Source organism: Rhinoraja longicauda, chromosome 12, assembly GCF_053455715.1.
Source record: "Rhinoraja longicauda isolate Sanriku21f chromosome 12, sRhiLon1.1, whole genome shotgun sequence".
NCBI lineage: Eukaryota > Metazoa > Chordata > Chondrichthyes > Rajiformes > Arhynchobatidae > Rhinoraja > Rhinoraja longicauda.
Genome location: NC_135964.1, coordinates 26,911,960 through 27,200,317, shown reverse-complemented (window position 1 = coordinate 27,200,317; position 288,358 = coordinate 26,911,960). Strand labels below are relative to the sequence as shown.

Genomic DNA, 288,358 nt, shown 5'->3' with positions numbered 1-288,358 from the left:
AGCTGGAAGGGGTTCCTGGATAGAAATGAGAGAGGAGCTGTACCAACAGGTATTACATAGGAGAGTGATTGGAGAGTGTATCTTTTATGTTTGGGAAGGAGAGATATTATGGAAGTGTATAAAATGGTGAGAGGTCAAGACAGAGTGGATAATAGGAGGCTTATCCCCTTGTTGGGGGGGAATTACAAAAATCAACGGCAAGGGAATCAAGCCTGTCTTGAGGAAAATCTATTTTATATGGCACGTGGCTGCAATCTGGAGCGCACTGGTAGGTTTCAATGTGGCCTTCAAGAGAGATTATATAAACATACAGAGGGGAATAATTTGTAAGGCTAAGGAGAAGGGGCCAAAGCTGGAACTGATGACTTTCTGTAGTAAAAATCTGATCCTGACATGGCGGGCTAAATGAAACCTTCCCAATTGTAACCATTCTCTAATTCTATTATCTTCTACATTTGTTCTTTCCAAGCAGACATACCCTGTTCATTCGGATTAAGATGCAGGGTTGACCAGTTTTGTATCCAAAAGTGGGATCCTCCAGTCCAGAGCAATTCTTCAGCATGTCTCGAGTAAACTTGCAGGCAAACTTTGAATTAGGGCCATACCCACTTTGGAAAGTATAGTTGCCACTGGTGCAGTTGTAGTTTTTTTTTTCCTGGACTGACTCATTATATGCTAATAGATAAAGACAGAAATCAGAGCTAGAGAGGGAGGCAATAAATTACTCAGTGCTCTACAAATTCAAAATGAAACAAACATACCACAAATGTACTCCTGCTCCTGGAACATCAGGGAGAGCTCGGGCTACAGTTCTCGGGAGCCAACAGTGACGTGTGGAGGGCCAAGTCAAGTCAAGTCAAGTCAAGTCAATTTTATTTGTATAGCACATTTAAAAACAACCCACGTTGACCAAAGTGCTGTACATCAGTTCAGGTACTAAGAACGGACATACAATGGCACACAAACATAACAGCACATACATAAACAGTTCACAGCGCCCCCTCAGAGGGCCTCAAACGCCAAGGGTGTTTAAGCTACAAGGGGAGTTCTGGGGATGACACAGCTTCAGAGAAGGATGGTAACTTTACAAAATGGTAAGCAAAGTGCATGGAAATGTTCTTTTGGTTTCAGGTTTATCCCAGTTGAGGGTTGATCGTTGGCAACTGGATAAACTGGAAAGATGGTGGACACTATTAAATAATAACTTCTCAAAAGGGAATTTAATGTCAATCAAAAGTGAAACATTTGTTGGACTTTGCAGAAAGGAAATAAGGAGTGTGCATTTCCAAAGAGTTGGCAAGGGTTTGATCACATAAATAGGCTTCCATGGTGTTATGTAACCTGTGTTTTTATCTTGGGTTAATCAGATTATGGGGTGATCTGACTGCGGGGGAGGTCTGTCTTTGGGCATAGTTTGACCGTGAGGATATCTGACATAGAAACATAGAAAAATAGGTGCAGGAGTAGGCCATTTGGCCCTTCGAGCCAGCACCGCCATTCAATATGATCATGGCTAATCATCTAAAATCAGTACCCTGTTCCTGCTTTTTTCCCCATATCCCTTGATTCCTTTAGCTCTAAGAGCTAAATCTAACTCTCTCTTGAAAACATCCAGTGAATTGGCATCCACTGCCTTCTGTGGCAGAGAATTCCACAGATTCACAACTCCCTGGGTGAAAATGTTTTTCCTCATTTCAGTCCTAAATAGCCTACCCCTAATTCTTAAATGGTGGTGTTTCACTGAAGGGCTTGTCTGACTGTTTGGTTGGTTTGACTGTGGGTGTGGTCTGACCGAGGGTGGGGGTGAGAGTGGGAGTCTTATTGTGGGGGTGATCTGACTGTAGGGGCCATCTGACTGGGTTGGGGGGGGGGGGGGGGGGAGGCAGTCTGACAGTGAGGCAGATAACAGTAAGTGAAGTAATTGTTTAGTATTAATGAATGACTGGATTTAAATATGGCTTCAGGAATGTTATTCACTGAATAATATGAATATGTTTTGGTCTCTTGTTAAAGCAAGGAGCATGGACATCTGAATCAAGGCTGAAACCTCTGTCACGACTTTCCTTCACATGTACCAAAAACTAAATAAATCCACATTTCTGCTTCTTTAATTATGTATTGCATTTCGCATTAGAACTGCCCAGCAACAATCTACACATGGGCTTGTACCTATCCACCTCTACCTGAAAGAAAATGCTGAAGCTCGTGGACGTAACAGTGCCATGTCTTTGGATTTGAAATATTAAAGTCGATCCTCAAATCTTTTGGTTGTGGTTGTATCGTCACACCTACGAGAGAACACAATGCAAATATGCAGCCGTCACATTAATTTCATGCTTCATGTATCTTGTTGTGTTTTATGACTGTTGACAGACCAATTTCCCTCCTGAGATAAACAAAGTTCTATCGTATCGTATGGTATATAGACAATATCAACAAAGGTACCACTAAATTGGAAGGCAAGGAAATTTTCATACAAAGAAGTCATCCCATAAATAAATGTGATTTTTATAACAAAAATTATATTAAAACTGCTGTCATCCACTAAGGCAATATTGGTAAAGCTCAAAAATTAAGAAAGGTGCAATTGCTCCAATGGGTTTATACTTTAGCAGTAGATGGAGGAACACATATGCAGGCAGATTACATATAGATGTACAAGCAATATGGTTGTCATAATGGATGACTTTAACTTCCCCAGTATTGTCTGGGTCTTCCTTATTGCAAAAGGCATAGACAGCGCAGAATGTTTACGTGCATCCAAGAGAGTTTCTAGGAACAGTATGTGGATAGACCAACTCAAAGAACGAGCATACTGGACCATGTATTATCTGCCAAAGACAGACAGATCAAAGACGTGCAGGTTTGTAGGTTCATTGGCTTCGGTAACATTGCAAATTGTCCCTAGTTTGTAGGGCAGTGCTAGTGTGTGGGGGTCGATTGTCGGAGTGGACTCGGTTGCCGAAGGGCTTGTTTCCGTGCTGTATCCCTAAAGTCTAGAGTCTAAAATATTCTCAGTCCCCTGCAATGGCACACACTCTTCACCAGGGTGCATGCCTGAACCACATATTTCAGCACTGAGCAACCTTGCTGCTTGCCCCAAGCCTTCAACCGCAATCAATACCGGGGTGGGGACATGTCATTGGTGGGGAAAGCACAAGATGAGGGTACGATTTGTGCCAGTTCTTCATTACAGCAGAACACAGAAGTAAAAAAGAAAATCAGGAGGGCAAAATGGAGACAGGAGATAGCTTTGGCAGATAATATTAAGGATAACCCTAAGAGATTTTATGTACATGAAGGGCGAAAAGGTAACCACTGAGAGAATACGGGCCCCTCAGGAATCAAAGTGGTCAACTCTGTGCAGAGCCACAGGGGATGGAGAAGGTCTTCAATGAGTACTTCTCTGTTTTTTACTGTGGAGAAAGACATGAGGAACTTGGGGCAGTCAATGGAAGTGTCTTGACGGCAGTTAGTATTACAGTCGAGAAGGTGCTGAAGGTCATAACGGGTATGAACTAAAAAACAAATTTCCAGGGCCTGATCAGATATATCTGAGGACACTGTGGGAAGCTAGAGAAGAAATTGCAGGTGCCCTGGGAGAGATTTATGCGTCATTAAATACAGGTGAGGTGCCGGAAGACTGGAAGATGTCAAATGTTGTGCCTCTAGTTATGAAGGACTGGAGGGAAAAGCCTGAGAACTACAGGCCAGTGAGTCTAACATCTGTGGTCGTCGGAAGGTTACTAGAGAAAATGGACTGGAAGAGACATAACATTACCCAACAGTGGAGAGATGAGAGACTGCAGGTGCTGGAATCTGGAACAAAAAACAAACTGCTGCAGTAACTCAGAGTTCAGGCAACACCTATGAAGGGAAATGGACAATCGATAATTTGAATGAACACTCGTCTTCAGACTCTTGGAATAGAGGGGGGGGGGTAGCTGGCAGAAAGAGGTGAGAGGAAGGAGTGGGGCAAGAGCTAGCAGAGGAGGTGGTGTCAGTGTCTTCTACACTTATCACCTCCAGCCTTGGTTACTATCTCCACTCTTCTTTACCCCACCTGACTCTTCTGCCAATCAACCCTCCTCACCCAAATCCACTGATCACCTTTTTTCCCCACCCCTTCTCCGCACCTCCTCAGCCCCTCAGCCTCTCTCTACCAGCCATGTGCCCTCTACCTCATTAATCTGAAGAAGGGCCGGCTTGTAATGCCATCTGACAATTTCCTTCCACTGATTCTGCCCGACCTGCTGACTACCTCCAGCAGTTTGATTTTTGCACACTATTAATAGTGCTCTGTGGGGTAGTGCTAAGCGGGTACCACTGTACAAAAATGTAAAATATAATATAATATATTGTATAGAACTGCTAAGAATCACTAACTGAGTCCCACCAACAATTTCACAGGTGAGTTCAAAACCTTACCTGGTGCTTTGAGTCTGTCTTGATAAGTCGGTGTGTATGGGTCTGTCGTATATAACAGCACAAACATGGACAGGGCAAACAGTGAGCAAATTACAACGTAGAAGGCCACGTAATACAGGCTGATGAGAACTAGGAGAGAAGCAATGAGCAGTTAGATTGAATTGTATGGAATAACATAAAAATGTAGCACAAAAACATGATGATCATCCTCACCAGATTAGATCTGAATACGTGCACTACTTGCCCTTATCCCTCCCTTCGTCCTCCAATTTAATCAGCATGGTCCTCCGTTGCCTCTGCAGAGCTAATCCGCCTTTCTTTTTTCTGCTAAATCTTACACTTCCTGGCAAATACCTTCTATCTTTAATATTACTTAATGTTAAAAAAATAAACATAATTCCATTTGTAAGGACCCATTCTTCTTGTTCATCTACATGCAATGTTTGATGACACACTAGATGCAGTTAACAGAAATAGTTTTTGGATACTGTTAATAGTTGACACTTAACACCTCAGTCCAAGGACAATTAGAGGTGAATACTAAAAGCCAGCTCTGTCCACATTCTATGAATAAATAAAGAGAAAACAACAGACAACTGGTCTGAAATTGGCCACTGCTTCGTGTCAAATAACGTATTCTGCACAAATAACAGGAAGGTGAACTCACCTGAAGATTTTCAGACAAATACAAAACAAAGCCATTTAAAAATATTGGATGTTGCAGATTATTTCTGCCACTGAAGCTGCATTGACTTTGCAATGAGCAGTTAGATAGAATTATATTCAATAACATAAAAATGCAACACAAAAATATGATGATCATCCCCACCAGATGAGAACAGAATATGTGCCAGAGCGATCCAAACTGCAATCCAAATCCTACTGCCCCACTCTTTTGCGATAGTCCTCATCAGTACTAATCACACTACCCCACTTTTCCCCACTTTCTGTACCATTCAAAACTAATCCAACTATCCCATACTCTCCCCGTAACCCTGGATCAATTCAAAACAAATCCACCTACCCCACATACTCCCCACAATATTATATCAATTCAAAACTAATCCAATTATCCCTAACTCTCCCCATTATCTTATTTTAGAACATAGAACACAGAACAGTGCAGTACAAGAACAGGCCATTTGACCCACAATGTCTGTGCCAAACATGATGCCAAAACCACCTCCTATCCACCTGCATATAATCCATAACCTTCCATTCCCAGCATATCCACATGTCAATCTAAAGCCACTTAAATGTCTCTACCGTATCTGCCTCAACCACCACCCCTGGCAGTGCGTTCTCAGTACTCACCACCTTCTGTGTAAAAAAATTGCCCTGCACATTTCCTTTAAAATTTGCCCCTCTCACTTTAAAGCTATGCTCTCTAGTATTTTTTTTCATCCTAGGGGAAAAGTTCTGATTGTCTATCCTATCTATGCCGCTCATAATGTTATGTATTTGTATCAGGTCTTGCTGCAACCTCTGATGTTCCAGTCAAAACACTCAAAGTTTATCCAACCACTCCCTAAAGCTAACCAATCCCCCCCCCCCCCCCCCCCCCCCCCATCCAGGAATCAACCTCCTCTGCATCCTTTCCAAAGACTCCATATCCTTCCTTTAATGGAATCTTAATTCAAAATGAATCTCCCCGACACCCTCCTCCTTCCCAAGTAATCTAACTCTCCCCCTCTTTCCTGTAGCCTGATTCATCTAAGACTAATCCCACTGTCCCATTTACTGGTAGAAATATGTCAGTTGTGACATAGCCTCACAGCCTGGTCCACCACATACTCGTGGTTACCTTTCTATAAAAGAAGTCCAGAACTACACACACAACTAACTGGTTTCACTGAATCATATGGCTCAGAAGATAGCTATTTAGCCCACTGTATGATCTAAACAAAACAAATTCATCATGAACTACTCTTGTACTCTGTGCCATTCAAGAATTTGCCACCTGAAATCTTCTCATCCTATGTTTATCTTGCAGTCTCTCCTACCCCAGTTTCCAGGTGTCCTCCCCATTATTTCCTTTGTTTCTGGATTCCAAAGGAAGCGTTTGAACCCCTCCATGCGCTGGCCACATGTCTTCTTCTCGTTGAAGGCAGCCATTTTTCCCAATGTGTTACAGCTCCAAATGGTGGGATGTCACGGTGTGAGGGAGTTCAGGGAGATTTGAGGGGGAGGGAGCCCCTACTATTCATTTTATAGCATGATGTCACACATTCAACCAATCACGCTAAGGAATGGCATTCCACAGATATCGGCACTGTTTAGATTAGTGCAAAATGATTAATAACTAAACTCTGCACACATGAAGCAACATTCAGATTGTGCAATTAGTTCCTGATATTTCTTTGACACAGTGGCTGATAACTTAATCATGTTTGATGATTTGAAAGTGAACTAAATTATTGGTTGATCTGGTTGTTTCGTTCTTACAAACCAAGGACAGAGTGGGGTGACTGGCACCCGTTTTTCATGTTCTATGATGTACTTGTTACTATGGCATCCACTCCAGATCCACATCACTGTCAACCACTTACAGAGACTTACCAGACCTCTGTAAAGTAACGTGGCCTATTCCATCAACACCTTAAGCCATCGACAGCCAGCCAACGTTTAGCATTTTCCCGGAAAGTAAAAGAGCAGAAGGACACATACATGTGGATTATGAATAAGGAAGGCAACTGTCCTGTGCACAGTTACTTCATAAATAATATTGGAATTCAGGGAAAATATCATTAAAACTTCCAAAAGCTCTGTAGGGTTAACAGGGGAGTTCCAAAGATTAATGAAAATCCATTGACGTCAAGGCTGCCAAAATTCAAAAGTGTTGAATTGTCATATGCATAACAAGGAAACTTTTACATGTATCAGTTTTACTATGGTATTAATCCAGCAACAACAAAAAAATAACCAATAATGCAGAAAACTGTCAGTTATTCCAGGTAAACCAGAACATGATTGTGCAAGCCGGAATTTGTAGTGTTGCATTGTAGTGTGAAGTTCATAGTAGTTCGGTGCTGTGGTGGGGTTGTAGTGAGAGTTGTGCAGGGTGGTTTAAGAACATGATAGTTGATGGGATGAAGCTGGTCTTGAACCTGGAGGTCACTGATCTCAGGCTCCTGTACCTTCGTTCTGATGGTAGCAGTGAGATGAGTGTGGTTAGGGTATTGTGGGACTTTGATGATATTAGCTGCATTCTGGAGGAAGGACTTCCTGTAGAACCCTTCGGTGGTGGGGACATCAATACCTATGATGGACCGTGCAATGTCCACCACTTTCTGCAGGATCATTCATTTTTGAGTTTTTGAATCACTGAAGCACACTGAAGCAATAGACAATAGACAATACGTGCAGGAGGAGGCCATTCGGCCCTTCGAGCCAGCACCACCATTCAATGTGATCATGGCTGATCATTCTCAATCAGTACCCCGTTCCTGCCTTCTCCCCATACCCCCTGACTCCGCTATCCTTAAGAGCTCTATCCAGCTCTCTCTTGAATGCATTCAGAGAATTGGCTGCCACTGCCTTCTGAGGCAGAGAATTCCACAGATTCACAACTCTCTGACTGAAGCCAGTCAGTGTGCTCTCCACCTGCAGAAGTTTGAGAGTATTTGACGACATGTTGAATCTCCTCAAATCTCAAAGGCATTGGTGAGCTTTGCTGGGGATGGTACAGTGTATATACCTCTAGGTATTATACTGGATGGTGCTAAGTATTGCATTGTCTGTAAATTTGGATATTGTGCCTGATCTCTCAAGTCCAAGTCATTAATGGATATTAAGAACAGCAATAGCCTACGTGCATTCCCTTGAGAATTCCACGATACATTTCACTCCAATCCAACAAAAGAGCCATTACTGTGATGTGGCCCACTCTTTGTCCATGCTGCTACACCCTTTTAACCTTGATATGCGACCTTATCAATGTCTTTTCGTTATGTCCATATGATGCCCATCGATCCTTTCCACTTCTTCAAAAAGTAATTGATAGATGACATTTGATTTTGATAAATCCCTGCTGTTGAGGTTAAGCAGACCAACCTGTAATTGCATTGTCTTGAACAAGAGGGTAACATTTGCCATTTTCTCAGATGCAAATCTTAGAAACCAAAGGGCAGCTAAAAACACAAAAGACAGAAATATATTCCTTTATTTGTCCCACACCGGGGAAATTTACAGAAAAGGGAAGGGCTGCACCCCAGGGGAGGTACTTGAGTGGCATGGGTGTTTTGTTTAAAGATAGTCTAGGTGTGAACATCGCTCAGCATGTTTGGAGCGCAGGAGGATACGGGTTGACCTTATAGAGGTACATGAGATCTTGAGGGGAATAGATAGGGTAAATGCAGTCTTTTACCCAGAGTAGAGGAATCAATAACCAGAGGATATCGGTTTAAAGTGAGGGGGGAAAGATTTAATAGGAATGTGAAGGCCAACGTTTTTACAGAGTGGTTGGTAACTGGAATAAGTTGTCAGAGGAGGTAGTTGAGGCAAGTACTATAACAACATTTTAAAGATATTTGGATATGTTACTGGATATGAGAGGTTTAGAGGGATATGAGCCAAATGTATGCAGATGGGATTAGCCTAGATGGGGCATCTTAGTTGGGCAAGTTGGGCTGAAGGGCCTGTTTCTGTGCTGACTATGATTATAATAGGTGTGCAAAAAGAGGAAGAAAATAGAGTGCAGAATGTCATGTTGCAGCTCCATAAACTGTCTCAGAAAGCAGTTGCACAACACTGTCCCATGCAATACTTTCCACCCAGGGCCCCAAACTTTTATGTCTTCTGCAATGGCCACCTCATTGGAAGGCAATTAAGTATGGTCAAGAAATGCTGCCTTAGCCAGCTGTGCCTGCATCCCTTGGAGAAACAAAAAAAAGCTCACTTTATGCATCAGTGAAGCTGCCTTCTCGCCATCTGTGTGAAATGGATTCTAAGACCAGTCAGAAGTCTGATAACATCACATAGGTTGAGTAACTGTTGCACAGCCTGAGGTATCAATATTCAGAAGGCCATAAACGGAGACGTTGCCTGTCCTCGCAAATTAATGACAAAAAGCCAAAAGCAGTTGGGCAGCAGTAGAGCTGCTACCATACAGTGCAGCTCAGACCCGGGTTCGACCGTGACTACAGGTGCTGTCTGTATGGTTTGTACATTCTCTCTGTGACCACATGGGTATTCTACGGGTGCTCTGGTTTCTTCACATTCCAAAGATGTACGATTTGTAGCTTCTGTAAATTGTCCCTAATGTTTAGGATAGAACTAGTGTATGGGCCAAAGGTATCACAAAATGCTGGAGTAACTCAGCGGGTCAGGCAGCATCTAGGAGAGGGAATGGGTGATGTTTCGGGTCGAGACCCTTCTTCAGACTCTGTGTGGGCGATCGATTGTCAGCGTGGACATGGTGGGTCAAAGGACCTGTTTCCACACACTATCCCTAAACTAAGCTTAAACTAAATTGCACTTAAGATGAGTTATATTCCCTGAGATGAAGAGAAAAGGACGATCAGCTATGTACTGTCCTGCCTCTGATGTGCAAAGGGCTGTAATGACTGTTTCCAGGTTCATTGTGAAAGAGTGGCTCTACCATCCACCTCGTTGACATTGGTTCTTGAACATGCATGTCACCTTACCTCCAAATAATCTTTTTGTCCCTTTGTTAGTTTAATCAGCAAACAATACGTGTGTTTGTAAAGTACTTTCTATCAACCATGAGGCACGGTATAGATTTGAAATTGTCATAAAAGCTCTGTAGCTGAAACTGTTGTTGACTTTAATAGATTAGAGCACACTTGATTTATAATTTACCCTGCTTATTAAACACCATTGTACAATCCTCTAGTGATAAGCAATCAATGGAAGAACAATGTTTTCGACCCCCTTTTCTTGTACTAACCCTGTAGAGGTCACTGTAATTGTGCTGAAAATGTGAACAATGGCATTTCTCTGGATCGGTGCAGAATCTAATAACTCCATGTGCCAGACAAAGCAGTTTTCTCATTCTGGCTTCCAAGATCAGATGAAGGACTGCATCAAACTGTAAGATTAGGGGGGAGGGGAGAGAGAGAGATGGGGGGGGGGGGAGAGAGAGAGAGAGAGAGAGAGAGAGGGAGGGAGAGGTGGAGGGAAAAACAACACAAGGAAATGTTTGCCTCAGTCATGGTCAGAACCAAGTTTATGGGCTCTCCCGAGACTGACCATATAAACTAAACCGACATTCACCGCAGTGTTGAAGGAGCTAGCATGGAGGTGCCCCTCCAGTGGAGTGTTGCCCTATCAGAGATTCATTGTTACAATGCTGACGGAGACCTTTGCTGCCAGAGGTCCTTTTTCCCCATGCAGTGCTGCAGTCACAGAGATCAACTTTGAGATGAGTGTGGCAGTCAGAGGAGTCAACTTTGAAATTAGACACAAATGCTGGTTCTCTGACACCCATGACCTTCTTTGAAAAATATCAACCGATTTCTCCCAGTTCCTGGGAAAATTAACCTTTTCCATTTGCCTCCTTTATCCATCTCTGCTCAGTGGAGAACAATTCCAGCTTCTCAAATCTCTCCATTTAATAGATGTTTCTCATCACAAAGGTGTTCTGATAAAGAACCTAAGGACCATTCTTTAATCGAGATACTATAGGCTAGCCTGGATTAAAGCTAAACAAAACTGCCCACTTTTAAATTTATTTCTTATATATGGAACATTGAATTTCCAATAACAAAGAACATAAAGCGCTGGAGTACCTTAGCAGATCAGGCAGCATCTCTGGCAAACACGGATAGGTGACATTTTGGGTCGAGACCCTTAATCGTATAGTTAGTATTAAGCAGAATGCACAAAATGAATTAATGCTCCAAGGTTAATTCAATAACAACTTTTAGAAATTGCAGAAGATCAGTATTTGAAAGGAAAAATCTTGCAAACTATCAGGAATGTGGAATAATTGCTTTTATTTCAATAAACTTGCCACAGTTACAAATTGCTCAATGACAGCAGTTACCAAAGCAAAATTATTTCATACAGGATATCTGAAATGAAACAAAAAACATCCAAGAAATATTCAGTGTGCCAATTGGCACCAGTTCTCTTATGTGTACATAAACGTGAACGTTAACACTTCAGTTCATTATGCAAAAATACAACAAAATGTGTAGAGTGAATCCAATCATAATTGCAACTTTGCATCAAATGATTTCATTCCACAATTAACTTAAGGGGACACGTTTGAGGATGATGCTAGATGTTGGCTCAGGTGGATGAAATTCAATTCACACCACCATCCACCCAAAACAAAAAACATTTGACAGAAGTTCATCATGGGGGAAGGTACCATTGCTAAAAACAGTAGATCTAAAATATTACAAATTAAAACACATCTTTACCCAGGAATATATCCTACCTACAACCACATTCATCCACCACCATATCATCATAATGGCGCAAAACGACATTCTCGTTGTTATCATAATAGAGCATGGAAATGGGGGAGAGCTTAATGGGGACGCAGCAGGGTTGTGGGGTTTGCCCGGGGTCAGTGGAATGTACTAGCGTTTGCAGAATGGCGTGGTTGGTACCATTCAGGCTCTCACTCAGTGGGTAAGGACAGTCCCCATGGCAATAGTTGGCCATATAGCCCTGAGGGGCAATGACCCAATGTTGCCAACCAACATCTTTGAACTGGATATGGAGCCTCCTACGTTTGCAGACACGGCTGAACGCAAGTGGCAGCTGAAAGGAGCTCCTCTTCCTTCTGGACGCTTTGCATTTCTCCCGATTCAGAGTGACCACCAACAGGGAGATGCGCAGATCCTGGGCAATCCGGCTGCATGCTGGGTGAAGCTCCTGGTGATCCCTTATTGAGGTGCTGCCTATCTCCAGGAATGCCCCCTGATTGCTGTGCTGGTGTCTCCATGCTCTGGAGATATGAGTGAGGTTGAAGTAAAGGGAGCCACGCAGTGATTGAAAGGACTGCAAAGCCACAAGTTCCTGTCTGGAGCTGGAGGGCTCCCCCAAACTCCAGATGGACAAAGTGCAGACTGTGGCTACACCTGGGAAGGGATAGGGGTCACCAAGGAAGGAGAGTTCCAGCTGAGCCAGTGTCAGCTCTTCCATTGTTTCCAGCACGGACAGGTTGAAGTAGAGCTGTCTCCGCACACAAGAGGAAAGAGACGATTCCAGCTCGGGGTTTGAGTCACCTGATGAAACAGATGGTCAAAGTGCAATTATCAGAACAGCTGGTAAGTGAGATGTGTAGTCTGGGTCCCACAGACAGAAACCTTCACCTCAGGGAAATAAGGCCCTCTGCCCTACCCTGCCCCTGCACCCATGGACAGAAGAGCCAAACATGTCACCCAGGTCAGAAGTCCCACTCACTCTGATCACCAAACCCAGGAAAGGAAAGACTCCCCATCACAAACTCTTTCACTCCCAGGAAAAGAAGGCACCACCCTGGCTTGTACCTCAGGAAATAGATGATTACAGACAAACCCTCACCCACTCCCAGGTAGGAAGGAGGAAACCCAATCTGATCTCAAGCCTGGAACCCCCCCCCCCCACCACCACACTCGACCCCCAGAATCTGAGACCCCCACTGACTATCACACATGGTCCCTGGAACCCGTGACTCCCCACAACCACACACTCTGCCCCCTGTAGACCATGACCCACGACCCCAGCGCATTCACTTCAGGAAACAAAACATTAGCAACTGGCACACTTGTTTCCAGGAATCAAGACCCTCTCTCAAACAACCGCCAGGTTCAACCCCTCTGAAACGAGGTTTGTAACAACTCATACTCTCACCCCCAGAAACAAGATCCCAGCAACTCACACATTAATCCCAGAAACATGATGCCCAACTACCCCTACCTCCCTCAACTTTGCAGCTTTCATTCAATACCACCACATCAATAATGGCTCTTACCCAAATTAGGGAGATGGCGGAGGGTGTCTCCCTCCACCCCCAGCTCATCCATTCTGCACATGTCCTCTCCAGAATCGACCTCGCTGAGAGATCGGGATCTCCTCTGGAACATCTTCCACAGTCGAACTGGGACAGGCCTGGGATCAGAGGGTTGAGGCCGGCTTGTTAAACCCAAAGCCTTTAAAAAGGCCTTTTCCTGAAACTGGGGGTCCTGTAGCTCAGACAGGCTGAGGGGGGAAAACAAAATCATAGCTAAACAGGTAATGAGGGAACCCCAAGCCATCCCTGACTCCAGCACAAAGCACGAGGTGTGTAATAAAAGACTGTGTGCGCCTAGGCCCAGCTCCAGTTACAGTCTGAGATTAGCTTCAACAACTCTGCTGAATGGTGATTTCATCTCTGTCGCTTTGTCATTAGCATTTCAATTGAGAGTTCTAGGATCAGCCCCACGTACTGGGGAGGGGTTTGGGACACAAACAGCTTCCTTCCCTTAGCCAAACTGATTTTGAATGTTGAAATATTCTTGAGACTAGCAGGCTCAAATCAGCTTCCACCAATTCTCACCTGCTGAGAGCATTTAATTGCCACCAAATGTTGGTATTTGCAATTGAAAAGTCTTATCTCCTTCTCCAGACAGTTGTTGATGGTTACTGCATTTGAACTGTGCTGCAAGATCCTCAACCCCCAACAAACAATGCCTTGAATCTTTAAACACACGATTGCCAGTTTGAGAACTGAACTACAGGAATTAGCTATGCAGTCCCTCCAGTTTATTACATTATGGCTGTTCTGTGTTTTAACTAAATGTGCATCTTTATCTGTAATTCTTCATACCCTAGCCTAACTAAAACAAATAACAAACATTTCCACAGGATGGTTTGGGAGTGTTCCCAATTATCACTATCCTTCATGTGATGTCCATTCTTAAACTTCTTGCTTGAGTTTTGAGGTTATGGGAGCCTTTGCTGTGGACTTCCTCAGTACAATTAGTAGTTTCTCTCCAGCCAGTTTTGTCAACTCCTTGAATCATCTTAAGTACCTTAATTAGATCAAATTTCTCTGCTTAAGATAGTTCTGTAAATTGCCCCAAGTCCGTAGCATGCAACAGTGGGATAACAAAGAACTCGTGTACAGGTGATCAATACTCAGAATGGACTTGGTTTGCTGAAGGGCTTGTTTCAACGCTGTATCTCCAAAATAAACTAAGGAAGTAGCTGTGAGGTACAATAACATGGATAGGAACAATCGAGAGGGATATGGGGCTGGTGCAAGATAATGGGACTAGTGTGGATAGGGTGCCTTTGTCAGCAAGGCCGAAGTTAAGCCATAGGGCCTGATTCCATGCTGCATGACTCTATAACTGTGTTACCTCCTGGTAGATTCTGTGTAAACCAGTACCACCTACAGGCTTCTGTCTAAAGTGCAACATCCAATAGGAAACGCAATTGACATAATACATACATCATCCGTATGGCGCACCAACTGGCCTCTCAGCCCATGGTGTCAATGCCTCCTTATAACTCCCCCCATCATTTCCATCCAGGTGACACAGAGGTTCACACAATCCTCCTCTAACCTCATCTGCAGCATCCGGTGTGCCCGATGTGGGCTCTTGTACATTGGTGGGGAAATACAATCACACTGAAGAAGGGTCCAGACCCGAAACGTCACTTATCCAAAGATGCTGCCTGACCCACTGAGTTACTCCAGTATTTTGTGTCTACCTTAACCAGGATGTTGCTTGGATTAGAAAATATTACTTTTAAGGTTTGACAAATTTGGATTGTTTTCTCTAGAATGTCAGAGGCTGAGTTGAGACCTGATAGATTTTTGTAAAGTTAATGATAGGCATTGATAAAGGTAGATAATTAGAATCTATCTCCAGGACTGGAAATGTTAATTACCATAGAGCATGGGTTTAGCGTAAGAGTAGGAAAGTTTAAAATAGCAGGCTCTTTTTCAAAGAGAGTGGGAGGTGGCTGGAATGCACTGCCATGGGTGGTGGTGGAAATACATACAAGACAGGCATTTAAGAGGATTTTAGATAGACTCATGGATATGCATTGAATGGAGGGATATGGATCATGTGCAGGTCCAAAGAACCAGTTCCTGTACTGTACTGTTCTATATTATTTGACATAAAGCAGAACATTCTATTCATCTTTTTACTTTACATACTTCCTTGCAACATTGGAAACACATTACACCCCAAATTATTTTCTCTGCAACATTCCCATCAATTCTCCCCACACTACATACTAGGACCAATTTACAGCGGCTAATTAACCTGCCAATCACAGAGAAAATATCCAAGTTTCACACAGACACCCGAGGTCGGGTGTTAACTTGGGTTGCAGAGTAAGGAGTTGTTTTACTAGCTGACAATTGGATTGTTTTCTCTGGAACGTCAGAGGCTAAGTTGAGTCCTGATAGACTTTTGTAAAGTTAATGATAGGCATTGATAAAGGTAGTCAGAATCTTTCTCCCAATGGACATGCGAATTACTAGAGGGCATAGGTTTGCCCTTTGTTTCACCCCTTTGTCTTTATAGCTCTTTGTTAGTTTTAGCGATTTTTGAAATTGGATTCCTAAACCATTCTACTTAATAGTTATACTGTTAAGAATATAGTCTGAACTATCTTTTTTAGGCTTGTAGTTTGAATTCTGTATTCTGGAAGGCAGATTAGTGGCAGCTTGTTTCTCCAAAATTAGAGGAGTACACATTTCAGTCTGTGTGGTCACAGGCAATCAAAGAGTTAAAATGGTATCAGTTCAGTCGCAATTGTCTGAAACACAGACAACTCCTTTCAGCTGTAATCATCACCCTTTGAGGTGGTACTCAGTACACTCAGCAGGTCAAAATTGATGTAGCAACTACAGACAATGAGCCACAGGACACCAACTGTTCAGAATACATTTGGCTGAGGAAAGATGTTTGCTTGCCACTTTGAAGTGTTAATTGCAGAGAGAGTGCTAATTACAGAGCAAGTGCTAAAATCTCCTATCTGCAGAGTTGTTGATGGTGATCCCAGACGTGCAGTAATTGGGCTATGCTTCACAACATCCTTCATTCTTCTTCTTTGAAAGACTGCGTAAGGAATCATTGGGCAGGATCCATCAGTTTTGTTCAGGACAGAGCTACTGCCTAACCCAGCAACCTGGGTTTGATCCTCTCTTTGTGGAGTTTGCATGTTCTTACTGTGACTGTGTGGTATTCCCTAGGTGCTCTGGTTTTCTTTAACAGTCCAAAGACATGCAAGGTGGTAGGTTGTTCGGCACTGTAAATTGCCCCAGTGATAGAATGAGGGGAAATGTGTGAAGTATGAAATGGATAGGATTAGTACAAAAATGAGTGCTCATGAAAGGCATAGTCTTCCTGGACCATGCTCTTAGTCTCTGACTCTGTGTCTTGTCCTGCAGGATATTCAGTCCAGGGCGCTCCCCGATTGACTTGAAGTGAAATATTTTTGTTTACTACGGTCACCCTTTCCATCTACACTGTGTGTATGCCAAGAATAGGGAAGAAAAGGGATGAAATTATGTTTGTTGATGTAGATCCTGAGCCGTTAAGTATCCTGTATCTTTGTGCTCCACGAATCCTTCCGGGAACCTATATTCAAACATTCATCATTGCTGTTTGTCCATCAACTTGGTAAAAGAGGCACTTTAGTCTGTGAAATACAGTGTTCTTCCAGCGTAAGGAGTTGCAGACGACACATTCCAAGATCAGTGGCACAGTTCCACAGCAGTGGCAAAAAGGGGAATGTGCATAGTTTCGAGTCCTTCTTCCACTGAATTGGATTCATGCATAAACCCCCTCAAAATTATTGCTGATGGAATGTTTGCTATGTTGACATAATTTAAATATTGCAAACAAATGTTAAAATCACTAATGACAAATTAATATCTCATTGTATACCTGCAAATGTTATGAATGTCTTTTTGTAAGTAGTTTTAGCAGCAAGGTTTACTTAAGTGCTAAAGAGTTCCTGTAGCTTGTCTGAAACGCATCGGTCTTGCTTGGCTAGATCCTGCAGAGTAACATATTTTCAACTGTGGGTTGTCATTACCCACCATTGCACAGATTGGATAAAACGATAGCTCACATGAAGTGATTTTGAAAGAACGGTTGTCGTCAATCTATCACAGAAACAAGCTCTTTGATCTGCAGACTCTATGCCAAACATCCATTCTCTCCATATTCTCATTAACTGCCTGCAGATTCTACCCTCATTACACAGAGTGGCCAATTAACTTGCCAACCCACACTTTGGCATGTGGGAGGAAAATAAAGTACCAGACTATAACAGGGAGAACATGCAAACTCCACACACAGTACCAGAGGTCAGGCTTGAAACTGGATTGCTGGAGCTGTGAGGCAGCAGCTCTACCCGCTGCACCACTGTGCCGAAGCCCATATAAAAATAAGAATGTACAAATTGGAAAATGCAAAATATTTTCTATCACTTCAAAATTTTTAGTTTTCTATGAAATTATATTAAATTGAGAGCAAATACCATTTCTTTGTTCTGGTGTCAAAAGTGTCCCCTCAGGATTACCCATCTTGTTTAGCTCTGATTTCCTTTTATTGTTTCAATCCATTGAGCAACAGGAGCTCGAGTTTCAGAAAAGGGGCTATTTAGAAGTGTTGAATTGGCCCCAACTTCAGAAATCCTTGGCCTGAACCAGCTAGATTAGGAAGATGTTCCAATGGAGATTCCCTTTCCCTGATAAGAGGATGTGTATAATCATGAGCAGCAGTTAGATGGAATCCCCTCCAACATCTTCCCAATCTGATCTATTGAAGACCTTGATTATCACATGTGAGGCATGTAAGAATAGGGGGATTGGGGGAGGAATTGAAAACACAAAGCTGGCTTTCTTTATCCAGAGTGTGAAGAATTATGTAAGAAGTGTTATGAATTTGCCACATAGTGCTAAACAACTTGGAAACAGTCACTTTAGCACAACCTATCAAAGATGACCAAATTGGTGTACTGGGTTAATCCCATTTACCTTTAATATCACCCTATCCTCTAAACTCTTCCTATCCATATGTTTGTCCAAATGTTTTTTGAAAGTCGTAATTGTATCTGCTGGTAGCTCTTTCACATACAAACTATCCTCTGAGTGAAAATATTGTCTCTGAAGCCTCTCTTTAATCTCTCCCCTCTCACCTTAAGCCTATGCTCTCTTGTTTTAGAATCTTCTACCTTGGGTAAAAGACTGGGCATTTGTTTTATTCATGTCCCTGATCCTTTACACCTCAATAAGGTCACCCCTCGGCTTCCTACTGCTCTAGCTTTGGGATTTTACAGTCATAATCATACAACGTGGAAACAGGCTTTTCAGGCCAACTTGCCCCATCCACATCAGTCCCTGCTGCCTGCGCTTGGCCCAGACCCCTCTAAACCTATCCTATCCATGTACCTGTCTAAACGGCAGTAATGAAAGTTTAACAATGAATGGATACCCCACTGGTAGTAGACCCTATGATAGCTAAAAGTGCTGTATTTATGTGAGCACCAGGAAGTTACCCTGACAAGCAGTGTCTGTTACCCATCTTGCACAGCTTATTTGTGGTTCTGACAGATTCTTGATATTTTAGCCAGTTGGATCTATCCCATGTTGATATACAAGTGAATGCATATGAAAGCCCTGAAAATCAATTTGGTTTCAGAAACTTGGAGTCATTTTACTCTGAACACAGATCCTGAAGTACTGGTGGCAATGTCGGGACCAAACTCAGCCATTCTGACACTGATGGCTATGTGACTACAAGGATGATCCATCCCACTGTTGATCCTGACACTGTACATGAAAGAAGAATGCTATGTTGGATGGATTATCGCAGCTGACTTTTCAGGAGGCAACAACTAATTTGGTACAGGGCAATTTTCAACTGCAAGTTATTGATGGTGATTTCCCAGAGATTACAGTTGCTCTGGCAAAGATAAATATTTGGATTGTAGAGTATCTGTTGGAGAGAGAAAGGTAACTTTTCAAGTTGATAACCCTTCTTCAGGTGATCCCAGACCTGAAACATGAATGCTGTTCCTTTTTCCTTGGATGCTGACTGACATGCTGAACATTTCATGTTTTCTAAATTTCAAGCATCTGTAGTTCAATGTCCACTTGTAAAGATGTTCCTTTGTGCACCATTGGGGTGGGGCAAATTGAAAATTGGACCACATGATACAAGCTCTTTCTGTAGGCGGTGGCACAAAATTCTGGTAAATCAGAATTGTTTGAATTGGAGCATCAAGTGTGAATCCAAAAGGTACTACTGCATATCATGTTCAGCATATGGGAATCATTCAAATTAAAGCAGTGGCTGTGTGTACTGATCCAAGACTGATCAGTGAATGGTCGACTCGCTGAAGTCCTGTTTGGTGTGTCAGGACTGCAGGCTGTACAGTCCTGGGGCAAATATGTGATGGCCACCTCATTCCTTCCAACATGTGCATAGTTGGGGACAGGCCCTTTCCTTCTGATCATGGGTAGAAATATTACTGTTCAAGTTGTGTACTTCTTTGGAGCAGATCACGCAGACCAGGAGGAATTTGGGTGTCATAAAATACTTGCAATTCTCTACACTGACGGCTTGTACTCGCTGGAATTTAGAAGATTGAGGGGGGATCTTATGGAAACTTACAAAATTCTTAAGGGATTGGACAGGCTAGATGCAGGAAGATTGTTCCCGATGTTGGGGAAGTCCAGAACAAGGGGTCACAGTTTAAGGATAAGGGGGAAGTCTTTTAGGACCGAGATGAGAAAGTTTTTTTTCACACAGAGTGGCGAATCTGTGGAATTCTCTGCCACAGAAGGCCAGTTCATTGGCTATATTTAAGAGGGAGTTGGATGTGGCCCTTGTGGCTAAAGGGATCAGGGGGTATGGAGAGAAGGCAGGTACGGGATACTGAGTTGGATGATCAGCCATGATCATATTGAATGGCGGTGCAGGCTCGAAGGGCCGAATGGCCTACTCCTGCACCTATTTTCTATGTTTTCTATGTTTCTAAATCCAAGTCACAAGATAGAAATAGATTGTTGTTGTTTAGCTGAGACAAGGGTTATGGTGAGTATGTAGGAAAGTAGTTTTGAAATTGAGATCCGCCAGTTTTGCTGAACGGCTCAGCAGGGTCATAATGACTGTACACATTTGTTTTTGTTTGCTACTAGCTCAAATGGCAAAGCAGGTCAGTTCGTAATTAAGTGATTGTAAGGGAAAGCAAATGGGTTACATACGAATTAAGAACAGAAGTAAACCACTCAGCTCAAGCCTGCTCCACCATTTAATAAGATCAAGACTGATTTCATTATCAAAGCAAGGACAGGCAGGGAGAGGTTCATGAATATGCAGATAATGAATAGCTGAAGTGTGTTTACTTTAATGCAAGATGTATTGTGGATAAAGCTGATGAACTTAGGGCTTGGATCTATAGAGCTTGGAATTATAATTTTGTGGCCATTACGGAAACGTAGTTGTGAGAGGGACACGACTGACAGCTCAACATGCCTGGGTTTCGATGTTTCAGATGAGCTGGAGAGGGGGGTAAAAGAGGTGGAAGAGTTGGTTTGCTAATTAGGGAAAGTGTCACGGCGGTACTCAGAGGACATACTGGAGGGTACATCTACTTAGGCATTATGGGTTGAGCTAAAATATTAGAAAGATGCAATTGCTCTAATGGGATTATATTATAAGCCACTCAATAGCCAGAGGGAGATAGAGGATCAGATATGTAGACAGATTACGGAAGGATGCTGTGGCATTGAGGATGACGCCAGGTTCAGCAGTGACCACACCGACACTCGCAGTAGGGTGAACTTACATGATTTATTCTACGTACAGTGGTAAGAAAGTTCACGACCACATGGGGGCACTGTCCCTTGCTGTCAGACCATGTGTGATGACTCTAGCGATCTCGGGCTTGTCCCAGCATCTTAGTCCTGGTCTTTAAAGGAGGAGGCATGGTGACCTAGGCTTCATCCTGCAGTTTACCCTTGCTTTGACAGGAGGTGTTGACAGTATTGATTTCTTCCTGGTGGCTCAGCTTTGGGCTTGAAGAGGCTGGCACATCGGGGGGGGGGGGGGGGGGTGGTGTGTGTGTGTGTGTGTGTGTGTGCGTGTGTGTGTGCGTGTGTGCGTGTGTGTGTGTGCGCGCGCGTGCGCGCGCGCACTGTCCCTTGGTGTCTGTAGAGAGGAAGAGGTTCTGGGATATGAGGCTTGCCCAGGCTACTCTTAGCCTCAGGTAGTGGTGCTGGCTGTCTAGGGCTTCTTTCCCAGCCTTTCAAGTCTTGACCACACGGTGGTGCTGGTGATCTTGGGTTTTTTTTCCCCGAGGCTCAATCGTCTTTGAACCTGTGACTAGGGAGGCGTCTGCTTCCTCCTCATCGCATCCTCTCCCTTCTCACCTCTGGTGAGAATGCTGGGCTATTATAGGGAGCAGATGACAAGGTTCAAATGGCCAAACAATATTTTTTAATAGGACCCAGCTGTTACTAATATTGCTGAGGATTGACCTCTCCTAACCTGTCAGCCAGTTTAGTTTGGAGATAATTTTAGTTTAGTTTAGAGATACAGTGTGGAAAGTGGCCCTCCAGCCCACAGAGTCAGCACCGACCAGCAATCCCCACACACTATCCTACATGCACTAGGGACAATTTAACCAAGCCAATTAACCTCCAAACCTGCATGTCTTTGGAGTGTGGGAGGAAACCGAAGCTCCCGGAGAAAACCCACACAGGTGACGGGGAGAACATACAACTCTGTACAGATAGCAATCTTGGTAAGGATTGCACCCAGGTCTCTGGCATTGCAAATCAGCAACTCTACAACTGTGCCAGCCTGCCGCCCTGAGGGGTCAAAGAGACATCCAAGGCAGAGGACGCTGTCACAATGCAAGAACCACAGGGTTGTTGTTGTGGGTGACTTTAACTTCCCCAATATTGACTGGATGTTACTCAGGCCAAGTGGATTATACGGAGCAGAATTTAAGTGTTTCATAAGAGGTTTCCTGAAAGTTTGTGGGTAGACCAACTTAAGAAGGGACCACACTGGACCTTACATTGTGAAACAAGCTTGGCCAGGTGACTTGTGTTGCAGTGGAAGAAGAATTTGCTGATAATGATCACAACTCCACATTTAAAAAAGACACAAAGTACTGGAGTATCTCACCAGGTCATGCACCATTCATTTTAAGATCATTTTGAATATGGCCAGGTCTGGATGTTGGGGAAAGGGAAGAAGTATAACATAGCAAAGAAGAATGGGAAGCCAGAGGATTGGGACTCTTTTAAAGAGCAACAGAAGATAACTAAAAAGGCAATACGGGGAGAAAAGATGAGGTACGAGGGTAAACTAGCCAATAATATAAAGGAGGATAGTAAAAGCTTTTTTAGGTATGTGAAGAGGAAAAAAATAGTCAAGGCAAATGTGGGTCCCTTGAAGACAGAAGCAGGGGAATTTATTATGGGGAACAAGGAAATGGCAGACGAGTTGAACCGGTACTTTGGATCTGTCTTCACTGAGGAGGATACAAACAATCTCCCAGATGTTCTAGTGGCCAGAGATCCTAGGGTGACAGAGGAACTGGAGGAAATCCACATTAGGCAGGAAAAAGTTTTGGGTAGACTAATGGGACTCAAGGCTGATAAATCCCCAGGGCCTGATGGTCTGCATCCCAGGGTGCTTAAGGAGGTGGCTCTAGAAATTGTGGACGCATTAGTAATTATTTTCCAATGTTCTATAGATTCCGGGTCAGTTCCTGTGGATTGGAGGGTAGCTAATGTTATCCCACTTTTCAAGAAAGGAGGGAGAGAGAAAACGGGAAATTATAGACCAGTTAGTCTGACATCAGTGGTGGGGAAGATGCTGGAGTCAATTATAAAAGACGAAATTGCGGAGCATTTGGATGGCAGTAACAGCATCGTTCCGAGTCAGCATGGATTTACGAAGGGGAAATCGTGCTTGACTAATCTACCGGAATTTTTTGAGGATGTAACTAGGAAAATTGACAGGGGAGAGCCGGTGGATGTGGTGTACCTCGACTTTCAGAAAGCCTTCGACAAGGTCCCACATAGGGGATTGGTGGGCAAAATTAGAGCACATGGTATTGGAGGTAGGGTACTGACATGGATAGAAAGTTGGTTGACAGACAGAAAGCAAAGAGTGGGGATAAATGGGTCCCTTTCAGAATGGCAGGCAGTGACTAGTGGGGTACCGCAAGGCTCGGTGTTGGGACCGCAGCTATTTACAATATACATCAATGACTTGGATGAAGGGATTAAAAGTATCATTAGCAAATTTGCCGATGATACAAAGCTAGGTGGCAGTGTGAACTGTGAGGAAGATGCTATGAGGTTGCAGGGTGACTTGGACAGGTTGTGTGAGTGGGCGGATGCATGGCAAATGCAGTTTAATGTGGATAAGTGTGAGGTTATCCACTTTGGTGGTAAGAATAGGAAGGCAGATTATTATTTGAATGGTGTTAAGTTAGGAAAAGGGGACGTACAACGTGATCTGGGTGACTTAGTGCACCAGTCACTGAAAGGAAGCATGCAGGTACAGCAGGCAGTGAAGAAAGCCAATGGAATGTTGGCATTCATAACAAGAGGAGTTGAGTATAGGAGCAAAGAGGTCCTTCTGCAGTTGTACAGGGCCCTAGTGAGACCGCACCTGGAGTACTGTGTGCAGTTTTGGTCTCCAAATTTGAGGAAGGATATTCTTGCTATTGAGGGCGTGCAGCGTAGGTTTACTAGGTTAATTCCCGGAATGGCGGGACTCTCATATGTTGAAAGACTGGAGCGACTAGATTTGTATACACTGGAATTTAGAAGGATGAGAGGGGATCTTATCGAAACGTATAAGATTATTAAGGGGTTGGACATGTTAGAGGCAGGAAACATGTTCCCAATGTTGGGGGAGTCCAGAACCAGGGGCCACAGTTTAAGAATAAGGGGTAGGCCATTTAGAACAGAGATGAGGAAAAACTTTTTTAGTCAGAGAGTTGTGAATCTGTGGAATTCTCTGCCTCAGATGGCAGTGGAGGCCAATTCTCTGAATACATTCAAGAGAGAGCTAGATAGAGCTCTTAAGGATAGCGGAGTCAGGGGGTATGGGGAGAAAGCAGGAACGGGGTACTGATTGAGAATGATCAGCCATGATCACATTGAATGGCGGTGCTGGCTCGAAGGGCCGAATGGCCTACTCCTGCACCTATTGTCTATTGGTACTTAAATCGGGGCAAGACAGATTACAATGTCATTAAGCATAAGCTAAGGGAGGTAGAATGGGGTCAGTTGTTATTGGATAAGTCCACAGAGGACATCTGGGAGTTGTTTAAAGGCCAGCTGATCAGAGTGCAGGATCAGCATGTTCCAGTAAGGAGGAGGGATAAGAATGACAAGGTAAGGCAACTGAGGAAGACCAAGGAAGTTGTAAACCGTAGACACAAAAAGCTGGAGTAACTCAGCGGGACAGGCAGCATCTCTGGAGAGAAGGAATGGGTGACGTTTCGGGTCGACACCCTTCTTCAGACTGAAGAGTTGTAAACTTGGTGAAGAAGAAAATGGAAGCGTATGTCAGATTTAAGAAGGTGCCATCAGATGAGGACAATGAGGAATATGAAGCTAGTCGGTAAGAATTCAAGCAAGTGATTAGAAAAGCCAGAAAGGGCCACGAAATGTCATTGGTGAGTCGGATTAAGGAAAATCCCAAAGCTGTTTACCTGTACATTAAAAATAAGATGATGACTAGGGAGAAGGTGGATGAAGGAGGAAATCTATGCTTGGAGTCAGGGGATGTAGGCGAGATACTAAACGAGCATTTTGCATCTGTATTCTCCTAGGCGAAGGACTTGGAGGACAGCGAGATTTGTGTGGAGAATACAAATATGCTAAGGCAGTTTGAGATCAAGAAAGAGGTAGCGCTGAGGCTCTTGAGGAACATTAAGGAATTTTCCAATTTTGCATCAATTTTTCTTTTTGAAAAGAACAGAAGAGAAATTTCAAAATTCAGCTATCAGATGCAGAAAATACTTTGTGGATTCCGCTGTAAACAGTCCAGGTTTAGTTTTAAAACTTGGTCCCCTAATTCTTAACCCTACACAAGGTAGCTGTGCCCAATCTAGTAAAATATTTAAGATTTTAATACTCTAATTGAAACTATGGAGACATGTTACATAAACTATCTCAGCATTTTAAATGTTCTCAGCATAAGGAAACTGGCAGTGGCTACCACACGCACAGCAAGATCAATAATATTGAAATTTATGATCACAGTAGTAGAACCACAAGGTTCATGCGGAACATGATGCCAAGTTAAGTTAATCTCCTCTGCATGCACATGATCCATACCCATTTCCTGCATTTCTATGTGCCTATCAAAAAGCCTTTTCCATGCCACTACCATATCTGCCTCCACCATCAAATTTGATTTTTAATGGAGTAAGAAGAATAAAGAGTAGCCAGTTTAGACAAGACCCATGGCCTTTTCCAAACATTATTATTTACAATTGTAAATCTCTTGACCTCTTTTCCAGTGCTATCATTGTTTTACAACCGTGACATTGACTTTCGTCCCTGACAGTACAGCCTTTCAGTGCACTAAAGCACCAGTCTTTAGTTTTGTGCACAGGATTCTGCTGTATAGCTGTAACTCACATACCCGATTCAGAACTCCTACCAGACTCCTACCAAATTCGACACTCCATTGCTATGCACAACATATTTATTTCACTAACAACATCAAGTGAATACTCATGGGAAATAAAAGTGAATTTTAACAGCGGCAACCACAAGTCATGATTTCAATAATTGATAAATCATTGAAAAAAGTAACCAGGACGATATGAGGGAAGTGCAATACGAGGGAAGTGCAATTGCCACCTGCCAAATCTGTGACATTTACCATCAAGAACAAAAGGCAGAAGAGGCATGGGAACCTCACCACAGATTTGCCTGTATGTCGCTCACCATTTTAACTTGGAAATGCCTCTCAATTCCTTCTTTTTACATCCAAATTCAGGAACTCCTTACCAGCTTAATTGTAGATGTATTTTCTTCAGGATCAAAGTAGTTCAAGAATATGGTGCCTTGCCATCATTTTCTCAAGTGCAAATAGGGATGGATAATAAACATTGAATGCATTCTGTAAAACAAATAATAACATTCGTATTGGAAAAGATGTCAAGATGCATTTGAGTTTGAAAGGCTTATGAGGACTACGAGTAGGCAGAATCAGCATATGCAGCCTATGCTTGCAATGCCAATTCAAAACAAAAATTAGCAGAAGCTGATTTCATTGAGCAATTATTTTTTTCTTTTAAAAGGTGGAGTCTATACTGATTCATATAAAAATTACATTCTGTTAATTTTATGGAGGGAATAGAGTTATTAGAATATGACATATTTATCAGGTGACTAGTTTCCAAACGTTTGAACAATGTTTTCTTACCTCATCTGTTGTCGAGAAAGTGATTGTCACGATTAGTCAAAAGCTTCATTACTGTTGTATATGCAACCAGCAGGATGGTACAAGGAGAACTAGATGGACCATGGCCTCTCCTCATCTAGTAATTCCTATGCACCATTCTCATGGGCAATTACTTTCATCTTCCATCAAAAAGTATAGATTATAAGTCATTAATCAAACTTGTTCTGTCGTCATCTGAGTTCGAAATTTTTTCCTAAACTGTACTTTTCTGCAATCTTAATTTGCAGACTGTATTTCTCTTCTGTTTTTCCTGCAGTGAATGACATCAAGTCTATAGATCTTGGGAAAGCTGATTGCAATGTCTTGAGGACAGTGCTCATTGCAGTTGAGGTATTGAATATCCTATTAAGATAGATAAATCAATAGGGCGGCAGTGGCATAGTGGTAAAATTGCTGCCTTATAGCGCCCGAGACCTGGGTTCGATCCTGACTACGGGTGCTGTCTGTCTGGTGTTTCTACATTATCCATGTGATCACGTGGGTTTTCTCCAGGTGCTCTGGTTTGCTCCCAGACACCAAAGGCATAGATTTATAGGTTAATAGGCCTCTGTAAAACTGTAAATTGTTCCTAGTGTGTAGGATAGTGCTCGTGATAGTCGACGTGGACTCAGTGGGCCGTCGGGCCTGTTTCCATGCTGTATCTCTAAAGTAAAGTCTTAAGTAAAATAACAGGGTCTGATCAAAAATATTCAAGGATACCATGGGGAGTCAGAAGAAATTGCAGTTGTCCTGGCTTAAATATATGAATTATCATTAGACATGGGTGAAGTGTAGGAAGACTGGCGGATGGCTAATGTTATGCTACTATTTAAGAAGGGTTGCAATGGAAAAACCTGGGAACTATAGACTAGTAATCCTAACATCGGTGGTAGGAACGTTACTGGAAAGGATCCTGAGATAAGATATGCTTGCATTTGGAAAAAAAAACAAGCGTTAATTATGACTAATTAGCATGGTTTTGTATCTTGAAGATTGTATTTCACAAATTTGATTGTGGTCTTTAATAATAATAATAATAATAATAATGCATTACATTTATATAGCGCTTTTCAAACACTCAAAGACGCTTTGTAACTACTCAATGAAGTAACTACGGTGGTTGGTAAGGGCAGAGTCTATATGGACTTCACCAAGGTCTTTGATAAGGTTCCACATACTAGGCTGTTTTGGAAGATTAGATTGCGTGGGATCACATGTTTTTACTTAACTATCTAAAATTGAAAAATTCAATGTTACAGTGTCATAGAGTCATACAGCGTAGAAACAGGCCCTACGGCACAACTTGCCCACACCGGCCAACATGTCTCAGCTACATGAGGAGGATCTTGATCGGCTGGCCAGGTGGGCTGAGGAATGGTTGATGAAATTTAATACAAAGAAATGTAAGGTGTTGCATTTTGGAAAGTCTAACATGGGCAGGAACAACACAGTGAATGGTAGGGCTTTGGGGAGTGTTATAGAGCAGAGGATCTAGGAGTACAGGTACATAGTTCTTTGAAGGCGGAGTCGCAGGTAGACAGGGTGGTCAAAAAGGTTTTTGGCACATTGGCCTTCATCAGTCAAGGTATTGAGTATAGAAGTTGGGAGGTCATGTTGCAGTTATATAAGACGTTGGTGAGGCTGCAATTTTAGCATTATGTTCAGTTCTGGGCACCATGTTATAGGGAAGATGTTGTCAAGCTGGAAAGGTTACAGAGAAGATTCATGAGGATGTTGCCAGGACTCGAGGGTTTAAGCTACAGGGAGAGGTTGAGTAGGCTAGGCTCTATTCCTTGGAGTACTGGAAGATGAGGGATGATCTTATAGAGGTGTATAAAATCACGAGAGGAATAGATCGGGTAGACGCACAGTCTCTTGCCCAGAGTAGGGGAATCAAGGGCGGCACGGTAGCGCAGCGGTAGAGTTGCTGCTTTACAGCGAATGCAGCGCCGGAGACTCAGGTTCGATCCTGACTACGGGTGCTGCACTGTAAGGAGTTTGTACGTTCTCCCCGTGACCTGCGTGGGTTTTCTCCGAGATCTTCGGTTTCCTCCCACACTCCAAAGACGTACAGGTATATGTAGGTTAATTGGCTGGGTAAATGTGAAAATTGTCCCTAGTGGGTGTAGGATAGTGTTAATGTGCGGGGATCACTGGGCGGCACGGACTTGGAGGGCCGAAAAGGCCTGTTTCCGGCTGTATATATATGATATGATAAGAACCAGAGGGCATAGGTTTAAGGTGAAGGGGGATTTTATAGATTTTATAGATTCAGTTCAGTTTAGTTTATTGTCATGTGTACTGAGGTACAGTGAAAAGCATTTTGTTGCATGCAACCAGTCAGCAGAAAGACAATACATGATTACAATCATGATTACAGGCTGAGAATCAGGGGAAAGGGAAACGAGAGATATAGACGGTGATATAGAACAAATGAATGACAGATAGGCAAAAAAAGAAACAATGATAAAGGGAACAGGCCATGCTTAGAACTTAAGGGATTGGACAGGCTTGATGCAGGAAAAAAATTCCCGATGTTGGGGGAATCCAGAAACAGGGGTCACAGTTTAAGAATAAGTAGCAGTCCATTGAGAACTGAGATGAGGAAAAACTTTTTCACCCAGAGAGTTGTGAATCTGTGGAATTCTCTGCTGCAGAAGGCAGGGAGGCCAATTCACTGGATATATTGAAGAGAGAGTTAGATATAGCTCTTCAGGCAGATGCTGGTTTAAATTGAAGGAATTCCTTCTCTCCAGAGGTGCTGCCTGTCCCGCTGAGTTACTCCGGCATTTTGTGTCTGCCTAGCTCTTAAGGCTAATGGAATCAAGGGATATGGGGAGAAAGCAGGAACAGGGTACCGATTTTAGATGATCAGCCATGATCATATTCAATGGCTGTGCTAGCTTGAAGGGCCGAATAGCCTATCCCTGCACCTATTTTCTATGTTTCCATGTTTCTATCTCAGCTGTGGGCTAGATCCGAACGATTTACAGACAATGAGGCTCAACAAGATGGCTTGGAAGCTGGCAGAAGGGACGGAGAGAGAGAGGGGATGCATGGGGGAGTCCAGAACAAGGGGCCAAAGTTTAAGAATAAGGGGTAGGCCATTTAGAACTGAGATGAGGAAAAACCTTTTCAGTCAGAGAGTTGTGAATCTGTGGAATTCTCTGGCTCAGAAGGCAGTGGAGGCCAATTCTCTGAATGCATTCAAGAGAGAGCTAGATAGAGCTCTTAAGGTTAGCGGAGTCAGGGGGTATGGGGAGAAGGCAGGAACGGGGTACTGATTGAGAATGATCAGCCATGATCACATTGAATGGCGGTGCTGGCTCGAAGGGCCGAATGGCCTCCTCCTGCACCTATTGTCTATTGTCTATTTACAGTGTATAGATACATAATAAGGGAATAATGTTTAGTGCAAGGTAAAGCCAGCAAAGTCTGGTCAAGGATAGTCCGAGGGACATCAAAGAGGTAGATAGTAGTTCAGCACTGCTCTCTGGTTGTGGTAGGATGATTCAGTTGTCTGATAACAGCTGGGAAGAAACTGTCCCTGAATCTGGCGGTGTGCGTTTTCACACTTCCATAGCTTTTGCCTGATGGGAGATGAGGGAGTGGCCAGGGTGCGACTCATCCTTGATTAGACTGCTGGCCTCTCCAAGGCAGCATGAAATATAAATGTAATCAATAGAAGGAAGGTTGGTTTGTGTGATGGCCTGGGCCATTCGCTGCAATTTCTAAGGTCTTGGATGGAGCTGTTGCCAAATCAAGCTGTGATGCATCCTGATAAAATGCTTTCAATGGTGCATCTGTAGAAATTGGTGAGAGTTGTAGGGGATATGCCAAACTTCCTAAGCCTTCTAAGGAGGTAGAGGGGTTGGTGTGCCTACTTGGTCGTTGCTTCAATATGGATGGTCCAGGAGAAGCTGTTCGTGATATTGATTCCGAGGAATTTGAAGTTTTCGACCATCTCTACTTCGGCAGCGTCAATGCAAACTGTGGTATGTGTACCGCTTCGCTTCCTGAAGTCCATCACTATCTCCTTTGTCTTGCTGACATTTGGGAGAAAGCCTGTTGTCTCGACACCAGGACACGAGGTTCTATTATATTGGATAAGGCATATTTATTAACTTAATGCTCAATTACAGTTATAGAAACAAACAAAGAGCAGATTGACCTTTACAATTATTCCATCTGTACCCCCGTACTTCAGCATTAGTCATTTGCCAATTCTGACATCAGTTCCGTTTAGATTATTGTCATGTGTACTGAAATTATTGCTTTGTTCCAGATGATGTTCAAAATATGACATGCCTTCATACATCTCAGCCAAATACAATAGTTCTAAATGGGTAACGACTTACCCTACCACCTTTCAGATTCCTCATTTAGATCTGAAGCTGTAAAGATCTCTCAGCATCCAAAGAATTGTCTTTGTTTAACTTCAAGCACATTGTCAATTCTCAATAGCTTCATCATGCAATCACCCATAAATGTGCCAATCTTGCCTTGTAAAGGAAACACAGGGCTCTACAATGAGGACAGTGGAAATGCTCCATTAAATTGATATTAATTAACATCAGATCTAAATAAGCTATATTTCCAAACTACAACACTTAGCACATTCCACAAGGTCACATTTTAAATTCTTCCAATTTCATATTTCCTATTATGTCAACAAATTCCAAAAATGGATAAAGCACCCTTCCAGGGTAACAAAGAACTAGATTTGTTTGTAGAAACAAGGAACCGCAAAGGCTGGTTTACAACAAAAAAAAAATCAAAGTGCCGGACTAACTCAGCAGATCAGGGACATGTCTGGTCGGGACCCTTCTTCAAATTTGGTTAAGAGTAGGTAATAACATTCCATCTTTGCCACCCCACATTAGCTAATATTTTAATGCTGTAAAATCATTCCCACGTTCTACTCGGAGCAGTTTGATATAGTACAATATTTTAGAGTTTAAGGATGAGGGGGGACCTTGTTGAATCTGAATGAACAGTGAAAGGCCTGGCTAGATGGATGTGGAGAGGATGTTTCTGCTAGTGGGAGAGTCTAGGGCTGGAGGGCACAGCCTTAGAATAAAAGGATGTACCTTTAGAAAGGAGAAGATGTCTTTAGTCAGAGGGTGGTGAATCTCTGAAAATTCATTGCCCCAGACAGCAGTGGAGGCCAAGACATTGGGTATTTTTAATGCGGAGTTTGATAGATTCTTGATTAGTAAGGGTTAAGAGGGAAAGATAGCAGCCATGATTGAATGGCAGCGTAGACTTGATCGGCTGAATGGCCTAATTATGCTCTTATGACTTACGAACATGATTTAAATCAAGTTCTCTCATGTCAACCAGATAAAGCTGGTACCATCAAAGAATGAATCAGATCTGGAATCCATTGTCTGAAAAGGTGTTTGAGGAAGAAACTCACTACATTTAATAGCATTTTAGACAATCACTTTAGGAACTGTAATCTACAAGACTATGGATTGAAGGCAGGGAATTGTAAAATATGGCAATGTGGATTGAGAGCAGGGAATTAGACAACCAGTTTAGTTTAGCTTGGAGATGCAGCGTGGAAACAGGCTTTCAATCCACGCCGACCAGCGATCATGTTCACACTTCCACACACTACACACTATGGACAATTTGCAATTTTTACCGAAGCCAATTAAATTACTAATCTGTGCGTCTTTGGAATGTGGGAGAAAACTGGAGCACTCGGCGAAAACCCAGACAGTCGTGGCCAGAACGCACAAATTCCGTACAGACAGCACCCGCGGCATAATCAGGATCGAACTTGGGTTGTAAGTTGTATAACCCAACTTATGCTGACGCTGTAACACAGTAACTCTACCATAGGGCCACTGTGCCAACCAAGCCCTCTCCCACTGGGAACAATGGACAGTCTAAGGAACTGATGCACTACAATGCTGAGAATTATATTCAGCAATCTGCATCTTCCCCTTTGCCCTATCTATTGTACTTGGGTTTGAACTGATAATATCCAGATATCGTACATCTGATCTGTTCAAATAGCATGCTAAACAAAACTTCACTGCACCTTAGTTCATGCGACAATAATAAACTTAGCTCCCTGTATTTTTCCATCATGGACAGAATGCTCTCTTCTATACAGAACGTTTATTTCCATTAGAATTTCTGTAATAGGACATAGAATAGCACAGATATTTTTATTCATTTGTATGAGGTCACTGACCCTGTGGAGAAAGGCAAGTTCTTATTTTACTCTCAAAAGGTTAACAAGGGATCCTGAGGGCAAGGCTCAGGATTCACAGCCCAAAATCCGTTCATACCATGGAATCCACTCCACCTTTCAGGATGCCGCTTTTGGGTGCAACAGGTCTTTAGCATTCAGAAAAACAAATACAGCTAATCCAGAAAAGTGCTCAGAGTGATTCCGTATGGGGGGAAAAACAAAACCAGGGAGTTCAAAACAAGATACCAAGAAATTAAAGAAATCAAGAAGAACCCGTTCTGCTGCTGTACTGTTCTATAGCAGTATCAGCAGATATGATAGTGTATGCAGACATATCACCCAACTCCAAAACTTCACTGCCCATTCCAACAACAATCAGACAGCATGTTTGGCATGTGTACATGATACAGTGATAAACTTTCACATGCATACCTTGATATTTCTTACAATTAAATATGCCCTTGTATCTCTGTCATATACTTCCACCCTTCAACTACCGTCTCAAAGCAGATTTGTAACGGCTTTGATAAACTAATTCCCCCTGAAGTGAGCTTCTGATGCCTTGTACGATCTAGCACATTTCTCTATCCCTGGCTCATATGCTTTAACTCACTTCCATTGTACCATCCTTCCAAGTTTTAATAACTCTGAATTGTGTTACCCACACAAAAGCATACCCCTACTGTGTGTCCTGTTGTTCACAATGAAGATTCATGCCACATCCTCCATGTTATCAACCCATCCCTTTAAACACTAACTGTCCCTCTTGTGGCACTGGTTCAATACACCTGTCTCATTAGCTGCCTAAGAAACCACAGAACTGAGTGAAAGTTGCCTGATGAGAATGGGATGGACACTAATCTCTAACCACAGCTGTGGCCCTTACATGATGGACAAGGCAGCTCCAAGGACGTGCCGTTAAATATAACAGACTTACTTGATCGCCCTCTTTTTCCTGGTACGAAGCCAGCAGCCAGTGATGGGAGGTGGGCCGACGCTCCGCAGAGCTTCCTCTGTACAGGAGGACGGCGGCATTGCGCTTGTGCTTCATCCTCCCATTGGGCTCCCCGGGACAGGCCACAGATGCTGAGCGGCCAGCGGCAGTTTTAGTTGATGACCCATTCCCCACGATCGGCCGCCGCTACCCACCCACTTACACACACACACACTCATTCACCCATCCACACACACAATCACACCCACACACTCATCCACAATCACTCACTCACACACCAACACTCACCCACACACTCAACCACAATCACTCACCCACACCCACACACACAATCACTCACCCACCCACCAACACCCACACACACAATCACACCCACACACATCCACCCACACAATCACTCACCCACACACACAATCCCACCCACACACACAATCCCACCCACACACACAATCACACCCACACAATCACTCATCCACCCACACAATCCCACCCACACACACAATCCCACCCACACACACACACAATCCCACCCACACACACAATCCCGCCCACACAATTACTCACCCACACACACACTTACTTACCCACACAATCACTCAGTCACCCACCCACCGACCGGTGAAGTGTGAGCAGGGTGAGGGTGAGTCCAGGTCCCGGCCCCGTCGCCCCGGCAACGCCGCGCATCGCGGGGACTGCTGGGAGTTTGAGATCAACACGGGAACCTTCCCAGAGAGCACCGCGCCGGAAGCGCCGGAGCATGCGCAGTGCATCAAGCCGAGGTGAGTTCCTGGTCAATGCTGAAAAAAGAGGAGGAATGTGTATTAGTAGCGGTTCAGCAGGTACATTGAGTGAGATTTCCCTTTGTAGTACGATGTACCAGTCCGAAGAATGGTTCTGACCTGAAACGTCCCCCCCCCCCCCCCCTCCTCCAATGATAGACACAAAATGCTGGAGTAACTCAGCGGGACAGGCAGCATCTCTGGAGAGAAGGAATGGGTGACGTTTCGGGGCGAGACCCTTCTTCAGACTTCAAATGTTTTTCTTTGTAAACCAGTATCTGCAGTTCTTGTAGTCCCATTTAGTTTCCTAATACAGTAGTGGCGTCACCGCACAGGTAGCAGGTGAAGAAGGCTTATGGCATGCTGGCTTTCATCAGTCAGGGAATTGAGAATGGAGTAAGAATTAACAGCAGATGCTGGTTTATACAAAAGATAGACATAAAATGCTGGAGTAACCAGGCGGGTCAGGCAGCATAAGTTCATAAATTCCAGGAGCAGAAGTAGGCCATTCGGCCCATCGTCTACTCTGCCATTCAATCATAGCTGATACATCCCTCGCAACCCCATTCTCCTGCCTTCTCCAATAACCCTTGACACCCTCACTATTCAATAATCTGTCAATCTCCATTGACCTTAAAACTATACAACCCACACATGTACTCACCCTCACAATTACATTCACCCACTTACACACCCACTCAATCATCCACTCACCCACACAATCCTTGGGTTGTAAGCAACCCAAGTGAAATATGAGGTGCTGTTTCTCCAATTTGTGTGTGGCCTCATTCTGGCAATGGAGGAAGCCCAGGACAGAAAGCTCAGTATAGGAAGAAGTTATCAACTGGGGGATACAATAGGCCTTGGCAGACCGAGCATGTGTTCAGCGAAACAGTCGCTGAGTCTACACTTGGTCTTGCCAATGTACACGAGCCCACTTCAGGAACACCAGATGCATTCGATTAAGTTAGAGAAGGTGCATGCATTGTTTTTGCTGGAGTGTTGGAGGTTGAGAGGAGACCTGATAGAAGTATATAAAATTATGATAGACATAGATAGGGTAGACAATCAGAACTTTTTTCCCAGGATGGAAATGTGAAAGACTAGAAGGCATAGATTTCAGGTCAGTGGATGAAATTTTAAAAGAGATGAGCAGGCCAAGTTATTTTACACAGGCCTGGAATGGTTTTTAGGGGTGATGGTGGAGGCAGGCATGAAGGTGGTATTTAAGAGACTTTTCGACACTTTAAATATGTAGGGAATAAAGTGATATGGATCACATTCAGCTGAGGAGATTAGTTTAATTTGGCGCCATGTTCAGCACAGAAAAGTCCTGGCAATGTCCTCATAAATATATTCTATGCGCTACGTGTTCTGTTTACTAAAACTCCTGTGAAAGGAAACTTTGTTTCTCCCGATTTACCCTTCCAATCCCATCTTCATTTTGTATAATTCAGTTAATTCTTCCACAACCCTTTGCTGTAAGGTGAGTAGATTTACATGTTTTGATTCTTGCAGCCATTATAAAGATCTGTGCACCCTCTAGCATTGCAAATACTTTAGATTTAAAAAATGTGTTTTACATTTAGTCCCACCTAATGTGTTCACTCTTGTAACTCTTACAGTTAAACACGTTCTTTTTTTATTATGAATGTGAAAGACTGCTCAGATGTTTAAACAGTCCTGCAGTTGGGTCATTGGCAACTTGACTTGGAGGCCGAATCGCTTCAGAAGGACCTACAGAGAGTTTCAGACGATGAAGCCAGTCATGACCACAGACCGGCAAACATCCAGACTTTTGTTGAACCATTACAATAAAAATGGACCAAATAAACTACAGTTGGCAAGGCATTGTCATTATTTTAACGAGCTACTACAGCTGGAAGCTGTGAGGAAATACATTGAGGCCTTGAAGGATGAATACAAACAAATTAACAATGGAGTGAATTACAACCAGTTGGCTCCACTTATACCTCTGTTGGAGGAGATGCAATCATCAGAAAAAGATTTACTGGAGTTGGAATCGATGTATAAAAGTAATCAAAAGTTTCATTTTTATATTTCACATTAAAATTGCATGTTTTTTCTCCTTAGAATATAGAAAAATAGCATGGGAATAGGCCGTGCGGCCTGCAGTTTTTGAGCCAAAAATGACGCTATCATAAACTAATCTCATTTTCCTGCACATGAACAATATCTCTCCAATCCCTGCATTTCTAAAAGCTTCATGAATGCCACTATCATATCTGCGTCCATCACTACCCCAGGCAGCGTTCCAGGCACTCACCAACCTCTTCTTATAGCTGTTACCCTCTAATCCAGGCAGCATTCTCGTAAACCTCTTTTATACCCTCTCCAATCCACTGTAATTGGCTGATCAAAACTGCAGGCAATAGTCCAAATGTGACCTAACAAATGTCCTCTAAAGCTGCATCATGACTTCTTGACCCTTACACAGTGCCCTCCATAATGTTCGGGACAGAAACCATCATTTATTTATTTGTCTCTGTACTCCACAATTTGAGATTTGTAATAGAAAATATCACATGTGGTTAAAGTGCACAATGTCAGATTTTAATAAAGGCCAATTTTATACATTATGGTTTCACCATGTAGAAATTACAGCTGTATTTATACATAGTCCCCCCCATTTCAGGGCACCATAATTTTTGGGACATAGCAATGTCATGTAAATGAAAGTAGTCATGTTTAGTATTTTGTTGCATATCCTTTGCATGCAATGACTGCTTGAAGTCTGCGATTTATGGACATTACCAGTTGCTGGGTGTCTTCTCTGGTGATGCTCTGCCAGGCCTGTATTGCAGCCATCTTTAGCTTATGCTTGTTTTGGGGCCTAGTCTCCTTCAGTTTGCTCTTCAGCATATAAAAGGCATGCTCAATTGGGTTCAGATCCGATGATTGACTTGGCCACTCAAGAATCGACCATTTTTAGTTTTGAAAAAACTCCTTTGCTGCTTTAGCAGTATGTTTGGGATCATTGGCTTGCTGCAAAATGAACCGCCGACCAATGAGTTTTGAGGCATTTGTTTGAACTTGAGCAGATAGGATGTGACTATACACTTCAGAATTCATTATGCTACTACCATCAGCAATTATATGATCAATGAAGATAAGTAAGCCAGTACCTTCAACAGCCATACATGCCCAGGCCATAACACCCCCATCACCGTGTTTCACAGATGAGGTAGAATGCTTTGGATCTTGGGCAGTTCCTTCATACTTTGCTCTTGCCATCACTCTGATATGAGTTAATCTTCATCTCATCTGTTGACAAGACCTTTTTCCAGAACTGTGGTTGCTCTTTTGAGTATTTCTTGGCAAACTGTAACCCGGCCATCCTATTTTTGTGGCTAGCCAGTGGTTTGCATTTTGCAGTGTAGCCTTTGTATTTCTGTTCATGAAGTCTTCTGCGGACAATGGTCATTGACAAATCCATACCTGACTCCTGAAGAGTGTCCCTGATCTGTCGGACAGGTGTTTGGGGATTTTTCTTTATTTAGAGCGAATTCTTCTGTCATCAGCTGTGGAGGTTTTCCTTGGCCTGCCAGTCCCTTTGCGATTAGTAAGCTCACCAGTGCTCTCTTTCTTCTTAATGATGTTCCAAACAGTTGATTTTGGTAAGCCTAAGGTTTGGCTGATGTCTCTAACAGTTTTATTCTTGTTTCTCAGTCTCATAATTTAGACCTCCCAACATTTGATTTTACAAATTCATAATTTTGATGTCCAAAATTCAGAATTTTACATCAAAATTCATAATATGGTGCCGAATGCAACTTTTCAGCAAAAAAAAGGTATTCACACCAAATGCGCATACGCGTTGCGCTACATTCATGTGTGAAAAATGAATTATTTCCAACAGTCTGTAGTTCTTGGACTACATGTACAATGTCAGCCCTATCATGAGTATATTCTGCCATTTATAGAAAGGTTATTGAACAGAGATACTTTTTTGCAACACAAAGAAAAAATTGTTTTGTTTTGTTTTTTCTATTTTGCTTTTACCTTACACATCCCAATTCTCGGTATTGAATAAAAGAACAATGGTCATAAAATGTATGACTAAGTTATGATGAAAGAGTTGATATATGCAACTCGACTAAGCATACGGAAGTACTTGTTGAAGTAAATTCACACATTAATTGATAATCAGCCCAAAAAGGTGGTAATTGGCTTTTCTGCTGTGTTTTATACTTTAACCCAGTATTAACTAATTAATATAGTTATATAATCTTGCACTTAAATTTAATATTTATTTATTACAGTTCCACCACTGATTTTCTGGCACTCTTGGTTCCAGAGCTTTGCTGGTTAATCCAGCTGGCCAAGGAAGTCAGCTATGGGGATAGATATGCTGGCTCCAGCTGGGCTGGAGTTTCAGTGCCCCGGCCGCAGGTTGCAAATTCAACCCACCGATCAGCCATGGAAGTCCCGATGAGGTCGAGATTGGCTGCCTTGCCCAGCCTGGGTGCCACATTTTCGGGGAGACTTCCAGGGCGGGGGTATTTCTCACGGCCTCTAGCAGCCGAATTGACAAATTGCAATTACCGACTGTTTTGCGGAAAAGTGTGAGGCAAAATCGGAATGGTGGAAATTAAATAAGAAAGTGGAAACTTTCCGCCAAATTCGGAAGGGTTGGGAGGAGTGATAATGGCTTCTTTGGCTTTCATTGGCACAACTTTGGTACTCATGTTGATAAACAGTAATAAAATTTTCCAAAGGTAATAGAAAGACTGGAGGAAAGACTAGGGGCTGCATTAAGGAGGCAATTAAACAGACCTGAGCAATTACAAACACCTGTGAAGCCCTATGTCTCAAACATTATGGTGCCCTGAATTGGGGGGATTAGGTATAAACACAGTTGTAATTACTACATGGTGAAACCAAAATGTATAAAAATGGCCTTTAATAAAATCTGACAATGTGCACTTTAACCACGTGATTTTTTTTTTCTAATAAAAACCTCAAATTGTGGAGTACAGAGGCAAATAAATAAATGATGCATCTTTCTCCCAAACATTATGGAGGGCACTGGAGTCATTGCCCTGACCAATGAAAGCAAGCATAACGACTCTATTTACTTGTGTTGCCACTTTCAGGGTGCCATGGGCTTGACCCCAAGATATATTTTGCTGCACAGTGAGGAATAAATAAAAAGAATAAAGGTGAAATGAGAGGAAATGAATTACTGCTGAGCAGATACTGACCACTGGATGCTCAAGTTACTATACACACATTCTACACTGAAATCCCAGATATATAGTTTGGCCTGTCTACCAGAGAAATTACTAATTTAGACAATGAAAAAAATCTAATTTTAGTTTTAGTTTTTAACAATTGTTTGTTTTAATTTCATAAACATTTCCTTTTCAGGTGTGAAAGCCAGAGCTGACCAGGAACTAATACAGTTGGTGTTTGAAGAACGTCAGCAGCTCCATAAAAACATTGAAGTGTTGCAGGGGAAGGTGAGTTCAAACACGTAGCTTGGAAGTTCTTCATAAGTGGTACAGTTAGCTTATGGTATATTAACATTTATACTTTTCATGCTTCACTCTCTACATCTTCAGCTTCTTCACACCCTGGTACAAAGAGATGAACATGACAAAAGTAACACGATTCTTGAGGTGACAGCTGGAAGAACAACAGGAGGTGAGAATTTACACAAGACAATCACCATTATATATTAGAACACAGAACATAAAACAGTACAACAAAAGAACAAGCCCGTGTCTATGCTGAACATCATAGACACGGTACGGTAGCGCAGCGGTAGAGTTGCTGCTTTACAGCGAATGCAGCGCCGGAGACTCAGGTTCGATCCTGACTACGGGTGCTGCACTGTAAGGAGTTTGTACGTTCTCCCCGTGACCTGCGTGGGTTTTCTCCGAGATCTTCGGTTTCCTCCCACACTCCAAAGACGTACAGGTATGTAGGTTAATTGGCTGGGTAAATGTAAAAATTGTCCCTAGTGGGTCTAGGATAGTGTTAATGTACGGGGATCGCTGGGCGGCACGGACTTGGTGGGCCGAAAAGGCCTGTTTCCGGCTGTATATATATGATATATGATATGATATATCATGCCAAGACCAACTCTTATCGCTTGCACACAGTCCATACCCCTCCATTCCCTACATATCCATACATCTATCCAAAAATCTCTTAAACGCCACTATCATATCCGCCTCAGTCACCACCCCTGGCAGTGCATCACCTTTAAAAAACTCAATCGTTAGTAAAACACAACCTGCAGCATACAAAGCCATGCTGAGCAGCCCTAATTAACCCATTCTCTTCCAAATGAGAGTAAATCCTATCCCGATGAATCCTCAGCTGTGGCTTCCCAACCACTGGTGTGTGGCTCACCAGCCTATAATTCCCTGGTTTCTCACTTTATACATAAAGGACAACATTAGCTACTCTGCAGTCCTCTGGGTGTGACTAGAGAAGATGCAAAATTATTTGTCAAGGCTCCCTCAGGCTCTTTTGCCCCTCTCAATAACTTGGGATAGATCCCATCAGGTCCTGTGGATTTATCCTCCTTAATGCTCATCAAGAGCCCCTACAACACCTCCTTAATCTCAAACTGCCCTTGCATATTAGTATTCACCACACTGATCTTGCTGCCTCCATGTCGTCCTCCTTGGTGAAAACAGATGCAAACTACTCGTTTAGTACCTCAATGTATTGTTGCTTGAGACACTTTTATCTGGTCAGGAGCTGAATCCCGCGATACAGTGGATTGGCAGCATTCATGCAGGGAGATGGTTGGGATACAGCTGGTGATGTCAAGAAAGATTGTCCAGAGCTCACCCTGCTGACTGATGCTTACTGTCTCCTTGATAGCCTTGTGTATGAAAGGCAGGATAGACCCCAAACTCCAGCGAGTGCAGGTTCAGACCTATCAAACACTCATCATCATATATTAACCCAATCATCCCTGGAATAAATCTTGTAAACCTCCTTTGGACCCTCTCCAACACCAGCACACCCCTCCTCAGATATGGGGCCCAAAACTGCTCACAATACTCCAAATGCGCTGTGACCAGTACCTTATTAAGCTTCAACATTGCATCCCTGCTTTTATTTTCTAGTCGTCTCAAAATGAATACTAACATTGCATTTACCTTCCCTATGACCAATTCAACCTGCACATGAACCTTTTGGGAATCCTTTAACAGCACTCTCAAGTCCCTTTGCACCTCCGATTTCTGAATCCTCGCCCCATTTAGAAAATAGTCTATGCCTTTATTCCTACTACCAAAGTGAATGACCACATATTTTGCTATGCTGTATTCCATCTGCCACTTTGCCCACTCTTCCAACGTGTCCAAGTCTTTTTGCAGACTCCGTCGTTCTTCTACACTACCTGCCTCTCCACCTGTCTTTGTATCATTCGCAAACTTGGCAACAAAACCGTCAATTCAATCATCAAAATCATTAATATACAACGTGAAAAGTAGTGGACCCACATTGACCATTGCGGAATACCACTAGTCACTGGCAGCCAACCTGAGAAAGCCCCCTACATTCCCACTCTTTGCCTTCTGCCATTCAGCCAATCTTCTATCTATGCAAGTATCTTCCCTCTAGACACAAAATGCTGGAGTAACTCAGGCAGCATCTCTAGAGAGAAGGAATGAGTGACGTTTCGTGGTCAAGACCCTTCTTCAGACTAATGTCGGGATTGGACGGGACAAAGATAGAATGCAGTCGGAGACAGTAAGACTGGTGGGAGAACTGGGGAGGGGGAGGGGATAGAGAGGGAAAGCAAGGGCTATTTGAAGTTAGAGGCCCAGCGCAAATTGGAGGAACAGCACCTCATATTTTGCTTGGGTAGCTTACATCCCAGCGGTATGAACATTGATTTTTCTAACTTCAAATAGCTCTTGCTTTTCCTTTCTGTCCCCTCCCCCTTCCCAGTTCTCCCACCAGTCTTGCTGTCTCCGACTATATTCTATCTTTGTCCCACCCCTGACATCAGTCTCAACAAGGGTCTCTACCCGAAATGTCACCCATTCCTTCTCTCCAGAGATGCTGCCTGTCCCGCTGAGTTACTCCAGCATTTTGTGTCTACCTTCAATTTAAACCAGCATCTGCAGTTCTTTCCTACACATATCTTTCCTCTAATACCAGCTGGGCCACTTGATGCCCGGAAGTAGAGGCCAAGATGGGACATAGATCACAGTGCGGAAACAGGCCTTTTGGCCCACTGAGTCTGCGCCAACCAGCGATCCCTGCACACTAACGCTATCCTACATAATGGGACAATTTACAATTATACCAAGCCAATTGACGTATAAACCTGTACGTCTTTAGAGTGTGGGAGGAAACGGAGATCCCGGAGAAAACCCACGCAGCGGTAGAGTTGTTGCCTTACAGCGCCAGAGACCCGGGTTTGATCCTGACTATGGGTGCTTGTTTGTACGTTTTCCCCATGACCTGCGTGGGTTTTCTCTGGGATCTCCGGTTTCCTCCCAGAATCCAAAGACGTACAGGTTTGTAGGTTAATTGGCTTGGTATAATTGTAAATAGTCCCTAGTGCGTGTAGGATAGTGTAAGTATGCGGGAATCGCTGGTCGGCGCAGACTCAGTTGGCCGAAGGGCCTGTTTCCGTGTTGTATCTCTAAAACTAAAACTAAAATGACCTTTGGGCTGTGCGTATGGTTAGTGTCAGGTTAATAGTAAAGTCTAAGGATCAGTGGTCTTGTAACTTGCTTCTTGCTATGTCTTTCACTCGCGACAGCAGCTCTAGTGCACAGTCATCATTCACTGGTCCAGGGTTACTGAGAGGAAAGTCAAAAACCTTCTCATCTGATTTCTGCCCAGGGCACATGGATTTCTTAAGTGAGTGGAGCAGGCTTGGCAGTGATAACCTTCACCCTAGCAATAAACAGACTATTTTGATTACTTCTCTTTGTGCAAATGCTTGAGGGCTTCTAATATCCATGGAATCAAAAAGATGACAAAATCAGGAAGAACAACAGTGGTGTTCTCAGGCATTGCTTCATTGAATTTTCTTGTTCTTTTAAGGTGATATATGCCAGCAGTTTACAAGGGAGATTTTTGATATGTACAAGAATTATGCAGAGTACAAGGACTGGAGCTTTGAAGTACTGAACTACAAGCCTACTGACTATGGTAAACTGATTTCCTTTGATATAACAAAATAGTAGGCAATGAGTGAAGTTGACAGTGATTCCCGGGGGGGGGGGGGGGGGGGATAATAAGATAATTTAGTTAGAAAACAAACCTAAAAGTAAATATAAATAAAATAATATACTGAGCACACTAGTGATGACTTATTCACAAAATGCTGGAGTAACTCAGCAGGTCAGGCAGCATCTCAGGAGAGAAGGAATGGGTGACGTTTCGGGTCGAGACCCTTCTACTGACTGATGTCAGGGGGGCGGGACAAAGGAAGGATATAGGTGGAGACAGGAAGATAGAGGGAGATCTGGGAAGGAGGAGGGGAAGAGAGGGACAGAGGCACTATCTAAAGTTGGAGAAGTCGATGTTCATACCACTGGGCTGCAAGCTGCCCAGGCGAAATATGAGGTGCTGTTCCCCCAATTTCCGGTGGGCTTCACTATGGCACTGGAGGAGGCCCATGACAGAAAGGTCAGACTGGGAATGGGAGGGGGAGTTGAAGTGCTCGGCCACCGGGAGATCAGTTTGGCCAACGCGGACCGAGCGCAGGTGTTGAGCGAAGCGATCGGCGCTTGGTTTCGCCGATGTAAATAAGTTGACATCTAGAGCAGCGAATGCAATAGATGAGGTTGGAGGAGGTGCAGGTGAACCTCTGTCTCACCTGGAAAGACTGTTTGGGTCCTTGGATGGAGTTGAGGGGGGAGGTAAAGGGACAGGTGTTGCATCTCGTGCGGTTGCAGGGGAAAGTGCCCGGGGATGGGGTGGTTTGGGTAGGAAGGGATGAGTGGACCAGGGAGTTACGGAGGGAACGGTCTCTGCGGAACGCAGAGAGGGGAGGGGATGGGAAGATATGGCCAGTGGTGGGGTCCCGTTGTAGGTGACGGAAATGTTGGCGGATGATTTGTTGGATCCGCTGGCTGGTGGGGTGGAAGGTGAGAACGAAGGTGACACACTAGGGCGTCAGAGATGTCCTCATTCTTCAGGAAACGGGGTTTTCCCTCTTCCATTATAGATGAGGCTCTCACTAGGGTCTCTTCTACATCCCGCAGCTCCGCTCTTGCTCCCCCTCCCCCCCACTCGCAACAAGGACAGAATCCCCCTCGTTCTCACCTTCCACCCCACCAGCCAGCGTTCCCTCCGTAACTCCCTGGTCCACTCGTCCCTTCCAACCCAAACCACCCCATGCCCGCGCACTTTCCCCTGCAACCGCACGAGATGCAACACCTGTCCCTTTACCTCCCCCCTCAGCTCCATCCAAGGACCCAAACAATCTTTCCAGGTGAGACAGAGGTTCACCTGCACCTCCTCCAACCTCATCTATTGCATCCGCTGCTCTAGATGTCAACTTATTTACATCGGCGAAACCAAGCGCCGATGGCTTCGCTCAACACCTGCGCTCGGTCCGCGTTGGCCAAACTGATCTCCCGGTGGCCGAGCACTTCAACTCCCCCTCCCATTCCCAGTCTGACCTTTCTGTCATGGGCCTCCTCCAGTGCCATAGTGAGTCCCACCGGAAATTGGAGGAACAGCACCTCATATTTCGCCTGGGCAGCTTGCAGCCCAGTGGTATAAACATCGACTTCTCCAACTTTAGATAGTTCCTCTGTCCCTCTCTTCCCCTCCTTCTTCCCAGATCTCCCTCTATCTTCCTGTCTCCACCTATATCCTTCCTTTGTCCCGCCCCCCTGACATCAGTCTGAAGAAGGGTCTCGACCCGAAACGTCACCCATTCCTTCTCTCCTGAGATGCTGCCTGACCTGCTGAGTTACTCCAGCATTTTGTGAATAAATACCTTCGATTTGTACCAGCATCTGCAGTTATTTTTTTATACACTAGTGATGACTGATTGCCATTTAATTATTTTGTACCTCCATCAACCTGACCTCAAAACACCAGCGTCAATAGAAACATTGCCAGTCGAGAATAAATGCCGATTCAGGTTTTCCAAGATGGCACCTCACAACCTATCAACTCCCAACCAAATGGACTATGGACTGCTCTAAAATACTCTATAATTTGCTCTTTTGAAGAGACTTGGTTACCCCACAAAGTTACCCCACGTTGTACTCATCAGTATTACATTCCATCTGTCATTACCCTGCACATTTTACCAAATGCCTCTTTCTCTGTCTTACAATGTCTCTCAATATATCTCTCTGTCCCCCTGTCTCTCTCTCTGTCCCACACTCTCATATCTATCAGTCCCTCACTCTCCTGCTGTCTGTTTGTAGGTCTGTAGTTTATCCCACGCAAAGACTTCTTTGGTTAATACCTTGGCCATGTGCTCCGCCAACCTCGCCACATTCATACTCCTCAGATTGATATTGATATTTTCTCATCACATGCACCATTTGATGGTCTCAGCTACATCTACGACTTTCAATTTCTTCTAGTCTTGGACTGAGCTGTTGCCAGACCAAACTGCAAGGCGTCCCCTCAGGGTACAACTGTAGATGTTGGTAAGACTCGTTGGATTCTTGCTGAACTTCCTTTGTCTTTTGAGGAAGCATATACTCTCGCACTAATGTAGTAGTGGACTACTTAATTAATATTGCATTGATGCATTCTCTTTTACCTACTTCCCAGTCTTGCCTCAGGATTCTATACCATGGAATGTTGAATTCCTTGGTATAGACCTTTTTTTAACCATGTCTGTAATACAGGTGATTGGGTAACAGAAATTCTCCTTATGGAATGAATAAATCATGGCCAAAAGTTTGAGGTACAGAATAAAATTCACTCGCTCAAATTTTACATGAAAAAAGGTAAAAAAAGGTGAGGTCCACACATTGTTAAACACTCTGTTTAATCATGAACCAAATACAGCCCCGTCGCTCACACGCGCATGCCCGAGTTCAAATCCCAACGGCCAAATCCTTTGTTCTCCTGGCACACGACGGTCTCCCCCCCCCCTGACCGCGTGATTGGTCGGCCCAGATCACGCCCGGTCCACACGAGAGTTTGAACCCGACAAACTAAGGTTCGATACCAAAGTGGCTCGGCCCGCCACATGGAACCCCCCCCCAGAACCGGAGGAATGGAGGCGGTTAGGCTGACGAATGAGGCGGCCTGATCGCGTGCACGCTTCTCCTGTGTTCAGGGTCGCAGCTGGCAGAGTTGAGGGTGGGTACAGAAGTGTCGGTGGACGCCCTCGGTGGCGGGGTTGTGCCACCTGCACTGGTTAGTCAATGTCCAAGTGTGCCGGCTTAAGACGGTCCACGGAGACAGTCTCGTGCCTGCCGCCCATGTCGATGACAAAAGTCGTGGCACCGTGTTGCAGTACCTGGAAAGGTCCCTAGCAAGGCCTTTACAGTAGCATATGGTGGGAATCACGGTGAACAAAAACATACTGGCAGTTTGTGAGGGCCGGTGGTTCCTACGGGGGGGGGGCGAGTACATGGCGGGACTTCGGGACGGCAGAGAGCGTGCCCACCTTCTCCCGGAGACGTGTCAGCATCGTCGAGGGTGGTTCCTGATGTCCACGTGCTGCCGGGATGAAATCCCCTGGGACCGTAAGCGGGATGTCGTACGCCAGCTCGGCCGAGGAAGTTGCCAAATCCTCCTTCATGGCAGTGTGTATTCCCAGCAGTACTCACGGCAACTTGTCCATTCAGTCCGGGCCCGTGAGCCATGCCTTTCAGGATGCCTCCAGGTGACGGTGAAAACGTTCCACTAGGCCGTCGGCCTGTGGGTGGTAGGCCGTAGCGTGGTGCCAAGCAGCCGGGCCATTGCTGACCACAACTCGGAGGTGAACTGCGCACCGCTGTCAGAGGAGATGTACACACCAAAACGGGTGATCCAGTGGGCAGTGAGGGCACGTGCACACGTCGCAGCAGAGGCATTTGAGAGCGGGACGGCTTCAGGCCATCTTGTGCATTGGTCCACGATGGTGAGAAGGTGGGTGACACCTCTGGATGGAGGCAGTGGTCCCACGATGTCGACGTGAATGTGGTGGAAATGCTGGTGTAGCAAGTCGAAATTCTGCAACAGCGCCTTTGAAGTCCGGCAGGGATGCACGCTCTGGCCCAGTTGCCGACCTGTTTGCGCAACCCGTGCCACATGAAATTGGCCGCCACCAGAGTCGTTGTTGCCTGTATGGAAGGGTGAGCCAAACCATGAAGCATGTCAAAACTCCGGCGGCGCCAAGCTCGACTGTCACGTAGACACATTGCAAAGGAGCTTGGTGTCAGCAGGCCTGAATCGCACATCCTCCAACAACAGGCCTGAGAAGGCGGTGCGGTGCGGTAGGCTGGCATCTCCTCGTCCTCTCTCTGTGCGACCGCCTCGAGGAAGTAGCGGAAATGCCAGATGACCAGGTAGTGCGCAAGGAGCTCTCGGTCAAAAGCGCTGTACCTCTGCTTGGGAGGTCTCAGGTGACGACTGAAAAAGGCAAGGGGCCGCCAGCTATCATCGATCAGCTGTTCCAGCACACCGCCCACGGCTTTGGCATTGTTGAAAGCAGTCGTGACTTCATCGTCCCAAAGGAGGTCTCTCTGCTTTCTGACTAGGACCTTTAACAGCGGTTGCATGATCCCGGTGGCTGCTGGCACAAAACGGTGATAGAACTTCACCATGCCAACGAACTCTTGGAGTCCCCTCACAGTAGAGGGTTTGGGAAACTGGCAAATGGCCTCAACCTTGATCGGAAGGGGGACCGCGCCATGCCGATTGATGTGGCCAAGGAAACTGATCGAAGGGAGGCCAAACTGACACTTAGCAAGGTTAATGGCCAGGCTATGCTCACTGAGCCACTGGCAGAGCAGCCGGAGGTGTGCGCGGTGCTCCTGGCGAGAGCGGCTGGTGACGAGGATGTCGTCAAGGTAAATGAACGGGAAATCCTGCCCGCGGCCTACCATGTCCATAAGCCGTTGGAAAGCCTGAGCGGCGTTCTTGAGGCCGAAAGGCATCCGCAGGAACTCGAAGAGCCCGAAGGGGGTGATGATAGCTGTCTTAGGGATGTCGTCCAGGTGGACTGGAAATTGATGGTAGCCACGTACCAGGTTGTTTTTGAAAAAATCGTGGCGCCGTAAAGTACTGGATGTGAGGGACAGGGTACCGGTCGGCCGTTGTGAGGTCGTTGAGACGGCGGTAGTCCCCACAGGGCCTCCAATCCCCTGACGCTTTGGGGACCATTAGAAGCAGAGATGCCCACGGGCTCTGAGCGGCGCACTATGCCCATTTCCTCCATCCTGCGGAACTCGTCCTTGGCCAGTTAGAGCTTGTCGGGGGGGAGCCTATGTGCATGGTGGCGGTCCGGTGGTGGGAATATGGTGCTCTACCCCATACTTGGGGCTGGCCGTTGTGAACTGGGGGGTTAGAATGTCGGCGAAATCGGCCAAGATGCGGGCGTATTCGTTATCGGAGGAAGTCGCAGAGCCGAGATGCGGCGCAGTCAAGTCAGCGTGGCGCAAGGCGTCATTCCGGGAAAAGTCTCAGAATGAGCGAGATGTTGTCTCTTCACGTCGACCAGCAGGGAGTGAGCCCGGAGGAAATCGGCGCCCAGCAACGGTTGGGAGACACCGGCGATAGTGAAAAGCCAGGTGAAGTGACAGGAGCCGAAAGTGAGTGGGATCGTGTGGACTCCGTACGTCCTGATATTGCTGCTGTTGACGGCGGCCAGAGAAGGTCCCCGCTTACCGGAATGAGTGTCGGCTCCCGATGGGGGCAAAGGCTGACCTCTACTCCCGTGTCCACCAGAAAACGCCGCCCTGATTGATGGTCCCAGGTGTAGAGGAGGCGATGCCGCAGTAGCCGCTACTGGCGGCCGGCCAAGGCGTTTCCTGGAATGCGCGCAGGGTGGTCGGCATCGGCGGGCCTCAGAACCCCACCTTTGGTGGTAGTAGCACCACGTACTTTTGCTGGCATCGCTCATGTCAAGCTTTACCGCCGCACCTTCGGTGGAGGCTGGGACCGGCCGCTTGACCCGCCGAGGCCACGCCTCCATCCGGTTGATGGTGGCGCCATCCTGCTGTTTCACCTGCCACAGCACGTCCGCGCCGGCAGTTACCCGGCGGGGGTCGGTGAAATCCTCGTCCACAAGGAGCAGGCGAATGTCATCAGGCATCTGTTCAAACAGGAGGCAGGGCGCGTGGCCGTTCAGCAAGGCGAGCATTTCGCTCATAAGCGCGGATGGCTTGCGGTCGCCGAGGCCGTCCATGTGAAGGAGTCTGGCTGCCCTGTCAGGGCGGCTGAGACTGAAAGTGCGCAAAAGGAGCGCTTTGTGGCCCTCGTACCTGCCCGCAAATGATGGCTGGCGAAGGGAATCGATTATGCCCGGCAGTGTCCTGTTGCAGCGCACTGACCACGTAGTAATATTTTGTGGCATCGGCCGTGATCTGCCAGATGTGGAACTGGGCTTCAGCCTGTTTGAACCACACTTGGAGCTGTGATGTCCAGAAAATGGGCAGTTTAACCAAAACTGCATTCTGCTGGTCCAGGTTGCCGGCTGCAAACATGGTAAAAATCCAAAATAAGCCGTTTTGGATCGTCGGGGTCACCACTGAGGAGCGTCGTGTAAACACTCTGATTAATCATTAACCGATACAGCCCCGTCGCTCACCCCCGCGCGTGCCCGAGTTCAAATCCCAACGGCCAAATCCTTTGTTCTCCTGGCACACGACGGCCCCCCCCCCCCCGACCGCGTGATTGGTCAGCCCAGATTACGCCCGGTCCATACGAGAGTTTGAGCCCGACAAACTAAGGTTCAATACCAAAGTGGTTTGGCCCGCCTCAAAACCCAGTTTATTTTTCTCAACTTCAATTTCTGAACGCATGTGCAAAGGACATGGTTTTGCGTTACACAAAACTGAGATACAACCCGTTTTCTTGGAATAGAATATTAGGTCTGTTTATCAAGTTTGCGTCTGGTCTCACTGGCAATGGAGGAGGCCAAGGATGGAAAGGTTGGTATGGGAAGAGGAGTTAAAATAGTTAGCAATTCTGCTAGCTCATAATGATACGATATCGATATGGAAGTGGCGATATCTTAATCTCATTGTACTTGTACAATGACAATAAAGATATTGTATTGTATAGTACGCAAATATTCTACTTGGGTTGCATACAGCCCAATGGTAATTGAATTCACCAACTTCAGGTAATACCTCCCCTTCTCCCCTTTCTTTCCTTTGTTCTCTCTCCCCCCCACTCCATGCGCACACGTTTCTCCCACCATCCCATTCACCCTGCTCCTGTCCCCTTCTTCATATGCCGATGTCCCATCCCCAAGTCCCACATTTCCCTTTCCTCTTCCCGCGTCCCCCTCCATTCATATCCCTCCCTCTGGCTTTACATGTCACACCTCTTCTTTCATTATATGACACCTCTTTTGTCTCTTTTTCACTTCTAGCCTTTGTCACTTACTGGACCCATCTGTCAATCACTCCACTTCACCTGCATCTGCCTAACATTTTGCAGAAGTTGTCCCACCACCACCTCTCTTTTCTAGCTTTCTCCCCCCTACTCTAATCAGTTTGAATAAGGTTTCCATCTGAAAACATTGATAGTTGATTTCCCTTCACACATGTTGCCTGACTCGGTGAGCACTTTAGTTTTTGCTCAGGACACCAGCAGCTCCTATAACTTTGTACAGGTTGAACACTGATTTTTCGGCACCCTCTGCACCAGGGCCTTTCTGGTTCATCCGTTTTTCCAGACCACCAGAGGTCACGTGAATATGAAACAATACACCCCTGGCCCGCTAATGACACTCCTCCCATGTCTCTAAAGCACCATGCAGTGCCAGAAACCGAAATAAAATTATAAAATGTAATTTGAATGTGAATGGAATGACCTGCCGACCCATCCCCAGCTCCCACTGTGTCCCCTGCCACCTAGAGCTCCGGCTTCTGTATCTACCGATCACTCCCGACTCGCAAGGTGGACCAGCGAGCCCCTCTCAGCTGCAGCTGTTTCTTGTTGTCGGCAGTAGCTTTATCCGCTCCCCGCTGGTGCCTCCCCGTTGCTCTGTCCAGTCGGCCTCTTCCCCCAACCCCCCTCCTCCTCCTTCTCCCACCACCGCCGCCTCCTCCACCAGCCCCCAGAGTGGCTGACAAACTCCACCTTGGAAGCAACAGCAGGTGAGAGTGGAGGAAGGCCAACTGCAACCACGCCTCATTTTAAAGTGAAGAGGCACAAAGTGCTGGTGTCCATTATTGCCAATGACTGCAGATGATGGTTAATCGGTTCAATCTGTATATGCTTTTTACTGTTTTTCTTTTAGGAGGATTGCACCACGCCTCAGCATATATTTCAGGGGAGAATGCCTATCGGTTCTTAAGACATGAAGGTGGAACCCACAGAGTTCAGAGAATTCCTGAAGTAGGCCTGTCATCACGGATGCAACGTATCCACACTGGAACCATGGCTGTTATTGTTCTACCCCAGATTGATGAGGTGAGAGGTGACATACTCCTTTGTTTAATATATGAAGGGGGTGGAGGGGGGAGGGAGGGATGGCTGGGGCCAAATACATAGGAATACAGTAAGAGGCCTCTTACAATACCAGGCTTGTTCCACCATTCAATAAATATGTATCTGACCTGTAGATACAAAATACTGGAGTAACTCAGCAGGTCAGGCAGCATCTCGGGAGAGAAGGAATGGGTGATGTTTCGGGTCGAGACCCTTCTTCAGACTGATGTCAGGGGAGGGGGCGGGACAAAGATAGAATGTAGTTGGAGACAGGAAGACTGGGGGAGAACTGGGAAGGGGGAGGGGATAGAGAGGGAAAGCAGGGACTATCTGAAGTTAGTGAAATCAGTTTCCTGTATCTGATCTATGATCTTTCTGTATTCACAATATTTCCCCTTGTCCCCAAATATCCTATGATTTCACTAATGTTACTGTAAAAATTAGTAATTTAAAAAATATTTTTAAAAAATGAGTAATTGCTGTTTGTGGAAGAGAGGTTATGCAGAGTTTGTATGTTCTCCCTGTGACTACACGGGTTTTCTCCAAGTCCTCCAGTTTTCTCCCACTTTCCAAAGACGTGCAGGTTTGTGTGTTAATTGGATTCTGTAAATTGCCTCTAGTGTGTAGGACATGGAACCAGTGTTCTTGACAGTGGATAATTCAGTGTTCATATCATTGGGTTGTAGCCCACCTAAGCAGAATATGAGGTACTGATCTTCCACTTTGAGTGTGGCCTTGCTTTGACAATGGAGCCCAAGGATAGAAAGGTCAGTAAAGGAATAGAAAGGGGTTTTAAAAGGTTAGTAACTGAGAGCTCCAGCAGGCCATGGTGGACAGAGCACACTTGTTTGGCACTGGAAAGGACTCCTCTATTCTCTGTGCTCATCTCCAACCACAAGTCCCATATTTTCCTTTTATTCCGCTTACCCGTCTCCCCTAGTTCACTTCCATCCTTTTCAACTTTACATTTCTTTCCTTATCTGATACTCTTCTCCTTTTTACATCTAGCCTTTGACATTTACTCCACCTAGGTTCTAATCGACCCTCCTCCAACACCTGTATCCATCTATCACTTGCCAGACTTTGCTCCAACCACACCTCTTTTTTAGCTTTCTCCTGCCTACTACACTCGGCGTGAAGATGGAAGTCAATCCAAAATGACACCAGCCTATTCCCTCCACTGATGTTGCCTGACCCGCCACTCTAATTCCTCTACTGATGCGACCAGTTCCTCCAGCACTTTGTTTTTCACTGAAGATCCCAGCATCTGCAGTTTCTTGTCTCTACAATACTCCAAGTGTGATCTCCCTAATAACTTGTATGTGATGTTCCAACGCTTGTATTCATGCTCTGAATGACGAAGGCAAACATGCCAAACATTTTCTTCACCACAGACACAAAAAGCTGGAGTAACTCAGCCGGTCAGACAGCATCTCTGGAGAAAAGGAGGCGGTTCCCGGTCGAGACCCTTCTTCTGACTGAGTATGAAGGAGGGCCTCAACCCAAAACGTAACCTATTCCTTTTCCCCCAGAGATGCTGTCTGACTTTCTGAGTTACGCCAGTTTTTTGTGTCTATCTGCATCTGCTGTTTCTACACATCTTCTTCACCACACTATCTGTGTCACCGTGTTCAGGGAACTATGTACTTATATCCTGGATCTCTCTATTCTGCAACACTCTTCGGGACCATGCTTTTTACTATGGAAGTACTGCCCTGATTTTACTTCCTAAAAAGGACTTGAACTTGTTCTCCTGAAATCCAAACCATCCACAAGTGGGCCATTCTTTTAGAAGACTAAATTTAGTTTAGTTTAGAGATACAACGCGGAAACAGCCCCTTTCGCTCACTGACCAGCGATCCCCACATATTAACACTATCCTACACACACTCAGGACAATTTACACCTACACCAAGCCAATTAACCTACATACCTGTACGTCTTTGGAGTCTTTAGTTGAACACATCTGAGAGTTATGAAATATGGTGCTGGAGAAACAAATTGGATATCTAGTGGCATGAGTGGACAACACAATTGTGACTGGAGACAGCTAGTTCCAATCATGTGGAACTACAGATCACTTTGGCCATTCTTAATCACGTGTGTGACCAAAAATGTAAAAAATTGTTTAGGCTCAGAGGTCAAATATGACTGGTCACGTGAGTGACCTCACATGGTCAAACACGTGACCAGTCATATTTGACCTCTGACCCTAAACAAACATGGTCAGCATAACATATAAAAATTTCATTTGATAAACCTTGACATATATAAGTCATACTAGACCAAGTGGACCCGTTGGACCCATTCCTCGTGGAGGGGGAACAGGGAAGGGGAGAGGGTGTCGTCACTGAGTGAGCCCTGGACTCGAAGCCTCTCCAGTATTGGTGTAGCACCCTCAACCCCCCCCACTCAATCCCCCTTATCCCTCCCTCCCCCCACTCCATCCCCCCTACCCCACCCGCACTTGTCCCTCCCTTGCCCCCACCCCCCAGCCCTGCCTCCACCCCCATTCCCCACCCCTATTCCCTCCTCCCCTATTCCCTCCTCCCCGCTCCCCCACCTCCCAACCCCCATTCTCCCCTCCCCCCACCCCCACTCTCCCCCTACCCCCACCCTCCCCTCCACCCACTCAGCCGCCACGCCCACTCCCTACCATGGAGCTGCGAAAGGCACTTACCAGTGCCTGTGCGTTCAACGCTGACTGCCGACGTGCAAGTCTCTGCCGGGGCGGGACTAAGATTGGCCCAAGTGATCTGTTGTTCCACATGATTGGTACTAGCTGTCTCCAGTCACAATTGTGTTGTCCACTCATGCCACTAGATGGACAGTATCCAATTTGTTTCTCCGGCACCATATTTCATAACCCTCAGATGTGTTCAACTAACGACTCCAAAGACGTACAGGTATGTAGGTTAATTGGCTTGGTGTAGGTGTAAATTGTCCCGAGTGTGTGTAGGATAGTGTTAATGTGCGGGGATCCCAGGTCAGAGAGCCAAAGGGCCTGTTTCTGCGCTGTATCTCTAAACTAAACTAAATTTAGTCTTCTAAAATTGTTGTGCAAACTGAATTGTTAGAGCTGTGTTTACTTGGAAACCTCAAATAGCTAATGATCTGCTCTCCGTATTAGTTAGATATTCAAGTAGATGCCAATGATCTGAGGATTGATACATTTCGAGCCAAAGGAGCAGGGGGACAGCACGTAAACACGACAGACAGTGCAGTGAGAATTATCCATATTCCAACAAGTGAGTAGATGCATGTTTTCCCACGCAACTCTTGTTTTTTCTTGCAGAAATGTTTTCCCATCTAAGGCAGAATTTGTACCAAAGCTTAGCGGCTTCTACTTTCGAAAATGTTGACTTTTACTCGGGAAAAATTGAAAGCAAGTTATATTTTAGTAGTATGTTTGTGGATTCTTATAGGTTAAGATTTATCTCCAAGCCAACAGAATGAGATTCCGAAGTTGCAGTCAAATAGGTCTGCTACAGATTTAAATTGTGTCAAAATCTAATTGACACTGATATTTACAGGGAGGCAACAACCACCCTCCCCCACCCCAAGAAAACTCGGAGAAGGTTATCCAGTTAATTGCCACCTGATTAGATTGGCAGTCAGCCAATTTGCTATACTAATAAGATATGAGAATCGGCATCCAAAGGTTGTAGCACAGGTCTTGAGAATGGTCCACAATGATTAGGACTTAGTTTGGAGGGGATCCAGATTGTCAGCAAGATTGGAGATGGGGTGTCATACAGAATATGTGAGAGGGTGAGGCCATACAGTCTGGAGGACTCATTCCTTCTAGCTCACTAAGAATATTAAAAGAGGGATCTAGCTCACTATTTTCCTGCTAGGCTTCCTGATCCTGGCAAACATTAGCTATGTGTGTAAAAATTTAATTGTGGTCTCCATCTGCCATATTTTAAAATGTGCATGTCGGATAAAAGGATCACCAGGGACATTCTCTCTGTTTTATATATTTAATCCACTATATCTGTCTTTCTTGTCCTGTGGGTAGGGGTGAGATTAATACCAAGGCATTATGGCAAGATGCCATAATATTGAGGTACACTATTTCTCTACGGCCCAAGGCATGGGAGATCTATTTAGTGGGTCACCTGCCAAATCACTGAACTCATGAACAGGAGCAGACATGGGCTATTCAGTGCTTTGAGCCTGCCCTGCCATTTAATATGGTCCGGGCTGAGCGATCTATCAATATGATTCCCATACTCTTTATGCCTTTTGCATCTAGAAATTTATCAATTTTCTTAAATATGTTCAGCAAATTGCCCTCCATAGACATCGGCAGTAGAGAATTCCACACGTTCACCAGCCTCTGAGTGAAGACATTTCTCAACTCAGTGTCAAAAGCTCCTGAGACTGTGGCCCCCTGGGTCTAGAGTCCCCCTGCATCCACGCAATGAAAGTTTTTTCACATGCCAATGAGTTCTCCTCATGTTCTTCTAAAGTCCAGTGAATAGATTAGTCTCCAGATGATGGGTGGGAACAGTATCATCGACTCTCCAACCCACCGCTGATGCTCCTAATCTGTTGAATTCATCCAACTGCTTTCCTCTTTTCACTCCATATTCCAACTTTTGCATTCTCGTGTATCCTTTCTCCTGTGCTCTTGGAACTGAATAGGAAAGCCAGTGGAGAGAGCCAGTGAACAAAGCAGATGAAATCTGACTGAATCTTAATCTTTATGTTTGTAATCTAAGAAATAAACAAATTTAACGATTTTCACCTGGTCCACTGCTTTTAGTTTTAGTCTGCCCCACTGAAAGATTGGAGATGGGCACATGTGGAACACATTTTATCCAATTCAGTCATCAAGGGGATCCTAGTGTTCTTTCGATATCGGGCAGTGCAAATGTATTGCTGTGCATCAGCCACATACTGTTGTGTTCAGCACCATTGTGGTCTTCTTCTTCTTCTTGCGTTTGAGGCAACTGAAGTTATGAAGCTGCTTCTGCTGTCTGTTGTCGTTCGCCTGACTGACGTCAGTTGACAGGGCTCACCACGGGGAGGTCGACAACATGAGCCCCACCATTGTGGTGAATCTGTGGAATTCTTTGCCACAGACGGCTGCAGAGACCAAGTCAGTGGATATTTTTAAGGCAAAGATAGATAGATTTCTGATTTGTAGATGTGTCAGAGGTTATGGGGAGAAGGCAGGAGAATGTGGCTAGGAGAGAGAGATAGATCAGCCATGATTGAAAGGCGGAGGAGACGTGAATGGCCTAATTCGACTCCTATCCCTTATGATCATTGAACAATTGAAAATATAAGGCAGACCTAAAATTTGTGAACAATGATCCCAAAGCAAAATGCTGGAAAGCTAAAATGAAAACAAAATATTTGAAACACTCAGCAGGTCAAGCAGTATCCACAAAGAGAGAAGCAAAGAATATTATTCAGTTGTATAATCTTTCCTCATAATTGGGTAATGACATGGATTTTTAAAAAAAGTTTTAAGCTGCAGGGAAAAGGTTGGGGAGCAAAGGAGCTTTAAATAGAAAGTTGTGGACAAGGTGATATTCTTAAATAATCTTTGGTCTTAGGAATGATTTGCTGCCCTCTCTAGTTCTGCGGGTTTTGTATTTGGTTAATTAACAGTGAAGGAGCTTCCGGGAAAGCATCATGGCATGGAATACGCAAGGCCTTAAAAAAACCAGGAGTGTCCGCCCGTACAGACTCTGTGGCTCCCGTAGAAGGTTCTTCAACCACCTCACACTGGACTGGACTGGAAGCAAGTTATCTTTGGTTCTGAGGGGTTGACTGAGAAGACAGAGGATCTCCGCCCTATCATTGATCTCTGCCCCTTTCTCTTTAACCTAGTTTCTATATGATGACTACATATCAAAATTTTCTAATTACACAAATATTGTGAGAGTGCAGGTAGATACATTGAAGATTATGGCAAATAACTTTCAGCTTTCTGAATGGTGAAAAAGTTGAAAGTAGTTCATGTCCAAAGAAACTGGAGGAAGGGGTGGGTGTTCCATTGAAAATTTAAATTGTTTAAAATTTTCTGGAGCGAGTCGTTCCAGAATCAAAAGGCTCTTGGAATGCTGGCATTTACAACTACAGGCTGGAGCAGATGGCAGAGACGATGCCACTGATGTGTGCAGCACTGGCTAGATTACAACTGGAATATTATAACCAATTCCAGACACACTACAGTGCTTAAAGATATACTGACCTGGAGCAAGTGCCATTTAGATTTACCGGAAGGACAGATGCTTCAAGGGATAACTTGTGAGGAATGAATATAGAAAAGGATTGATGTTTAAGATATTAAACAAATTTATATAATAAATGGAGAAAATATTTCCCCTATTGTGTAAAGTTGGAAATAGTATAGTCAAAATATTAGCACCAGCTTTTCAGAAGGGAGAGTTCCTCAGTTTGAAGCATTAGATCTGCTTCTCCCTCCACGGATGTCACCTTACCTGCTGATTGTTTGCAGCATTTTCAGTTTTTATTTGAAAATATCATGTTTCATGAATGCATCCAAACTTTTCTAGGTATAACAATAGAATGTCAACAGCACCGTTCACAGTTAGAAAATAAAAAGCTGGCCATGCGTACATTGAAAACAAAATTGTACCAGAGGATTGCAGAACAAAAACTGGAAAAGATGCAGAATACCCGTAAAATGCAGGTAAGAGTTCATAAGAATCTATTTCAATCTCGCCTATTTTTAATGTGATCCAGGTTTATCGCTTCTGAAAATCGGGTGGGCCAATGGGAAAATTGTTGAGAAGGGCGGCTCTTTGGCACAGCTGGTAGAGCTGCTGTCTCACAGCGCCAAAGACCCAGGTTCAACACAGATCTCGGGTCTTTGGTGCTGTGTGGAGGTTGCAAGTTCTTCCTGTGCGTTTCCTCTGGGTGCTCCGGTTTCCTCCTACAATGCAGACGTGCAGGTTCGTAGGTTAACTGGCCTTTGTAAATTGACCCAAGTGTATAGGGAGTGGACAAGAAAATGGGATAACATAGAACTAGTGTGAATGGGATGCTCGATGGGCCACAGGGCCTGTTTCTATGCTGTATCCGTAAACTAAACTAAATTACTGGTTAAAATGTGACCTGTCATCCTTTCCCCATCCCAGACCTTTTCCAGTCTGTCCATTATTCCACAACACAAATAGCCTGTATTACTTAGTTCCCAGCTTTGGTCAGTTTGCATTCACACCTCGATCATAGCTACTCGATAAAGACCATTTATCTCAACTTTTTACAAATACTTTGATAAAGGTACTTAATTTTGCTTTGTTTCTGACACCTTCTCTCACACTCTGCTTACTCTCACCACTACCTGAACTGTTTACTTCAACTTTATAAATTTCCCCAGCTTGAATCATATACCATCATTTTGCTCACTCCTTTAATTGATCTATCTCCCTTTGCAGAATGTATCCTCTACACCAGGGGCCTCCAAACCTTTCAGCATGAGGGCCACATTATATATTTGGCTCATTTTTGCAGGCCATAGGGAAAAAATAAAGTGTGAGTTTTATAAATTAAATGAACTCAAAAAAGTTTAGACTAGGTTACGTTAGATTAGATTAGGAAAGTTTAAACTAGGTTAGGTTAGATTAGGTTAGTTTACATTAGGTTTATATGGCAACAAATAAATAATATTCAATTTTTAAAGAGAGCTTGAAATATTGGAATATATATATACCATATGTATACAATTATTTATAAAACAGAAAAAATACAGTAACCACCACTGGGGGAGAAAGTGGAGAGAGAGGGGTAGAGGGGGGACAGAGTCGGGGTAGAGGGAGCAGCGGGTGAGAGTGGGAGTGCATGGAGGGGGATGGTGTCAGAGGGTCCAGTGAAGGAGCGCCGACAATTGCAGGGGCTGCTCCCTCCCTCTCCCAGAGCCAGCGAGATCCGCGCCGCTCCTCCACTCTCATCCCCGGCCTCGTCTCCCTCCAAATCAGCGAAATAAGAACACAAGTGTAGTTGTTGTTCAGAGGCCCCGCATCCCCGGGGTGAGCGGCGGCGAGGAGGGATGTTTCACTTGTGTTTGTTCCTATTTCACTGCGTTAGAGGGAGACGGGGCCGGGGGAGAGTGACGGAGCGGCGCAGATCTCGCTGGCTCTGGGAGAGGGGGGAGGGAATAGCTCCCGCAAGTGGCAGCGCTCCTTCACCCACCTCTGACACACTCCCCCTCCCCGTGCTCCCGCCCTCACCCGTCCCCCCCTCCCTGGGATGAGCGGCGGCAAGGAGGGAAGTTTCCTTGAGTTTTTTGTTTGCGAGGGGGCGCTGCGATCTCTTGCCTTGCCCCGGCTCTGGGTCAATAGACAGTAGGCGCAGGAGTAGGCCATTCAGCCCTTCGAGACAGCACCACCATTCAATGTGATCATAGCTGATCATTCTCCATCAGTACCCCTTTTCCTGCCTTCTCCCCATACCCCCTGACTCCGCTATCCTTAAGAGCTTTATCTAGCTTTCTCTTGAAAGCATTCAGAGAAGCATTTAGTGGGTCGGTGGCGAACCATTCTCCGGTGAACCTTCGCCGGCAGCTTCTTCCTCCAATCCCCGCCGCCTAAGAGCTTGCTGCGGGCCGGATAAAATCTCGTGGCAAGCCCGGTGGCCCACGGGCCATAGTTTAGAGATCCCTGCTCTATACAATTGTTTCCTACCTTATAACTACTTAGGATTGATGATGACTTGCATCCACTCCGTCATAGTAGTTCTGAAGAGACCAGCCACCGTGTGTTTTGCATTAGTTTTGTTACAAGCTCCCATTATTTCTTATTTGAATGCCTATCCAAGTTTCGCCACTATGAGAGCCCATAGACTACTAAACCCACCTGTGCCTTCTATTCCTCGTTCTCTGGATCCACACATTCAGTTTCCTGATCTTTTACATCATAATCCTTTAATTCTACTTTCCTGATCCAAACTTTGAAAATAGGTTATCACTACTGTTAGATTCTGCCTGCCTTAAAGAAACTGTTGGAGACCAGTCACATCTTCCTGTCCCCAGCCCTTTCTGCTTTTTGCAGTCCTCTCTCCATAACCTCTTGGCTCATCCTTCCGCACCCAATTCACCTGCTTCCCAGGCACATTTTCCTATAACCACAGGAGATAAAAATACCTATCCCCACACCTCTCGCACCTCCATTCAGGGACCCCAACAGCCCTTCCAAGTTGGACAGAGGTTCTCTTCCATCCTCATCTATTACATTCAGTGCTCCCAATGTGGCCACATCAGTGAGACCAAGTATAAACTAAGTGACCATTTCACCTACCATTTGCATTCTGTCCACCAAAGCCTGCTGGAACTGCCAGTTTCCATTTTGAGTGGCCTTCTCATTTCCATACTACCTTTTTTGCCTTGGCCTCCTATATTGCCAGAGTGAGGCTACATGCAAACTGAAACAACACTTCGATAGACCACAACCCAACAATATGAACATTGAATTCTCCATGTCAATTAACCTCACCGACTCTCCCCTTCCTCGTGCATTAACCTTTCTCCCACTGCAATAATCAACCTCATCCTTTGCCCTCCACCTTACGGGCGTCTCCCATTCCTCATTACTCTGAGTCTCCCACTTGCCTTTTATCCCTCTTCCACCATAGGCTGCCCCCGGCTTCACATTTCACTCCTCTTCCTTCCTTATCTCCATTTTACCTTTATATGTCCACCACTCTTCTGCCAAACAACCCCCTTCACCTCCAACAACCTATCACTTGCCATTTTTGCCTCACCCTGACCTATCTTTCCAAGCTTCCCCTCCCCCCCCCCCCATCAGTCTGAAGAAGAAACCAAACCCAAAAGGTTTTCTATCCATTTTCCACCAGATGCTGCTAAATTCTTCGAGCACTTCGTGTTTTGTTTAAAAAACAAATCCCTGCTTAATGTGCTAATTCCCATGTACACTCCGCTGGTTAGAGACAACATTAAGGACATGGCTTGACAAAATGGTTATTTGGTTGTGTTTTGGGCAGTGTCATGCAATCAAGACAGTTGGTTGGCGCAATGTATCATGGACAAAATCAGCGAGTTGATTACTTTCGATAGTCAAGCATATGTTCAAATAGTGAATAATCCGCATATGTCTCACTGTTCCCTGGTTACATTATGAATTCAGGACAATGGGTTTTACACAAAGAAAACAACTGCTGTAGAAATCAACTTCAAACTTTGTTTATCATAGGTTGGGACAAGAGCTCAATCAGAAAGAATTCGCACTTATAACTTCACACAGGATAGGATTACGGATCACCGAATCAACTATGTTTTGAGGGACATTAAGGTGAGATATATATGTGACATAAAATGGACATGAGGATTTTTCAGGATTAATTGGAAGTTGTGAATTGGCAGTTTAGTTTGACATTGATACAGTGGTTACATAAAAAACACTAAACATTAGAAACACTTCATGTAAACTTCTTTTGATCACCCTTTCGAACATACTCGTTTCTCCAATGCTTCCCATTCTATGCAGCTTAAAACATGTGTGATTTAAAGTAGATCTAAGTTCTGATAAAAGATCATTGATCTGAAGTGCTATTTCTCTCTCTCTCTAGAGAGAGAGAGAGAGAGACTGAGAGAGAGAGAGACTGAGAGAGAGAGACTGCCTGATCTGCCATGTTTCCAGCAGCTGCAGATTTTTTTGCTTTGACAATAATTGTGATACCTATAACTGAAAGTCAATGAGTTATGTTATCACAGAATTATTACAGCATGAGAAACTCCGGGATAAATCCTACTTGCCCTGTGATTGAATAATCCACTCAATCCCATTCCCCACTCTTTCCATGTAACCTTGTATATTATTTCCCTTGAAATGCCTACACAATTCTCTTTTGAAAGCCTTCATTAATTTGATCCAACTGTTATAGTTAATAACCATAAGCAGTCATTCTGCGTAGCAAAGCTGTTTGGTTGGGATTCACAACTAATTGAGTTGTGATGTCTTGGGTCATAAACGAATTTCCAAAGAGGAAGTATTGGCAGTTTTGAAGTCTATTAAGGAGAATAATCCCCAGGGCATGACCAAGTACATCCTAAAACTAACTAAGCAGGAGATGCTAGAAATCGGCATGGAACATAAGGTGCTGGAGTTACTCCGTGGGTCAGGGAACATCTCTGGAGGATGAAGGGCCTGTTTCTGTCCTGCTCCATTACAAAGTGCAGGAACTTAATTGCATTGGATTCTTAACTCGGTTTCCAATTAGCTCGATATATAAGCCCATATTTTGTCCCCCCCCTTAATCCCTTGTATTTTTCCAGGAGGTGCTTTGTGATGGCAGACAACTGGATGAACTGATTAATAAACTTCAAGAGTCAGCAGAAAAGGAAGCTCTCTTGGAGTTCATAGAAACAAGTAATAAAAGAACAGGAAGGAATGAAAGCTGAAATAATCAAACAGGTGGAGTTGTACCGTAATGGAAAACTTTTCTTTAATAGCCTATTGCATTCTGACTGGTTCTAATGGCCACTGGAGGATATGAATATGTATCTCAAAATGATCCAGAGCAAAAGTTCTATGAATTTAATGATTTACCATCTGAAATCTTGAGCCACGTTTTTTTTCCCTGAGATACAGCAACTCTCTGCTTGGGTATAGCTGCGCTGGGAGTGTGGACAGAATGGTAATTTTGCTTGAGATGTAACCTGTATGGATATGCTTTTGAAATTAAAGTAGGCAAAATAGTCTACTTACTCTGCCCAAGGAAAGCATCCAGTAACATGCAGTTGGACAGGAGTTCCATGCTGGTGTATTTACTTTACACTTTTCAGGATATAGTCTGAGTAATACCATTATGGAGTGACAAATAGTCTCTTTGAAAGAGACCATTACAAACTGTCTGAAGTGTTCATTACCAGCCTGTGCCTGTGGAGGGAAACACTTAGTTCCTATCTTTACCCATTGAGATAAAGCAGAAGGCTTAAAGTGTTGAGCAAATCATTAATGATGTTTATATTAGGTGCGCTTCATCTTCAACTGTTGCATATTTTTAAAATACTCCACTAAGTTGGAGAGGAGTTGCTCAGTTGGAATTGATGCTGCCTCACAGCACCAGTAACATGGATTCGATCCTGACCTCTGGTGCTATCCATGAGTTTGCACGTTCTCAAGGCCAAGTGGTTTCGTCCATGTACTTCAACTTCTTCCCACATTGCAAAAGAGTTGGTAGGTCAATTGGCCGTTATAAATTGCCCCTGGTGTTGGTGTTAGAGCCGTGGTAGTGATGGAAATAATGGGAAGAATAAAAATGATTAAAATGTATTGGATTCACAATGACTTGGTCATATGGATTCAGAACAGTCTTACTAACAGAAGACACAGGGTTGTGGTGGAAGGTCATTCTTCAGGCTGGAGGTCCATGATCAGTGGAATTCCATAGTGATCTTTGTCAGGATTTCTTGTTTGTGATATTTGCAAATTACTTCACAAATGCAGATGGGTTGGTTAGTAAGTTTTCAGAAGGCACCAAGATTGCTAGAGTTGCAGACTGGGAGGCTGGAACCTGTCAAATTATACGGGGGGGGGGGGTATATAGATCAGCTACAAAAATGGGAGTAGTGACAGATGAAGTTTAATTCGAGCAAATATGTGTTGCACTTTCGGAGATCGACTGCATGGGTAAGTATACAGATAATGGCAAGATCCTTATCAGCGTTAATATACAAAAGGGATCTTGGTGACCAAGTCCATAGCTTCCTGAAAGTGGCAACATAAGCAGGTAGAGCGGTTACGAAGGCATACGCAGCATGCTTGCCTTCATCGTTGACCCATTCTGCAAGAGGAATGTATATTTAAGACGGGGGGGGGGGGGGGGGGGAGAAATGATTTTTAATAAAAAAGACATTTAATAATTGATTAGAATTACTGAAAGATGTACAAACATGGGAATACAACTAAAAGTATGCAGAATTCAAGTCCTAAATAAAGCATATATCATTACTTTTAAGCAAGCCACATACATACCCCTGCACTAAACTCACCTTAATTTTTAAGATTTCTCCATCATGTTAATCTCACTGAAAGTGGAAAATTCATGTTTATATCTGTAAAGTGATACAAATTAATAATCACTACTCACGTCTCGTGGAAATATTTCAGTACCAGTGTATGTTTTTATGAATGAGTGGGCAACTTCAATATATTAACTAACTAGGATTAGCTCACTCAACAAGAAATAGGACAACACAGAACTAATAATTGATGTGGACATGGTGTATCTTTAAATTCAATTCCAAGATTGTGGCTAATTTTCTCAGCACCATTTCCTGTCCCCTTATCTTAACTCCTCTAATATCTGGAAACCAGATTTGAGAATTCTAAAATCCAACACAATTCACTTGACAAAATTTCACATTTCTGTCCTAATTGGCCGACTCCGATATTTTATGAGACTGCTCTCCAGTACTACATTCCTCAGCCAGGGGATGCATGCGTCCAGTATCCGTCAAGCTCTCTAAGAAATGTGTGTTACAATGCGGTCAACTCTTTTCTTTCAAATTCTAAATAAAGGACTGGGACACTTAATCTCACCCTGTCGCTTTACCTTTTTAGGCAAGGAGTCCAAACTTGTACACAACACTCCAGGTGCAATCTCACAAACTTTATATGACATTATTAAGACACCCTTACCACCCTTGTACCACTATCCTTTGACAAAAAAGGCTAATGTATATTTGCTTTCTTAACTGCCTGTAGACATGTACCCTGTTTAGCATCAATTTTAAAACTCTGTCTTCCAGTCCTAATATGCATACATATCTACCTGTGCTTTAAACCCTCTGCTCGGGTTACATGCGTCTGTTGCAGGGAACCTGGCGTGAAAGTCTGTGCTCTGCTAACACTCTTGAAGTAACACAGAAGTTAGTGGAGAGGCTTTTACTAAGGAGAAGGTGTTTGGGAAGCTGAAAGTTCTGAAGATGGATTATTCACTTGGACCAAAAAGACTACAACTCAGGGTTCCGAAGGAGATGGCTTTCGAGATGGTGGAGGCACGAACGATGATTTTCCAAGAATCACTAGTCAGGAGTAGTTTCAGAGGATTGAAAAATTGAAAATGTTACTCTGCTGTTCTAGAAGGGAGTGAAGCTGGAGGGAAAATGATAAGCCGGTTACCGTGACTTAGTGGTTGGTAAGATTTTAGTCCATTATAAAGGATGAGGTTTCAGAGTACTTAGAAGCACATGATAAAATAGGCTGGTCAGCATAGTTTTCTGAAGAGATCTTGCTAACAAATCTGTTGAAATTGTTCAAGGAAGTAAATAACAGGATAGACAAAGGAGATTCAGTGGATGTTGTTTACCTGGATTTTCAGAAGACCTTTGATAATGTGCCACGTGTGGCTTCTAAAGATGAAAGCCCATAGTATTAGAAGGAAAATAGAATGTTGGCTGAATGGGAGATGGAACACAGCATAGGGAGGTGTGGAGTCATGCATTTTTGTAGCATGAATAAAGGCAGAGACTATTTTCTAAATGGGGGTGAGGATTCAGAAATCAGACGTGCAAAGGAATTTGGGTGCTGGTGTAGGATTCCTAGGCCAGACCATTTTGGACCAAATTTGGGACTTCATGGCCTAATCAGGCCATGACTTCAGTGGCTAAGGCGTTTAGCTATCAAATTCCATTTCAAATTCCTCTGACTGCATCTGTCCTCTAACTTCCCCATACATAAACCTGACACTGACCGTACAACCCTTTGTAAAATCTACCTTTGGTAGTGTGCACAATGTTAAAGGCCTTATATTAATACAAGTTGTTAGTGATAAGGGTTATTTTCCAAGTTTCCAAATTTCTTTCCACTCTGTTGCTTTAAAAATGGAATTCTATCGATATTTTTTTTTAAATTAAAGATTTTAAACATCTACTTGAAATACCTCACCTCCATTTGCCAAGCATAAAAAAATATTTTTAAAGGATGTAAGATTTCTAACTAATTAAACAAGATAGTTAAAATGGGCTAAATTTAAGATGATTCAATTATTACATCAATCTTTTCAAACTAGGAAAATAATTTCATCTAAAACAAACATCTCATTTAGTAGCTGACTATTTCATTCATGCACACCACCAAAACCTCTCAGTACTTTTTTTTACAAGAGAATCATGTATTACTAAGCCAAAACAACAAAAAAACATTCTGAAGCAGATTGCAGATAATAGCTACTCCTGATCCAGATTTTGTTATTTTTTAATTGAACTAGAACAAGTGGACCCGTTGAGTCCAAACCTCTCTTGCATTAGTGCAGCACCCCTTCCTACCCTTCACCCCTCCCTCCCGACCCCCTCCCTGGGCGGAGAGTGCCCCTGTTGCTTTAGGTGGGCAAGGGAGGGGACAGGGAAAAGGCACTGACCGTGGTCCCATTTCTCCTGCGGGCCGGGCGTGGAGCCAAAGCGTCTTCTGCAGCTCGGTTGCAATCTGCGGCGGCCCGTTGTCGGGCGGGGAGTGTCTCCTGGGGCCATGGGTGGTTGAGAGTGGACAGGGAGAAGGCACTGACCTCAGCCCCATTTCCCCTGTGGGCCGGGCGTGGAGCCGTAGCCTCTCCTGTTGCTTGGCTGAGAGTGGTGGGGACGGCCAGCTTGTGGATCCTCTGCCGGGCACTGCACCACGGGAGGAAGGTCAGGAGCGGGGCACGTCGGGATGGCCGCCGGTCCTCCCGGGGTGGGGGGAGGAGGGAGCGCATTTATTAAAGTTTATTAGGTAAATTGTTTTTAAAAGGTAACAAAAGTGGGTTTATTCAGACCTCAGGGGAATAGCGAGTAGGGTGGGCCTAAAATTGTTGTGCACCGTTTTGGCTGTGGGGGGCATGGTACACACATAAACATATACACACAAACAAAACGAGAGTTTTAGTAATATATAGATAGATAATATGCCATTGTTGCTTCTATCAATTTCAGCACAATATTCAAAAATGTAAATGAGTAGATTTCAGTTATTTTCACAGGTCTTTCAGCCACAAAAAGCTTCAAAATGAGAAGAGATCATTCTGCTGTGCATGTCCGTGTTACCAATGAAAGTGATCATGGTTAATCTTCATGCCTTGCACTTTTGCCTGACCAGACGAACACCACTGCTTGTTCAGCAATGACAGCACAAGAGCAGGGACTGGGTAACCACCAGGAAACAAATGTTCACATTATGGTCAGTTCCAATGTTCAAAACTAACATTAGTAATCTCTATAGATCTGTACTTTTAGTTCGTGTAGTGGACTCAAAAGGGCTTCAATTTCACTGGTCATCCTTTAGATTGTTAATTTCAGAAAAACAATACAACAGATTACAAATATACATGAAAGACTTCAACATGCTGACATACTTCTCAAAAGGTGAATATTATTCAAGGATTCAATGACCATCTTTTTTAAATAAATTTTTACACCAAATATAAATCTGCAATGGAGATAAGGAAAATTACTATTTAATCTGTTGCTTACTTCCAATCCAAAAAACACGTATGAATTTTCTGAATTACTTGATTTCATTAAATTGATACATTTCCCAAATGAAACACAGGATAAAACTCTGAATTTCTCTTATTCCTGAAAGTGGATTCACCTTAAATAAACTGGAGCTGTTTCCACAAAAGGTTGAAATAATCCCACACAAGCTTTTCCAGTTGTAAGCTTCCTGTTGCTTTACTAAATTCTTCAGATTTACCATCTTGTACCATCGTAAAAAATGTCTGAGAACATGACGTTACTGCAGACCGTAAGGATAATTCTAAATATTGTTACCACCTCCAAATCACTTTCAAAAGGATGTGATGTACTTTAAAAGGATCAGAGCACAATTCAACACAATTTCATGGTGTACCTGCTGATAAGAGGGGAAAAAAAATCAGTTTCAATGCAATCTTTATTTTTCCAGTTCTTCCAAAGACACTAACATGTACCGCAAAAATATAATTGTCTGTATTTGCCAACTACCATATCTGCAACAATCCCAAAAAAATACTAGTTACTTTTCACTATTTTTGACCTTTTTTCCATTAATGACTGTTTAAAATAGAGCCAGTTAGTTCCCAATCTGACCATTCATATGAGGAACTCTATTATCTGGAGGGACTGAATGACCATTTTGCTGTATTCTTTCAACTCTTAGTCCTCCTGCTGGCAGCCAATCTTCATCTGAAAATGCACTGGAGCTCCCCGACTCTGAGTCAATATCACTCGATCCTTCAAAATCCCAATCTGCACTTGACTCGCTCCGGATATCATCATCCTCGCTAATAAAACTTTGTCCAGGATCCAAGCATGAAGGGTACAGACGTGCTGAAAGGCATATGAAGTCACTGTCATAGTGCAACAAACCCAACATTGTACCAACGTTGACCCACTGATCACCATTTACATCATACTGATGAACAGTCACTCTGTTCTTCCTCCACTGTGGGACTATAGTGGTTATGAGAAGCAGTTTGTTGCCATGACAAACAATTTGAAAATTGTGGGTGTTGGCGTCGATGGGGATATCACTGATCTTTCGCCACTCACCCTTCGAAGGGTTGTAAACCTTTATGACCGGGATATCACAAATACAATAAATTTCATCATTGAAAACACAAGCTTCCTGGAACTCACTCCGTTTTAAGGAAGCACAATTCAGCCACTGATTTCTCTCTGGCACATAGCACAACATCCTCTTATTATTAACTGCATACAAGCAGTCTCCAACTGTAATCAGCTCAAATGAGTGCAATGCATGAGGCAAGGGGGCCACAAAAATCCACTGGTTTCTCTGAATACTGTAACACTCAACCTCTTTAACTTTCAGGCCCGTAGATGGGTCTCGACCGCCTAGGATGTATATATATCCATTCAAATAGGCAACATCCATACCTTCTCTTGCCAGCAGTCGCTCTGCAAGTTGTTGCCAGCTATTCTGAATGGCATTATATACCCATAGTTGTTTACTTGGTTGTGCTGCCAAAAAGACATCGTTGTCTGGCGAAACACAGACAGCGAGTGAACTGATGGACTTTGTAAGGGCTGGACTAGTCAAAGGTGAAGACATTGCATATATGTCACCAGAATATGGATCATAACACAGGAAAGGCTCCTTTCGATGGCCAAAAAAAATAACCATCTCCTTAGCACTGAATCCAACCCTCTTTGAAGAGTTATGCATATTGGTGGGTAAATCAACACCTTTGGGAAGTGAAAGGTCATGCAAAATAGAACTAAGAGATTTTTTTTTGAAAAACAGCTGAGATTTAAGTGCATCGATGTAGAGTCTGTCTTTCTCACTGAAATGATGCCACCTTACAGACTTCAACACTTCAAGCGCATGTGCAGCACGCTCACTGATATTCGATTCAATCCACTGAATTGCCACGGTGCACACTTTCCTCTCACTGTCGATATCCAGTGTATCCAGCTTTAGGATCTCCTTAATCTGTTCCAACGACAGCTCACATAACTCCTCTGTTCTGCACAAATGCTGCAGGTTACGAGCGATGAAAGCAAGTGCCTTCTCTTTCAGTTCCACATTGTCAAAAGCATCTGCAAACTAAGGCAAGGGAAATTGGTTAGAGATCTGTCAGACACTGACAAGTGAATCTTCACAAATGAATTGATTTATTATGTTACATTCTCAAGGTGCCTCAGCTAATCAAGCAATTTTTGAAATATGAAATAATTACTATGTCTACTTGTCATCCACACGTACATAGATCCCACAGCGAGTGTAATGCCATTAATCTATTTTGGTGAGGCTGGTGGTGGCTAAATGGTGATCGGATGTCTTTTGTTTTCTTTAAATTGCAAACAGATGGAGGACATATTTATACAACTGGCTCTGTGCAAGACTGCAGCCCAAGCAAATGGCCAAATGAAAACATGTTTTTCATTGTTAAAAGCACCAACATTTATCTCTAAATCTATTCTGTAACAAATCTAAGCTTCGCTTGCTAAAAAGAGTTCCATGGACCACCTAATTCATGGTTATAAAAGTACACATTCAAAGCAACAGATCTTTAAAACCACAGCAAACAATTATTTCATCGACAACCATCCCAGACAAGGTCAGGAAAACCAAAGGTCACCAAAGGTTTTCAGAAACATGGATCCAAAGTCAACCATTCCTCTCAGCAAAACGACGTATCAAATTTGCTTTGCAAAATATTATTTTCTTAAGGAGTTTTTAGAAATTTTTCTCAGTTATCAAATCAGGAAGGAAATTATACAGGATTTTGTACTGATGAATGATAATAGTGCAGCACATTTTCGTGATATGAAGGTTAAAATAATAATAATATATTCCTTTATTTGTCCCACACCGGGGAAATTTAGTGTTACAGCAGCAAAGTGGATAGCAAGAGACATTCATTTTAAATAAAAATAAAGATAAGGATAATTGTCATCATTTACTGTGTTTTTCCTTTACGTTTACTGGTTTGTTGACTGGTCTGCTGGGAGTAGCGCTGGTTGTGCAGCGGGAAGGAAGGACCTCCGATATCTCTCCTTCACACACTTGGGGTGAAGGAGTCTGTCACTGAAGGAGCTACTCAGTGCATTGACAGTGTCCTGCATGGGGTGGGCGTCGTTGTCCAGCAGCGATGTTATCTTTGCTATCATCCTCCTCTCCCCCACCGCTTGTACTGAGTCGAGGGGGCAAACCAGGACAGAGCTGGCCTTCCTGATCAGCTTGTCGAGTCTCTTCCCCTCTGCTTCTGAGATGCTGCAGCTCCAGCAGACCACTCTATAAAAAATGGCCGATGCCACCACAGTGTTGTAGAAGGTCCTTAGGAGCACTCCAAAGGACCCGAGTCTCCTCAGCAGGTAACGTCTGCTCTGGCCCTTTTTGTACAATGCATTGGTATTTTCGGTGCAGTCAAGTTTATTGTTAAGGTAAACACCCAGGTACTTATAAGAGTCCACCCTCCCGATGTCCATTCCATGGATGTTCACCGGTGTCAGGGGGACATGGCTGCGCCTGCAGAAATGACTTGGATGAAGGGATTAAAAGTACCATTAGAAATTTGCAGACGATACAAAGCTGGGTGGTAGTGTGAACTGTGAGGAAGATGCTATGAGGTTGCATGGTGACTTGGAAGGTTGTGTGAGTGGGCGGATGCATGGCAGATGCAGTTTAATGTGGATAAGTGTGAGGTTATCCACTTTGGTGGTAAGAATAGGAAGGCAGAGTATTATCTGAATGGTGTCAAGTTAGGAACAGGGGACGAACAACGAGATCTGGGTGTCCTAGTGCATCAGTCACTGAAAGGAAGCATGCAGGTACAGCAGGCAGTGAAGAAAGCCAATGGAATGTTGGCCTTCATAACAAGAGGAGTTGAGTATAGGAGCAAAGAGGTCCTTCTGCAGTTGTACAGGGCCCTAGTGAGACCGCACCTGGAGTACTGTGTGCAGTTTTGCTCTCCAAATTTGAGGAAGGATATTCTTGCTATTGAGGGCGTGCAGCGTAGGTTTACTAGTTTAATTCCCGGAATGGCGGGACTATCATATGTTGAAAGACTGGAGCGACTCGGCTTGTATACACTGGAATTTAGAAGGATGAGAGGACATCTTATCGAAACGTATAAGATTATTAAGGGGTTGGACACGTTAGAGGCAGGAAACATGTTCCCAATGTTGGGGGAGTCCAGAACAAGGGGCCACAGTTTAAAAATAAGGGGTAGGCCATTTAGAACTGAGATGAGCAAAAACGTTTTCAGTCAGAGTTGTGAATCTGTGGAATTCTCTGCCTCAGAAGGCAGTGGAGGCCAATTCTCTGAATGCATTCAAGAGAGAGCTGGATAGAGCTCTTAAGGATAGCGGAGTCAGCGGGTATGGGGAGAAGGCAGGAACGGGGTACTGATTGAGAATGATCAGCCAGGATCACATTGAATGGCGGTGCTGGCTCGAAGGGCCGAATGGCCTCCTCCTGCACCTATTGTCTATTGTCTAAATCCACCATCATCTCCCTGGTTTTCCCTGCGTTGATCCGGAGGCGGTTCCGCTGGCACCAGTCCACAAAAATGGTAAGGAACATGACATGATACTTTCAATCCAGGAGGTTTAACTCCTGAATAGAATTTTATCTTAGCTCAGGTGATTAAGTAAATTTGGTAAAAAAGAACGAGGAACCACAAACGGACATAGTTGTCTGAAAGGCTTGTTCCTGCGTTGTACAAGGTTCAGAAAGATTAAATCGGACAGGAACTTCGGAGGACCTAACATGGTCCAATAACACTGCCGCGCTGGTCAAGAAGGCACAGCAACGACTGCTCTACCTTAAAACAATGAAGAAGTCTGGTCTACCCCAACAGCTGCTGACGACATTCTACCACTGCACCATAGAGAGCATCCTAACACATGGCATCCCTGTGAGGTACCTCAGCTGCATGGAGGTAGAGAGGAAAGCTCTTCAGCGGGTAGTCCATAGAGCTCAGAGGACCATCGGAACACAGCTACCAGCCTTGGAGGGCATCTACAACACACGATGCCTCAGAAAAGCCACCAGCATCCACAAAGACTCTTCACACCCCTGCAACAGTCTGTTCGAACTTCTACCATCGGGCAGACAATACAAGGCCTTCTACGCCCGCACCTCCAGACTCAGGAACAGCTTCATCCCCAGGGCCATAGCGGCTATGAACCGGTCCTGCTGAGCCGGATGGTCACATCGCACAGTGATCCAGCACAGATCTACTTGCACTTTATTCTGTTTCAAAACTGTTACAATTTGTTTCATTGGGTTGTTTAAATTAATACTGACTAACTAATTAAATTATTGCATCGCATGGGAGGCGCATTCCCAATCTCGTTGTACCCCTGTACAATGACAATAAAGATATATTGTATTGTATTGTAAAGCAAGGGCAGCACAGTGGCGCAGCGGTAGAGTTGTTCATCTGTTGCCAGTTGGCAGAAAGCTCATCTGTCTGCAGGACCTGTAACCTGCCCGAAAGCTGACGACACAAGCGGGAGGGAGCTGGAGATGTTGGATGTGTGGGTCGGTAGGAAGGTGAACCGGGGTAATGCCTCCAGCACCTCAAAGGTAGGCTGCAGAAGGCACCCAGGGACACAAAGTTGGAAGAGAGAGGAGAGGGACGTTAGATTGTGGGAACTGCTTCAGTACATCGAGCGCGCGGGCCAACTGGATTTTGGACATTCAAAAATGGCGGCGCCCGCATGTGTTATATATGCAAAAATAATTTCACTATGCCGTTGCATATGTGACAAATATAGCACTATTGAACTATTGAGAGTTTCCTCCGGCAATATGTCGAGGGTCCCACAGGGGAAAGGGCAATACTTGATCAAGTTTTGGGAGATTGGGATGGGTAAGTGGATGTGGCTTTTGGGACCAGCGTCCATGTTCTATTAGGTTTAAGATAGTAATGGAGGGGGACTGCTTCTCTAAGTATTTTATTTATGAACAATATAAATAGTGTAGGAAAGAAACTGCAGATGCTGGTTTAAATCGAAGGTAGCCACAAAATGCTGAAGTGGCTCAGCGGGTCGGGCGGCATCTCGGGAGAGGAGTGGGTGACGTTTTGGGTTGAGACCCTTCTTCAGACTGATGCCAGGGGAGTGGACATCAGTCTGAAGAAGGGTCTCGACCCGAAGCGTCACCCGTTCCTTTTCTCCTGAGATGCTGCCTGACCCGTTGAGTTGCTCCAGTATTTTGTGTCTCCCTTCAATACAAATAGTGTCAATCATCCAGAGTGACATTTTCATTACCAGGGGCTGATGCTTTCATTGCATTTTGTGCATTCAGGTCTCTTTTCAATGTATTTAAAAGATTACCATATTAGCATAAATTTAATCAGTGACAAAAATCACTGGGGAATCAATCAGACATGCTAAATCCAATCATCCAATTTTTTTTCAAGTTGAGCAGATAGCTTTGGTAAGCTTTTAGCTGCTTTTCCAGTTGGAATCACCTTGCTTATTAAAGAATTGGGTTGCACAATTGTTTGGGATAAGGTGAGAAATATGTTTCCATTTGATAAATCTACATAACTGTTATATCTATATTCATATTCTGGAATACCAAATCTATTGCATGGGTTTATTGACTATAATCTGTTACCAAGTAATGCATTTTGCATTTATGCATTGTCTTTTAATGTAGAAAGAAATTCCAGACTACTTTAAGAACATTCAAACAGTAATGAGCTAACTAACTTCAGAATTAAAGGATTTTCTTTTAGGAAGGAGATGAAGAGGAATTTATTTAGTTAGAGGGTGGTGAATCTGTGGAATTCTTTGCCACTGAAAGCTGGAGGCCAGGTCAGTGGACATTTTTAAGGCAGAGATAAATGATTCTTGATTAGTACAGATGCAGAGGTTATGGGGAGAACGCAGGAGAATGGGGTTAGGAGGGAGAGATAGATCAGCCATGATTGAATGGCGGAGTAGACTTGATGGGCCAAATGGCCTAATTCTACTCCTATCACTTATGACCCAAGGACAGAGCAGGCCCACGAGTTAAAATGATAAATTGAGGCAAGGCCAACTTTAACGGTATGAGACAGGAACTCGCTCAATTTGATTGGAGAAGGCTGTTTGAAGGAAAAAGAATGTGGGATGTTTTCAAAAGTGTGTTGACAAAAGTTCAGGACATGCACGTTCCTGTTACGAGTAAAAGGCAAGGCTGGTAAGCGCAAGGAAGTTTGGATGACATGGGAAATTGGGGGCTCAGGTCAAGAGTAAGGAGAAGGCATCTGGGATCAAATGCATCCCTGGAGAAATTTTGGGAACTAAGGAGCAAGCTAAAAAAGGAAATCAGGAGGGCAAAAAGTGGACAGCTCTGGTAGATAGAATTCAGGATAATCCCAAAAGATTTTATAAGCACAGAAAGAGAAAAAAAGGATAACCAGAGAGAGAGAGACTGGTGATGGTGGAAGGTTGCTTGTGGGACTGGAGGCCTGTGACTAGTGGTATGCCTCAGGGTTTGGTGGTGGGCCCATTGACGTCTGTCATCTATATCAATGATTTGGATGAGAACGTACATGGCATGATTAGCAAGTTTGTGGATGACACAATAGTGGGTGGTATTGCAGATAGTGAAGATGGTTGTCAAAAATTGCAGCAGCATCTTGATCGGTTGGCCGGGTGAGTTGATGAATGGTTGATGGAAATTAAGTGAAATGTGAGATGTTGCATTTTGGGAAGTCTAACATGGGCAGCACATAGAAACATAGAAAATAGGTGCAGGAGTAGGCCATTCGGCCCTTCGAGCCTGCACCGCCATTCAATATGATCATGGCTGATCATCCAGCTCAGTAGCCTGTACCTGCCTTCTCTCCATACCCCCTGATCCCTTTAGCAAAAAGGGCCACATCTAACTCCCTCTTAAATATAGCCAATGAACTGGCCTCAACTACCTTCTGTGGCAGAGAATTCCACAGACTCACCACTCTGTGTGAAGAAATGTTTTCTCATCTCGGTCCTAAAAGACTTCCCCCTTATCCTTAAGCTGTGACCCCTGGTTCTGGACTCCCCCAACATCGGGAACAATCTTCCCGCATCTAGCCTCTCCAACCCCTTAAGAATTTTATATGTTTCTATAAGATCCCCCCTCAGTCTTCTAAATTCCAGCGAATACAAGCCCAGTCTATCCAGTCTTTCCTCGTATGCAAGTCCCGCCATCCCAGGCATTAATCTGGTGAACCTTCTCTGTACTCCCTCTAAGGCAAGAACGTCTTTCCGCAGGTTAGGAGACCAAAACTGCACACAATACTCCAGGTGCGGTCTTACCAAGGCCCTGTACAACTGCAGCAGAACCTCCTTGCTCCTAAACTCAAATCCTCTTGCTATGAATGCCATCATACCATTCGCTTTCTTCACTGCCTGCTGCACCTGTATGCTTGCATTCAATGACTGGTGCACCATGACACCCAGGTCACGTTGCATCTCCCCTTCTCCCAATCGGTCACCATTCAGGTAATAGTCTGCTTTCCTGTTCTTGCCGCCAAAGTGGATAACCTCACATTTATCCACATTATATTGCATCTGCCATGCATTTGCCCACTCGCCTAATCTATTCAAGTCACTCTGCAGCCTCCTAGCATCCTCCTCGCAGCTAACACTGCCACCCAGCTTCGTGTCATCCGCAAACTTAGAGATGTTGCATTCAATTCCCTCGTCCAAATCATTAATATACACTGTAAATAACTGGGGTCCCAGCACTGAGCCTTGCGGTACCCCACTAGTCACTGCCTGCCATTCCGAAAAGGACCCGTTTATTCCTACTCTTTGCTTCCTGTCCGCCAACCAATTTTCTATCCACCTCAAAACTGAACCCTCAATACCGTGTGTTTTAAGTTTGTACACCAATCTCCTATGTGGGACCTTGTCGAAGGCCTTGTCGAAGGCCTTCTGAAAGTCCAGATATAACACATCGACTGGTTCTCCCTTATCCACTCTACTAGTTACATCCTCGAAAAATTCTATAAGATTCGTCAGACATGATTTGCCTTTGGTAAATCCATGCTGACTTTGTCCGATGATTTCACCACTTTCCAAATGTGATGCTATCACATCTTTAATAACTGACTCTAGCATTTTCCCCACTACCGATGTTAGGCTAACTGGTCTATAATTCCCCGTTTTCTCTCTCCCTCCCTTTTTTAAAAGTGGGGTTACATTAGCTACCCTCCAGTCCTCAGGAACTACTCCAGAATCTAAAGAGTTTTGAAAAATTATCACTAATGCATCCACTATTTCTGAGGCTACTTCCTTAAGCACTCTGGGATGCAGCCTATCTGGCCCTGGGGATTTATCTGCCTTTAATCCATTTAATTTACCTAACACCACTTCCCGACTAACCTGGATTTCCCCACCGTTCCTCCATCTCATTAGACCACCGGTCCCCCGCTATTTCCGGCAGACGGTCTATGTCTTCCTTAGTGAAGACAGAACCAAAGTATTTGTTCAATTGGTCTGCCATCTCCTTGTTCCCTATGATCAATTCACCTGTTTCCGACTGCAAGGGACCTACATTTGCCTTAACTAATCTTTTTCTCTTGACATATTTATAAAAGCTTTTGCAGTCTGTTTTTATGTTCCTTGCCGGTTTTCCCTCATAATCTATTTTCCCTTTCCTAATTAAGCCCTTTGTCCTCCGCTGCTGGACTCTGAATTTCTCCCAGTCCTCTGGTATGCTACTTTTTCTGGCTAATCTGTATGCTTCATCTTTTGTTTTAATACTATCCTTGATTTCCCTTGTTAGCCACGGATGCACTACCTTTCCTGGTTTGTTCTTTTGCCAAACTGGGATGAACACTTGTTGTAGTTCATCCATGCGACCTTTAAATGCCTTCCATTGCATGTCCACCGTCAACCCTTTCAGCATCAATCGCCAGTCTATCTTGGACAATTCATGCCTCATACCCTCAAAGTTACCTTTCTTTAAGTTCAGAACACTTGTTTCTGTATCGACTTTGTCACTCTCCATCCTACACAATGAATGGTAGGGCTCTGAAGTGCAGTAGAGCATAGGGATCTATGTGTTCAGGTACATAGCTCCTTGAAAGTGGCATAGATAGGGTGGCCAAAGGCTTTCGACAGGTACATGAATAGGATAGGTTTAGAGGGATATGGATCAAACACAGGCAGGTAGGACGTCAGTTATAGCGAGCAGGTTGGGCCTAACAGCCTGTTTCCACGCTGTATGACTCTGAGGTGCTGGAGAAAGCCAGCGATTCAGTCAGCGTCACTTTGCATACATGTGTCAAAGACAGGTAAATAAGACCATAAGACATGGAAGCAGAATTAGCCCAGAGTCTAATCTGCCATTTTATCATGGCTATCAACCCTGTTCTCCTGCCTTCTCCCCTTAACCTTCAATGCCCTTAATAATTAAGAACCTATCAATCTCTACCTAAAAAATACCCACGGTGTTGGCCCCCACAGAGGTCAGCAGAAATTAATTCCACAGGTTCACAACCCTCTGGCTAAATTCCTCCTCATCCCTGTTCCAAAAAGCACGACCTTTTGTTTTGAAGATCTTCCCTCTTGTTCTGGAGTGTCATCCTTTCCACATCCACTCTATCACAGCCTTTCATTACCCAGTAGGTTTTAATGAGACACCCCACCCCCCTCATCTATGGGCTCCTATCTTGTTTAGCAATCTCACCTTATCAAAGGCTTTCTGAAATGCAAGTAAACAACATTCTTTGTCTATCCTGCTTGTTACCACCTCAAAACACTCCAGCAGGTTTGTCAGACAAGATCTCCATCTCAAAACCATGTTGCTTCCAAGTACCCCGAAACATCATTGTAGGAGCCATTTAGACTTAAATAGTTACCGTCATTATATTATGGCCATGTTTAATATTTCTAGTTTTTGTCTTTTTTGCATGCTTGTGGGTGTGCTTTGATACGTAATGGGGAGTGTCTACATCTGAGGAGGCTAGTGTAGCCACAGAGATTGATGGTCAGTTTAGTCTCAGAGGATGGAGAGAAAACAGTTTTTTACCACGACCACACGGTAACGACCAAGGTCTCGACTGTATTGTTTGAAGAAGAAACAGTTGACAAGAGCGAAAAGTTATGAATTACTCTTTTGATTTGTGCTACTTTAATAAAGACCAATTAATCAAGAAACAGCGTTTGGAAGATTCGTTTTTGTTATCTCAGTGTGTGGTGAGTGCGCAAGCTATATCTCCACCCCATCCCCGAGCAGTAATGGCTATCGAAGTTGGACTTGGAGAAAGCATAGAAACTGCCATTACAATCATCCTGAATAATGGACTCTAAACTGGGACTAGCTCAGGTAGACACCTTGGTTAACATGGACAAGGGTCGAAGGGACTGTTTCCTTGCTGTATGACCATCCCCCTCGCAGCCCCCGGGTGGGGTAATGGGAATCCCACTCAGCGAACCCAGACGGGTAGGGTGGACTCACCTTTAAGATGCCTGCGCAGTTGTAGAGGTCGAGGCGCCGCGCCATGAAGGCAGCGCAGGCTTGCCGCACGTACTCGAGCTGCAGCATGTTGGCGGCCACGTAGAGCTTCTGCACGCTGGCCTCGCACACGGTGACGCGGCCCGTGTAGCAGTAGTCGATGATGAGCGCCATCGAGTCCGAATCCACATCGTGGATGGTGACGCTCTGCTGCTTGCTCTCGAACAGGCCGCCCGTGAACATGCTCCTGAAGTAGGGGCTGGCGGCCGCCAACACGTTCCGGTTGCACAAGAAGCGGCTGCCGCCGTCCACCTCTAACGTCACGTCCACTAGCAGCCGTGCGTCGTAGAAGGACTTGAGTTCCCGGAGCAGGGCCCCAGCGTAGGCCGTATCCTCCAGCTGCTCAGGACCCGACAGACACGGAAGAGCCTCCATCTTGTCTCGACCGCTCCCAGAGCCCTGCTCTCAGCGCGTCACCAGCTCCCGCCCCCCGGGTCGCACTCAGCCAATCAGCTTCCACCACATCCGCCCCCTCCCCTCGCTCATTGTCCGCCTTGGACGTCAATCACTGAACGTCACCGGCGGGCCGACCAGGGGCTCCACTTTTGTAAGGGCGCCTCCTACAGGCCAGCTCTGCCCATAGCGGATTCCAGTCTGATAAATTCCAGAACTTTCTCCAGTTCAAAATAGAAATAAAATGATAACGTGATTCCATAAATGCAATTTAGGCAATATTGTCTAATAAGAAACAAGCTGGTTCCTCTGAATGAAAGGAAACCCATCTAAATTTCCATTTCTTGGTTCTGCAGCTAAAATCTAAGACCCTCTTAAATCCAATTAATGAGCCACCGTTTTCATTGGAAATGCTTCTGTGACTATTGATCCCATCAGTATACCGATTATACCTCGTAACAGTCTCATCTATCCCCTACTGTCACAACCCCACTGTCAGCTGCCACATGCATCAAGTGCAATGTCACATTGAATATTTTCGATTATTTAAACTTTATTGTTTTAATCACCACTTCTCCAAGGTTAATGCAGAATGCATTAATATGTTTCCCTTTTTGTGATTATCCTTTGTAGTGTTGAATGGAAGTGAATTTCTTGGGAGAGACAAATAGGATTCAGCAAAGTCCTCTTGTCTATATTAACAGGACAATGATGAAGAGTCAAAAGCTTCAAATTCTTGGGTGTGCATATTTCTGAAGATCTTTCCTGGACCCAGCACACTGATGCAATTATAAAGAAAGCACATCAACGCCTCTACTTCTTGAGAGGATTACGGAGATGCCATATGTCAGGGAGGATTCTCTTGAACTTCTACAGGTGTACAGTAGCGAGTATATTGACTGGTTGCATCATGGCCTGGTTCGGCAACTTGAATGTCTAGGAGCAATGAAGACTGCAAAAAGTTGTGAACACTGCCCATTTCTGACCTCCCTACCATCGAAAGGATATACCAGATCATAGCCTCAAAAAGGCATCATCAGAGACCCACACCACCCTGGCCACACACTCATTTCATTCCTGCCCTCTGGAAGAAGGTACATGGGCCTGAAAACTGTAATGTTCAGGTTCAGGAACAGCTTCTTCCCTACAGCCATTAGGCTATTAAACACTACAATCTCAAATAAACTCTAAACTACATGGACTATTATTGTTATTGTTGCAATTATAGTTTGCTTTTTATGTGTACGTATGCGTGTGTACTATGTATACATATTCTGTTGTGCTGCTGCAAGTAAGAATTTCAGTGTCCTATCTGGGTCATATGACAATAAAACACTCTTGGGTCATTGATCAATAGAATCAAAAGATTTAGTGAACTCAAAAGAGAGTATGCACATTGGTTTATGTTACTTTCTGCATTTTATTTTGGAGTTATCTTATGATGATCATGCTCACGTTGGCTCTGAATGGACAGGATACACACTGCAATTCACAGAGCGTCTCTGCAGCCATTTAGAATATAGTCAGTTTATTGAGTATAGAAGATAGACACGAAAAGCTCGGGTAACTCAACGGGTTAGACGGCATCTCTGAAGAAAAGAAATCAGTGATGTTTCGGTTCAAGGCCCTTTTTCAGAAGGAAGAAGGTATGCAGCCGGGTCTCGACCCGAAACGTCACCTATTCCTTTTCTACAGAGATGCTTTGTGACCCACTGAGTTACTCCCGCTTTTTGTGTCTATGGTTTAAACCAGCATCTGCAGTTCCTTCCTACAAATATTGTGTATAGATGTTGGGAGGTCATGTTGTAGTTACAGTGCCCTCCATAATGTTTGGGACAAAGACCCATCATTTATTTATTTGCCTCTATACTCCACAATTTGAGATTTGTAACAGAAAAAAATCACATGTGGTTAAAGTGCACATGGTCAGATTTTAATAAAGGCCATTTTTACACATTTTGGTTTCACCATGTAGAAATTACAGCTGTGTTTATACATAGTCTCCCCTCATTTCAGGACACCTTGTTTGGGACACAAATAAAGTAGTCATGTTTAGTATTTTGTTGCATATCCTTTGCATGTAATGACTGCTTGAAGTATGTAATTCATGGACATCACCAGTTACTGGGTGTCTTCTCTGGTGATGGTCTGGCAGGCCTGTATTGCAGCCATCTTTAGCTTATGCATGTTTCCGTTTTCTCTTCAGCAAATAAAAGGCATGCTCAATTGGGTTCAGATCGGGTGATTGACTTGGCCACTCAAGAATTGACCATTTTTTGGCTTTGTTGCTCCTTTTGTTAAAAACTCCTTTATTGCTTTAGCAGTATGTTTGGAATCATTGTCTTGCTATACAATGAACTGCCAGCCAATGAGTTTTGAGGCATTTGTTTGAACTTGAGCAGAAAGGATGTGTCTATACACTTCAGAATTCATTATGCTACTACCATCAGCAGTTGTACGATCAATGACGATAAGTGAGCCAGTACCTTCAGCAGCCATACATGCCCAGGCCAGGACACCCCCACCACCGTGTTTCACAGATGAGGTGGTATGCTTTGGATCTTGAGCAGTTCCTTTTCTCCTCCATACTTTGCTCGCAATCACACTGATATAAGTTAATCTTCATCTCACCTGCCCACAAGACCTTTTCCCAGAATTGTGGTTGCTCTTTTAAATACTTCTTGGCAAACTGTAACCTGGCCATCTTATTTTTGCGGCTAACCAGTAGTTTGCATCTTGTAGTGTAGTCTATGTATTTCTGTTTATGAAGTCTTCTGCGGACAGTGGTCATTGACAAATCCACACCTGACTCCTGAAGTATGTTTCTGATCTGTCGGACAGGTGTTTGGGGATTTTTCTTCATTGTAAGGAGAATTCTTCTGTCATCAGCTGTGGAGGTCTTCCTTGGCATGCCTGTCCCTTTGCGATTAATAAGCTCACCAGTGCTCTCTTTTTTCTTAATGATGTTCCAAACAGCTGATTTTGGTAAGCCTACGGTTTGGCTGATGTCTCTAACAGTTTATTCTTGTTTCTCGGTCTCATAATGGCTTCTTTGACTTTCATTGGCTCAACTTTGGTCCTCATGTTGATAAACAGCAAAAAAAGTTTCCAAAGGTGATGGAAAGACTGGAGGAAAGACTCGGTGCTGAGAGCTCTCTTATATCTGCATGAAGGAGGCATTTAAACACACCTGAGCAATTACAAATGCCTGTGAAGCCATGTGTCCCAAACATTATGGTGCCCTGAAATGGGGGGACTATCTTGTTCCTCAGCTACACCCATATAGCCCCACTAGACAAACAGTCCATAATATCACCTCTGACCACTGCCGTGACATTCTCCTTCACCAATAACGCAACATCCCCTCCTCTTTTACTCTCATCTCTGTCTCTCCTGAAACACCTATACCCGGGAACATTGAGCTGCCCTTCTCTTAGCCAGGTTTCCGTAATGGCTACAACGTCCCAGTTCCACATACCCATCCAAGCCCTAAGGTCATCTGCCTTACCCATCAGGCCCCTTGCATTAAAATGTGCAATTTAAACCAATGTATCTTCCTCGCTCCCTGCCTTTCTCCTACCCATTCTGTCTGCTATACGTTCTGCATTACATTCTGCATGCATTGGCCCACAGTGCTGAAAACCTTTGTCACATTTAAATGGTTTGGTAATGGAGTGCTTCTTATTCAATGTAAACACCGTGGTGCAAATAAGGATAACGTTTGGAGAAGATGGTTGGGATAGGGGTTGTTTATAACAATAATTAGAAACCAGTCCAAAGTAAGCATCCAGATACAGTGATTGGGAAGTGGCATCTTGCTGCCTCACCTGAACCCAGCCCCACACACACTAAATTATAACTGTGTGTCAAGTTGTTTAACAGATGTACCAAACCAGATGGGATAAAATTAACATTTTCAACATTTGTTAAAAAGGGCTCCTTTGTGTTGTCATTGCACTGCATGGACCACAATATGTTTTAAACGGGTTGGATAATGAACAAGTTAGAAGATAGGATTCAGAAAGTGGGGATAATATTTACGTATTTCAATTAGCAAGATGCAAGGGATAATGTTCCCAGATATTTATGGCAGGGCATCAGATTCTCATAATATTTATAAATGACTATTGGGAGCCAGTTATCCAAGAATGGGACCTAATATTAACTTTGATGCATGCAATAGGTACATAGGTGCAAGTAGAAAGTTATTGTTTCTTTTGATATGCAATCAAAGTAGATAATTAGGTGAAGATCAGTCATGATTTAGTTAATATCTTTAAATTCAAGTTCAATAAAACATTCGTAACATGGATTCAAGCCAATCTGGAATATTCAACAGCTCTACCATCTCCCAATGAAAACATTACCAGCATTTATAAATTAAATAGATTTACTAAAAATACATCTTATTCCTTCCCTCAATTGTTAATCCACAATATATATATTATAAAGTTCAGCTCATTTGCCTGTCATTTTGCCCTAAAACCCATTTCCTCATTTGAAGATCAGAAATATGAAGCAGCATGTACAAAGAATTCTACCAATGGATTTAAAGTGACTTTTGCTCTTCTGAATCCAGTTGTCAGTGCATGGGAAACAAAAGATAAAACAGTCACGCTAGGGGAAACCAACTTCCATATTTCAACTGGTACCAGCTTCAGCAAGAAAGTTCCTTAAGGAAGTCTAGAGAACAGGAGCCTTCAATCTCCAACGTTTAACAAATGCAGTGATTGGAACATTATCTTATCCACTTTCCATCATGTGGTTAACCGCCTTTCTTGCTTAGGCACACATTTTAAAATTGTTCCTCTCCACAGTGCAGGGGCCATTAAAAGGCTTAATGTAGTGACACTGAGAATGAGAAGGTACACCTGCAGAGAAATAAGTTGTACAACAGCTTTATTTTTGATGTTGTTGCGTATAATGAATTGAACCACAACACTGAATATATTATTGCTACATTTAAACAGATGCTGGACAATTACGAGGCAACTTACTTCTCGGGAGACAATCCCCGACTTGCGGGCTCGACTACTCAGAACAAAGGAAAACTCACTGACTTGTGCCAAGCCAGCGGAAACTATCCACCTGATATACCTGCTGTTTCTTGGAAGAATTAGAGAGAGGACAAGTACTGCCAAGACGAACTAGAAAAAAGAAAATTAAAATGTGTTAACATCATCACTCACACGTCTTTGCGTGTTCTAGGTGATTTAATTGTATTGCCGAGGACATTTCCAAGACCTGCATTCCGCTTACATCCCACATTCCAAAGACAAGCAGGCGTGTAGATTAATTGGCTTTTGTAAATTGCCCTTCGTGTGCGGGATGCAAAAATGGGATATCATAGAACTAGTGTATGGGTGATTGTTGGACGGTGTGGACATGGTAGTCCAAAGGCCTATTTCCTACTGTAACTCTAAACTAAACCTCCATTCTGATTAGTTGGAAAGACCATCACTTATTAAGCTAAAAATGGTCATCTGGTGTTGGTTTAAAAAGAGAGTTGTGAATCTGTGGAATTCTCTGCCTCAGAAGGCAGTGGAGGCCAATTCTCTGAATGCATTCAAGAGAGAGCTAGATAGAGCTCTTAAGGATAGCAGAGTCAGGGGGTATGGGGAGAAGGCAGGAACGGGGTACTGATTGAGAATGATCAGCCATGATCACATTGAATGGCGGTGCTGGCTCGAAGGGCCGAATGGCCTCCTCCTGCACCTATTGTCTATTGTCTAAAAAAGCAGCTGCAACTGGTACACAAAGTTTATTTTAAGTACCAATTGGGGCAATGAGTATAATAGTTAGGGGCATTATATATAAAGTGCAGGGAGTCATATTGAAGCTTTATAAAAAGTTGGTTAGGCCGTATTTGGAATGTTGTGTACAGTTCTGGTCATTCCATTACAGGTTGTGGAAGCTTCGTGAAGAATGTAGAAGAGGTTTACCAGGATGCTGCCTGAATTGGATGGCATTAGCTGTAAGGAATGTTTGCACAGACTTGGATTGTTTTCCCAAAATCAGAGCTGAGGGGAGAAACGATAGAAGTTTATAAAATGAAGTATAGACAGTCAAAATCTTTTTCCGAGGGTGGAAATGTCAAAAACTAGAGAGCATAACTTTAAGGTGAGAGAGGGGAAGTTTAAAGGAGAGCTTATTTTGTTACAGAGAGTGGTGGGTGCCTGGAATGCACTGCCTGAGGTGATGGTGGAAACAGATGCAATAGTGTCATTAAAGAGACTTTCAGATTGTCACATAAATGTGCAAGGAATGGATGGATAAGGATCGTGCAGGCAGAAGGGATTGGATTAATTTGGCATCAGGTTCAGCATAGACATTATGGGCTGAAGAGCTTGTTTCTGTGCTGTAGTGTTCCAAGTATAATTTTAATAAGGCAAAAGCAGAGACACTTGGGGATAACATTGTACAAATGTGCAAAAACAAAAAAAATTATGCCAAACCCAAATGAAGCTTAATTTTAGCTGGAATTTAGTATCAACATTCTTCACATTGAATTTCATGTCATGTTGTGAACGCATAACCATCCCAGCAATGCATCCGAACAACACAGATTTCCAAAACTCAAACATTAGAAAATCTAAATCCTTGGGTCAATCTATGGAGAAACAAAAGTTTTGTCAGCCTTCCTTAAGGCTAATATAAACTACGTTACCTTCAACACCACCACAGCCAGTGTAAGGCACATAAGCACAGTCAGTTCATAAAGAACAAATGTTGGGAACACGTGAAGACCTAAGAAGAGCAGAAGAATTGGATGTGCATTCATTCAATACACAGATACCTCGTTAAAATGATAGTTTACATATCGTTACCCAACAGCACTAATTTGGCTTTATCAGCTATAAAACAATCAAACACAAAATGAACACCAAAAACTCCAAATGCTGTAATTTGAAACATTATCAAAAATGTTGGGAACACTCAGCTGGCCTGGCAGTATCAATGGAAACAGAAACAAGTTAATGCTTTAGGTTGGAGACCCTTGGTAAGAATTAGGAAAGATGGATAACCCATGTCAGAACTGGCCATTTTTGATGCTAACAAAGAAAGCACATGACCAGAAGCTGTTGAATTCAGTAGAGTTTAGAAAGCTGAAACATTTATTCTCCTGTAGTTAAGGTGAAAAAGTGAGAAATGGAATGATTGATGGGGATGGAAGAGTGGACCAGGGAACATAGAACAGTACAGCACATGAACAGGCCCTTTGGCCCACAATGTTTGCATTGAATATGATGCCTAGTTAAATTGATGTAATCTGTCTGTACACGATCCATATCTCTATTCCCTGCACTTCTATGTGCTTATCTAAAAACCTCTTAAATGCTACTATTGTATCTGCCTCCACCACCACCCGTGGCAATGCATTCTAGGCCCTCCAACACTGTGTAAAAATAATTTGCCCCGCAAATTTCAATTAAACTTTCCCCTCTCACCTTATAGCAATACCCTCTGGTGTTGGACATTTTCACTCCAGGAAAAAGATTCTGAATGTCTACCCTATCTTTGCCTCTCATAATTTTATATGCAGGGAATTGCAAAGAGAATGGTGTCTTTGGAATGTTACAAGAGAAAAGGGGAGGTGGTGACTTATCTGCTTGCATTCTGAATGGACAGGTGGGCTGAGGAATTTAATACAGAGAAATGTGAGGTGTTACATTTTGGGAAGACTAATGTGGGCAGTATGGTGGGGAGTGTTGTCGAGCAGAGTGATCTAGAAGTGCAGGTACATAGTTCATTGAAAGTGGCATCACAAGGTGGTCAAAAAAGCTTTTGGCACATTGGCCTTCAGCAATCAGAAGTTAGTTGGGAAGTCACGTTGCAGTTATATAAGATGTTGGTGACGTTGCATTTAAAGCATTGTGTTCAATTCTGGGCATCATGTTATTGGAGAGATGGTGTCAAGCTGGAAAGGGCGCAGCGAAGATTTACGAGGACATTGCCAGGATTCGACGGCTTGAGCTATCTATAGGGTAAGGTTGAGCAGATTAGCACTCTATTCCTTGGAGCGCAGGAGGATGAGGGGTGATCATATAGAGGTGTACAAAATCATGAGAGGAAAAGATCGGGTTGATGTACAGTCTCTTGCCCAGAGCAGGGAAATCAAGAACCAGAAGAACTCAAAAACGTGACACCATGCTCTACCTCATCATCAATGAAAATATATAACTTTCTTCAGTGGGACAGTCATAGACAATAGGTGCAGGAGTAGCCCATTCGGCCCTTCAAGCCAGCATCACCATTCAATGTGATTATGGTTGATCATTCTCAATCAGTAACCCGTTCCTGCCTTCTCCCCATACCCCCTGACTCCGCTATCCTTAAGAGCTCTATATAGCTCTCTCTTGAAAGCATTCAGAGAATTGCCCTCCACTGCCTTCTGAGGCAGAGAATTCCACAGATTTACAACTCTCTGACTGAAAACGTTTTTCCTCATATCCGTTCTAAATGGCCTACCCTTTATTCTTAAACTGTGGCCCCTGGTTCTGGACTCCCACAACATTGGGAAAATGTTTCCTGCCTCTAACGTGTCTAACCCCTTTATAATCTTATATGTCTCAATTAGATCCCCTCTCATCCTTCTAAATTCCAGTGTACCCAAACCTAGTCGCTCCAGTCTTTCAACATACGACAGTCCCGCCATTCCGGGAATTAACCTAGTGAACCTACTCTGCACGCCCTCAATAGCAAGAACAATGGCATGCAATTTCCATATCAGACTGAAGAAGGGTCGCAACCCAAAACGTCACCCATTCCTTCTCTCCTGAGATGCTGCCTGACCTCCCGAGTTACTCCAGCATTTTGTGATACCTTCGATTTGTACCAGCATCTGCAGTTATTTTCCTACACTTCAAATTGGTATTATATTTTTTAAGTTATTGACATTTTAAAGTAAAAAAAATCACTTTTCCATTTTGCCCTGGCCATCAGCCGCGTTCAACGTCACAATGGGACCTGCCCGAGTGATGGGAGTGGCGGCCAATGAGGGGGGGGGGGCACGCTGGCTGCCGGGGGCGGGACCCGCCAGAGTGAAGGAAGTGGCGGCCAATGAGGGGGGGGGGGGGCTGCTGAGCAGTCAAGCTGTCGCTGCTGCTGAGTCGTCGAGCTGAAACTTTAATAAATGCGTTCCCCCCCCTTCACCGGGATGACCGGCGCTCGTCCCGGGATGCTCCGCACCTGACCTTCCTCCCGTGGTGCAGTGCAGCGCAGCGGCAGAGGTCAAACAAGATGGCCGTGGCCGCTGAGCTGCCGCTGCAGGAGAGGTTTCCACCTAAAAGGGTCCACGGCTCGCCTTGGCCGACGCGATGGCAGCCCAGGGCTGAGGCGAGTGGCTCCCTCTTCCCTTTCCTGTCCCTCGCCCGCCCACGGCCACGGGTGACACTCCCCGGCCGCCAACGGGTCCATGGATCATCAGTTGGGGGAGGGTTGCCAGGCCCGCAGGAGAGGCTTGCACCCAACAGGGGTTGCCACACCCACAGGAGAGATTTGCACGGAGGGTTGCCGTGCAACCCGCAGGAGAGGTTTGTACCCAACGGGGGTTGCCAGGCCCGCAGGAGAGATTTGGACCCGACGGGGGTTGCCGGGCCCGCAGGAGAGGCTTGCACCCAACAGGGGTTGCCACACCCACAGGAGAGATTTGCACGGAGGGTTGCCGTGCAACCCGCAGGAGAGGTTTGCACCCATCGGGAGTTGCCGGGCCCGCATGAGAGATTTGGACCCAAGGGGTCCACGCCCGTCTTATAAGTTATAAACAGCAGACACATTCCCTAACAATTTAAAATATTGTTAATTACCAACAGATGCAAAAAAAATGATGGTCAGAAAATCCCGTATAGGTTCCACACACAACATCACTTCGTCTGTGACAATGTGACCTTGTGATGAAATTAATGCCCCGGCCAAGAAACAACCCAGTTCCATGGAGATATCCAGAATTTCAGTCACCTGTAGGAGTATGTAAACAAAGTTCAACAAGTGAAATGTAGTTCAAAGATCTGCAGCTAATAACAATTTAATACCAAATAATTAATGGCAAATAAAAATAGTAGCACTTGTATTGGTATATTACAAAGCAGTAATATACTGTACTTATCAGCCATTGACTAGTGGAGCCATAGCACAAAATGGACCACCTTGTCAATGCTAACCAAATTGGCATACTGGACCAGAAACATAGAAAAGAGTTACAGAAGTAGGCCCTTCGGCCCTTCGAGCCAACATTGCCATTCAATATGATCCTGGATGATCATCCAAAATCATTACCCCGATCCTGCTTTCTCCCCATATTCCTTGATGCCGTTAGACCAAAGAGCTATATCTAACTCTCTCTTGAAAACATCCAGTGAATTGGCCTCCACTGCCTTCTGTGGCTGTGTAAGAAGGAACTGCAGACAAAATGTGTAGGAAAGAACTGCAGATGCTGGTTTAAATCAAAGATGGACATAAAATGCTGGAGCAGCTCAGTGGGACAGGCAGTCTGCCTGTCCTGCTGAGTTACTCCAGCATTGTGGCATACTGGACTGACTGCTGTGAAAAAAGTTGCCTGAGGTCCTTAAATCTTTCCCTTTCACATTAAACCCATCTTTCGTTTTAGAATTCTTTAGCCTGGGAAAAAGATTGTTTTCACTTTATCCCTGTCCCTGATCTTGTACACTTCAATAAGGTCACCCCTCTGACTCCCAAGCTCCAACTCCTCCTTATAACTCAAACTTGCAAGCCAAAGTAACATCCTGGTGAATTTCATCTGCAGCTTTTCCAACTTAATGATATGCAGTGTTGATTACAGCTGTGTTTATACACAGGTCCCCCATTTCAGGTCACCATAATGTTTGGGACACATGGCTTCACAGGCGTTTGTAATTACTCAGATGTGTTTAATTGCCTCCTTAATGCAGGATAAGAGAGCTCTCAGAACCTAGACTTTCCTCCAGTCTTTCTATCATCTTTGGAAACTTTTATTGCTGCTTATCAACATGAGGACCAAAGTTGTGCCAATGAAAGTCAAAGAAGCCATTATGAGACTAAACAAGAATAAAACTGTTAAGAGACATCAGCCAAACCTTAGGCTTACCAAAATCAAACATTTGGAACATCATTAAGAAAAAAGAGAGCACTGGTGAGCTTACTAATCGCAAAGGGACTGGCAGGCCAAGGAAGACCTCCACAGCTGATGACAGAAGAATTCTCTCTGTAATAAAGAAAAATCCCTAAGCACCTGTCTGACAGATCAGAAACACTCTTCAGGAGTCAGTTGTGGATTTGTCAATGACCACTGTCCGCAGAAGACTTCATGAACTGAAATACAGATGCTACAATGCAAGATGCAAACCACTGGTTAGCCGCAAAAATAGGATGGCCAGGTTACAGTTAAAAGAGCAACCACAGTTCTGGAAAAATGTTTTGTGGACAGATGAGACGAAGATTAACTTATATCAGAGTGATGGCAAGAGCAAAGTATGGAGGCGAGAAGGAACTGCCCAAGATCCAAAGAATACCCCTCATCTGTGAAACACGGTGGTGGGGGTGTTATGGCCTGGGCATGTATGGCTGCTGAAAGTACTGGCTCACGTATCTTCATTGATCATATAACTGCTGATGGTAATAGCATAACGAATTCTGAAGTGTATAAACACATCCTATCTGCTCAAGTTCAAACAAATGCCTCAAAACTCGTTGGCCGGCGGTTCATTCTACAGCAGGACAATAATCCCAAACATACTGTTAAAGCAACAAAGGAGTTTTTCAAAGCTAAAAAATGGTCAATTCTTCAGTGGCCAGGTCAATCATCCGATCTGAACCCAATTGAGCTTGCCTTTTATATGCTGAAGAGAAAACTGAAGGGGACTAGCCCCCAAAACAAGCATAAGCTAAAGATGGCTGCAAAACAGGCCTGGCAGAGCATCACCAGAGAAGACTCCCAGCAACTGGTGATGTCATGAATCACCTCAAGCCGCCATTACATGCAAAGGATATGCAACAAAATACTAAACATGACTACTTTCATTTACATGACATTGCTATGTCCCAAACATTGTGGTGCCCTGAAATGGGGGGACTATGTATAAACACTGCTGTGATTTCTACATGGTGAAACCAAAATGTATAAAAATGGTCTTTATTAAAATCTGACAATGTGCACTTTAACCACATGTGATTTTATACATGTGTTTCTATGTTTCTATGATTTTTTTCTATTACAAATCTCAAATTGTGGAGTACAGAGGCAAATAAATAAATAATGGGTCTTTGTCCCAAACATTATGGAGGGCACTGTAATTCCTGTAGCTGGGCAAACAGAACAGCACACATACTCCAAGTGTGGTCTCACCAATTGCACAAATAGCTGCATCATGATCTCTCAAATTTTGTAATCAAAACCCGTTCCAATGAAGGCAAATGTGTCAAACCCCTTCTTCACTACATTGTCATCTGGCTCCTTTAGAGAACCATTCACCTGTAATCCCAGATTCCTCCGTTCTGCAACACTCTACAGGGCTCTGTCATTTGATGTACAAGTCCTGACTTGGTTTGATATACCGAAGTGTAACACCTCACACTTGTCAGTGTTAAAGTCTAGTTGTCATTCCTTGGCCCACTTCCCAACTGATCTAGATCTTGTTGTAAATTTAGATAACCTTCCTTGCTGACTGGTATACCACCAATTTTGTGTCATCTACAAATTTACTAACAATGTTACTACATTGTTATATACATTAGCAATTTGGATGACAAACAGCAATGGATCAGTACTGATCCCTGCAGCGCACCACTGGTTGTTGGCCTCCAATGAGAAAAACAACCCTCCACAATTACCCTGTCACTCCAATTGGCTAGCTCACCTTGGATTCCAATCAATCTAACCTTCCAGACAAGCCGACCATGTGGGACATGGGGACACCATAAGGCCTAGCTAAAGTCCGTATAGACAACATCCAATGCGTTGCGCTCATGAATTCTCTTGGTGACCTCTTAAAAAAAAAAAACATTGGATTTGTGAGACAAAATTTCCCATGCACAAAACCATGCTCACATATGGTTTGCTTGCCTTCATCAATTGCGGCATTGGGTATAAGAGTCAGTAGTCTTTAGCTTTTCACTGTATCTCAGTACACGTGACAATAATAAACCAATTCCAATAGGTTTATCAGAATGCTGCCTGGATTGGTGGATATTAACTACAAGGAGAGGTTGGACAAACTTAAATTGTTTTCTTTGAAGCGTTGGAGGCTGAAGGGAGACCTGATAGATGTATTTAAGATTATAGTGTCATACAGCCCAGAAACAGGCCCTTCAGCACAATTCGTCCATGCCGACTGAAGAAGGGTCTCGACCTGAAACGTCACCCATTCCTTCTCTCCTGAGATGCTGCCTGACCTGCTGAGTTACTCCAGCATTTTGTGAATAAATACCTTCGATTTGTACCAGAATCTGCAGTTATTTTCTTATAAGATGCCCCATCTAAGTTAGTTCCCCTTACCAGTGTTTGGCCCACATACCTTTATACCTTTCCATTCCATGTATGTACAAATTGCCTCTGAAGTATCTATTGAATGTATGCCTTCTAATTCTTGATACCCCTACCCTGAGAAAAGGACTGTGAATTCACTACATCTGCCCCCCTTACGATTATGAGGCATAGAATGTTAAAAACTAGAAAGCAAAGTTTTAAGGTGAGAGGGGCAAAATTTAAACAATATCCGCCTGGAGGTTTTCTGTTTTAAACCAAGAGTGCAGCTGGAGGCAGATATGATTGTGGCATTTAAAGGCTTTTACATAGGCACGTGGATATACAGGGAATTGAGGGATACAGATCACATGCCGGGTGAGATTAGTTAACTTAGCATCATGCTCAGCACAGAGGTTGTGAGCCACAGGACGTATTCCTATCCTGTACTTTTCCATGTTCTTGTTAGTCAGTGGTGGGAATACAAGATTGTATTCTGTGGAACGGTTTCAAGGATGTTCATATCAAAGATTGAGGCCTGGTTGAGGAGCTCTTCAAAACGCAGAAACTGACCAACTCTGCAAGAAGAGTTGACTGGGCGAGATGCACTGGGCGATGTCGACTGGAATATGTTCCAAGCAAGTTCCAGAGACGTAAATTAGTTTGCGGAAGCGGTTACAGACTTCATTGCCACAATAGCCGATACCATCATCCCCACGGTAAGGGTCGGTATCTTCCCTAACCAAAAACCCTGGGTGGACAGGTCTATTCACGTGGCCTTGAATGCTCGCACCGCTGCTTACAACTCTGGCCTGGCATCCGGCAACATGGACGACTACAAGGGAGAGTCCTACCGACTGCGGAGGGCAGTGAAGGATGCAAAAAGGAGTTACCGGGACAAGATGGAGTCACAGATGGAGCAGCAGGACACCAGGCGCCTTTGGCAGGGGCTACGGACAATAACTAGCTACCGGTCCAGCACCCCCTCAACCGGCTCCTCCATAGCTGATGACCTGAACTCTTTTTATGCACGGTTTGAGACGGGTAACACCACCAGCTCGCCGTCTAAAAACAGCACCGAGGGGGCGCTGGCTAGCGAGGCTGGAGGGGGATCCACCGCCGGGGATGTGCACACATTCTCGGTGTCCGAGCATGAGGTGAGGTGGGCTCTGACGCGTGTGAATACGAGGAAAGCTGGAGGCCCAGATGGTATATCTGGGCGAGTGCTAAAGTCTTGTGCTACTCAGCTTGCTCCAGTGCTCACCACAATATTCAACCTCTCCTTGGCCAAGTCCATGGTCCCTGCATGCTTCAAAAGATCCATCATTGTACCGCTGCCAAAGAATGCCTCTCCAGCTTGTTTAAATGACTACCGACCGGTGGCCCTCACCTCGGTTGTCATGAAATGCTTTGAGAGGCTAGTCAAGAAGCACATCAGCGCCCTCCTTCCTCGCAACATGGACCCACTGCAGTTCGCATACCGTCCGAACAGGTCCACGGATGATGCGGTCTCCCAGGTTCTGCACACCGCTCTCTCTCATCTGGACAGCCAGGGGGGCTATGTGAGGATGCTGTTCATTGACTTTAGTTCAGCATTCAACACAATAGTCCCCAGCAGACTGGTTGAGAAGCTGCTGGAACTGGGGCTTAGCACCCCTCTGTGTGCCTGGGTTCTGGACTTTCTCACCGCCAGGCCCCAAGTGGTCAGGATGGGGGAACACACATCTAGCTCCCTCACCCCGAACATAGGATCCCCCCAGGGTTGCGTCCTTAGCCCCCTACTGTACTCCCTGTACACACATGACTGTGGGGCCAGGTTCAGCTCAAACTCCATCATCAAGTTTGCTGATGACACTGTGGTGGTGGGCCGGATCTCCAACAACGATGAGAAGGCCTACCGGGCGGAGGTGGCTGATCTGGTGTCAGGACAATAGCCTCCTCTTGAATGTCACTAAAACGAAAGAGCTGATTGTGGACTTCAGAAGGGCTAAACATCCAAGGACGTACACGCCACTGGAGATAAATGGGTCTACTGTGGATAGGGTGAGCAGTTTTAAATACTTGGGAGTCCGCATCACAGAGGATCTGACGTGGGCAACGCACATTGCCGCACTGGTGGGGAAGGCAAAGCAGCGCCTTGACCACCTTAGACAACTGAGGAAATTCATAGTGTCTCTGAGGATCCTTCATTGCTTCTACTCTGGGGCTGTAGAGAGCATCCTGTCCGGCAACATTACAGTCTGGTTTGGGAACAGCTCTGCCCAGGACAGGATGGCCCTGCAGAGTACTGCGTTCGGCAGAACGCACCATGGGAACTACACTTGTCCCCTGTAGGACCTATACATCAGGAGGTGCAGATCCAGAGCAAGTAAGATCATGAGGGACCCCTGCCACCCCAGTAACGGACTGTTCCAGATGCTACGATCAGGCAAACGCCTCCGCTGTCACGCTGTGAAAACGGAGAGGATGAGACGGAGTTTCTTCCCACAGGCCACCAGGACTGTCAACTTTTATAACTCCAGACTAAATTTTTGTCTACACTATAGTAACTTATTAACTTTATGTATATGCTGTAACTGTAATTCTTTTTTGTGCACAATCCGCAGGCATTGCCACTTTCATTTCACTGCACATCGTGTATGTGTATGTGACAAATAAACTTGACTTGACTTGACTTGACTTCTTTCTTGACTCTCAGTGGGTCCAGGCCCTGAATAACCACAGCTAAGCATATCGTGGTTATTAGCCAGTTGCTTTCCACTCACCAATTGTTCTTTAGATCAAGTGTTAGCCATTGGACCTCGGCTTTGAGATGCCTCGAGTTGCTTCCCTTCCTGAGGTATGGCGGAGTTTCCAAATTGACAACCACTTGGATTTGAAATTCAAAAAGCTCCTCTAAATCCAACTCTTTCTCATCTGATATTTAGAAATGATTTTAATAATATCCAATCAGGATAGTTTTTGCTTAATGAGGCTGGATTTCTCACCTTGATGCAGAGCTCTATTTGAACACAACGCCGTTCGTGAAATCTGTTGAATATATTTTTTAAAATAATTCTCCATTTGGATCTAGCTGATAGCTTTGGATGCCATGAACATGGCTCACCGATTTCACTCATTTCTACTGTTCTCAATATGGTCTACAATTCTGTAACTTGAATCAAAATAAATATAATTACCATTAACATAAGAAAGATAAATGCAGATACTCCTAGGACAATTATCTCTCTATTTCCTTTACCCTCAGTGTGTAGTTTCCTGTAAAACGGTCCGATGAGATAAGTCTTTATCACAAGACACATCAGAAGAATTGCAGCCAACGAAAATAGAATTTGACCAGTAAGAGCGAAAATCCGCAGTATTTCTGACATTATGCTGTTGAGAAAGAAAGACAAAATTATGAAAACATATTCAAAAATAATTCCATGCTGTATCTTTCAATCAATTCAATCAAACAACTAAATATTATCAATTTTTAGTTTAGGGATTATAGTCTGCAGACAGTTAAGGTATCTTTTAATATCTTGCTCAGAAATCTGTAAAATTATGAGAGGTATAGATAGATAGATAGAATCTTTATCCCAGGATTAAAATCTCAAAGACTACAGGCAAAGCTTTATGGTGAGAAAGGCAAAGTCTAATGAAGATGTGCGGGACAAGTTTGTTTTACACAGTGGATGGTGAGTGCCTAGAATGTGCTGCCAGGGCATTTCAGGCACTCACCACGCCACTCCACCAGGTGAAGGTAGACATGATAGTGACATCAAAGGGATTTATGGATAGGCACATGGAATGAAGGAAATGGAGGGATAGGGATAACGTGCAGGCAAATAAGAATTTGTATTGGCATCATGTTCGGCACATGAGGCAGCACTGTGGCTCAGCAGTTGAGTTGCTGCCTTACAGCGCCAGAGACCCCGGTTCAATCCTGACCACGGTGCTATCTGTACGGAGTTGGTATGTTTTCCCTGTGACCGCGTGGGTTTTTCCCTGGAGCTCGTTTCCTCCCACACTCCAAAGACGTACAGGTTTGTAGGTTAATTGGCTTTGGTGAAGATTGTAAATTGTCCCGAGTGTGTGCAATGGGTTAGTGTACTGGGATTGCAGCCGGCACGCACCCGGTGAACTGAAGGGCCTGTTTCTGCGCTGAATCTCCAAACTAAACTTTTAAAAAAATGGTGGGCCAAAGGAACTATTCTATACTGTTCTGTTCTATTCAATTTCCATATAATGTTTGTGATACTGCTATCACTTTGCAGGATCAAATCACCTTGGACATAACAAATATAGTCATTAGGACTGGGCCAAGATTATTGAGTCTCATTCGGGATCTTGATTGCATTTCTTTTTTGGCTGGTACTGGCAACAATTTACTGCTGTTTTACCCACACCAGGTAACATGTAGATTTTTATATATTTTCCTACATTCTGGTAGTTTCTGGTTTTCTCTGTAGATTAGTTCCATATTTCCAACCACATGTGCTCCTCAGCTTACGATGGGGTTCCGTTCCGAGAAACCCATTGTAAACCGAAAATATTGTAAGTCAAATACACCTGATCACGTGGCTGGAAGCGAGCCGTTTGCACCATCGCAAAGTCGAAATATCGCAAATTGAAGCATCGTAAGCCGGGGAGCACCTGTACATCTCAGAGAAAGCCTCCCTCAATCAGCTCAGTTCAGGTCAATTCAATTTCTAAGAGCAATCTATCAATTCAGTTTAGAGCCACATGTCCTGGATTTACTGTCCTTACAAAGCAGGGCATTATCTGATTTAATTTAATCCTTGTTATTCAGCATTAATTCTCAATATGAAAATATATAATACCTACAGGGAATTATGGAATGATGATATGTCAGCAAATATTATTAGTTCACAAGTTATAGGAGCAGAATTAGGGCATTCAGCCCATCAAGTCTACTTGGCCATTCAATCATGGCTGATCTATCTTTCCCTCTCAATTCCATTCTCCTGCCTTCTCCCCATAACCCCTGATACCAGCATTAATCAAGAATCTATCAATCTCTGCCTTAAAAATACACATTATACCATGTCATATACCTATCATATCTGCCTCAACCACAAACCCTGGAAAAGCATTCCAAGCACTCACCATCATCTTTGTAAAAAGAGTTACTCACATGTCTTCTTTAAACTTTGCCCCTCTCACCTTAAAGCTATGCCCTCTGGTATTTGATTTTTCCATCTTGGGAAAAAAGACTTGTGCAACTAGATTGGCAGGGGGGTGGGATCTCGTGCAGGACAGAGGCACGTGAGAGGCTAGAAGTTGGTATGGAGGGTGGTGTGGGATAGGTTAGTGGACAGAATAGGCAGGTGAAAGGCGGAGAGCGAGGAAAGAGGGTTGGTTTAAACCAAGTATTTTAATGCAAGGGGCCTGACGGGTAAGGCAGATGAGTTGGGGCATGGATAAGTACGAGCGACTGGGACGTTGTAACCATGACTGAAACCAGATTAAGGGACGGGCGGGACTGGCAGCTCAATGTTCCTGGGTACAGGAGCTTCAGGAGAGACAAGGATGAGGGAAAAAGAGGAGGGGGGGGTTGCATTGTTGGTTAAGGAGGCTGTGTTCAGAGGTGACATAGCGGACGGTTGGTCTAGTGAGGCTACATGGGTGGAGCTGAGGAACAAGAAAAGGATGATCACCTTGTTGGGGGTATACTACAGACCTCCGAATAGTCAACGGTAATTAGAACAAATGTGCCGGCAGATTGCAGACAGTTGCAGGTCAAATAAGGTTGTTGTAGTAGGGGATTTTAACTTTCCCAATACAGACTGGGAAAATCATAGTGTGAAGGGTTTAGATGGGGTGCAATTCTTCAAAAGTGTTCAGGAGAGTTTTCTTAAGCAGTATTTGGAGGCCCCCACACATGAGAGGATCTAGTATTGGGAAATTGGGAAGGGCAAGTTAATGAAGTATGTGTGGAGGAGCCTTTTGGGACCAGTGACCACAGTTCGATTAGGTTTAAGATAGTTATGGATAGGGACGGCGAGGGTCCATGTGTTAAAATGCTCAACTGGGGTAAGGCCAACTTTGAGGGTATGAGAGAAGGTCTCGTTCAGGTTGACTGGAGCAGGTGATTTGAGGGGAAAGGAACATCGGACAAGTGGAATATTTTTAAATGTGTACTGAAGAAAGCTCAGGATGTGTCCGTTCCCGTTAGAGTGAAGGGCAAAGCAGGCAAATGTAAGGAAGCTTGGCTGACGAGGGAAATTGAGACATTAGTCAAAACAAGAAGGATGCATGGGACAGGTATAGGCAGCTGGGATTGTGCATCCCTGAAGGAGTTTCAGGAACTAAGGAGTAAACCAAAAAGGAAATCACAAGGGCAAAAAAGGGCCAGGAGATAGCTCTGGCGGGTACCATTAAAGACAATCCCAATTTTTTTTATAAATACATAAGGGGACAAAGGGTAACTAGAGAGAGAATGGGACCTCAGGAATCAAAGCGGTCACCTCTGTGTGGAGCCACAGGAGACGGGCAAGGTACTAAATGAGTATTTCTCCTCTGTATTTACAGACTGGAGGCATGTGACTTGTGGTGTGCCTCAGGGTTCAGTGTTGGGCCCGTTACTGTTTCTCATCTACATCAATGATTTGGATGAGAACATACAGGGCAAGATTAGCAAGTTTCCTGATGATACAAAAGTTAGTGGTTTTGCAGATAGTGAAGATTGTGAAAGATTGCAGCAGGATCTAGATCGATTGGCTAGGTGGGCGGAGGAATGATTAATGGAATTTAATACAGAAAAGTGTGAGGTGTTGCATTTTGGGACGTCGAACAAGAGCAGGATCCACACAGTAAATGGTAAGCCTCTGTGTATTGTTGTAGAGCAGAGGGATCCAGGAGTACAGGTGCATGGTTCCTTGAAGGTCGAGTCGCAAGTAGATAAAGTGGTCAAAAAGGCTTTTGGGACTTTAGCCTTCATCAGTCAGAGTATTGAGTATAGAGGTTGGTAGGTCATGTTGCAGTTGTATAAGACGTTGGTGAGACCGCATTTAGAATATTGTGTTCAGTTCTGGGCACCATGTTATAGGAGAGTTAATGTCAAGCATGAAAGGGTTCAGAAAAGATTTACAAGGATGTTGGCAGGACTAGAGGGTGTGAGCTATGGAGAGAGGTTGAGTAGGCTGGGTCTCTATTCCATGGAGCACAGGAGGATGAGGGGAGATCTTAATAGAGGTATACAAAATCATGAGAGGAATAGATCTTTTGGCCACAGTCTTTTGGCCAGAGTAGGGGAATCGAGGACCAGAGGACATAGGTTCAAGGTGAAGGGGAAAAGATTTAATAGGAATCCGAGGGATAACTTTTTCACACAAAGGGTGGTGGGTGCATGGAACAAGCTGCCAGAGGAGGTAGTTGAGGAGGCTGGAACTATCCCATCGTTTAAGAAACAGTTAGACAGATATATGGATAGGACAGGTTTGGAGGGATATGGACCAAGCGCAGGCAAGTGGGACTAGTGTAGCTGGGACATTGTTGACTGGTGTGGGCGAGTTGGGCTGATGGGCCACTTTCCACACTGTATCACTTTATGACTCGATGACTCAAAGCCTTCCTCCAGAAGGACATAGAGCTGCAGCTATACATTCACTAATTGGTGGGGAAGTGGGTGGGGGAGTGGGTGTTACCACACCCTCACTGTAGGTTGGAGAAGTGAATACAAACATCTTGACTGATAGAAGAGGTTGAAGTGCATTGGTCAATGGGAGTTGTGGACGGAAGCACATGCTCAGTTGTGGAGGGGCATTCTCCAAACACACTGAGAAGGAAAGAAGGATTACCTTAGGAGTTTGAATTGGGGTGTTAATACAAGATGTAAGGCAAGAGGAGAGACCACAGAAGTCACATCATTGTAATCAACATTATAAATATAGGTACCTGACGAGCGAGCATTCACCTGTTAGCAGTGCTATTGCCTGCTTGAATTAGCATAGGCATCACGGCAATGAATAAACTCAGCTGAACGTCCTGCATCACCAGCATTCCAAGCAACACGCTGTTATAATCCGTATCCACTATACAGCGACAGGAAATTAAGATCAAAAGGAGTGCATGGATAAATGTAACATGTCCTGAATGTGTTCAATCAAGTCATGTTATTATCAGTATTGCTTTATTTTTAATTTTAGTTCAGTTGGAGAAATCAGCAGTGCAGTGTGAAAATAACAGAAAGTTGGAACACTTCGATTAAGAGACAAGTGCTTTAAAGATTGTACCTCTCTGCAGAGTTCCTGAAAACATGGAAATAAAAAAATTCCCCTCAGATCACTTGTTAAAATAATACTTTGTCCCCAATCACATCATCAGAACACATTATCTGCCATGGTGTATTGCTACTGTCCTTGCCAACCAATCAGTTGAGTGGAGTGAACATGAAAACAATGAGAATTAAAGATGTCAGCGACATATTCCAGGCAATTTCAGCTGCTTGCTCAGTTCCAAAAGGGTGGGCAGAGCTGCAATCTCCTTTCATCAACCAAACATGGAAATGATTTTATCTCCCAGACAGTGTGAGCCCCCACCCTCACATTACTGCAATCCTTACAAGGCCAATGGTATGGTCTTACCATCAGGAAACCTCAAGTTTGCAGATGATACAAAATTGTAGATAGGTATTGTAGATAGTGAAGATAGTTGTCAAAAATTGCAGCAGGATCTTGATCGGTTGGGCAGGTGGGCTGAGGAATGGTTGATGGAATTTAATACAGAGAAATATGAGGTGTTGCATTTTGGGAAGATTAACATGGGCAGGACCTACACTGTGACTGCTAGGGCTCTGGGGAGTGCTGTAGAGCAGAGGGACATAGGAGTGCAGGTACATAGTTCAATGAAAGTCGTGCTGCAGGTAGATAGGGTGGTCAAAACGGCCTTTAGCACTTTGGCCGTCATCAGTCAGAGTATTGAGTATAGAAGTTGGGAGGTCTTGTTGCAGTTATACAAGAATTAGTGAGGTTGTATTTAGAATATTGTGTTATTGGAAAAATGTTGTCAAACTGGAAAGGGTGCAGAGAAGATCTACGAGAATGTTGTCAGGTCTCGTGACCCTGAACAATAGGGAGAGGTTGAGTAGGCTGGGACTTTATTTCTTGGAGTGCAGGAGGATGAGGGGTGATCTTACAGAGGTGTACAAAATAATGAGAGGAATAGATCGGGTAGACACACAGAGTCTCTTGCCTAGAGTTGGGGAAATCGAGAACCAGAGGACATAAGTTTAAGGTGAGGGGGGAAAAGATTCAATAGAATTCTAAGGGGTAACTTTTCACAAAAAGGATAGTGGGTGTATGGAACAAGCTGCTGCAGAAGGTACAGTAGTTGAGACAGGTTCTGTCACAACATTTAAGAAACATTTGGACAGGTACGTGGATAGGACAGGTTTAGAGGGATATGAGCCAAGAGCAGCCAGGTGGGACTAGTGTAGATGGGACATGTTAGTCAGTGTGAGCAAGTTGGGCCGAAGGGTCTGTTTCCACACAGTATGACTCTAAGCACGTCATTGTCACATGGAACACATGTGCCAGCCACAGCTTTGGACAATATCCTAAGAGCCCTTAAGCAGGAATAATGCCCAAAATCCAAAGCTGATGGAGGACACTTGGGGCCAGCATTCAATGAGAAATTATCTGAATTAAGTTTGTCTCTTCATTTGTGACAATTACGGCCATTACTGCATTTGTTCAGTTCTTCCCCGTCAAATAGGAAGCTGGAACCTATTGTCTGACATTTGTGACCCACAGGATTGCCACAACAAGGCATGGGGGGGGGGGGGGGGGAGGGGAGAGTGACGTAGCAGGTTGTTAGTTCTCTCTGTAACAGCACGAGATTCCTCTGAGTACTCTAGTTTCCTCCCACATCCCAAAGCCATGCAAATTGATGCATTAAATGCCCACTGAAACACCTGTAGTGTGTCGGTGAGTGGTAGAATCTGGGGAGTGATTAGAATATGGGGAGAATAAACAATAGAATTAATGTAAGATTCGTGCAAGTGGATGGTTGACTGCGGCATCTCTCCATAACTAGCTACAAGACACAAAAATTCAGTTCTTTGTTTATATTCTGTCTAATCTAAAACATTCTATGTACATTAAGGGAAAAAGAGTATAGGGAATAGGGCAATCCTCCCATATGGTTCAGTGTCTCAAATCTTTAAATTCAAGTTACAAATTACAGTACAATCCAACTACATCCATTAATTGTACTACATTTACCTTCTTTCTCTCCTCTGGCACCAAGAGCAAGGAATCTAGATACCAAAGGGGTACTTGATAGAGACAAACATGTGAAAATGAATATGCTTTGTGTTGGCCTAATATTCAACAGATATCCCCAGAGCAATCCAAATGCAACCATTAGGACTGTCATATAACTGGTACCTTGCAAGGAAATCTTCCAGACCTAAGAGAAGAAAAATTAAAATACTATTAGGCATTATTTTATTTGAAAATATGGCCATACCAATTAAGAATTCTCTTTGGAATGAACATGAGACAATAAAGGATTGATCTGATATCCAAGCATACAATGTGCATATCCTCCGAATTACGAGGTGACTTGTTCAAATGCTGAAGGGACAATCATGGTTTAAACGTTAAGGAATCATCTGCAAGTGGCTAAAGTAAACTAAAATCTCAATATCAAATGCCTGAACATTGCAGTAGAAGTCACTGACATTTGAATGTCAGATTTATTGATTTTTTTTTAACAAATATAATGGAAGCTTAACAAATGGCAATTTAACATCTGCAGGGTACCCTACCCTTGTTTCATCCACATCCCCCAAAGTGCTTGGATCAGATTTCTGCACATTTGCGACTTAATTCAGCAGGGCATTTATGTCAATTCTCATGCAATAAAGCAGTTCGTCAGAGATGGCTACATTCAGACATCAGCAAGTTGCAACAACTGCTTGTGCTTAGCTAATTCACTGCAAGGAAGATTTCACCAGAGGGTTATGATAATGAAAACATTCATTAATTTTTAAAATTATTATGGTAAGAGGGAAATCATTCAAGAATATATAGAGGTTACTTCATTCAAATATCTTTGAATGCTTGATAAATTAGTCTATACCTTTCTCAGCCTGTCAGGTGAAAACTCAAGACCAACGACAAACAAAGTGAAGAACACTCCAAATTCACCAAGAGTCTCCACTTGCACAATAGACTGTAAAAAAAAGTCAAAAATGATAAATGTCATGTGAAATCACAAATCAATTCATTTCTATTACAAATCTGTTGCAGTGTAGAAATAACTCATTTGTGCCATATTGCGGTCGGAGTCACTGACGTTTGAATTTTACAGATTCATACGAGCATCCTCCCACTCTTCTTCATCCCACCTGCATATCTCGCTCTGCTGTTTCTCGGTTACTACACTGTGATGTTTCGCCCAAATTCCCTGTTAGATTTAAGTGATGTTTCAGGCCCCAGGGTTTGGCCTTCCAAACATGAAAATATCTTTCCTTCCTCTATCTATTCAATGACCTATTCTTTGAACTTCCCAGGAGACCAATTGTCCCATCCATTTCATGTTCTTCAACAGTAAATTTGCACGTTCACCTTATTTATCCAACCAATCCCTAACTCTCACTGCATCCCATTCATTATTAATCATGTTATAATCTTTTAGAAATGTGCGTGTGATGTGGTATTGATGAAATTATGCTTATGGAGTCATTTGTATTAAAGTCACTCGGCTTGTAAGGTGGCAACTCTACTAGCTGAAATACTGTGGACACGGGACTAGTTCTGAGGAAGATGAGATTTGTGTATGGCAAGCAACTTGAACATCAACCTAGCCAAGACCAAGGAAGGGCGTGAGGGGAAGTACATCAAGTATTCAGAAGATTAATGAGAGAGGTGGATGGTAAGCCAAATGGAAAATAGTTTTTAAAAGAATCAAAATTAATTTGCTGGGCTTAAATGCCATATACCTAAATTCAAATAATCTGAAGGGGCTAAGAAACAAGAGAGGCTCCAGATGTCGGAATCCGGAGCAAAAAAACAAATTGTTGGAAGAACTCAGGAGTCGGGCAGTATCTGTGGAGGTAAAGGAACAGTTGATGTTTGGGGTCAAGACCCTTCTTCAAGACAGAGTGTTGAGGGAAGATAGCCAGTATAAAGAGGTGACGGGCAAGGTAGGAAAGGGCAAGCAAAAGATGGAACTGAAGGCACTAACAGGTGCATGGAAGCATGATATTACACCTATTGTGGCAATGTGGCTTGGAAGGGTATACAGGGCAGCTTAACAATCCTGGTGACAAATTTTCAAACTAGAGGGAAATTTAAAAAAAGAGTGGATAGTAATGGTGGTTAAAGGAGCAATCATGGCTGCTAAATAGGTCATTAATTTAGGTTTGAACAAAAAAACTAAGAATGTATTTTAAACCCTAACATTAACATTAACTGAATAAAGTCAGTGTAAAGGTATATAGGGTGACAAATTCCTGAAATGCATTCACAACACAAGAGAATATTCAGCAAAAAAACAAACCGCTGGAGGTCAGGTAGCATCGGGGGGGTGGGGGGGGGGAATGGAACAGAGGAATATTTTGGGTTGTGACACTTCTACAGACTGATAGAGCATGGTGCAGGGTGGCATGGTGACGCAACAGTAGAGTTGCTGCCTTTCAGAACCAGAGATCCGGGTTCGATCCCGACTACGGGTGCTTGTCTGTACGTGGTTTGTACGTTCTCCCTGTGACCGGCGTGGGTTTTCACCGGGATCTCCGGTTTCCTCCCACACTCCAAAGATGTACAAGTTTTTTAAGTCAATTGGCTTAGTATAATTGGCAAAAACACCAGCCCTTCTCAAGATGTCTGCCATTCATTATAATTTGCTTCCTTTCACTGAGTGAATTTTAGATCTAGTTGCCACTTTCTTGGATCCCATTCACCTTTACTTTTTTGTTTGCTCTTCTGTGCAGATTCCTCTCAAAAGACTTGCTCTAATACATACAGACTACATTAAAAATGCTGGCCTTGTGAAGTTTTTTTAGTTATCTCCTCTAAAAGTTCATTAAATTAGTCAAATGGGTAATCGCCATGCTCCAGACTCAATCCCTCACTTTTACATATTAACGATTTACACTGAAATGCAGGAGGCACAACAAATCGAAGAAATATTTATATTTGAAGTAGTCTGACCAACTGGGCAGAAAAGTGGGAAATTGAATTTAGTCTAGAAAGCCATGAGATAACGTATTTGAGAGTGCAAAGCAAAGCACATAAGGAGAATACTGAGAAATTTGCAAAAGAATGGCTGATTAGTGACAGTCAGCATGGCTTTGTCCATGGCAGATTATGTCTTATAAACTTGATTTGAGTTTTATTGAGGAGCTGACAAAGGCAATTGATGAGGGTTGGGTAGTGACTGTTGCCTACATGGACTACAGCAAGACATTTGACAATATTCCTTATAGCAGGCTGACCCAGAAGATTAAAATGCATGGGAACCATGGTGGCTTGGTGGTTTTGATTCAGAACTAGCTTGCTCACAGAGAACAGAGAGTAGCAGTGGAAGAGTGTCATTCTAGCTGGAGGTCTATGACCAGTGGTGTTCCACAAGATCAGTGCTAGAATCTCTATTGTTTGTGATCAACTGGATGAAAATGTAGTTGAATTGGTTGATAAGTTGACAGACGACACAAAAATTAGTGGAACTGCAGACAGTGAAGAAGGCTGTCAAAGTTGTGAAGCAGGATGGGCGATGATGGCCGGGCAAGTGTGAGGTCAAACGCAAGTGGAAAGTATACAGTAAATGGCAGGTCTCTCAAGAGCATTGATATACGAAGGAATGAATCTTTGGGTTCAAGTCCATAAGTTAACGGAAAGTAGCAACACAAGTTGGGTTGTAAAGAAGGTATACAGTATGCTTGCATTCATTGGTCGAAGCACCGAGTATAAGACTCAAAAAGTCACGTTGAAGTTTTATAGGACTTTGGTTAGGCTGTATTTGGAATATTGTGTGCAGTTCTGGCCAGCTCATTGTAGGAAGGATTTGGAAACTTTGGAGAGGGTTCAGAAGTGGTTTAGCCAGATGCTGCCCTGATTAGAGGGTATTAACCATAGGAGAGAATAGACAAACTTGGATCGTTGGAGGCTGAGGGGAGACCTGATAAAAGATCACAAAGTTATGAGAGGCATAGACAGGGTAGGCAGTCATAATCTTTTTCCCAAGGTAGAAATGTCAAACACTAGAGGGCTTTAAGGGAGAGGAGGAAGTTTACAGGGAATGTGCAGAGCAGGTTTTTTTTTCTCTTACACAGAGAATGATGGATGCCTATATTGTGCTGCCAGGGGTGGCGGTAGGAGCAGATATGATAGTGATATTTAAGAAGCTTTTCGATAGCCATATGGATATGTAGGAAATGGATCATCAGCAGGCAGAAGGTACAGATGTCGTGGGCCTGAAGGATCTATTCCTGTGTGGTATTGTTTGATGTTCTAACTCACATCCCAGTACTGTTCCAATGCCACAAAGATTCAATAAGTAAACCTGGGAAGACAAGGTAACACACCAACAATTATGATAATCCTTTCTTGAGAAAACTTGTACAATCCTTCTGCTACTCCCCCACAAACAATATGCACATTCATATATATATGTCTTTCTTATAATGGAAGGTATATTTTGGAAAAATATGATTTCCTTGTCTGAAGATAACCCAAATGTGATGAGAATGCATCACCACATGATAGTACCTTGATATGATTTAGTCCTGAAGGACCCAACAGTACTCCACAAATGATATAACCAAACATCATTGGAAGCCCCATCAGGTTACAAATCCAGCCACAAGGCAGAGATAATACCACAATAGAGATTATATCCTGCAAAGAAATTACATGTTTAAACACTTAAGAACTCATTAAATAAAACCAGCTATTTTACATAAATGTAGATTGAACATTGGCTTTCATAGCACCTTGTCCTTGCCAGGCGATTCCAGCTAGTTAAAACATAAATCATTTTACTCCGATGTTAGCTGAACATTTTTACATGTCGTTTATAACCCCAGCTGTGATGTAACCAAGAAACCTATATATTTGCAGGAATGCTCCTTTACTGAACTCAAGTTCCCTTGCACTAAAGACCAGCATACCACTTGCCTTGCTGACTACCAGCGGTATGTTGGTTTTTATTGATGTGTGTCCAAGGTTTCACTGAATATCAACATTTCCCAATCTACCACTGCTTTTAAAAGATTCAGTACCTGCCAAAGTGGCCAACCTCACGTTTCTACATTTTGCTCTTTCTGCCATGTTATTTCCCACTTTATATCTTTTTGAAGCCAACGTTTCATGTCATTAGAAAGCTTAAAAATGTTACATTTAATGGTCCGCATATTCATGTTATTCAGTAACCTTCAGTTTTGGATCTTTTCAATAGCCTTCCAAGAATACACACATGCACTGATTCCTTCTCATTTATTTTACAAGATACATACTCAAAGAATACATACTCCCATTATTCAAACTCCTCCGATATAATTAACATTCAATTCCCTTGCTTAGATGGCTCCAACAGCATTTCAGTCAACTGCCTTTACCTTCCACCCAAAGAGACATTCTTTTAGTTCTCTCCACCCTCTGAAATCCAAACCAACTTGCCTGCTCAGTTTCCCACGTTCTGATGAAAAGCCATTACTTTAAACACATTTATTCTATTCCCCTCTCCATAGATGCTGCCTGACCTGTTCAGTAATTCCAGCATTTTCTGTTTTTATTTCATCTTATATAAAGCGTTTGGTTAGTTACAAACTAAAAGCTCGATTACCTTTATAAAATGAATATCGGCTCTTGGGACAGTTGAGTCCCGTGGTTTGGTCAGTATATACTGGTTGTTATGCGAGTCAATGAGCATGTTCAGCCCCAAATTATCCTGCATCTCATGCATGGAAATATTTTGTTTACTATTTCCCTCATCCTCTTGAACTCTGATGACAGCTTCAACATTTCCACCGTGAATCTGAAAAACAATATAATAAAGGTCCAGAATTCGTGGGAAACCAATTAAATCAACAAAACTCACTGTGGTCCCACTGAACAACTATTCGTTCTCAGGCAAAAGACAAAGTACTGGAGAATCTCAGGGGGGGGGTCAGACAATATCCATGGAGGGAATGGACAGACGACGTTTTGGGTTGGACCCTTCTCCAGACTAAATATTCATCATTAAACTTTAGAGAAACAGCACAGAAACAGGCCCTTCGGCCCATCAAGTCTGTGCCAAACAATGATCCTACATTATCCTAGGGTCAATTTACACCAGCCAATTAACCTACAAACCTGTATGTTTTTGGAGTGTGGAGGAAACCAGAGCAAACAGAGAAAACCCACGCAGTCACAGGGAGAACATACAAACTCCTTACAGACAGCACCCGTAGTCTGGATTGAACTCTGGATTCTGGCACTGTATGGCAACAGTTCTACCGCTACGCCACTGTGCCACCAGGTGATCTCTGTCAACCTGATTGCCAAAATTTATGCAAGTACCCAGATAACCTGATACCAGAAACAACTATGGATTTAAAAACACTAGGATATTTTTGCAGAAAGTACAGCACAATTCTATTCAGTATTATTTCCCCCCTCAACTGTTCTGGGAGCTGCAGCTGATCATTGCAAAGCATGCATCAACACCTGTACATTCTAGGAGTTAAGCACATTACCTTTGGGTTGATAAAATGTAGAAACAAGGAACTGCAGATGCTAGTTTACAAAAAAAGACACAAAGTGCTGGAGTAACTCAGTAGGTTCAGATTGGTTCTGCTTTGTGCTTCATCGGGTTAGTGTTTTGCCGTTCCCCCGGTTAGCTTTATGGAGGGCGTAGGTTGGTTATGGTCCAGCATTTCCCAGGTTATGGTCCAGGAGTTCCCCTTACAGTTAGGCAATAGACACAAGGAACTGTAGATGCTGGAATGTTGCATAAAATACAAGGTGCTGGAGTACCTCATCAGGTCAAGCAGAACCTCTGGAGGGGTTTGTTGGAGATGCGTGGGACAAATCAAAGCCCCAGTTGGGGAAATCTTATGCATCTTCTCATGCCTCTTGATACTGGAGCCACAAATGGAATAAGCGAGTTAAAACTAATTTATCTGGATTACATGTCCACTTATGCTACGTTATAATGACCCCCTATAGCAGGGTTTTGCTTAGCACAGCATTTTCTATGGATGTATCTAGACTGCTATTTGAGATCTTAAAAATCTTAAAACTGTTTGTATTTCATTTCACTTTTTTTGTTCCAATGTCAACTTTTCTTATTGGGTTTAGCTACTCGTGCCTATTAGTAAGAAACTAGCCTTTGCTTTTACCCTGATCTACTTGCTTGCTTAGTAACCAAAAGTGTGCAGAATAAAAATAAACATTTTGTAAAAACAATTTAAATTTATCCAATGAAATTTAATTTTATGCCCACTTTAATCTGCATAAAAATGTAATTGAAGACAGCTTTTTCGCAAATTCTGGAGCTGGATTTGACGTTTTCCTGTTGTTATGATTCAGCGGAAATTCATCGTGCAATCAGACCACTGTAGAATATTCATCAATATACACAGCGTGTAATGCAACAAATATCAGCCTTTCCTTTTCGAGAGGAAGGTACTGAAAAATATTCAGTTTTATGGATTCAGTGTTATATTTTAAGGATTACATTGCAGTTAACAACCCACCAGTTTGTTGTTGTCAAAGACGTGATCTTCAATCTCCTCTTCCAAACGATCAGCAGCCTTCCGCACATCCTCAAGAATTTCATCAAGGATTGACAAGCTTTTATTTGCATGCTGTATATTCTTGAGCACTTCGGCTTGGTGTTTCTCTGCAGCCAACAACTCTACATATTCTTTCTCCTCCTGCAGAATCAGAAGAGCATTAAACATACCAACGTACATTATCAGAAATATTTTACCTAACAAACTATTTTTGGAAGAAAAGTTATTAATCTGCATTTGAATGAGCCAATACAAGTACCCCATTGTTCCATTTTGGAATTCAACTAATTTCCCATACATTAAAATTGAGGTTCATAAAAGGCAGAATGTTTAAGTGCAAGGAAACGCATAAACACTTTATTAAATTGAATGGGAAAGAATTTAAATAATCTTACACGGACTTTGGCCCAACACACAGATCAGTTCTCTGGATGGCAAGCCAGAGCAAGCTTCCAGAATAATAATAATAATAATATTCATTTATTGTCATTGCAACGAGTACAACAAAATTAAAAAATAGCCAATCCTGACGGTGCGTACAAACATATATGCAATAAATGCAAAAACAAATAAATACATAAATACAATTAAATACAATTATATTAAGTACAAGATTTTTTAACGGTGTTGCCTAGTGCAAAGGTAGTGTTCAGTTCTCGTATGGCCCTGGGGTAAAAACTGTTCTTAAGTCTGTTTGTTCGGGATTTGATCGACCTGAAACGTCGACCAGAGGGCAGATGAACAAACAGACGGTGGCCGGGGTGGGATGGATCTTTTATTATTTTGCCTGCTCTACTGAGGCAGCGTAGGCTGAACAGGTGCTCCAGGGAGGGCAGTGAGCAGCCGATGATCTTCTGGGCCGTCGTGATGACCCTCTGAAGGGCCTTCCTGTCCTTTTCTGAGCAGCTGGCATACCATGTGGTTATACAGTATGCCAGCACACTCTCGATGGAGCAGCGATAGAAGGACAACATGAGCTTCTCCTGCAGGTTGGTTTTCCTGAGGATCCTCAGGAAGTGGAGTCTCTGCTGTGCCTTCTTTACTGTGGTGATGGTGTTGGTAGACCAGGTAAGATCCTCTGCGATGTGCGTACCCAGGAACCTGAAAGCGGGTACCCTTTCCACACAGACCCCATTGATGTAGAGTGGGTCGTAATCTACACTGGTTTTTCTAAAGTCAATTATAAGTTCCTTTGTTTTGGAGGAGTTCAGGACCAGATTGTTCACTGAACACCATGCTGCCAGCCTTTGGATTTCATCCCTATAGGCTGTCTCATCTCCTCCTGAGATGAGTCCAACCACAGTCGTGTCATCCGCGAACCTGATGATGGTGTTGGTGGGATGGGTGGGGGCGCAGTCGTGAGTGTAGAGGGAGTAAAGGATGGGGCTCAACACACAACCCTGTGGTGAGCCGGTGCTCAGTGTAATGGTGGAGGAGAGGTGAGGGCCTATTTTGACGGTCTGGGGGCGGTTGGTCAGGAAGTCCTTGATCCATTGGCAGATGGTTTGGGAAAATCCAAGGTCGGAAAGTTTGGTGACCAGTCTGCTCGGGATGACCGTGTTAAAGGCAGAGCTGAAGTCGAGGAAGAGCATCCTCACATAGCTCCCCTGGTGTTCAAGGTGGGTCAGTGCAGTGTGAAGAGCAGTGTCGATGGCATCCCCTGTAGACCTATTTGCTCTGTAGGCAAACTGGTGTGGGTCGAAGGTGGGTGGGAGGCTGGCTTTGATGTGCTGCAGGACCAGTCTCTCGAAGCACTTTGTGATGACCGGTGTGAGTGCTACCGGACGGTAGTTGTTAAGACCGCTGATGACAGACTTTTTCGGCAGTGGGATGATTGTGGCGGACTTCAGGCAGGGAGGGATGGTGGATTTTAAAAGGGACAGGTTGAAGATTTTTGTGAAGACCTCAGATAATTGGTCTGCACATTCCCTCAGCACTCTGCCCGTCACACCATCGGGGCCTGCAGCTTTCCTGGGATTCACTGCTCTGAGCACGCGCTTAACATCATACTCCTGCACAGTGAAGGTGTTGCTGTCAGGTGCTGGAGAGGGTGTTATGTCTGCCACTGTAGCTTTCACCTCGAAACGAGCAAAGAAACAGTTAAGTTCCTCTGCCAGCGAGGCGTCGCCGTCGGCAGTCGTGCGGTTGCTGGTCTTGTAGTTGGTGATGTGCTGGATGCCTTGCCATACCCGCCATGGGTCATTGTTGGAAAAGTGGTCCTCAATCTTCCTCTTGTAGGACGCTTTGGCATCCTTGATGCCTCTCTTCAGGTTGGTTCTAGCAGCACTGTGTAGAGCTCTATCACTAGACCTGAAGGCGGTGTTACGGTCCTTGAGGAGAGACCTGACATCCTTTGTGAGCAAGTGTTTTTTAATACCTGGAACTGCCAAGATTTAATTTTAAGGTTACATCCATTTATACTGAAATCCTGCATCAGAAAAGAAAGTTTCTCCATATAATCCTGAAATCCTTTAATCATCTCAATAGCCAAAAAGCCTGACTGTTAGTGCTGGGCTTATCAGAACCCACATCACAGCTCTTTCAAAACCACTACTTCCTGAGATAGAACTGAATACAATACATCGGATGGAGAGTCAGGGCCCAGTGCAACTGTAATAATGCTCCAAATAATTTCCAGACATGGACCTCAAAACATCTGCTCTGAGAATTCTCATTTCCTAACCTTCAGCAGTCAGAAAATAATTCAATCTATTATTTCTCTAACCAAAATGAAAATTTGAGTATTTTTCATGCATTCACCTAATCAATAGTCTGATGGAACTATTTCAACAGGTATCAACAACATTTACTGAAAATGAAAATTTTAAAAACTCTGCAGATAATGGAAAGCTGAATTTTTTTTTTAAAAGGACACTGGAAACACCTAACAAGTCAAGCAGAAAGGGAAATGGAGTTAACATTTTAGGTTGCTATGATTCTTCATCAAAAATGGGAAAGAAAGAAAATCAATCTAGTTTTGAGTTGCTGAAAAGGTGGTGGGGCTTAGAACATAGAGCAGTCCAGCACAAGAATAGGGACTTTGGCCCACAATGTCTGTGCCAAACACGTTGCCAACTCTTATCTGCCTGCATGTAATCCACATCCCTCCATTCCATGCATATCCATATGCCTATCTAAAAGTCTAAAATTCCACTATCATAACGGCCTCAACCCCCCTGCCCAGCAGTGCGTTCCATACACGCACCACCTTCTGTGCAAAAAACCTGCATTGCACATCTCCTTTAAACTCTGCCCTTCTCACCTCAAAACTATGCACTCTAGTATTTGATTTTTCCATCTTGGGAAAAAGGTTCTGCCCGTCTATCCTATCTATGTCTCTCATAATTTTATTTACTACTATCAGGTCTCCCCATAGCTGCCTCTGTACCCTTTCTAAAGCCTCCACAACCTTCTTGTAATGGGGTGACCAGAACTGCACGCATACTGTATGTATAGAGATACTCTATTTCATCGGTAGCTTCATTTAGATTTCTAAATGTGAAACTGCAGTACCTTACAACAAACATGCATGCGGCAGTGTTAGATTTTTTCAACAATAATGGTAGCCAGCAAGCTACTGGAAAAAAAACTGGTCATAAAAAAACCATGCCAAATATTATTCTTCCTGTGTCAAGGTGCTTCACAATGCAGAGCAATAGGCTATATGAAGGCAAGAGTGTGAAGTTGCAGTCAGTAGTTTTTGACCAAGGCTTATGGTCAGAAAGGAAGTATTAAAGCATTTGATAATTCCAGTGGGCCAAGGAGAGTTGAATAACTACAATCCAAACACAGAAGGGGGAAAGCTATTATCCTGGTGAGAACCAAGGGGTTCAGGGCACATGATTAAGTCTCCAAGTAGAATATACTGTAGTAAAGTATTACATGGCAAAGATTTTCGGGTTGTTTCACTACGCCACAAGTACAATTTCTGTGCTGGAATTCATCGGAACTGCAGAAGCTTGGATTAGGGATTAGGGATTAGGGATTAGGGGTGGAGTGGGCAGCAATGGAAAGTAAGATATTGAGCTTTTAAAGCAGTCATAGTGTTGAGGTAAGGATTTTATTGGACTCCTCTGTGCCTGGTCCAGTTCACCAGCTGATAGTACTCCTTTAACGGCAACCCCTGGTGCCTTTACTCCACATCCCAACAAATGGTGTCCAGATGAGATAAGGTAATCATTCACACAAAAATATAACAGGCATGATCTGTAATAAAAATGAAGAGTCTGACCTTTATAGCGGCTTCCCTTAAGGCGTTGAGGCGTTGTTTGCTGCTTTCTATCATGTTTACTATATCTTTGTAGTCCCCCTGAAGAACCCTTTCAAGCCCATGAACTGCCTGGAACACTGACTTCTCACTTTCATTCAACTCTTTCTGGAACATCTCAAAGGTGTGAATCTGGAAGATCTTTTCTTCCACCGACAACTTGGATTCCCTCTTTACTGTTTCAATAGTTTTCTTCAGTTTGTTGAGTACTACATTTTTCTGGTGAAGCATTCCAGCCAACCTTTTACAATTGTCCATAATCCACAATTTCCCTTTAGTGATTGGGACCCCTCTTCCTCTGTGCAGCTTGATCACATGTTTGGCCACATCTCCATGTTCTGCAGCTTGCAATGAACAACAGTAAGCCAATGCAAACACAATCCAGATGACTTCAAATTTTAACTGCTTCATCTTGTGTCATTAAGTTCACAGCCACAGGGCCACCAGGTGAAAAAACGCATTTCTGGTCATTTACAATCCTACAAAGAAACAGATGAAAAAATTAGAATGACAAAAATGTAAAACCATGTATGTTTTTTTTTGCAAGCAATGTCAGGTGTTCCATTTTATAAATTATTCAGCTACTGAAAATTTAACAATTGAAAGACATTGTAAATCAGATGTTTGATAGCATACAAGACAAACATACAAGGGTGGCTTTAAAATAAATAGTGGGGGGGGGGAGGGGTGACAAATGGGATAGACAAGGATGGAGTTAAAGGGAAAGAGAGTGTAGGAAAAGTTAAGAAAGACCCCAAAATTACCAGGATAGAAAGCTCACAAAGGGAGAGGAGAGTATGGCCAAGAGTAATAGGAATCGATGTGAAAGGTGAGGTGAGCAATGGATTAAAAATATTATATATGAATGTACGAGGTATAAGAGGTAAAGTGGATGAGCTTGAGGCTCAGTTAGAGATTGGTAGATATGACATTGTGGGGATTACAGAGACATGGCTGCAGGAGGATTGGAACTGGGAACTGAATATTCAGGGTTATACGTCCCTATAGAAAGGATGGGCAGAGGAGGTGGGGTAGCTCTGTTGGTGAGGGATGAAATTCAGTCTCTTGCGAGGGGTGACATAAGGACTGACGATGTAGAGTCACTGAGGACAGAATTGAGGAATTGTAAAGGTAAGAAGACACTAATGGGAGTTATCTACATGCCCCCAAACAGTAGCCTGAATATAGGGTAAGTTGCAGCAGGAGTTAAAACTGGCATGTAACAAAGGTAAATGCCACTGTGGTTATGGGGGATTTCAATATGCAGGTAGACTGGGAAAATCAGGTTGGTTCTGGACCCCAAGAAAGGGAGTTTGTAGAGTGCCTCTGAGATAGATTCTTAGAGCAGCCTATACTGGAGCCAAACAGAGAGAAAGCAATTCTGGATTTAGTGTTGTCCAATGAACCAGATTTAATAAGGGAACTCAAAGTAAAGGAACCGCTTGGATGGTATGTTGCCTCCCTGGTGCAAGGGTCAGGGATGTCTCTGAGCGGCTGCAGAACATTCTGGAAGGGGAGGGTGAACAGCCAGTTGTCGTGGTGCACATTGGCACCAACGATATAGGTAAAAAATGGGATGAGGTCCTACAAGGTGAATTTAGGGAGCTAGGAGATAAACTTAAAAGTAGGACCTCAAAGGTAATAATCTCTGGATTACTACCAGTGCCACATGTTAGTCAGAGTAGAAATAGGAGGATATTTCAGATGAATAAGTGGCTTGAAAAATGGTGCAAGGGGGAGGGATTCAAATTTCTAGGACATTGGAACCAGTTCTGGGGGAGGTGGGACCAGTACAAACAGGACGGTCTGCACCTGAGCTGGAATGGAACCAATGTCCTTGGGGGAGTGTTTGCTAGTGCTGTCGGGGAGGATTTAAACTAATGTGGCAGGGGGATGGGAGCATGAGCAGAGAGACAGAGGGGTGTAAAATGAGGGTAGAAGCAATAGGTAGCAAGGTGAAAAGTAAAAGTGGCAGGCAGACAAATCCAGGGCAAAAATCAAAAAGGGCCACTTTTCAACATAATTGTATAAGGGGTAAGAGTGTTGTAAAAACAAGCCTGAAGGCTTTGTGTCTCATTGCAAGGAGCATTCGTAATAAGCTGGATGAGTTGAATGTGCAGATAGTTATTAATGAATATTATATAGTTGGGATTACGGAGACATGGCTCCAGGGTGACCAAGGCTGGGAGCTCAACATCCAGGGATATTCAATATTCAGGAGGGATAGACAGAAAGGAAAAGGAGGTGGGGTAGCGTTGCTGGTTAGAGAGGAGATTAACGCAATAGAAAGGAAGGACATTAGCTTGGATGATGTGGAATCGATATGGGTAGAGCTGCGAAACACTAAGGGGCAGAAAACGCTAGTGGGAGTTGTGTACAGGCCACCTAACAGTAGTAGTAGAGTTGGGGATGGCATCAAACAGGAAATTAGAAATGCGTGCAACAAAGGTAAAACAGTTATAATGTAATATAACAGTGACTTCAATCTACATATAGATTGGGTGAATCAAATTGGCAGAGGTGCTGAGGAAGAGGATTTCTTGGAATGTATACGGGATAGTTTTCTAAACCAACATGTAGAGGAACCAACGAGAGAGCAGGCTATTCTAGACTGGGTATTGAGTAATGAGGAAGGGTTAGTTGGCAGTCTTGATGTGCGTGGCCCCTTGGGCAAGAGTGACCATAATATGGTTGAGGTCTTCATTACGATGGAGAGTGACATAGTTAATTCAGAAACAATGGTTCTGAACTTAAAGAAAGGTAACTTTGAGGGCATGAGACGTGAATTGGCCAAGATAGACTGGCAATTGATTCTTAAAGGGTTGACGGTGGATATGCAATGTAAGGCATTTAAAGACCGCATGGATGAACTACAACAATTGTTCATCCCAGTTTGGCAAAAGAATAAATCAGGGAAGGTAGTGCATCCGTGGCTAACAAAGGAGATTAGGGATAGTATCAAAACAAAAGATGAAGCGTACAAATTAGCAAGAAAAAGCAGCCTACCAGAGGACTGGGAGAAATTCAGAGTCCAGCAGAGGAGGACAAAGGGCTTAATTAGGAAAGGGAAAATAGATTATGAAAGAAAACTGTCAGGGAACATAAAAACTGACTGCAAAAGCTTTTATAGATATGTGAAGAGAAAAAGATTAGTTAAAACAAATATAGGTCCCTTGCAGTCAGAAACAGGTGAATTGATCATGGGGAACAAGGACATGGCAGACCAATTGAATAACTACTTTGGTTCTGTCTTCACTAAGGAAGACATAAATAATCTGCCGGAAATAGCAGGGACCGGGGGTCAAATGAGATGGAGGAACTGAGTAAAATCCAGGTTAGTCGGGAAAGTGGTGTTAGGTAAATTGAATGGATTAAAAGCCAATAAATCCCCAGGGCCAGATAGGCTGCATCCCAGAGTGCTTAAGGAGGTAGCCCCAGAAATAGTGGATGCATTAGTGATAACTTTTCCAAAACTCTTTAGATTCTGGAGTAGTTCCTGAGGATTGGAGGGTAGCTAATGTAACCTCACTTTTCAAAAAGGGAGGGAGAGAGAAAACTGGGAATTACAGACCAGTTAGTCTAACATCGGTAGTGGGGAAAATGCGAGAGTCAGTTATTAAAGATGGGATAGCAGCACATTTGGAAAGTGGTGAAATCATTGGACAAAGTCAGCATGGATTTATGAAAGGTAAATCATGTCTGACGAATCTTATAGAATTTTGTCGAGGATGTAACTAGTAGAGTGGATAAGGGGGAACCAGTCGATGTGTTATATCTGGACTTCCAAGAAGGCTTTCGACCAGGTCCCACATAAGAGATTAGTATGCAAACTTAAAGCACACGGTATTGTGGGTTCAGTATTGATGTGGATAGAGAACTGGCTGGCAGACAGGAAGCAAAGAGTAGGAATAAACGGGTCCTTTTCAGAATGGCAGGCAGTGACTAGTGGGGTACCGCAAGGCTCAGTGCTGGGACCCCAGCTATTTACAATATATAATAATGATTTGGACGAGGGAATTGAATGCAACATCTCCAAGTTTGCGGATGACACGAAGCTGGGGGGCAGTGTTAGCTGTGAGGAGGATGCTAGGATGCTGCAACGTGACTTGGATAGGTTAGGTGAGTGGGCAAATGCATGGCAGATGCAGTATAATGTGGATAAATGTGAGGTTATCCACTTTGGTGGCAAGAACAGGAAAGCAGACTATTATCTGAATGGTGGCCGATTAGGAGAAGCGAATGGTATGTTGGCATTCATAGCGAGGGGATTTGAGTATAGGAGCAGGGAGGTTCTGCTGCAGTTGTACAGAGTATTGGTGAGACCACACCTGGAGTATTGCGTACAGTTTTGGTCTCCTAATCTGAGGAAATACATTCTTGCCATAGAGGGAGAACAGAGAAGGTTCACCAGATTGATTCCTGGAATGGCAGGACTTTCATATGAAGAAAGACTGGATAGACTCGGCTTGTACTCGCTGGAATTTAGAAGATTGAGGGGGGATCTTATAGAAACTTACAAAATTCTTAAGGGGTTGGACAGGCTAGATGCAGGAAGATTGTTCCCGATGTTGGGGAAGTCCAGAACAAGAGGTCACAGTTTAAGGATAAGAGGGAAGTCTTTTAGGACCGAGATGAGAAAACATTTCTTCACACCGAGAGTGGTGAGTCTGTGGAATTCTCTGCCACAGAAGGTAGTTGAGGCCAGTTCATTGGCTATATTTAAGAGAGAGTTAGATGTGGCTCTTGTGGCTAAAGGGATCAGGGGGTATGGAGAGAAGGCAGGTACGGGATACTGAGTTGGATGATCAGCCATGATCATATTGAATGGCGGTGCAGGCTCGAAGGGCCGAATGGCCTACTCCTGCACCTATTTTCTATGTTTCTATGTTTCTAGTGACCATAATATGACTAGTTTTAATCTGCAATTTGAGAGGGAGAAGGTTAAATCAGAAATGTCAGTGTTGCAGTTGAACAAAGGGGACTATGAAGGCACGAGAGAGGAGCTGGCCAAGGTCGACTGGAAAAGAATCCTAGCAGGAATGATGGTGGAACAGCAATGGCAGGAATTTCTGGGCATAATCCAGAAGATGCAGGATCATTTCATTCCAAAGAGGAAGAAAGATTCTAAGGGGAGTAGAAGGCAACCATGGCTGACAAGGGAAGTTAGGGATGGAATAAAACTAAAAGAAAAGATGTTTAACATAGCTAAGAGCAGCGGGAAGCCAGAGGATTGGGTAACTTTCAAAGGACAACACAAGGTAACAAAAAGGGCAATATGGGCTGAAAAGATGAAGTACGAAGGTAAGCTGGCGAAGAATATAAAGGATAGTAAACGCTTCTTTAGGTATGTTAAGAGAAAAAGATTAGCAAAGACAAATGTGGGTCCCTTGAAGGCAGAAACGGGTGAAATTAGTATGGATAACAAGGAAATGGCAGAAGAGTTGAACAGGTACTTCGGATTTGTCTTCACTAAGGAAGACACAAACAATCTCCCAGATGTACTAGAGGACAAAGAATCTAGGGAGATGGAGGAACTGAAAGAAATTTACATTAGGCGAGAAATAGTATTGGGTAGACTGATGGGACTGAAGGCTGATAAATCCCCAGGGCCTGATGGTCTGCATCCCAGGGTACTCAAGAAGGTGGCTCTAGAAATTGTGGACGTGATTAATGATTTGGATGATGGGATTAGAAGTAACACTAGCAAGTTTGCAGATGACACAAAGCTGGATGGCAGTGTGAACTGTGAAGAGATGTTAGGAGGTTGCAGAGTGACCTGGACAGGTTGAGTGAGTGGGCAGATGCATGGCAGATGCAATATAATGTAGATAAATGTGAGGTTATCCACTTTGGCGGCAAAAACAAGGAGGCAGATTATTATCTCAATGGTGTCAGATTAGGTAAAGGGGAAGTGCAACGAGACCCGGGTGTCCTTGTATACCAGTCACTGAAAGTAAGCATGCAGATACAGCAGGCAGTGAAGAAAGCTAATGGCATGTTGGCCTTCATAATGAGAGGATTTGAGTATAGAAGTAAAGAGGTCCTTCTGCAGTTGAAAAGGGTCCTGGTGAGACCACATCTGGAGTATTGCGTGCAGTTTTGGTCTCTTAATTTGAAGGACATCCTTGCTATTGAGGCAGTGCAGCGTAGGTTCACGAGGTTAATCCCCGGGATGGCGGGACTGTCATATGAGAAAAGATTGGAAAGACTGGGCTTGTATTCACTGGAGTTTAGAAGGATGAGAGAGGATCTTATAGAGACGTATAAAATTATAAAAGGACTGGACAAGCTAGCTGCAGGAAAATTGTTCCCAATGTTGGGGGAGTCCACAACCAAGGGCCACAGTTTAAGAATAAAGGGGAGGCCATTTAAAACTGAGATGAGAAGAAACTTTTTCACCCAGAGAGTTGTGAATTTGTGGAATTCTCTGCCACAGAAAGCAGTGAAGGCCAATTCACTGGATGAATTTAAAAGAGAGTTAGATAGAGCTCTAGGGGCTAGTGGAATCAAGGGATATGGGGTGAAGGCAGGCACAGGTTACTGATTATGGATGATCAGCCGTGATCACAATGAATGGCGGCGCTGGCTCGAAGAGCCAAATGGCCTCCTCCTGCACCTATTTTCTATGTTTCTAAGACTCCTTAGACAGCACCTTCCAAACCCACATCCTTTACACACATCCAAGATGGACAAGAGCAGCAAAAGCTTAGGAACACTACCACCTGAAAGGTGCCTTGCAAGACACACACTATCCTGAATTGGAATCATAGAACAAGATAGCACATGGCCTTTGGCCCAATGTCTATGCCGAACATGATACCAAGACCATCTCATATATGCCTGCGCCTGATAAATATCCCTCCATTCCCTGCAGATCCATGTACCTAACCAAAAGACTCTTAAATGCCTCTTTCACATCTGCCTCAACCACCACCCTGCATGTTCCCAGCACTCACTGCCACCTGTGTAAAAGAAAATTTATCCTGCACACCTTCAGTAAACATTGCCCCTCTCACCTTAATGTTATGCACTCTGGTATTTGTTTTTTTCATCCTGGGAAAAAGTTCTGTCTATCCTATAATAATTATTATAAGCTTCTTATAATTTGATATACTTCTATCAGTTCTCCCCACAACCTCCGGCATTCCAAGAGACCAATGCACGCCTATCTAACCACTCCCTTTAGCTAATACCCCCTAATCCAGGCATCATTCTGTTCTTTCACTGTCGTTGGGTCAAAATCCTGGAACTCCCTCCCCAACATCATTGAGAGTATAGGACACCTCAACTACTGCAGTGGTTCAAGGCAGCAGCTTACTATTGTCGACTCAAGAGCAATTAGAAATGGGCAATTAAATGTGACTCAGCCTGCAAAATCCATATCCCTCGAATGAAGATATTAAAATGTACAAGGAAGCCTTTTGGCTAACTGTATCTTGGATAAATTGTCTCAAATAGGATAACACACTTTTCTTTCTCCAATATTTCTGGAAATAATTTTCCACAACAGAATCTTAAATATGCATGGTAATCAGGAATCTAGGATGCTTATTGTTTTGCATAAAGAGTACAATTCTCCGCATGTCTATGTATGGAGCACAAATAATCGGGAAAAAAAACAAAATGCTGGAGGAACTCAGCGGATAAAACAGCATCCGTGGAGGCAGAGGGATGGTTGACATAGAAGATAGAAACAAAATGCTGGAGTAACTCAGCAGGACAGGCAGCATCTCTGAGTAGAAGGAATGGGTGACGTTTCGGGTTGAGACCCTTCTTCAGACTCGACCCAAAACGTCACCTATTCCTTCTCTCCAGAGATGCTGTCTGTCCCGCTGAGTTACTCCAGCATTTTGTGTCCACCTTCGATTTAAACCAGCATCTGCAGTTCTTTCCTATACAAGATGGTTGACATTTCAAGTTGAGATCCTGTATTAGAACCGATGGTGGAGGAATAGATATCCATTCACAATTACTAGATGTTAAGGGATGCAAGGAGTATAGAGTGGGCACAGGAATGTGATCCTGTTATAAATGATCAGCCACGATCTTACTGAATGGCAGAGCAACCTGTGAGCAATCAAATGGCTTACTCCTGCATCTACTTCTTTTGTAAACGCAGAATTTCCTTCCAGCAGGATCAATGCTGAAATTGCCACCGATTATTATATTAACAAGGGCACATACCAAAATTTACCTTGGAATTCAATTTATCCAGGATGAAACCATAGAACTAATTTAAATATATAAATACAACGATATGTAGAAAGTGAGCAAGTACTTTTATTCATGAAATCTCCCCAGAGTCCAATGGTTCAGTATCCCCTCAATCCACTCTGCCTCATATTTCCTCAATAAACATTTGTCAGACATGATTTCCCCTCTGCTGAATCAGCTCAATCAGATTGCTACTGTTGCAGGCACCTCCTTAATAAATGATTCTACTGTTTTTCCAATAATTCATGTTAGGCTAAATGGCAAAATAGATGTGTGACTGTTAAAGGGGTCAATTTATGGAATAGTTGCAACAATGAATTAAAAGGGTGTAGTAATATGTGTAAATTCAAGAAAATGTTCAAAAATATTATATTTGAAAGATACAAAATATGTGATCAGCAATGAGAAATGACTGACATGACAGAAATGATGGTTCTTGAATATATTTGTTTCTTGCTAGGTTTTGTTTATCTGCTTCTGACTTATGATGTGATTTTTAAATTATATTTTGTTAAATATTAAGGGTAGGCACAATAAACTTTGCCTTCTGCCTATACCTTTTTTTTTGTCAGAAAACATCGTGTAGGATTATATTGTTTTATTTTTAATACAATGACTTTGCACTATTTGACTTTCACCCTGGGTGGACAGGTCTATTCACATTGCCTTGAATGCTCGCACCGCTGCTTACAACTCTGGCCTGGCATCCGACAATATGGACGACTACAAGGTAGAGTCCTACCGACTGCGAAGGGTGGTGAAGGATGCAAAAAGGAGGTACAGGGACAGGATAGAGTCGCAGATGGAGCAGCAGGGGCTACGGACTATAACTACCGGTGCAGCCCCCCTCAAGTGCCGGCACCTCCCTAGCTGATGACTTGAATTCCTTCTACGCACGAGTTGAGACGGGCAACATTACACCTAGCTCGATTTATTCACAAAATGCTGGAGTAACTCAGCAGGTCAGGCAGCATCTCGGGAGAGAAGGAATGGGTGACGTTTCGGGTCGAGACCCTTCATCAGTCTGAAGAAGGGTCTCGACCCGAAACGTCACCCATTCCTTCTCTCGCGAGATGCTGCCTGACCTGCTGAGTTACTCCAGCATTTTGTGAATAAATCTATTTGTACCAGCATCTGCAGTTATTTTCTTATATTACCCCTAGCTCGCCATCTAAAAACAACACCGCCAGCGTGCTGGCTAGCGAGGATGGAGGGGGATCCACCGCTGGGGATGTGCACACATTCTCGGTGTCCGAGCATGAGGTGAGGTCGGCTCTGACGCGTGTGAACACGAGGAAAGCTGTAGGCCCAGATGGTATATCTGGGCGAGTACTAAAGTCTTGTGCTATTCAGCTTGCTCCAGTGCTCACCACAATATTCAACCTCTCCTTGGCCAAGTTCGTGGTCCCTGCATGCTTCAAAAGCTCTCTCTCATCTTGGCAGCCAGAAGGGGGGCTATGTGAGGATGCTGTTCATTGACTTTAGTTCAGCTTTCAATACCATAGTCCCCACCAGACTTGCTGAGAAGCTGCTGAAACTGGGGCTTAACACTCCCCTGTGTGCCTGGGTCCTGGACTTTCTCACCGCCAGGCCCCAAGTGGTCAAGATGGGGAGACATACATCTAACCCCCTCACCCTGAACACAGGATCCCCCAGGGTTGCGTCCTTAGCCCCCTACTGTACTCCCTGTACACACATGACTGTGTGGCCAGATTCAGCTCCAATTCCATCATCAAGTTTGCTGATGACACTGTGGTGGTGGGCCTGATCTCCGATAATGATGCGAAGACCTACCGGGAGGAGGTGGCTGATCTGGCACTCTAGTGTCGGGACAGCAGCCTCCTCTTGAATGTCACAAAAACTAAGGAGCTGATTGTGGACTTTAGAGGGCTCAACATCCGAGGACGTACATACCACTGGAGATAAATGGGATACCTGTGGATAGGGTGAGCAGCTTCAAATACCTGGGAGTCCACATCACAGAGGATCTGACATGAACAACACACATTGCCGCACTGGTGAGTAAGGCAAGGCAGCGCTTTTACCACCTCAGACAGCTGAGGAAATTCAGAGTCTCTCTGAGGATCCTTTAGTGCTTCTACTCTGGGGCTGTAGAAAGCATCTTATCCGGCAACATCTCAATCTGGTTTGGGAACAGCTCTGCCCAGGACAGGAAGGCTCTGCGGAGAGTAGTGCGTTCGGCTGAACGCACTATGGGAACTACACTCGCCCCCCTGCAGGACCTATACATCAGGAGGTGCAGATTCAGAGCCAGCAACATTATGGGGGACCCCTACCACCCAGCAACGGACTGTTCCAGCTGCTACGGTCAGGCAAACGCCTCCGCTGTCACGCTGTGAAAACAGAGAGGATGAGATGGAGTTTCTTCCCACAGGCCATCAGGACTGTTAACTCTTATATCACCAGGGACTAATTTACTGTATTAATTTATTTTTTGTGTTGTGTCTTTAAAAAAAAAATTCTATTCGAATTGTAGTTTTAACACAATCCGCAGGCGTTGCCACTTTCATTTCACTGCACATCTTGTATGTGTATGTGACAAATAAAGTAGGCTTGACTTGACAACTATATGGCCAATCTGTTGTATTGTATTGACCGGAAAATAAATAAATAAAATAAAAATAATAAAATAATTTTAAAAAACACTCGATAAATTTCTGCCTTTATTTCTAGATACACTTTCTGAGTTTTTGCAACCCATTATCCAAGCTATCGCTCTTCAACAGTGAACCTGTTATATTGGCTCCAACCTGTTGATCTGCCTCCATCAGGCATGCACAGATTTCACCAACTCCATTACAGTTGACTGCAAATTACCTCCAGTTTTAGGGGTGGATAATTCAGACAGGCATCTTGTGAATAAATAATGAAAAGCAGTGCTAATGGCATGCCAGTCATCTGCTCTATCTTCCTATTTCTGTATCAAATGGCACCTGAGACCAAGTATAAAAAAGAACTATCTTTTGAAGTGATTTAATCATTTTCTTATCTCCTTAAAATCTGTCTGCGAGGGCGGCGTTATCCATCCATCCTTCTCTGCTGTTGGTCCTCCAGTACTTCACAAACCACTTAGAATAGGTTCTACAACACAATCAAGGATACCTTCGCCCTCACCCACCCATTCCTCCTCCATCTCTCCTCCATCTCTCCTCCATCTCCCCTCCTCTCCTCCTCTCCTCCCCTCTCCTCCATCTCTCCTCCATCTCTCCTCCCCTCTCCTCCATCCTCCTCCATCTCTCCTCCCTCTCTCCTCCCCTCTCCTCCATCTCTCCTCCATCTCTCCTCCATCTCCCCTCCTCTCCTCCTCTCCTCCATCTCTCCTCCATCTCTCCTCCCCTCTCCTCCCCTCTCCTCCCCTCTCCTCCATCCTCCTCCATCTCTCCTCCCTCTCTCCTCCCCTCTCCTCCCCTACCCCACCCCTACCCCACCCACCCCCTGGGAACACACAGCATGGGTGAATCCTCAGTCCCATCACGACCAGTCACCGGCCGCAGTCGAGGATGTGACAGGAGCGAGAGCCCGGGCCTTGGTACCCGGGAACCCAGGCAACCCCCTCCCCACCCACCCCTGCCCTCTCCTCCCTCCCTCCCTCCCCCTCCCCTTCCCTCTCCCCATCTCCTCCCCCTCCCCTCCCTTCCCACACTCCTCCTCTCCCCGCAGCAACCACATCACATCACATCACATCACGCCGCGCTGCTGCCACTCACCAGGCTGTCTGGCCGCTCGCATCGGGCAGGGAACCCGAGCGCAGTCACCGCCTGCTCCTCCCCGGGCCCGGCCCGGCCCGGCCCAGTCACCGCCCATTCAGTGAGGCCCCGGTGAGGTCATGGCGCCGGCTGCGCGGCCTGTTGCCAGGTGTCAGCGGTAGCTGTGGTTGAGCCTGAGGGCGGCTGTCGCTGTCATTTGGGGGTGGCGGATGGTGTGTACTTACCCGAGTGCCACGTCTTCAATGAGGTCATGCCTACTCCACTTTGCTTCCTGATCCATATCCTCCCATACTCTGCATCTGCAATGAATGGGGATGCCACACCTGGTATTACATAGTTGTACTAGATGCTGCTGCCTGCTGTTGAGCGGCCTTACATAAAAGATATGCCTTTCTGAGCTGTGTTTGACCTGGGTGAGAATATAGTATTCTGGGTGAGATTTCTATATTGGCAGTATGTTGTATGAGAGGTCATCTGTGCCTATAAGATTATTAAGGGGTTGGACACGTTAGAGGCATGAAACATGTTCCCATTGTTGGGGGAGTCCAGAACCAGGGGCCACAGTTTAAGAATAAGGGGTAGACCATTTAGAACTGAGATGAGGAAAAACTTTTTCAGTCAGAGAGTTGTGAATCTGTGGAATTCTCTGCTTCAGAAGGCAGTGGAGGCCAATTCTCTGAATGCTTTCAAGAGAGAGCTAGATAGAGCTCTTAAGGATACTGGAGTCAGGGGGTATGAGAAGAAGGCAGGAACGGGGTACTGATTGAGAATGATCAGCCATGATCACATTGAATGGCGGTGCTGGCTCGAAGGGCCGAATGGCCTCCTCCTGCACCTATTGTCTATTGTCTATTACTGGGAGTGCTGTCCCGGTAGGCTGTCCTGAACCAAGCTCTGGAATGTGGACAGGGTGTGTGGGACCTGGGACGCTGGCTGGTAACAAGGTCAGAGGTGGGATGAGGATCAGAACCCAAATTCTATTTAGGCAGATGATTAAGGATGTCTACTTTGGAGTCTACTTTTCAGTCTCGAGCTGAAACGGCACCTATTCCTTTCCTCCAGGGAAGCTCTGAGTTACTCCAGCATTTTGTGTCTATCTTTGGTGTAAATCAGCATCTGCAATTCCTTCAACACATTTTATCTACTTTGAAGAAGTTCTCCTCCTCTCTCTGAGCTTCTCTCACTGCTTTCCCATTGCGATTACTGCTGCTCTCCGACCATTTCTGACCCAGACTTGATATCACAGCCACATTGATGGAATCTATGTTGCAAGATGGCCGCGCCGTTGTGTTTGGCTGTCTGTCGTCGCTCACCTAGAGATCGTAGTGTTCTTCGAGCCACTTTGGTCTACGACCGCCGAACCCTCCTGTTGATCCGACCCTCCGTCGTCGACTTCTTCAGTCCAGGTCCCGGACAAAGTTTCTTCCAACGATCGCTCCTCGATCAACTCCCGGTAAATGTGCGGGCCCAGCCTTACATCCACCGCCACACGCACCGCGCTAGGTGGCGGGGTAAACGCGCGGGAACATTTGAAAATTTAAAAAACCTTGCCCGCGCTCATCCAACAGCGGCCTACCTCGCCCAGCGCTGCGAAGTCGGACCTGGTCGACCTTACCGCTCCATCCACCGGCGCTCCCTCGAGCTCAGGTATGCCGCTCTTCGACCGATCATCCCGGTCCCTGGACTGCCGGCCCGCGGGCTCCCAGCAAGGCCATCTGTGAAGCGCAGCGGCGTGGTCTCCCTGAACCTCCGCCCGCTGGCGTGGGAGCCGTTACCAGACCGAAGCTCACCTGCTGTCCCTGCTGTCCCTGCTAAAGTGGCCCTGATCAACGCAAGATCCCTACAGAACAAGACCTTCATCCTCAACGACTTCTTCACCACCCGTGGATTGGACTTCTTACTGCTCACAGAATCCTGGCTTAACCCTGGTGAGCTTGCTCCACTCGTGGAACTCTGTCCTGATGACTGTAACTTTTTCACCTCGCCTAAGCTCTCCGGACGCGGTGGGGGCTTAGCCACTGTGTTTAAGAAACATTTCAACTGCCGCCTCCTGAACGCTGATCATTTCTCCAGTTTTGAGGTGCAACTAATTAAAGTAGGCCTAGCCTATCCCCTCTTAATTGTTCTTGTGTATCGCCCACCAAAAATGCATAAGGACTTCATCACCCAATTTGCTGATCTGATTTCTAGCATTTTGCCCAAATTTGACCGGATCATGATTCTTGGTGACTTTAATATTCATGTTTGCTGTCCCACTAAGCCTCTTGTGAGTGAATTTATGCACCTGGTTGAGTCCTTCAATCTGACTCTTCACACCATGGGACCCACTCATAAGTTAGGCCATACTCTCGACCTAGTGTTATCGTCCGGATTCCCAATCTACAACATTGAAACTACTGAAGCCTGTCTATCGGACCACAGCGCTATCATTTTTGACGCATCTCTGCCTTTATCTCCCGCAAAATCTCATCTCCCTGTTCACTACTCCCGCGACATAAATTCATTGACTGCCAGTAAATTCTCCGAGGCTCTCACAGCTGCCCCCAACATCTGCACTATTGAGGCTTCTCCCCCCCATCTCAGCACTGAGGATCTCGCCTCTTTATTTAATATCACTTGCTCTTCCATCCTGGATTCTATCGCTCCCCTTAAAATGAAAAAGCCTAAGCCCAAAGGTCGGCCTTGGCTCAATGACACCACCAAAGCCCTAAGAAGGGAGTGCAGAAAATCAGAAAGGAGGTGGAAATGTGACAAGCTTCAAATTTCCTTCGAAATTCTGAGAAACAATCTTCTCAAATACCAGGAAGCAGTAAAGTCTGCTAGAGCACAATACTTCTCCGACCTTATTTCCAAAAACTCTCATAACTCCAAGGTCCTATTTAGCACAATTACCTCTGTCATATGTCCCGCCCCCAGTACCAGCTTAGTTGGGTCCCCTGCTAAGTGCGAAGAATTCGCTAAATTTTTCACCAACAAAGTTGAGAACATTAGAATGAACATTTCCCCTCCCACCCGTGACCTAGCTGTCTCACTAGTCTGTTCATCTAAATTGGACTGTTTCCAACCCGTCACTCTATCCTCCCTTGCAAAGCTTGTCTCCGCTATGAAACCTGCAACCAGCCCCCTTGATCCTGCCCCCACTGCCCTTCAATAGCCGGTCCCAGCATCCTCTCTATTATCAACAGTTCTCTGGCCACTGGCACTGTTCCAACCTGTTTCAAGCACACGGTGGTCCAGCCCCTACTGAAAAAACCTAACCTAGACCCCACCTTGCCTAGCAACTACAGACCCATTTCCAAACTGCCATTCCTGTCAAAAGTCCTTGAAAAGACAATTCTAAACCAATTAGTGCCCTACCTGCACCAAAACACCATCCTGGAAAGTTTCCAGTCAGGTTTCAGAGCCCACCACAGCACAGAGTCTGCCTTGTTGAAGGTACACAACGACCTGCTTCTCGCCATCGACACCGGCGACTGTGCAATCCTGCTCCTTCTCGACCTCAGCGCAGCGTTCGATACAGTGGACCACACCATCCTTATTGACCGTCTCCGGTACGCGGTTGGCATTGATGGCACTGCCCTGAGCTGGTTCGCTTCGTACCTCAAAGATAGGAGTTACGCCATCAACATAGGCAGTTATTCCTCTGCTCCAGCTAGCCTCTCCTGCGGAGTTCCACAAGGCTCCATCCTAGGCCCCATTCTCTTCTCTCTATACATGCTCCCCCTTGGCCAAATCATTCAAAGGCACGGCATTTCTTTCCACTGCTATGCCGATGACACTCAGCTTTACCTCCCCCTGAAACCCAACAACCAGTCAAATTTAAACAGCCTCTTACACTGCCTTGAGGACATAAAATGTTGGATGGCACAGAACTTCCTCCAATTAAATGAGAGCAAGTCTGAGGTCATCCTATTCGGCCCCCCCGACTCCATCAAATCGATAACAGGCAGTCTTGGAAGCCTATCCTGCCTAGTCAAACCGCATGTCAAAAACCTCGGCATGATATTTGACTCTGCATTAAAATTTGATAAGCAAGTCAACGCTGTGGTAAAAGCCAGCTTCTTCCAACTTCGTACCATAGCTAAAATCAAACCTTTCCTCCAATTCGACGACACAGAAAAAATCATTCACGCTTTCATTTCCTCCCGCCTAGACTACTGCAACTCCCTATACACTGGGATCAGCCAATCTTCCCTGTCCCGCCTGCAACTGGTCCGAAATGCCGCAGCGAGACTCCTGACGGGTACCCGTAAAAGGGACCACATCACCCCGATTCTGGCCTCTCTCCACTGGCTCCCTGTACGGTACAGAATCAACTTCAAGCTCCTCCTATTCACGTATAAAGCCCTAAATGGACATTCCCCCCCCTACATCAAAAATCTTCTAACCCACCTCTCTAACTCCAGGTCCCTCAGGTCGGCCGACTTGGGGCTACTCACTATCCCGCGGTCTAGGCTTAAGCTCAGGGGTGACCGCGCTTTTGCGGTTGCAGCTCCTAGACTGTGGAACAGCATCCCTCTCCCCATCAGAACTGCCCCCTCCATCCACTCCTTTAAGTCCAGGCTCAAAACCTATTTCTACTCCCTAGCGTTTGAGGCTCATTGAGGAGGCGCTGTGAACTGTTTGCGTGCTACTGTATGTTTCATTTTTTTCCTTAGTACCTAATCAGATGTACAGCACTTTGGTCAACGTGGGTTGTTTTTAAATGTGCTATACAAACAAAATTGACTTGACTTGACATGTGTTTCCCCAACACTTGCCTCCACTGCCATCTTCTACCACATGGCTTCTAGTTCCACTTCCAGGCAACAACCAGGATTTTTAGGAACCTACACATATTCCACAGTTCTCCTTCTGTGGCCTACATTCTACACTGGCTGACATGTGTTGGCACCAACAGGCCTATCTCTATCTCTCCCGCAGCTCCGGATCTCACACACCCAGTCCTGCAATGGACCTTAACTTTACTTTTTATAAGGCACGAGTCTGAAGAAGGGTCCCCTGCAGAAAGGCCACTTATCCATGTTCTCCAGAGATGCTACCTGACCCATTGAGTTACTTCACCCAGCACTTGGTGTCTTTTTTGGATTAAGAATATGGATTAGGAGGGAAGGATGTCTCCTACAGTTCAGACTGAAGGGATTTGCAAAGAAAATGACAAAGATGATAGCAATGGGTATGACTGAGTATTACTTTAACACGAGAGCCTGGAAGCTTGATTGAAGAAAGAACAAAAAAGGATATCAGGAATCAAAAATGTTTAATTGTCACATGCACCGGCAACAGAACAATTAAAGTCTTGCTGCAGCTTTACACAATTCAATGACACATATAAATATATCATAATCAATAATACACTGAGTTAATATGAATAACGCTGGGTAACCAGAATAGTGCAAAACAGATCTCCAAATTCCAACACCACAGTTCATAGAAGATCATAGTTGCTGAGGTAGTTGTTGGTGTTGCGCAGTTTTCAAGAGCCTGATGGTTGATGGGAAGAAGCTGTACTTGAACCTGGAGGTCATGGTTCTCAGGCTCCTATATTCCGCTCGCTGATAGTGGTATCAAGATGACAGTGTGGCCAAGTGGTGTGGGTCTTTGTTGCTATTATCTGCCTTTTCACGCAGCGCCTTCTCTAGATCCCTTTGATGGTAGGGAGGTCAGTACCTGTGAAGACCAGGCAATGTCTACCACTTTTGGCAGCCTCCTTCATTCGTGGACATTCGAGTTGCATCAGGCCGTGATGCATCCAGTTTCTATACTCAGTACTGTACACTTGTAGGAGTTCCATAGAGTATTAAAAGTCAGCAAATTGGTCTTGCTAACATAGAGAGCAAGATTGTTGTTCTGGCACCATTCAATCAGATTATCAATTTTCCACCTTGCTGCAGTTTAACGGGTCCATTAACTCATTGTTGCCCATTATTCGTCCAACAACAGTGGTATTGTCAACATATTTAAATATCGCATTGGATCTGTCTCTGGTTATACAGTTATGGATATAGAGAGAATAGAGCAGGGGACTGACCACATATCCGAGATGTTTCTGTGTTGATTATCGAGGAGGAAGTGTTGTTGCCAATTCGTACTGATTGCGATCTGCCAATGAGGAAGTCAAAGATCAAATTACATGGGGACGAGCAGAAACCCAGCTGTCTGAGTTTGATCATATATTTGGAGTGGATAATGGTGTTGAACGACAAGCTGTAGCTGATGAACAGCAGCTTGATGTAGATGCTCTTATTTTGCAAGTGATTTAGTTTTAGAGATACAGCATGGTAACAGGTTCTTCGGCCCACCAAGTCCGTGCCGATCAACGATCCATGTACACTAGTTCTATCCTACACACTTGGGACAATTTACAAAAACCAATTAACCTACAAACCTGTATGTCATTGGACTGTAGGGGAAAACCAGAGCTCCCAGAGAAAACCCACGTGGTCACAGGGAGAACATACAAACACCATACAGATAGCACCCATCATTAGGATTGGGCCCAGGTCTCTGGCGCTGTCAATCCACCGACTGCCTTGCTCTGCTACCTCTGACATCTCCTTAATGGCCTGTCCGCAAATTCTTAGCTCTCCAAATAGCAACATGGTCGATCGCGCAATGAAACCTCTACAACCCACTTCTACTGGACATACTCTTGCTTTCCATCTTGCTGCTCAATTTCTGCTGCCAAATCTGCATATCTAAGCTTTTTCCTTTCATAAGCTTCATCCACTAAGTTCCTCAAGGAACGTCAGTTCTATAAAATACACTTTTCTGGCATCCGTCTATCAGTGGGAGATGATGGTGCGGCTTTGCATTGTACTGCTTGGAGAGGGGGATTTTTCAGTGTCCTCTCTATTTGATTTGCCTGCTGAGCCTGGGCAGGTAAATGGGAATACAAACTTGCCCAGCATCTGTGTTCCCTTCTGGGCCTAATAGGCTGATTCCAGAGGAACGGCATGGTTTCTACGTCTGAGGCCTACTCGTTTGCAGGAGTTGCCGGAAGGCGGACGCATGAGGGATCAGCCGACCGTCTTTAGGGACTCCAGCTCCAGTGCCTTTGGCTGTCCTGAGCCTTACCCACAAGGCAGCGGGGTGCTATTTAACCCTTAGTTGGGACCTGGTTGATGGACGTCAGGACGTGTCCACACGCCGGTGGGCCTGCACGTTGCATCTCTGGGGGCCAGAGTTCCTCCGAGATCCCCGCGCAGTTTAGCCTGTGACTGAAGATGGCCCCAGTTACCATGTGTTGCCACGAGGAGGCACTGCGAGAGTCTTGATGATGCACAGGTTATGTACTGGCAGGAGGAGGCTCACGCACTTGGCTCTCTTTTTTCACAAAATTTGCTAGCCAGCGGCATCTGGATTTATACCAGGGCACTAGACACATGCAAGGCTCTGTGGCTTGCTCCACCAACACACATAAAATACACTATCCACTGACTAACTGACCATAACACTATATCTGGCCTCAAACTAGTACTAGTTATTTCCTGCGGAACAAGAAGTTTTACTCCCAAATCTATCTGCATCTCCCAATCATTGGCTCCCCCTAGCTGCCCTAATTCATACCTGCCTGAAAACTCCTCTATCTTTCTCTCCCTAACAGACAAAATGAATCGCTACACTCTCCGTCCCAATGCCTACTGAATTCACCTGTGCTCTCCTCCTCTCAATTGCTGCAGTTATGCATTTCAAGAAAGCGAATGGTATGTTGGCATTCATAGCAAGAGGATTTGAGTTTAGGAGCAGGGAGGTTCTGCTGCAGTTGTACAGGGCCTTGGTGAGACCGCACCTGGAGTATTGTGTGCAGTTTTGGTCTCCTAACCTGAGGAAAGACGTTCTTGCCTTAGAGGGAGTACAGAGGAGGTTCACCAGATTGATCCCTGGGATGGCGGGACTTTCATATGAGGAAAGACTGGAGCGATTGGGCTTGTATACACTGGAATTTAGAAGGATGAGGGGGGATCTTATTGAAACATATAAGATAATTAGGGGATTGGACACATTAGAGGCAGATAACATGTTCCCAATGTTGGGGGAGTCCAGAACAAGGGGCCACAGTTTAAGAATAAGGGGTAGGCCATTTAGAACGGAGATGAGGAAGAACTTTTTCAGTCAGAGGGTGGTGAAGGTGTGGAATTCTCTGCCTCAGAAGGCAGTGGAGGCCAGTTCATTGGATGCTTTCAAGAGAGAGCTGGATAGAGCTCTTAAGGATAGCGGAGTGAGGGGGTATGGGGAGAAAGCAGGAACGGGGTACTGATTGAGAGTGATCAGCCATGATCGCATTGAATGGCGGTGCTGGCTCGAAGGGCTGAATGGCCTACTCCTGCACCTATTGTCTATTGTCTATTGTCTATTGTACTCGCTGGAATTTAGAAGACTGAGGGGGGATCTTATAGAAACATATAAAATTCTTAAGGGGTTGGAGAGGCTAGATGCGGGAAGATTGTTCCCGATGTTGGGGGAGTCCAGAACCAGGGGTCACAGCTTAAGGATAAGGGGGAAGTCTTTTTGGACCGAGATGAGAAAACATTTCTTCACACAGAGAGTGGTGAGTCTGTGGAATTCTCTGCCACAGAAGGTAGTTGAGGCCAGTTCATTGGCTATATTTAAGAGGGAGTTAGATGTGGCCCTTTTTGCTAAAGGGATCAGGGGGTATGGAGAGAAGACAGGTACAGGCTACTGAGCTGGATGCTCAGCCATGATCATATTGAATGGCGGTGCAGGCTCGAAGGGCCGAATGGCCTACTCCTGCACCTATTTTCTATGTTTCTATGTAAGAGCTGGTTATGCCGCCAAGTATATCGGCCTTGAGGAAGATTAGTCTTACATCCTGAACGTTGCCACCTCTCAACACAGGGGCATGCTGGGTCCCCACCTACCCACTGAAGTACAGGACAGATTGGTTAAACTGGATTTATTCTCATTGGACGTAGGACACAGATTAGATAAACATTCAGAATTGTTTTTTCAATGATGCATAATGGAAACAGGCCTTTTGGCCCATTGAGTTCACACTGATCAGTTCTTACTAATTCTGTTACTTCTTTCCACTTTCTCATCCACTCCCTACCCTCAGGGAGCAATGTACAAAGGCCAATTGACCTACAAACCTATATGTGTTTGGATGGGAGGAAACTGGAGCACCAGGAGGAAACCTACACAGTCACAGGGAGAACGTGCAATGCCCAGACGGACAGCACCCGTGGTCAGGATTGAACCTGGGTCTCTGGTGCTGTGAGGCAGCAGCCTTTCCGGCTGTGCCACTGAGCCACCCAAAGACAGGTGACTCTAGAACTTGAGGGCACAGTTTTAAAATGAGAGGGGAGGAATTTAAAGGTCTAAGGGATAGGTTTTACCACACAGTAAGTTTTATCGGGAATGAGCTGCCAGGAGGGGTAGCGAAGCAGATACAATTATAACAGTTAAAAGTCATTCCCTCCCTCTTGATCACGACTGAAACATTGAAGCCCTGGAACATTGTGCCACGTGTTGTGACCTCAGTCCCAATCACTGATCCAGCTTCGAAGGTCATCGGCTTTTTTCATAATAGATGGGGAATAGATGGTGAATATTTGCAATGATCTGCCAGAGAATTGGTGGAGGGAGGTACCACACAATGTTTATAAAACATTTCAACTGGTAAATGGATAGGGAAGGTTTAGAGGGATATGGACAGATAGGATAAACTTGGGGAGACACCTTGGACGGTATGAACAGGTTGAGCTGAACGGTGGATTTCTGTGTTGTACACCATGATATAATAAATCATTTATTTCTATTACTGCATTCTACTATTCAAGGATAAGTGCTTTGTGAAGTATGACTCTACTTACTTAATTTTTAACTTGGTAGTCAATAAACTGGTCAGGATGGTTATGTTTTAGTTACAGCATAGCAACCGTTAGTCTCTCTTAGAAATTCAAGTATTTCTGAATTAGTCCTCAAGAAATCAGTACAGACCAACAGGGTATGTTGTTTAATCTTTGTATTTTATCTTGTGATACTTTAAAGTGAAATGTGTGATAGGTTGTTCCAAATGAAATTTGCATTGCACTAGGTAATATGTCTCCTTATCTTATTATTTATCAGAACCAAGAATAACAAACATCCTCGGGAGTTTGATATCTTGTTACCGATTCCCATGGCTAACAAAACTCAGGAGGCAAGTATACCTGACTGCAAAATTACATAACTTGCAAGTGCTAATCATGGTTTCTGAAATCATGGAATAATTACAGCGCAGAAGGGGATCCTATGGTCCTTCATTTCTTTGCTGACTTGAATAAGAGCTATCCTGTCTATCCCATTTCCCCTTCGTCCTTCCAACAACCCTACAAATGATCCTCTCCTCAGTGCTAACCCAATTCCTATTTGAAGATCCTGACTGACTTTGTCTCTAACACCGATTCCAGAACATCATTGCTCTCTGCGCTAAAAAGCTCATCTCTTCATATCCCACTTCTGTCTTATGCCCAACATTTGAAATCAGTCCCATGATCCAGTTCGAGTGCTCTGCTAAAGGGAACAGCTCTCCACTAGCTAAACATCCTTCTGCAGTACTGTCAGCATTGCCACATTATTCGAGTGAAATTGTGATGTCCAGAATGGAAAACTAAATTTGTGCCCAGACATAACCTATGTTTATTACATGAGAATCTCACCAAAAACAGTTGCCAGAAATGTAAAATTAAAAAAACATAAAATTATGGAAATATTCAGCAGATCAGGGTATTTAGTGGGAAGTGAAAGTGAATTAATGGTTGAAAGCCCTTCTTCAGAACTGGAAAGGAGACAAAGGAAGCTTGTTAAACTGCAGGGAGGGTGGGGGTAGATGATAACAAAAAGAATGTAGACTTTTTCACCTCCCACCTGCCTATACATTTTTGTCAGTCTTTTCTCCTGAATTGTCTGTATTTGCCATAATTCAGACATTTCCTATCACTTTGAACCTTGAAGTTGCATCTTGTATACTCCATTATTGTGACAAGACGATCAACCCATTCTTTCCATTCCGTTTATAGTGGACAATAAAACTCCAATAATCCAGCATTCTTGGGACTAAGGAGGTTCCAGATCAGCAGATTTTGCTGACTGTTGGATATTGTTTCTATCATTACTCAAACACACTTTAAACTCACTGGATTTACTGTAAAATTTGTTTAAAGTGTGTGGGAAATAAACAAGGTGTCTGGCTCTAGCTGCATCTCTCCAGGTTCCTGAACCCAATACCCAACACCAGGTTGCAAAGGGCAGATATTAGCGTGGATAACAGGTTGGCTCGATGGCAGAAGGCAAAGAGTGGCGATAAAGGGGACTTTATCTAGATGGCTGCCAGTGACTAGCAGAGTTCTGCTTGTGTTGGTGCTGGAGCTGCTACTCTTCACGGTATATATCAATGATTTGGAAAAGGGGATTGAAGGCTTTGTGACCAAGTTTGCAGATGATACAAATAAAGGTGGAGGGGCAGGTAGTGTAGAGAAAGCAGGGACTCTGCTAAAGGACGGACAGGTTGGGAGTGTGGACAGAGAAGTGGCAGATGGAATACAGAGCAGCAAAGTGTGGAGTCATGCATTTTGGTAGTAGGAATGAAGGCATAGACTATTTTCTAAATGAGGAGAGAATTCAGAAATCGGATGTGCAAAGGGACTTGGGAGTGTTGGTTTAGGAATCCCAAAGAGTTAATTTGCAAGTTGAATCACTAATGAGGAAGACAAATGCAGTGCTGGCATTTATTTAAACAGGACCATAATACAAAAACAGGGATGAAATGCTGAGGCTCTGTAAGGCGCTGGTCAGACCACATTTGGAGCATTGGGAGCAATTTTGGGCCCCATATCTGAGGAAGGATGTGCTGGCGCTGGTGATGGTCCAGATGAGGTTTACGGGAATGATCCCAGGAATGAGTAGGTTAACATATGATGAGCGTTTGATGGTGCTGGGCCTCTAATCGCTGGAGTTTAGAAGGATGAGGAGGGACCTCATTGACACTCACCGAATAGTGAAACGCCTGGGTAGAGTGGATATGGAGAGGATGTTTCCACTAGTGGGAGAGTCTAGGACCAGAGGTCATAACTTCAGTATAAAAGGACATTCCTTTAGGTAGGAGATGAGGAGGAATTTAAATAGTCAGAGGAATCTGATGAATCCACAGTGAATCTGAGAGATCATTGCCACAGAAGTCTGTGGAGGCCGCATTGGATCTTTTTAAGGCAGAGATAGATAGATTGTTGATTAGTTTGGGTGAAAGGAGTTATGGGGAGAAGGCAGGAGGATGGGGTTAAGAGGGAAAGATAGATCAGCTATGATTGGCAGAGTAGACTTGATAGGCCGATTGGCCTAATTCTGCTCCTCTCACATAAACCTATGAAGATTCTATTAGTGCCCTTACCCTCTTGCACTTAACTCCATACCTCAGCTCACTACCTGCTCGAAAATTTGCCATTTCTTTCATTTTCTTCCTATCCATCTGAGGTTAAGCTTTCTGATGCATTGTCCGACTGAACTTTGTTAGCTTTTGGAGCGTTGATTATGAAGAGCTGTTGTCCTACCCCAGGATACTGTGATCAACCTGAAGTTTGTCCAAGAACTCGCCAAAGACCTAGGCTTTCAATGGACTATCGTTGCTCTCGAGCTGGGATTTTCCAGGGCTGAGATTGGTCGCTTTCAAGCTGCCTCCATGCAGAAATATGTGCAGGCAAAGAAAATGTTGGAAAGCTGGTGAGTCAAATGTTTCAACACTGTTTCAATAGTTTCAAGGTGAATTCACACAGTAACTTTGAATGTTTTCCAGTTGGCACCTTACAGACTGACTGACCCTGTTAGTATTCTGACCGTGTGCACACCTCTTCAAGCCACCACCCAACAGACCCGATCTCCCAATGGATGTGTATTGATAGTAATAGATCAAAAAAAGTAGCGCCATTAACAAACTCAAACTTGGTTGAGGTCAACTTGGGGGCACAGCTCTGGCATTCCATCTTCACCTCGGGTTCTGCCTCTTGGCGTTTTCATATTCTTCCTGTGACAACGTGGGTTTTGTTCGGGTGCTCTGGCTCCCTCTAACATCCCAAAGAAGTGCAGGTTGGCAGGTTAGTTGGCTGCTGTAAATTTCCCCTTGTGTGTATGTGGGAGGTAGGAGAATTAGAGAGGACGCGATGGGCAGGTGATTGAACGTATGAAACTAATGTAAGGACACAGGAGACCACAAAATTTATGTTTGTCTGTGTTTCAATATTCTGAATAAGAAGAAATTAAAATAAATATTTATATACTATGTCTTCCATAACCAACTGCAGATGTGAGACAGCAGCTCAACTAGCTCTAATAAAAGGAGACTTGTCTGTTTACAATATTATATTTCTTCAAAAATGCTCAGGTATGAAAAATCAAAGAGCCAACCGAACAAAACGAAACAGCTACTGAGGGCTTTGGAATGGGCTGGATGCAAGGAGCTAGCCGATAAACTGCAGTGCCTGCATTGGGGGCACCAGAAGCTGAGCAGCCGTGTAGAGCTTCCATCAGCCTTCCCGTACCTCATCACCGTGCACAAGACAATCAACAACCACCAGGGGCTGCAGAAGATCAACCAGCTCAGCCACAGGTAGTAAGAAGAGGGATGGGGTGTTGTGTCTTTCAGTAGCGCCATCTGGCAAAATGTCACAATGTTACCGCAGTTGCAGAATAAAGATATGAAACTTTACCTGGTTCACGTGTCATATTTCACCACAGTTCTCATTCTTTTTGTTTCTTCAGGTGCAATTATCATTTTCTAGGGCAGCCTACAATCCACTGCCTGTTTTTTTGCAAGCAGCTATTCAGAGTAGATATTTGGTATTTGTTTCTTGAGCTACTTTCAATGTAAACATTTGATTAATATTTATGGTAGGTAATTTTAGCAAAGCCATATATTTCTTCACTGGAGGCAATTTGGCCTGTCAAGTCTATACTTGCTTACAGATCAATCCCATTCTCCCACTAACATTCCTGAGACTTATTCTCCCCACATTCCCTTCAGTTGTCCCAGATTCCACAACTGCATATTAGCAGGAACTTTAGTAAACCAATACCAAATTTGGGCAATTAAGCTACCAACTAGTGCATCAATGAAATGGTGGAGGAACTGAGAGCTGCTGGGCGGAAAGCCAATGCGGTCACAGAGGGAGCAAATACACTGCTTTTGTCGTGAGGATCAAACCGATGCGTCCCTGTGCAACCTAATATAATATTTATTCTACAAGAAGAGCAGTAACACCCCTGGCGTTTCATTCATCCACTCATTGAACACCATTGGAAATTATTTGTGCTCCCAAGGTGATCACAGCGGCACAACCCTTGCCTGCATCAACCTCTTACCTGCCACGCTTTGTCCTGCCTCTCCCCTTTTCCACATTTCTTCTTCCCCCTTACAATCAGTCTGAAGGGTCTCGACCCGAAATGTCACCTATCCATATTCTCCAGCCATGCAGCCTGACCCGCTGTTACTCCAGCACATTGTGTGCTTTTGTGTATTAACCAGAATCTGCAGTTCTTTGTTTCTACAACCGTTGAGTTCAAAGGTTACAATCATCAGTCTCACTCTCGATCCCAGCAACCACGGCTGCTGGTTCCATTCTCTGAACTGCTGTATTGACAGTAGGATAAGAGTATCTGATGGCAGCTGACTGGGAAAACTCTAGCATGCCCCCCTAGTTGACCTGGCTGGGAGTTGTGTGTCAGGATAATAAAATCTCAAGCAAAAACTGTTTCTGATCTGATAAACCACACCACATCTGCTGGATGTAAAGACGTGGAAGAGTCAGAGATGCAAACTGTTGGGGAGCATGGGATAAAATAAGGGTAAGAGGTAAAGGAGTAGAAAGAGTGTGGAGAGTGTGGGGCATAAGATTTCTGGTAAATCGAGATGGTCATCGAGTCATACAGCATGGAAACAGGCCCTTCAGCCCATCAAGTCCACACCGACCATCACTCACCTGCACCCATCGTACGATAATCTCATTTTCTCCTTTCCCACTAACCCCATCCACCCCCGAACCCAGTTTCTAGGTATCTACACATACTGCGGCAAATTCCAGTGACCAATTAACCTACCAATCTGCATATCTTTGAGATGCAGAAGGAAACAGGATCTATCCTGGAGAAAACCTACTTAGTTACAAGGAGAAAATGCAAACTCTACACAGATAGAGTTGGAGGTAAAGATTGATCCAGGGTTGCAGGAGTTGTGAGCCAATGACCCTTACTGCCGTGCCAATATGCCGCTCGTGTCCAGTTTGATTGATATATATCGCATTTTGCACTTCTGGATAATATGTTCTATGTGTTTTGTAAAGCATGAAACCAAATCTAATAAATTGGGGTGAAAATATAAATAATAACTTGCATCTCTCTTTCCCAATTCACAGATCAAAAACATTGACCGTTTCTCTTTCCACAGCCTGATTGCTGAGATTTCACACCATTTTCTGGTTTTGCTTTAAATCTGGTAGGTTGTCTCGTCGCAAAAGAAAGCATCCATGTATATCAGTTAAAGCACATAAAGAGATTACTCTGCCTTTTCTGAGCCATGACTCCTGTTCCAATCATCCCCACGCTCTAATGTTTTCACGTAATGGAGAAATTATTTGCCGCAGAACAAAGTAGTAACCATCATGAGGAAAGTTCAAGGATCGAGCTTACTACCAATTCAAGGCAGCAATATTGGGGATTAAACACTGCCCTGCCACAATGGTTCTGAGGACATATGTAAAGGACCGGGAAGCTTATTAAGATTAAGCATTTTTCATCTTGTAGAGAGACTGTATATTCGTGTCATGTGCAGCAGCAGAGGGATATTTCTACGTGGTTAATTTAAGTTCATCAAAGAGGAAATAGCCTTTTAATGTCTACCTAGCCGGGGGTTTTTTCGGCACTTTGAGAGGTGTGGCTAAGGAGCAGGATGGAGAAAGGCTTAAAAGCATCAAGAACAATGTTCTTGAACTAGAAGACATAGGTTTCAGCTAGGGAATAAGAGAGTTAAAGGGGACCTCGAGGAGAAAAGAATTCCCACTCAGTGGGTTTTTGCAATCTGGGTGTGAAGACAGGTGCTCTCACAACAACGAGGAAGCTTTCGGGTGAGCACTTGAATGGCTCAGGCTTAGAAGGCCAAGTGCTGTGAAATGAGATTAGTGTGGATGGTCAACAAGAACATGGTGGACTGCATGGCCTGTTTTTGTGCTATTGCACGCTACACAGGGATTACCTGAGAGTATCGATTTCGAGACATTTGCTGAAACCACCTGCTAGGAATCCACATTAAAAAAATAATTGTTGAAAGAAATAATTGTTGACTTTCAGTAAATCATTGAGCTGAAATTTGACATGGCCCCTCCCTCTCTCGCAGGACCGCTCCCGGTATTTCTGAAAACCACGTGCAATAAATCTTTCCCAACCTCACCTTCCAGTAAACACAGCTAATAAATGGACTCCAGATCACCCTCCGTTACAGATATAAAGTACTCGACACCTATTACAAACACTTTCAATTTATTGGCCTTTTTTTTTACATAAAACGTATGAGGACATAAGAACAACTATCTCAAAAGCTCCAAAAATAGATCTTTCTAAAACAAAACTGTTGACATATGGTATCAGTAGCATTCATTTTATTAATAGAGATGTTCAGCAGGCTAATGGAATTCCACTGACACAAGAATCGGCCCACTAACTCTGAGCCTGATCATTATTTGCAGATTCTTTTAGTGCACATTTTGATCAACACCAGAAAAATGAAATGTTATTTTACAGGAAAAGCAATGTTCAGCATTGCCAGGAGTTTCCATCCCTGGCCGTGAAGAGGGCATCATTCCTTGTAGTTTAAATGAATTGCACAGATGCATAATCCTTATTTCAGTCCAGTTTGATCCTTGTGTATAGTAATTTTGCATAGAAAACTGACTAAATTCACATATCCATCTAGTTGCAACTCAAACAGTGATTTATCGAATGGAACCCTTTCAAAATGCATAATTGTAAATTGATACTGTAAGCATATTCACTGCAAGCATGCTGACAGGAGGGAACAGAGACTCTTCATAGCATTGCATGAAAATGTCGCAGCAGGGATTTTGACTCCACTGTAGCGAAGCAGGAAAAGCAAAACTTTGGATTTTAAAAAGTAGAGTGTAAACATGTCCTTTCAGAAAATGGAGACTCTCTAGGGAACTAAGAATTTTGTTTAAACATAATTGTGACAGACTTTCCTCAGCAGTTTTACTTGTAAAAAAAATCCCTATTTTCCTGTGCAAATAAACCTGAAGTATAACTGTTTATTCTGTGTGAGGTGTGCTTTCAAATACATTTTCCTGTGATATCTCTCTTAATCTGATATTGTAACTGCACAATCATCGAACATTAAACCCATGCAGCTTTAAAAAGCAAAGAGAGAGTTAGTTCATGTATTTAGTCAAACTCCTAGAGACATCTTTTCATAAGACATTCTAAAAGGATCATCCCACTGTTGAAGGTAATGCCCGAGTTTTGGGATGTGTAAAACGCATTGCAGGGTTTTCACTTCATCTTTACCTTTCAGAGATATTCTTTTCTTTGACCTGTTTCACGTTCGATAGCATAAATTGCACCCGCATATATTATGATGTCACTGGAATGCGACTGAACGATGCTGAAACCTATAATTGTCTTCTTCCTCACATTGAGTAAAATATAGAAAATTGCTCAATATCTCTTAATTTACAACCTATCTCCCTGTGCCTTTAGCCTATAGCCTATGCAAATCAATCTCTGAAACTGGATGTTCGATGATGATAACTGTTTAATTTACATCATACGTTTCTGTGCTTTTATCTTAATCTCCAAGACTGCACAACAGGCCTACTTTCATTCTTATCCAAAGAAACATGAATTACCTTTAGACATTACATGATACACAAAGGCCATGCATAAACTGCTCTATATTTTCAACAACACTCAACATTTATGAAGATTTACTAGTTAGTTCAAACCTACAGGGTGTGCATAAGATAGCACAAGAGAAGTGAATTGTTCTTGGAAACAACTATTAAAGTCTGGTGAATAGTATCACATAACTAAGTAATTGATACTAATGTTCACATTTCTTGCTTAAAATACTTAGAAATTTATCCTGAAAGTCCAAACTGCAGCCCTAATTAATTAGTTACTTCAAATAATGCTATATTTTGCATGCCTAAAAAAGTAAATTATAAACGGTCTAAGTAAAAGTTCAGTTTTTTTTCAGTTTTGAATACCATTTCTGCCATCTACCATGTACTTTACCCATTCATCTCACCATCCGTCAAACCAGCTGCTATTAATCTCATTCAGCTATTTACCATGTAGCTTCAAACCATCCATCAACTTGCCTGTTCATTCTTCCATCTTTCTCTCTGGCAAACATGTATCAATCCATATAGCGATCATTATCCCATCCATCACAACATCTGCAGTTTCACATCCATCACATATCATCTACTACAGGACTGTTTGTCAATCTTTTCATCCGACCATTACTCTTCCATCCACCCATCTATCTTTCCACCAATGCATTATCATTTTATGCTCCAACGTGCATTTATCAGCCACCTGTGTGTCATTATATCTTACTGCCCCACTTCACCAATTATCTTGTTGCTCACTACCCATGAATAAGTCCAAATTCCAATTTGTCTGTCCAGTCGCCTATTTTGCACCGACTGCCAATTTGTCTGTCCTTTTGCCTATTCATCGTACGATCTATCTGTATATCCATCTCTTTCAAACCTTCCACCTCCCTGTATATTCATGTGCCAACCAACTGCCATCCTGTTTATCTTCCATCTCTCTTCCCTATCCTATGTAACTAAGGATACACCACCTATTCTTTCATCTATTTATACAGCAGAAAACCTATTCAATTTATCCATCAATTTGATGTTAACCCATCACTGCCCACCTAACCACTATTTGTGTACATCCTATCCATCCCGAGATTGTGCTTTCTTTTTTATCTATTACAGATCTTTTCACCAGTTCCTGACCATCCAAAATGTATTGACTCGTTCACCTAACCCCCTGCCTCCACTCATCAGATTACTATTGTCCATTTATTCAAAATGTATCTACCTCTCCAACAACCTCCACATTTATTCAACTTGTGTATGCCTCTCCGATAACCTCCACGTTTAGGCCTCCATTCAATCAGCTTTCAAACATTAAAACTCCTTTATATTTCATACACCCATCTATCCATCCACCTAGTGAATATCGTCTTTTCATCCAAAATCTATCTGCAAATCAATCCCCCAATGTTAATGCCACAGGAGCAGAATTAGGCTATTCGGCCTATCGAGTCTACTCCGCCATTCTATCATGGCTGATCTATATTTCCTTCTTAACCCCATTCTCCTACCTTCTCCCCATAACCTTTGACATCGTCACTAATCAAGAACTTGTCAATCTCCGTTTTTAGCCACAGCCATCCGTGGCAATTAATTCCACAGGTTCACCACCCACTGGCTAAAGAAATTCCCCCTCATCTCTCTAAAGGTACGTCCTTTTATTCTGAAGCTGTGCCCTCTGGCCCTAGCCTCTCCCATTAGAGGAAATATTATTGCATGCATCTGTGAGTTCACTCACACTTTTCGAATTGCCAATTGATCCTCAATTATCTATCATCTATCTATCTATCTATCTATCTATCTATCTATCTATCTATCTATCTATCTATCTATCTATCTATCTATCTATCTATCTATCTATCTATCTATCTATCTATCTATCTATCTATGCGTTCTGCTATTCAACAACTATTCATCCAGCCATTTGTCTACATAAAAAACTGTGCTGACAACAAAAAGAACAGAAGGTAAAACAGTACAGCACAGGGACAGGCCCTTCAGCCCACAATGTCCGTTCTGAACACAATACCAAGTTAAACTAATCTCCTCTGTCTGCACATGATCAATATCGCTCCATTCCCTGCATATCCACATGCTTATCTAAAAGCCTCTTAAACACCACAATTGTATTTGCCTCCTCCACCATCTCTGGCAGTGCCTTCCAAGCCACCACTCTCTCTGGGAAAAAAAACTGGCCCTGCACATCTCCTTTAAACATTAGCCTTCTCACCTTCCAATCATAGTGGTTGTAACATAATCTAAAAGGATGGGAAAGAAGGAGAAAGGACAACTGTATGGATCAGGCAATGACATAAAAGCGTTTACCTAAAGGGATGATGCTTATTGCAGTTTCTAAATAAAAGATATGTGCACAAAATGCTGGAGTAACTCAGCGGGATAAGCAGTATCTCTGGAGAGGAATGGGTGACGTTTCGGGTCGAGGCCCTTCTTCAGACTGAGAGTCAGGGGAGAGGGAGACATAGAGATATGGAAGGGTAAGATGTGCAAACTGGAGATCAAAGGTTACTTGAAGTTAGAGAAGTCAATATTCATACCACTGGGGTGTAGTTGCTAAACACTAACTCCCCCTCCCATTCCCATACTGACCTTTCTGTCCTTGGCCTCCTCCACTGTCAGAGTGAGGCCCAATGCAATTTGGAGGAACAGCACCTCGTATTTCGCTTGGGCAGCTTACAACCCAGTGATATGAAGTTTAACTTCTCTAACTTCAAGTAACCCTTGCTTTTCCTCTCCATCTCTCCCCATCCTAGTTCTCCGACTAGTTTCACTGTCCTCCTGATTAAATTTACTGATTGTCTTCCTCGTTGTCACCTACCCGCCCGCTAACAATGATCCATTCTACATTCTGTGTCTATCTTTGGTGTAAACCAGCATCTGTAGTTCCTTCCTACATAAGATATGTGCATTTAAATGAATGACAAGAATTTATCAGTCATGCCTATGACATGTACTACAGAAAATGCAATACTGAAATGAGCAGAAGGAAAAGATTTTGCTTGCATAATTGGGAAATAAGTAAAGAACACAGATATACAGTGGAGAGACACTTTAAAGACAACCAATTAAACTGGCAGGGCGAGGTAGTGGTGTAGTATTCGGAAAGGAATTTGAATAATGTGTACATGCATATCCAGATAGACCAGCAAGGGGGAGGTCACTGCTGGATCAAATGATAGGAAATAAACTGGAAGAGATAAGAGAATAACTCGAAATAATTATGTGTCTTAATGCAACAGACCACAGAAATGTAGACAAATAAATAATACAATAAATGAAACTGGTAGGTATTAAAAATGAATTTGAGTGATCCCAACATAACTGACTCTTCTCGATATTGGATTACATGGATTAGGGAGGGAGTTTAATTCAGATAAGTGAGGTGTTGCTTTTTAAGAAGTCAAACCAGGGCAGGAGCTCCACAGTGAACAGTAGGGCTCTGCGGAGTGTGGCAGAGCGAAGGGATCTCATAGTACATCTCCAAAAAAAGACACATATGGCTGGAATAACTCAACAGGTCAAGCATCATCTCTGGAGGACATGAATAGGTGACATTTCAGATCAGAATATTTCTTTAGACTGTTTATAGGAGGGGGTATATCTGTGTCAAACAAGACAAACTCATATCTGTCTGCACATAATCCTTATCCCTCTGGCACAGGCATTGTCGGCTGAAGGGCATGCCCTGCACTGACGGATTATTGCAAGTCTTGGACTGTGCTGGGAATTCCTTACAACTTTACTGTGTTTACCAATACGCATCTTTCAACTTTTGATTTGCATACAGGGAAATAAACAATTGTGCAAATTTTGTCATAGTCATACAGCGAAGAAAAAGGCCCGTTATCCTACTCTTCATGCTGGGCAAGATGCTCCATCGAAGCCTGTCCCATTTACCCGCATTTGGCGCATATCCCTCTAAACCATTCACAGCCATGTGTCCATCTAAAGGTCTTTTAAATGTTATTATTGTACCTGCTTCAACTACTTCCTCTGGAGGTTTGTTTCATATATTCACCATGCTCTGTGCGAAAAAGTTGCCCCTCAGGTTCCTATTTAATTTTTCCTCTCCCATATTAATTCTATGGGCTTTAGTTCTTGATTCACCTACCCATGGAAAAAGAGTCATCAGAACAAACCTTTTTGATGTGAAAAGGTAATCTCCAACTATGTCAGAGTTTGATTTCTTAGTGACGGCTTTAAATTAAAAAAATAGAAAAAGGCTTTGGGCTGGGTTTTTTTCTGATGAAAGGTTGTCCACACGAGGTTTATTCCATTCCCACTTCACGGATGCTGCCTGGCTTGCTGAGCATTTTCAGTACTTTGATTTCCAAAAGGAGCATCATTCACACAATGCACACTGCACGTATCATAGACTATTCCTTGGTACACAAGACAATCAAAAAGATGAGTGTAATGTTAGTCTTCAAGAGATGAAAGGAGCAGCAGTAAAGACTGCTGAGACCATCAATAGAACAGTGCATTCAGCTACCTCAAAAAAGATATATCAACATTCCAGTAGATTGACCAGAATGATACCAGGATCTAAATGGGTAAAACATAGACACTGATTAAATAAACATATACCCTTAAATTCAGAAGGTAATCCAGTAAACTGATTCAAATGCTTTAAATAATATTAATAATACAATTCAACAAATTGTATTGTTTACAAGTAAATGATAAACTCTTAACATTAGAACAGGAATGAGAATGTGCTGATATCCCTGCACTTCCATGTGCCCATTGCTTTAAGGCAAAAGAACCAACGGAAAAATGAGGAAACTTCCTTATGCAACTGGTGGTTGGGATTTCAAACGGATTGACTGGCGAATTGAGGGAAAGAGATCCTGTGGTAGATTTCAAAAGCGATTCTTAAATACTTGAAGGAGAAGGGAAAATAGGAATGGAACAAACTGGACTGTTCATCGGAAGAACCAATGCAGACAGTGGGCCAAATGAGACCCTCCATTCTTTACTGTCCTTAACAAAGAGTAGCAAAAAAACTTGTACTCTCCTCCAAATGAAAATTGTGGGTCAACTAAAAGATTTTGGCAGATTTTGTTGGGGAAAGATTCTGAAGGATTTGGTTGAAAGGCAGGATAAAATAAGTTACGGTACAAATCAGCTCTAGCTGAAATAAATGTGGGGGAGACTCAGTAGATGGATGGCAGCTTCTTACACCGTCCACTAATCAAAGCTCCTCATCGTTCACCAATCAAGATCCAGTTCCTTCATGCCATTTTTATCAAAGCTCATTCCCCATTTCCACTACTCACTAATCGAAGATTCTGTCCCTCAAACAATTCATCAGCCAAAGCCCACTCCCTCTCCACAGTAATAGAACATAGAACAGTACAGCACAGGAAGGAGCCCCTCGGCCCACAATGTCGGTGTTGAACATGATGCCGAGCTGAACTGGTCTCATCTGTCTGCACGTGATCCCAATCCCTTAATTCCCTGCACTTCCATGTGCCCATCTAAATGGCATTATTGTATCCACCTCCACCAGTACCACTGGCAATGCATTCCAGGCCCCCAACAAAAACTTGCCCCGCAAGTTGGAAAGGGTGCAGAGAAGATTTACGAGGAAGTTACCAGGACGTGAGGGTCTGAGCTATCTGGGGCGTTCCTTGGAGCGCAGGAGGATAAGTGGTGATCTTGTCCTCCACATCCTTTTGTGGCAAAGAATTCCACAGATTCACCACCCTCTAACTAAAGAAATTTCTCCGCATCTCCTTTCTAAAAGAACTAAAATAAGTTTAATTCAGATAAGATGAAGTAAGCAATTTGGGAATTTAAACCCGAGCAGGAACTTCACAATTGATGGTAGGGCCTTGGAGGGTGTTGTAGGGCAGAGGGATCAAGAAGTCCAAGTACATAGTTCCCTGAAGGTAACATCACAGGTAGATAGCATGATGAAGGCTTTTGGCGTGCTGGTCTTCATCAATCAAGAAAGTGAATAGAGAAGTTGGGATGTTATGTTATAGTTGTACAAGATGTTGGTGATGAAGTGTTCAGTTATGGCCACCCTGCTAGAGGAAAGATCCCATTTAACTGGAAAGAGTGCAGAGAGGATTCATGAGGATGTAACCAGAACTCGAGAGCCTGAGCTACAGGGAGAGGTTGGGCAGACTGGGATTTTATTCCTTGGAGTGCAGGAGGCCGAAGGGTTATCTTGTAGATGTGTATAAAATCATGAGGAAAATAAATAGGGTAAATGCAAAGAATCTTTTACCTAGGGTAGGGGAATTAAGAACTAGAGGGCATAGATTTAAGGTCAGGGGGGGGGGAAAGGAACCCAAGAGGCAACTTTTCCAGCAGGTGGCAGGAATATAGAATGAGCTGCCCGAGGAAGTGGTTGAGGCAGTAAAATAACACTACCTAAGCTCTCAATGCTCCTCTGAACTTTGTACTTTGTACACCTGCACCAGGTACTCCTCCAGTCTTTACTCTATGGAAATCATTCGCAGTCTCTCTCATCTTTCCTCCTAACTGAAACATTCCATCCCAGGCAACATCCTGGTGAATCTCCTGTGCCCCCAGTGCAAGCACATCCTTCCCTTTATGCAGTGACCAGAAGTACACACAAGTCTCCACTGCGGATGTTTTCTATAGTTGTGTCATGACCTCCATGCTCTTCTGCTTTATGTGCTGGGCAATAAAGGCAAGATTTATGACATTGATAAAAATGTTAGGGATATTTTCACTGGCCAATTTAAAGCTTAAAAATAAAGCTGCTTTACAAAACAGTTGCTTGTAAATTTTCGTAAGAACTCAGAAATGATCAATGAAGGATCTGTTATAGGGCACCATCTCCCATGTGCTAATCCAATGTTCCTGGGAACTTGAGGAGCTCCTGAAGTAAGGAATCTGGGCCAAAAACAGGGTATTGTTAAAAAAGAAATAAAAGTGCTACATGTCCTCGTGGAGCAAAAGTTTGAGAGGAAGAGTCTAAATGATTTTAAATTCCTGATCACATCTGAAATTTGAAATAACACCCAATATTTCACCCTGAGGGAAATTCCTTATGCAGGTTATAAGTTTGGACATTCTTTTTAACCAAAGTGTCCAATTTTCTGAATGGGCAGATTGTGGCAGATCATCATCATAACATAGTCAGTGCATAAATAATGTGGCAGCAGCTTCAGAAAAATAATAGCAGTTATATATTTACGGGAACTACAGTGTGAACACGATTTGTGTGCAGAACACAATTCATTAGTGTTACCATCACCCTATAAACCAACTAGCAGTTTATAACTTATCATTCACCCCCAATTATTTTTTTAAAAATCAGCAATTGCTCAGGAGATAAACATGCAAAATTTATCAGAAAATAAAAGCAGCATTTGGTCCATTATTGGTCCAAATGAATAAAAATTGCAATACCTAACAGTTCATTTCATTGAAAAAGTATCTATATGAGATTTGTGCCAAATCAAAGGATATATACATTGGGACTGAGTAATCTTCTACTACTTCACCTCAAAATGTTTATTAACTCAAATCCAAGACAATATCCCTCGCTCCTTGATATGTGCTTTTTGTCATGTACAGGACAATGAGGTAAGTTAAGTTTCATGAACAATCAAATTTGTTTGTTAAATTTGTGTGTTAAACTAAAACTACTATTCGAATTGGATTTCCATGAATCATTAATCCAATCTCTAGATCTTCCTCCGACAATAACCAGCCTCATCAAGTGTACTTGAAATCTAGAAAAGACCAACTGATGCTGGAATTATTTAACTTTTGAAACTTTTGAAAGGTCACAAAATCTGACTCTTTCACGGCATCTCAGAGTTTCCTAGTTCAAAAGTGATGTCTATTGTCAGGGATTAGATGGTACAACTAACACACAGCGTGTTCAGTCCATCAGCTCCGCTGGGTCACAGGCTTTCACTTGCAAAGCAGCCATTCCACTTAATGGGGCTTGAATGAGCAGATGACTTGTCTAATTGTTGCACGACAGCCTGGAGCTGGTCACAATACCCTGGATGATGAGTGTAGACAATTGCAAAGGGGTTTATGGTAGATGTGAGAGTGGCCCAAACTAAGGACCAAATGATATGAATGCAGGATTATGTTAAATCCATGTGGGAACCTTTTTAGCCAGAGTGGTTTGGGTGATAAATGGAAGATACAGGGTGGAAAGGAATGAGATGAGATACTGATAGGATGGGATAAAGTGGATAGGAGGTGCCTAACATAGATTAGTTTGGCCAAGTGACTTGTATCTATGCTGTAGGCTCTTTGTAAAAATATCAGCTGTGTTTCTTGCAGACAGTTTTTAGCCTCTCCCATCTCCCCTCTGCCACATTTCCCCACCCCATCTACACTGTTGCCCCCATCCCCTTGGCATCGGCCAGCTGAACAAGTTCGTCAGACTGAGGTGATGTGGTCGACCACTTGCGTGCCATCCAGATCCACCATCTCCATGCACACAATCTCCTCGAGGCTACTGGGGCTTTTCCTTTCTGCACACTTTTTAGATGGCGGCACAAAGGTCAGTATCACAGGTAGTATGGCAAAGCAGTGGAGAAAGGTGAAAAGTGCTATTAGAAACAGACACCTGAATAGTGTGCAGATCAAATTAGAAGGCACGGAAGTAAGTGGGATTATACCGACCAGGTAGCAAATGTTACTCTGCAAAATGGCTACTCCATGCAGTTCCAAAGCATTTTTAACCCACTTCGTCCTGGTTAGGTCTTTGCCCAAGACAAATGTAGATATGAATGGTGCACAGTTGTCGATGGTGTAGTTTACTCCATAGATTAAGCAAAGGACAGAAATGCAATCCAGTTCCACTTCCCACAGAGTCATGAAGCCAATAACCCCAAACTCCACTGATGCCACAGTTAGTATCAGCCAGATGTTCACCAAAGAGTTCGCCACCAGGAACGCGGTGAAGAAGAGAACAAACAATGCACTGATGAATGAGTTTTGCAAGGGTGCTCCCACAGATGAAGCATATCGATCCATGTAGATAAAGGATGGGTTAAAAATCATAAACTTCACTTTGTACATCAGCGAGAGCTTCCTCAGTGTCTCCAGCAGATCATAAATCTCTTCTCTGGTATTTTCTGCTGTCTTTGCCACCAGGTACACGCGCGATGCAACCACCTCCAGTTCATTGTTTGGTTTCCTCACCAAGATGATATCATCCAAGAACTGGGTATATTGCGGAGATTTTAGGAAGGAATTCCGCAAAGTTTCGAGGAAGTAGTTTCTGGACATTGAAGCGGTAACATTTCGTTTTTTAAGGTAATTTAAATAGGTTTCAAACCATGATATTCTAACAAATCCTTCCATTATTTCCTGCAAGTCCTCCTGAACACTGGCATTCCAGTACTCAATCGGTTCATAAATATAAAACCCAATGACTGGACTGTAGCTGCTGAAATACCTCTGCTGGGCAATGCGGTAGGAGACTGTACGAGACTCAGTCGCCACCACATTGTTGAGGTCCAACCCTTCACTGACCTGCAGGTAGCCCATTAAGGCAAAGGAGATATAAATGAGATAAAACAGAACCACAAAAGGTTTGACATAGGTATTTGTAATCCAGTCACAATAATAATGCTTCAGAAACCAAAGCAGGAAATGATTTTCGTAGGTGCTCGTGTCACTTGGAGCTGTTGCCTCCCCGTTAATCTTGGACATCATGATAAACCTGTACCACGCAGGTTTCCCTTGTAGATTATCTGGCTTTGGCACTTTCCTGCAAAAGATGCTGTGCTGATAATTGTTTTCCAGGTAACCAGTGAAGACCATATTAGAGCCATAGAATGCCATCAGGTAGAGGTAGTTAAAAAGTACAGAAATGCACGTGTTAACACAGAACTCCTTCACAGCTTCTATGTTAGTGAAGGGGCTGGCACCAATGCCAAATGTTACCATGTACATAGCAGTGGTGAGCGTAAGGGGCAGCATGGTTTCAGCATACACAGTGGCAATCCTCTCCTTCACATGCTGGTCCTCCATGGTCTCCCTCCATGATGAAAGCATTTCAAACATGCCGTACAGCCCATGCCCTGGGGAGAGGAAGACAGAAAGACTTTGATTAAAATCAGAGAGTCAAAAGGTTGATGCAGTCCAGGAGGATGCTTGTTGCAATGGCAAGTTATAGCAACACCTAATCACCAGGTGCCTTCAATCATCTTCTACCTGGGTACATGATAAAAGTTTCCCATGACTGTTTTCTGAGGGAGGCCTAGACCCTGTTTATTTATCTTGATGAGTGCTTACCATACTTCAGTAAGGCACAGCGTCAAAGGGAAAGGCATGGATGTTAAAAGGGCACAGCGACTCGTGCAAAACATTGGGAGGCCACATTTGGAGTATTGTGTTCAGGTTTGGTCACCCTGATGTAGAAAAGATGTTGTTAAGCTGGAAAGGATGCAGAAAAGATTTACGAGGATGTTGCCCAGACTCAAAGGCTTGAGGTATAGGAAGAGGTTGAGCAGGCTAGGGCTTTATTCTTTGGACAGCAGGAGGCTGAAGGGTGTTCTTATAGAGGTGTACAAAAACATGGGAGGAAGACAGGATAACTGCAGAGTCTTTTACCCAGAGAAGAGTATTCGAGAACCAGAATGCATAGGTTTAAGGTGAGGGGGGAAAGATTTAGTATGCACCTGAGGGACAACTTTTTTACACATGGGGCAAGCTACCAGATGAGGTAATTGAGACAGGTGCTATCATAATGTTTCAGAAACATTTAGACAGGTACATGGACAGGATAGGTTTAGACGCAGAATGCACCTAATGCAGGCAGGTGGGACTAGTGTGCAAGTTGGGCCAAAGGGCCTATTTCGGCGCAATATGACTCTACGACTCCAACTGGGTTATTTTGTCATTTGTAATCATCAGTAAATCCTGAACAGGGAATGCTAATTGAGAGGCCACAGAAAAAATGTGGGAAAAGTCAGAAATGGTGCACAGGAGATTCACCAGGATGTAACTCGGGTTTGCAGGCTTGAGTTACAGGGAGAGGCTGGATAGGATGGGACTTCTTTCTTTGGAGCGTAGGAGGCTGAAGTGTGACTTTATTGAGGTGTACAAGATCACGAAGGGCATGGAAAACATAAATAATCTCTACCTTTTCCCAGGGTAGAGTATTCTAAAACTAGAGAGCATTGGCATAAAGTGAGAGGAGCGATTTGAGAGGGATCTCAGGGGCAACCTTTTCACTCAAAGGGTAGATTGTATCTGGAACAATTTGCAGAAGAAGATGTAGAACAGGATCAGAGCACCAGGTTAGATGGGAATGCAGATCTTGTCTGTGCAGAGTTTGCAGGTTCTCCCCGTGACCGCGTAGATTTTCTCTGGGTGCCCTGGTTTCCTCCCACATTCCAAAGACGTGCTGGTTTGTTGGCTAAGTGGCGTTTGTAAATTGTCCTGAGTTTGTGGGATACACGAAAGTGGGATAACATAGAACTAGTGTACAGGTGATCTATAGTCAGCGTGGGCCAAAGGGCCTGCTTCCTTGCAGTATCTCTAATCTAAACAAAGTTCAACAGATCTTAAAACTCAAATCCAACTGATCTGAAACTATGATAAAGAGCTCATATTGTTAGAGACAGGGAGTTGATGCCCCAAAGCAACAGTAGAGACCAGGGCAAAGACCTTAAACTCTGGCAGATCACAAATCTGCTACTTCTCGTGCATGAGGCCATTTGAGCAGCAGCAACCAACGGTTCTGAGGAAATATATGCTTTTGGCAGGCAGCAAATGGTGGGTGGGTGGGGTTCAATAAATTGGAAATGTATGGATGAAGTTAAAGAGAAGGAGAGCGATCTAGATCCCATATACTTTGATGGCCTTCCTCATAGTCTGCATCCCCAGCAAATTTGGTGTAATCTGCAAACTAATTAATCTACCTGTCCATGTTGACTTATATATGGCACAAACAGCGGAGGTGAGGGCATAGATCCCCATGGAACTCCACTGGTCACAGATCTTCTGCCTGAATATCGTCCTTCTACAACAATCCTCTGCCTTTAGTAGGCCAGTAATGAATCCATATGCTCAAGTCACTATGAATCAAGTCCACCTTAATCTTTTGGATCAACCTAGCATGGCGGATTTTATCAAATGCTTTACTAAAATCCACGCAGACAACATGCAACACCCTACCTTCTTTGATCTCCTACACCATCTCCTCAGAAAAGCCATTCGTGTTAGTAAGACGTGACATGTTGCGTACAACACCATGCTAACTGCCCCTGATTTTCCCATTCCCTTCCAAATAAGAGTAAATCCTATCCTGAAGAATCCACTCCAATAACTTCACTACCACTGACGTGAGACTCACTGGCCTTCCCGGATTTCCTCTACTTTTCATCGTGACAATGCAAGAGTCAAACATGATTCTCCCCACTTTCTTATCATCTCTCCGTAGATCCTACCACTCATCCACACACTCGGGGTGATTTACAGTGGCCGGTTAACCCACTAACTGGTATGTCTTGGGATATGGAAGGAAAGCGAAGAGCTAGAGGAAACTCATGGATTTGCAGGATGCAAACTCCACACACAGCAGAGCAAAGATCAGATATTAACCCAGGTTTCTAGCTCCGTGAAGCAGCCCATAAGAATTTTTTTTAAAGATGATCACATCTATAAAAATTTGTACCGCTGTTGCAAATATTAAAAAATGTAAAATATGCAATAACTCTTTCTGTGTGGTAATGGTCTCAATGTAATAGTTCAAAGATGGATGGCAATTACAGTTGTATACTTACCTAAAATAATGAAGGGAATCCCCAGGAAGGTAGAGTTGTACTTCCCTCCCATTAAATTGATAATCCCTGCCGACGTGAGGGTGGCCAGAGCCATTGTCACTAAACCCAAGAGTCCAAGCCAAGGCTTGTTGCGTACACAGTCTTGCATGGAGCAACACAGCATGGTCAGAATCCAAACTACCAGCAGGCTAGTCACCAGGTACCACTCTGAAACCTGGCTGCTCTTCTGAAAATCCTCCTTCAGCGATGAAGATGTAAATGGATAGAGCTTCAGCTCTTTATTGGATTTCTGGAAATTTTCGACTGTCTCGCAGAAGGTCGACTCCCATTTCTCTGCTACCAAGTCGTTCAAGGAATTGCGAGTCTGCAGGTAATAAGTTATTTGCATTGCCCGGGCATATTTCACCCGATCTTTGTTCTGCAGAGTAACTCCTCCCAGCTGATGTCCGATGAAGACCTTCCGGCCGTCTTTAAGGTAGGTATTTGGGTAACTGATAACGATTTCTGTACCGTTCTGCATCCATGCAGCCCTGAGCTCCTCCAACACATGCACAATATCATCCAGAACGCACATCTTATTGTCCTTTAGAATACACATGTGGGCAAATGAGTAGTTGAAGCCCAACATTGGTACCTGAATCCGCGTCACAGATGAATGCAGCTGAAAGAAGTAAAAAGAGGTTGTGGAGTAAATTGACCTGAAAGCCAACACTACAGTGCCCTCCATAATGTTTGGGACAAAGACCCATCATTTATTTATTTGCTCTGTACTCCACAATTTGAGATTTGTAAAAGAAAAAGATAAAATCACATGTGGTTAAAGTGCACAGTCAGATTTTATTAAAGGGTATTTTTGTACATTATGGTTTCACCATGTAAAAATTACAGCTGTGTTTATACATAGTCCCCCCATTTCAGGGCAACATAATGTTTGGAACACATGACTTCACAGGTGTTTATAATTGCTCAGGTGTGTTTAATTGCCTCCTTAATGCAGGTATAAGAGAGCTCTCAGCACCTCGTCTTTCCTCCAGTCTTTCCATCACTTTTGGAAACTTTTATCGCTGTTTATCAACATGAGGACCAAAATTGTGCCAATGAAAGTCAAAGAAGCCATAATGAGACTGAGAAATACAAATAAAACTGTTAGAGACCTTAGGCTTACCAAAATCAACAGTTTGGAACATCTTTCAGAAGAGAGCACTGGTGAGCTTACTAATCGCAAAGGGACTGGCAAGCTATGGAAGATCTCAACAGCTGATGACAGAAGAATTCTCTCTGTAATAAAGAAAAATCCCCAAACACCTGTCCGACAGATCAGAAACACTCTTCAGGAGTCAGGTGTGGATTTGTCAATGACCACTGTCCGCAGAAGACTTCATGAACAGAAATACAGAGGCTACACTGCAAGATGCAAATTACTGATTAGCCGCAAAAATCGGATGGCCAGGTTAGTTTGCCAAGAAGTACTTAACAGAGCAACCACAGTTCTGGAAAAAGGTCTTGTGGACAGATGAGACAAAGATTAATATATCAGAGTGAAGGCAAGAGCAAAGTATGGAGGAGAGAAGGAACTGCCCAAGATCCAAAGCATACCACCTCATCTGTGAAACACAGTGGTGGGGGTGTAAGGGCCTGGGCATGTATGGCTGCTGAAGGTACTGGCTCACTTATCTTCATTGACGATACAACTGTTGATGGTAGTAGCATAATGAATTCTGAAGTGTATAGACACATCCTATCTGCTCAAGTTCCAAAAAATGCCTCAAAACTCATTGGCCAGCAGTTCATTCTACAGCAAGACAATGATCCCAAACATACTGCTAAAGTAATAAAGGAGTTTTTCAAAGCTAAAAAATGGTCAATTCTTGTGGCCAAGTCAATTGACTTGGATCTGAACCCAATTGAGCATGCCTTTTACATGCTGAAGAGAAAACTGAAGGGGACTAGCCCCCAAAACAAACATAAGCTAAAGATGGCAGCAATACAGGCCTGGCAGAGCATCACCAGAGAAGACACCCAGCAACTGGTGATGTCCATGAATCGCAGACTTCAAGCAGTCATTGCATGCAAAGGATATGCAACAAAATACTAAACATGACTACTTTCATTTGCATGGCATTGCTGTGTCCCAAATATCAATGTGCCCTGAAATGGGGGGGACTATGTATAAACACTGCTGTAATTTCTACATGATGAAACCAAAATGTATAAAAATGGCCTTTATTAAAATCTGACAATGTGCACTTTAACCACATGTGATTTGTTCTATTAGAAATCTCAAATTGTGGAGTACAGAGGCAAACAAATAAATGATGGGTCTTTGTCCCAAACATTATGGAGGGGACTGTATGTAATTCTCCATTAATTACTTGATCTACTTTCATTTACATTGGGATAAATTAGATAAAATCAAGAGGCCAATGAACCTAAAGAGAATTGAATGATGCTTCTTGTTGCTCAGTCAGTTCAATATTGTTAATCTCAGTTGCCATTGGCAATCTGGGCAGTTTTGCATCGGGTAGCATTGTGCTCTGCATTAATGGCTGGAATTCAGCACAAAGAGAAGTTCAGAACACTGACACAAACATATCATCTTACAGCATTTACATGGTTAATAACAGCTTTGTGACTGCTTATTAAATGCTAAGCTGAAGAAATGACGTGGCCTTGACCTTTACTTTCTACCTTGAATCCTGCCTGATATTTTTTTGTGCCCGTGTTTGAAGAAATTTGTGCCATTGGCAAATGCAAAAAGAAACTAATGTACTCAAAAGTTCCCTGTTATTGAATAAATAAACATTTGTGAATGTATATTTCTGCCCTGACAGCAGTGTTGGAAATATGATTAGAAAGTTTCCCGATGATCTCTTGACCTGTGCAAGAGTTAAGTGTTGATCCAGACTGAGGAAATCTAGTGTATCACAGCAATGGTTTACCAAAGACCATTTCAGTCCCGGGTTTGCCTCTGCTGGCACAAGTTCAGGGGATTTGTTGTCCTAGGCCCCAGTGGAGTGGAAATGTGACAAGGATAGTAGTTGGTGTAGAGATTGGGACCTCTCTCTAGGTGACACGGTGACACGATGGTAGCGGTAGAGTTGCTGCCTTACAGCACCAGGGACCTGGATTTGATCCTGACAACGGGGTGCTTGACTGTAAGGAGTTTGTACATTCTCTCTGTGACCTGTGTGGGTTTTCTCCGGGATATCCTACACTCCAAAGACGTACAGGTTTGAGGGTTAATTGGCTTGGTATAATGCAAATTGTTCCTCGTGTGTACGGAATAGTGTTAGGGTGTAGGGATCGCTGGTTGGCACGGACTCGGTGGGCCGAAGGGCCTGTTTCCGCACTGTATCTCTAAACTAAAGGTTCTTACAGGAGGGTGCTGTGGAGGTCTGAAGAAGGAAATGTAAATATGGGACTTTCTCTTGTGGAGTCAGGTTTGTTTTGGCTATCGTGTGTGTCGGGCAGGTTGAAGGGTCACTTAGTCTTTCTTTTCTGGTAATTTACATGCTCAGTAAACCTGGCCTTCTTAACCCAAGCAGTCGCTAATCCACCCATCAACAGAATGTCGCTCAGGAGAAACCATCACAATTTCCCACTGTTTAACCTTGTTAAAACTAGAGAAGAAAATACCCTTCAATAAGAATGCTGACTCAAGGGGATATTCAGGGAGCTAAACACAGTTAAGAGTGGAAAATGATTTTCTTGCTCAAGTTGTCTTTGTGGAGGTCACTCAGCCATCAATTCCTTTGCCACTCAAATAGAGGTTTGCACTCACCTATGCCATTTGTGTCCAATCAGCCAAGATGGAGCATCTTAACATGCACTGGAGGTCTTCAGTAAATGACCTACACTTAATGGAATAAAAATCAGAAAGTACTGGAAATACTCAGCAGGTCAGAGAGCATTTGAGGAGAGAAATGGAGTTAGTTTCTGATAAATAATTTTTCGTCAGAACTGTTCTGATGAAAGATCATCAACTGAAACTTTAATATTGTTTATTCACAGATGCTGCCGGACCATTTGAGCAGTTCCTGCACTTTCTGTTTTTAATTCAGGTTTGCAGCACCCGCAGGTTCTTGCAGAAGACAGACAATGCAAGAATATGTTCAACCACAACTAAGGTTGCAGACAGGCCAAGAAAGAAGAAATAGTTGACTCCAGTTATGTTCACATTGGACATTGCTTACAATTTTGGAAGGAAGTTTTTAGTAATATCCCTAAGGGCAGCACAGTGGGCGCAGCCTGACAATGCCGGAGACCCGGGATCGATCCTGACTGGAGGTACCATCTGTACTTCGTTAGTATGTTTTCCCTGTGACTGCGTGGGTTATCAGCAGGTGCTCCGGTTTCCTCCCACACTCCAAAGATGTTCAGGTTTGCAGATTAATTGGCTTCTGTAGATTGTGCCTAGTATGTAGGATAGAATTAGCGTACGGGTGATAGCTCGTTTGTGTGGACTTGGTGGGCCAAAGGGCCGATATCTGCGCTGTATCTTTCAGAAGCAGGAGCAGAATTAGGCGATTCGGCCCATCAAATCTACTCCGCCAGCAATCATACCTGATCTATCTTTCCCTCTCAACCCCATTCACCTGCCTTCTCCCTGTAAACTTTGACACCCTTACTAATCCTGTACGTATCAATCTCCACTTTAAAAATACCTAAAGACTTGGCCTCCCCAGCTATTGTGGCAATGAATTCCACAGTTTCACCACCCTCTGGCTAAAGAAATTCCTCCTCAACTCCTTTCTATAGGCACATTCATTTATTCTGAGGCTGTGCCCTCTAGTCCTAGACTCTCCAACTAGAAGAAAGATCCTCTCTGCATCCACTCTATCCAGGCCTTTCATTATTCACTAAGTTTCAATGAGATCCCCCTTCATCCTTCTAAACTATCCCACATCAACCTGTTTGATTGTACATTTTGCACTTCAATATATTTTGTTTTTCTTTGTAATAGTTTTTTGAATAACTCCTGATAATTTTTGTAGGATTACCTGTTAACAGTGACTGGCCTGGATGGAGTCCCCAGTTGTGTCTTCAGGACCTGCACAGACCAGCTGGCAGAGGTATTCGCAGATGTCTTTATCCTCCCAACTACTCCATTTTGAGGTCCCTACCTACTTTAAGAAGACCACTATCATCCCAAAGAAAAGTAAAGCCTTAATAACTGCCATCAGTGGCTCTGACATTCACCATGATGAAGTACTTCCAGGGATTGGTGATAATGCACATTAACTTGAGCCTCCCAGGCAGCATTGATCCACTGCAGTTTGCATACCTTTGCAACAGGTCCACAGCAATCAGCATCTGCTTGGCCCTAAACTCATCTCTGGAATACCAAGACAACTATGTCCAGACTTCTATTTATTGACTATAACTCTGACTTCAATATCATTCCATCCAAACTCATCTCCAAACTTCTGGACCTAGGAGTAAGTACCCCCTCTGCCACTGGATCCTCAACTTACTGACCCATAGACTATAATCAATGAGGATACGGGTTCTCCATAATAGTCTCAACACCGGTGCCCCGCAAGAGTACAGTCCTCTACTATACTCCCTATACACACATAGCTGTGTGGTCAAATTCTGCTCTACCTCCATCAACAACTATGTAGATGATATCACTGTGGGCCGGATCACAAACAATGATGAGACAGTACAGGAAGGAGATAGAGAGCTTAGTAACATAATGTCAGGCCAACAACCTCTCCCTCCATGTCGGCAAGATGAAGTTGTTATCGACTTCAGGAAAAGTGCCCCAATCAACATCAATGGTGCCAATGGGGAAATGGTTGAGAATTTCAAGATCCTATAAGTGAATATCTGCAACAATCTGTCCTGGACTAATAGTATTGAAACTACAACCAAAAAGCATCACCAATGCCTCTATTTCCTCAGGAGACAGAGAAAATTTGGCATATTGCAAATGATTCCTACAAACCTCTACAGACCCAGGCCTGACAGACAGAATTTACAGAAGCTTGAAAGTGCGTACCAGACTCAGGTACTGCTTCTTTCCCTCTGTTTATAAACTTCTGAATGGTCCTTCCATGAGCTAGTGTGCAGTCCTGATTCTCCAACCTAGCTCATTGCATACATTGAACTTTTTCTCTGGCACTGTTTCTCTATAATGCTGAGAACTATATTTTGCATTCTGGAATCTTCCTCTTCCCTCTACATTTTGTACTTATATTTGGCTTAATTGTATTCATGTATAGTATCATCCGTTTTGATTGGACAGCACGCAAACAAAAGCTTTTCATTGTACGTCAGCACATGTGACAAGAATAAACCTAAATCTAAACCTTGGATTCTTTTTTAAGAAATCAAGCATATCTAAATTTAAAACTTCAATTTACGGTAACTTGAGTTAGTAACAAATAACCATCACATATAGTTAGCGCTTAATGCTTTGCATAAAATAATTGAGTTAAATGCACCTGATGCGAATCATATTTATTTACTAAATGTGCAGTGGTTCAAATGTAGTCAGAACTTTCTCATCATGCTTTGAACATAGTTTCTTATTGAAGGAAATGTTCTTGATGGCTGAATTTTATTTTCATAAGCACTGATCTTCACAAGTCTGTCTGTTTCTCACTTTCCAATGGGAAATAGATACTTAAAAAAATTGGAGAGCTGGGAGATGCACTGTCTGACTGGGCAACAACGCATTGGTGAAAGTAAGCAATCTTGATGTCGGGTAGGAGGTCTAACATTCATGTAAAAGAGGACACAGAGGGTTTGCAGAATTAGTTCAGCCAGAGAATATAACTAGGAAGATCAGTGACAAGGATACACAAATTCTCTTGGCAGAGGTAAAAATACCAACAGATTACAGTATAAGAGCACCTGTTTGTTTTTCACCTCTAACCTTTGTCACTTACTCCATTCATCTGCCAATCTAATACCCCTCATCTGTATCCACCTATCACTTGCCAGGCTTTATCCCATCCCCACATTTCTTTACCTGCTTTCTCCCCCCACCACAATCAGTCTGAAGAGTCCTGACCCAAACCATCCAGTCCATTCCCTCCACAGATGCTGCCTGACTCAGAGTTCCTCCAGCACTTTGTTTTTTGCTCAAGATGACAGCAACAGCAGTTTCCTGCGTCTCTTAAGTTCAGATCTGGATGGATTGAGCAGTGTACTTGCATGGTATTTCAGGAAATAAATGAAGTACGAATGCCACCTCCCAAATCTGTGTCCACGTTTCCCAAAACTGCCTGTTTTAAGTATTCTAATGTTTCTACTCTACTACAACACTGAAATAATTCATTTCAAAGTAAAAAATTGCATTCTATATAGCTATATAATAAACCAACCCTGCTCTCTTTCCTAAGTCTAACTGCAGCTTTTGACATCTTAGACCAAACCATCCTTCACCAGCACCTTTCTTCCATCACCTGCTGAGTGGGACTCACTCAACATAACACGGAAACAAGCCCTTCAGTCCACTTTGTCAATACCGATCAAGTTGATATTTGTCCCATTTTTCTGCACTTGGCCCATATCCCTCCAAATGTTTCCTATCTGGATATCTGTCAAATTCATATAGTCCATTCCTGTTACCTGTAATAATTTCTCCTTCCTCATTCATATCGTAATAGACCTCCAGAGATCCATTTTTCACCCGTTCATCATATCCGTGTTGCCTACAATGTCAAGTTTCAAATGTCTAACAATCCCCAAATCCTCCTTAGAATCACTTTTTCTCAATCTCTCACAACTCACTGTCATATTTGATTTCCGGGAAAGGTTTGGAACACACTATCACCAAGACTAAATCTCCACGTGTCCAATTCCACCACAGTTCATTGTGTTACTTCCAGATTTGACTACTCCAATACACACCTGACCAGTCTCTCACTCGGAAAAACATAATCCAAAATGCTACCGCCAATATCCTAATGAATTTAGCTCCTCCCTCCTGAAGCACTTGCACAGACCCACTGTTTTCATCTTTCCGTTCCATCCTGCGCCCTAGCTCTCCATCCAGTGAGGTTTTGGTTTTAAAATTCTCACCCGTCCCTATCCTCTTCAGGTCTCTTCTTGTACCTTTTCAATCCTAGCCTTCTGTGCATCCCCAATTTTCATTGTATCCATTGTTTTCAGCAACATTTTCTGAAATTCTGATTCCCCCCCCACCCCCCCCCAAACCTGAGTGGTGGACATTGTCTTCATTGATTTCAGTAAAGCATTTGATAAAGCTGATCCAGAAGATTAAAATACACAGGATTAACAGTGACTTGTTCATATGGCTTCAGAACCAGTTCACTCAGAGAAGAGAGTTGTGGTGGAAGGGTGTTATTCTGCCTGGATCCCTGTTGTTTCTGACATACACCGATCAACCAAAACATTATGACCACTGACAGGTGAAGTGAATAACATTGGTTATCTTGTTACAATGGCACTTGTCAAGGGGTGGGATATATAAGGCAGCAAGTGAACAGTCAGTTCTTGAAGTTGATGTGTTGGATGCAGAGGAAATGGGCAGGAGTAGAGACCTGAGCGACATTGACAAGGGCCAAATTGTTATGGCCAGACGACTGGGTCAGAACATCTCTGAAACGGCAAGACTTGTGGGGTGCACCACACACAAACCGGTGACAGGGTGTTGGGCGCCCAAAGCTCATCGATGCGCGAGAGCAACGAAAGCTATCCCGTCTGGTCCGAACCGACTGTGGGAAGACGACAAGCCGGTGGAGGGAGTGTGATGCTCTGGGCAATGTTCTGCTGGGAAACCCTGGGTCCAGCCATTCATGTGGACGTCAATTTGACACGTGTCACCTACCTAAACATTGTTGCAAACCAGGTACACCCCTTCATGGCAATGGTATTCCCTGATGGCAGTAGCCTCTTTCAGCAGGATAATGCGCCCTGCCACACTGCACACATTGTTTAGGAATGATTGTGCTGTTCACGGTGTTGCCCTGGCCTCCAAATTCTCCAGATCTCAATCCGATTGAGTATCTGTGGGATGTGCTGGATCAACTAGTCCGATCCACGGCGGCTCCACCTTGCAACTTACAGGACTTGAAGGATCTGTTGCAAATGTTTTGGTGCCAGATACTACAGGATACCTTCAGGGGTTTTGTGGAGTCCATGCCTCGACGGGTCGGCACTGTTTTGGCGGCACACGGAGGACCAACAGCATATTAGGCAGGTGGTCATAATGTTTTGGCTGATTGGTGTTTATAGACAATAGACAATAGACAATAGACAATAGGTGCAGGAGTAGGCCATTCAGCCCTTCGAGCCAGCACCGCCATTCAATGCGATCATGGCTGATCACTATCAATCAGTACCCCGTTCCTGCCTTCTCCCCATACCCCCTCACTCCGCTATCCTTAAGAGCTCTATCCAGCTCTCTCTTGAAAGCATCCAACGAACTGGCCTCCACTGCCTTCTGAGGCAGAGAATTCCACACCTTCACCACCCTCTGACTGAAAAAGTTCTTCCTCATCTCCGTTCTAAATGGCCTACCCCTTATTCTCAAACTGTGGCCCCTTGTTCTGGACTCCCCCAACATTGGGAACATGTTATCTGCCTCTAATGTGTCCAATCCCCTAATTATCTTATATGTTTCAATAAGATCCCCCCTCATCCTTCTAAATTCCAGTGTATACAAGCCCAATCGCTCCAGCCTTTATATGACTTGGAAATAAATATAGATTACATTACAACTACATCAAAATGGCTAGATTTGCGGACAGTGAAGAAGGCTGTCATAAACAGCAAGATGTAGATCAACAACAGAAATGGGCAGAGAAATGGCAAATTAAGTTTAATCCAAACAAGTGTGAGGTTTTGCACTTTGGGAGGTCAAATGTAAGGGGAAAATATCAATCAGTAAACCTTTAACAGCATTGATGTACAAAGGGATCTTGGAGTCCAAGTCCCTGGCTTCCTGAAAAAAACAATACAAGTATTTAGAGTGGTAAAGATGCTGTAAGGGGAGAGAGAGGGGGAGGGGGGGAGAGAGAGGGTGCTGCACCAATGCAGGAGAGGTTTGGGCCCAATGGGTCCACTTGGTCTAGTATACCATAAAGTTCTGGTCAGTCATAGGAAGGATGTGAAGCCTTTGGAAAGGGTGCAGAATTGGTTTACCAGAATACTGCTCGGATTAGATAGTATTAGCTACAAAGACAGATTGGATAAACTGGGATTGTTTTCACTGGAGCATCTGAAGTACATAAACTTATGAGAGGCATTGATTGGGTAGACAGTCAGAATTTTTTTCCTAGGATGGAAATGTCAGATTGGAGGGCATCTCTTTAAGATGAGAGGGGCAAAATTTAAAGGAGATTTGCCCTGCCATGTTATTTACACAGAGGGTGATGGGTGCCTGAAATGCCCTGCCAGGGGTGGTGGTGGAGCCAGGTATGATGGTGCTATTTAATAGGCTTTAGGATAAGCACATAGATATACAGGGAGCAGAGGCATATGGATCATGTGCAGGCAGCTGAGATTAGTTTATTTTGGTGCCAATATTGTAGGCTTATGGGCCTGTTCCTGCACTGTACTTTTCTATGTTTTATGATTTAAACCTCCCTTCTTTTAATTTAGACTGGCCTAAAATTCATTTTAATGTTTTGTGTCATATTGGTTTCCTAACACTCCGATTAAAGAAACAGAAAAACAGTGAGAGCGCAGAGAGATAGGGAGGAAGAAGAAAAATGAACAAACTTCCATTTATATAGCACCTTCAACCTCAAGATGTGCCAAAGTGTACAGCCAATAAAACATGTCACTGTAACATGTGAGCCAATTTACACACTTTTCCACAGTAATGTGATCAGCTACAGAGGACACAAAGTGCTAGAGTAACTCAATGGGTCAGGCAGCATCACTGGAGAACATTTGCTAGTCAACGTTTCCGATGAAGATCCTTCTTCTGACTGATTTTAGCAGGGGACGGGAGCTGGAAGAGAGGTGGGGATGGGACAAAGCCTGGCAAGTGATAGGTGGATACAGCTGGGGGGGGGGGGGGTGGGAGGGGGGAGTTGATTTGCTGATGGTTGGGCTAAGGCCAGAGATGAAAAGACAAAGTGTGAGATAAGGATAGAAGAGGCAGTGTTATGGGTTAGTTACCTGAAATTAGAGAATTCATTGTGTTCAGTAGTTTTAATTAATTTGGTCGAGGGCCAAATACTGAGCTTCTTCAAAAAGTTGCGACAGCCCGGAGGACAGTTAAGACCAAATTAACATCTCATTTTCAAATATGGAAACTTTGAAAGTGCTGCACACCCCGAGTATTGGACTAAAATGCCCTTTGAGGTTATCTGGGATTATCACAACTTTCTGACTCAGAGAACGGAATGCTGTTAATGATGGCATTTCACGTGAAAAGGGAGTTTTAAATGGTTAGGATGGTACTTGAATAGTGTCAGGAAGATATGACTGATAGACTGAAAGAAAAAGATACAGAAAACACTCCCTTCAGCCCACACCAACCATCAATCACCTGTTTACACTAATTCTCTTTTATCCCACTTTCTCATTCAGCCCGTACACACTAGGGGAAATTTACAGAGGCCAATTAAACCCTTCCAAACCCTCATGTCTTTGGGATGCGAGAGGAAACTGGAGCACCTGGACAAAAACCTTTGTGGTCAAGGGGAGAACGTGCAAACTCCACATAGTACAGGTATCTCATGTATGAGGGTGATACCGATAATAGAAATAGAAACATAAAAAAATAGGTGCAGGAGTAGGCCATTCGGCCCTTCGAGCCAGCACCACCATTCAATATGATCATGACTGATCATCTATAATCAGTATCCTGTTCCTGCTTTTCCCCCATATCCCTCGAGTCCTTTAGCCCTAAGAGCTAAATCTAACTCTCTCTTGAAAACAGCCAGTGAATTAGCCTCCACGGCCTACTGTGGCAGCAAATTCCACAGATTCACAATTCTCTGGGTGAAAAAGATTTTCCTCATCTCAGTCCTAAATGGCCTACCCCTTATTCTTAAACTGTGACCCCTGGTTCTGGATTCCCCAAAATTGAGAACATGTTTCCTGCATCTAGCTTGTCCAGTCCTTTAAGAATTTTATGTTTCTATAAGATCCCCTCTCATCCTTCTAAATTCCAGTGAATACAAGCCCAGTTGACCCATTCATTCATCATATGTCAGTCCCGCCATCCTGGGAATTAACATCGTGAACCTACTCTGCACTCCCTCGATAGCAAGAATGTCCTTCCTCAAATTGTACAACTGCAGAGGGATCTCTTTGCTCCTAAACTCAATTCTCTCGCAATGAAGGCCAACATGCCATTAGCTTTCTTCACTGCCTGCCGTACCTGCATGGTTACTTTCAGTGACTGATGTACAAGCACACCCAGGTCTCGTTGCACCTCCCCTTTTCCTAATCTGACACCATTCAGATAATAATCTGCCTTCCTGTTCTTGCCACTAAAGTGGATCACCTCATATTTATGCACATTATACTGCATCTGCCTACTCACTCAACCTATCCAAATCACCCTGCAGCCTCATAGCATCCTCATCGCAGCTCACACTGCAACCCAGCTTTGTGTCATCTGCAAACTTGGAGATGTCACATTTAATTCCCTCATCTAAATCGTTAATATATATTGTAAATAATTGGAATCCCAGCACTGAGCCTTGCGGCACCCCACGTGTTACTGCCTGCCATTCTGTAAAGGACCTATTAATTCCTACTCTTTGCTTCCTGTCAACCAGTTCTCTATCCATGTCAATACCCTACCCCCAATACCATGTGCTCTAATTTTGCACACTAATCTCTTGAGGGGACCTTGTCAAAGGCTTTTTAAAAGTCCAGATACACCACATCCACTGGCTCTCCCTTATCCATTCTACTTGTTACATCCTCAAAAAATTCCAGAAGGTTAGTCAAGCATGATTTCCCCTTCATAAATCCATGCTGACTTTGACCGATCCTGTCACTGCTTTCCAAATGTGCTGCTATAACATTTTAACAATCGACTCAAGCATCTTCCGCACTACCGATGTAAGGCTAACTGGTCTATAATTCCCTGTTTTCTCTGTCTCTGCTTTCTTAAAAAGTGGGGTTACATTGGCTACCCTGCAGTCCATGGGAATTGATCCAGAGTCAAGGGAACATTGGTAAAAGATCACCAATGCATTCACGATTTCTAGGGCCACCTCCTTGAGTACTCTGGGATGCAGACTATCAGGCCCTGGGAATGTATCTACCTTCAGTCCCAACCGTTTACCTAACACCATTTCCTGACTAATGTGGATTCCCTTCAGTTCCTCCCTCCCACAAGATCCTCGGTCCCCTAGTATTGCCGGGAGATTGGTTCTGTCTTCACTAAGGAAGATACAAACAAACTACTCGTTTAACTGTTCTGCCATTTCCTTGTTTTCCATTATAAATTCAGCTGTCTCTGACCGTAAGGGACCTTTGGGTATTTGTTGGTAACTGAACATATATGTATGCATCTAAATTTGTGCAATTGTTTTGGATATCTGGTAATACTTGATAATATCTGATAATACTTTAATATTTAATAATATTAAAACTATTATGGATTTGGAGTGAATATTTGCTGGTAACAGGCAATATGTATCTGATATGTATATGGGCAATCTAAGTGGCATGAGTTTGGTAATTAGAGAGGTAGCTAGACTGAATAAAAATATGTATCTGATAGCATTAAGGTGCATAACCACTGAACAAATGGCTGGAAGGAGGTAAAAGGAGGGACATCTGTTGTACGATAGTTAGTGTCTGATATGAAGAAATACATATCTGATGGTGTCTGCGTAGTGATTAGGTGGCATGCATTTGAATATGAAGTTGGATAGGTGATAATGTTAAGGTGGACAGCTGACAGTTTGCAGGGATGCTGGAACCAGATATCTGAGAATGGGAATGATTTGAGGACGGTTATTTGATTATGCAAGTGCAGGTATCTGAATGTGGATGAAACAGTGGGTATCTGATGACATGACGGTGGAAATGTGCCCGCATGAGGTAAGGACAGGGATCTGATGGCAAATAGTGAAAATAGATCTAATTGTGTCTATTACGAAGATGAGTTCCAAGAACATAAGCAATAGGTGCAGGAGCTGGCCATTCAGCTCTTTACACATGCAAACAAGGTGCAAAGCCTCATCTTCGACACACAAATTGGAAGTAGGGGATGGCGTCTTTCTAAGAGGCAGGGTGGGAGGAGGTGTATTCAAAATAATTGTGGAAGTTAGTGGCTTTGTAGTAGATGTCAGTCGCTAGTCTGTCTCCTATGATGGAGCCTAAGATATCAAGAAAGGCGAGCGACGTTTCAGAGATTGTCCAAGTGAATTTGAGGGCAGTGTGGAAGTTAGTGATAAAGTTAATGAAACTACCGAGTTTTGCAGGAAGCAGTCTAATGCAGTCGTCGATATAGCGGAGAAAAAGTTGGGGAGGATGCCAGCGTACGTTTGGAACAAGGACTGGTCGACGTAACCAATAAAAAGGCAGACGTAACTGGGGCCCATGCGAGTTCCCATGGCTACAACTTTAACTTGAAGAAAGTGAGAGCAGTCAAAAGAAAAGTCATTGAGAGTGAGGGCAAGTTCCATCAGACGGAGGAACTTTTCTCCCCCTCTTTTCTCTATGCTCCATTTGGATGATCACCCATTTCTAACACTATCCCACCTAACCTTCCTTTCCCACCTGTATTCTGTGTTTTTCTGGCTTCATATTTCACACCTCCTCTCACCTTATAGCCTTTTGTCTTCTTTTCATCTCTGGCTTATGACCATCAATCAAACCTTCCCTTCACCTGCACCCTGCCTCCACCTCTCTTCCAGCTTACTCCCATTACTGCAATCAGTCTGAAGAAGGGTCCCAACCTGAAAATTTGCCTGTCCATGTCCTCTTGAGAAGCAACCAGTTTCGCCAAGTTACTCCAACACTGTGTCCAGTGTTCTTTTTACCCATACCTATTCCACTGGTTACAAACTCGAAAAAATGCAAATTAATTGGTCAAATAGAATTGGTTAGGGTGAGTGTCTGATGACAAGATGAAAATGACTTTTCTAATGTTACAGGGTGAACAAATATGATGGTCTTCAATGTCTGGTGATATGAGGCAGAACTCAAGTAGCTATCTGGTGGATATCTCCAGATGGTGTGAGGCTGGGCTGGAGTTTGGTGTGAGGCTGGACTGGTCTGAGATTAAATGCTTTTGGATGAAGTGGGTCAGTGCTAGAACAAAAAAATGCTGCAAATTGCTGTGTTGGTGGTCAGATGAAGTTTAATTTAATTTAGAGGTACAGTGTGGAAACAGGTCCTTCAGTTTACCGAGTCAACGCCGACCAACAATTGCCCCATAACATAATTCTATGTTATCCCACTATCGCATCCTGCATGCTAGGGGAAATTTGCAGAAGCCAATTAACCTACAAACCCGCATGTCTTTTGAATGAGAGAGGAAACAGGAGCACCCGGAGAAAACCCATCCGGTCACAGGGAGAACATGCAAATTCCGCATAGGCAGTACCCGCAATCAGGATCAAACCCAAGTCTTTGGTGCTGTGAGGCAGCAGCACTACTGCTGCTCCACTGTGCTGAGATAGGCTGGTGACAGGTTGATGGTCTGGATGCTGGGATTGGATACACTAGTGCTGGGATGTGATAGGATAAGGGGGACTGGTGCTGAGATGGGATGAGACAGGCCACTGATTGGATGCGATGGAATGAGGTGGGGTGCTGCCGAGATGTCTCAGGCAGAAAACAGGATGGAATAAGTTGGGCTGTTGCTAACATGGGTCCAGATGTGCTGGACCAGTGATGTGGAATGAGATGGAATGAATGGGGCCAATATGGAGATGAGGTGTGTAGGCAGGCATGCACAGATGCGGTGGGCTGTTGATGGGATGGGTAGGTTAGAGCCAGAATGTGATGGGATTTAGTGGGCCTGTGATGGGATGGGCCTGGATGGGATGCGTCCTGGTGAAGGGATGAGGTGTCCCGCTGATGGAATGAGGTGTGATGAGATGAGGTGTCCAGTGATGGGATGAGATGTCCCGATAATGGAAAGAGGTAGGCTGGGATTGAGATAGAGATGACGAGATGAGATAGGCCTGGGATGAGATGAGTTGTCCAGGTGATGGGATGAGGTAGGCCGTTGATAAGATGAATTGTCCAGGTGATGGGATGAGGTAGGCCGGGGATGAGATGAGTTGTCCAGGTGATGGGATGAGGTAGGCCGGGGATGAGATGAGTTGTCCAGGTGATGGGATGAGGTAGGCCGTTGATAAGATGAATTGTCCAGGTGATGGGATGAGGTAGGCCGGGGATGAGATGAGTTGTCCAGGTGATGGGATGAGGTAGGCCGTTGATAAGATGAATTGTCCAGGTGATGGGATGAGGTAGGCCGGGGATGAGCTGAGTTGTCCAGGTGATGGGACGATGAGGTAGGCCGGGGATGAGATGAGTTGTCCAGGTGATGGGATGAGGTAGGCCGGGGATGAGATGAGTTGTCCAGGTGATGGGATGAGGTAGGCCGGGGATGAGATGAGTTGTCCAGGTGATGGGATGAGGTAGGCCGGGGATGAGATGAGTTGTCCAGGTGATGGGTTGAGGTAGGCCGGGGATGAGTTGAGTTGTCCAGGTGATGGGACGATGAGGTAGGCCGGGGATGAGATGAGTTGTCCAGGTGATGGGATGAGGTAGGCCGGGGATGAGTTGAGTTGTCCAGGTGATGGGACGATGAGGTAGGCCGGGGATGAGATGAGTTGTCCAGGTGATGGGATGAGGTAGGCCGGGGATGAGATGAGTTGTCCAGGTGATGGGTTGAGGTAGGCCGGGGATGAGTTGAGTTGTCCAGGTGATGGGACGATGAGGTAGGCCGGGGATGAGATGAGTTGTCCAGGTGATGGGATGAGGTAGGCCGGGGATGAGCTGAGTTGTCCAGGTGATGGGACGATGAGGGCCGGGTAAAGGATGCGGATGAATGAAGTGAGTGGGAAGATGTGGGCGGGCTGCTGACCTGGAGGATGAGCCGCGTGTGCTGCAGGTCGAGCAGGTTGCCGCCGCTTCTCCCTCTACCTGCGCCCGGGGCGGTGATGATGACCCGGCCGTAGGGTCCCGGGCTCTGCAGGTCGGAGTAGAGTAGGTGCTTGGATTGGTTGACAGGGAAGAGGCTGTTGACCAGGGTGCGCTCGATCTTGGCCAGACTGTGGCGCGGTGCGAACAGGTACTCCATGTTGTCCTGCACCCGGTAGCGGCTGAAGCTGGCGCCGAACAGGATGGCGAGCAGCACGGGTGCCGAGGCGAAGAACACCGGGTGGTTGCCGATGAAGAAGCCCAAGCGGTAGAAGCACGTCTTCAGGCCCCGGTGCAGGAGCTGCCGCAGCATGGTGAGCGGGGCCCAGCTGCCGGCCTCACACCGCGGCCTCGGAGCCAGAGCCAGAGCCGGCCGCCATCCGCAGCGGGCCGGCCCGGCGGCGCCCCTTCAGCCCAGCAACCCCGACCTTGTGAGAGCTGCTGCGGGGGGGCGAGCACTGACCAGGCCGCCCCCGCCTCCACCTCCGCCCCAGCCTCCGCCCTTCCCCAGGCTGCAGCACACGGCTCGGCTGCTCCTGACAACTGAGCAACAGGCTGCAGGCGGGGCTTGGGCTGACTGGGCGCTGCCGGAGAGGGAGAGGGAGGTGGGGTTGAGCGAGGGAGGGGGGAAGAGAGAGGTGGTGAGGGCTATGGGGTGGGAGAGGGAGAGGGCTATGGGGTGGGAGAGGGAGAGGGCTATGGGGTGGGAGAGGGAGAGGGCTATGGGGTGGGAGAGGGAGAGGGCTATGGGGTGGGAGAGGGAGAGGGCTATGGGGTGGGAGAGGGAGAGGGCTATGGGGTGGGAGAGGGAGAGGGCTATGGGGTGGGAGAGGGCTATGGGGTGAAGTGTAGAAGATGGAGGAAGATGAGGTGAGGGGGAGAGATGTGGGGTTGATGGGAGATGTGGGAAGGGGGAGAGGGAGGGAATAAATGGGAGGAAGGGAAGGTGAGGGGGAGGGGAAGGAAGGCAGAGGGAGAAGTGGGGAAAGGAAGGAGGGGTGAGGGGGAAAGAGGGATAATGAGGGAGAATTAGAGCAGGGGAGAGGGGAAAAGGGGCAAGTATGGGGTAGGAGGAAGGGGATGGGAAGGATGAGGGAGAAAAGTGGGAAGGAAGGGGGAGAGGGAAGGAAGAGAAGTGGGTAGGAGGTGGGGAAAGAGGGGGTAGAGGGAGGAGAGGAGGAAGGGAGAGGGGAAGTGGAGAGAATGGGAACAGGTGGAAGCAGGGGAGGGGAAGAGAAGGAAAAGGTAAGGGAGGAAAGGAGAACGGAGGGAAGGAAGAGGAAGAAGGGCAGGGGAAGCAAGGGGTGTGAGAAGGGGGGGAAATGGAAGGGGAACAGGAAAGGGGGAAGTAAGGAGAAGGGGATAGGAAGGTGATAGGGGAAGGGTGAGGTGGAAAGAGAGGGAAAGGAAGGGGGTATGGGTGAGGGAGCGAAGGATGGAGGAGTGTGGGGGAGAGGATTAAGAGATGAGTGGGGAAGAGAGAAGGGGAGGGGTGAGGAGGGACGGGAGGGAGAGGAATAAGGAGGGGGGGGGATGAGGGAGTGGGAGAAGGGGAAGGGAAGAAGGAGGGGGAAGGGTGAGGGGAAGGGGGAAGGAAGAGGATGGAGAAGGTTGGAAAGGGAGGAGGGAAGAGGTGTATGGGTGACGAGGAAGGAAGAGGTGTTTAGGAAGGAACTGCAGCTGCTGGTTTACAACGAAGATAGACATAAAATGCTGAAGTAACTCAGTGGGATAGGCACCATCTCTGGAGAGAAGGAATGGGTGATGTTTCGGGTCGGGACTCTTCAGACTAAGAGTCAGGGATAGGGAGACAAGAGTTGGTAGGGTAAGGGTGAAAACGACAGATCAAAGCTCTGGTGCTCAAGGACATGTAGAAGGGTTCATTGTTAGTATGGGGAAGGTGACAATAAGACACATAATCAGTAAAATGAATCAGGACAGTGAAACCAGTCGGAGAACTAGGGTGGGGGAGGGACACAGAGAGAGAAGGAAAGCAAGGGTTACTTGAAGGAAGAAAAAAAATCTAGACTCTTAACTGCTGGCTGGGTTGTAAGCTGCCCAAGCGGAATATGGGAGAGGAAGTTAGTGTTTAGCAACTGGGACTTGAATCTCACCGTCTCCAGAACAGGAGATAGACTATTGACTGACATCTATATCATAAACCTACTGATTCCCACATCTATCTAGACTACACTTCTTCCCACCCTGCCTCCTGCAGACTCTATCCCCAACTCCCAATTTTTCTGTCAAAGCTGCATCTGCGCCCAATGGAGGTAACTCAGTGGGTCAGACAGCAAACAGGGCAAAGAAGGGGAGGAACAGGAGGGAGGGGAAAGAGGAGGAACAGAGAATGGAGAAGAGTGGATGGGGAAGGAGGTGGAAAAAAAGGGAAAGAGGAAAAGTGGGGAGAAGGGAACAGAGAGCTGTGAGAGGAGGAGGAAAAATAGGGGATACAAATAGGGAAAGGAAGGGAGAGAAAGGGGAGCAAGAAGAAAGGAAGGAAGAGGGAGAAGATGGAAGGTAGGGACGGGGAAGGGAGGGGGAGGGGGAAGAAGGGAGAGGGCGCAGGAGCGGGTAGAGGGGGAAGAAACCACCCCTCGCAATACATTCCAGGTAAAAATACTTGCCCCGCACATCTCCATTCAACTTTCCCCCCTCATGTTAAAGCTATACCTTCTTGTGATGGACATTTCCACCCTGGGAAAAAGGATCTGACTAACCACCCAATCTCTGCCTCACAATTTTACAAACTTGTATCAAATCTCCCCTCAACCTTCGACGATCCAGAGAAAATAATCCAAGTTTATCCAACCACTTCCTGTAGCTGAAACCCACTAATCCAGGTAGCATTCTGGTAAACCTCCTCTGCACCCTCTTCAAAGCCTCCACATCTTTCCTGTAATGGGGCGACTAGAACTGCATGCTTTAGTTTAATTGAGATACAGTGCGGAAACAGGCCCTTCGGCCCACCAAGTCTGCACCGACCAGCGATTCTCGCACATTAATACTATCCTACACACATTAGGGACAATTTACACAAAATCAAGCCAATTAACCTACCTACCTGTACGTCTTTGGAGTGTGGGAAGAAACCGAAGATCTTGGAGAAAACCCATGCGGTTACGGGGAGAACGTACAAATTCCGTACAGACAGCACCTGTAGTCAGGATCGAACCCTGGCTTCCGACTCTGTAAGGCAGCAACTCTACTGCTACGCCACCGTGAAGCATTTTGAGCATGCAATACTCAAAATGCGGCCTAACCAAAGTCCTATAGAGCTGCATCTTGACTTCCTGCAATGAAGGCAAGCATACCATTCGCCTTCTTTACCACTTGTACCACAATCTTCAGTGAGCTTGCACTCCAAGATCCCTCTGCACATCAATCCAGTTAAGGGTCTCGCCATTAACTGTGTACATTCTCCTTACATTCAAACTCCAAAAGTGCAAAACATCACACTTGCTCAGGTTAAACTCCATCTGCCATTTCACTGCCTATTCCTGCTGCTGATCTAAATCCTGCTGTATCTTCTGATAGCATTCTTCACTGTCTGCAATTCCTCCAATTTTGATGTCGTCGGCAAACTTACTCACCAACCCATCTACATTCCGTCCAGTTCATTTATATATATAAACAGCAGAGGTCCCAGCACAGATCCCTGCAGAACTGCACCGGTTGCACCTTAATTGTCTGGATTAGCCTACCATGAGGGACCTTATCAAAAGCCTTACTAAAATCCATGCATTCAACATCCACTGCCCTACCTTCATCAGTCTCTGTCATCACCTCAATCCAGTTGGTGAGACACGACCTGCCGCGTACAATGTCGTGCCATCACTAACTAATTAGCCCATTCTCTTCCCAATAGGAGTAAATCCTACATCCACGAATTCTCTCCAAGTTTCCCTACCACTGACGTGAGGCTCACTGGCCTACAGTCTCCTGAATTCTCTATTAAACTTGTCAAACCTAGGGTCACCACAGTTCTTGAACTGACATCCTGTAGGAAAACATCAGGTCTTCACAAGAAGCAACGCTGAAAAATGAGGAGACTGCAAAAACATCTCAGCTTTGAATTGTATCAGACCCCCAAAATTCTTGCGTTTTTAAAGTTAAATGCCCTGAAGTAGTTTATGGGGAGGAGGTCAAAACCAGCCACAAGGAGAAACCATAAATGTTTGATTAAAGTGGCAGATTGAGGATTCAGGTGTTTATGAAGGAATCTGAGAGTTTAAGGCCCCGGCATCAAAAGGATGGTTGACACTAGTAGGGAAATGAAAATAGGGATTAATGTTGGTTAACAGACCAGAACTGGGAAAGTACAGGGATTATGGAAGATTGCCAGATGGAGATTTATGGAAAGGCAATGAAGACTGAGAGACTGGAAAGCACGGGTGCCAGTATACATAACTGTGATATAGACAGACGAGAATCTAAAGCAAGTCAGCAAACACAAGTGTGATGAACCAACTGAACAGTGCGAGGCATAGGTAAGAGTTTGTTGACCTGAGGAACTAGAATAGTTAAAACCAGAGATAGTCATGATATGGATGAAAATTTCAGTCACAGATTGATTGAAAAATCGGTGCAGATAAGCTGTAACTAAGGTTTTAATTTAAAAGGTCAACTCTGTTACGCTGGAACACAAAAAGGGATTTCTTTCCCACTCCTCACATCCAAATTTGTTCATTACTTTGAAAATGTCTCACGCAAATCTCCCAATCAAGCAACAAATTGTGGACACGATAGAGCTGCTATCTCAGACCATTAATCATTTGTGGAGTTTGCACATTTTCTCTCTGCTCAGTGATTTCCTTGGGTTTTCTCCCACATCCCAGATGTGAGGATTGGTTGGTTAACTGGTCTCTGCACACTATCCTTGATCTAGGTGGGTTAATTGGAATGAGGAGAGAGCATGTTAAGGAAAATATGTGGGGTGATAGGATTTGTTGTGGATCAGCATTGAAGGACGCCATTCGGCCCACTGAGACGATGCTAGAATAAAGTGTGCAAATCCATTTGCAATCAATGATGTGTGTCTTACCAGTAGTACTCAAAAATAGCGACAGCTTAATCTATTTAGTTTAGTCTAGAGATACAGCGTGGAAACAGGCCCTTCGGCCAACCGAGACCGCATGGACCAGCGATCATCTGTACACTAGTTCTATCCTACACACCAGGGACAATTTATACAAGCTAATTAACTTACAAACCTGCATGTCTTTGGAGTGTGGGAGGAAACCAGAGCACCCGAAGGAAACCCATGGGGTCACAGGGAGAACGTACAAACTCCATATAGACAGCACCCGAGGTCGGGATCAGGACAATCGGTGGTGTACCTGTATTAGCACACAATAAGATCTCAAATACTGAGTGTGTTTCATAGTTTTATTATTAACAACTGTACCTTTACCTACAGAAGTTATGTAAATGTCTTATTTTTGGAGTTTTTACTTTTCACTGTCTTTTAAAATTTAGGTACAATTTATATTCTTGTGTGTTTCGGAGTCTATATCCCATGTTGATGGTGCAAGCTATATTTTGCATTGTACCCATATCTCACCGTACTTGTGCATTTGAAAATATTGTGAACTACTTTATGTAAGGACTTTATGTAAATATGCGATGTCCAAAAATTTATTAAATCCACAAAACATAGTGCAGAGCTCTATTATTCAATTTATAAGCTATCACTGCATACATTATTTTCTTTTATACTTAGTACATCAAAAAAACAACGTCAACAAAAAAAATCAGCAAAACAAAATAGTAATCACTGTCAAATTAGGTAGAAACGTGAATAAGAACAGAAATAATGATTTGCAGTTCCTGTGCTCTGATTCAGACTTCCCAACTTAATTCAAAACAATACCAACTTAAAAATATCCATTTTATTTACTAAAAAATAATGCAGTTTTACACCAAACAAGGTAATGAATTCTAACCGAAGGTCTAGAAAGATTATCTTTACTACAGAATACAAAGCCAGATAGCATTGTATATTGAAGATAAACACAAAATGCTGGAGTAACTCAGCGGGACAGGCAGCATCTCTGGAGTGAAGGAAAGGGTGATGTTTCGAGTCGAGAGCCTTCTTCAGACTTCTTCAGTCCCGTCTTCAGACCATCAGTCTGAAAAGGGTCTCAACCCAAAATGTCACCCATTCCTTCTCTTCAGAGATGCTGCCTGTCCCTTGAGTTACTCCAGCATTTTGTGTCTATCTTCGATTTAAACCAGCATCTGCATTTCCTTCCTAGCATTGTATATATTTCTGCTTTACATGTTGAGAAATTCAGTTATCATTCCCTTTTCGCCGAAAGTTCCTAGTTTTTTCATTTTCAACTTTCCTTTTTTTAAACACAGTCTCTCCTCCTGCATCGCTTCCCAGTGAAGTTATTTCTTTCTGTTTAAACTTGACTTTGGGTTCGTGGCTTACATCAATCACTATTGGAGCAGCGTACTCTACCTTAGGCAGCTGCAGGTCTATCTGTTCTCTGTAAAATAAGGGGAAAATTTTAAGCCCACAATGATTATGTTGCATATAGTCGTTCCAACAGTAAATCTTCAGCAAAGGTTCGACCAATCTGAGAAGCTAATACTTCCACAGCACCGTACTTAACCTCAAGAATGTTCTGGGGCTCAGAGCAACCAGAAAAGGCGTTAATTTCTGTTATAATATTATCAAAGCATCAACTATTCAGCACTCAGCAATAAAATGCATAAACAGCAACAAGCCAATGACTGGATTGATAATCTTTTAAAACAGCAAGTGAACCAATCTGGATTATATGGGCAGTTGGCCAGAATAGGACATAATCTACAAATGGCCAGAGGTAATGGCACTGCCCATATTTACTGCCCCGAGATCAATTTTCTCTGGATTTCACAATTTTATCCGCAACTTCTTTCTCTTGGCTCTTGTGTAAATTATGACTGCATATCTGCCATGATGAACTTGTTCTGGTGTCCAGAAAAAGACCATCTCACTGCAACATTACTTTTATACATACCTTTTAGGTTCCCTACAGCCTAGACTGCCCCTACCCATCGCTACACTGACGTCCCGCTCAAATCTCCAATTTTATAGAATCAGCCAAGCTTAACAAGTGGCTGGGGAGGAAGCTGGTTACCAATTATAGAAAAGGCTGGGACTTTTCCCCTGGAGCATAGGAGGTTGGGGTGTGATCTTCAAAGGTTCAAAGGGTATTTTATTGTCACGTGTACCAATTAAGGTACAGTGAAACTCGATTTACCATACAGCCATACTAAAAAAAAGCAACAAGACACACAACTACATAAAAATTAACATAAACATCCACCACATTCCTCACTGTGATGGAAGGCAATAAAGTCTAATCTTCCTCACTCCTTATTCTCCCTCGGACAGGGCAGTCGAACCATCTGCAGTCGGGGCGTTCGAAGCTCCCCAGGCCGGTGATCGAAGCCCCCACGTCAGGGGGGGTCGAAGCTCCTGCGGCTTGGAGCTCCTGAAGTCGATCACTAGCCAAGCAACCGTGAGCTCCACAATGTTGTCCGCATGCTCCCGCGGTTGGAGCTCCCAAAGTCAATCCCCAGCAAGAGGCCTCTAGCTCCCCGATGTTAGGCCGCAATGCGGATGGAGATACGATACGAAAAAAAAAAAAAAAAAAGAGAACAAAATCGCATCTCCTTCAAGGTAAGAGATTTAAAAAAAGGTTTCCCCCACCCCCCACATAAAGCAAAGCTAAAGAACACTAAAACATACATTTAAAACACACTAAAAAACAAAGAAAAGGAGGAGATATACTGTTGGCGAGGCAGCCATTGCAGCGCCACCCGGTGGTTCTCTATCTTACAAATGTTTATAAAATCATGAGGGCCCTAGATAAGATGAATGGTCACCATGGGATAGGGGAATCTAAAACTAGGAGGCATAGATTTATTATGAGAGGGGAAAGATTTAAAAGGGATCTGAGATTGGGCAGGTACGTGGATGATATATGGGCCAAACCTGGGCAAATGGGACTCGCTCAGGTAGACATCTAGGTTGGCATGGATGAGTTGAGCTGAATGGCCTGTTTCTATACTGTACATGTCAAAGCTGATCATTCTGCAAGAAAGACTCAGTAGTTATATGACATTGAAATTAAAAATTATTAACATGGATCCTTTTTACCATCATTCAAGAACATCAAAAGTGATCAACTGATTTCAATCATATGCAAACACTGGCATGCTAATTACAGAAATGAGTTCATTTAACAGGTGGTTCAGGTAAGCAGAGTACCTTCAGCAGTGTCTGTATCATCCGATCACTACCTGATGACCACAATGTAACATGTTTGGCAACATAAAAGTGGGCACGTTAAAATATTTACAGTTAAATTAATCAATGCATGAAGAAATGGAATGCCTTGGAACCCATAACAAAAATGGACCAAAAATGGGATGGAAATGTACATTTCTTTCAACAATTACATGGATTTGGAAAGTTAGTGATATTGGTGATAAGCTACTCACTCTTCTTCCGCTCTTACAGCTTCCCATTCCCCATATGGGTTTACAGTCTTCTTCTTGAAGGCTTTTTTTGCTTCTTGTTGATGCTCATCCTGGGGCAATGTGATTTCTACCTCTGTATCGGGTGTTTTTTCAGACTTTGCATCACTTTCAATTCCTGCAACATTTTGCTTCTGCAAACACAACTGATAACTATTATGTTTATGCCAAGCAAAAAATATCTATTTTAGTTCTTCCCTCATCCCAACTCTTTGGTTGTGGCCTTGAATGTTATATAGCAGCTTAAGTGCTCAATCATGTACTTATTGTATGTGGTGAGGAGTTTCTGTTGCCACCACCACTAATTCAGGCAGATCTCCATAATTAATTCTTCCTTCCAATCATCACATTGATCTAATTTTTGATCCATTTACTCGATCGAGGCCACTCAATTTTATACACTACATTCAATTCTCCCCATGTCTTCCAAAGAAGCCAGCCACAGCTTTCATAGTCTCACCTTATAATGGTAACTCTCTAAACCCAGCAAAATCTATCTAATTCCATTGAATCTCTCCTACATCATACGTAGTAATTCAGTGGTGGTTCAACTCACTTTCAACTGCATTATCACCTGCCCTGGTACGCTTTGGATTTGTGCACATGCATTCTGAGATCCTGATACTTTCCTATTCTATCATTTATTGTGTATTCCTTTGGTTGGTTGCCCTCCACAAATGCCATTTGCAACTTCTTTATAAGACCACCTGATTAGTCCATTACTATTTCTAGCCTGGAATAGATTTTCTATCAATCGCACTACCAACTCCAGTGTCACCCTTATGCTCCTTAATTATGGCCCATTTATTTGTCCAAATATTTGATGAACCTGCCTTCTGCTAAAACTCCCGACAAGCCAGTTGTGGATCCCAGGGTCGAGCAGTGGATATTGCCTACACGGATTTAGTAAGGCATTTGATAAAGTCTTCCATGATAGACTGATCCAGAAGATTAAGATGCAAGGGACTAACAGTGACTTGATTGTATGGATTCATAACTGCTTACCAAGTCCATAACTCCATGAGAGTGGCAACACAAATAGAGTGTGTTAAAGAATGCACAGGGTATGCTTCCCTTCATTAGTTGGAGCATTAAGTATAAGAGCATGAAAGTCATGATGTAGCTTTATAGGACTTTGATAGGCCACATTTGGAGTATTTCGAGCAGTTCTGATCACCCCAATACAGGAAGAATGTGGAGGTTTTGAGTCAAACAAAATCCTGAGTCAAACATGATTTTTGCTTTTGTTAATTCACGTTGGCCTTTCCCAATGCAATTATCTGTTAAATGCCCCATTACCGAGTATAGATTATATTTTTCTCCCTACCACTGATGTCAGGCAAACTCCTCTCCTTCTTTTAATTATTTACTGCCTTCCAATTTGTCTGAACTGTACTCAATGGGATTTTGGAAACTGACAATCAGTATTGGGACCACCTGCTTCAAAACCTTGGGATGCACATCGTCCTGGAATTTTTGTCTCATTAATTTAATCTATTTCCTTAACATAGAAGGAAATTGTTTTTGCCCACTGAGCCAATGCCGGCTCACAGGACAATCCCATTTCCTGATAACCTTTTCTCCCCACATTTCCATCAACACCTAGATTCTACTACTCACCTACACATTGGTGGCATTTTACAGTGATCAGTAATTCTATCAACCTACAGGTCTTTGGGACTTAGGAGGAAATCGGAGCACTTCAAGGAAATTCATGCGATCACAGGGAAAACATACAACATGGAAACAGGGAAAACTGGAAGTCAAGATGCACCCCCATGCAGCAGATGCACTAGGACTTTGCAGGTTTACCTCATCTCTGCATGGTTTAATAATCTTGAAGATACTTTATGGTTGAGGTTGCAGCATGTACCTGGAGAGAGGCGATTGTTTCACTTTGTGGAATGGAAGCCTCTATGTCTTTAGGCAGCTGGTCCTCTTCTCCAGGGGAGTAATCTTCAGTGTTTTTCTCAAAATGTTCCTCTGTTATGAATTCTTTTGTGGACCCTGCTGGCTCAGTCTTATCCTTGCATGCTGCATCTGAGCATTCACTAGAAGCGATGAAGCCCTCCGGCTTTTCCCATTGCGATGCTAAGAGGCAGTGTAAATGAAACTCTTAGTGCAAACTATAAATACCAATAATCAGGTATGCACAGATTGCTCCTTGACAAAGCTCGAATACACATTATGTATTAAGCGCACATCTTTTATTTAAGTGGGTCATGTGTATCCAACAAATTTGGGATAACTAAAGCTGGCTCAAGTTGGGTAAGTTATCTGAGCTGCTTCTTTATTTATTTTCTGGGGTGTGGGCATCACTAACAGCCAGAGCACGTATTGTTCATTTTTCAGTGAAGGGCAAGGCAACTGGAAGTAAGGAAGCCTGGATATCGAGAGAAATTGAGTTCCTGGTCAGGAATGAGAAGGGATGGTCCAAATATAGGCAGCTGGGATCCAGTGGATTTCTGGAAGAGCTTTGGGGACTAAGGAGCATACTTAAGGAGGAAATCAAGGGGGCAATAAGGGGGTAGGAGATAGCTCTGCCAGAAAAAAAAGGAAAATCCAAAGAGATTTTATAAATACATTAAGCCAAAGAGAGTAACTAGAGAGAAAATAAGGCCCCTCAGGAACCAAAGTGGTCCTCTATGTTGTGAGCTGCAGGAAATGGGCAGGTCCTCAATATGTTTTTCTCCTCTGTTTTTATCGTGTTTCTCCGCAAGGACTTGTAACCACCAATGGCAAAATATTGAGGACAGTCTGAATTATGGTCGAGTAGGTACTGGACATCCGAAGGCATATGGAGGTAGATAAAACTCCTGGGCGTGTTCATGGGCAAGATCCAAGGACACTGTGAGAGGCAGAAATTTTTTTTGCAGGATCCCTAGTTGAGATATATGAACCATTGCTAGATATGGGTGAGGTGCCAGATGACTGTAGGATGGCTAACGTTATGCCTCTATTTAGCCATGACTGCAAGGTAAAACCTGGGAACTATAGACCAGTCAGCCAAACATCTGTGGTAGGAGGCAAGTTACTGGAGAGGATTTTGAGGATAAGATATTTATGCATTTGGATAGCAGGATTTTGATCAGTTGGGCAAGTGGACTGAGGAATGACTAATGGAGTTTACAGCAGTTAAGTGCGAGGGTACATGGAATGAGCAGCCAGAGGAGGTAGTTGAGACAGATACTCTAGCGCCATTTAAAATACATGGACAGGAAAGGTTTAAAGAGATAAGGATCAAACCCAGGCAAATGAGACTAGCTTAGATAAAGCATGGACGAATTGGGCTGAAGGGCCTGTTTCCATGCTGTATGATGCAAAATATTAATGAGGTTGTATTCAATCATCATTAGTTTGGTTTAGTTTATAGAAGCATGGAAACAAGCCCTTCGGCTCCACGAGCCCACGATGACTATCGATCACTTGTTCACACCAGTTCTATGTTAACCCACTTTCGCATCCACTCCTTACACATTAGGGGCAATTTACAGATGCCAATTTATCTACATATCCACACGTCCTTGGGTGATGGGAGGAATCTGGAGTACCTGGAGGACACCCGCATGGTCACAGGGAGAATGTGCAAATTCCACAAAACAGCACCCAAGGTCAGGACTGAAACCGTTTCTGTGGCGCTGTGAGGCAGCAGCCACACCACTGCTCCCCCTTGAACCACTAATCATGCATGGAGCTTTTATGATACAAGGGAGTAACTTGCTAGACAATTTCAGGGGCACCAAAGCACAATCACATTGCTGCAAGTCTGGGGTTACATATGAAACAGATGGTTCGAGGATGACACATCTCCTGAACAGGACATTAGTGAACCAGATAGATTTTTATGATAAATGGTGACAATCAGTCATTTTATGGTCACCATTACTATACTAGTGTAATATAAAAATTCAGATTTCTTTTAACCCAAATTTCGTTTTCAGTTTTGCCTTGATGGGAGCTGAACTCAGGTCTCTAGATGGTTAGTTCAAGTCACCGCTTCAGCTAACCTCAGATAACCATCAAGCCTGTATTCAACAGCTAGATTTGCCTTTGTTGTACAAGAGATGGAAATGTACTGTTAAGACATGCAGCATTACCCGATTAATATTTAGCTCTTGTACCACAGTGGTCCTTATCTGCCGTGTCCACTTGGTTCAGCCAGTGTGTCAAATATAGGGAGACAATGTAGACCACGCAAATAGAAACGTTCTACATTATCAGTAGCCTGGTTAGGAGACTGGAACATTGGAGTAAATTAGTTTATCTGAAGCTTGGTTCACGAAAAAACAAGAGGCAAACATTAAAGTGAAAATTCATACCCTATAATCTAGAATTTGTCATCAAATTGTTTATCAGGGTGGAACATAAATAACAAATGGAAACAAGAACTGCAGATACTGTAAATCCAACATTTAAAAAAATGCTGGAAACACCTAGCAAAGCTAAAATGTTAACGGTTACTCTTCCTACAGAAGCTCCTATGAACAATTCATTATCAGTATACATACCTCTTGTTATAAGATTGTAATAGTAGGTGCTGCCTTCTGGAGTAGCTTCTTCTACCCATGAAGAGGCTGACAGGTTCTGATAAGAATGCAATAATGCGAAGAATGAGACCAGGTACATTTATGATCATGTAAACAATGTTGTTTACTGTGATGAAAACTATTAGCACCAATCTGACAAAAATATTTATATTTCAATTAATCCATATCTGGCCATTAATGAGTTAAACAAACTGTTGCAAAATGTACTCAGTTCCAGTTTCATTCTGTTTGCCTTTGTCCCTGTTGTTTCTTCAGACTCTCACAAACTGGAGTATGTCCAGGAATGTGTACATTGTATGGATTGTTTGACCGTGGCTGCCGTGTGAGACATGACAAGCACATGTTCAAACCAGCACAATTATTATCAGTGCTGTAATAAATACAGTTGTCAAAAGGCACTTGGCTTGTTTATCAGCACAGCAATAAAGAAGATGAAATATATTGTCCAGTGCAAGTCATGAAATTCTAATAACCTTAAGATCTGTAATGTTAATTGCATGTATTTTTCCTTTATGAAATAGGATAAGGCCCAATCCAAGACCATGAAACCATAACTAAAATGGATATGGATTAAAATTAAACAAGATTTATGTGTTCAGTATCCCACTCAAAGTCCATCATAGCCAATGAATTGTTTTTTAAATATCACAACTGTAATCGTCTGCGTTTAGAGGAGGTGCAATTATTTGTAAAAGAGGAAATGTAGGCTAAACACTGGGTAAACTCATGTGCCCTTCAAATAGTGTCATGAAACCTTTATAAGCATCTGATAGGACAAAATAAGATTTTGGAGTCCCATCTGAAAAGACAACACAATTTCTTGATGTATGTCAGATTAATCCTATTACATTATGAAAAATAACATGCACAACATTTGAACTTTGATCTAATTCCATCACAATAGTTAATCACTCAGCAACTAAAAACCCGTCCTCTATATGCTGCTCTCACATTTGAAGTTGGAATACAAACTGCATCTTCATGAGATCCAGCTCAAATAAATTTACATTTTTGTTAAATCTATCATGCTATTTGACAAAGGTGATCACAAAATTCAGTTGGTTCAGTTTTGCAGATGAGAGCAATTAACATCCCAGAGTGACTGCTCTGAATGAGTGTATAAAAGAGAAGGTAGACACTAGTGGAACAGCTGGGTTGGATGAGGATGTATGGAGATCAAGTGCTTTGTGCAAGGCTTTGGCTTGAGCTTTGTACAGGACAAGTGTGAGGCTTTGGGTCAAGAGTGCTTTGTGGAGAGCAAGGACGATGCTTTGGCCACAAGGGTGGTGATGGGATAAGATACTGCTGGTGTTTTTTTTCCCTCACCTTTCTTTCATAAATCTTCCTTGGTCTTGTGCCCTAGTGAGACCGCACCTGGAGCACTGTGTGCAGTTTTGGTCTCCAAATTTGAGGAAGGGTATTCTTGCTATTGAGGGCGTGCAGCCTAGGTTCACTGGGTTAATTCCCGGAATGGCGGGACTGTCGTATGTTGAAAGACTGGATCAACTAGGCTTGTATACACTGGAATTTAGAAGGAGGAGAGGGGATCCTATTGAAACATATGATTATTAAGGGGTTGGACACGTCAGAGGCAGGAAACATGTTCCCAATGTTGGGTGAGTCCTGAACCAGGGGCCACAGTTTAAGAATAAGGGGTAGGCCATTTAGAACAGAGATGAGGAAAAAAAATTCAGTCAGAGAGTTGTAAATCTGTGGAATTCTCTGCCTCAGAAGGCAGTGGAGGCCAATTCTCTGAATGCTTTCAAGAGAGAGCTAGCTAGAGCTCTTAAGGATAGCAGAGTCAGGGGGTATGGGGAGAAGGCAGGAACAAGGTACTGATTGAGAATGATCAGCCATGATCACATTGAATGGTGGTGCTGGCTCGAAGGGCCGAATGGCCTACTCCTGTACCTATTGTCTATTGTGCAGTAAATATAAAAGCTAGGGCAGTGGAATGTTCTTTCTGCAGGATATGGGAACTCAGGGACACTTCCAGTGAGAGGTGGCGGTAAAAGAAGAGGTGGTGTTGCTTTATTGATTAAGGAGAATTTCATGACAGTAATCCCAGATGACATGTGTAGGAAGGAACTGTAGATGCTGATTTAAATTGAAGATAGACCAAAAAAGCTGAAGTAACTCAGCAGGTCAGACAGCATCTCTGGAGAAAAGGAAAACGAGGGCAAATGGGAATAGCTTAGATGGGGTATCATGGTCATCATGGAACGAGTTGGGCGTAAGGGCCTGTTTCCGTGCTGTATGACTCCATGCCTAATATACAGCTGCCCACCCAAAACTCTGAACTGTGTTACGATATCCCCAAATCTAGCCTATACCTGGCACCCAACCATGTGTTCGTGAGAAAGGAAAAGAGCATTTTGTTCCTCTCTCCCAGGATGTATTAAAATGAGTCACGATCCTTAAAAAACCCCTAAATTTCTCTCCTGAAAAATGTAATATGCACTGGACGCTCATCAGGCATGAAAGCACCACACACCACCGTGTGATGATGTACCAGCCTCGTGTGCAATGTGCAGACAGGATATCTGAAAGTGCAGGTTTGGAAAACAGTTAGAAAGGTTCACAGAAACCAAATATTTGCAGTTTTCTCTGCATGTTGCCTGCTCAAACCTCATAAACCAAGGCTCTGACTTTATTCACTATCGTTGGTGCACCTCTAAATGGACTAATGTTTTTCAGTTGATAAGGAGTACCATACTTCAAACGAATTGAACCTACTGGCAAGCAGTGGACTGCGACTGCTGGAGTGCATGTTCATTTACAAAAAAATGGTTAATGTAGAATTATTTTGGTCCACAGATATAAAAGCCCTCAATGATGTGGGAGGCAAATCCAAACCAACAATGTACCTGTTGTGCAACTTCACTCTGCACAAAGTTTAAGCTCCCTTGGAACCCTTCAGGCTTTTCCCATTGTGATTCTGTACAATGAAGAAATAATTGCCTGTGAGTCTCTCACTGGTACTTGGCCCGAACACAAACTGTATATTACAAGTTCCCTTTTCCATATGGATACAAAGCTTTAGCAGAACCTTTGAAATATAAAAGCACACCACTCCATGAAAAAATTGATTTAAATCATAGTGAACAGTTCTAATATATCTTTATAATCATCCATGGCGTACAAACTTTAGTACTTCTGATTAACCGAGCACAAGGTTTCACTGTGAGAATAACTTGGCACACGCATTTTGCTTCCGTAAAACAAAAAGTCACTCAAGGCTAATCAAACTTTAAACTGGAGAGCATCCAGACTTTTAGATTTATCTATAAAAATGTGTCTGACAAACTAAGTACACTTAAAAGGAAACATGCAGCAAATCTTGCGGTTACTTTACTGAGTTTGAAAATACACACATACCTGCGCACACACAAAACTTCATTGCTCTGAACCAAAATAGCCAATAGGCTATAATGGACAATATACAGTGCCCTCCATAATGTTTGGGACAAAGAGCCATCATTTATTTATTTGCCTCTGTACTCAACACCTTGAGATTTGTAATGGAAAAAATCACATGTGGTTAAAGTGCACATTGTCAGATTTTAATAAAGGCCATTTTTATACATTTTGGTTTCACAATGTAGAAATTACAGTAGTGTTTATACATAGTCCCCCCCATTTCAGGGCACCATAATGTTTGGGACACAGCAATGTCATGTAAATGAAAGTAGTCATGTTTAGTATTTTGTTGCATATCCTTTGCATGCAATGACTGCCTGAAGTCTGCGATTCATGGACATCACCAGTTGCTGGATGTCTTCTCTGGTGATGCTCTGCCAGGCCTGTATTGCAGCCATCTTTAGCTTATGCTTGTTTTGGGGGCTAGCACCCTTCAGTTTTCTCTTCAGCATTTAAAAGGCAAGCTCAATTGGGTTCAGATCAGGTGATTGATTTGGCCACTCAAGAATTACCCATTTTTTAGCTTGGAAAAACTCCTTTGTTGCTTTAGCAGTTATTTTTGGGATCATTGTCTTGCTGTAGAATGAACCGCCGGCCAATGGGTTTTGAGGCATTTGTTTTAACGAGCAGATAGGATGTGTCTATACACTTCTGAATTCATTATGCTACTACCATCAGCAGTTGTATCATCAATGAAGAAAAGTGAGCCAGTACCTTCAGCAGCCATACATGCCCAGGCCAATTCTCTGGATGCTTTCAATGGAGGCCAATTCGCTGGATGCTTTCAAGAGAGAGCTAGATAGAGCTCTTAAAGATAGTGGAGTCAGGGGGTATGGGGAGAAGGTAGGAACAGGGTACTGATTGTGAATGATCAGCCATGATCACATTGAAAGGCAGTGCTGGCTCGAAGGGCCAAATGGCCTACTCCTGCGCCTATTGGCTATTGTCTATAACACCCCCACCACCGTGTTTCACAGATGAGGTGGTATGCTTTGGATCTTGGGCAGTTCCTTCTCTCCTTCATACTTTGCTCTTGCCGTCACTCTAATATACGTTAATCTTCGTCTCATCTGTCCACAAGACCTTTTTCCAGAACTGTGGTTGCTCTTTTAAGTACTTCTTGACAAACTGTAACCTGGCCATCCTATTTTTGCGGCTAATCAGTAGTTTGCATCTTGCAGTATAGCCTCTGTATTTCTGTTCAAAAGTCTTCTGTGGACAGTGGTCATTGACAAATCCACACCTGACTCCTGAAGAGTGTTTCTGATCTGTCGGACAGATATTTGGGGATTTTTCTTTATTACAGAGAGAATTCTTCTGTCATCAGCTGTGGAGGTCTTCCTTGGCCTGCCAGTCCCTTTGCGATTAGTAAGTTCACCAGTGCTTTCTTTCTTCTTAATGTTGTTCCAAATAGTTGATTTTGGTGAGTCTAAGGTTTGGGTGATGTCTCTAACAGTTTTATTTGTGTTTCTCAGTCTCATAATGGCTTCTTTGACTTTCATTGGCACAACTTTGGTCCTCAAGTTGATAAACAGCAATAACAGTTTCCAAAGGTCATGGAAAGACTGGAGGAGAGACTGGGTACTGAGAGCTCTCTTATACCTGCATTAAGGAGGCAATTAAACACACCGGAGCAATTACAATCGCCTGTGAAGCCATGTGTCCCAAACATTATGGTGCCCTGAAATGGGGTGACTAGTATAAACACAGCTGTAATTTCTACATGGTGAAACCAAAATGTATAAAAATGGCCTTTAATAAAATCTGACAATGTGCACTTTAACCACATGTGATTTTTTCTATTACAAAGCTCAAATTGTGGAATGCAGAGGAAAATAAATAAATGATGGGTCTGTCCCAAACATTATGGAGGGCACTGTAGGTACTTATGCTGTAGTGTGTGCTTCCATAATAAGAATTGGATATAACACAAGTGATGAAGTAGGGAACACTATTTGCATTACTAGGGCCAAAGACACTATTTCAATCGGGAACTAGAGAATCACTTAAAGGTTACTTTGAAAATTGACACGCAGAAAAAAGATTGTTGTGTTTCCATGCAATCTCCCTGCTGTAATCAGACACCATCGTTTGTTAAAGAACACACGGTCAGTTTCAAAACGTGAGGGCGTTAAAATTAACAAGCAATTGCTTCTATTGGCAATTGTGCAATGCAATTGAACAATGCAACATATGGGCTCTAGTATTTTTAGCTTGCAGTAACAAAAATAAACATTGCTCTTGAAAATACTTTTATTTTTGAGAATGTTCCTGGAGAAATAACTTTGTTACTGCAAGTCTAAAACTTTCCAGCCCCTTTACCCCATTTACACAATTGTCTTTAAAACACAATTTCTATAACACGAGGTTTCTTAGGAACATAACCATTGCATTATAGCAAACTGCCTGTACAATTTAAAAAAATGAAATAAAATAGTGCACCACCTTAAGGGATAAAACCGTTACCAATACTTGCCTTAACTACTGCTGCCTATTTTCAAAATGTATACATACTGCAATTAAACAAGATGCACTGCATAAATTCACAAATTTACTTAGTATGCAAAAATGATAAGAAAATAAATATATGCAACTTGCTCATAGTCAGTTTTTCTTTTTAAAAATCTGATGAGAAGAATGTATTAATATGTTATAATGTTAAATTGAAAGCTTAGAATGATGCAAAGTCTTGGACAACTCCATACAAGTCTGGAATCTACTCAAGTTGGACTATCTACCTACTATTTAAAGAAACCCCCTTGAAAACATCTAACAATTCTGCCTCACCCGAGCCATTTGAACTAAGTAGTACCAGTCAATATTAGGGAAGTCACAATCTGTGACAACCCTTTTGCTTTTACATAATTCTACAAGCTGCTGCTACAGATATGTTCCTCTCGCTGGCAATTGTAAGGCTTGTAGTATAATCACATAAGTGATTAGATCTTTTTTATTTTTTAGGTTTACCTATAATGCCTCATTGGACAAACTGAGTGTCGATGTGACATTCTCCCTGATTAACAGTGCAACTCCCCCACCTCTTGTGTCTCCTCCTCTATCACATCTGAAAGTGGAAGAGCATTTTGGGAACAGTGACCACAGAGGCGCAGCAATAGAATTGCTGCCTTAGTGCCCGAGATCTGGGTTCAATCCCGACTGCCTATGCTGTTTGTACCTTCCTGTGACAGGTTGTACCTCCGAGTACCTCGGTTGTACCTCCGAGTACTCCAGTTTGCTCCCACACTCCAAAGACGTACAGGTTTGTTGGTTAATTGGCTTGTGAAAAATTGTAAATTGGCCCTAGTGAAAAGAATAGTGCAAGTGTATGGGTGATTGCTGGTCGGCGCGGACTCAGTGGGCAGAACGGCCTGTTTCCACGCTGTATCCCTTAAGTCTACACTCAATGTGTTTTACAATAGGTGTGAATAAGGGAGCTGCCTGTACTCTCCCTCTTGCAACCAAGTCTCCGTAATGACCATAAATCATAGTTCCATGCACATAGTGGGCCGGAAGGCTGTTCCCGTGCTGTACACTCTATTTACAAATAGTTTGATAAAGCAGGATACTAATCAGTACTTTTCTAAACAATCTAAAGAAAAACTGGGTTATTGTGAAAGTGGAATAACAGAATTGGTATGAATGGGTGATCGATGATTAGCGTGGACTTGGTGGACCAAAGGGCCCATTTCTATGCTGTATTTCTCTAATCTAAATCTGAAACTTATGCAACGCTGATCAGAACTACTGTCAGATACCACAAAATCCACCAAACATGAAATGGCTTAGTACAACACCAACTTATCGTTTTCTTTTTTTAATCTTAGAGATACAGCATGGAAAGAGGCCCTTTGGCCCAACGAGTCTGTGCCTACCACAATCTCCCATGCACTAGTTCCATCATACACACAAGGGACAATTTACAAAAGCCAATTAACCTACACATCTTTGGAATTTGGGAGGAAACCGGAGCAACCAGAGGAAACCCACGAGGTCACAGGGAGAACGTGCAAACCCCGCAAATACAGCACCCGTAATAATGATCGAACCCGGGTCTTCGGTGCTGTAAGGCAGAAACTCTACTGCTGCACCACTGTGCTACTGTAAGTACTTAAATTCTGCACATCAAAATGTCAACACGTCAAATTCTGCACATCAAAATGGCATAATATTCTTGACAAACTCTGTCCACAGATTTGGTTCCCAGAGGCATAGTAGGAAAGATAACTGCAGATGCTGGTTTAAATCGAAGGTAGACACAAAATGCTGGAGTAACTCAGTGGGTCAGGCAGCGTCTCTGGAGAGAAGGAATGGGTGACTTTTCAGTCTGAAGAAGGGTCTCGACCCAAAACGTCACCCATTCCTTCTCTCCAGAGATGTTGTCTGACCCACTGAGTTACTCCAGCATTTTGTGTCCACCTTCGACATAGATACATAGAGTAGGCCATTCGGCCCTTCAAGCCAACACCACCATTCAATGTGATCATGGCTGATCATCCATAATCAGTACTCCGTTCCTGCCTTCTCCCCATATCCCTTGATTCCGCTCGCCCTAAGAGCTCTATCTAACTCTCTTTTGAGGCAGAGACTTCCACAAATTCACACCTCTGTGTGAAAAAGATTTTCCTCATCTTAGTTCTAAATGGCCTACCCCTTACTGTAAAACTGTGGCCCCTGGTTCTGGACTTCCCCAACATCGGGAACATGTTTGTGCATCTAGCATGTCCAATCCCTTAATAATTTTATGTGTTTCTATAAGATCCTCTCTCATCCTTCTAAATTCATGTGTATACAAGCCCAGTCGCTCCATTCTTTCATCATATGACAGTCCCGCAAGCCCGGGAATTAACCTTGTGAACCTACGCTGCACTCCCTCAATAGCAAGAATGCCCTTCCTCAAATTAGGAGGCCAAAACTGCACACAATACTCCAGGTGTGGTATCACCAGGGCCCTGTACAACTGCAGAAGGATCTCTTTGCTCCTATACTCAACTCCTCTCGTTATGAAGGTCAACATGCCATTAGCTTTCTTCACTGCCTGCTGTACCTGCATGCTTACTTTAGTGACTGATGTACAAGGACACCCAGGTCTCGTTGTACTTCCCCTTTTCCTAACTTAACACCATTCAGATAATAATTTGCCTTCCTATTCTTGCCACCAAAGTGGATAAGCACACATTTATCCACATCATACTGCATCTGCCATGCATATGCCCACTCACCCACCTGTCCAAGTCACCCTGAAACCTCATAGCATCCTCTTCAAATTTCACACTGCTACCCAGCTTTGTCATCTGCACATTTGCTAATGTTACTTTTAATTCCATCATCTAAATCATTAATGTATATTGTAAATAGCTACGGTCCCAGCATCGAACCTTGCGGCACCCTACTTATCACTGCCTGCCATTCTGAAAGGGACCAGTTAATCCCGACTCTTTATTTCCTTAAAGTTCACACTGCCAACCAATTTTCTATCCATGTCAATACTTTACCCCCAATACCATGTGCATTAATTTTGCCCACTAGTCTCCTGTGTGGGACTTATCAAAGGCCTTCTGAAAGTCCAAGTACACTACATCCACTGGCTCGCTCATGTCCATTTGACCTGTTACATCCTCAAAAAATTCCAGAAGATTTGTCAAGTATGATTTCCCCTTCGTAAATCCATGCCGACTTGGATCGATCCAGTTACTGCTATCCAATGCTAACCTCTTACAACCTGACCTATCCAAATGCTGACTATTACATCTTTAATAATCATCTCCAGCATCTTCCCCACCACTGACGTCAGGCTAACTGGTCTATAGTTCCCTGCTTTCCCTCCTTTCTTAAAAAGTGGGATAACATTAGCTACTCTCCAATCTACAGGAACTAATCCAGAATCTTTTGAACATTGGATAATGATCACCAATGTGTTCACGATTTCTAGAGCCACCTCCTTGGGTACCCTGGGATGCAGACCATCGGACCCTGGGGATTTATCAGCCTTCAGTCCCATCAGTCTACCCAACACCATTTCCTGACTAATGTGAATTTCCTTCAGTTCCTCCATCATCCTAGGTCCTCTGTCCCCTAGTACATCTGGGAGATTGTTTGCGTCTTCCTCTATGAAGACAAAACCAAAGTACCTGTTCAACCCATCTGCCATTTCCTTGTTCCCCATAATAAATTCACCTGTTTCTGTCTTCAAGGGACCCACATTTGTCTTAACTAATTTTTTCCTCTTCACATACCTAAAGAAGCCTTTACTATCCTCCTTTATATTCTTGGCTAGCTTACCTTCGTACTTCATCTTTTCTCCCCATATTGTCTTTTTAGTTACCTTGTGTTGATCTTTAAAAGTTTTCCAATCCACTGGCTTCCTGCTCATTTTTGCTGTTATAAGTCTTCTCTTTTATTTTTATACTGTCCTTGACTTCCTTTGTCAGCCACGGTTGCCTTATTCCCCTTGGAATCTTTCTTCCTCTTTGGAATGAAATGATCCTGCATCTTCTGGATTATTCCCAGAAATACCTGCCATTGCTGTTCGACAGGGTCCCTTTCCCGTTAACTTTGGCCAGCTCCTCCCTCATGCCTCCATAGTCCTCTTTGCCCAACTGCAATACTAACACTTCTGATTTTACCTTCTCCCTCTCAAATTGCAGATTAAAACTTATCATATTATGGTCACTGCCTTCTAATGGTTCCTTTACCTTGAATTCCCTTATCAAATCCGGTTCATTACACAGCACCAAATCCAGAATTGCCTTCACCCTGGTAGGATCCAGTACAAGCTGCTCTAAGAATCCATCCTGGAGACACACTACAAACTCTCTTTCGTGGGGTCCAGTACCAACCTGATTTTCCCAGTCTACCTGCGTGTCGAAATCTCCCACAACCACCGTAGCATGACCAGGAAAACAAAGTCTACACAAACTGGATAAATAACACAACACCTAGTGCTGCGTGATTAGATCGATACCGAAGACTGATCTAAAGTTTTGTCAAAGTAAAAAAAGATTTAGATGAAGAAAACAAAACTCGTATAATACAGCCAAGTGGTTTAAAAGATGAGAAAATAGACCAGAAGGACATCTTGTGTAACATATTGCTTCTTCTGAGAGCATCAAGTTAGGTTATGGTATTGTCACACGGTCACAGGGAGAAAGCAGTATTAAGTAAAATATTTTCAATGCCACTTTGAAAGGAATAGAGTAGACTTAAATTCAATAGCACGGATCTTTCTGGGATTTACGAGCAGCTCTACATGCAGTTGCCTGCATTCTCTGCAATAGTAATTTTTGGAATCTTCCAGAGCTTCGCAGACTCAAACATTCTGATCAAACATCATCAGCCTTTTCCCCAATCACTCCTCTGGTTTCTTCATGGAAACGACCCCATCTACCCTGACTGATGAACGGAAGCGTGCAGGGAACTATACAGCTATGCCCCTTGGTTACTCTGTTCTACACAGTCTATGGGGTCCTTCCATTTAATCTGAGTAAGCGCTGTCCTGGTTTAACTCAAAGTGCTGAATCTGAAGTGCTCTCCATTCCCTTGATTGATGCTGGCTGACCTGTTGGGTTCATCCGGCACTTTATGTTTAACTTACCAAGGTTCCTCTGGCATTTTTTGTTCATCTTTAGTCAGAGGGTGGCGAATCTGTGGATTTTAATTGCCACAGACAGCAGTGGAAGTCATTGGGTATTTTTAAAGTGGAAATTTACAGAGTCTTGTTTCGTAAGGGTGGCAAAGGTTATGGGGAGAAGGCAGGAGAATGGGGTTGAGGGAAAGATAGATCAGCCATGATTGAATGGCGGAGTTGACTTGATGGGGTGAATGGCCTAATTCTGCTCCTTTGAGTTATGAACTTACCAAAGTGCAGCACCTTGCATTTGTCAGAGTTAAGTTGATCTAGATCCCTTTGTAAACTTAGATAATGCTCCTCACTGTCATTCACAAACTTACTAACCATGCCAATTGCATTCTCATCAAAATTGTTAATATAGATTACAAACAACAGCACCAATCCTTGTGGCACACCACTTGTCGCCAACCTGAAAAACACTACCACCTCTCACTCTTTTCACTGTCACTATTAACTTCTAAGAATTCATTGACAGTAGCTAAAATCCATGTTGACAATTACCAACTCATGTTTTCCCCGAGTCCTTGATTGCCTTTAGATATTCCCATGCACTGCTGAAGTTGAGCAAGTTGGGCAAATATCAAATTTGCCCCATTCTCCATTTCAGAACCAAGTTTGGAGAAACAAAAGGACCGGGTTTTAGATGGTTTATTGCACATATCCTCAGATGCAGTTTGGTGTCCGGGACCCTAAAACAAAATACTCCGAAAATCAAGCAGGAGAGAACATTTGAAATGTTGCCCTGAAGTAAAGAGGTTAGTTTCACGGCGCAATACTTGGGCTAGACATCATAAGGAGAGATTTTGCACATTACTCGGAAGTTCTTAGAGTACAATGCCACTGTGATTTCCAACCTCCTGGGTGCATTCCAATAATAATAAGGCAGGCACAGCAGTACAGCTGTTGCCTCACAGCACCAGAGACCCGGGTTCAATCCCAACTGCAGGTGCTGTCTGTGTGGAATTTGTGACCATTTGCTTTTTCTCTGGGTGCTCCAGTTTCCTCCAATGTTCCAAAGAGGTGCAGGTTTGTAGGTTAATTGGCTTCTCTTAGTTGCCCCTAGGATGCAAAAGTGGGATAACATAGAACTAGGTGATCAGTGGTCGAGGTGGACTTGGTAGGCTGGAGGGACTGTTTTCACACTGGATCTCTAAAACTAAAATAATTTCAGGAGGTTAGTGTGGCAGCCAACATTAAAAGAAAATCCCTCGATTTTAACACGTTATGCTTTGAAATATTTATCTGAACATTAGCTCCAGTAAGTATTTGATACATATTACAGACATGCACTTTGTACAATATTCCCCCAAATACAACTTGTATGAAGCAATGGGTGAGCACAATTCAGGTATGCAGATGCATAACAATTCAAATAAAACACCTTTTTAAAAAAATCAAACTACATCATTTGATTATGAATTAATACCATAATACCATAGTCTTTGTTAACTCAGGTACAATTCTGCACAAGCTACTCTGGTGAAATGGAACAACTTTTGTTCAGTAAAGAAATATTTACTGAAGGCAAGTTCAAAAATGGAGAGGAGGTGAGACTAAGCAACATTTAGTGAGGATGTTGCTACTAATTAAAATTAAGTTTAAAAAAAACTGAAGGGTGAAATTCAGAGCAACACAGTTTACAAGCCAGGGAAAAAAATAGAGCATACGAGATGATGGAATCGATTTGCAATAAATGGACACGATGATTATTAAAGGAATTAAAACAAAGCAAAGATGGCCATAATAAAAGCTAGAGTGGTGGCTGATTAAAAAGTCAACAATCTAATGACCAGCTCTGTGCATAAGAAAGGTGATTTTGTGCAAACTAACTATGATTCTTTAAAGTTCCACGAAGATGGAATGGCAGCACAGCAGTAGAGTTGCAGCCTTACAGCGCCAGAGACTTGGGTTCGATCCTGACTACATGTGCTGTCTGTACGGACTTTGTACGTTCTCCCCGTGACCTTGGGGATTTTCCCCGTGTGTTCCGGTTTCCTCCAACACTCCACAGACGTACAGGTTTGTAGGTTAATTTGGCTTTGATAAATATTGTAAATTGTTCCTAGTGTTTTGGATAGTGCTGGTGTACTGGCATCGCTGGTCAGTGTAGACTCGGTGGGCCGAAGGGCCTGTAACTAAACTAATAATTAGGTGAAGAAAAATGCTGAAATACAAACATGATCGAAAACCTGAGACTTTTGCTGCTGCTAGTCTTTGTGAGTTGCATTGAAATTCTCTCTTTCAAATCAAAGAATACATCCAATTTGCCAAAATGTGAGAGAGATCAAGGTACAATGATGCAGAAGGGGGCAAGATGGAAAGCAAAGCCTCACGCGAGACAAAAGTAAACCATGCGAACATCTCTGTGGAAGAGGCGAATAATCAGTAGTTCCGTCGTCCAGAGAGAGTGATGGTGAATTAATCCACAAAATATTTAATTGAGGCACTGGAACAGGTATAGGCTGCTGAGATCAAGTGTATCCTTGGATAGGGTTAAGGGACTGAGGAGCATACGTAAGAAGGAAATCAAGAGAGCAAAAAGAGGGCAGGAAATAGCTCTGGCATATAAAATTAAGGATTATACAAAGAAATTTGATAATCATTAAGGGAAAGAGGATAACTCAAGAGAGAGATAGGGCACCTCATCTATGTGTAGAGCTACAGGGGGTGTTCAAGGCCCTCAATAAGTATTTTTCCTTGTTTTTACCATGGAGAAAAACATGAAAAAAAACATGAAAACTAGGCAACACAGTAGAAGGAATAAAAACTGGCAAATCACAAGTGTTAAACTGGAGAAAAGCATGTCCTATAAGCAGTTTCTCAAGCATTACATCAACAATTTATTTATTTCAATACAGCACAGTAGAAGATTAAAAACTGCAAATGTTGAAAATCTGAAGAAAAAGCTAGAAACACTCAGTAAGTTAGGCAGATCTGTGGATAGAGAAATGGAATTAATGTTTTAGTTTGAAGAACCCTCAAAAACCTTTCTGATCAAGATCTTCAAGCTGAAATATTAACTCTGCTTATTTTTCACAGATGCTGCCTGACCTGCCAAATGTTTCCTGCATTTTCTGCTTTCATTACAGAACAGTTGGGAGTGGATTTGACTTTAGTTATGTTGCTAAGAGCAGCTTCCAAGTATTGGTATCAATTCTGCTAAAGAGTATAAAGACAAAATAAAATGTAAGAAAAGAATTTTAAGGTAGATGATAAAAACAGGTGATTTTTTGAATTATTTTCAGTTTATTAAGCAACAAAAGATTTATGTCTTAAAAGCTTGCAATTCTGAATAATAATGACCATTTTTGTCATAATTGGGAGAATGAGACACGTGTTCAACAGGCATGGTTTCTTATAAATATACTGTCATATTTTACTGGGTCTTACAATTCTTACCTCCTGTTCCAGTGTCATAGTAATAGGTATATCCTTCAGGTGAGACTCCTTTCACCCAGACGTTTGCTTTACTTTTCTTTGTACCACATTGTGTATCAGAAACCTTTACTGATGGCTTTTTTTCAGTTGTGCTTGATGATGAAGCTAATAAGGAAATACATTTGCAATTTGTTGACAGAACATACAGCAACAAAATGCTTTAAAATATTTCACATTTTATACTCACCAAGATGTTTTTTGAATGGTGTTAAATTTAATTGATATTTTTGTCATTATTTCCCATGAAAGATTCAATTTTAAGTCTTCAGGGCATTAATTTCCCATCCCACTCCAACTGACCTCTTTGGCTTCCTACATTGCTCCAATGATATTCAACTTAAGGGAACTCTGTGTCAAACGAGTGGGAGAGTTTGAAAGGAGAGGGAGAGTGATTAGCGAAGGCAACTAAAGGCAGTTAAGCAGAGAGGCGGGACAATTTAAAGGTAACTATTGGACAGGTTGCAGCATACAAATAGATTAATTGAGTAACAAATAAAAACAAGGGAAGGTGTAGTGGATCGGCCTATTGGGAAACGGCTGTGTGGAATTGAAGTGCTGTGGGCAGGTCAAGTGCGATCTATGGTACAGGAGTCTTAAGTCCATATGTCATAGGAACAGTAGGCCATTCGGCCGAACAAGTCTACTCCACCATTCAATAATGGCTATTCTCTTTCCAACTCAACTCCATTCACCTTCTATCCAAGCTAGCATCTTCCCTTTAATACCATGGGCTCTCATCTTCTTTCGCAGCTTCATGTGTGGCATCTTATCAAAGGCCTTCTGAAAATCCAGGTAAACAACATCCACTCTCTCCTTTGTATATCCTGCTGTTTCCTTCCTCAAGCATTCCAACAGATTCGTCAGGCAAGATCTCACTTTCACAAACCATGCTGACTTTGGCATAATTTAGCATGTGCTTCTAAATACACGGAAATCTCATCCTTTGTAATAGACTCTAAAATCTTACCAACCACTGAAGCTGGGCTGACCGACCTAGTTTCCCTTCTTATGCTTCGCTCCCTTCTTGTGGAGTAACATTTGCAATTTTCCAATCTCTGGAACCACTCCTGACTCTAGTGATTCTTAAAAGATCAACACTAATACCACCACAATCTTTAAAGCCACCTCCTTCATAACCCTGGGGTGTAGACCATCTAGTTCAGATGTCTTATCCACCTTCAGATCTTTCAGCTTCCCATGCACCCTTCTCCAGTAATAGCCACTCCACTAACCTCTGCCCCCTGACTCTTTTGCTGATGTTGTTGATGTCTTCCTCTTCCGGAGTTCCAAAGTCCCGCTGATCAGCTGAGGAAGTCGGCTATTGGAACGGATTTCCCAGCTCCGGGGGAGGGGGGGGCGGAGTTGCGGAGTCCTGGCCGCAGGGAACAAATTCGACCTGCTGATTGGCACCGGAAGTCCCGATGAGGTTGAGATCAGCCGTCTCATCTGGCCGAGACGCCACATTTTCAGGGTGACTTCCGGGATGACTTCAAGTGCACTCTTGTGATTTTGTCTCGATTAAAGGAGATGCTGGACGACGAGTTGTCAGAAAATAGGTGGTGGACCTGTAGTTATGTCCAAGGGTTTGTATGGACTTTGGGGGAAAAGTACTCAATTGGGGTAAGGCAGAATACAACATTATTATGTAGGAGCTAGGGAGAGTAAATTGTGAACAGGTGTTCTTGAGGAACTCCTCAACAGAGGTGGGATTTGTTGAAAGACCAACTGAACAAATTCAGTACCAGCACGTTCCAGTAAGGAGGAAGGATAAGGATGGCAATGTCATGAATTCTTGGGTGACCAGAGAGATTGTAAATTTGGTCAAAAAGAAAAAGTATATGTAATGTTTAGGAAGTTACAATCAGGCAGCAGCTTTGAGGAATATAAAGCAAGGAGGAAAGAACTCAGGCAGCCAATTAGAAGGACCAAAAAGGGCTATATGTCCTTAGCAAGTTGGGCTAAAGAAAATTCCAAGGTTTTTTATATGTACATTAATAAAAGTTTAACCAAGAATGTAGGACTGCTCAAGCATAAAGGAGGGAATTTATACTTGGATTGTACGCAAGGCACTAAATGAGTACTTTGCTTCTCTATTCACCAAAGGGAAAGACATGGTGGATAGTGAGATTAATATTAATATGCTTGTGGAACTTGAAATCAAGAAAGAGCCAAGAATGAGCTGCCAGGACAAGCCCGATACTACCATGGTCTCCTCTTTGAGGCTATGACTGCCCTGCAAGGAGAATCCTGAGACAGCCTGCATCTCTCCTCGAGAGTGAGCTGCCAGGGCAAGGTCAAGACTGCTGACATCTCCCCTTTTTGGCCAAGTCTGAGCTACCGGGACAAGAAGGTCACCAGCTCACCTCATTGGGACCTCGTCACTATCATCCTTCACTATAAATAACCTTATCAGGCGAGTTCACTCTACCACAAGAGTGTCAGTGTAGTCATTGTCAACCCAGCATATTTCCTTATGCCACACTTCCCAAAGCGCAAGGTCTCATACTTGTACAGATTAAAATGCTACTGCCATTTTTCTGCCCATTTCTTTAACTGTTCCAGATCAGCCGTACACCTTGACAGCCTTCCTCAGTCTGCAACCCCAATAATCTTGTTGTCATCTGCAAACTTACTAGCAACCTTTCTACATTTGCATCCAAGTCCTTTGCATATATCACAAACAGCAGAGGTTCCAGCACCGAACCTTGTGGAACTCAACCGGCCAGACCTCCAGCCTGAATATTGTGCTTCCACCATAACACTCTGTCTTCTATCATGATGTCAGTTCTGGATCCATACAACCAAGTTACTGTTAACCCTGTGCATCTTAATCTTCTGGATCAATCTACAATGAGGAATTTTATCCATGCCTTACTAAAATCCATGAAGATAACATCCACCACCCTACCCTCATTGTTCATCATCTCCTCGTGACCTGCAGTGTACAAAGCCATGCTGACTGTTCCTAATTAACCCATTCTTTTCCAAATGAGAATAAATCCCATCCTTATATTCTCTCCCAAAATTTCAGCACCATTGACGCGAGGCTCCCCTGCCTATATTTCTCCTCTTTAATAAAAGAACAACATTAGCAATTCTCCAGTCCTCTGCGACCTCGCCTGTGGCTGGAGATGACACAAAGATCTTTGTCAAGGCTCCCAAAGTCTCCACTCTTGCCTCTCTCAACAACCTGGGAAAAATCCCATGAAGTGCTGGGGATATATCCACCTTAATTTCTTCAAGAGCCGCAACACCTCCTCGTTCTTAATCTCAAACTGCCCTTGCATGTTAGTAATCTCCACACTCATCTCCCTGGCCTTCTCTATGGTGACAGCAGACACAAAGTACTTGTTTAGTATCTCACCTACAGCGCCCTCCATAATGTTTGGGACAAAGACCCATCATTTATTTATTTGCCTCTGTACTCCACAATTTGAGATTTGTAATAGAAAAAAATCACATGTGGTTAAAGTGCACATTGTCAGATTTTAATAAAGGCCGTTTTTATACATTTTGATTTCACCATGTAGAAATTACAGCAGTGTCTATACATAGTCCCCCCATTTCAGGGCACCATAATGTTTGGGACACAGCAATGTCATGTAAATGAAAGTAGTCATTTGGGTTCAGATTGGGCGATTGATTTGGCCACTCAAGAATTGACCATTTTTTAGCTTTGAAAAACTCATTTGTTGCTTTAGCAGTATGTTTGCGATCATTCTCTTGCTGTAGAATGAACCGCCGGCCAATGAGTTTTGAGGCATTTGTTTGAACTTGAGCAGATAGGATGTGTCTATACACTTCAGAATTCATTATGCTACTACCATCAGCAGTTGTATCATCAATGAAGGAAAGTGAGCCAGTACCTTCAGCAGCCATACATGCCCAGGCCATAACACCCCCACCACCGTGTTTCACAGATGAGGTGGTATGCTTTGGATCTTGGGAAGTTCCTTCTCTCCTCCATACTCTTGCCATCATTCTGGTATAAGTTAATCTTCATCCCATCTTTCCACAAGACCTTTTTCCAGAACTGTGGTTGCTCTTTTAAGTACTTCTTGGCAAACTGTAACCTGGTTCATCCTATTTTTGTGGCTAACCAGAGGTTTGCATCTTGCAGTGCAGCCTCAGTATTTCTGTTCATGAAGTCTTCAGCGGACAGTGGTCATTGACAAATCCACACTTGACTCCTGAAGAGTGTTTCTGATGTGTCAGACAGGTGTTTTGGGGATTTTTCTTTATTCAGAGAATTCTTCTGTCGTCAGCTGTGGAGATCTTCCTTGGCCTGCCAGTCCCTTTGCGATTAGTAAGCTCACAAGTGCTCTCTTTCTTCTTAATGATGTTCCAAACAGTTGATTCTGGTAAGCCTAAGGTTTGGCTGATGTATTTAACAGTTTTATTTGTGTTTCTCAGTCTCATATGGCTTCTTTGACTTTCATTGGCACAACATTTGTCCTCATGTTGATAAACAGCAATAAAAGTCTCGAAAGGTGATGGAAAGACTGGAGGAAAGAGTAGGTCCTGAAAGCTCTCTTATACCTGCATGAAGGAGGCAATTAAACACACCGGAGCAATTACAAACACCTGTGAAGCCATGTGTCGCAAACATTATGGTGCCCTGAAATGGGGGGACTATGGATAAACACTGCTGTAATTTCTACATGGTGAAACCAAAATGTATAAAAATGGCCTTTAATAAAATCTGCCAATGTGCACTTTAACCACATGTTGTGGCGGCTCCCGAGGGTCGGGCCATACCACTCACGACCCCTCGGCACGGGAATGGGTCGAGCCAAGGAGGCGGACTTCGGCCGGGAGTATAAAGGTCAAGGACCGCATGACTCTTATTTCCCTTTTGGAGTTCCAGAGATACAGTAAACACGCTTTCGTTAACCTTGCCTACTTGTCGTTATTTTGGCCTACTTGGCCCACTACATTGGTGACCCCGAACGGTCCATTATAGAAAAATGGACAAGACATGGGGCTCAGCCTTCGCCTCGCTGTCCGAGGGCGCTACACCGGCTATCGAGGCAATTTCTGTAGCCCTCCCTACCTTTTGGACCCACCGACCCCACGTCTGGTTCCAGCAAGCTGAGGTATATTTCCAGCTCAAATCCATCCGGTCGGATGATACACGGTTTTTCTACCTGGTTGGAGCCCTGGACCAGGACACGGTCCAGCGGGTAACCGAGTTCCTCGCCGACCTACCGACCCAAGGTAAATAAAAGGGCGTCCCCCCTTTACAAGTGCCTCCAAAACCGCACCCGCCGATCCCCTCATCTCGACCGGTATTTGTACCCCCTTCTCCGCCCCCGTTTGTCCCTCCAGCAGTGCCCCCGCCAGCCCCCCCGGTTGTCCCTTCAGCTGAGCCCCCGCCAGACCCCCCGTCGGACGGGTACCGTACACGGTTCGGTCGACTAGTGCGACCACCGGTGCGCTTCGTGCCTCTGGTTCTGGGGGGGGGTCCTGTGGCGGCTCCCGAGGGTCGGGCCATACCACTCACGACCCCTCGGCACGGGAATGGGTCGAGCCAAGGAGGCGGACTTCGGCCGGGAGTATAAAGGTCAAGGACCGCATGACTCTTATTTCCCTTTTGGAGTTCCAGAGATACAGTAAACACGCTTTCGTTAACCTTGCCTACTTGTCGTTATTTTGGCCTACTTGGCCCACTACAATGTGATTTTTTCTATTACAAATCTCAAACAAATCTGTGGAGTAGAGGCAAATAAATAAATGATGGGTCTTCTTTCTCCCAAATATTATAGAAGGCACTGTACATCCCCAGACTAAAAGCAAAAATTCCGTTTGTGATCCTTGAGAGGTCTTGCCTTCTTCCCTGGTTACCCTCTTGTTATTAAGATAAGTATAAAAAGCTTTGAGATTTTCTTTAATCACCAAAGCAATTTTGTGGCCCCCTATGGCCCTTCTAATTGCCCAGGAGTTCTTTCCACCTTTCTTTATATTCCTGAAAGGCCCTGCCTGATTCTATCATCTTAAACATTGCATGTGCTTCTTTTTTCTTTTTGACCAAAATTTACAACCAGTTTGGTCATCCAAGGTTCCCTTATTTTGTCATTCTTATCCCTCTTCCACACAGGAATATGCCGGTTCTGAACTTCAATCACCTGGTCTTTAAATACCTCTCACATCAGATGTAGATTTACCAAATAACAATTGCTCTCAGTGTACATGTTTTCACTTTGGGCAGTGGCTGTAAGGAACAAGCTGCCAGAGGAGGTAGTTGAGGCAGATGCTATGAGCAAAACACTGAAGTAACCCAGTGGCTCACGCAGCATCTCTGGAGGACATGCATAGGTGATGTTTCAGGTCAGGACACCTCTTCAGGTATTATAATAGCTTTTAAACGACACTTATACAGGCACATTGATAGGAAAGGTTCAGAGGTATATTGAACAAACACGAACTAATGGGACTAGCTTAGATAGGGCATCTTGGTCACAACGTCCGAGTTGGGCCAAAGGGCCACAAATGACAGGGAAACTATTTGATGGCTTCCATTCTCCCTTCTCTCTTCTTTCTTGATGCGTGGTCACATTTGCCACCCTCTAAATGGCAGTTCCAAATTCTATAGAACTTTGGAAGATATTAACTTGAGATTTTCCTCATCATAAGGAATTTCCTTTCAAAACGCTGGGATGATTGCCTTCAAATCATCGGGTGCCATGACAATCTTCCTCTCATTATTTTATGACCATTACTTCGTTCCTCCAGTTCTTCATCCCTTTTCTTACTTCTGGAACCCATCTAAAAATGCTGGAACTGAACACTGTCAAAGACACCAATTACTAAAAGGAGCGCAGTCTACAACTGCATTCACGGAGAATAAAGAATACTGCTCAAACACCAAATATTATGCACCTGGAGAGCCATAGGTACCTACCTATTCAAATCACATCTGCAAAAATTCCCATTCTAAAGTAGAGTTGGTAGTAAAACCAAACTAAATTAAGGAAAGACATCGCTGATAATTTGAGGGTGCTGCGTGGTCTCCCTTTTTATAATTAGGTGAAGTGTCCTTTTAGAATCTATTTGGTCCAACATTCATGTCAAACTAATTTTTGTGAAATATATTAAATGGCTCCATTGGAATTAAGTGTTATTTGACGTAACAACATTTTTACTCCATAAAATTAAGCATGTCTAATAGCAAAGATTTTCTAAAAACTGTAAAAGGGATTAAGTTTCATTTCCATGATTTCAACATTAAGTGATTTCTTTCTTTCATATCAAAATGTTTTTTCTTTGAGACTTAAACTACCTGATGCTCTTATTTATTTGTTATTTAAGATGAAAAAGATGACTTCTAAGCAAATCAGTTAAACTTCCGAAGAATCAATTGAGTTATACAAGTAAAAAGGGCTGCTAATTAGAGCAAATAATAAAACTCCAAGCATTTTATTAAATGCTCATCTTTCAACTTGATGTCACATCAAACTACTCAAAAGATTTATTTTTAAAAAACGACCATTTTTCCCAGGAATCCTATGACAATATCCATTTTCCATTACTTGCCTACCAATTACAAATGGTCCAAAATAACAAACAACTATGCCCTCAAAAACAGAGCAACATTCACAGCTACCTGGAATATTTAGTCCAAGCCTCTTCAGATCTTCCTGATAAGCTTTCATAGCTGCATTCTCCATCTCGGCAAATTCCTTTGCAATTCTCTCCTCTTCTTTTGCTTTATCCAAGCTTTTCTTTTTAATCTGGAATACAGATGAAGTGTTGTACAAAACTGGCCTTTAAACAGAAAACGGCAAATATAATTTGAGAAACAGGATACCTCACTGATCTTCCTTGCCACATTTTCTTGATGGTTCTTTCCCCTTTCATGGAACTCCACACTCTGTATGAAACATTTAACAAAAGTGGAGCATTATTATACATGATGCAGAATTTAAATAAACTTCAAAAAGAGCCAACTCCAACTTAATTGTAAACAACTTGAAAATAGGAGAATATTTGTGTGTTTCCGTAAATAAGGGTGACCTGTGACATGGGCAGCCAAATTTGAAAGTTATTAAATCATAATGAAATACCACAGCATTAAAAAATATGCCTACCTATGATCCTTTTGAGCTAATTTGTGATCAAAATCAACCAAAATTTGACCAAAATTTAATACTTTCAAAATTTGAAAAAAAGTTTTTTAAAAAATAAGACATGTAAGACATAAGGGACACTTGCTGATTTCTAAGCTCCCTTACAAAATGTCAGCACCTAACCCACCACAAGGCCCGTAGTTCACGCCAGGGTCATTATAATCGTGTGTTTGAGATTTTTTTTAAATCGCAACGAGTGCCAAAAAAAACCCTTACAGCACGATAAATAGCATTGACAACATTACTCAATGGGAGGGACAACAGAATAAGACATCGATAAAATAGGTGAGCAAACTAGATTTTTATTTCATGATTTTAAGTTCTATCTCTTCCATTATTTCAATGGAAAGCTTAAACGCAAAATATAACCAATAAAAAAAGAAACAATACAAAAACAGTTACTCTGCTTTTAATTCACACATTACACACGTGACCAAATGGACACTGCTATTCACGTTCTGCTGCAAAAACTTGGGGCATCAGAAAACTATCTTATCGGGTGATAAATGAAAAATATCATAAGCATAATCAGAGTTTGGCTTATATAGAGTTTTTTAATAGCAAAATTAATGTAAGCTTTCTGGTATAAATTAGCCTAAGGATTTGATGAAATCCTGCTTGAAAAATGTCACAAAAAAGCAAGAAAACACAGGGACATATCTGATATTATTCTTTGTAAAAACAGGTTTATTTATTTTTGCTTCATCTCATTATTTTGGCTATACACCATGATCTATACCACTTAAAATACAGGACATGAAACAATGAGAATATTCCATATAAAACTGGAAAATAACTTAGAAGTTTGGAGACCTTCAGTTTCACTACTGTGTTGTATTTACGGAAACACCCATTTTCCAGATGTTAAAACCCTGAGGCACACCACGAGTCACAAGCCTCCTGTCCGAAAAGCAATTTTTCGCCATCATCCTTTGCTTCTTTCCATGAAGCCAATATCCATTCAGCTATCTCTCCTTGGATCCCATGCGCCCTAACCTTCCAGAGCAGCCTACCATGTGGAATCTGGTCGAATGCCTTGCTGAAATCCATATCTACATCTGCACTCATCAATCCTTTTGGTCAAAACTCATTCGTGAGACAACCTCCCACGTACAAAACCATGCTGACTATCCCTAATCAGCCCTTGCACGTCTAAATGCACGTAGAATCTTATCCCTCAGAATACTCTAGAAACTTTCTGGCGCAGATGTTAGGCTCATTGGCTAGTAGTTCCAGGCTTTTCCCTGCAGCCCTTCTTGAATAGATGCACATTTGTCACCCTCCAGTCTTCTGGCACCTCACCTGTATTTAATGACGACCCCCACCACAATCAGTCAGAAAGGTCCCGATCCGAAACATCACCTATCCATATTATCAAAACTGCTGCCTGACCCACTGAGTTACTCGTGCACTGTGTGTCAATTTTAAATGCTGGAGTAAATTAGTGGGTCAGGCAGCATTTCTGGCAGACATCGAGACGTGACGTTTAGCGTTGCAACCCTTCTTTAGACTGATTGCAGGAAGGGGTTGGGGAAAGAGGCACAGATGGAAAAAGGGCGGGGTCGAACCAAAGAAAAAGAGTTTGATTGGCAGATGGTTAGACAAAGGACAGAAATGAACAGGAGACAAAAAAAGTGTCACGTTAGGAGAGAAGTGGAGTGAAATGTAAAGCCAGACTGAGGGATATGGGTGGAACAAGGGGGTAGATGATGGAAGGAGGTAGGACAGTGGGACAAATGGGTATGTACTGGGGTGGTGGTGGGGGGGGGGGGGGAGAGGCACAGGAAAGAGAGGGGGGAAAAGAGGGGATGTTACATAAAACTGGAGAATTCAATGTTCTTACATTCAACAGTAGGACTGCTAGCAGAGCTACTGCCCCTCAGCACCAGTTTTAGAGTTCAAAACTTGGTTTAGAAATACTGCGTGGAAACAGACCATTCGGCCTACCGAGTCCACACCGGCCGCCAATCACTTGTACACGAGTTCTATTGTATCCCACTTGCACAACCTATACGCTAAGGGCAATTTATGGAAGCTAATTTACCTCCAAACCAGCATATCTTTGGAATGTGGGGGGAACCTGGAGCAAATCCTGGGACCTGGGTTTGATCCTGACCTTAGATCCTGTCTGTGTGGAGTTTGCACATTGGCCTCTTTTGCACATTCTCTTGCGTGCTACCGGCCCCTGCATTAAAAAACGTGCCTCGCATATCTCTTTAAAATGTTGTCCCTCTCAGCTTAAAGCTGTGCCCTCTATTCGATATTTCCATACTGGGAAACAAGTTCCGACTGCGTCTCTCATACTTTTTGCATACTTCTATCAGGTCTCCAGTGATCCAGAGAAAACAATCAGTCTGTCCAATCTTTCCTTGCAGCTAATACTCTCTAATCCAGGCATCATTCTGGTAAACCTCCTATGCAACTTTTCAAAAGCCCCACATCCTTCCTGTATTGGGTCGACCAGAACTGGATGCAATTCTCCAAACGTGGCCTAACCAAAGTCCTATAAAGCTGCATCATGACTTCCTGATTCTTATACTCAATGCCTCAACCAATGTAGGAAGTGTACCACATGTTTTCTTTATAGAAACAAAGAATCGCAGATACAGGTTTATACCAAAGATAGACAAAGTGGTAGTGTAACTCTGCAGGTTAGTCAGCATCTCGAGAATTTTTTTTTTTTAAACCCACCATCTGCTTGTGTTGCCACTTTCAGGGAGTTGTGGACATGGTCCCCAAGAACCCTCTGTACATCAATGCAGTTAGGGGTTTTGCCATTAATTTTATATTTTCCCCTTATATTCGACCTTCCTAACACCTCACACTTACTGGATTAAATTCCATCTGCCATTCGTTTGACCATTTCTGTAGCTGATATATATTCCACTGTCTCCTCACAGACCTCAACTTCAAGAAGGGTCTCAACCCGAAACATCACCCATTCCTTTTCTCCAGAGATGCTGCCTGTCCCGCTGAGTTACTCCAGCTTTTTGTGTCAACTCCAGCAATCTTGGTATCATCTGCAAATTTACTAACTAAGCCACCTACACTGACATTCAAAATGTATTAAATAACAAAATGCAACATACAGGCTTATTGTCTGCTATCCAGCATTTGCAGTACTCGCAGAACTTCTTTGGCTGGGACTTCCAATAATCCGCCCTGCAGATTAAAAAGACACATGTTAGTAGAGTTTCCTAATGTTCAAAAGGCTCATTGCTTCCTGTGTACAATGCAAACATTGCAATAATCTATTTCCATTTTTCTACTCAATTTGAAAATCCCCTATGTATGGAGGTGCGTTAAGCAACATCAATGCTTTCCTACATCAGACGATAAAAACCTGATGTAAATCCTCATGATACAAAATTTTACTAATTACTTTGTTGAATTAGCTTGCCAATGTTAATATGGAACAAAATACCTAATCATCAGTTTTGATATTGGTGTATGTAAAGTTTATCAAATACATTGGTTAGATTTCAGTTACAAGGAGAGACTGGATTACATAGGTTTATTTTCCCAGGTGTGCAGGAGGCTGAGGTGACATGATAGTTAATAAGAATATGATGGGGATAAATAGGGTAGTTCATTAAAATAAAACTTTATCCCATGGTGGAGCGCACAGGTTCAAAGTAGGAAGGTTCGAGGGGATCTGAGGGGGATTTTTTTCCATACAATGTGCTTGGAGTCTGGAAAGCACTGTTTGAAGCAGTTACACGTGACATTTCAGCTGCATTTTGACAAGGACTTGAATTGCCATGGCATAGAAGACTTTGGACTGAATGTGAATAAATGAAGTTGATGTGGATAGGTAAAGGGCAACATGGATGTGGTGGGCCAAAGGACCTGTTTCTGTTCTGTACAAGTCTATGAGAAGTAGCTTTTTGCAAGATACAAAATATTTTAATACCGTATTCATTTTGTTTCTTAAAAATGTTTCATAGCTGGTTAGTCTTAATCTTTCATTCATAATGTAATGCCATTAGAACTGCTTCTACCAAGATGTATTTAGTAAGCACATATCAGAGGCAAGTCGAGACGCATTCATGTCAAAGGTGGCTGATGAGTAGAGACACAGAGTAAGTAAGATATACTGAGAACTTATCAGTGTTTGCAGAAAGGATGCTGACAAAATATTGACTAAAGCAGAGATGAATGGTAATTGGTGCAGTGAAAAATTAGTGGCAATGTTTGCCAGAAAAGCTGCCTACACTTAGAATGGTTAAGTTTCACAGACCAGAGCTTTCATCCTACATTGGCAAGGAAAGTGAGGATGGTAAAACACTTGCCATAATCTTCCAAAATGTCAATCCCAATATTGTCATCAAACCCGCTGACAAGGCTGAGTCAGACAGGCCTCCAGTCCGAAAACAACCTTCCACCATCACCCTCTCCTTCCTTCCATGAAGCCAAAATTCTAACTAGTCAGCTGTCTCTCCCTTGATCTCATGCAATCGAACCTTCCAGAACATGCCTACAATCTTTGATGCATAACCTTATGAAATCCATATAGACGAGATCTATGGCTCTGCCCTCTACAACCTATTTGGATACATCTTCAAAAAAATCAAATCAGATTTGTGAGACGAAACCTCCCCTGTACAGAAGCATGCTGACCATCACTAATCAGCTCGTCTATCCAAATGCATACATGTCTTATCCCTCAGAATACTTCCCAGTAACTTGCATGCCACAGATGTTAGGCTCACTAGTCTATAATTCCCAGGCTTTTCCTTGCAGCCCTTCTTAAATAGAGGCAACAACAGCCACACACCAGTCTTCTGGCACCAATGATGATTCATATATCTCAGCTAATGCACCTGCAATTTCTTCGCTAGCTTCCCACAATGTCTTCAAACATATCTGATCAGGCCTGGGAGATTTGCCTACCTTCATTTGCCTTCGGATGTTCAGCACCTGTATTATTAACAGTCCTCAGGACACTTTCATTCACTGTCCAAAGTTTCCCAATCTTCATGGTTTTCTCCACATTAAAAACAGAGGAGAAATTGTGGACTTTGCCCATCTCCTGCAACTCCATACAAAACCACTTTGGTTTCTGAGGGGTACTATTCTCTCCCTACTTACCCTCTTTCCCTGAATGTACATGAAATCTCTTTGGATTTTCCTTAATATTATCTGCCAGAGTTATCTCATGCTCCCTTTTTGCCCTCCTGATTTGCTTCTTGAGTATGCTCCTCAGTTCCCAAGGTTCCTTCAAGGATACACTTGATCCCAGGTGCCTATTCCTGTTCCATGCCTGCTTATTCATGACCCGAGCCACAAATTATCTTTTAATCCGAGCTACCTAATACCCACCTGTCAAACGCTTCACTCAACAGGAACATGCATGCCCTGAACTCTTGTCATTACACTTTTAAATACATCCCACTTTCTGGACTTCCCTTTGCTCGCAAACAACCTTCTCCAGTCAACTTAAGCAAGCTCCTGTCTAATACCAACCAAGTTGGCCTTGCCACAATTCAGAATTTTGACTCGCATGCCTGCCCCCAATATCCTCATCTATCATAAACCTAACAGAACAGTGATCGCTGGTCCCAAAAGGCTCACCCAAGAACATTTCAGCCACTTGTACTTTCAAATTTCCCCAAGAGCAGATGTCCTCTTCCATGTAGGAACCTCTCCATATTGCATGGAAACTTTCCTGAACACATTTTACAAATTCTAACCCGTCTTAAGCCTTTTACACCTTGAGAGCCCGTCAATATTGGGAAAGTTAAAATCCTCTACTATTGCCAGCCTTTAAGTCATATTTGCAGCTGCCTGCAATCTCCTGGCTCATTTGGTCCTCTAATTCCCGTTGATTATTTGGGGGCCTGTAGTACACTCCCAACAAAGAGATCATTCTCGCTGACAAGGGAGGTGCCGTGGTAGTCTGGCGCGCTGACCTCTACCGGGCTGAAGCCAGGCGACAACTCTCAGATACCTCCTCCCACGTATCCTTGGACCATGACCCCACTGACGAACACCAGACCTTAATATCACACACCATTTCTGATTTAATTACTTCCAGCTCCCTGCCCTCAAAAGCCTCCAACCTAATCGTTCTCCAGCCCCGCATAGCCCAATTTTATCTTCTCCCCAAAATTCACAAACAGAACAGTCCTGGCAGACCCATTGTTTCTGCTTGTTCATGACCCACTGAATTAATTCCCACATACCTCGACTCCATCCTATCCCCCCCGGTCCAATGTCCAAGAATTCATACGCTTTTCGTCTCTTCACTGACTTCCGTTTTCCAGGCCTCCACTCCCTCATCTTTACTATGGATGTCCAGACATTTTACACCTCCATCCCCACAAGGAATGTCTTAAAGCCCTCCGTTTCTTCCTCGACCGTAGAAGCAGTCAATTTCCATCTAGTAATACTCTCCTCTGCCTCGCAGAGCTGGTCCTTATCCTTAACAACTTCTCCTTCGACTTCTCCCACTTCCTCCAAATCCAAGGCGTAGCTGTGGGCACTCGCATGGGCCCCAGCTATGCCTGCCTCTTTGTAGGGTACGTCCATCAATCACTGTTCCAGGCGTACACTGGCCCTATCCCCGAACTCTACCTCCGCCACATTGACGACTGACTTCATCAACTTCTCGACTAATTTCCATCCTGCACTCAAATTCACTTGGGACCATCTCCGACATCTCCCTACCGTTTCTAGATCTCACCATCTCCATCACAGGAGAGAGACTATTGACTGACATCTATTACAAACCCACTGACTCCCATAGCTATCTAGACTACACTTCTTCCCACCCTGCTTCCTATAAAGACTGCATCCCTTACTCCCAATTCCTCCGTCTACGCCGCATCTGCGCCCAGGATGAGGTGTTCGATACCAGGTCATCGGAGATGTTCTCATTCTTTAGGGACTGGGGGTTACCCCCTTCCATTATAGATGTGGCTCTCCCTAGGGTCTCCTCGATATCCTGCAGCTCCACTCTTGCTCCCCCTTCCCCCATACGTAACAAGGACAGAGCCCCCCTTGTCCTCAACTTCCACCCCATCATCCATAGCATACAGCATTTAATCCATGCAACATTTTCGCCACCTCCAACGGGATCCCACCACTGGCCACATATTCCCATCTCCACCCCTTTCTGCTTTCCGCAGAAACCATTCCCCCCGCAACTCCCTGGTCAACCTGTCCCGTCCCACCCAAACCACCCCCTCCCGAGGTACTTTCCCCTGCAACTGCAGGAGATGCAACACCTGTTCCTTTACCTCCAAGGACCCTGACAGTCTTTTCAGGTGAGGCAGAGGTTCGCTTGCACCTCCTTCAACCTCATCTACTGTATCCGCTGTTCCAGATGTCAACTCCTGTATATCGACGAGATCAAGCGCAGACTCTGCGATCGTTTCACTGAACACTTCCGCTCAGTCTGCTTTAACCTACCTGATCTCCAGGTTGCTCAGCACTTTAACTCCCCCTCCCATTCCCAATCTGACCTCTCTGTCCTGGGCCTCCTCCATTGTCAGAGCAAATTGGAGGAAGAGCACCTCATATTTCGCTTGGGTAGCTTACACCTCAGCGGTATGAACATTGACGTCTCTAACTTCAAATAGCCCTTGCTTTCCCGCTCTCTCCATCCTCTCCCTCCCACTAGTCTTCCTGTCTCCGACTACATTCTATCTCTGTCCCGCCCACTCCCCTGAAATCAGTCTGAAGAAGGGTCTCGACCCAAAATGTCACCCATTTCTTCTCTCCAGAGATGCTGTTTAGGCCGCTGAGTTACTCCAGCATTTTGTCTACCTTCAATTTAAACCAGCATCTGCAGTTCTTTCCTACACATCAAGTGATCATCCCCTTTCTTATTCCTCAGCTCCACCCACTGGACAAACCATCAGTAATGTCATTACAGACTACTACTGTGACATTCTCCTTAATCAATAAACCTCTTTTACCTCCATCTATCTCTCCTATAGCACATGCACACTGGGACATTAAACTGCCAGTCCTGCCCCTCTCTTAGCCAGGTTTCTGTAATGGCTACAACATCCTCGTCATACCTAAAGCTCTGTATCCATTTCCACTTGCATAGGCCATTTCTGCATCAGAAGAGATCCCAATTATTCAAAAATCTGAATCTTCAGGCACGCATTCATTTGTCCTATCTTCCTGTTCCTATCCTCACTAGCATGGGCAACCTGGAGTTTCAATTGCTGCCACAGAGCATCCTGCTGACAATACTTTCTGCCTACTCCCTTCCATTGTGCTCACCCATCTACTCTCTTCCTGTACCTTAGGCCTGACCACCTCGTTAAAGTCTTATCAAAGAAGTTCTCATTCTCCTGAATGAAACTGAGATCATCCAGCTGCAGCCCCAGTCCTTAATCCGGCCTGTGAGGACAATAGACAATAGGTGCAGGAGGAGGCCATTCGGCCCTTTGAGCCAGCACCGCCATTCAATGTGATCATGGCTGATCATTCTCAATCAGTACCCCGTTCCTGCCTTCTCCCCATACCCCCTGATTCCACTATCCTTAAGAGCTCTATCCAGCTCTCTCTTGAATGCATTCAGAGAATTGGCCTCCACTGCCTTCTGAGGCAGAGAATTCCACAGATTCACAACTCTCTGACTGAAAAAGTTTTTCCTCATCTCAGTTCTAAATGGCCTACCCCTTATTCGTAAACTGTGGCCCCTTGTTCTGGACTCCCCCAACATTGGGAACATGTTTCTTGCCTCTAACGTGTCCAACCCCCTAATAATCTTATACGTTTCGATAAGATCTCCTCTCATCCTTCTAAATTCCAGTGTATACAAGCCTAGTCGCTCCAGCCTTTCAACATATGATAGTCCTGCCATTCCGGGAATTAACCTAGTAAACCTACGCTGCACGCCCTCAATAGCAAGAATATCCTTCCTCAAATTTGGAGACCAAAACTGCATACAGTACTCAAGGTGCAGTCTCACTAGGGCCCTGTACAACTGCAGAAGGACCTCTTTGCTCGTATACTCAACTCCTCTTGTTATGAAGGCCAACATTCCATTGGCTTTCTTCACTGCCTGCTGTTCCTGGACACAATTCTCACAGGTGTAAACAGCAGGGACACCAGCAATTTCCCATATCCTCCAGGAGGTACATTGCACCATTCTACCTGCCATCACCACAGCATTAAACCAAGAAAGAAAATCCACAAGAATCTCACACACAACAGCAGACTGTACCTTTTCTTCCTGTTCCCCTCTGCTCTGCTCTGCTCTGCTCAGCCCTCTTGCCTCCAACTGCTCGAAGAGGCAACACCTCTGTTATACCTTTGTTTCTTTTCATTAGTTGCACAATTAGTCAAATTTAATCACCGAACCAATCCACGGGCTAACTTTTCAAGTCTCCCGTTCCTATTCCAACACTGAAATTAACTGGCTCATGCAATCCACAGGCTAGTTGTTTAGTTTTGTTTTGTTTAGTGTGAAAACACAACCTCCAGCCCACTGGGCCAAGCCGACCATTGATAACATGTACACTCGTTCTATGTTATTTCCAGTTTCATGTCCTGCACCCTAGCGGCAATTTACAGAAGACTATTAACCTATAAACCTTCACATCTTTCCACCAGGAGGGGAAACCGGAGCACCTGAGGAAATCCACGCGGTCACAGGGAGAACGTACAAACTCTGTACAGACAACAGCACTCGCAATCAGGATTGAAACCGGGTCTTTGGCACTGTGAGGCAGCAACTCTACCGCTATGCTGCCCTAGTTAGATAGAGCATGGAAACAAGCCCCACACCTTGGGGGAGGGGGGGGGGCTAACGGGGCAGGGGATACACGGGGGGTAATTGGGCAGTGGATACGGGGGTTAATGGAGCAGGGGATATGGGAGGGGTAATGGGGCAGGGGATACAGGGGACTAATGGGGCAGTGGATACGGGGAGGGGTATGGGGAGGGTTAATGGGGCAGGGGATGGGGGGGATAATGGGGCAGTGGATACGGGGGGCTAATGGGGCAGGGGATACAGGGGGGTAATGGGGCAGGGGGTACGGGGAGGATAATGGGGTAGTGGGTAAGGGGGGGTAATGGGGCAGGGGGTACGGGGGACTAATGGGGCAAGGGGTACGGGGGACTAATGGGGCAAGGGGTACGGGGGAGTAATGGGGCAGGGGGTATGGGGAGGCTAATGGGGTGGTGGGTAAGGGGGGCTAATGGGGCAGGGGGTAAGGGGGCTAATGGGGCAGGGGATACGGGGAGCTAATGGGGCAAGGGGTACGGGGGAGTAATGGGGCAGGGGATATGAGGGTTAAAGGGGCAGGGGATACGGGGGATAATGGGGTACAGGGGGGGTTAATGGGGCAGTGGATACGGGAGGGTAATGGGGCAGGGGGTACGGGGGGGCCATTGGGGGCAGGGGGTACGGGGAGGTAATGGGGCAGGGGGTACGGGGAAGCTAATGGGGTAGTGGGTAAGAGGGGGGGGGTAATGGGGGGGGGGTAATGGGGCAGGGGGTACGGGGAGGTAATGGGGACGGGGGGAATGGTGGGAGGGATAATGGGGCTGAGGGAATGAGGAGGTAATGAGGGCGCGGTGGCAGGACTGATCTTCCATGCGGGCCTTCGCCATCCCGCGGTCGGAGCGTTGCGTAGATTTTCATCGCGGCGACAGCATGAGGCGGGTCGCGGGTACATGAGGCGGCGAGCCCCCGGTCGCAGCCGAAAGCCGCAGGTTGCGGGCAGCTGTGGTCCCGAGGCCCATCCACTTACATCGTCGCCGCGCAGCAGGCCGTCAATCCGCGCCGAGGAGGAGGAGAAACCAGCGTCCAGACCAGGAGCCGCCGCGTCTACAACGTGTCGCGTCACCCAACGCGCCGCATCCGCCGGCACCGCCCCCGCCCCCGCCCCCGCCGGCACCTCCCCCGCCCCCGCCGGCACCGCCCCCGCCCCCGCCCCCGCCGGCACCGCCCCCGCCCCCGCCGGCACCGCCCCCGCCCCCGCCGGCACCGCCCCCGCCCCCGCCCCCGCCGGCACCGCCCCCGCCGGCACCGCCCCCGCCGGCACCGCCCCCGCCCCCGCCGGCACCGCCCCCGCCCCCGCCGGCACCGCCCCCGCCCCCGCCCCCGCCGGCACCGCCCCCGCCGGCACCGCCCCCGCCCCCACCGCCCCCGCCCCCGCCGGCACCGCCCCCGCCCACCACGGATAATACAGCTATTATCTTTGCTCAAAATGCCGGAGTAACAGCGGGTGGGTGCTCGGCAGACAAGGAGTGGGACACGTTTGGGGTAAAGAGCCCTCTTCACACTGAGAGTCAGGGGAGAGGGAGTTAGTGATAAGGAAGTGTGAGAGATGCAGATCAAGGAAAACGTGGAATGGACCTTCGTTAGCTAAAGGTGACAACAAAGCAAACAGAGATGTAATGTAATCAGAGGGACTGTCAGGCAATTGAATGCACGACGTGTTATTTTCTTGCTGTACCCTGACATCTCCCTGACCCTGGACCCCGGGCGGGGTGGAAGGCGCGGGGACGCGGACTCCTGACTTGTGTGGCCGCCGGATTCTTCCCGAGGGGGCTGAACATGTCCTGGACTGAACATGTCCTGGGCTGAACATGTCCTGGGCTGAACATGTCCTGGGCTGAACATGTCCTGGGCTGAACATGTCCTGGGCTGAACATGTCCTGGGCTGAACATGTCCTGGGCTGAACATGTCCTGGGCTGAACATGTCCTGGGCTGAACATGTCCTGGGCTGAACATGTCCTGGGCTGAGCTCCAGGCTGCGGCTCACCGACCCTCGGGAGCCGGGCGCCATCGCCACCTGCCTGGTTCGGCGCCTCACAAGCAAACGCCTACCAGGTAAGGGGCTTCCACAGGAAATGAATCAGGGAACTTGGCACAAATGTCCAATAGACAATAGGTGCAGGAGGAGGCCAATCGGCCCTTCGAGCCAACACCGCCATTCAATGTGATCGTGGCTGATCATTCACAATCAGTACCCCGTTCCTGCCTTCTCCCCATACCCCCTTACTCCGCTATCCTTAAGAGCTCTATCTAGCTCTCTCTTGAATGCATTCAGAGAATTGGCCTCCACTGCCTTCTGAGACAGAGAATTCCACAGATTCACAACTCTCTGACTGAAAAAGTTTTTCCTCATCTCATTTCCAAATGGCCTACCCCTTATTCTTAATAATAATAATAATAATGCATTACATTTATATAGCGCTTTTCTAGAAACCTAAAGACGCTTTACATATTAGATCTAACATAAAGATAAATAAATAAACGAACAGAAAAGGATGAGTAAGGTGGAGCGACGGTCAATGATTGAAGGCGGTGTTGAACAAGTGAGACTTCAGTGATGTTTTGAATGCGGTGAGTGAGGAGGAGTCTCTGATGGTTTGAGGTAGTGAGTTCCAGAGTGTGGGAGCAGCGATGGAGAAAGCCCTGTCCCCCCAAGATCTGAGTTTGGTCCGAATGGGGGGGGGGGGGGGGGGGGGACAGGAGGTTTGCAGCAGCAGAGCGGAGGGTACGGGTGGGAGTGTGTCTGTGGAGGAGGTCAGTCAGGTAGGATGGGGCCAGGTTATGGAGGGCTTTGTAGGCCATGAGGAGGATTTTGTACTGGATTCTCTGGGGGATGGGCAGCCAGTGGAGCTTGTAAAGGACGGGGGTGATATGGTCACGGATCGGGGAGTGGGTGAGTAGACGGGCAGTGGAGTTCTGGATGTATTGGAGTTTATTGATGATTTTAGAGGGTGAACCATAGAGGAGGCTGTTACAGTAGTCCAGACGGGAGGTGATGAAGGCGTGGATGAGGGTTTCTGCAGCTGTGGAGGAGAGGGGTGGACGGAGACGGGCGATGTTTTTGAGGTGGAAGAAGGCTGTCTTTGTGATGTGTTTAGTGTGTTTGTCAAAGGTGAGGGTTTGATCAAAACTGTGGCCCCTTGTTCTGGACTCCCCCAACATTGGGAACATGTTTCCTGCCTCTAACGTGTCCAACCCCTTAATAATCTTATACGTTTCGATAAGATCTCCTCTCATCCTTCTAAATTCCAGTGTATACAAGCCTAGTCTAATGCACAATACAATAACGGTCAACGTGGAACAACACCGCTCCGCGCACCACACATGCACGTCCATGTTCCATCGAAGGCAGAGAGTCTTTTATTGTCATATATCCCGAAACGGAATAATGAAATATTTACTTGCAGCAGCACAACAGATATGTAAATGTAGTAATCTGTAAACAATATAATAAAGAATAAAACGTTCTATATATATAGTGTCGCCGTGTCAATGGCAAAGTTAATCCATCTTCTGACCAATCTAGGCTCGGACAGAACCATATTATAATTGAGCTATTATCTTTGGACAGAACTAGCTGTAAAACAAAAACCCAAAGATAATGCGGGGCATGTCAGGACAGTCGCCGTCTGCGGGCGGGGTGGGGCGGAGATTTACCGATTCACATTGAAGGCTTCCTGCTGAAACCTTAACCCTGAGGCACAAGGAATTGGAGATGCTGGTTTACAAAAAACGACACAAACTTCTGGAGCAACTCAGCATCTCTGGAGAACATGAACCATATTTCTCTTCCCATGAGTCAGGCATAACCGGCTCAATATTTCTATTTTTTATTTTATATTTCCAACACCTGGTGTTTTTTTTTACCAACTACAACTCACTTTCATTTCATGCGAGAAAATGCACAAAGTGCTGGGGGAACTCGGGTGTCAGGCAGCATCTGTGGAGGGAATGGACAGGCGACGATTCAGACCGAAGGTCTCCGACCCGAAACATTGTCTGTCCATTCCCTCTACCATTGCTGCTTGATCCACTGAGTTCCTCCAGCACCGTGTGTTTTGCTCAAGACCCCAGCATCTGCAGTTCCTTGTGTCTCCACTTCCATTTCAATCCCTTCGGCTTCGTGTATTTTATCTCTCTCCATTATTGTAAATGTTGGACAAAACTGAAGAGGCAGACTGAAGAAGGCTCCCGATCCGAAACATCACCTATCCATGTAGTTACTCCAGCCCTGTGTGCCTATGTCTCGTCACCTATCCATGTTCTCCATAGATGCTGCCCGACCCGCTGAGTTTCTCATCACTTTATTTCTTTGGTAATAACCAGCATCTGCAGTTCGTTGTTATTCCGTAATCCATTGAATTGCTTGGTTGCTCCTTAAGTACCGCGCAAGGGCTGCCGTGTGGTCACAGTTGTTCCACGCATGACTTAGTGACGGTAAGATTCACAACGTGTTATTTTCCTGCTTCATCCAGCGAAGCCTGGCATCTCCCTGACCCTGGATCCCGGGGGAGAATGCGCGGGGACGCGGACCCTGGCCTGTGTGGCCGCCGGATTCTTCCCGAGGGAGCTGAACATGTCCTGGGCAGGGTTAATTAAGAAACAGGGCCGCTCAGGGTGAAAACTGGAAAAGAGGGGTGGGTGGGACAGAGCCTGGTAAGGTTGGGTACAGGTCAGGCAGGGGGGCGATTGGCAGATGGTTAGACAAAAGCCAGAGATGTAAAGACAAATGTGTGAAATAAGGATAGAAGAGGTACAAATGTGAATCCAGAGGAAGGAATATAGGTGGAAGGGTTCGGGAAAAAGAAATGGGTGGGGTACAGGGAAGAAAGGGGTTTAAAAAAAGGGGACAGGGATGTTTATAGGTTAGTTACCTAAAATTAGAGAATTCAATATTCATGCCATGGAGTTGTAAGCTACCCAAGTGGAATATGAGATGCTGTTCCTCCATTGTGGGTGTGACCTCACTTTGGTAATGGAGGAAGCATTGGTCAGAAAGGCCAGTATGGGAATGGAAAGGGGAGTTAAAATGGTTAGCAGCCAGGAGATTCAGCAGGCCAAGTGGAATTATTTGGCGAACGGCCGCTGTGTCTACACTTCACTTGGTCTTGCCGAATTATCATAGGGCAGACGGGAATCAATGAGACCCTTGTCTGAGTAGACTCATGTCTCCATCTAGGATAAACCTACAAACTCTCTGCATTATCTGTAGATACTTAACTTTTGTTTAATATTGGCATGACTTTAAGGAATTCTAATTCCTTTCAGATTTAGGTGCTGCCAGCTCCAACTGGAGAGATTTGAATTAACAATAATTATTTACTTTTGGATAAAAGTTTCCGTTTTGATGCAAATGATTTATAATCATTCCCTTCATAGTAATTAAATGTCACCATACAACCACAGGTTTTCTGAAAAGATTTATTTCGATTGAATCTACACAACGAGGTTTATCTATAATAATGTTGACCTGTATGAAATATACTAACATAGATTAAGTAATAAACATTACCAACCACTAATGCAAATTTTTTTCAGCAAACTAAAAATACTGCAACTAATTCAATAGATTACGTGGTAATCATCTCATTAGACCATTTTTGAATATAATCTCCTCAATTTTGCCTCAGCTGATTCTGTTCCTTCACTGTGTGCAAAAAAGTTTTCTTCTGTGATAGCATGGGTAGTCAAATGCTTTCCCACAGTTCCATACAGATGATTCAGTGGAGTGCCGCCAAGATTTGCAATGAGATCTTCCGGTGAAGAGTTGTGAAATTAATGTAAACAAAAGATTTAACTGCATTATGCTTGAATTTTACAGTTTAGGCATGGTTATAAATTGGGGATTTAAAAAAAGAATAAAAGTCCATTTTAGTGTGAGTAGCCCAAGGAATTGAAGTTAAAAAACCCCACAAAGTGCTGGCATAACTTATGGGTCAGGCAGCTTCTCTGGAGAACTTGGATAGGCGACGTTTCGGTCGGGACCCTTCTTCACACCCGAAACGTCACCTATCCATGTTCTGCATGGATGCTGCCTGACCTGCGAAGTTACTCCAGCACTTTGTGTCCTTTCGTGTAAAGCAGTCACTTGTAACACAGTTCCTTGTTTCTACTTTTCCCGAAGCAACAAGCAATGAGTCAAGTTTCAGCTTTTGTTCAACAAGCCTGAAATGTGACTTTGTGCTAATTGTTTGACAATGTAGGTCTAATGTACCTAATCACATTGAGCAAAGATGATTCGCATTGCAATTTTGAGCTGCTTTGCATTTCCCCTCCACACATTAAAACTACAATGTTGGAAACCAATCGTATTGCGATTTTGAGCTGCTTTGCAAGTTCCCTCCACACATTAACAATCCATGATTTACCAATTATTTTTGAGTGCAAATGTAATGAGCAACCTTAATCTTAAAAAGATGAAAAATAAAATCAAGTTGTGAGTCAAGTAGTTTGCAGATAACATACAAAATAACTTTAGTGATGCAGTCACTGCTTTATCTTTGGTTTATGAAAGCAAAATCTAACCAAATGAAATAAATGTACACATCAAACATAATTGAGTCGAGGACATGTAATTTTCCCGGACATCCCGCAGTTTTCTGAACATTTTTTGCATGTTGATCTTCTGAACATTTTCTGTGCGTTTGAGAGGCACAGAACTAACTGCAAATGATGGTTTACAAAAAAGACACAAAGTGCTGGAGTAACTCGGCGGGTCAGGCAGCAACATCCTGGAGGACATGGATAGGGGTCTGAAGAAGGGTCCCGAACCAAAACGCCACCATCCAGGTTCTCCGGAGATGCCTCCTGACCCACCGAGTTACTCCAGCACTTTGTGTCTTTTTTTTAACCACCTTCTTTAACTCTGATTCAAACTCCGAATAGGATTCGAAGGTCAGCTAGAGTAAGCTTGGTAAACATTTCCCCAGTCCCTGACAGTACTTTCTTCGCCAGTTCCTTTTTCTTCTCCTGAAGTTCAAAGATTTTGTCCTCGATTGATCCTTCGCACACAAACCTAGAGGGAATAGCACCAATTCTTAAAAAATGCACAATGCTGCCATTGCAAATCTAATTTGTTTTTATGCGATATTTACCATGGCTATTTTAATACCTGGAGAAAACAAGTTCAGCTACAATCACCAGTCAGATCCATTTGAAGCTAGTGTGACTCGAGTTATTCAGGGACAGCCTGACCTAGATAGGATGCTGTATTATTAGTAACTATAGTTTGACAAATGAGTTGACCTGAAATGCTTGGGTTTTCCCCCAAAAAATGACACCGCATAGGAAGTATACCTTCATCCTTTTAGAAGGATGAGAGGAGATCTTATCGAAACGTATAAGATTATTAAGGGGTTGGACACGTTAGAGGCAGGAAACATATTCCCAATGTTGGGGGAGTCCAGAACAAGGGGCCACAGTTTAAGAATAAGGGGTAGGCTATTTAGAACTGAGATGAGGAAAAACTTTTTCAATCAGAGAGTTGTGAATCTGTGGAATTCTCTGCCTCAGAAGGCAGTGGAGGCCAATTCTCTGAATGCATTCAAGAGAGAGCTGGATAGAGCTCTTAAGGATAGCGGAGTCAGGGGGTATGGGGAGAAGGCAGTTGATGGGGAGAAGTTGTAACAGACACTTTGACGTGAAATGCCAATTGTTTCTCTCTCCACAGATGGTGTTTCCAACAGCCTTGGTTTCCAACATCTGCAGTTTTAACTCTGCTTCCTGAGGACCTTGGCTAATTCTATGGATTTTTTCCCATGTCTTAATTCCCCAGATGAGTGGAAAATTGGCCCAGCCTATCAATATTTCAACATCATCATCCCTCCTCTACAATCAACTCGCTTCTTTGATTCCTGTGCTCTAGGGTAGTACGAACCTAGTTTATATATTCACTTCTCCTTGGTGAACACTTGATACCCACCCATAATTCTGGTGAACCTACACTGCACACCTTCCTCCATTCTTACAGTGGTGTCGTTCCAATGAAGCACAATTTTGCTGACATTAAGGACGGCGATAGTGAACTTTAGTCTTCCGGATGTACTGGCTAATATCCTACTAATACGAGTAATTTTATATCCGATTAGTGATAGGATTAAATCTATTTGTATCTTAACTTTGAGTTATTTTAAACAAAAATATTCTCGTACTAAACTGCGATGAAATTCGTCTAGAATTTCATGTCATAGGAGCAGAATTAGGCCATTTGACCCATCAAATCTACTCTGCCATTCAATCATGGCTGATCTATATTTCCCACTCAACCCCTTTCTCCTGCCTTTGCCCCATAACCCATGACACCCTTATTAATCAAGAATCTGTCAATCTGTGCCTTAAAAATATCCAATGATTTGGCTTCCACCGCTGTCTGTGGCAATTAATTCCACAGATTCACCACCTTCTGGCTAAATAAATTCCTCCTCACCCCCTTTCTAAAGGTATGTCCTTTTGTGACCTTTGGTCCTAGACTCTCCCATTAGTGGAAATATCCTTTCCACATCCACTCTATCCAGGCTTTTCATTATTCGGTAGGTTTGAATGAGGTCCCTCCTCATCCGTCTAAACTCCAGCGACACTATCTTACCATCTGCATATATATGTTGTGGTCTCCTGCATTGCTATTAGAAATGGTCAAATCCGTGTGATATAGTGCAAACCATCAAATGCTGGAGGAACTCAGCGGGTCAGGCAGCATCTGTGGAGGAATGGACAGGTGATGTTTTGGGTCGGGACCCTTCTTCAGACATGTCCCGACCAGAAACGCTGCCTGTCCATCCCCTCCACAGATGCTGCCTGACCCGCTGAGTTCCTCCAGCACTTTAAGTGTTTTTTAAGAGTCCAAAAACATATTTAAAAATGTGTTGTGTTTTAAATTAAGGTTTGTTTCCAAATGTTTCACAGGCAGAACTGCCAAAAACTAAATGTATGCTTCTTGCAACTTGATTTAGCCTTTGTCACATTTCTTTCCCCTTTAATGTGGGCAGGAATAGCTTTGCAGCATCAAACCGTTTGTTCTTGGGTACTTTGCATGCATGTCCTTGTGAACATAAATGATATGAGCCGTATTAGGCCATTCGGCCCATTGAGTCTATTCTTGATCCAGCAAGCTCCCACTTCAGTTGGTGTTTTTTTTAACAGAATTATAGTGACGCACTTTTGGTCAGGCTCGAAAATTTGATTGCATTCAAATTCATTACCTTTCTGACCTATATCTACTCCGCTTCCAGTCTATATATTAAAACTCTTCCCCCCCCCCCCCCCCCTTCCCCTCAGTTGCTCCTTCTTCATCCATTACACATCAAGATACTGAGTAGAAACAAATACCACAGATGCTGGTTAATACACAAAAGGACAAGGTGCTCAAATAATTGAGCAGTCCAGGAAGCATCTCTGGAGAACATGGATAGGTGACCCTTTGGGTTGAGACTCTTCTTCAGATATTCAAGCCGAAATGTCACCCATCCGTTCTCCAGAGATGCTGCCTGACCCGCTGAGATACTCCAGCACTTTGTGTTCTTTCAAAATACTCAGTGATCTCCACGCTAATGTAGCCCGTTTGAATGTTAGCCAAAATACACTGTCCATCACCGGATACCACGACTGCTGCATTCAATATGCACCTCTAGGACTCGAAGGCCTGAGCTGTAGGGAAAGGATGGGCAGGCTGGAATGTTATTCCCTGGAATGCAGGAGGCTGAGGGGGTGATCTTATAGATCAACAAATTAAAAATGCGTTTTTAACCATACTTCTCATACAATTGTTCTAAGGAAACAAAGGACATCTAGTTTGATATTTCAATTACCTATGCACGGTCACAGGTTTGCGTTGTCCCACACGATAAATTCGATCTGCTGCTTGCTCCTCCAGTGCTGGGTTCCTGAAAACAGGTTAAATTCATGAATGCACCCTGTTTATAATATAAAGGAATTTTCACCGTACCTCAGAACACGTAACAATAATAATCCCAAATGTGTATTTTTTTTCCCTTTTATACAACCCTTGACATCGAGAATTCTTTGGATTTGAAGTCCTTGCTCTTCTCCCTTGCAGGAATACAATGACCCCAAGCTCTCACAATCCCACTTTTGAATAAGTCCCACTTGTCAGATGTAGACTTCCCTGCAAGTACAGTGTCCTCCATAATGTTTGGGACAAAGACCCATCATTTATTTATTTGCCTCTGCTTCACAATTTGAGATTTGTAATAGAAAAAAAAATCACATGTGGTTAAAGTGCACATTGTCAGATTTTAATAAAGGCCATTTTTATACGGTTTGGTTTTACCATGTAGAAATTACAGCAGTGTTTATACATAGTCCCCGCATTTCAGGGCACCATAATTTTTGGAACACAGCAATGTAATGTAAATGAAAGTAGTCATGTTTAGTATTTTGTTGCATATCCTTTGCTTGCAATGACTGCTTGAAGTCTGCCATTCATGGACATCACCAGTTGCTGGTGTCTTCTCTGGTGATGCTCTGCCAGGCCGGTATTGCAGCCATCTTTAGCTTATGCTTGTTTCGGGGGCTAGTCCCTTTCCACTTTCTCTTCAGCATATAAAAGGCATGCTCAATTGGGTTCAGATCGGGTGATTGACTTTGCCACTCAAGAATTGACCTTTTCTTTGCTTTGAAAAACTCCTTTGTTGCTTTAGCAGTATGTTTGGGAGTATGTCTTGCTGCAGAATGAACCGCCGGCCAATGAGTTTTGAGGCATTTGTTTGAACTTGAGCAGATAGGATGTGTCTATGCACTTCAGAATTCATTATGTTACTACTATCAGCAGTTGTATCATCAGTGAAGATAAGTGAACCAGTATCTTCAGCAGCCATACATGCCCAGGTCATAACACCCCCACCACCGTGTTTCACAGATGAGGTGGTATGCTTTGGGTCGGGCAGTTCCTTCTCTCCTCCATACTTTGCTCTTACCATCACTCTGGTATAAGTCAATCTTCATCCCATCTGTCCACAAGACCTTTTTCCAGAACTGTGGTTGCTCTGTTAAGTACTTCTTGGCAAACTGTAACCTGGCCATCCTACTTTTGCAGCTAACCAGTGGTTTGCATCTTGCAGTGTAGCCTCTGTATTTCTGTTCATGAAGTCTTCTGCAGACAGTGGTCAATGACAAATCCACACCCGACTCCTGAAGAGTTTCTGAGCTGTCGGACAGGTGTTTGGGGATTTTTCTTTATTATAGAGCGAATTATTCTGTCAATAGCTGTGGAGGTCTTCCTTGGCCTGCCAGTCCCTTGGCAATTAGTAAGCTCGCAAGTGCTCTCTTTCATCTTAATGATGTTCCAAACAATTGAATTTGGTAAGCCTAAGGTTTGGCTGATGTCTCTAACAGATTTATTCTTGTTTCTCAGTCTCATAATGGCTTGTTTGACTTTCATTGGCACAACTTTGGTCCTCATGTTGATAAACAGCAATAAAAGTTTCCAAAGGTGATGGAAAGACTGGAAAGGAAAGACGAGGTGCTGAGAGCTCACTTATACCTGCATTAAGGAGGCAATTAAACACACCTGAGCAATTACAAACACCTGTGAAGCCATGTGTCCCAAATATTATGGTGCCCTGAAATGGGAGGACTATGTATAAACACAGCTGTAATTTCCACATGCTGAAACCAAAATGTATAAAAACACCCTTTAATAAAATCTGACTATGTGCACTTTAACCACATGTGATTTTTTTCTATTACAAATCTCAAATTGTGGAGTACCGAGGCAAATAAATAAATGATGGGTCTTTGTCCCAAACACTATGGAGGGCACTGTACCTACTCCCAGTTGACTTTTGCCCAGTTTTGTCTTATGATATATTGATACTGACCTGACTCCATTCACATCAAAGAAAGGAGAGGAGAGCGTGAAAACAAGTGTGAATATTTAAAGAGCGCAAATTTAATTGGACAAAATCGCTGCAAAACGATTTTCCCAATAATTCAGCGGTTCAGAAAAAAGATAACAATAATCAACATCTGCATCTATAAAATCAGTTTGATGGTTGCTCACTGCATGACTGCTGATCTTTAATCTTACCAGTGCATATCTAACAGGAAGAGGTTATTGCCTCCAATGAGATTCAAACCCACACCACCAGCGCAAAGAGAGACCAACATAACCTATAAGACAGAAAGCATGTCTCAGTTTCAGAAAGTACACATTACTGATTAAATATGGGGGTCAGTTAAACAAACAGTGCTTGTGCAGGTGATTTCAGTTAAAATCAGTCGTCTTCCAAGTTAGAGTGAATTTATACACCAAACATTTTAAGGATCATTATAATAGCTCAAATTCCTAATTATAAACCTTAAAGTACAATCCTTAAAGTACAGTCTAACTCACTGTGCACATCCTAAAGGTGAAAGTTCATGTAATAGTTTGGTCCCAGGGGAAAAGACCGGTTATGTTTGGTCCCATGGGGAAAGAAGCAGATAAGATTTGGTCTTGGCATAATGTTTGGCATACACATCATGAGCCGAGGGGCCTGATCCTGTGCTGTACTGTTCTATGCTCTATGTAAGGCAGAAAATAAGGGATTCCACAGTTCAAGTCTCAGTGAAGAATTGTCTCTGGATCTTAGACACAAATACTTGTCTTATCCTGTATCTAAGCTGTGGTCCCTAAACCATGGTAAATATTCTCATCCAGGCTGTCTAGCCCTGACAGAATTGTTGTACATGCCAATGAGATCTCCTCTTATTACGGCAATAGAGACCAAATCACTCCTTATACATCAGTGCTACTATTCAAAGAGACACAAAATGCTGGAGTAACTCAGCGGGTCAGGCAGCATCTTGGGAGAGAAGCAATGGGTGACGTTTCGGGTCGAGACCCTTCTTCGGACTGATGTCAGGGAGGGGGCAGGACAAAGATAGGATGTAGTCGGAGACAGGAAGACGAGTGGGAGAACTGGGAAGGGGGAGGGGAAGCAGGGACTACCTGAAGTTAGAGAAGTCAATGTTCATAACGCTGGGGTGTAAACTGCCCAAGTGAAATAGAAGGTGCTGTTCCTCCAATTTGCGCTGGGCCTCACTCTGACAATGGAGGAGGCCCAGCACAGAAAGGTCAGATTGGGAATGGGAGGGGGAGTTGAAGTGCTAAGCCACCGGGATATCAGGTTGGTTGAGTCGGACTGAGCGGAGGTGTTCAACGAAACGATCGCCGAGCCTGCGCTTGGTCTCGCCGATGTAGAGAAGTTGACATCTGGAACAGCGGCTGCAATAGATGAGGTTGGAGGAGGTGCAAGTGAACCTTTGCCTCACCTGGAAAGACTGTTTGGGTCCTTGGATGGAGTCGTGGGGGGAGGTAAAGGGACAGGTGTTGCATTTACTGCGGGTGCGGGGGAAAGTACCTGGGGAGAGGGTGGCCTGGATGGGAAGAGACAAGTGGACGAGGGAGTTTGGAGGTAACGGTCTCTGCGGACAGCAGAAACAGGTGGAGATGGGAAGATGTGGCCAGTAGTGGGATCCCGTTGGAGATGGCAGAAATGTTGGATAATTTGTTGTATGCGATGGCCGATAGGGCGGAAGGCGAGGACAAGGGGGACTCTATCCTTGTTACGAATGCGGGGGGGAGCAAGAGCGGAGCTGTGGGATATTGAGGAGACCCTAGTGAGAGCTTCATCTATAATGGAAGAGGGGAACCCCCATTTCCTAAAGAATGAGGACATCTCCGATGCCCTAGTATGGAACACCTCATCCTGGGCGCAGATGCGGCGTAGACGGATGAATTGGGAGTAGGAGATAGTTTTTACAGGAAACAGGGTGGGAAGAAGTGTAGTCAAGATAGCTATGGGAGTCAGTAGGTTTGCAGTAGATGTCGGTCACTAGTCTGTCTCCTGTGATGGAGATGGTGAGATCCAGAAACGGTAGGGAGATGTCGGAGATGGTGCAGGTATATTCAAGAGCAGGATGGAAATTAGTGGTGAAATTGATGAAGTCAACGAGTTCTGCATTGGTACAAGAGGTAGCACCAATGCAGTCGTCAATGTAGCGGAGGTAGAGTTCGGGGATAGGGCCAGTGTACGCCTGGAACGGAATGTTCGACGTACCTACAAAGAGGCAGGCATAGCTAGGGCCCGTGCAACTGTCCATAGCTAAGCCTTGGATTTGGAGGAAGTGGGAGGAGTCAAAGGAAAGTTGTGAGGGTAAGGACCAGCTCTGCTAGGCAGAGGAGAGTATTGGTAGATGGAAATTGGCTGGTTCTACGGTCGAGGAAGAAACAGAGGGCTTTAAGACCTTCATGGTGGAGGATGGATAGTAAAGATGAGGGAGCGTCGGCCTGGTAAAAGCAAGTTATTGAGGAGACGAGAGCATGCGAGGTGTCTTGGACATAGGCAGGGAGGGATCGGGCCAGGGGTGATAGGATGGAGTCGATAGGTGGAAATTAATTCGGTGGGACATGAACAGGCAGAAACAATGGGTCTGCCAGGACAGTTCTGTTTGTGGATTTTGTGGAGAAGGTAAAAATGGGCCATGCATGGCTGGGAAATGATAAGGTTAGAGGCCTTAGGGGGCAGAGAGCCAGAAGAGATGAGATCAGTAATGGTGTTGGAGATTAAGGCCTGGTGCTCGTCGGTGGGGTCATGGTCCAAGGATAAGTAGGAGACGGTATCTGAGAGTTGTCGTCTGGCCTCAGTCCGGTACAGGTCAGTGCGCCAGACCTCCACGGCATCTCCCTTGTCGGCAGGTTTGATAACTAAGTCGGGGTTGCTGCAGAGTGAGTGAAGGGCTATACGTTCAGGAGGGGAAAGGTTAGAGTAAGTCAGGGGAGTGAAAAATTTGAGGCGGTTGATGTCCCGCCGGCAGTTGAGAAATGAAAAAATCTAGTGAAGGTAGATGGCCAGCCGTGGGAGTCCAAGAGGAGGGGTTCCGCTGGAGACGGGAGAAGGGAGTCATCACTGGGTGGTGAAGATTCCTTCCCATGCAAAAAGGCCCGGAGGCTGAGGCGACGGAAGAAGAGCTCTACATCCTGGCAGACCCGGAACTCGTTGAGGTGGGGGTGGAGGGGAACAAAGGTGAGGCCTCTGCTGAGGACAGATTGTTCAGTATTAGAAAGGGGGAGGTCAGGGGGGAATGGTGAACACATGGCAAATGTGGGGGTTGAGGTCAGATGAAGGCAGGCGAGAAGATGGAGGCCGAGGCGATGTCTGGTAAGGGGGTGATTGATTTTCAGAGGGGAGGAGGGGGGCATGAGAATCATTGTATGGGAGGGGAGTAGCTGGGGCTACTTGGCTAAAGGGAGAAGGGGAAGACCCAGTAGAACCCTTACTGATGTTCCCTGTAGGAAGGGGGTAGGGGGGAAGCAGTAGGACCCAGCGGCAGCAGCCACGGGGAGGCCTTGGAAGTCGGTGGCAACGGCGGCCCGGTGGAGGTCAACGGCAGCGGCGCTTGTGGTGGAGGTGAACTTCGGCAGTAACGGCGGTTGGGGCCCCAGGGAGGCGGTGGAGGTCGGCAATGGCAGCTTCGGTGGTCCGGGCCCGAGATCGGCCAGGTAGGCGGTGAGTCTGGTTGCTGCTCCTCGTGGCAGCAATGGCGTCGCGGGTCTCGGCCTCGTGGTGTTCGGACAGGCGGCGTAGACCAGCGGTGGAGCCCCGGGTCTGCGGGCAGTCAAGTTGAGGTGTGTGGATGGAGGGACCGGTGTGGATGCGAGCGAGTTTACAATTCATGGTGAAGTCCAGCTAGGAGAGGAAGCATTTGTTGAGGGCGTGGATCTTGCGTTGGATAAAGGACGGTTGTGGTCCATTGCAGGTGTGCGTGAGTGAGGCCCGGAGCTGCAGGAGAGTCAGAATGAGGGCCTGCTGGTGCCGGCGCATCGCAGCCAGTGTAGAACGCAGGAGAATTGTTGGGAAAAGTGGCAGATCGACTGTCGGAACCTGTAGTCTAGGTTGGGTCATTTCAGTGCTCTGCCAGTTCCCAATGCCTCATTACAGATTTTTTTCACCTGACCATCAATTATCCGCAAGTTGTAATCATGCAGTACATAAACAGGTCCTTCGGTCCAACTCACCCATGCCAATCAAGTTGTCCCATCCAAGTTAATCCCATTTGCCCGTATCCGTTCAAACCCTTTTTTTCCCCACATACCAGTCCAAATGTATTTTAATGTAATTATTGTACCTGCCTCAACCACTTCCTCTAGTAGCTTGTTCCATATTTCCACCACCCTTTGCATGAGTAGAGATCCAGCAAAGAAACAGATTATTTGGTATCCAGTCATCATCGACAACTCATTTACAGGACTCCTGCATTCGTCCTATCTTTCTCCCCGCCATGTTCATATCAACTTCCCTCATCCTCCTACATATTGGGGGGAAATTTAAAGAAGCCAATTAACCTACAAATCCATGCGTCTTTGGGACAAGGGAGGAAACTGGAGTACCTGGCAGAAACCCACGGGAGAATGTGCAAAGTCCACACAGAAGCTTCCAACAGGCCGCGTGCTGCTGCCATTCCCCGGCAAACAGCAGGCCTGGCTCGCCCGCTGTGGAACAGGGGAGCCTGCCTGGAGTGGGTCTGAGGCTCGTCTCCTGTATGCCTCCAAAGACCGGGAACTATAGGGTGGAGAGGGTCGGCAACGGCAGCGGACGTTGCACAAGGGGAACCGGGGGTCTTACCTTCTGTGCCCTCAAGGTCAGCTGCAGGAGGCATCCCCCCCACCCCCCCATGGTATGAAGACTGAAAGCCGGGAAAGGAGAGGAACGAGGCGAGGTTCACCGGCTATCCAGATGGAGGCGACGACTACAGCGGGCTTTCATGGCCAGCTGTAACTAGGACTATGAAAATGCTGTCAAAGCCTGGCGACTCTTGCATATGAACTCTGGGCTGTTTCTATGCATTCCATACTTAATCGGGGATTGTGCTCATGTATGGCAATAATCTTACTGAACTGTAAGCAAAAGAAAATGTCACTGTATCTTTGTACACAATACTAAAAGAACCATTGAACCAGACAGCACCCGAGGTCAGGATCGAGCCAGAGTCTCTGGCGCTGTGAGACAACGGCTCTTCTAGCTACACCACTGTGCCACCCGAGTGTTACGACAAATGTTGGAAGACCATTTGCCTGGAGTTAAAGGGGATGAATGTGACTAAGCAAAGTCCTGCATAACCACCATGGAGGCTGTCACCAACGCAGCACAACCAACTATCAGCACCCTTCAGGTAAACTGGAAAGCAAATAAAACCAAGTACTGTATCGGTAATTTTTTCCCCTCCAGCAATCTCAAAGCGGCAGCCAGCTGGTACCTTGGGTCCTTTAGGGTTAGTGTTGAATTCTTCCACCATGTCGATACGATGTTTCGGAGTCACGGTACCATCCAGAGTAACGTGGCTTAGTTTGATTTGATCCAAATGAGCAGCCACTACATGCAGCATACTGGTCCACTGGGAAATGATTACACTGCAGAGGAGTGGGGATGAGGGGGTGGGGAAAGTGACCAATGATAGTTAAATGTGACAAAAATAGGTCAAATCACAGCCTCGGTCAATTTATTTGTACATTGTGGAAATTGGTACAGTATGAAGAATAGCACTAGATGTACATCTAGTATACGGATAGGGTGGCAGTGATGCAGCAGTAGAGCTGGTGTCTCACAGTGCCAGAGACCTCGGTTCGATCCTGACCTCGGGTGCTGTCTGTGTGTGGAGTTTCTATGTTCTCCCTGTGACACCGTGAGTTTTCTCCAGGTACTCCGGTTTCCTCCCACGTCCCAAAGATGTGCAGGCTATTTGGTGGATAATTGGCTTCTGTATATTGCCTCTAGTGTATAGGATGCAAAACTGAGATAACGTAGAACCAGTGCACGGGTGATCGATGATCATTGTGGACTTGGTGGGCCAAAGGGCCTGTTTCCACTGTATCTCTAAACTAAATCTCTAAACATAGCCACATAACTCCATCATAATCAGACAGGGAAATATCGATCACCGACTGAAAGACCATTTCACAAATAAATCTTTGTCCTGGGAATGTCAGTGCCAAAGAAAGAATGCTGAATTATAGTACTCCTGTGATGTTTTGTGTAAGGCTGACTGAATAGACTTTCTTCCTACTGGCACTCTGCTGAGATATTGCAACTCTCCGTCACAGTCTGAAGAGACTAGATCAGATAAGTAAGGAATGTGTGAATTCCTTATCCACGTCAACCCACACCATCACCTTCCAGCTTTCAGTTTGTTTTTTTCTCAGCAGTCGCGTGTCTCTCCAAGTGGAGCTGCTGGCCACTTAAGACATTTGTTTTGGAAACTGACAAGGCAATCCCTTAAGTGGCCCCCTTACATAATACTGCAGCTATGGCACCATCATTACTATTGAGAGAAAAATACACCCTGGGTTTCACTGGGAAATAGGATTGTGCATTGTAGAGACTCGTAATACGAAGGTTTGCTCGGAAAGCAATCTTTCTGTAACGTGGAAGGTCACCTGTATCACTAAATAACAAAATAATCTAGTTTTTCTTTTTACAGATTGGTGGGTGCCTGGAACACTGCAAGGGAAGGTGGTGGAAGCAATTATGATAGTGGTGTTTGAGAGGTTATCAGATAGGCATATAGATATGCAGGGATGTGGATCACATGCAGACAGAAAAGTTTAGTTAATTTGGCATCTTGTTCTGCACAGACATTGTGGGCTGAAAGACCTATTCCTGTGCTGTACTGTTACAGAATCATACAGCACAGGTATAGGGTCTTTGGCCCAAGTTGATCACACCTCTCCACTAGTCCCACTTGCCAACGTTTTGCCCATATATCCCTCTAAACCTTTGCTATCCATGGACCTGTCCACATGCCTTATAGATGTTGTTATTATACCAGCCTGTTTCATGTTGAATCTAAGGGGAGCTAACAAGTACGCAACAGGGAATAAGTTGCTGGTGTACAGAAAAATAAGAGGGTAATTGGAATGGATAAGATTGTTCTGCCAGGAGCTAAAGAGCCAAATGGCCTCCTGTACCATATAAAACAGCCAGCTTTCATTATACCCACAAAAAGCATCTTCCCATCAGTTAAATGAATTCCCGAAAATTTACCTTTTCTGGGGTTCTGGGCTGCTCCTTATTACTTTTAATTCCTCTAATAGTGCAGTGATCTGGAAAAAAAAAGGAATAGGTTAAAAAAAGTCACGTTTGTTTTGGATCAGTTCACTGGTGATAAATCACATCAGATAACCTGTGGCCTGGAAAGACAACATATAAATGCAACAAAGAATTAATTTCTATACCCTGCATCTTTTAAGACGACATTGAAGATTACAACAGTGAAGAGTTGCTTGTGTAAATGTGTCATCTTTACATCTCCCCTCTTTTGGTATAACAGTTACCTTTTCTAACATTAATGCACACTTTAGAATGACCTCTTACAGCTCACACTTTTTAAGAGTCAAGAGTGTTTAATTGTTCATGGTTTACAGGCTCCTGTACCTTCTTTCTGTTGGGAGGAGTGAAATGAGGGTGTGGCCAGGGTGATGAGTCTTTGATGATATTGGTTGCCTTTTTGAGGCAGCACCTCCTGTACATCCCTTCAATGATGGGGAAATCAGTACTTGTGATGGACCAGGCAGCGTGCACCACTTTTTGTAATCAACTTCATTTCTGGGCGTTAAGAGTTGCCGAACCAGGCTGCGATGACAAAAGTCTGAAGAAGGGATCTGACCCAAAGTGTCACCATTTTCTCCAGAGATGCTGCCTGACCCGCTGAGTTACTCCAGCATTTTGTGTCTGTCTTCATGACAAAGTCCTTTGTTCATTTTCCCCAAGCAACTCTTTCAACTGACTGTCCAGTTTTCCTTGTGACTTGGAATGTTTTGCTACATTCAGGCAAGAAGTTACTTTATAATTTATATCCATCTTTTGTAAAATTCTTCACCCGTCATCTACATTTTCCATCCTATTTAATTCTGTTTCTCTCTCATACATAACTAACTTGATTTGGATTTAAAATAGTGCACATAAATATTTGAAGATGGCTTATGTACTATTGGGCAGATTAAAGGACTGGTGTAATATGCATTCCGAAAGTCTGGTTTAACATTCCTTCCTCTAACCTGATCATCCATTTAATTTTATGACAAATTACAATGTGCTAGTGGTGTGACAGTGTCTTCAAGAGTTTGTGGAATGCAAGGCACTTTGAGATATTGAATATACAATGATTTGACAACCAGTATTGAAGCGAAATGAATGCGAGAAACATCCTAAAGTATTTCAAAATCAATGATATGGTCTTTCTTTCGTTCAGGAACACAGCGATTTAACAGTCTAGATCAGATACAAAGTGCTGAAATAACTCAGTGTGTCAGAGAGCATCTCTGGAGAATGTGAATAAGATGTACATCAGGTTGGAACCCTTCTTCAGACTTCCATGTCCTTCAGTGATGCTGCCTGACCCATGTGTCCTTTTTTGTAAACCTGCATTGGGAGTTCCTTGCATCTCCATCCAACATTCTAGAACCTTCACCAGCGTGCCATACACCAGTAGAAATATATTACTGTTGTTTCATAACTGCAGTGCCTAAATCTGAAGCTCCCTAATTAACAATTTCTACATCAAAAGGACTGAAGCAGTTAAAGGTTGTGGCACCTTCTTCAGGACGGTTGCATGGATAGGATAGGTTTAGAGAGATATGGGCCGAATGCAGGCAGGTTGGACTAGTGTAGATGGGGAATGTTGGTTGACGTGGGCAAGTTGGGCCAAAGGGCCTGATTCACGCTGTATGACTGACAGAGATGGGCGATAAATGGAGGTCTTGCCAGTGACACCTTCCTTCCTGCAAACAATTCAAAAAACACATCTGAATGTACCTTGGTGCTCTTCCTAGTGCTCTCAAACAAATCTGCTTTGAAGCTGGTTCCATTTAGGGTAACTGTTGTCTTGTTATCAGAGGCTGTGACCTCTGACAATGATAACGCATTCAGCTGTTGCTCCAGCGAGAGGCTGATACCTTCAGGTTCCATCTCAGTTTGACTAAGAGCCTGCAGTGGAAGATGGTCATCATTTAAAATATATATAAAAGAGTTGATTAAATATTCATAACTTGTTCATTTGCAGCTGTACAGATAAATCAAATGGACCAAAAGGCAGGAAAAATGTTACCAAAGTTGGGGGAGTCCAGAACCAGGGGTCACAGTTTAAGTATAAAGGGTAGGCCATTTAGGACTGAGATGAGGAAAACGTTATCACCCAGAGAGTTGTGAATCTGGGAATTCTCTGCCACAGAAGGCAGTGGAGACCAGTTACTCCAGCATTTTGTGTCTATCTTCGATTTAAACCAGCATCTGCAGTTTTAGCCTACTCATTTTGTCTGCAGTTCCTTCCTACACAACCACAGAAGACAGTGGAGGCCAATTCACTGAATGTTTTCAAGAGAGAGTTAGATATAGTTCTTGGAGCAAACGGAATCAAGGGATTTGGGGAGAAAGCAGGAACGGTGTATTGATTTTCAATGATCAGCCATGATCATATTGAATGGCGATGCTGGCTCAAAGGGCCAAATGGCCTACTCCTGCACCTATTTTCTATGTTTCTATGCCCCTGTAATCTTGTTTATATGTCCTACTAAATCAACAATGATCCCATAATCATGCATCCCATAGTCATGCTGCTACAGGATGACACTTTTAGTCAATGTTGGCAGAAAAAAGGCCAAATCAATTTAAAAACCATATTGATTACTGGGTATAATTTTCAATAGTTTTAAACAAAAGAACGGCCCATTATCAAATGGGATGATATTCTTTCCTATCTTTCATCACAGTTCTTTCTCACTGATTTCTCCCTTGATTTCTAAACTGTGATTGGCTTCCTCCACTAACATATGTTGAAACGTTACAAATAATCTTGTTGTACAATTTAACCTCAGATATTTGCATCAAGGATGTTCATGATTTACAGGAGGAATTTTTCCCACTCATTTCTACCGTAAATTCTAACCTGTATTTGGCTTCCTCCACATACATTTGTTGCGACGTTACAAATAATCTTGTGTAATCTAACGTCAAATGTATGCGCCAAAAATATGAGGAATTTTACAGAAGGAAATCCACTGATCTCTACCATAAATTCTAACCTTTACTTGATTTGCTCCAATTACATCCTTTACAAAGTTACAAATTATCTTGCAAGTTAACCTCAAATGTTTGCATAAAGAATATTTGTAATTTAGATAGAATGAATTCCACACGGTCTTCTACCATAAATTCTAACCTTTAATTGGTTTCCTCCAAAGTCGCCCATTGCTAAGTTACAAATAATTTTATTGTGTAATTTAACCTCGAATGTTTTCACCGAGAATATTTTGTATTTTACCGGAGGAACTTGTATTTGATCCAACGGTCAGGGCACCCAAGGGCAATCATTTCTTACCGTCTTTAACAGAGAGAGATGACAGCAACACTGTCGAAGTCTGAGCAGTGAGGACAAGATGTGGATAGTACTTGAGTTGGGTGAAGCTCCCTGGGAAGAGGAAGGACCGTCACTGACAGAATTAATACCAAACTCTCGACCTACTGAATAAAAACAGATGGCAAAGTGCAATGTCGTTCCGTTACTGGTTCATATGACAATTAAAACTCAGACAAGTTTATAAAGTAAGGCATTTGGGGAAGTAATACCAGCGCAGGGCATACATCATAAATGGCACAGGTCTGGGGAGTGTTATTGAACTGAGAGACTGATGGGTACAAGTACACACTTCTCTGAGTGTGTCAACACAGATAAATCTCTGTCTGGGCATTTTGCAAACTTAAATATGGAATTACACAGTTATTAAAAAATCTTTCTGTTGGTATCAGAACCAGCTAGTTCTGTGGGAAGGTTCAGCACTTTTAACTCTGCTTCTCTTTTTGTAAATACTGCCTGATGTGACGGGCTTGACATTTCCAGCATGCTCCATTTGGTTTAAGGTTCAGCAACAGGGCGGCACAGTTGGTAGAGCTGCTGCCTAACAGCGCCAGAGACCCGGGTTCGGTCCTGACTTTGTGTGCTGCCTGTACAGAATTTGCATGTTCTCCCTGTGACTACGTGGGTTCCCTCCGGGTGCTCCGGTTTCGACATCCCAAAGACGTGCGGATTTGTAGGTAAAATTGCTCCTAGTGTGTAGGGAGTGAATGTGAATGTGGGATAACATAGAACTAGTGTGAACAGGTGATCGATGGTCAGCCATCGTGTTTTTTCTCTCCCTTTATTTCCTGCTCTCCCCAATCTTCATCTGTTATCCAGACTTCATTGTCAACATCATGATCATCTTAGCAACTCTGGTTTCTACCCCTGTGAGATATCTCTTTCTCCTCTCCATCAATCCCCAACCCCTCTGCAACGTCACCTAACCTGTTTTCTCACTTCTGGAGGCACTCAGCATGTCAAGCAGCAGCTGTGGAGGGAATGGACAGATGATGTTTCAGGTCAGGATCCTTCATCAGACTCCGACACACTATCTGACATTTCCCTCCACAGACGCAGCTTGACCATGAGTTGCTCCAGCACTTTTTTTTTAGATTTAGAGATACAGCGCGGAAACAGGCCCTTCGGCCCACCGAGTCTGCGCCGCCCAGTGATCCCCGCACATTAACACTATCCTACACACACGAGGTATTATGCTCTTTGTTTTTTCTTTGATGAGAAATTCTAACTGTTTTGCTTCTGTAGGGTAAACTTTTAAGGTTTCAGATCAACGACTCTTCATCAGAACTCCACAGATGTTGCCTGACGTGCAGAGTCCTTCCAGCATTTTCGGAAAACAGGCAAACTTTCCTTTTATGCTCCACTTCAAAAAAAGGCATAAACTAACCCGACTTCTAGACAATTAAACTTAGTAGTTCACCATTTCCACATTTGCTGAAAATGATCCATGTCATTTATTAATATTTGCTTCCTTACCTCTGTTGAAAGGGTTATCTGCACTGTGTGATGAATTAGCTTGATGCCCCTTGTCCTCGTGCCTCTTTAGATACGACTGCAAGGTTAACCTACAGGAAGCAAAACAAAACAATTCCACAAACAATCTACATCAGAGGCTGGAGTGGCATTCATGGGCTGTATTTCACAAAAGACTTTAAACAGAGAATGGAGTTGACTTTTATTTCAGCACGTGATTCTTGCAGAGCAGTGCAGTGGGGTTAAGTGAGACCACAAAGAGATACAACCAAGAGCTTAGATAAGGTTATAGATATAACTAACTACAACTGGACTGAAGATAGACACTGAGTGATCAAGTAGCATTTCTGGAGAACTTGGATAGGTGACGTTTTCAGTTGGGATCCTTCTTCAGACTGGAACTGGAAGCAAGACAAGGACAAGTCAGGGCCATCAACAGACGACCTCAGGCAGGGTGGTTCCAAAAGGCCAATTATTAGCTAGGAATCCTAAGAGGGATACATTGCTGTGAACTGCGTCACTGGTTAACTGGCTTTTAATGCAGGAAGGGGGTGGAGGGGAATGTTTGTTTAAGTTACTTAAATTTAGAGAATTCAATGTTCGTACTGCTGGGTTATAAGCTACCCAAGCAAAATATGAGGTGCTGATCCTCCAATATACGTGTGGCCTCACTCCACCAATGAAGGCGGGCGGCCCAGTACAGAAAGGTCAGTGTGGGAATAGCTAGGGGATTTTAAATGGTCAGCAACCGGGAGATCCAGTAAGCCTCAGCGGGCCGAGAGTAAGCCTCGAGACCTGCTTGCTTTACATTGGTAATTGTGTTTGAAAGGAATCCAATAGCTACAAAGGGGAGTAAGAATGCAATCAGCAAATCACTTTCATTTGGTGAGATTGTTAGAGGAAAGGTCCATCGGTCTGCCGTCACCCTGACGAAGACGCAGTTGACAAAAATAATGGGATGACTTGCACTTGGGCAGCTAAAGCCCCACTTTCTTGCTCAACACACATTCCAACTTTTCCAACCATGGCAGAAAATGCTGGCACCACTCAGCAGATTTCGCAACCTCTCACTATTTTCTACCGTCACTGATATTGGATATGCAATTCATCACTTCAGTTGTGTTTAAAAATTAATCCGCAGCCATAAATAAGTGGTTCAAAATCAATCATTGCAACATTTACTTAGGTCAGGAATCTCCAACCTATGGCCCGCGGGCCACATCCGGCCCGCCACGTAATTTTATCCGGCCCGCAGCAAACTCAGGTGGCGGGGACTGGAGACAGAAGCTGCCGGCCAAGGCTCGCCGGAGAGAAGATCGCTACTGGCCCAGAGTCGGGACAAGGCGAGAGATCGCAGCGCCCGCTCGAAACTTCCCTCCTTGCCGCCGCCACAGCTCACCCCGGGGAGAGAGAGAGGTGGGGGGGGGGGGGGAGTCGGGGTAGAGGGAGCAGCAGGTGAGACGGAGGATGTCAAAGGGTCTGGTGAAGGGGTGCCGCCACTTGCGGGGGCTGCTCCCTCCCTCTCCCCTCTCTCTCCCAGCACCAGCGAGATCTGCGCCGCTCCTCCACTCTCTTCCCCGGCCCCGTCTCCCACTAACGCAGCGAAATAAGAACAAACACAAGTGAAACTTCCCTCCTCGCCGCTGTCGCCGCTCACCCCGGGGATGCAGAGCTTCTGAACAACAACTACACTTGTGTTTGTTCTTATTTTGCTGCGTTAGAGGGAGACGGGGCCGGGGAAGAGAGTGGAGGAGCGGCTCTGGGAGGGAGAGAGAGGGAGGGTGCAGCCCCCATGAGTGGCGGTGCTCCTTCACCGGACCCTCTGACACTCGCCGCGCTCCCGCTCTCACCCGCTGCTCCCTCTACCCCGACTCTCTCCACCTCCCCTCCACCTCCCCCCCACTCTCTACCCCTCTATCTCTCTTTCTCCCCCAGTGGTGGTCACTGTATTTTTTCTGTTTTATAAATAATTGTATACCTACGATATATATATATTCCAATATTTCAAGCTCTTTTAAAAAATTATATATTATTTATTTGTTGCCATATAAACCTAATGTAAACTAACCTAATCTAACCTAGTTTAACCTTTCCTAATCTAATCGAACATAACCTAGTCTAAACTTTTTTTAGTTCATTAAATTTATAAAACTCACACTTCTTTATTTTTCCTACGGCCCGCAAAAATGTGCCAAATATATAATGTGGCCCTCATGCTGAAAAGTTTGGAGGCCCCGGACTTAGGTGATCACGATACTGGGAGTGGGGAAATCTGACTAAATAAATCTTCTAAACTTGCTTTTTGAACTCAAAATTGAACACATTTGTGCCAAGTTGCCAATTTCATCCTGACGGATGAATTTTTACTCTTGCTCTTTTTAATTTTACTCTTAATTTTTACTCTTGCTCTTTATTCTTACTCTAACCAAAACAAAAATGTAAATGGAAAGTCACACCAAATTTGCAATGATAATGGACAGTATTATTCAAGAAACATTCAGTAGATGGAAATAGAAGCAGTGTGTTCTGTTTAGTCATGGCATCATGTAGCATGGAAACAGTCCCTCCGGCCTAACTTGTTCTCGCCGACCAACATGTTCCATCTTCACTAGTCCCACCTGTCTGCATTTGGCCCATATCACTCTGAACCTATCCTCTCCATGTACGTTTCTTAAATGTTGTGTTAGCACCTGCAAACACAACCTCAAATGTACCTGGAACGAGCATAAAGGACAGAGTAAACTGCCTCCTCATCCTCCGATAGCTTTAGTCGATGACTTCGATTAGATCTTTGAGGTAATTCAACCTACAAATAAAGAATACATTCTAATTACCTAATTTTTAAAAAACATTTATTAAACTTTTTTGTGGTTTATTATGCTATATACTGAATACTATGTTTACATATCTGTTGTGCTGCTGCAAGTAAAAATTTCATTATTCTGTTCAAATCCTCTTGACTTTTTCTCTTGAGCTATGCAACTTGCAATTATTACTATTTATGTTTCCTGCTATCAATACAATATGGATTCAAAATAACTGTTTTTTTTGCAGTGTAAATTAATCCTTGCACTTACAAAAACATTTGTGATAAGCTAATCACATGGCTAATCGTCATGTAGATTCACCAAAACCTGACAGTCATACTATTTTCTGCATGACAAAAATCATGAGGGGAATAGACAGGGTGAATGCACCGAGTCTTTTATCCAGGTTAGGCCTGGAACGCGCTACTAGGGGTTGTGGTGGAGCTAGATACACCAATGGTGTTTAAGAAGCTTTATGACAGGCACATAAATGCAAGAAATATAGATCATGTACAGGCAGATGAGCTCCGTTTAACTTGGCATTATGTTCAGCACAAACATTGTGGGCCGAAGTGTCCATTCCTGCACTGTACTGTATTTTGTTTAGAGGGATTTGGCGCAAACACAGGTAAATGGGACCACAGGTAAATGGTTCATCTTGATCAGCATGGATGTTGGGCTGAAGGACCAGTTTCTGAGGTGTATGACACCATGAGAAATGTCAAAAGGTGAAGTTTTCATGTGCTTGATGTGAATGACTTTGTTAACAGGACCAGGTGCACTGTAGCCAAATCTGCCAGTGGCACAAGGGACGGAGGGTCGTAAAGCAGTGAGAAGAATCAATAGAGCATGCACAAGGACCAGTGATGGGTTAGGTGAGTGGGCAAGCATCTGGCAGATAGAATACAGGAAACAGGGGTTACTTACTGTAGAAAGAATGAAACTGCAGATTTATTTTAAAAAAAGTGTTAGATTATATATATGGGGAAGGGGGGAAAGATCTTCAGGGGTGAAATACAAAGGATTGGCATGCTGGTGCAGCAGGTAGGGTGGCAGGGCGGCGCAGCGGTAGAGTTGCTGCCTCACAGTGCTAGAGGCCCAGGTTCGAGCCTGACAAGTTCTGTCTGTATGGAGTTTGTATGTTCTCTCTGTGACTATGGGTTTTCTCCAGGTGATCCAGTTTCCTCCCACACTCCAAAGACGGACAGGTTTCTTAGGTTAATTTTGATAAATTTTGGTAAAATTGTAAATTGCCCCTAGGGTTTTGTAGGGTAATGTTAATGTGTGGAGATCGCTGGTCAGCACAGAGTCGTTGGGTTGTAGGGCCTGTTCCACTCTGAATCTCTAAGATAAACTAAATGAATCTGGAAGGCGAATATATTGTGCTTTTAATTACAAGGGGCATGGAGTTTTAAAGCAGAGAAAACTTAAGTAGTGCACACAAGGATCCACATGAAGTACAGTTTTAGCCCCTGTATTACAGGATATCCTTGCACTGATATGCAGTGCATTTTCCTGCAATAAAGGGAGTGCTGTTTGAAGAGAGGTGGAACAGACTGGGCCTGTATTTGCTGGAGTTTGGCATTGCAAGTGATTTTATTGAAATGCAAGTTTCTGAGATAGACTGATTAGGGTGGATGGTTCCCCCTAGTGGGTTACCTACAACTAGGAGCCAGAACGATATGTCCATTCACGACAGCGACGAGGAATAATTTTTTCCCCTGGAGGGTGAAATCTCATTGGAATTCTCTGCTTCAGAAGCAAAAATCATTCAAGGCAAACATTGACAGACATCTGTAATTACTGGAGAGTCTTACACTCTTCTACTTATTATGATTACACCTATTGTGCAGTAAGATTGTCATTGAACAGCATGCAAAAAAAGAATTTCACTGCACTTAGGTGCACATGATAATAAAGTACTATTGAACCATTAATTGCATCGGCCATAGTCTGACTGAATGGTGCAGCAGGCTTGTTTTTTTAATTGAAAGGTACAGCATGGAAACAGGGCTTTTGGCCCACCGAGTCCACGCTGGCCATCAATCACCTGTTCATGCTAGTTCTCTGTAATCCCACTTTCTCATCCACTCACTACACACAAGGGGCAATTTACAGAGGCCAATTAACCTACAAACCCACAAGTCTTTGGGATGTGGGAGAAAATGGGAGGTCCCGGAAGAAACCCACTAGGTCACAGGGAGAATGCCACAGGAACAGCACCCAAGGTTTGGATCGAACCCAGGTCTCTGAGCTGCTACCAGCGGCACTACTGTGCTGCCAATCATCGTACTCCTGTTCTGCTTTTGAAGTCTGAAGAAGGGTCTCGACCCGAAACGTCACCCATTCCTTCTCTCCCGAGATGCTGCCTGACCTGCTGAGTTACTCCAGCATTTTGTGAATAAATCGATTTGTACCAGCATCTGCAGTTATTTTCTTATACTGCTTTTAATGTGCTCTCCAAAGCTGAAGCTGAAGCTTTTCATCAACCTTGAAACCAATATAGATTGCATCTGGTTAGTTAGTGAAAACTTGATAAATAAAGAAAAAACTGCAGTTAATTTTTACATTTAACCTGCAACATAAAAGCATACATGCCTTTAGCCAAATTCCCAAATTAAATACATCACACAGATCTTTGTGACAAAGAGATTTACTCCTCTGTAAATTTCCCCTAGTGTGAGAAAGTGGGATCACACAGAACTAGCGTGAAAGGGTGATTATGGTAGGTATTGTCTTGGTGGACTGAAGGGCCTGTTTCCATGCTGTATCTTTAAACTAAACTGAATCTTGGGGATGATAGTTGCAATGGTTTATCCTTGTCAAAATTGGGAAGATAAAAGCCAACGCACCAGAGGCTTGCCACTGGAGTCAAGTTGACCTTTGTTTCTTCGCAATAGGAGGCTTCTGGTGATGATGTTGAGGCGCTCACCACCCTTACTTGTCCTGTTGTCCACCTGATTCTTCCACAACTTGAAGTCATCGAATGGGGAGCAGTGAAGAAATCTGAAGGAAAGGTTAGAAAAGTTAATAAAATCAACCCAAACTCCACGGTTATCTTCAATTAAAGTATAATTTTGGAGTCTGCCACAGATGGCGGAGGCGGCCAAGTGATTGGGTATTTAAGGTGGAGATTGACAGGTACTTGAGTAGTAAGGGTGTCAAAGATTACGGGGAGAAGGCAGGAGAATGGGGTTGAGGGAGAAAAATAGATCAACCATGATTGAATAGTAAAGTAGAATCAATGGGTCGAATGGAGTACTTCTGCTCCTTTGACTAATGAACATGTAACATTTAAAAACTATTTGGAGAACTTTAAAAAAATTGAATAAATCAGGGTAAGTTTGAAATGCTCTGGTTACTGGTGAGGATAATACAAGTTAATGTGTTCAAAATGATATAGTAATAGTGGGAGCAGCAGTACCAGTGGTGCAGCAGGTGGAGGTGCTGCCTCAGTGCCAGAGACCCAGGTTCGATCCTGACCTTGTCTACAGTTTGCACATCCTCCCTCTGATCGCGTGGGTTTTCTCCAGGTGCTCCGGTTTCCTCACACATCCCAAAAATGTGTGGGTTCTTAGGTTAATTGGCCCATTGTAAATTGCCCCCAGTGTGTGGGGAGTGGATGAGAAAGTGGGATAACATAGAGCAAGTGTGAACATGTGATCGCTGGTCGGTGTGGACTCAGTAGGCCGAAGGGTCAATTCCATGCTGTGTTGTTCAATCAAAGCAAAGCTTAACACAGTTTGTTGTTCTGGCCTGCCATCTTACTTGAGCAAGGAGTACATATCCAGGAGGTTGTTCTGAATTGGTGTTCCTGTAATTGCCCAGCGAGTTCTAGCCCTGAGCTTGCATACCGCCATTGACGTTTGTATTTGGGGGTTTTTAATATTGTGAGCTTCATCCAGGATGATCCGAGCCCAAGCTAACTTCAGTAGTGGGGAATGTGAGGATTCAGCCAAGGCCTGAAACCAGAATAGAAAGTAATTTTGATTGGAACACATTAATATGGAAAGGATAAACACATTTCTTACATTCATCTTAATGCTCCAAATTGAATTTAGGATTTGGAAACATTATAGGTTTAATAGACAATAGATAATAGACAATAGGTGCAGGAGTAGGCCATTCAGCCCTTCGAGCCAGCACCGCCATTCAATGCGATCATGGCTGATCATTCTCAATCAGTACCCCGTTCCTGCCTTCTCCCCATACCCCCTCACTCCGCTATCCTCAAGAGCTCTATCCAGCTCTCTCTTGAAAGCATCCAACGAACTGGCCTCCACTGCCTTCTGAGGCAGAGAATTCCACACCTTCACCACTCTCTGACTGAAAAAGTTCTTCCTCATCTCCGTTCTAAATGGCCTACCCCTTATTCTTAAACTGTGGCCCCTTGTTCTGGACTCCTGTTTAAGGAGGGGCAAAATGTAATGGGAACATGAGGGGGAACTTTTTGACAGAGGGTGGTGGGTACATGCAACAAGCTGCCAGAGGAGGTAGTTGGGGCAGATACAATAACAGCATTTAAAAGACGCTTGGACGGGTACACAGACTGAAAGGGTTTAGAGGGATACCGGTCAAACGGCTTAGGTGGGTCCACCTTAGGTGGAGCACCTTGATCAGAATGGACTAGTTTGGGCCAAAGGGCCTGTTTCCGTGCTGTATGACTATGTCTATGTCCTTTACTAGTGTACAGATAAACATAAACAGGGAATGAAGGGATATGGATCGCATACAAGCATAGATTAGTTTATCTTGACATCATGTTTGGCACTGTGGACAGAAGTGTTTGGTCGTATGCTGTACTGTTCTATATTGTACCCCCTCATTTCTGAAAGTATTTAACAACTGTTATTTCATTGGAGAAATTCTGCAGGATCTCAAAATTTTTGGAAGTCTGATCTGTGCTAATTTGGTGCCTTTTCCAACAAGTAACAATAAACGGGCATTCATAAAATCAGCAATGCATCAAGATGGATAAGGCAATACATTATTTTTAAAACTACCCACAGCATCATGAACCACAGCCCTTAACTTACAAATACCTCATCTGTGGCTGTACATTTTCCTTTCTCATTCTTCACTGGGATCTCCTTCGCCACAAGACCGTACGTTGTTATCACAACATCAAATTCTGAAAGCCTACAAGAAAGTGTTTTACTGTGTTAATGGCTTGGAGTATGATTAATAAAAAGTCACAACATTCGTTTCATCTCCACTTCCCGTTTGCTCATGAATGCCAACTTCCTCTGGCTGCCTGAGGAAGTGGTTGAACCAGATACAACAGCATTTAAAAGTCATTTGGACAAGTTTATGGTTATCAAAGTTTAGAGGAATGTGGGAAAGGCACGAGCAAATGGGAGTAGCTTAGTTGGGGCATCTTGATCAGCATGGACAAGTTGGCGGGCCTATTGCTGTGCTGTTTGACTGTGAGATGTTCCTTTTTGTTTGTTAGTTCTTCCTGCTGGCTTTATTGTTCATTGGAGCATACAAATGGTATTTGTCCTCTATTCATACAGCTACAGGTTCACTTGATCATTCATTTCCCTTTGGGCGGAATTGGAAATGAGAAAGAGGCAAGTGACTTTGCCAAATGCTTTCCTTAAATAGCATCTGTGAGAGTTCTGAGATATAATCTACAGAATGGCACTTCAGAATGGAACACATGGACTAATCTATATGCACGTTTTTTTGTGCAGCTTCAACTTTACAAACCTAATTTTGCAATAATAAAGAAAATCATTCATTTGGATGGATTACAATAGACAAAGGTTGATGTGAAACGATAATTATGGCAATTAAGAACATAACCAACTATGTTACGGAAAAACTTACCAAAACTTTCATTGAAAAACGGAGTTGAATGTACAATGCAGAATAAAGAATTTTTATAATAGAAGAGTTAGTTCTGCTATGATGCCTCGTCGTATTAAAATTGTTATAAAAATGGTTTCATTTGGGGAAAATGGGGGTTAGTCATAGTCATGCATCATGGAAATGGGGCTCTTTGACCCAATTCCAGACCTCCCACCATTTGATTTTACAAATTCATAATTTTGATGTCCAAAATTCAGAATTTTACATCAAAATTCATAATATGACGAGTAATGCAACTTTTCAGCCCAAAAAAAGTATGCACACCAAATGGACATACTCCTTGCGCTACATTTATGCGTGAAAAACGACTATTTTTCCAACAGTCTGTAGTTCTTGGACTACATGTACAATGTCAGGCCTATCATGAGTATATTCTGCTATTTATAGAAAGGTTATTGAACAGAAATACCTTTTACAACACAAAGAAAAAATTGTTTTGTTTTTTCTATTTTGCTTTTTCCTTACACATCCAAATCTCTTGGTATTGAATAAAAGAACAATGGTCATAAAATGAATGACTAAGTTATGAAGAAAGTGTCTAATTTAAAACTGCATATACCTAATTTCATTGAAGACATACTTGCTCCAGTGGTCTTCATCAGCAAATCACAACGGTCCATCTCCCCCACCCCCCTCCCCCCCTTCTCTCCAAAGTGCCTGCGTTTGACCCACATATCTCTCTAAACCTTTCTTATCCACGTACCTATCCAAATGTCATTTAAATGTGGTTGTAGTCCCAACCTCAACTACCTCCTCTGGTAGCTCATTACATATACCCAGCACCCTACAGGTGAAAAGGTTACCCTATAAATATAAATATATATATATATATATATATATACACACACATACACAAACACACACATATATACACACACATATATACACAAACACACACATATATATATATACACATATATACAGACAAACATATACATACACATAATGCATATACATATATACACACACACATATATATACATACACATCAGGCATGTGGAAGTCCCAATGACGTCGAGATTGGCTGCCTTTCCCAGCCTAGCTGCCACATTTCCAGGGAGACTTCCAGGGCGCACGGGGGGGGGGGGGGGTGATTTCTCACGGAACCTCTAGCGACCTCATTGACAAATTGGCCATGGAGGTCTTGATGAGGTAGAGATTGGCTGCCTTTCCCAGCCTAGGTGCCACATTTTCGGGGACACTTCCAGGGCGTTTGGGGGGTTTCTCGCGGAACCCCTAGCGATCTTTAACGGAACCCTGGTGTTCATTACAAGTCTATATGTCGTTTTTTTCCCCTCCTTTCTTTTTTCGATCCGATTTCTCCGTTTATTTGGCAAAGTGAAAAATGCAGAAACCATGAAAAAAAGCGCGCGGAAAATGGATTTAAAAAACGCGGAGATTCGCGGAAAATTCACATGCCTGCACTCGGTCCTTCTGTTCCTCAACATTCCACTGGGCTCAACTATTCACTGATAAAAGTCCTACACTGACTGGTCTGACCTCCCAAAATGCAACACCTTGATCTGAATTAAATGCCATTTGCCATTCCTCAGCCCATTTATCCAGCTGAACCTCTTGATAATCGTCCTCACTTCCTGGAACACCACCTAATTTAGTGTCATCTACAAATGTATTAACCATGCCTTGCATATTCTTATCAAACTCGTTGAAATAGATGACACAACAATGGGACCAGCACCAATCCGATGCACAAGACTGGTCGTGGGCCTCCAGTCCAAAAAGGAACTACTTCCTCACAGTAAGCAAGGGCTAGAGTTCCAGACCTGCAATAGTAAAGTTATTTTTCCCTGTCAGTAGAAGTGATTGAGTGCCTATTTCAATGGCCTCCCTGTGTAAAACTGACTGGCTGTGTTCTTAAGAGACAATGGTGTCAGATGACTACTGGGAGGCCACAGAGAACCTTTTCCTCCCAAAGACAGCTTTTATCCCTGCTTGCCATTTTCCAAAGTAACTTTTAATTCATCCTCTTGTTCCCAACTGAAATCATGCTTTAACCAATCACATCAACGTAATACAAATAGTGTTCCCTAATTCTTGATTGCTTTACATTCAATTTGTGTTGTGGAAACAGGCGATATAGCAGAACTATCTGTATAAATGCATTTCAGAATAGGAGAAAGTGCACCTCATGTACTCACACCTTTGTTGATTTTTCTCGGTTTGAACCATGGTATATGTATATACTTAGTTTTTTAGCGCAGACATGCCGCTCAATTTCCATTTTCCAGTGGTAGATGATAGATGCTGGACAAATAACGAGCGTTCCATTAGAGGTGGCTAAAGTATTCTCTGTTGGAAAGCAGACATTTGAATGCAGCATTAAACATGGCACACAAGAGAAACAGGAACATTCTTGGATTTGCTGGATATCACATTAATCCCATTTTGTAATGGGAAAAATCTCACTCCGCATTTCTACCACCCCTCGGAATATTTCTGGGTCAAGTGCAAACAAGGCAATGCAGCATTTCCAGAAATGGGGAATATTAAATTGCTTAATTACAGTATTGCAGTTTAGATAAAATACAACATGGAGCTCACCCATTACAAATTATGATTTAGGAATATTGTACAGTAATCCCTTTATAGCAGAATATTTCTAAACTGCAATGTAGGTAACAACAGGCTGCAAACATTTATTAACACATTCCTCAGGAGAATACTATACATCTGGTGGACAGACAAAGTAAACAATGTGGACCTGTGGAAAAGAACAAGCCAGGGTCCCATTAACGTACAAATTCGTAGGAGAAAATGGAGTTGGATTGGACACACCCTCAGAAAAACATCATCCGGCAAGCCTTGAAATGGAACCCCCAAGGAAAAAGTAAAAGAGGTCACCCCAGGAACAGGTGGAGAAGAGTGTCCAGGCAGAAATGTCTGGGAGTGGGCTCAACTGGGGAGATCTCGAAAGAACCGCCAACCGACTGAGGTGGAGGACATTTGTCAATGGCCTCTCCTCCCTAGAGAAGCAAAGGGCTTAAGAAGAAGAAGGTAAATGTGAATCATCTCTGAAAGTACATCAGTTTCCAACGTCACCAACTTTAAGAAATTAACAAAATAAAGCTAAATTTCCTACAATAAAACCACATTATGGTCAGTAACTTTGGTTATACCATAAAATTTGATTAGTGATTTTAATGCTAAAGTTTTCTTGATTAGATGCATCAGCAAAGATTGAAAGGAAAGTGGCTGTAGTCACATACTTCTATGGTACAGCCAAAGTTATGGAAATGTTCAAAGTGGACCAATTTAACTGAAGAAGGTGCCGACCCAAAATGTCATCTATCCATGTTCTCCAGAGATGCTGCCTGACCCGCTGAGTTACTCCACCACTTTGTGTCCTTAGTGGCCAAGAACCTAAAGAACTTCCAAGGTTTGGTTTTAACACCGCATGGCTCTTTGCTTTCATTTGCACACCACAAACAAATTTTCAGTTTAATATTGTACCAGGAAGATAGGATCTCCAACACCAACCAAGACAATGAAGTTTAGTTTAGAGATACAGCGTGGAAACAGGCCCTTCGGCCCACGAGTCTGCACCGACCAGCGATCCCCGCACATTAACACTATCCTACACACACTAGGGACAATTTAAACATACACCAAGCCAATTAACCTACATATCTGTACGTCCTCGGAGTGTGGGAGGAAACCGAAGATAGAGAAAACCCATGGGGTTACAGGGAGAATGTACAAACTCTGTAGACAGCACCCGTAGTCGGGATCGAACCCAGGTCTCCACTGAGGCAGCAACTCCACCGTTGAGCCACCGTGGCCGCCCTGAAGTGTCAGCCTATGTTCATCAAATTCTGGTGTCAGGTTTGAATCTACAATCCTCTGAATCAAATAGAAAGATGCCTTCACTAAATCAAGTGTTACTTCGTCACTAAGAAGCCCCTCGACTACATTTGAGTAAGCAAGAAAAAAGCCATTGCTATTGCATTGATAGTTGACATGCCCATGACAATCCAAAGTGCATGTTCCTGTTCCTTTGTTTTTAAAATTCAATACTTTTCTCTACCACATACCTGCTTTGGAGATCCATTCGTCTGTACGTTTCTCTTTTTCCTTTTTCCCCTTACAACGTTGTGTTAAGATGAGTGCAATCATCGTTAGAGTTTTCCCCAGACCCATATCATCCGCTGAAAGAGTAAAACAGTGCATATATAAACTTGCAAAATAATTTACTAAAGCCAAACATCCTATTACAGAGTGGAGGAAGAAAATATTTGGTTCAAGCAACCAGTGTCTATCATTCTTTCTCCAGTGGCGGACCTGAAATATACTACCCAAAAATATCTGCTTGCTTTCACCAGAACATAGAACAATAGATCACAGGAACACACCCTTTGGCCCACAATGTCTGTCCCAAACTTGATTCCAAGATTATGTCTTACCTGCCCACACATAATCCGTATCCCTCCATTCTCTGGATATAGTTTAGTTTATTGTTACGTGAACCGAGGTACAAGGAAAAGCTTTTTGGTGCATGCTAACCAGTCAGCGGAAAGACAATACATGATTACAATCCATATGCATCTCCAAAAGTCTCTGAAATGCCACCAATATATCTGCCTCCACCACCAACCCCGGCAGCATATTCCAGGCACCTTCCATGTAAGAAAAACTTGCCATGCAGGCCGTGTCCTCTAGTATTTGATATTTTCATCCTTAGAAAATGGTTCTGACTGTCTACCCTATACCCTATCTATGCCTCTCATAATTGAAAAAACATAAAATAGTCAGTTGTCCACGGTTTAATGTTGTTAACCTGTTAACCTAAATCGCCTAACACTTTAAGGTGAGAGAGGAAAGATTTAATAATAACCTGATGGGCAACTTTTTCACTTAGAGAGTGTGTAGGTATATGGAACAAGCTGCCAGAGGAGGTAGTTGAGGCAGGTACTATAACAACATTTAAAAGATACTTGGATAGGTAAATGGATAAGAAGAATTTAAAGGGCATGGGCCAAAGGTGGGTAAATATGACTAGCATAAATGGGACATTTTGGTCGGCAATGAGTTGGGCCGAAGAACCTATTTCTGTGCTGTGTGACTATGACAAATGTCAAAAGGTGAAGCTTTTCATGTGCTCGATATGAATGTCCTTGAGGAATTGAAGGTAACCTTGTTGTTTAAGAATACTGCTTGATTGACAGAAGTCAAAACATGGGTTAACAAATATTTGAACAAGATAGGTTCTTTCCATACATCCTTATTTTTAAGATCATGCATATATTTTTTTAAATAGTACACTTGTACACTACATCTCGCTTCCTCTCAAAGGGCAACCGACTTTAAATGCTGGCAAATTGTCAGATGGTGTGAAGCACAACTGTAGAAGTTCTGAAGCAGGAGTTATTTCTAGCATTTAGATTCAAAGACCTCAAAAGGGTGCACTCTAATTTAAATGCATCTTGCTAATAAAATGAGCATTTGGCCACTTGATACATGCTGCTGCAAACAGCACATGGATTGCACTGAGATAAACCACACCACAAGAACACCACATGTTCATGTTTTGACCTTGATACACGTTCCACACTTTGGTCGTTATTCCACAAATGGGTCAGCTTTTTACACTCTTACCCAGTATGCCACCAGATGGTCTCTGCTTCTCTCTCCACAGTAACCAAGCCAGCGCTTGTCTCTGATGAACTAGTAGCATGACCTGCGAAGATATACAGGTTTGAAATAATGTTTAAAACGTTACATTTCAAACACATATGGGCGGCACGGTAGCGCAGTGGTAGAATTGCTGCTTACAGTGCCAGAGACCCCAGGTTTGATCCTGAATAAGGGTGCTGTTTGTGTGGAGAGTGTACTTTCTCTCTGTGACAGTGTGGGTTTTCTCCGGGTGCTCTGATTTCCTCCCACATTCCAAAGACGTGCAGGTTTGTAGATTAATTGGCTTTGGTAAAGATTATTAATTGTCCCTAGTGTGTAGGATAGTGCTAGTGTAAGGGGAACGCTGGTCAGCGCGCACTCGGTGGGCCGAAGGGCCTGTTTCCATGCTGCATCTCTTAACTAAACTTTTTTTAACTTTGTTAGATAGAAACAGAACAATGTCACCTTCCTCTAAATAGATTTAACCACTATAACTATTGAAATTTATGTTTTTTCAAAGTCTTTTTCAAATACCTAGAGAATAACATATTAGCACTAGATTTATTTAAATTTAGATATACAATGTGGAAACAGACCCTTCAGCCCATTGAGTCCACACCAATTAACGATAACCTATACACTAGTTCTATGTTATCCCAGTTTAACATTCTACACACTAGGGGCAATGTACAGAAGCCGATTAATGTACAAACCTGCACGTCTTTGAAACGTGGGAGGAAACCAGAGCACCCGGAGGAAACCCAAACAGACATGGGGAGAATGTACGAACTCCATACAGACAGCACCCGAGGTCAGGATTGAACTCGGGTCTCTGGCGCTGTGAGGCACCAGCTCTACCTTTGCGCCACCCCTCTAAACTGAACTAGGTATTGGTATTATAATAAACAATTGGCACTATATGTTATAATGACAATTAACCTGGGGACAGAAATAACAGTAAAGATACATTATTTAATTGTTCTCTACCAGTTTCATCCGTATACCAAAACTCTTGTTTGTTTGTTCCCGAACTACAGCCAAAACGGTAAACAATAGCGCAACAATTTTAGGCCCACCTTACTCAGTTGAAAAAGGAAGACAGAAGAGATCTTGGCAACCAAGAGAAAATAGAACATAGAATATGCAGTCACTGTTTGACAGATGAGGTTGAAACAGAGGTGCACTTCCTCTTAAACTGTAAAAAAAATCGACAAAATAAGGAGAATATACTTTGAAAATCTCAGTCTGACGACCCCAGATTTTAAAGAACTAGATGATATATCAAAACTAAGAATAATCCTTGGCAAAGGAAATACGGCACGTCTTGGCGCACAATACGTAACAGCATACCACAACCTGAGAGACAGTGAATGACCAACATGTACACATACACGTATACATAAATTGACACTAATTGACACTAAGAAAATGAATATTGACCTGCTTGACTTGCTACCTTGCTGTACTGCTTACAACTGCAAGAACGAGTAGCAATCGATAAAAGGCTATAAATGTATTGCATATATGTATGTACAGGGGCATATCTACCCATGCATTGTATACTCGTATTTATATTCATGCATTTTAAATATGTATGTTATGATCTATACTTTGGCAATATAACGATGTACCTTATCATGCCAATAAAGTTTTTAAAATTGAAATTGAATTTAGATGTGGGGGGGAAGGGGTAGGGGAGTGGAGGGGGGAGAGAGGGGATTGGGGGGGAGAGAGGGGATTGGGGGGAGAGAGGGGATTGGGGGGAGAGAGGGGATGGGAGAGAGAGGGGATTATGGGGGAGAGAGGGGATTATGGGGGAGAGAGGGGATTGGGGGAGAGAGGGGATTGGGGGGAGAGAGGGGATTATGGGGGAGAGAGGGGATTATGGGAGAGAGAGGGGATTGGGGAGGAGAGAGGGGATTGGGGGGAGAGAGGGGATTGGGGGGAGAGAGGGGATTGGGGGGAGAGAGGGGATTGGGGGGAGAGAGGGGATTGGGGGGAGAGAGGGGATTGGGGGGAGAGAGGGGATTGGGGGGAGAGAGGGGATTGGGAGGAAGAGAGGGGATTGGGGGGAGAGGGTGCTGCACCAATGCAGGAGAGGTTTGGGCCCAATTGGTCCACTTGGTCTAGTATCAATTAAAATTGAGATTACATATCCAGTAAGTTTGAAGAACTTGTAGTCAATCTCAGCAAACTGTCCATACATTCTGTATTCTAGCTGCCCCTGACACACAGCAGATTGATATAGCAGGTTTGGAAGTCTTATCCAACTATCATAGTAGGGATTATAGTTTAAATTAATGCCCTACAGACAAAAGATCAAGTTCAATTTATAAAACATTAATTCCCAGGGACACAGAAGGCATCAAGAATGTTCAAATAGATGAATTTCAGTATTAAGCCTTTGACAAAGCTGCTTCAGTAACCTATTGCTTAATTGAGTATAGCATCAGGAATACGTTGAACTGATAAAAGGTAAGAAGCACATATATGACACCAGAAGATAGCAGCCAATGAACAAAACAAATGATGCTTCGCTAATATTAACGCAGTCTGCCTTCGGAGACATTGAAAGAGGCTCATACTTGGGACAGAGTTGCAGCACAGATAGCGAGGAAGCTTATTTGTTAAACCAGGAGAGTAACGAGCCCCAAGAGCAGAGGGCTGACCGTCAATTCAATAAAAAGCAGAAAGCAAATGGACATTCAAAAGAGTTTCAAGTGCCACGTTAGTGCAAAACAAGTAATGGTCTATAATGCAAAACAAAAAAAAGAAAAGGGGAGTTGCTGGAGGAACTCAGGGGGTCAGGCAAAATCTGTGGAGGGAAATTGATGTTCGATATTTCGCATCGATACCCTTCATCTGGACTGGAAGAGTAGAGGGGAAGTGGCCATTATAAGATGTAGGGCAAGAGCTAGGAAGTGAAGATAGACACAAAGTGCTGGAGTAACTCAGAGGGCCAGGCAGCAACTCTGGAGAATGTGGATCAATAACATTTTAGATTGGAACCCTTCTTCAGCCAGGAAGTGAATGGTGGATATAGATGAAGAGGGGTTGAATGGCAGATTGTGGGCAAGTTGGGGAGGGAAGTGTGGAGATAGTAGCGAGGCTGGGAGGTGATCAGTGGAGAACAAAAGGTTGTACATTCTGGAATTGATAAGAAAGGAAGGAGGTGTGGAACCCAACGAAGAAGGATGACGGCAGGTGGGAACAACAGAGAATGGGTAGGGGAGCATGGGAAGCGAAGGGGAAGAGTATGTGGGTGATGGGCAGATATTGGTGAAGGAGGAGAAAGAAACAGCATTTTTGAGGGGCTGAGGGGTAGTGTGGGAACAAGGGGATGTAAGGAAGGATCAGGGCAGGAGAGCAGAGAGACTTAACGGAATAGAGGGAGTGAGAGTGATACTGTAACATTCATGCCCCCTTCCAACACTAAAAGTCCGTTAACCAGTTCCACAGTTTACAACCATGTTTTCCGGAAACCGCCCTGCCCGAAGTCATCCGTTGCCAGCCCAAATTGCTTCCAGTTCTTCCCCCCTCTCAATTAGTCTGAAGAAGGGTCCCAACTCGAAACATCACCTATCCATTTTTTCCAGAGATACCGCCTGACCCGCTGTTACTCTAGCATTTTAGCATATAAACCAGCATCAGCAGTTCGTTTTTAATTACAATTTACCTTGAGGTATTGTGGATCTTCAGCTTCATCAGACGTGTCTGGGCAAGTCTCTAATGATTTGTGGAGTTGTTCAATGGCCTCACTGGTAATTTTGTTGATGGTGTAGAGTCGATCCTGACCTTTTTGTCCAGCACATACACTCTGCTGTTGAGAATCTGCTGAAGTGAAGGGATTTCACAATGTGTAACTAAAAACATGTTCCAGAACTTATCGGTGTAGCTGGTAGTGCTGCTGCCTCACAGCGCCAGAGACCCGGGTTTAATATAAATAGAATTTATAAACTGAGCTACTTACTCAAATTAGTAAAACTCCAAATATGACACACAAGAGACTGCAAATGTTGCAATCTTGAGCTTAAAAAGAAACTGAAGTAACTCAGTGGATCAGGCCAGCATCAGACTAAAGGGCCCCAACCCAAAACATTGTCTTCAAGATTCTGGCATCTGCAGTTTCTTTCTTCTTCCAGGTAAAACTCATGTTCAATTTGAGCCAAAGTCTCCTTAAATGCTCTTAAAGGAATTAGGTGATTGCATTAAAAGCTATAAAAGTAAATTGAAATGAAACAATACAAAAAATACAAATTACTGAAGGGTCTACTCCCCAAAACATCACCTATCCACGGATGCTGCCTGACCCACTGAGTTGCTTCAACACTCCAGCAAGATTCCAGCAATAATTCCTTGTGTCAACAGTGTTAATAGATTAACTTGATGGACTGAGCAGCCTACAGCAACGATCAATTCAATCTTTTTTCCCCAGAGCAAGGAAAATTGCGATGGTTTACCTGCATACACCTGGTTAGAAAAATGACTTGATCCAAGTGAGGAAGCTTTATTGAAACGTGGTAGTAAGGCAGACGATTTTAGATCCTCGTTAAGCGCTGGTTTACTTAAGGTGGTGACACTTTTATCAAAAGGATTGGTTCGCCTGTTCTTCATTTCTTCTCCTACAATGAAAGACACTGTTGAAATGCAGTGACAATTGTGAGTATAATTCTACAGTTTATACCAATCAATTTACAGGCAAGTTGCATTTTTATCAATCTCTGAATAATAGTGGAAACGAGATTTGAAAAATGGAGCAAAAAAATGGTGTTGAAGTAAAAGAAAGGCATATGAGCGAGGTAAAAAAAAGAAGAGGAAAAGAGCCGAGCGCTTGTGCGAGGTGCACAACGGGGATCCACAAATTGGACAATTTTTGAAAATGTACACACAAAATTACCAGTTTCAAGCCTCTTTTAGTGCATTTCAAAGTAAAAACAGACAATACAAAATAATGTGAATATGTCAAAAATAACATTTAAGTAAATTCGCAAATTAATTGTTAATTAGCCCAAAGAGGTGGTAAATGGCTTTTCTGCTGTGTTTTATAATTTAACACTGTCTTAATTAATTTAGTTTTATAACCTTGCACTTGAATTTAATATTTACTCATTACAGTTCCACCACTGTTTTTCTGGCCCTCTTGGTTCCAGAGCTTCGCTGGTTTATCCAGCAGGCCAAGGAGGCCGGCTATAGGAATAGATTTGCTGGCTCCACCTGGGCTGGAGTTCCAGAGCCCTGGCCACAGGTTGCAAATTCAACCCACCCATGGTTCATACACTAGGAACAGCAAAAAATTCAAGGACTTTCAAGGACCAAAATCCAGCAAAATTTATGGGGTTTTTCCAGTTTTTCTCCATATAGGTAAGAAAATACTGTTTTAAAAACTTAATTTGGTGTATATATGGTTAATTAGCAAAAACTACGATGATTTTGTAGGTTTTTTTGCTTTATGCGGCTAGTTCCTCTCAATTCTCCCCGACTCTTTAACTTGTCCCGAGGCCGTGGAACCGTGGCTGCGGGGACTGGAGGCAGCAGCTGCCGGCGAAGGTTCACCGGAGAGCGGATCGCCACCGACCCAGAGCCAGGACAAGGCGAGAGATCGCAGCGCCCCCTCGCAAACCCAAGAAAACAAACCTCCTCGCCACCACCGCCCACCCCGGGGATGCGGGGCTACTGAACAGCAACCACAACACTTGTGTTTATTCTTATTTCGCTGCGCTAGAGGGAGACGGGGCCGAGGAAGAGAGTGGAGGAGCGGCGCAGATCACGTTGGCGCTGTGTGAGAGGGGGAGAGAGAGAGAGAGAGGGGGGGGGGAGAGAGAGAGAGGGGGGAGAAGCAGAGGGCCGGGGGTAGAGAGAGAGAGCTGGGGGTAGAGAGAGAGAGAGAGAGCCGGGGGTAGAGGGAGAGAGAGCCGGGGGTAGAGGGAGAGAGAGCCGGGGGTAGAGGGAGAGAGAGCCGGGGGTAGAGGGAGAGAGAGCCGGGGGTAGAGGGAGAGAGAGCCGGGGGTAGAGGGAGAGAGAGCCGGGGGTAGAGGGAGAGAGAGCCGGGGGTAGAGGGAGAGAGTCGGGGTAGAGGGAAAGAGTCGAGGGCGGAGGGAGAGAGAGCCGGGGGCGGAGGGAGAGAGAGCCGGGGGCGGAGGGAGAGAGCCGGGGGCGGAGGGAGAGAGCCGGGGGCGGAGGGGGAGAGAGCCGGGGGTAGAGGGAGAGAGCCGGGGGTAGAGGGAGAGAGCCGGGGTAGAGGGAGAGAGTCTGGGTAGAGGGAGAGAGAGTCTGGGTAGAGGGGGAGAGAGCCGGGGGTGGAGGGAGAGAGCCGGGGGTGGAGGGAGAGAGCCGGGGGTGGAGGGAGAGAGTCGGGGGCGGAGGGAGAGAGTCGGGGGCGGAGGGAGAGTCGGGGGCGGAGGGAGATAGTCGGGGGCGGAGGGAGAGAGTCGGGGGCGGAGGGAGAGAGTCGGGGGCGGAGGGAGAGAGTCGGGGGCGGAGGGAGAGAGTCGGGGGCGGAGGGAGAGAGTCGGGGGCGGAGGGAGAGAGTCGGGGGCTGAGGGAGAGAGTCGGGGGCTGAGGGAGAGAGTCGGGGGCTGAGGGAGAGAGTCGGGGGCAGAGGGAGAGAGTCGGGGGCAGAGGGAGAGAGTCGGGGGTAGAGGGAGAGAGAGCCGGGGGTAGAGGGAGAGAGAGCCGGGGGTAGAGGGAGAGAGAGCCGGGGGTAGAGGGAGAGAGAGCCGGGGGTAGAGGGAGAGAGAGCCGGGGGTAGAGGGAGAGAGAGCCGGGGGTAGAGGGAGAGAGTCGGGGGTAGAGAGAGAGAGCCGGGGGTAGTGAGAGAGAGCCGGGGGTAGAGGGAGAGAGCCGGGGGTAGAGGGAGAGAGCCGGGGGTAGAGGGAGAGAGCCGGGGGTAGAGGGAGAGAGCCGGGGGTAGAGGGAGAGAGCCGGGGGTAGAGGGAGAGAGCCGGGGGTAGAGGGAGAGAGCCGGGGGTAGAGGGAGAGAGCCGGGGGTAGAGGGAGAGAGCCGGGGGTAGAGGGAGAGAGCCGGGGGTAGAGGGAGAGAGCCGGGGGTAGAGGGAGAGAGCCGGGGGTAGAGGGAGAGAGCCGGGGGTAGAGGGAGAGAGCCGGGGGTAGAGGGAGAGAGCGGGGGGTAGAGGGAGAGAATCGGGGGTAGAGGGAGAGAGTCGGGGGTAGAGGGAGAGAGAGCCGGGGGTAGAGGGAGAGAGCCGGGGTAGAGGGAGAGAGTCGGGGGTAGAGAGAGAGAGTCGGGGTTAGAGGGAGAGAGTCGAGGTAGAGAGAGAGAGCCGGGGGAGAGAGAGAGAGCCGGGGGTAGAGAGAGAGAGCCGGGGGTAGAGAGAGAGAGCCGGGGGTAGAGAGAGAGAGCCGGGGGTAGAGAGAGAGAGCCGGGGGTAGAGAGAGAGAGCCGGGGGTAGAGAGAGAGAGCCGGGGGTAGAGAGAGAGAGCCGGGGGTAGAGAGAGAGAGCCGGGGGTAGAGAGAGAGAGCCGGGGGTAGAGAGAGAGAGCCGGGGGTAGAGAGAGAGAGCCGGGGGTAGAGAGAGAGAGCCGGGGGTAGAGAGAGAGAGCCGGGGGTAGAGAGAGAGAGCCGGGGGTAGAGAGAGAGGGCCGGGGGTAGAGAGAGAGAGCCGGGGGTAGAGAGAGAGAGCCGGGGGTAGAGAGAGAGAGCCGGGGGTAGAGAGAGAGAGCCGGGGGTAGAGAGAGAGAGCCGGGGGTAGAGAGAGAGAGCCGGGGGTAGAGAGAGAGAGCCGGGGGTAGAGAGAGAGAGCCGGGGGTAGAGAGAGAGAGCCGGGGGTAGAGAGAGAGAGCCGGGGGTAGAGAGAGAGAGCCGGGGGTAGAGAGAGAGAGCCGGGGTAGAGAGAGAGAGCCGGGGGTAGAGAGAGAGAGCCGGGGGTAGAGAGAGAGAGCCGGGGGTAGAGAGAGAGAGCCGGGGGTAGAGAGAGAGAGCCGGGGGTAGAGAGAGAGAGCCGGGGGTAGAGAGAGAGAGCCGGGGGTAGAGAGAGAGAGCCGGGGGTAGAGAGAGAGCCTGGGTTAGAGGGAGAGAGCCGGGGGTAGAGGGAGAGAGTCGGGGGTAGAGGGAGAGAGTCGGGGGTGGAGGAAGAGAGTCGGGGGTAGAGGAATAGAGTCGGGGTAGAGGGTCTCTCTCCCAGCGCCAGCGAGATCTGCGCCACTCCTCCACTCTCTTCCCCGGCCACGTCCCCCTTTAGCGCAGCACAATACGAACAACACAAGTGTTGTAGTTGTTGTTCAGAAGCGACGAGGGAAAAATAGACCCGAAACATCACCCATTCCTTCTGTCCTGAGATGCTGAGTTACTCCAGCATTTTGTGAATAAACATGTCTAACAATGTTTCCCGACTTTTAATAAAAAAACGCATTTTCAACGACGAATAAATGCCACGTTACTCTCCATGAATTAATACTTTTAGCCTAATTTTCAAGGACTTTCAAGGACCTATGATAAATCCAAGGACTTTCAAGGCCGTGAAAAAGTTTCAAATTCAAGGACTTTCAAGGACCGTACGAGCCCTGCCACCGGTCGTGGAAGTCCCGATGAGGTCAAGATTGGCTGCCTTGCCTTGCCCAGCCGAGGTGCCACACTTCCAGGGCGCGCGGGGAGGATTTCTCGCGGAACCTCTAGCGACCTCTAGCGGAACTTAGTGTTCATTACAAGTCTATACATCATTGTTTTCCATTCTTTTTTTCGATCGATTTCTCCGTTTATTTGGCAAAGTGAAAAACGCGGAAACCATGCAAAAGGTGCGGAAAATGGATTTTAAAAACGCGGAAATTTCACATGCCAGAAAAGACCAGCCAAGACTTCAGCCCACCATCGACCACCCGTTCACACTAGTTCTAGGTTATCCCACTTTTTCATCTACTCGCTACAAACTAAGGGAAATTTACAATCACCAATTAACCTCTAAACTTTGGGATATGGGAGGAAACCGGAGCACCCGTAGGAAACCCACACGGTCACAGGGAGAAAGTGCAAATGCTGCACAGACAGAATCCAAGGTCAGGATTGAACCCGGAGCTGTGGCGGAAGTAGCCGTTCTACCAGCAGCACCACTGTGCCGATCTCGATCTTGTTGAATGCAGAGCAGGACAAGGGGCAAATGGCCCATGCCCACTACTATTTTTTATGTTCATTTGTATTGATAAATTACTGTGGGCTGCCATTGCTTCGTTGACTGTAAGGAATTGCAGATGCTGATTTAAACCAAAGATAGACACAAAAAGCTGGAGTAACTCAGCGGGTCAGGCAGCATCTCTGGAGAAAAGAAACAGGTGACATTTTAGGTCGACCCGAAACATCACCCACTTCCTTTTCTCATGACCCGCTAAGTTGCTCCTGCTTTTTGTATCTATCATTGCTTTGTTGAGATGGTTTCAGAATTCACGATGTACAATGTGCACAGTGCACTGGCCACAGTTCCTAGATTCTGATCTACTAGTACCTTGTCAGAGAAACTTTCCAAATCCACCAGACAGATGCAAATCCAGACTGGTTCAGTTATGGGATGTTCCCCAGTCCTCCACCCCAGCCCCACCCTCCAAAATCTGTTACAAAAAGGGTGTTGTAAATCTGAAACTTGATGTTAAGTAGCTGCAAGAAATTACAACAAAACCTAGACAGCTTTTAGTTAACCATTAATACCCTTGCTCAGCAGAAAAGCTGTTTCATTTGTGAACTTTTAAATCAAACTTTTAAATCAGAACTTTTAAATCAAAACTAGATGCAAATTTAATTTACTTGCAGAATTGATTAAAAAATGATGGAGAAGCAGCAAGGATTCATTGAAAAAGTGTTTTTTTTTCAGTTACTACAGCAGCTGGTAGAGGTACCAGAGACCTGGGTTTGATCCCGACCACAGGTCTGCCTGTGTGGAGTTTGCACGTTTACCTTGTGACTATGTAGGTTTCCTCCGGATGCTCTGGTTTCCTCCCACATCCCAAATACTAGCGGACGTAGGGTAATTGGCCTCTGTAAATTGTGTAGGGAGTAGATGAGAAAGTGGGATAACATAGAACTAGCATGTACAGGTGATCGAAGGTCAGTGTGGACTCGATGGGCTGAAGGTCCTGGTTCTATGCTGTATCTTTCAATCAACCAATAATAAGCTCTGAAGCTCTTGAGTTCTGTCCACAATCTTGCTGCTCATCTTTCCTATCTTTGGACCAACATCATCTTTATTTATGAACCCCAACATGGCTTGGCCGCAATCTTTGTACAATAACCTCCAGTGCACCTCCTTGGAATATAACTTAGTTTAGAGATACAGTGCGGAACAGGCCCTTCAGTCCACCGAGTCCATGCCAACCTGCGATCACCCCGTGCACTAGCACTACACACTAGGATCAATTTACAATTTTACCGAAGCCAGATAACCTACAAACCTGTATGTCTTTGGAGTGTGGGAAGAAACAGGAGCAGCCAGAGAAAACCCATGCAGTCACAGGGAGAACATACAAAAGCCTTACAAACAGCACCCATAATCAGGATTGAACCCAGGTCGCTGGCGCTATAAGGCAGCAACTCCACCCCTGCGCCGCCCAAACTGGAAGTCATTAGTTTTAATCAAAGATGTCCGAGTAAATTTAGTCATTAATTCTAATTAACTAAATACAGTACCTTTGTCCTGTTTGTCTGAGGCAGTCAGATGCAATGTACTAAGAGCATCCTCCAGTTCTTTGACCTGATTTATTAGCCTTTGACCTTTATCAGGAAGGGCAGCAATATTCACTGTTTTCAGAGTATGCTGAAAATGAGACATTCAAACATGAAAAAACAATATTGGCAAATGCTACTATTCCAATGATCTTTATTTCTAAATTTAGACAAGCAGCTTTATTTTCCTGTGAAGCAATCACAACTTAATCAAACAACATTCAACAATATCTACCCTGCAGTTGTCCTTCTACCTTGGATCAATTATTAATGACTATTTACAGAGTGCTCTGCAGGAAGTCACCACAAGAGTGTCAACAGAACTTCTCTTACCTGCTACCTCTCCTGTCTAGGACCTGCAGTAGGTGCCCGAAACAGCAAAACCCTTCAGGTTATAGTCTGTTGAAACTGGGAAATACACTGCTGTCATTGACTAAATGACAATATGGTTATGTACATTCCCCGTAGAGTTATAGTCTACCATGTACCGTCCGAGTCTCTTTTAAAAACTGCGATAATACCTGAGCAGCTCGTTTGTGCATATACACCACCCTCTGTGTGAAAATGTTGCCCCTCAGGTTCCTATTAAACCTTTCCCCTCTCACCTTAAACCTATGTCCTCTGGTTCTTGATTCCCCTACTCCGGGTAATATAGACTCTGTGCATTCATCCTATCTATTCCCATCATGATTTTATACACCTCTACAAGATCACCTCTTAGCCTCCTGCGCTCCAAGGTATAAAGTCCTAGCCTGCCCAACTTCCCCCGATAGCTCAGGTCCTCACAACATCCTCGTTATCTTCTCTGCACTCTTTCCAGCTTAATGACATGCTTCCTATAGCAGGATGACCGGAACAAAACACAATGCTTCAAAATGTTTCAAATGTGGAAGCAACAGTACAAAATTACCTTGTCAAAGTAACAAGTGATGGCAATAAAGGCAATCCTGACTAACAATGCCCTTAATATCAACAATACTAAATTATCACTGTCCTTTCTTTACCTTTGCTCGTGACTATTACCTTTCTCTGTTGAAGTTGAACAGTCAGTTGGTTGTGTAGTGCTGCTGTTTTCTTGGTTTCCATCTTTCCTGATGCATATTCGAATCCAGCAAAGGCTGTGAGTGTTGCTTGTTTATAACTTGTTATTGGATTCTTTGTAGTTATGCTTTGCTCGACATCCACCGAGTGACTATTGGGCATACTTTGCTCTAATGTGGTATCGATATTGCCTGTTGCAATACTCACAGACCCCTTGACATAAATTTGTCTACACGATTCACTTTCCTCAATTGCTGGCTTGTTGGTATCAGATTTATGTGCTGTAAGAACAGAACTGGCATCACGTTCAACTTTCGTTGTTTGTTTCCATTGTACATCATTTTCTGGAGTATATGTTGGCTCATTCTCTTGGGATACACTCCTTCCATTGCACTTCTGAGTGCTAAGTGACTTCTCATTTGTACTTTTACTGCTTGATGCCTGTCCATCCTTCGCTATGTCCATTTTCACATGTGCGGAGTTTCCATGATGAGACAAATGATTCAATGATTCTTTATGGATGTACTTCACCTCAGATTCTAATGGTACCTTATCCTTCTCGGCTATCTGCCATACCTTTGAAACCTTTCCTCTATCATCTGGCAAGAGATCACTTGGCAAATTGTGATTTCTGCCAGAGTAAATGCCACCTATTCTGGCATCACATTTAAGGTGATGCCTTGTTTCTTTCTGAGTCTTTTCAAAGTCCTTGACATGAGGTTTTTCACCCTCATCACATAACCTTTCACTGATGTTTAGCCCATTAGCAGACTTCTTTGTTGCATTCTCGTTGTATGTTGGTGGTGACCCACCCACACCAACCGATTTATCCACATCTTTATTGTGTTTCCTATCTGGTTCAGGTTCAGCACTTTGTTTACTGCTGCTATTAGTAGTAATAGTAGTAGTAGTACAGAAAGTAAACTGCTTCTGATTCTTGGCAGGTATTTTAAAAGGATTTCGCTCTTGATTCTCAGAAACTCGGGACTGCTGTGTATCCTGATGGCCACCTCTATTAGTTGATGAAATGTTTGGATTTGGCACCTGAAAAACAAATATATGTTCATATTTTTTGATGAAAAATGGCATGTTAATTGCAATTGTGGAATATCACTTTTGCATCCCTTCTTCATTAAAGTGGTGCCTATCAAAGCCAGAAAAAACACCTCCCATTCCCATTTCTTATACAGACATCAATTTCTCTTAGGACAGGAGAGACAAATTGAAACACTGACGACATTTGAAAAAAAAGATCTCAAAAGAATCCAAAATTTAAATGAAGAATTAGAGCATGAACATCCATACCTGCCAAGGCACATTTCCACACCATTTTAGTTTATCTTCCTTCCCTTTAATACACCGATAGTATAACCTACAGGAACAGCACAAGACAAATAATCAAAACATCAGTAATCATTCCATTCCTTTCATTATTTCTACTAAAGGAAAATTATTCCACGTGATTCCTATTAATAAATGTAGTGAAGCAAGATCATTTCATGACATAGGGACTATGCATGATGGAAGACAAAATATATTTCAGCAAAGGCACTATATGTTGTTCACAACTCTCTGCAATTTCTTGAGGTGTTGGGCAAAGCAGTTGCTATATCAAGCTGTGATGCATCCTGAAAGGATGCTGTCAATGGTGCACCTGCAGGAATTGGCAGTAGTCATTGGAGGGATGCTGAATTTCCTTAGCATTTGACAAAGTATAGGCATTGTTGTGTTTTCTTCGCTGTAGAACAGGACAAATTGTTGGTGATATTTATATCGGAACTTGAAGCTTTAGACAATTTCCACTTCAGCCGCATTGATAAAGGCAGGGATGTGTACTCTTCCCCGCTTCAATGGTACTTGTCCCAATTACCGAGGGTCAGTGAAGTTCCTTTTGTGATACAGTTCAGTCAAAATTTTACTGTACATAAGCACAATTACAGTTAAGTATAGAAATAGTACACTGAGAAGTATACAACTCCTGAAGTCTTCCTGAAGTCAATGGCTACCATCTTCGGCTGTTGTCTAGACACAATGCTTTAAGCTTTGTATTTCCTTCCTGTGCTCTGTTTCATCATTGTTTGAGACCCAACCCACTATAGTGGTGTCATCTGCAACTTGTAAATTGAGTTATTGCAGAACTTGGCTGCAGGTTGTGAGTGTACAGGGAGTAAGGAGCTGAGACGTTAGCCTTGCGGGGCATGATGTTGAGAATTATCATGGAGGAGATGTTGTGGCCTATCAATACTGATTGTGGGTCAGGAAGTTGATGATTTAGTTGCAAAAGGGAATGCCAAATCCAAGAGCCAACGTTTTGGAGTGGAAAAAAAGACAAAGTGCTGGAGTAACTCGGTGGGTCAGGCAGCATCTCTGGAGAACATGGATGGGTGACATTTTGGGTCGGGACTCTTCTTCAGACTTATTGTGGTTGAGAGTTGGGTGAGGAGAGAAAGCTGAAGAGAGGGACAGGACAAAACCTGTCAAATGATAGGTGGGCACAGATGAGGAGGTTTTGATAGGTAGATGGTTGGACAAAGGCTAGAGATGAAATGACACGTTAAGGATAGAAGAGGTGAGTTTAACATAGAAGAGGTGTAAATTGTGAGGCCGGAAGAAAGAATATAGGTGGAAGGGGACAAGGGGAGGGGGAACAGAGAAATGCCTGCAACTCCAGGTGGGGCACAGGGAAGGGGGAGGGTTGTTACTGGGTTAGTTACCTGAAATTGGAGATTTCAATGTTCATACGGTTGGATTGTAAGCTACCCAAGCAGGATACGAGGTGCTAGTCCTCCAGTTTGCGTGTGGCCTCCCTCTAGTAATAGAGGAGGCGCACAATAACATTCTGACTGATTTTGCATGAATACAGTTATAGTATTACTGCTATTAATTTAATGTATTTTTGTTTATTCTCTACTCTGTGTTATTGAATTTACAGGCCTGTTAAGCTGCAGTATGAATTTCATTGTTCCGTTGTCAATGCATTTGATAATTAAACACTCTTAAGTCTTAACACATCAAGGAATTCTGCATTACGTTGATTCATTGCTCATTAAGTGAAACATGAATGAGTGTGGTTTATACAGCAGGGACAATAAATCTTACCGGTACGGCAGAGTGTCTAATTTTTTGTGAATGGCTTGAAGTTCCACAATCGAGTCTTCATGCACCAGGCAGTGAGATGCAGGAATACTGAGAAAGACAGACAAGAACAAGTATAATGACATCTTTTGGGATATCAAAATAACTATCAACCAACCACCACCAGGTGGTTCACATTAAAAGGATTACATTAATTCTGCTTGGGATAGAAAGGCTAGAAAACTAGATGGGCATACTGATCATACAAAGCCATCGAACGAAAAAAAAAAAAAAAAAAATATGGGCCCTCACCTTTCACCCTGCCAATCTCTACATCCACATCAGCTTTCATTACTCTGCCAACGATGATCCCACCACCAGTTCCATTATCCCTCTCCCCACGTCTTTCCACTTCCCACCCTCCCTCCTAGATCCAACTGCCTATCACCCTCATGCCAGTGAATTTCCCATCCCATCCCCTCCCACAACTGGTTCCACCTGTACATCATCAGCCCCTTATTCGATACTGACCTCCTTCCGTCTACACTCTCATCATTGCTCTACCAAATATCATGCCTATTTAGAATATGCTCCTAAACATTGCTCATGTTCCTGCATTGCTCCTACATGCTCTTCAACATCACAACCCTGAATGATCAATACATACTCAGCAGGCTGTACAAATGAACAATGCGAAGTCTGCTGAGTTGCACAAAGGTAGAAACTCTTTCCCTTGGTAGCTCCATCTCTCACTCCAGTCTTCAATATACACAGGGCTCCTGCGAGAAACAAGAGAATATGATCAAGAAAGGAGCAAAGGTAAAGAAATCAAACGAAGTCATAAAAACCTCTTGATCAAAGATACAGCATGGAAACAGGTTCTTCAGCCCACCACATTCACGGCGACCAGCGATTCCCTTACACTGCACTATCCTACACACTAGGGACAATTTACAATTTTACCTAAGTCGATCACTCATTCGCACTAGTTCTGTTACCTCACTTTCACATCCACTCCCTAGACACTAGGGAGTAATATACAGAGGCCGATTAATCTACAAACCCACACATCTTAGGGATGTGCGAGGATACTAAAGCACCCGGAGGAAACCCACAAGGTCATAGGGAAAAACTGCAAACTCCACACAGACAACACCCGAGGTCAGGATCACACCCAGGTTTCTGGCGCTGTGAGGCAGTAGCTCTCTCAGCTGCGCCAGTGTGTCGCACTGAATCAAAAGGAGAGAGCAAACCTGGGTGGAATCAAAGGAGATAAAGGAGCACAGGGAGTGCATTTTATTTGAAATTAGAACATTTAATGTTCACACCATTTGGCTGAAGCCTACCCTGACAGAATACATGGCGTTGGTTTTTCAGTTTGTATTTGGTCTCAAGCTGGCAGTGGAATAGACCAGACATGTCGGTGTGAGAATGGGAAGGGAGTTTAAAATGGCATACAACTAAGTGCACAGCAGCTGGTAGAGCTGCTGCCTCCAAGTGCCAGAGACCCAGGTGCTGTCCATGTGAAGATATGTTTCGTCTGTGACCGCGTTGGTTTCCTCCGGGCGTGCCAGATTCGTCCCACATCCCAAAGACAAGCAGGTTTGTAGGTTAATTGGTCCTCTGTAAATTTTCCCCAGTGTGTAGGGAGAAGATGGGAAAGCAGGATGACATAGACCAACTATGAATGTGTGGTGTGGACTGGTGGGCCATAGAGCTTATTTCTAACACTATCTCTAAACTAAACATAGAACACACGGAAAATAGTCACCTAATTTCTGCTTGGTTTTGCCGATGTAGAGGAGGGTTAATGAAGAGGAGTGAAGTTGTGGATATGCATAGAACCATGATAATAGATAGGATGAATGCACAGCATCATTTATGCAGAATAGGGGAATCAAAAACCAGAGGACATAGGTTTATGATGAGAGGAGATTTTATAGGAAACCAAGGGGCAACTTTTTCATTCAGAAAGTGGTGGGTAAAATGGAATGAGCTGCCAGAGGAGGTAGTTGAGGCGAGTACAACAACATTTAAAAGACATTTGGACAGGTACATGGATAAAAAGGTTTGGAGAGATATGAACCAGACGCAGGCAAATGGAACCAGTTTGGGTGGGGCATACTGATCCGCATGGACGAGACGGGTCGAAGGGCCTGTTTTCGTGCTGTATGACTTCATGACGCCTTTTATGTTTGACCGCACACCAGAAGTAATACGCAGCAGCGATTAGAGTAATAAAGATACTATACAAACACAACATTATGAGATTAAAGATGTCTTCCTACAATCACACACAACTTGGCGAAACCAGGCATGGTATATTGCATACAGTCACGCTAAACTTCCTGAAAATGGGTTTACTTGCTATAGTGGCAGTGCATCAAAGATTCACCAAACTGAGAAATTAGGTTTGTTACATAAAATGAGTTTAAGTTAGGGGAAACTGCGGGATCTTGAGCAAAACACATAGTGCTGGAGGAACTCAGTGGGTCAGGTAGCATCTGTGGTGGAAATGAACAGACAATCTTTTAGGTCTGGACCTTCTTTCAGACTGTTTGTAAACTCAGGAAACCAGCAAACATCTTGCTGAAGGCAGACCAGAAGCCAATTGTAGAAACAATTAACTGCAGATGCTGGTTTACAAAAAAGAACACAAAATGCTGGAGTAACTCAGCAGCATCTCTGGACAACATGGATAGTTAACATTTTGGGTCGGTGCTCTACTTCAGATTGGTCTGAAGGAAGGTCCCACTCTGTGTCTTTTCCAGAAGCCAATTGGGCAACTGTTGCACCAAATTTTCACCAACATACCTGCGTCATTCCTAAAATAAAATCTTAAAACTGGCCCTGGTGGAATTTCAGAGGTTTCCACCTGAAGGCAGGTAGGGCAGAGAAGGTGCATCTGCAGGAGGTCAAGGACATCAGTTGCACTGTTTTTACAGTAACATAGTTGCGCCAATCCTTTGTTAGGATTCCTGTTTGGAATCCTTTGCCATCACATATAAAATCTGCTGCTAATAGTAAATATTTTAAACTGTTGCTTGCAGACACTAAATTTTAAATCTGCAACTGTATGCATGAGGAACTGCGTGATTAGCCCAACAGCGGCGGTTGGTGCAGTATCAACAAGACAAGATCTAAAACAAAGTCATAAAACTACCCTTGGTGGAATTTCAGAGGGTTAGGACCTCAGCACCAGAGGCCGGTAGGCCTGGGAAGGTGGTGCTCCAGGAGGTCCAGGCCATGGTCAACCACATGGCCTAAGCCAAGGCACTGAGGACAGCTGATGATTGCCAAGACGTCACAGCCGACGATCGCCGCGTTATCGTCAGTCTGAAGAAGGGTCTCGACCCGAAACGTCACCCATTCCTTCTCTCCCGAGATGCTGCCTGACCTGCTGAGTTACTCCAGCATTTTGTGAATAAATCGTTATTTAAAACATCGGCGCCGATTCCTGAGGCATTCGCCTTACATCCTCACACTTTTAATGTCCAATACCACTGTTGCCACGTACCGTGCTCCGCGCACATCACCTTCTCCATGTTTGCCGACACCGAGCTTCAAACACCGGCGGCCCAACGGTCACCAGCGCCCGCCGTCCCTCATCGCCGTCACTCTCGTCCAACCAGCGGCCAAGATCCGGCTGTAGGGCGGGACCCCGCCAACGTCACTCCCGCTCCCAGTGAGGGACAGCGGCGCGCACCAATCAACATGTGAGGCGAGCAGCGGGGGCGGGGAGAGGTGGATTCTCCACCAACCCCCACTGGAGGTGAGATCGTATTTGAGTTGTTTGAGTTGTCGATTTGTAACTGCCACGAAAGTTACCTTTGTTAGAAAGAGATGGTGTTTTAGTTGGCATTTTATTCCTGTAACTAAAGTTAGCTTTGTTCACAATAAAATGTAGGTACAGATAATGTTTTAGTTGTCAATTTGTACCGGTAACTAAAATCATCTTTGATTTAGATATCATTTTTTTACTTGTCAATTTGTACCTGTAACTAAAGTTACCTTTGTTAACAAAAAAATGTAGGGCGCGATAGCGTTTAGTTTAGTTTTAGTTTAGAGATACGGCACGGAAACAGGCCCTTTTTGTAAGAAGTGTAGACTTCCACAGAATCGTTAACTTCTAAAGTATTTATTAAGAACACAAGCAGGGAGCAAATCAGTAAACGTCCGCACAGTACACCACCAAAACCATCCTGTCCTAATCTACCAAGCAAAACTAAACATCGGTTTCAAAACAAATACCAGTCATGGATCATGGATCTGGTTGGCAATCTGAAAACCAGACATGGATCAATCCGAATAAACGGATTGATCTACATCTTCCCTTTTTCAGACTAAAAAACTACAGCTACTTTCTAGCATTCAAATACACAACAGTACAGCACCAAACAGAATGCAATTGCAAAAACAGCAGTACTGGGAATATAATAGCATATATTGTAGTAGCAGCAAGCGTCCTGGGAGTCTCTAGACATAGTCCTTATATCTAGGGTTGGGCTTACAAATCCGCCCCGCACGAGTCTGATACGGCCCCTCAGAGGTACCCCTCGCTGGAGATGATGCGACCGGCATCGGCTTCCCCGGGGATCGTGCCACAGGCCTCATAGGCGATTTGGACGTCGGAGCCAGCTCCACGGATGGTGCGTTCACCGCTGTTGAATTTGTCTCCTTCGCAAGGGGCAGCTCTCGAGCTGTGGGTGACGAATCATAGTCACCTCCTTCCGACCATAGCACATCGTCCGAGTCATCGGGCAACCCGTTTAAGTCCCACTGAGATGGCATCGGTTCATTTACCGGTAAGATGTGTCTCCGGTTCCGCCTGTATAGGCCTGTGTCAGATTGAACGAGGTAAGATCGGGGCTCCGCGCAGACCCCCTTGACAATACCCTTGCGGTCGTATCCCTTCGGGGACTGCAGCCGGACGACCTGACCCTCCGCCAGCGGGGGTAAAGGGCGACTGGATCGGTCGTAACTAACCTTCTGGGTTAGTCGCTTGTGGTGCAGTCGAGCCTGAATGGTGGAAGGTTCGTAGACCTCCGGCTGGAGCTGCTGCTTCGAAACGGGCAAGGTGATGCGTGTCCTCCTGGACATCAGGCGCTGAGCCGGGGAGCCCAGAGTTGAGTCTCGCGGAATGTTGCGGAGATTAAGAAGGTCTAGGAAAATGTCCGAACCTGACCTGCTGGACTTCTCGAGGGCCTGCTTCGCACTGCGGACCGCCCGCTCTGCTAACCCGTTCGACTGCGGGTACTCCGGACTGCTGGTGATGTGTCGAAAGCCCCAACGCTTCGCAAAGTCCTGGAAGCGCTGGCTTGAAAACTGTCCAGCATTGTCGGAGATTAGAGTGCAAGGTGCCCCATGGACCGAGAAGTGCCTGCGGAGCTTCTTGACTACTGTCGCGGATGATGTGGAGTGGAGCACATCGATTTCGAACCAACCAGAGTAGGAGTCCACCAAAACCAAGTACTGGTGCCCATGCCAGTCGAAAAGGTCTGCGGCTACTAGGGACCATGGGAGGTCAGGAACAGGGTGCAGTTGTAGCGGCTCCTTCTGCTGATGTGGAGTCATGCTGTTGCAGACGGCGCAAGACTGTACCCACTGACGTATAGTGTCAGCCATGCCTGGCCAGTAGAACATGTCTTTGGCCACCCGCACGGTGGCATCCGCACCAGGATGCCCTCTGTGTACGGCATCATAGTACTCGCGCTGGAGTGAGGCTGGAATCACCGCCTTGTGACCTTTCAGGATGACCCCGTCGTCTATAGTAAGCTCATCCCTGATAGGAAAATAGGGCTGAACGGTCGTCGGAAGTGAGTGCTGTTTGCACGGCCACCCGCGTCTGATAACGGATGCGAGTTGCTGAAGCGTGGCATCTTCAGCCGTGGAGGCCACCAGTGCGTCCCGACAAGAGGGAGGTATGTGGTCGAGGGTTAACACCACCATGGAGTCCCGCTCGGAAACGTGTTGTGCACAGGACCGCAAAGGGGCACGAGAGAGTGCGTCCGCCAGATGCAGGTCCTTGCCTCGTTTGTAAACTAAGGTCACGTCATATTTCTGGAGCCGTAACATCATACGCTGCAGTCGCGCCGGAGCCGCGTGTATGGGCTTGTTCATAATGGTTACTAAAGGTTGGTGGTCTGTCTCTACAGTCACAGGTTGGCCAAAGATGTAGTCATTAAACTTTGCACAAGCGAAAACCACCGCCAGCAGCTCCTTCTCAATTTGTGCGTACCTGGTTTCTGTTTCCGTCAACGTTCTGGACGCATAAGCAACAGGCCGTTCCGCTTGTAGACATGCAGCACCGAGACCGTATTGGGAAGCGTCGCAGGTGAGTGTGACAGGCCGGTCAATGTCGAAGTACGCCAGTGTAGGAGGGCACGACATCTGCATTTTTAGCGTGTCGAAAGCTCGTTGTTGCGGCTCGTCCCACAACCAGGCAGTGTCTTTGTGCGTGAGCTGACGCAGTGGAGCCGAGAGCTCGCTGAAATTGGGGATGAACTTCCCGAGATAGTTGACCATGCCTAAAAACCGCTGTCGGCCGGTAACATCGGTCGGCGCCGCCATCGCACTGATGGCCACCGTCTTGGAGGGGTCAGCCTTGAGCCCCTCACTGGTAAAGACATGTCCCACGTACTTCACCTGGTCAACACGGAACCGACACTTGCGGGGGTTGAGCTTCAGGTTGACCTCTCTGGCACGCTCAAGCACCCTCTTTAAATTATCATCGTGTTCCTGTACATTCTTGCCAGCAATGATGATATCGTCCACGATGATGGAGCACGGCAAGCCATCAAAAATTTGTTCCATAGTTCGTTGGAAAACCTCACTGGCCGAGCTGATGCCAAACGGCATGCGAAGGAAGCGGTAGCGCCCAAACGGAGTGCTGAAGGTAGTTAGCAGGGATGAGACATTGTCCAGGGGAATTTGCCAAAACGAGTTCTTGGCGTCCAGCACTGAAAATACAGAAACCTTGCCCATGCGAGCAGCTACCTCTTCCACGGTGCGCATGGGGTGGTGCGGCCTCCTCAGAGAGGCGTTCAGGTCCTTGGGGTTGATGCAGATTCGGAGCTCTTGTTTGTCTTTCTTGACAGCAACTACCATTGAGGACACCCAGTCCGTAGGATCCGTAACGGGCGTGATAACTCCAAGCGCTGCCATCCTGTCCAATTCAGCCTTGACCCGGTCTCGCATTGTAACGGGGACACGGTGGGCAGGACGCACCACAGGGCGCGCGTCCGGGTCCAAAGCAATGGAGTATGTGACCGGCAGCCTGCCCAGCTCGTCGTCGAAAAGGTCATGGTATGCAGAGAGGATGCGCTGCGTGGAGTTAGGGCTAAGAGCCAGTTGATGCACGGCCTCGCTGAACGTGACCAGTCCCATGTCAGTGCAGGCAGCGGATCCCAACAGTGTCTCTACATCGCCCCTGACAACGTAGAATCGCAACACTTGCGATTTGTTCCGGAGACTACACAGCAGCTTGACCTGCCCAATAGGGTTGACGTGACTGCCACCGTACGCCACAAGGGTGGCACTGCAGGTGGATAGTTTCTCTGCCTCCCTGGGATTCCGAACACGGAGGAATTCAGTCTCAGACACAACATTACATTTGGCCCCAGTGTCAATTTTCATTTCCAGAGCATGGCCATTCACCATCACTGTGGCCGTGGGTTCGCTGTTCCGAGCACCAACCCCCCCAGTGGAATGCACAAGCAGCTCGATACCGTCGACCTTGGGCCTTTCGTCTGGACTGTTATCAGAGGATTCTGATAAGGGCTCCGGCAGGACCAGGTGCACAGATTTTTTAGGTATTTTCGCGGGGGCATCGTGAGCTCTGGACCTGCAAAATCTCCAGAAATGGTTCCTCCTTCTGCAGCCGTGGCAGATTTGGCCAAAGGCAGGACATTTCTCCCTGTTCGTGACATGAGAGCCCCCACAGTTAGAACAGTTTGTAACAAATCCTTGCTTATCTCGTTGTACATAACAAGGTGTCCCAGGCTTTCGTTGTCTTGGAAACGTAGTCTGGATGGCATCAATTCCCACGGGTGTGGAATGTTGTGCCCCGGACAGCGTCGCGGCGTTACGGTTGCCAATTTCGTAGTTTGCACAGAAAGAGACAGCTTTGTCCAGAGTCAAAGCAGGGTCGCGGATAAGCTTTCTCCTTAATTTATCGTTCGCAAGCCCACACACCAGCCTGTCCCTCACAAACTCGTCGCAGAGTTGTCCAAACCCGCAGCCCTTGGCTGCCTTTTTAATAGCACACAGAAACGATTCAATTGTCTCACCGTCATTCTGGTGACGAGAGAAAAACTTCACCCGCTCCACAATGGGGTTAGTCCGAGGTTCGCAAAGCTGGCGAAACTTTCTTATCAAACACTCCGGGTCCTCTGCCGATTCCGCAGGGGTCACAACCGAAGGTGCATCGCCTACCGGGGGATGAACAATCTCCTCCGCGTAGACGAATTGCTGCGCTCGCTCGTAAGCCTCATCTCCCGCGAGATTGAGGAGCATGTAGGCCCGAGCCGTGGCAGGTTTGTCGTGATGGACGGCACGAATAAACACATTATACTGCCTCTCGAAGAGGCGCCAACGCTCACCGATCTGGTCGTCGAAGACGAGAGAGTCCGGTTGTCGGAATGTCCCAGCCATGTTATAACAGTAGAAATGAGCTGAAACAAATCCATCCCACTTCTGACACCATGTAAGATGTGTAGACTTCCACAGAATCGTTAACTTCTAAAGTATTTATTAAGAACACAAGCAGGGAGCAAATCAGTAAACGTCCGCACAGTACACCACCAAAACCATCCTGTCCTAATCTACCAAGCAAAACTAAACATCGGTTTCAAAACAAATACCAGTCATGGATCATGGATCTGGTTGGCAATCTGAAAACCAGACATGGATCAATCCGAATAAACGGATTGATCTACACTTTTCAGCCCACTGAGTCCGCAACAATCCCCATATACTAACACTACCCAACACACTAGGGACCAGAGACACTAGAGGAGCAAGATAGACCACTCGACTCGAAAAACCGTAGTAGGGCATGGGTAAATTTCAGCGCCATTTTAGTAAGCAGATTCTGTGTTTTAGACGGGGCAATGTTCATAACTGCGATTTCTTCGTATATAAAATGTTTGCAAACAATTATATTTGTTCAACTTCTTGGATAAGTTGATAGTTGACATTTACAACTATTTCTTGAAGAGTTGCTGCTTCGTGATCTTTAAACTTTGGATGTTACTGATTGAATATTTGCACTAGAGATCCATTCTGTCTGCATCTGGCCAATTGACATTTAATGAACTGTTTTTCTTTCTATGTTAATTTTAATTTCACCTCCACGAGCTGTATCTTTTTTTGTTTTATTTTAAAAAGTCATGGAAGCAAAGATTAGGCATTTGCAAACAATAGAACTCTACTGTACCCACAATATAATTGAAAAGACATTTAACTTAATACTTAGAGCCAAGAAAATTTGAATTGGTGAATTGATTAGTTAAAAACCCTTGACAGCCACTAAAATGACCAATGCTGCCTGACATGGTACAGAAGTATGAATCCAATTCAAATAGAGAGTGTTGGAGTAAATCACCTGGTCAGGCAGCCTCTCTGGAGAAAAAGGATGGGTGATGTTTCAGGTTAGGACCCTTCTTCGAGCAAGGGGGGGGGGGGGGGGGGGGGAGAGGTGAAGAGCTGGTATAAATTAGGATCTTGTAGCGACCATAGAGAGTGGTCCTGGTCGTCGAACCCTCAGATTGGCCGGAAAGGTCACGTGTGGGCGCGACCGTAGGGATTGATCCAGAGAGCGACATCGCTGATTGGACAGCGATGTCATGTGCGCTTTTGGCGCCCGAAAAGAGTAGTTCCGAGAAGTCTTCGAAGAAGACAGTGAGTTTTTGATGGTTGTCCGTTACCTTGTTGTTTAACCTTTGTATTCGAATATTGCTGTCGCAATAAACTTCTTCTACAACGAACAAGTTTCCGGACTCGCCATAATCTGATCTTTTCATTGGTTAGCAGATATGCGAAACAGTGCAACCCCGTATATCTCACACACAAAATGATATAAATCTTACCATGAATGACAGAAATAAAGCGTTATCATTGTTTATGAAGTTCATTTTTGAATGATGTAAAATTGAAGGGGGTTGGTGCAATATACTGCTAACCCACAAATGTGTCATTATGAGATATTCACATTTGAAAAATCCATAAATCACAAAAAAAAACAAGAAGTTGCCTATGTTATTTGACCAACTTATCGGCTGAATTTAAATATGAAATTTTTACGGGTTGTAGGGTAGTGGGTAAGGATCGTGTTAATGCATGTAACTTATTTTTCACGAAAGTGAGGGTTATCACTATATTGTACCGACCCCCTCAATTATATGTTAAATTCAAAACTAAACTATGGTAGTAATGTACATTATTCATGTCAAGAGCGAGCACTTCTGTATCAGTGTAGGTGACTGAATTTCGTCCAATTTGGATGACAATAAAGCTATCTTGAATCTTGAATGTATGCATTACATTTTATTACACTAATATAGAATGAAAAAATATCTTGACATGTGCTCAGTTATTTTATTCACAATATTAGGATTTCTGGAAATAAGTTTGATGTCACTGATTGTGAATGTGTATTTGTAGGCCCGAATGAAATGTATGTGAGAGAACAGTGATCATGATAGGGAGAACCATGTGTTGAGCAGTGTGTGCATGACTCACACTTCTCAGCACATGGTACATCGGGAGCTCCGGCAGCAGCAGAGACAACGTCTTCGCCCGCCCCGAATCACGGGGCTTGGGTCGGCCCGCCGCGGACCTTTCACTGTCCGGCGCGGCGCTTCAATGTCGGGAGCCCCAACCGCCCCAATGTGGCAACTCCAACAGCCTGACCGCGGGAGAAGACGGCAGGGGATGAGAAAAATACATTCTGGCCTTCCATCACAGTGAGGTGACTGGAGGAGACTCACTGTGATGAATGTTTCTTTTGTTTGGTTTATGATTGTATGTGTTATTGCATATTTTTATTGGTCTTATTGTTGAACTGCGGGTAATTACGTGACAAATAAATTGACTATTGACTATTGATAGACAGACAGACAGACACAGACAGACAGACACAGACAGACAGACAGACAGACAGACAGACAGACAGACAGACAGACAGACAGATATTGAAAGAAAAAGGTTGCTAAACAAATAATTAAAGGAAATCACAAGAAAGAAACTATAATATAAACCATAAAGGTCGAATCGCCTTAATGGTTTATGTACATCATGTGAAAAATAAGATGAAGGGAGTAATAAGAGCGTTGCTTTCAATCAAAGTTGCTTCTGATCCATGAGAAGGAACTTTGAGATCAATTTATCTCTACCTTGCCTCTCACACACAAACACACATTCATATATATATATATATATGTAAAATTTGTGCAGAATCTGTTTGAGCAATACAAAGGGAACTGCACAAAAGAGGGGGCTGGGGAGGAAGGATGGGTGGGAGGGAAATGGGCAGAAACAGTAAGAACACTGATTACACTGCGAGAGGCATAGCGATCAGCGGGTTTTGCCTACTAAAATGGCGGGCGTTCCGCTCCTTTGCGTACTACAATTCAGTATAGGCGATTTTGACGAAGTGGTTCAACTTGCTCTGCTCTATTATCTTTGCTGGGGACACTTGGGCAGCTTACAGCCCAGTGGTATGAATAAATTTATCTAACTTCAAGTAACCCCGGCATTCCCCCTCTCTATTCCTCCCCCACCCAAGTCGCACCAGCTTCTCATTTTCACCCAACAAACAGCTAACAATGGCCTGTTTCCTTTATCATCATTACTTTTTTGCATATCTTTCATTCATTGTTCTTTCTCTCTCCAAATCATTGTCTATATCTCTCGTTTTCCTTATTCCTAACCCGAAACGTCACCCATTCCTTCTCTCCAGAGATATTGCCTGGCATCATAGAAATAGATCAGTGAATGCACAGTCTCTTGCCCAGATAAGGGAATCGAGAACCATAGGACATAGGTTTAAAGTGAAGGTGGAAAGATTTAATAAGAATCTGAGGGGTCACTTTTTCACGCAAAGGGTGTATAGAATGAGCTGCCAAAGGAGGTAGTTGAGGCAGGGACTATCGCAACATTTAAGAAACAATTAGACATGCACATGGATCGGACAGGTTTGGAGGGATATGGGCCAAACGCAGGAAGGTGGGACTAATGTAGGTCGGTGTGGGCAAGTTAAGCTGAAGGCTGATAATTTCCCAGGGCCTGATGGTCTGCATCCCAGGGTACTTAAGGAGGTGGCGCTAGAAATTGTGGACACATTGGTGATCATTTTCCAATGTTCTATAGATTCAGGATCAGTTCCTGTGGATTGGAGGGTAGCTAATGTTGTCCCACTTTTTAAGAAAGGAGGGGGAGAGAAAACGGGAAATTATAGACCAGTTAGTCTCATATCAGTGGTGGGGAAGATGCTGGAGTCAATTATAAAAGACGAAATTGCAGAGCATTTTGATAGTAGTAACAGGATCGTTCCGAGTCAGCATGGATTTACGAAGGGGTAATCATGCTTGACTAATCTTCTGGAATTCTTTGAGAATGTAACCAGGAAAATTGACTGGGGAGAGCCGGTGGATGTGGTGTACCTCGACTTTCAGAAAGCCTTCAACAAGGTTCCACATAGGAGATTAGTGGGCAAAATTAGAGCACATGGTATTGGAGGTAGGGTAGAAAATTGGTTGACAGACAGAAAGCAAAGAGTGGGGATAAATGGGTCCCTTTCAGAATGGCAGGCAGTAACTAGTGGGGTACCGCAAGGCTCGGTGCTGGGACCGCAGCTATTTACAATATACATTAACGACTTGGATGAAGGGATTAAAAGTACCATTAGCAAATTTGCAGATGGTACAAAGCTGGGTGGTGGTGTGAACTGTGAGGAAGATGCTATGAGATTGCAGGGTGACTTGGACAGGTTGTGTGAGTGGGCGGATGCATGGCAGATGCAGTTTAATGTGGATAAGTGTGAGGTTATCCACTTTGGTGGTAAGAATAGGAAGGCAGAGTATTATCTGAATGGTGTCAAGTTAGGAAAAGGGGACCTACAACGAGATCTGGGTGTCCTAGTGCATCAGTCACTGAAAGAAAGCATGCAGGTACAGCAGGCAATGAAGAAAGTCAATGGAATGTTGGCCTTCATAACAAGAGGAGTTGAGTATAGGAGCAAAGAGGTCCTTCTGCAGTTGTACAGGGCCTTAGTGAGACCGCACCTGGAGTACTGTGTACAGTTTTGGTCTCCAAATTTGAGGAAAGATATTCTTGCTATTGAGGGCGTGCAACGTAGGTTTACTAGGTTAATTCCCGGAATGGCAGGACTGTCATATGTTGAAAGACTGGAGCAACTAGGCTTGTATACACTGGAATTTAGAAGGATGTGAGGGGATCTTATCGAAACCGTAACGGGGTTGGACACGCTAGAGGCAGGAAACATGTTCCCAATGTTGGGGGAGTCCAGAACAAGGGGCCACAGTTTAAGAATAAGGGGTAGGCCATTTAGAATGGAGATGAGGAAAAACTTTTTCAGCCAGAGAGTTGTGAATCTGTGGAATTCTCTGTTTCAGAAGGCAGTGGAGGCCAATTCTCTAAATGCATTCAAGAGAGAGCTAGATAGAGCTCTTAAGGATAGCGGAGTCAGGGGGTATGGGGAGAAGGCAGGGACGGGGTACTGATTGAGAATGATCAGCCATGATCACATTGAATGGCGGTGCTGGCTCGAAGGGCCTAATGGCCTACTCCTGCACCTATTGTCTATTGGAGGGTCTCTTTCTATGCTCTGTCTCTATGAGTGTGTTCTAATTAGTTATGTGGAGAATGAGCATAAATACACACAAAAATAACTGGCTCATTGTGTCAGGCATACACAAATGCCAACAATTTCCAATCAAAATAGAAACACTCAGGCTAGATTGAGTTATTTTATACATTTGCCTGTTAATCTCAACAGAAACTAATTTATCTTTCAGGCAGGATGTAAATTTATATCAGACTGAAACTCCATAACAACTTTGAGGTTAACAACTTTGCTTATGCACCTCCACTTCCTTCGGAGACTAAATTTCAGCAGGTCACTCTCTTATCAAGTTCTGCAGATGCACTGCAGAAA

At 44.1% G+C, this 288,358-nt stretch overlaps 9 protein-coding genes across 27 annotated transcripts in view; 2 read left to right on the top strand and 7 right to left on the bottom strand.

Moving 5' to 3' along the window:
- The window catches only part of LOC144598535 (potassium-transporting ATPase subunit beta-like), a 12,963-nt gene extending 6,420 nt beyond the window's left edge, over positions 1-6,543 (bottom strand). Inside the window, exons 1-4 of the mRNA XM_078408711.1 lie at positions 6,432-6,543; positions 4,429-4,557; positions 2,184-2,288; positions 479-675 (exon numbers count right to left, since the gene is read on the bottom strand). Coding sequence (XP_078264837.1) covers positions 479-675; positions 2,184-2,288; positions 4,429-4,557; positions 6,432-6,543 — 543 coding nt within the window. The remainder of the gene's footprint in view (positions 1-478; positions 676-2,183; positions 2,289-4,428; positions 4,558-6,431) is intronic.
- A 4,832-nt stretch (positions 6,544-11,375) lies between these two features.
- On the bottom strand, positions 11,376-34,708 carry gdf3 (growth differentiation factor 3). Of its 8 annotated transcripts, XM_078409277.1 has the most exons (8): positions 34,579-34,708; positions 33,977-34,125; positions 32,884-32,981; positions 30,716-30,925; positions 26,814-27,194; positions 26,396-26,507; positions 13,358-13,584; positions 11,376-12,629 (listed from the first exon to the last, which is right to left on the bottom strand). In XM_078409277.1, the coding sequence occupies exons 7-8, from the start codon at positions 13,467-13,469 to the stop codon at positions 11,830-11,832; spliced, it is 912 nt and encodes a 303-aa protein (XP_078265403.1). In that variant the 5' UTR covers positions 13,470-13,584; positions 26,396-26,507; positions 26,814-27,194; positions 30,716-30,925; positions 32,884-32,981; positions 33,977-34,125; positions 34,579-34,708; the 3' UTR covers positions 11,376-11,829. The 8 variants fall into 8 exon arrangements, with proteins under 8 accessions (XP_078265403.1, XP_078265402.1, XP_078265404.1 ...); XM_078409276.1 differs by lacking the exon at positions 32,884-32,981; XM_078409278.1 differs by lacking the exon at positions 32,884-32,981 and having other exon boundaries at positions 26,814-27,102.
- A 55-nt stretch (positions 34,709-34,763) lies between these two features.
- On the top strand, positions 34,764-65,140 carry LOC144598819 (peptide chain release factor 1, mitochondrial-like). The gene is made up of 10 exons (XM_078409274.1): positions 34,764-34,833; positions 36,399-36,809; positions 40,165-40,256; positions 40,359-40,440; positions 43,822-43,929; positions 52,160-52,332; positions 55,481-55,598; positions 58,887-59,023; positions 62,541-62,639; positions 63,623-65,140. The coding sequence occupies exons 2-10, from the start codon at positions 36,443-36,445 to the stop codon at positions 63,746-63,748; spliced, it is 1,302 nt and encodes a 433-aa protein (XP_078265400.1). The 5' UTR covers positions 34,764-34,833; positions 36,399-36,442; the 3' UTR covers positions 63,749-65,140.
- On the bottom strand, positions 64,816-80,670 carry kbtbd7 (kelch repeat and BTB (POZ) domain containing 7). Its single transcript, XM_078409273.1, has 2 exons — positions 80,217-80,670; positions 64,816-70,868 (listed from the first exon to the last, which is right to left on the bottom strand). The coding sequence occupies exons 1-2, from the start codon at positions 80,646-80,648 to the stop codon at positions 69,375-69,377; spliced, it is 1,926 nt and encodes a 641-aa protein (XP_078265399.1). The 5' UTR covers positions 80,649-80,670; the 3' UTR covers positions 64,816-69,374.
- Positions 80,671-82,583: 1,913 nt separating this feature from the next.
- slc9d1 (solute carrier family 9 member D1) lies at positions 82,584-128,305 on the bottom strand. Of its 6 annotated transcripts, none has more exons than XM_078409267.1 (13): positions 128,066-128,305; positions 116,088-116,602; positions 111,818-111,997; positions 109,921-110,112; positions 108,846-108,974; positions 105,214-105,306; positions 104,352-104,538; positions 102,044-102,161; positions 97,302-97,497; positions 90,473-90,623; positions 87,334-87,413; positions 85,664-85,813; positions 82,584-85,537 (listed from the first exon to the last, which is right to left on the bottom strand). In XM_078409267.1, the coding sequence occupies exons 2-13, from the start codon at positions 116,532-116,534 to the stop codon at positions 85,424-85,426; spliced, it is 2,037 nt and encodes a 678-aa protein (XP_078265393.1). In that variant the 5' UTR covers positions 116,535-116,602; positions 128,066-128,305; the 3' UTR covers positions 82,584-85,423. The 6 variants fall into 6 exon arrangements, 5 of the variants coding, with proteins under 5 accessions (XP_078265393.1, XP_078265395.1, XP_078265397.1 ...); XM_078409269.1 differs by having other exon boundaries at positions 104,517-104,538; XR_013547902.1 differs by lacking the exon at positions 87,334-87,413.
- A 9,904-nt stretch (positions 128,306-138,209) lies between these two features.
- On the top strand, positions 138,210-153,733 carry LOC144598437 (uncharacterized). The gene is made up of 5 exons (XM_078408580.1): positions 138,210-138,230; positions 140,622-140,785; positions 141,444-141,668; positions 153,535-153,543; positions 153,649-153,733. Exons 1-5 carry the CDS (start codon positions 138,210-138,212, stop codon positions 153,731-153,733), a joined length of 504 nt encoding a protein of 167 aa, XP_078264706.1.
- On the bottom strand, positions 144,561-176,303 carry ptchd1 (patched domain containing 1). Its single transcript, XM_078409266.1, has 3 exons — positions 175,717-176,303; positions 158,721-159,381; positions 144,561-156,011 (listed from the first exon to the last, which is right to left on the bottom strand). Exons 1-3 carry the CDS (start codon positions 176,083-176,085, stop codon positions 154,360-154,362), a joined length of 2,682 nt encoding a protein of 893 aa, XP_078265392.1. The 5' UTR covers positions 176,086-176,303; the 3' UTR covers positions 144,561-154,359.
- A 5,090-nt stretch (positions 176,304-181,393) lies between these two features.
- On the bottom strand, positions 181,394-222,285 carry wbp4 (WW domain binding protein 4). Of its 5 annotated transcripts, none has more exons than XM_078409261.1 (10): positions 222,184-222,285; positions 214,555-214,627; positions 211,147-211,209; positions 210,943-211,069; positions 203,301-203,444; positions 191,722-191,792; positions 188,816-188,891; positions 186,181-186,398; positions 184,272-184,441; positions 181,394-182,266 (listed from the first exon to the last, which is right to left on the bottom strand). In XM_078409261.1, coding segments are annotated over exons 1-10 (1,146 nt in total). In that variant the 5' UTR covers positions 222,186-222,285; the 3' UTR covers positions 181,394-182,064. The 5 variants fall into 5 exon arrangements, with proteins under 5 accessions (XP_078265387.1, XP_078265391.1, XP_078265390.1 ...); XM_078409265.1 differs by lacking the exon at positions 222,184-222,285 and adding an exon at positions 221,023-221,215; XM_078409264.1 differs by lacking the exon at positions 222,184-222,285 and adding an exon at positions 218,707-218,833.
- A 4,394-nt stretch (positions 222,286-226,679) lies between these two features.
- On the bottom strand, positions 226,680-277,804 carry ttf2 (transcription termination factor, RNA polymerase II). Of its 3 annotated transcripts, none has more exons than XM_078408708.1 (23): positions 277,700-277,804; positions 274,850-274,961; positions 274,207-274,293; positions 272,413-272,479; positions 271,090-272,151; positions 270,031-270,157; positions 263,864-264,025; positions 263,080-263,237; positions 259,386-259,467; positions 257,825-257,938; positions 255,932-256,082; positions 252,941-253,037; positions 251,667-251,860; positions 250,751-250,904; positions 247,806-247,897; positions 245,095-245,183; positions 243,583-243,725; positions 242,022-242,192; positions 240,252-240,310; positions 238,468-238,621; positions 233,258-233,340; positions 231,018-231,092; positions 226,680-228,229 (listed from the first exon to the last, which is right to left on the bottom strand). In XM_078408708.1, the coding sequence occupies exons 1-23, from the start codon at positions 277,725-277,727 to the stop codon at positions 228,085-228,087; spliced, it is 3,606 nt and encodes a 1,201-aa protein (XP_078264834.1). In that variant the 5' UTR covers positions 277,728-277,804; the 3' UTR covers positions 226,680-228,084. The 3 variants fall into 3 exon arrangements, with proteins under 3 accessions (XP_078264834.1, XP_078264835.1, XP_078264836.1); XM_078408709.1 differs by having other exon boundaries at positions 263,080-263,234; XM_078408710.1 differs by lacking the exons at positions 274,207-274,293; positions 274,850-274,961; positions 277,700-277,804 and adding an exon at positions 273,822-273,883.
- Positions 277,805-288,358: the final 10,554 nt, after the last annotated feature.

Excerpts from the sequence above, each read along its gene's own strand:
- gdf3 (XM_078409277.1), bottom strand. The coding sequence starts at position 13,469 with ATGTTCCAGAGGAGATCCCGATCTCTCAGCGAGGTCGATTCTGGAGAG. Across the intron at positions 12,630-13,357 it reads CCGCCATCTCCCTAATTTGG|GTGACTCAAACCCCGAGCTG; the intron begins GTAAGAGCCATT and ends CTGTTTCATCAG.
- LOC144598819 (XM_078409274.1), top strand. The coding sequence starts at position 36,443 with ATGTTTAAACAGTCCTGCAGTTGGGTCATTGGCAACTTGACTTGGAGG. Across the intron at positions 59,024-62,540 it reads AGAATACCCGTAAAATGCAG|GTTGGGACAAGAGCTCAATC; the intron begins GTAAGAGTTCAT and ends TGTTTATCATAG. Across the intron at positions 62,640-63,622 it reads ATGTTTTGAGGGACATTAAG|GAGGTGCTTTGTGATGGCAG; the intron begins GTGAGATATATA and ends GTATTTTTCCAG.
- kbtbd7 (XM_078409273.1), bottom strand. The coding sequence starts at position 80,648 with ATGGAGGCTCTTCCGTGTCTGTCGGGTCCTGAGCAGCTGGAGGATACG. Across the intron at positions 70,869-80,216 it reads ACTGCGCAGGCATCTTAAAG|TTTGCAGATGCTTTTGACAA; the intron begins GTGAGTCCACCC and ends CCCTTGCCTTAG.
- slc9d1 (XM_078409267.1), bottom strand. The coding sequence starts at position 116,534 with ATGAAGCAGTTAAAATTTGAAGTCATCTGGATTGTGTTTGCATTGGCT. Across the intron at positions 87,414-90,472 it reads CATTTTTTTTGCATCTGTTG|GTCTTCACGTGTTCCCAACA; the intron begins GTAATTAACAAT and ends TGCTCTTCTTAG. Across the intron at positions 85,538-85,663 it reads CGGGGATTGTCTCCCGAGAA|GTGTACCTTCTCATTCTCAG; the intron begins GTAAGTTGCCTC and ends ATTTCTCTGCAG.
- LOC144598437 (XM_078408580.1), top strand. The coding sequence starts at position 138,210 with ATGGCTAACAAAACTCAGGAG. Across the intron at positions 138,231-140,621 it reads TGGCTAACAAAACTCAGGAG|GATACTGTGATCAACCTGAA; the intron begins GCAAGTATACCT and ends GTCCTACCCCAG. Across the intron at positions 140,786-141,443 it reads AAGAAAATGTTGGAAAGCTG|GTATGAAAAATCAAAGAGCC; the intron begins GTGAGTCAAATG and ends AAAAATGCTCAG.
- ptchd1 (XM_078409266.1), bottom strand. The coding sequence starts at position 176,085 with ATGCTGCGGCAGCTCCTGCACCGGGGCCTGAAGACGTGCTTCTACCGC. Across the intron at positions 159,382-175,716 it reads ACACGCGGCTCATCCTCCAG|CTGCATTCATCTGTGACGCG; the intron begins GTCAGCAGCCCG and ends TACTTCTTTCAG. Across the intron at positions 156,012-158,720 it reads GATTCCCTTCATTATTTTAG|GGCATGGGCTGTACGGCATG; the intron begins GTAAGTATACAA and ends TCCTCTCCCCAG.
- wbp4 (XM_078409261.1), bottom strand. Across the intron at positions 211,070-211,146 it reads TGGCAAGGAAGATCAGTGAG|ATTAAAAAGAAAAGCTTGGA; the intron begins GTATCCTGTTTC and ends TCTGTATTCCAG. Across the intron at positions 186,399-188,815 it reads TTACAATCTTATAACAAGAG|CATCGCAATGGGAAAAGCCG; the intron begins GTATGTATACTG and ends ACTGCCTCTTAG.
- ttf2 (XM_078408708.1), bottom strand. The coding sequence starts at position 277,727 with ATGGAGAAGGTGATGTGCGCGGAGCACG. Across the intron at positions 272,152-272,412 it reads GTGGAAATGTGCCTTGGCAG|GTGCCAAATCCAAACATTTC; the intron begins GTATGGATGTTC and ends TTTGTTTTTCAG. Across the intron at positions 264,026-270,030 it reads CTCAGACAAACAGGACAAAG|GAGAAGAAATGAAGAACAGG; the intron begins GTACTGTATTTA and ends CTTTCATTGTAG.